The sequence below is a fragment of the Pseudorca crassidens genome, chromosome 17, assembly GCF_039906515.1.
Source record: "Pseudorca crassidens isolate mPseCra1 chromosome 17, mPseCra1.hap1, whole genome shotgun sequence".
NCBI classification, from domain to species: Eukaryota; Metazoa; Chordata; class Mammalia; order Artiodactyla; family Delphinidae; genus Pseudorca; species Pseudorca crassidens.
The window spans coordinates 55,185,684-55,474,041 of record NC_090312.1 but is presented as its reverse complement, the minus strand read 5'-3'; the positions used below and the strand labels follow the sequence as shown (position 1 = coordinate 55,474,041).

Here is a 288,358-nt window from a genome sequence, read left to right as displayed (position 1 = left end):
TGAAATGAATTCATTAGATTTAGAGTCCCATTATTAAGAAGTTGAAATTCTGTATCATCTTTCTGGCATAAACTACAAGCAAAGCAGCTTCTACATCCCGGGGTTTTTTGTTTTATCAAGTAGAGCAAAAAGTGGAAGAAAGTTTCAATAGGATCTAAAAACAGAATGCCTCTATACTTTTTAATCAATTTTTTAATCTAAGTTTTTCTATCATTTGATTCATTATTAATACTGTGGCAATACTTTAGGGGATCATTTTTCCCTTTTTAAAAATTTGAAAGGTACTCAACAAAACTTCCATATGAACAATATCATTTTCATATAACATTAATACATTTACTGAGTGATTACATTACATAATTGAAACATGTACAATATGCATAAAAATGTTTCTAAGATTTTGGAATAATCAAATGAATGTAAGGGGAGCCTTCTAGCCACATACATTTTGGTTTGCTTTGTATATTAATCAGTATATTTTTATGTAAGAAATAGAGAGCCTTGGTTAATTTGGTGAATTTATTAAACAGTTATTACTTAAGAAAGCTTTTACAGTAATAACAATTTTTAACATAAGTGAGAACTTGTTATGAGTCTTTAAATGGCTAAACTCAATTCTCTCAAAAACCATATAAAATAGGTTCTATTATTATTCCCTACTGTACAGATAAGGGAATGAATACACATGGAGGTTAGTATTCTAGTAAATGTTAATAAATATTCTTTTGTGTTTGTTTGTCAATTTGTTTTTGATGAGAATCATAAGGAAAAATCCAAATCATAATAAACTAACTATAGATATTTTGTCAAGGCTTTAATATGCCTCTAAATGAAAATAAAGCAGTTTCTGGCTGTGTCAAGTGATCTCATTCATTATTGCAGAAAAGAAATGTCTTTAGTGGCTCCTAGAAGAGGTCCATAGTCCTCTGTCACCATCCTCAAATTGTGGACTTGTGTTTGATCTGAAAATACTATAAGCTATAGAGGTTTTTACTAGCATTCTACTGCTTTTCTGTTTTAATTTCTTTTATGGTGTGCTGTTTCATACCTTCCCTTTATGAATAATGTGGCCTTATGTACAGTTCTTTTAAATCTTTCATGCTTAAAAAACCATGAAAATATATCAGATCATGTACAAATTGCTGTCTGAAGGTGTTTTCAAGTTCTTGTCTTATAAATGAAATAAAATACAGGAGTTGATGCCTGTTCACGTAAATGGAGAATATTGACAGTATAAAGTGGTTTGAATTACCATGAAAGTATAGAATTATAAGATAATAGAACTATAAGGGCCATGAGAAGTCTTCTGTTTAATCTGCTTGTCTTTAGGCAGGTAAATTTCTAAAATACTTTGTGAAATATTTTTCCAGTCCTTTTCTTAATAGCTCCAAGCAGAAAAACTCCAAAACCCACCTGAGAACCTGATTTAAATGATTTTTGGTTACCAAAGGGGAAAAAAACCCCAAACTTTTACTTATGTACAACAAAAATTGCCCCTGATTTCTATTAAATGAAATTTAATTTTTTTCCTTTGACTAAAGAAACACAAATCTTTTCATGCTTTTTTCTTAAGACCTTACTATTATTTTTTTGATCGTTTTGTTACTTGTCACTGTCTCTTTCTAGGTTCTTAGATAATTTTTTCAAATAGAATAGCCAAAATTGAAATTTTTACTAGTCAGTTCTTGTAGAGTGATGTCACACAGTAATGTTGTTGCTCAATCACTGTGTATTATGGTAAATTTGAATAAAAGTTAATTGAATTTTGCTATTTTTTATATATTCCTTCCAATTTTTGTCTAACCTTAGTGTTCCCACTATATTAACCATAATTAGAGCTGAAATACCCTCAGGATAACCAGACCCCAGTTGTGATAAAAAGTTATTTTGATCAAAACAGAAGGTTATTTGTGAATTATCTTTACATATGTGTATTTTTAACTGTCCTTAAGATGCTTATCTATGGGTTTTTTGGAGTGTAACATTGAAATGGTTAGAATCTGCACTTGGAAAATAATGTAAAAAAATTGTGTTACTACTAGTGATATTACTCAATTATTATTCTAATTCTTGCCACATAAATTCAATAACATTCTTACTTCTGTTTTATACTTTTTTCTGGTGTTGTTTGTTCCCTTCTCTCATGAATTGACTTTAAAAAGTTCCTGTTGAATATTTCCACAAAGTTATTACAGAGATACCTCAGACTCAATATATTCAAAACTAAGTTCACAATTTTCTTCTGAAAATTATCTCTTCATCCTGTGTTTTGCTGTTCAGCTGATGGCATCATCATCCATTGAAATGTATTACCTTAGAAGTTACTCTTATTTTCCTTTTTGGTTCCCAAGTTAAAAATCCTGGAAAAAATACCATGTCAAATTTCATAAGGTATACCTAGGGTCAATTAGATGTGGCCAAGACATGGGCTATAAAAATATGACAGCTGTCATAAATTTGAAATAGGTAGAGGAATAGTAAATGGTATTCCCAGAAGTTGGGAGTGGTAACAGGATGATAAGTTAATTAATGTCATCTGCTACTGGAGTCTTGATTGATTAATTTCACCAAGGCAGGAAAAGGAGCAGGTTTAAAGGAAAGGTGCTGAATTTAATCTGGGATAAGTTGAATTTTCAGTTTCTATGGAAATACAGATGGACATGTCTAGGAAGACACTAGATATTTAGAATTCAGTCATTAAAAATGGGGATTTGGGGCCTCCCTGGTGGCGCAGTGGTTGAGAGTCCGCCTGCCAATGCGGGGGACACGGGTTCGTGCCTCGGTCCGGGAAGATCCCACATGCCGTGGAGCGGCTGGGCCCGTGAGCCATGGCCGCTGAGCCTGCGCTCCTGAGTCTGTGCTCCACAACGGGAGAGGCCACAGTAGTGAGAGGCCCGTGTACCGCAAAAAAAAATTTAAAAAGGGGGTTGAATTAGTGAAAACTTAAGTCACATAAATTAGATTGGGCAAGAAGTTTATGAAAACCCAGTGAGAGAATGGCAGGGATACAGCTAGGCCTCGGGAACAACTAGAATCCAAAACACAAATGCCTCTCTTTGTACCCATATTCCATCTTATTTGTATGAAAATCATTCTGTGAAAGTTTTCTTTGGCAGATTGAATTTTTCAAAGACTGCCATAACAATGTAGTTCCCAACTTACATGGTGTTTTTTCATGTAAAACTGAGGCCTTCTCATCAAAAAGTAAAGTCTGTATTCCTCACCTTGAACATAGCTGACCCTTTGCAACTGTTTTGACCACTAGAAAGAAACAAAAATGATACTGTATTATTATAGAGGGTAGGTCATAAGTGATAATAAGAGTTCCATGTGGCACATTCCTGCTCTCTTTCAAAACACATACCTTGAGAATTCAGAGCCAAAACATGAGTATGGCTACCCTCATGCTGTCATGCTTGAGACGTCTGCCATTTGGAGAGAGATCCAAGGAAACTCGGCTGTTCAAATATTCTCAGACCAGGTTCCAGACATGTGCATGAAAAATCTTTATGATGAGCCCAGCAGTGGCCACCATCTTACTCCAATTTGTGAGAGACTCTGAGGCATTCTTGCTTATTTACTCTGTTGGAGGTGGAAAGGGTTTCTGTCATTACCAAACTTTCTGCTTCCTGTGAAGTATCCCATTGCCCTCTGGTTACATATCTATTGAGGCACTGGGTTGTCTTCATTTTTTTCTGATTAGGGCAGGTATAGCGGTTGGTGAGAGAGCCTTTGAAGCTGAACAATACCAAGTTCCCCTCTGACGGGCATGGGGACTTTCTGGAAATGCAGTTCTACTGAAAACTTGCTTGGCCATTTAATTAATTTCATTTGGGAGAATTCCACTGGATAATATGTGAAGTCAGAAATCTTGTACTAGTATGTAAATTTGGATTTTGTTTCTCTCTGGCTTTAAGCAATAGGCTGTAAGTTCTGTCTATTCTTTAATATTCTAGTTTAAAAGTTGCTCATTTTATCTTTGAGCATTAGAAAATAAGCTATGTAGATGTGAAATAAAGCTCATTTTTTGTAGAAGACTACTCCTGACTAACAGGAATAAGGTGCAAACTGGAGATGCTAGGTTGGAATATGGAAAACAGAAGATATCCTCAATTCTTCTGACTCTTCCAAGGTGGACACATTTAAAGTTCTAATACAGCATTTTTTACTGGGTGAACTCACCTTTTCCAGCACAAAAACATATGATTTTTTTAACCTCCAACAGTCATGGATCCTCAGTCATAGACATAAAATGGCTTCTCAAAACAGTATATGCTCACACAGCCTGGTCTTTCCATTTGTTTCAGATGAGTTAGCCATATCTTTTGATACTATTTTATAGCATTCCATTAAAAGCCACATAAAGTAATCACCCTCATTCAGCTTCAACTTCAGTGGGTATGGCAAATATCAAAAGATGTCCGTTTTACCAACTACTTACATATCATTAAATACTATATTTCCAGTACATGGACATAATAATAAATATTTACAACAATAACTCAGCTAACTGACTGCCAGATTTAGTGCTGTATAATATAAATATATAAAATGACCAAATTTAGGTATTCATCATAGGACATGGGAACTATTACTATGCTGATTTACAAAGAAAGGAATTTAGGCTTATCCAAGACTAGGATGACCAACCATCCTGGTTTACCCAGGATTGAGTAGTTTCTCAGGACAGGAGACTTTCAGTGATAAAATGAGACTTTCAAGGGCAACCTGATATAGTTTGTTACTATATCAGTAGTTAATGCAGAGTAAAAATCAGCTTTACTGAGTCCAACAACCAAGAATATAATTACTATGCAATTTTATTTCTTAAGAGATATAAAGATATTTACTATTCCCCATTCATTTTGAATTAATCATTTACAAAATTTTGATCCTCTCACTTGAAATTTTCTAATTCCAGAAACCAGTTTCTCTCTCAGGTAGGATTTTTTGTTGTCAGTAATTAAAACCCAACAAAAGCTAGGTTAATTCAAGGAGGCTTTAGCATTTCATCAACATTGTTAAATGCTAAAAGGAAAATAAGTAATATGATAGATAAGATTCACTGAAATTTTTAATTAAGTATTTAAAAAAGCAATTTTTAAAATTTAAGGTCAACAGTTTAACAGTCAAATAAAAACCAGTTTGAACTTCCAAATTAATAATGAGTAAACTTGTAATGCTTTTTGCTCAACAAATATTTGTAAAAGTTCCCAGTCAATGCTTACAATCTCCCGGTTACTTATTTTTAACCTCAGCTCAGAGCCCTGCTCTGAGATTTTCTACTCTGCCTGGAAACTCTGAAGCTTCCTCCATGCTGGTAGTATAGAGAAAATACAATAGTGGGAAGACAACCCTCCCCAACCCAATCCAAACACTGACAGAGCTTTAGTGTTACTGAAGCTTGGGAAGGGGATCATAACACCTGACAATTAGATCTCAGACATCATGTCTCAAAAAATCTGTTGGATATGTCCAGTCCAATAGTTTTCCCTACTATCCCTCAAACTTTTCTCTCATCTGGACATGCTACTGAGTCCTGTTCCCTCTCAGTTCAGAACCTCTTTCTCACATTCCCTGTCCCCTGAGGCCCAAACACCAGAGAAACCTACAAATCAGTTATCACCTTAACAGTGACACACCCAAGGGAGACACCTCTTTATCATTATATGATTACTTGATGCCTCACCAACTATCTGTCAGACTAGATTATGGTCTTTATCCTTATATATACAAAAGGTTCAATAATGGTATTTTCAAAATTGAGGTTAGCCATCACTCAAATTCTGTTTTTCACCATTTGGAAAAGTAGCTACAAGAAACATTTTAAGATACATTTTAAACATTCTTATAACAGGAGGAAGATGAATTGCTATGATTTTGGTGAAAGCAGCTGGGGAAAGTAAAAAGATATTGGACTACATTTTCAGGAAACTTGGCTTAGATGAAAAGTATGTAGATTTGGCATCAGCTAACAGGGCACAGGTTTTTATTCAAGGTTTATTTTTTTTCCTTTTCTTTTCCTGTTTCTTTGCTTCACTTTGAAATATATGGGAGACTTGAACATGTTTAAGTTAAAAATGTGAAAGTAAAGAATGTTAAAAAAGGATATATAAAGGTAAAGGAAGGAAAGAAGGGCTTTTTGAGAGGCAGTGACTCACCACTTTGTTTAGTAGTTAGTTTTCTCTTTAGCTTAACAGTTCCAGGATAGGAATAGAGAAATGGCAGTTTGATTGATTCAGGCTGCAGAATTTATAGAGCATATTTAGCAAAAGTATGAGGGAATTAAGGGGATTTTCAAAAGAGGAACAAAATCAGGGCTCACCTAAGGTACAAGTAGAATAAAGAAGAAAGTAAGGCCAAGTAAAGGACAAATAAATGGAAATAAAATGAAGAATAGTGAGACTCTAAATCCCAATGCAATTGGAATACACATAGTGAGAATAAGAAAAATCAAAAGAGCTGGAAGGAGAGGAAACAGCAAATAGATGGTAAGGATGCCCAAGTTTAAGATTCAGAAGTTAGGACTCCTACAGGTCAAAGACTAAATATTATTTTTATATTTCAGCTATGTCTAGCTCCTAGAAAGTGGCATGATCAAGAAATGTTTATTGAATGTAATTTATTAAGTTTATCAAATTTTAAAAGAGTAATAGGACATTGTGATTATAAAGGAATATTTTGGAAAGCTGCTTTTGGACTTTTAAAAAATCAATAAATTTCAAAATTATATTAAGACTGCATGAATCAAATATTTTCTACAAATGGTACAGTTTTACAAATTGAAAAATCAATAAACAATAACAATAATGTAACATTTCCTTAACACAGAGAAGAATGACCCTGGGTTTGATATGATCACTGAGTAAGAACCCCCATCTAAATCCATATATACCACCTCACTATAGAACCTGCAAGCCATACAATTTATAAAGTTTGTTTCCATGAATGAACTCTAGTTTTCAATCAAATTTTTGGCTCACCTTTTAAAAATCACTGTAATGAGGGAAAATATCCTCCATTGAAATTATGACTTACTAATGTAATGTAATAATTTGGAAAGGGAAAAACAATCAAATATGTTATTATTTAAGGTACTTTGAGCTTCAAGTAACCAAATCTCCTACTAAATTGTTTAGCATAATGATATTATTTTCTCACAACAATGTATCCTGAGGTATAAAGGCTATCAATAGCCCAGAACCATTTGATCTCTCCTTTTGGCCTTTCTTGGCATGTCAGTTCAGTCATCGAAGACCAAGTTCTTTTAGCAGATTTATTATCCTATCAGGTTTCACCATCTGGATTTGGAGATGTGACCAGCCTCCTGTGAAATGTAAGTCTATGTGGAAAAGGTGTCTATCTGTGGAAACCTGCTGTTCTGGTTGGAAAGGTAAAGAAGAGAGGGAATGTATTTTGGATGGGAAAGCATCTATTCTGCCAGCCTCCAATTTGCAGAATTTGAGTAGCAGCTGATTCTAGAAATAAGACAACTGGACAAGAAGAACCCAGAAAGACTGGGAATAAAATATTTTGTATAGGACCAGAAGCAAGAAGCACCCAGGAATTCCCCAGAAGTCTTTAGTTAATGGAATGTTTTATAGAAATTAAAGATGGAGTGTATGAAAAAAATGCAGAAAAAGCAACAAAAACTTCAGAAAAAGAGAGTTGACTAACCATAATCTGAGATAAAGTATGTTGGAATGTTGGTTGATTGATTCATATATGAATAGTGAGAACAACAGAGGAGCAAATAGTTACATAATTTCAGAAGTTGGAAGGCAGATGGAAGAATTTTGTGACATAGAAGTTCTAGAAATAAAAAACCCCTCTAAACTAAGAATGAGGAAGGCCAATATTTAACTATTCTTCAAAAATGAAACCCCAACAGGTTTGGGAGCTGATGTCTCTAGATGATTCCTGAGAGGGTGCAGGGAGAGTCCTAAAATGAGAATGGTTGTTTGATAGTTACTTAAGAACTTAAAGTCTTAGATCCTCTTCTGCACTTTGCTGTTTGATTTTCCCTCCAACACCACAGTAGAAGTCTAAATATTTTTTCCTAGTAGAGGGTAATACAGAAGGCCACTGGACTGGGGACACCAAACACATCAAGGGACTTTATATCATACAAAAAAATTCAAGAAAAAATACCCAGAATTAAAGGACATACATTTCCAGGAATTAGAAGGTCCAACACAGGAAAGGAAAGAAAAGGGGAATCTCTAGGATGATTATTGAAGGATATTCTAGCATAATAACTTTGTAACAAGAAAAGAGGGCAGCCTGTTCTTTTTAGATACATTTGACATAAAACAGATATGCTGAGGGCTGTCTTTATCTTGCCTTGATCATTGTATGTCATATTTGTAACATAATGAAGCTATTAGAGTTTCACAAAACAAGGGAGTAAACAAAGACAAAGGTGAGTATAAGATCCAGAAAAAAAAAAAAGACTGGTTTAGGGGAGAGATACAGGAAATTGTTCTATAATGATAGAGAAGGAAATATTGTGACAACATATTTATAGCAGGCCTAGAGAGTAACAAAAGTGGGTAGAAGTGGAATGGAGTTTTCCAGGAAGATGTCTCAAAGAAAAGAAATGGAACCTGTAAATTGCCTGATGGTATTTCCATTGAGGAAAAAATTACTGAGAAACAACTGGAAATAGGGTAAGAAGTTACAAAGAAAAATAACAAAGGAAAACAAAGAAATTACAGACTTTAGGAAAATCACACACCTACTAGGATGGCTATTATGAACAAAAGAAAGAATAAGACGTTTTAGTGAGATTATGGAGAAATTGCAACCTTCATATGTTACTGGTAGTGATGCAAAAGGATGCAGTGGCTGTGAAAAACAGTTTAGCAGTTCCTCACAGGTTAAACATAGAATTATCATATGATGCAGCAATTCCATTCCTAGGTGCATAACATAAAGAATTATAAATAGGCACTCAAACAAATACTTGTACATGAATGTTCATAGCAGCACTATTCACAATAGCCAATTTGTAGAAAAAACCCAAATGTCCATAAATAGCTGAATGAATAAACAAAATGTGGTACATAAGCACAATGGAACATTACTGATTAATAAAAAACATCAATGTACTGATATATGGCACACTATGAATAAACTGCAAAAATATTATGTTAAATGAAATAATCCAGACACAAAAGATCACATATTGTATGATTGTATTTACATGAAATATTCAGAATAGGTAAATCTATACAGACAAAAAGTAGACTTGTAATTTCCAGGGGCTTCAAGAAGGGGGGTGAGGGTGGAGATTAATTGCTTAATGGGTACAGCATTTACTTTTGAGGTGATAAAAATATTTTGGATCTAGATAGTGGAGGTGGTTTCACAATCTTGTGAATATACTAAAACCACTCTTTAAAATAATTAATTTTGTGTTACATGAATTTCAACTCAATTTTTAAAAATAGAAAAAAAAGAAAAACAGAAAACAAGAAATAAATGTAATCATGATGTGCTACAATCTAAGTATGAATCATAATTTTTGTATAGGCATAAGTAATAGGAGGCCAATAGAAAATTTCTAAAAAATAATGATTAAAAGGGGAACAGAATAATCATGTTAAGCAGAAATATAGAGATGCATAAATACACCAAAAATTGAAATCAGTCTGCCTCTTGGGAGAATAACCAGGGGGAGTGGGGAGGAATGGGGCAGAAACTGCTAGATCTTTCTATAAGCTTTTGGTAATATTTGATTTCCTATATAATGCACATTTATTACCTTGATATATATAACAATTAATATTGTATTAATTATTAACGGATTAACTGTTGATGTAGGAGTCATAACTTTGACTACATAATGTTTTTAAGTTAAAGCAAAAGAAAAACACCATAAAATTATAACTATTTTGAACAAGACTAATAGCCTTTGGGAAAAATTCAAAACATTGAACATGCAATTCATGGAAACAAATTTCAAGTCATTAAGCTGTGAAAGTCTTCTCAACTTCACTGACAATTAAGTAAGTTTATTTTTTCAATGATGTGAAGCTATGATTGCTTGGAATACTATAAAATAGTAAAAAATATTTTGAGGGAAACTGGGTAATATTTATTAAAACCTTTAACATATTCAAACTTCAAATCACTTTCTAAATGGAATCTCAGTTATACATGCAGTCTCTTATAACAAAATCCTACAACTTCCTTCAAAGTAAAAGTCTCTGCTAATACACTCTCACAAGTAGATAAACCTTTAAATACAAAGATTTTTTTCAATAATATTTGTAACAGTGTACTGATGAAATTATAGTCAATCATCAGATAGACTACCATGAAGCCATTTCAAAGATGCTCTTAAAATAAAATTCATGTACTGACAACAGAAAGACAGTGTGAAAAGCAAGTTACTAAATAATATCTATTGCATGAGTCTATTTATTCATATAATGTAATTTAAATATTTGTAGGCAGATACTGTACAGAACTATATGGACAATTGTTAACAGAGGCTACTTGAAAGGGACAGGCTATGAAGAGATAAGCAATTTGAAATTTCCATACAAACTGGCAAGGTTTTCCCAATGATAATGTGTTAGTTTTCTTAGTGAAAATAAAATAGCATCAGAAGAGAAATTATTTGTGTGCTTCTTGTCTGATTAAAAGTCAGTCTTGGAGAACTCACAAGACTAGATCATATAGATGTGAGTAAGTGGGAGCAACAGGCATTAATGTACAATTCGTTCATATTGATCACTTAATAAACTTAATCATAGAGTAGCAAAGGTAGAAGGAATTTAATTGACTACTTGTTCTAATTCCTTTAGCTTACAGATGAGAAAGCAGAAAACCATAGTCATTAAGTGAGTTTCCAATCACCAGGTTAAACAAAAGCACTTATGGTTCATATCCTCACATCTCTCATGTCACAATTTGGATCTATCTATCTATAGATCCCTTTTTTACTTGGATTCTTCTGGTGTAATTGAATCATTAATTTAATTTGACCTATTTTTCCATAAGTCTTCCATCAAAAAAGCAGCTATTTCATCCTTAACTGGAAACAAACTTTGTGTGCAATATCCCATTTTCAGATTTTAAAAAATTTCTTAAAAAAATTGAAAGCTCTGAGGATGTTCATATTTAATATGACCTGATGCAGCCATTCCCTGTTAGCGAATATCAGAGAACCAATATTTCTTGAAACACATCTTGGCTGGTTTATCTCATTACTAATATTTGTTCACTCAATCTTTATTTACTTGTTTTCAATTTCTCACATCATGTCTTTCTAGCATTGTAGAGAAGTTGATCAAATAATCTCAATTTTACACCTGAGGTTTTGGGTACTGGTAGTCCATAATCTCAAAAATATGAAGAGCATTTTAGGTAAACTAAAATATTTTATTGGAAAATTATAACTTTTTAAGCTTACATAACTATTTATAATAGTTACCAGACAAAGAAATAATAATTTGGAGCAATCTATCTTATTAAACATAAAACATATGCTCATACAGCCACGATTTGCTTTCTAGTGCTCTCTCAAAACAAATCTGCTTTCCCTTGGATATATAAGCCAACAGAATGAAATGCTTTTCTTGGTCAGAAGCCTTATGTAATATTTCAAACTTATTCTCTGTTGTACACCCAGCGCTGTTACAACACAACTGTCTTCTTTTATTCAAAGTTAAGATCTCTTAGTTCTTATTCAGGAAACCAGCCTTGAAACAACCTATGACAGCTCTAAGGGCTTTGACTGTAGGTGGATTTAGGCTGTTTTGACTTTTAAAAGCTGGAGTTGATGTTGTTTTGGAGAAATGCCTTGAATATCAGCTTATTCTCTCTAAGCCTCCTGTCTTTAATTATGCACAGAATGAAGCAACTAAACAAACTCTTTTATCTGTTCTGCTCCTAAAATGACCCAGGTTTGTGTGTGTGCATGTGTGTGTATACAAACATCTAGCATTCATTCTAGTTCCCATCCTTCAGTATTTCTTTATAATTAGAACACAAAAGATAGGTAAACTGATATGAGATGAGCCTGATTCAACAACACTGTCGGTCTACTCATTGACATTTATATTCTTCAGTTCATTTCCATTCTCCCAGCAGCCAACAGTATTCCATAAGGTTGTGCCTACTACTTCCCAGTTTTTACAAAGCAATACACATTTTACAATTTCTCTGCTTCAGACCTTTCATGTTCAGTATCCTTTCAGATTGGCCTCGTTACTAACTGACATAATTCTTTCTTATTGATTTTAAAGGATCTAAAACTCTTCTAAAAAATTAGATATGATGTTTGTACAAAATATAGATTTTTTTTTAGAAAACAGTTAATTAGTGTACTCTTCTGCACAATGTAGCTTTCTAGATTTCTCAATTTAATTTCAAATCCATTAGCATATATATTTGAATATATTGAATTCAATTATTGAATTGAAGTCAAAATTTTTTTTTTCTAGAGGAAAAGCCATTAAAAATTAACATAGTTATAGAGCCATTTGGAAAGATATAGACCATACAAATTTAAAGGAATCCATGAAATCATTAAGAACATTTGAGTCATTTCCATAAACAATCTTGATACCTCAGAGATTTCAAAATGTGTTAGGATTTTAAAAATTTGAGAGTGGATGGATACAAAATCTAAATGTACCATACATTTGCCACTACTCTATTTTATATGGGCTTAGTACGATTTAAATATGTTTTTTGTTCTAAATCCTTGAAAAATCTGCCAAGTTCTTTCATTTCAAAACAAATTGTTTTGTTGAAAAACACTTTGGCATTTCCTCTCCCTTAATGTCATATATTTTTATTGATGATCTGTATAACATTATCTCCAACAGCCATCTTAATAATGTGTGATAATAATCACACATATGAGTGATTTGTTTTACATCATCTTTTAAAAATAAAGGCTTTAAGAAATTTGTTTGATCCTAGATATCTAATAGTCATTTTCTACAGTTTCATCTACTTGTAGACTACAAGGAAAATGAATGCGAAAGCCATGTATTTCTGCTGGCCAAATGTGTGGGTGTGGTGGAGATAAGCTTCCTGGTATAGTAAGGATTTCCATTATTTTTTCTTCCCATATTTCACACATCCATTTTACTGATAGTAAGTCCTTAGATACTTATAAAGACAACATTTCAATTGAACCATTTGTGAAACAGGTAGCTTTAGGCAATCAAAAAGTTTGACATTGGTTATAAGGTAGATATCATTGATTCTACTTTTAGACATTACTATAAAGAGTTTCCAATTAAAAAAAAATTCAGTTTTGACCTTTGGCTTATCTAAGTATTGGAAGTGCTAAACAAAACAAAACAAAACCCCCTATTCTTGATTTTTCTTATGGGTGAAATCTGCTTGTCTAAGACAGTGTTTCTCAAAATATGGCACTATTATCAGAAACATCTTCATCATCTGAAATGTACTAAAATGCAAATTCTGGGTCCCCACCACAGACTGACTGAATCAGAATTTCTAGGAGTGGGGCCCAGAAATATGTATTTTAAAATCTGTTCATGTGATTCTGAAGCACACTCCAGATTGAGAAACACTATTGTGATAGAATTCTTAAAATAAATTTTAGTTTTCCTAGATATTTCCTAGATATTTATTATTCCTGGAAAAGAGACTTCCCTGTTGGCCCAGTGGTTAAGAATCTGCCTGACAATTCAGGGGACATGGGTTCGATCCCTGGTCCAGGAAGATCCCACATGCTGCAGAGCAACTAAGCCCATGCACCACAACTGCTGAACCTGTGCTCTACAGCCCACGTGCCACAACTACTGAAGCCCACAAGCCTAGAGCCCATGCTCTGCAACAAGAGAAGCCACCGGAATGAGAAGTCTGTGCACTGCAATGAAGAGTAACCCCTGCTCGCCACAACTAGAGAAAGCCTGTGCGCAGCAATGAAGGCCCAACACAGCCAAAAGTAAATAAATAAATTAATTGAAAAAAAGAAAGAAAACTTCCTGGAAAAGATGTGCTAAGGGGAGATGGCATCACAAAACTAAATTCATAGGTGGCATTGTTACAGAAAGTATTGTATCACCACATTTGTAGCTCCTAAGAAGACAGAAGGAGTATACATTATTCCAGATACTCTACAATTCTTGAACTGATCACTAAAACAGAAGTTTTGGAACCATTATATTTTAAGTACAACAACTATGGTAATGAATGATTAACTTGTAGTTTGTAGGTATTTCAAAATGCAGATGCATTTTACATACATGCTGTTCATTAAACTGTAGAGGCTAAAAATGCATAACCATTTTCAGGCATCTTGATAAATTATCATACTGGAATTTATTAACTACAAAATGCTTTGATCCAAAAATATATTTCATGTCATAAATAAACATGGGAGCTAAATTTCTTACTCATCATTTTCAAAAGCTTAGTCCTTTCCTTCTATACATACATTACATTACATCATAATCTATATAACCAATTACTCTATTGCTCTTAAATACTTTGTGTCCATTTTGGCAAAATAAGCTATGGAAAAGAAAATAGCTTTTCCATATATTAAGATAATTCTGTATAAATCTTTAATCTTATCAGTAAGTGAACTGCCAATTTAATTGATTCTAGCTACCTCAATTAATTTTTCAAGAATAGATTTAAGAAATCATTTGTGTAAATCTGAATGCTAAAAATTTACATCCCAGCATAGTACTGTTTTTACTAACATGTATTAGAAATATTAGTCTTTTGTTCAATAGCAAAGTTTTACTTTCGAATACATAATCCATTTTTGAAATGTATTTTCTTTTAAATTGGCTTTACACTATTGAACATTTTGAAGTTTTAGATAAATATATAAATATTTATTTGTTTATTTTTATTAGAGTATAGTTGATTTACATAGAACTATTAGTTTTTAATGGTTCAGTGATTAATGTAAATTAGCTAAATGCATATTCTTTGCACCAAACAGTAAAACATTGTTCAAATAAGTGTTTCATGGTTTTATTAGGTAAAAAGAGCTACAATTTCAATGTATATTTTATTAACTTCTCTAAATCTTGACTTTAAAGTGCACATAGCACCTACTGCCAGGATTATTGTAAAACTCTATTGAGAGACTTGATATGAGTCAAATATCTCATATTAATACACTTATATAACTCAACAAACATGAGTTATATAAGTGTAATATAATGAACATATAACTAAATGAATATACATGTATTAAAAATAGTTGAGCAGATCACATAATTCTGTAAAATAATGATGAGTTGGAGCATGCAAATGTGTATAATAATAGGACAGATAACCTATTAAATAATGCAAAAATATATCTATCAAGAAAGAAACAATGTATCTCTGAAAGACAAAAGTATATATAATAGAGCTAAACATACAGAATTAAAGAAGGAAGCCAGGGAGTTTGGAGAGGAAAAAACAAATAAATATGGGAAATAGAAATGAAAAATGGTAAAAGAATGCAGGTGTGAATAACTAGTAGATGATTAATCAATACTAATTTATATTAGCAGTTGATTTAAAAATATTTGCTAAGTGACTGCATGGTTACCAAGATGTGGGATTTGTTGATATTATGTCTCATTGGAAAGGAAACAGTCAAAAGAGAACTCAAGTGTTTATTATTTGATGATGAAAAGTTTCCCAGCTCTCAGCAATTTGTGAGGTCTCTATTTTTAGCCTTTCTCCTCTGTTTTTAAAATTTTTGCGTTGATATTATTCCTCCATTTGAGCTTCTTAAAATAAACAAACAGCCATAAAGAACAAATCTTAAAAATAAGAGACTTATTAGGGTGATGAGAATAAAATATTGTTTCATCAAGTATACAATGTACTAGTTGTAATCAAGGTGTTATAGTTATCTCTAAATACGTATTTTTCTGCTACTGTTGAATAAATACAAAGGTCTGTATTTGTCTCATATTTCATGTGATGGGCAGTCAATTGAGGATGGGAGGTTGTGTCCTTACTGGCTGAAGAACTGGATCTTGATTCTCTTCATGGTTGATTCAGAAAGTACTTCTATGAAGTCTATGCTTCAGCAGCATTTGTTCGAGTAGAATGGGGCTTGCCATTAATGCATGAAGTGATTTGAGCATGTGATCTGGTTGCTCAGCTAATCAGTAACAAACAAGGAGGGGGAAGTGAAGTCATCTTTTGGCTGGATAGCAGACAGCAGAGAATACCTAAAATTCTTGCCTGTCTGGTTTTAAACTGCTACACAGTAGCCCTGGGAATATCTAGTGAGTAGAGGAATGTATGAAAATTATTGCTTGTATTGGATCTGTGCCTTTACTTTTGATAGATAACATAAGAGCAACCTTTGATCTGAGACAGCAAAAGATTTCCCACTAAAATGGCCTACATATTAAGTAAGGGTATGAGCCTGGTGCAGTGAAAAGATCTCTAGGAGAAAGTCCAGGGGACAAGCAGGGTGGTAGATGGAGGCTGAAGTGAGGATGAAGGTAAAACAAATAGAAATAAGCTTTGAAATAATCCTTTCTTACCATTGGACAGGGCCTTAGATTAATTAACACCAAGTTATTATTTAATTTTTCCATTTTAATTCCATGAAGAAAAAGAATGCAAAAAGCAAATTTCTCATAGCTATTAAGAATGGTAGGAAGGCAGTGCTGAACTAAGAAAAAACTCTTACGTACAATAAACAATTTAGTAAATTTCTCTAATCCTCAATTTCTTTCATTGTATGGTAGAAGTCATAATGTATCTGGCTTCATAAACTTGTGGAAGCAAATGGATTAATAGTGTGAAGAACTTAGAACAGTGCCTGGCATTTACTTAGGTAAGATTTCTTCTACTAGTAGTTGTACTTTCAGCTGTGGAAGCCTTGGAGAGTGGGGATCCATGAAGTTGGTCCCACGAATAACCCCTATCCATTCCACTATAGCTACTCCATTACTCTGACCATTTGCCACACTGGGGTTGGCTCATGTCAAATAGCAAAGTCATTCTGTCTGCTTGGTTGTTCAGTGACTCACCACGGAATATACTCTTTTTTTTTTTTTTTTTTTTGCGGTATGCGGGCCTCTCACTGTTGTGGCCTCTCCCATTGCGGAGCACAGGCTCCGGACGCGCAGGCTCAGTGGCCATGGCTCACGGGCCCAGCCGCTCCGCGGCATGTGAGATCTTCCCGGACCGGGGCACGAACTCGTGTTCCCTGCATCGGCAGGCGGACTCAACCACTGCGCCACCAGGGAAGCCCTGGAATATACTCTTTGGTGAGCGCTAAACATGTGAAACATAGATCTTCTCACTTCATGACCAAACCTATATGTTCACCTACATATTTATTCTCTGGAACTCTTTATCCCTAGTCTTCCAATATTTTTCCTTCTAGGCCTCTGAACAACCACCCAAGGCATTAGTCACTGCTTGTGAAACTGTATATATTCTTACTTAAAGCCAATTCTCTTTCCACACAGGTAGAATTTTCATTTTCTGCTGACTGATCATAAGAAACCCTCCATAGGGGCTTCCCTGGTGGTGCAGTGGTTGAGAGTCCGCCTGCCGATGCAGGGAACATGGGTTCGTGCCCCGGTCCGCGAAGATCCCACATGCCGCGGAGCGGCTGGGCTCGTGAGTCATGGCCACTGAGCCTGCGCGTCCGGAGCCTGTGCTCCGCAACGAGAGAGGCCACAACAGTGAGAGGGCCGCGTACCACAAAAAAAAAAAAAAAAAAGAAAAGAAACCTTCCATAGAGGAATAGGTAGGAGCTGAGGGAGATTTATCAGTGCTATAGTAGTAGATGACATGAGAATTCAGGCCAACTCAACTTATTTGTGCCCTCTGTCCCTGCTCATGCCTAGTCTATATACCAATTCCATCTTCACTGTGTTGCTGCTCGGCCTGCCTGACGTTATGACTTGGTGGTTCTGACAGAGATTAGTGCGTGATTGATACTTGATGTCCTGTGGTCAACTGCTCCATTTCTATGAGACAAGTGGCATGCTACTTCACGTTGCCTTCCTAATACAAACTAAAATTGGTTTATTTGCCATATCTAACTTCAGAATCACATTATGTGCATACATAGTCTTCACAATTTGATCCCAATAGATTTTGTATTTTTCATCACTTCCCCACCCCACCCACACATGTACACATTTTGCACAATAAAGAATGATTTAAATTTTCTTGACTACCCTATGCTCTTTCACACCTACATACATTTAAGAATACTCTATTTTACCTTGAATTCTTGTTCTTTCTGTGATGTAAAGTCCCATAAAACTCGTCTCAAAGGTTATCTTCTTGTTTAAATCCTCTCTGATTATTCCACTTAAAAATGAATCCTGTCTCTCCCTTTGTTCCCATTAAAACTTGCTCATGTTTATTATATTCCATGAACACTTGCTTTGGTCATTTTTGATTTTTTTTCTTTGCATATGAGCTTTCAAGGACCAAGACAAGGTCTATTTCATCCCTGCATATCTGTGACTATTCATGGTAAACCCTAAAACAATACATTAGGTAACTATTGTATCTTTCGAGCTAGTTTTCAGGAACCAGTTTAGCAATATACCTTTCAGGATTTCAAATAGTAGGGGGAGGTGGTTGTCTTTGTTTTCTGTTTTCTTTTCATTCAATTGAAATAAAATAGAAAATAGAAGTTTCCTCTATCCAAAACTTACAGAAGAACACAGACTTCTGATATTGTTTACTGTTTTGCTACAAGTTGACAAATAATACATACTCTAATATTTCTACTAGACTAAGATATGGCTCTTATTTTGAATAAACTCATTTATCCTGGTAAATACTGTGAAGTCAATAATTCTAACAACGTGCTTAGTTTGATTTTTCTTACTGTTGAAATCACGTCTCTCATTCAACTTAAATATTTTGGATAATGTGAATAGCATTTAAAATATATTGTTCACAGCATTGTGAAACATATATTCTTACAACAATCCCAATTTCTTAACTCTGTATTCCCATTCCATTGTGTTTCTCCCACTTGGTATTACTGTGAAAATGACACTTTAAATGATTGCCTAAATTTCTGCAGAGAAAATGTTTCATGAATATTATGACTTCAAACTTCTTTCACTTGCATCTCTTCATCTTTCATAGAATGTTTACTACTAAACTTTGTCATAATACCTTTTAACTATGTTAGAATCAGCACAAACTTTCCTGTGGAATTAGACTGACCAAATGGCTTTGGGTGGAAGATATTCCTCATACAATCTTCCCTCAAAGTGGACACATTTCCTCCTTGCCATTTTTCTTTGGTATGAAAACTGCATCCTCAGTCCAAGTGCTTGATGGTGTATGACATTTTTATGGCATTTGAATAAACCACGTAAATTCAGATCATGAATCTAACCAGTCTAATCATAATTTCCAGTTATTATAATACTAATTTATAGTTTGAAAAGAACACATGGCTTCAGTAGAGGAAGATTTAGAATATTCCTAGTGTTTTTAGACTTTTGAAACTTTCTAGAAAATCTTCTAGACTTCTAGGCTGAAATTGCAGTTAGTTATGTAACAGCCGCTTTACCCTCATTGGTGCACTTAACACTTAAAATATTTACGGTGTTGTGTTATTTATATGTATTAGGAACTTAATATATGGGGGTAAACATCTATGATGCATTACATGAAGTAAGCGGGGTTGTGGACATTCCATGAGAAAATAAATGATTATAAATGTTAATTGAGAATCAAAAGTCCAATGGGGACAAGTTTACTAGAGATGCTTTCCATATATTAAATTAATTTTATATAAATGGTAAATTCAGAAAAAAATTCTATCATGTGAGGGTTTTGTTTTAAAATTAGATCAGATCAAAAATATAGATAATTGCTCCATATATCCTATTTAATATCAAACTATTATGTAAAATAAAATAAAGTCCATTTACTTAAAAAATTTGGGAAAGTTTCCTGATGCTTCCATGTTTTTTTTAATAAAATTTCTTCAAATTTTTTTTACCTCCCTCAGTGCTCTGGACCTGGGTTGTAGGGGAATGGCCTTAAAACCATTCCTTCAAAAGAGCTGCTGAAAATGATCTACTCTACATATCAGGTTCATTCAATTTATGCACATTACTGAGTGGTTACTATATGTGTTAGCCACTATGCTAAGCAGTGGAAGTTATTCCTTGTATTACTTAAGCTCTTCCTGGAGTTTTATAACTGCATAGACCTCACAACACTTTAAGAGGTATTTATGAGTACCTGTAGGAAATTCCTTAAGGATTCTCAGAATTAAATAATGAATAGTACAAGAAGTGCTGTATGACCTGTGACACTAGATAGATAGCCCAATAAAAGATTATATATATATATGTATATATATATATATATACTTATGGGATGCTGGTCTGGAATTAGTATTTATAGAAATAAAAACAAGGATAGGGCTTCCCTGGTGGCACAGTGGTTGAGAGTCCGCCTGCCGATGCAGGGGACACGGGTTCGTGCGCCGGTCCGGGAAGATCCCACATGCGGCGGAGCAACTGGATCTGTGAGCCATGGCCGCTGAGCCTGCCAGGCGTCCGGAGCCTGTGCTCCGCAACGGGAGGCCACAACAGTGAGAGTCCCGCGTAACGCAAAAACAAAACAAAACAAAACAAAAAAAACAAGGATAGAATGAAAAAAGACACTCTGATAGGAAAAAATATTAGGAATCATTAAGCCTGATGACGGGAAGAGGAGAAAAAAAATAAAGAAAATATATTATGCTGTTGTAAACTCAAGAAATGAGAAATGCAATGGCCCCACATTTCTACCACATTTTATCCATATATTTTTATACAATCAGCTTGAAGACAGAGTTTGGATTTACTTTGCTTTGTGTGAATTTGTGAGTTCTAATTGTAGATATATTAAAAAGAAAGGGGCAATTCCTTTGTATATATCTGAGTATGTAAGAATGATCCTTCAGAAATGATGCATTTCCAGGGATGGCTCAGGGCCAAGAAGAGAAAAGAGCTAGTGGTTTGTGGCAGCTGGTTATATTTATCAAGCCTGGGGTTCCTCTTGTGTGGTGGCTTTGCCTGAGTTTTTAGTTGTATGGTTAGCTAATAATATGAAAACAGAATATGATGGGAGAGCCAAAAAATGTTCAATTCTGTAGTCAACAAATGCTATATTTGGGCCAAAAGATATGGCATTTTTACATCATACATTATAAAAGTATGATCTCATTTCAAATAAATAGTGTAGGAAAAAAAGAGAATGCCTAGCAATATATCTTGCTGACACATTCAAGGAATATTTTTTTACTAATGTCAGCTCATACACTGAAAAAAAGAGTAAGCCATACATTATTTTTAATCACTGAAAATCAGTCACAGCAAGAAACAAATTGGTTTTCTGTCTACGTATGCATTTTTCATTATAATCATGGAATACATTTTTTCACTAACAGTTTGATTTCATTCAGTGCCTGCAAAGTGCCTTAGAATCATTTTTATGAGTTTTTTCCTACAAAGTTTGAATGTATTTGAGGGCAGATGCATGTGATAAATAGTCATATTGGGAGGTATAGTCAGGAGAGGAAAGACGAGGCAGATTCTGAAACCCTGGTCTTTATTTCAATGAATAAATTTGATTTCATAAAAGTTACACTGTAGTAATTCAACCTTATCATGCAGAGTTTATGAATCATACCCACTTTTTATCTTCCAACACTTCACTTTTGAGTAGGGGGTCCTGGACATTCTCTGTTGGTTCTTAGAACTTTACAACCCATTTACGATTTCCTCAGTATTAGGGGCTGTCTGTAATAGTTTCGAGAATCTTTGCCTCCAGGGTTTCATGTACAGTTTACATTGCACCAACAAGATGGATTCACAGGAGATGTGGTAGGATGAAAAGAAGCAGACACCACTTTCTTCTTTCTAAGGCTGTGGGGCTGACAGTGGGAAGCTGTGATATATCAAATCTCTGACCGCTCTGAAATAAATCTGAAGTTGGTGGTAGATCTGAATTTTACAACTTTGAATTCTCCAGTCTGCAACTATTTTCTAAATGTCTAATTGCTTGCATAATATACCTTCCTTTGTTAAAATCAAAGATAATTTCTGTATTACAAATTGAACCAAGAGTGATAGATGTGGCTATAATTTTACATAAAATTTTAAAAAGTCATTGTAACATAGAAGGTAGCCAGTCTTTGACCTGGGGTATGAAATTCATTTCTGAATTAAGGCCCAGTTGAGAGTTGAAAAACCACAAATAATTTCTAACATATTAAAAATATGTTAATAATCATGTCAAAAATATATTATCAGCTTTTATTATCAGTTCCTGATTTTATGCCGTACAAAAAAGTCTCCATTACTAAAATATGCATTGAGTTGTCATTTCAGGAGGCAACTGGTAAGTTACTTCCCACAAGTTAGTTTTTAATTTTTAAAATAAAGTAAAATATATTTCATCATTAAAACATTTTATGTTTTCTTAATATTATCTGTGTTTTGTTTTTTAAAAAGTGAAAGCAAACAATTATATTGAAGTATAGTGAATACAAAGTTTGGCTCTAACATCTTTGCCCTCTCTCTGGCATTTAACTAATATAAAAACTGACTATGTTATGCCAGAATAAGTTATTTTCATCATTAATATAAATACAATAACTCTGAAAAACATAGAATAGCTCTACCTGGAATGGATGAGAAACATGTAAAAAGAATCAATTATATTAAATCAAGAACAGAATACCAAAAACAAGTGTTCCTGCACAAGAAGGCAACAATCTAGGGAATATAACTGCACTTACTAACTTATCTCATGTCAGAAAAATAATTGCAAATAAGAACTTCTAAATATACTGTTGTATTTACAAAAGAAAATGTATAAGCTTCATCTCTCCAAAAAGAGAGAATTTATGGTTCATAATCAGTAGGAAGGCTGATCTTCTAGAGACTAAAGAACGAATTTTAAATTTGGGAGAAATTTTTAAATGACAACTGTCTTAGCTCAGGCTTCAATTACAAAATACCAAACTGGGTGGCTTAAACAACACACATTATTTTCTGACAGTTCTGGAGGCTGATAAGTCCAAAATCAAGGTGCCAGCAGATTGGATTTTTGATGAGGGCTCTCCTGGCAGGCAGACTCTCACCTTCTCAGTGTATCCTCAAAAGGTGGAGAGAGGGCAAACTCCAGTCTCTTCTTCTTCTTATGAAGACAGAACCTATCATGGGGACCCACCTCCTCTAAACCTAATGAATTCTCAAAGGCCCCACCTCTAAATACCATCATATTGGGAGTTAAAGCTTCAATAAATAAACTTTGGGGAGGCAAAAACATTAGTTCACAGCAACATTTCTATTTATAAAATGGTTACTAAGTGCAGCAATACTTTAGTACCATAATGCGAACATCAGAATGCATATTGACAAATAAATGATGCTATATTAAATTGTTCTCAATGATTATGAAAGATGAAGAGGCTGTTAAAGAATACAAACATTGTTTAATAGATACACAAACAGCTGAAAAATCTTATAAAGAATAAAAAGACAGTGCATTTGAAAAGGAACCATTGATAATAAAGTTATTTCAAAAGGAATATAGGAGACAGTGCCAGTTATAATGTCACCACTTAGCATTACTCCAATCATATTGCATCTCTTCTCCATAAGATTATAGCAAACTCTTACACCATAAGGTCAGTAAGTTGCACAATAAGAGAACAAAAGCAAGTTTTGGTAGTCTTCTAGATAAGGTTTTATTTCTGGTGTTTTTACAAGGGAAATACAGTAGTCATTATTTTCCATAACTTCTTTCATTTCTCTTCATTTCATTGTTCTTTCACTTTTGAATATATGTAGAAAAGATTAAATACATATGCTTAAATGCTTATTTGTTTTCAGAATATCTGTTTCAGTCCCCTCTAGTATTTGTCTTTTTTTCCCCCTTTGGGTGCTATTCCTTTAGTAGGATATTTTACATATTTGAATACATCTCTTTTTGGTAAAATGTGTTACCAATATATTCTTCCACTGTATGATTTGTGTTTTTACTCTTTATGAAAACTTATGAAGAAATTTTAATGTATCAGTATTTTTCTTTTTGGTTAGTACTCCTTACACCATGTTTATGAAATCTTCCCTACTCTGAAATCATACAATTGTTTCTTTATAATACATTCTACAGTTTTATTGCTCTGCTCTTTATATATAGGCCAATCTGTAAATTATTTTGAAATATATATATATATACATATATATATATAAAACACCTATTTCTTGATATTTTAATTTTCTAATCTTTATACCTTTTGAATTGCTGAGATAGAACAAATTTTGTCATAATGCCCCTTATTAGGTGGCATTATGGTAGGCCACTAACCCAATGGTGCCCTTGGATAAGGAGAAATTTGGAGACAGACACATATGAACAGGGAAAACGCCATGTGCAGAAGGCAGAGACTCAGGTGATGCATCCACAAGCCAAGGGCCAGCAAAGATTGCCAGCAAACCACCAGAAACTAGGAGGGAGGCATGGAATAAATTCTTCCTCTCAGCTCTCAGAAGAAACCCTCCCCTCCCCACAGGTAGAAAATCAGCTGTCACTCTTAACTGCAACTCACTTGAAGGGAATTTATCTTTTTTGTCAGAGTGCTTCAGAGATTTTCTTTTCTTTCTTTTTTTCTTTTCTTTCCTTTTCCTGTACAAAGTTTCACTATGAAATGTTTAGGTTTGGACTTCTCCTTATATATTTGAGCTAGATTTTGCTGGACTTCTTACATTTCTGAAATAAGGTTTTTCATCAAGTGTGGAAAATGCTCAGCCTCTATTGCTTCAAATATTTCTTCTGAGCCATTAATCTCCTCCTTCTTCTGGAACTTCAGTTAAGGATACATTAGTCCTTTTTACTCCATCTACTTTGTCTAATATATATCCTGCCTTGTCCATTTTTTCCTCATATTGAATTGTGGATTATTAATTTCAATTTATATTCTAATTCAACAATTTATTAATTTAGCTGTTTATTATCTGCCTTTAAACCTGCCCACTGAGTTTTTTAAACATCTTTATTGGAGTATAATTATTTTACAATGGTGTGTTAGTTTCTGATTTATAACAAAGCAAATCAGCTATACATATACATATATCTCCATAACTCTTCTCTCTTGCGTCTCCCTCCCACCCTCCTTATCCCACCCCTCTAGGTGGTCACAAAGCACCGAGCTTATCTCCATGTGCTATGCAGCTGCTTCTCACTAGCTATCTATTTTACATTTGGTAGTGTATATTAGTCCATGCCATTCTCTCACTTCACCTCAGCTTACCCTTTCCCCTCCCTGTGTCCTCAAATCCATTCTCTACATCTGTGTTTTATTCCTGTCCTGCCCCTAGATTCTTCATAACCATTTTTTTTTCTTTTTTAGATTCAATATATATGTGTTAGCATATGGTATAATTTTTTCACTTTCTGACTTACTTCACTCTGTATGACAGACTCTAGGTCCACCCACCTCACTACAAATAACTCAATTTTGATTTGTTTATGGCTGAGTAATATTCCACTGTATATACGTGCCACATCTTCTTTATCCATTCATTGGTGGATGGACATTTAGGTTGCTTCCATGTCCTGGCTATTGTAAATAGAGCTGCAATGAACATTTTGGTACATGACTCTTTTTGAATTATGGTTTTCCCAGGGTATATGCCCAGTAGTGGGATTGCTGGGTCATATGATAGTTCTATTTTTAGTTTTTTAAGGAACCTCCATACTGTTCTCCATAGTGGCTGAACCAATTCACATTCCCACCAGCAGTGCAAGAGAGTTCCCTTTTCTCCACACCCTCTCCAGCATTTATTGTTTGTAGATATTTTGATGATGGCCATTCTGACTGGTGTGAGTTGATACCTCATTGTAGTTTTGATTTGCATTTCTCTAATGATTAGTGATGTTGAGCATCCTTTCATGTGTTTGTTAGCAATCTGCATATCTTCTTTGGAGAAATGTTTCTTTAGGTCTTCTGCCGATTTTTGGATTGGGTTGTTTGTTTTATTGATATTGAGCTTCATGTGCTGCCTGTAAGTTTTCGAGATTAATCCTTTGTCAGTTCCTTTGTTTGCAAATATCTTCTCCCATTCTGAGGGTGGCTCTTCACCTTGTTCATGGTTTCCTTTGTTGTGCAAAAGCTTTTAAGTTTCATTATTTCCTATTTCTTCTTGTTTTTATTTACATTTCTCTAGGAGGTGGGTCAAAAAGGATCTTGCTGTGATTTATGTCATAGACTGTTCTGCGTATGTTTTCCTCTAAGAGTTTTATAGTGTCTGACCTTACATTTAGGTCTTTAATACATTTTGACTTTATTTTTGTGTATGGTGTTAGGGAGTGTTCTAATTTCATTCTTTTACTGTAGCTGTCCAGTTTTCCCAGCACCACTTATTGAAGAGGCTGTCTTTTCTCCATTGTATATTCTTGCCTCCTTTATCAAAGATAAGGTGACCATATGTGCACGGGTTTATCTCTGGGCTTTCTATCCTGTTCCATTGATCTACATTTCTGTTTTTGTGCCAGTACCATACTGTCTTGATTACTGTAGCTTTGTAGTATAATCTGAAGTCAGGGAGCCTGATTCCTCCAGCTCCATTTTTCTTTCTCAAAATTGCTTTGGCTATTCGGGGTCTTTTGTGTTTCCATACAAATTATGAAATGTTTCATTCTACTTCTGTGAAAAATGCCATTGGTAGTTTGATAGGGATTGCATTGAATCTGTAGATTGCTTTGGGTAGTAGAGTCATTTTCACAATGTTGATTCTTCCAATCCAAGAACATGGTATATCTCTCCATCTGTTTGTATCATCTTTAATTTCTTTCATCAGTGTCTAATAGTTTTCTGCATACAGGTCTTTTGTCTCCTTAGGTTTATTCCTAGGTATTTTATTCTTTTTGTTGCAATGTTAAATGGGAGTGCTTTAATTTTTCTTTCAGATTTTTCATCATTAGCATATAGGAATGCAAGAGATTTCTGTGCATTAATTTTGTATCCTGCTCCTTTACCACATTCAATGATTAGCTCTAGTAGTTTTCTGGTAGTGCCTTTAGGACTCTCTCTATATAGTATCATGTCACCTGCAATCAGTGACAGCTTTAGTTCTTCCTTTCTGATTTGGATTCCTTTTATTTCTTTTTCTTCTCTGATTGCTGTGGCTAAAACTTCCAAAACTGTGTTGTATGATAGTGGTGAGAGTGGGTAAGCTTGTCTTGTTCCTGACCTTCGTGGAAATGGTTTCAGTTTTTCACCATTGAGAACGATGTTGCCTGTCGGTTTGTCATATATGGCCTCTATTATGTTGAGATAAGTTCCGTCTATGCCTACTTTCTGGAGGGTTTTTTATCATAAGTGGGTGTTGAATTTTGTCGAAAGGTTTTTTCTGCATCTATTGAGATGATCATATGTTTTTTGTGTTTTTATTTATTTATTTATTTTATTTATTTATTTTTGGCTGCATTGAGTCTTCATTGCTGTGCACAGGCTTTCTCCAGGTACAGCACGTGGGGGCCACTCTTCACTGCAGTGAGGTGGCCTCTCACTGCAGTGACCTCTCCTTGAAGAGCACGGGCTCTAGGCACTTGGGCCTCAGCAATTGCGGCACACGAGCTCAGCAATTGTGGCTCGTGGGCTCTAGAGCACAGGCTCAGCAGTTGTGGCACATGGGCCTAGTTGCTCCATGGCATGTGGTATCTTCCTGGACCAGGGATCGAGCCCATGTCCCCTGCACTGTCAGGTTGATCCCTAACCACTGTGCCACCAGGAAAGCCTGAACATATGGTTTTTATCCTTCAATTTGTTAATATGGTGTATCACATTGATTGATTTGCGTAGATTGACGAATCCTTGCATTTCTGGAATAAACCCCACTTGATCATGGTGTATGATCCTCTTAATGTGCTTTTGGATTCTGTTTGCTAGTATTTTGTTGAGGATTTTTGCATCTATGTTCATCAGTGATATTGGCCTGTAGTTTTCTTTCTTTGTGACATCCTTGTCTGGTTTTGGTATCAAGGTGATGGTGACCTCGTAGAATGAATTTGGGAGTGTTCCTCCTTCTGCTATATTTTGGAAGAGTTTGAGAAGGATGGGTGTTAGCTCTTCTCTAAATGTTTGATAGAATTCACCTGCAAAGACATCTGGTCCTGAACTTTTGCTTGTTGGAAGAGTTTTAATGCCCACTGAGTTTTTACTGTTGTTTATTATTTTTTTTTAATTTTAGAAGTTATATCTCGTTCTTTATCACTTTTCCTGTGCCACTCTTTGTAGTTCCTATTTGCTATTGGTATTTTAATATGTATTCTCTATCTCTTTAAACGTATAAAATGAAGTTATTTTATAGTCTATGCCTGATTCCAATATATGATGTCCTTGCAAGTCTGTTTATGTTGTTTCTGGTTTCTACTAGTTATAATTTATTACATTTTTTGTGTGTTTTTGAATATTTTTACTAGATATTGACATGTATGAATAATTTTAGAACTAATTGATAACTAGGTGATGATACCTTCCTCAGCAAAGTATGTGTGTTACATTCTTCTAGAAGAGCTTTAAGACATGTACCATGAAAGACACAAGGGTTTCAAATCATGTGAACACTCATCCATTTCTTATCTACCATCAACCTCAGGGTTCTGGATTTTGGAGACACAGCTTAAATCAAAGTTAAAGAATGTAGTAATAACCAGTGAAACTGATAAAAAATTTTTTGAATTACTTATGCAAGTCATTGATGATATTCCTTTTGGATTGTACTAAAAGAGCTCATTGAAATGTACTGCAGTCTTCTTATGTGTATTAGGACAAGATTCACAAGATGCCAGGAAATCCTTTATATTTAGGATTACACAAAATGTTTTGATTTCTTGTAGCTAAAGTTCACATCTGATAAGTAGAATTACTTTTAGATAACATCATCCAAAACTTTTAAATGGTCATTTTATTATTTCCTTACCCTAGTACAGATATGTCTCAGGGAAAACAAAGAGAAGGCCTTTCTCAGCACAATTCACTCCTAGTCATTTGTCCTATACTAAGCACAAGCTGCTCTCTTATCTAGTCATACTTTTTTTTTTTGGCCAAATATGAAAGTTTAAATAAAAATATATAAAGGAAAATAACTATCACTTCTGAACAAGCACCCAGCCAGAGGGAAATCTTATCATTTTGGCAGAAAAGTGAAGTAAAAGGAGACAAAAAGAGATATTTTGACCATTTCCTATTTCCATTCTCTTTTATAAAATATTCCAAACTGATAACATGTCATAACTCTGCTCCAATATAATTTTGATTTCGGCTTTTATCTCACTTAACATTAAATCCCCAAGAAGAGAATACATAAAATGCATTTCTAAATCATTTAATATTTTAACATGGAACACATTTGCTCCAATAGAATCTTGCTTAAATGTATATTAATAAATTCAGAGGTAGAAGTTCACTATTATTTGTTTGAAATAAATATTCACTTTTGTGGTGGGGTAATTTTCTCATTCTTATTTTTTTTTAAATTTTTCTAAAGGTTTTGTCATATATTCAATATTATGATCATTGTAAGCTTGCTTCATTTGACCAGCTGCTGTGATATGTTTTGTTACTAGATTGATTATTTCAAATCTTCATTGAGTTGATTTGGTGACAAATTATGTTTGGCCATGGTAGGTTATTATCTTAATATTCAGTTAAGTTTAATTTAATATATTTTTATTTGCAGTATTAGTTTATATCTTCTAATTGAGGGCTGTTTTACATATTCTGGTATCATGAGGCTGCCAATACTAGAAAATGCGTATGAATATTTAAACATTTTATCTGTCTTTTAGATCTTATCTACGATTTTTGGAAATTTCTTACAAAAGTAATTTTCATGCTATCAGGTCTGTTATGTATGAGTGAAACAGCTTTTTTTACCAGTAGCAGTTGAGAAAATCTGAAAGCAGCTACTTAGTAACCACTGAGGAAATTTTAACTAATTACAGTTCCTGTGTCTTCTTTATATTAGTATTTTAAGCATAATAGGTGTTGTCAAGAACTGTCAAAAATCTTGAGATTTTACCATTCTTGTAGGCTAACAAGTTAGTCTTCTAGAGTTTCATGGATGCCGAAAGAAGACGGAAGACTCCAGGATCAAAGGCACAGGACTTTATTATACAAGGCATAGCAGGCAGAATGAACTTCATGTTTGGATCAGTCCCATAGGAACAATGTGGAGCTGCCCAGCTAGGTGTATACACTCAGTAGGTCATGTCACAGCTGAGGGACACTGAGTTTAGAAAATACTAATCTGTGAAAGACTTGCTAGCAAACTTGCTCCACTTTGCCTCAGAGGGAGACAATATCTTTATTATTATGGAAAGCAAACATATCTGCCTTTGCTGCACTGGGAGACACTATCTCTATCTCCCATAGCCAGTCACTATAAAACCTATTCTTAAAAAACTGCCTGTTCTGTGACTCAGAAGCAACTCAAAAGTTCGGGAGATGGGAATAAATACCTATGGAGAACTATCTTCCAGCAGTTGTTTTATCACTATGTTTCCAAACATATCTTAAGTTTTGTCTCCAGTGTATAATCTACCCTTTGCTTGTACCTTTTATATCTCATTTTTACGTTTAATTTTTTTTGCTATACCCCTTTCTACTTCATGATTAAATTCAATCTAATTTTGCTTGTTTGCTCAAAAACATAATCTTGGATGAAAGTGTCCATCATGTTACTGAGTGTCATCTTTGTGCATATCCCGTCTGTGCATGAGCTATTTCTTTCTATTTTAGAGAGTACATTTTTACCTCTAAAACGTTGCTTTGTTTTTATCTTATGACATTTTAAATTAGACAGCTGATTGATTATTAACCAATAGAAATCTTAAAACCAGTTTTCTGGCCCACCTAAAGAAAGATGAGTGCCTTTGTGTAAGCTTTTAAATATTTACATACAACTTCACTTTGACCTTAACCTTTGGTTTTCTTTACCTTTTTCCCCAATATGGTTGAATATAAATAACTTAATAAGTATTGGTATCATTTTAGTGCACTGTAACCAAATAGTGCAGCATGCAAAATATCCTCCAATCCCTGAGCTAGGTGGTAGGGATAGGATGATGAACTAGGAAAACAAGGTCATTGCTCTTGCAAAGCTTGCAGAAAGGTATATATCCACCATAGCATTTTTTACAATTACAATTTTGCATATTTTGTGAGATTATTATTTTTTATTGAAGTGTAGTTGATTTTCAATGCTGTGCTAGGTTCAGGTGTACAATAAAGTGATTCATATATATATATACACACACACATGTATATTCAGATTATTTTTCATTCTAGGTTATTATAAGAAATTGAATATAGTTCCCTGTGCTATACAGTAAATCCTTGTTGCTTATCTATTTTATGTATAGTTATTCATATCTGTTTATCCCATGTTCCTAATTTATCCCTGCCCACTCTCTTTCCCTTTTGGTAACCATAAGTTTGTTTTCTATGTCTCTGAGTCTGTTTCTGTTTCCAATATAGATTCATTTGTATTATTTTTTTTAGATTCCACATATGTGAGATTATTTTTTATTATGTATTTTTAATATATTCTTCCTCACTGGACTGTAAGATCCATAAGAACATTGACTAAACTTCTACTCACACATTGCCAAAATGCAATTCTCCAACCTTATAACTCATAAAAATAGAACTTCTCCATATTTTAAAATATTTAATTTTTAGTTCCTCAAACAAAGTGGACTTGTTGCCTCAGTTTCTTACAGTATACTTTATTTATTTGGCAAGCTTTTCCCAGTTTTTCTAAAAGGGATTCAGAATTTCTCTGAGGCTAAAACATACACCAGAACAAATTATTCCACATATAAAAATATTACCCCTCAACAATCATTTAGTTTTTGCAAGATTAATTTGAGTCTCTTTCTTTTCCCTTAATTCATTGTGACTTCTCAACTCACTTGGAGTATTTCTAAGAGATAGTTATTTATCAATTATTTCCTGGTAGCCAGAATTATGTGTGTTTTTTTTAATATAAAATATCATTTGACCATTTTAAAGACTAGCTTTCTTTTTCCTTTAATATATTTAATTCCAAGTACAAAGTTCAAGATTGTTTACATTAAACCCCATACAACTTTCTGGAATCAAGATACATCTTCTACAACTATTCTACATGTGCCTTGTACTCTAGCTGCTAAAGGTCATTTTTACTTTTTAAACTTTATATATATTTTATGCTTTCATATCTTTGTCCAACCCTTTCCACTGGCTGTAGTAAAATAATTAAAGATTAGAAGAGATGACAGGGAAAGGAAATTAACCAAAATAGCATAATTAAGAACTGTTACAGAGCCCAAGCTCTTACTGCTCATCACAGAACAGTAAATCAAGAACGAGGTGTTGGGGCAAGGAGTAGCAACTTTATTTGGAAAGCCAGTAACCCAAGAAGACGGTGGACTAGTGTCCCAAAGAACCATCTTACCCAGGTTACAATGCAGGTTTCTTTATTACTAAAAGGGGAAAGGGTGTAGCTGGTTATCACAAACTTCTTTGTGCCAGAACTTTTTGTGCTTATAGCTGTCCACGTAGGTCTGATCATAATGTTCCTGTAAACTTCCAACAAGACAAATGTTATTCTCTGTTCTGAATGGAAAAAGGTTATACATTTAATGGTAAAATCTGAGAGGCAGAGCATTGAGAAAGGGCTATTACATATATTTCAGGCTATAGGTCACATTATTTTACAATGGTGCAGAGCAAGCATGACTAAGCACAAGAAACAGAGCACAAAGATTAGAGCTAAAGGACTAGATCCAATATGGAGTCAGGTTTGTTCTCCTCTGTTGAAGAATGTAGCAAACAGATAAATTGAGTGACATAAAGAAGGATTAATGGAATAAACACAGATAGCCTTTGTAAACAGGTTAAGGGAAAATAAATAAACATTTAAATTCACAGAAATAGGAGGATTCAAAGAATATTGAATTCCCTGAAATGTCTGGAAACAAAAGAACTAAAGTAATAATGAGAAACAAGGGTTGAAACAATCTAAGTAACAATTATTAAAGTTTTAAAAGAAGTTATCCCCGAGAGCTATTATGAAAACAGTAATTTGAAATTGGGCACATAGCCATGAGTCTGGAAGCAAGATTTCCTAGGTCATTACAGGAATTCACTATCAGCTTCACAGGATTGCTACTGTATAAATCACAAGTTGGAGAAAAATGCAAAAGAAGTTTTTGTCTTAAAAAGGGAAAGAAGTGCCTGACTGTGGCTGCCTTCATATAGATTTCAGGCACACGAACTTGTGTTCAGTAACAGTAGAACATTCTAAACGTGAACCAATGGGCTAACTAATTGACTAAAGTGTTAATTTTGATCATAATTTTCATGGGATATCTAGAAAAGAAAATAATAATTGATTGAAAGATGCATGTGACACAAGTTTAGAGCACGTTTCAAGAAGGAGCCAAAGTAAGGATTCAAATAGGATCTCATTTTATTAAATTTTGTGTACCTAGACTCTAGAGCCTTAACACAACACCTGTTGATTAATAAGTGATCAATAATACTTGCATAAATGTTGGATGAATATAAGACTCAGATTCATACTCTTGAGATTTATAAGCTATTTATTTGGAGTTTAAACATTGAGTGTGATATTTTTGTGGAATAAATGATTTCATGGCTGGTAATAAGTGCTGTTAAGTGTATCTTTCTTTTCTCTCTGTCTCCTTTTCTTTTTTTTTTTTTTTTTGCAATTTTACTAGAAAGAGGAATTACAGCAATTTTCAAAGGAGAAAAGAAGGAGTTTTGTAGAAGTGGGTATTCACAGAGATTTCCAGTGTAAACCTTCACTGCTCTATTCCTTAATATGATATCCACCTCATCCTATGATGTTATAATATATACAATTACATAAGACTGTATGTAACTAGCAAACCAGGAGAAAAATTAACATCCAGAGTTCTAGCAGCCTTTGTTTCACTCAATTCACTGATGTATATATCTTAAAAAATAATCTTATTACTAAGTTTGTAAAACATGACCTAATTTTGATTTTAAAAATGGAGCACTGCTATGTCTTTAAAGTAAATCCTTCATCACAGGAACATTGAATTAAGGATTTTAAACAAATTGGGATATGACAGAGCATACATCTAAAAAAGAATTTACATTTTACTGGAGTCTTATTCTTTGCATCCTCTTCTATAGTTCTGTTTAAACAGATGTCTCATAGATGTGGAAACATCTGGCAGGTCAACACATTTCTGCCATGCCCATACTCAGCTTAGGATTGTACATTTTTTGAATCTAATTGTTAAGTAAGGACCCTTCCCTGGAAAAAGTTTGGTACTTTGCATCAAATATTTTTCCACTTGCTTCTCCTTTCTTTCCAATAAGTGTTTTCACATGTGCTCACTAGAAATATTTTGGTAGCCATGGTTACTTTTTATTTGTTTTAGAAATGTATCTATAATCTCATTGACCTTTAAGTAATCACCTACTTAAGTGTTAGGACCAGGTTGAATTATAATCAATAGATCTTAATTTCATTTGTGGGCCTATTCAAATTACAAGAAAATTGTTTCAGTTTTGCATGGTTAAATATATACCAATCCATCGAGTTCTTGAGTCTTCTTTCTTCAGTTGTGTTGCATATGTCAAGGAGATGAATGAGACTTCTTTTAACCTTACACCTAACCACAGAAAAGACTTCATTTGGCTTCTCTCTTTTATTAGCATAATATAGAGGACTGAGTATACATATAATGTATACTGAGTGTGTGTATGTTTGTAATTTTAGGATTTTTTTTGGTAGAAGAGGGGATAAGAAATTAGAAGATTATAGAATTTTAAATTTTATTTTTGTAGTACACATTTATAAACCTAGCAGTAAAAAGTTGCAATGTTTACTTTAAATTATCTCTCTGCTTTTATGAGCCAAAAAATAGTTATGAGACTGAAGAAAATACAAAATTCAGGGTCTGAATATCTATAACTTTACCCAAATCAGAGCAAATTAATAAGATTTACAGCACTTTGCAGAGAGTGTTAGTAAATCCTGAGGGGAAAAGCAGATTGTAGCATTTCATTCAGTGCTGGGAATTTGGTTGATATGTGGTGACAATAAGAGACTTTTCACTCTTGAAGAGACTGAGGCTGTGTGACCCCAGGGATCAGCATGCACTGAGGCATGCTGTAAACCACATCTAATATTTATCAAGATGTGCAATGTAATCAAAACATTCTGAAATAATACACCACACAAACAACTTTAGTCCAGGAATAGGAGAGCAAAACAAGGACATTTAAGGATAAACTAGGTTCTTAAGGTATGTTTCTCAGCACCATTTGTTTAGATTCATCAGCTAGTTGTTTATTTTTCTAGCTACTTTAGAATTTCTTATTGAACTAGATTTATTTTCAAATGCATCATGAAATACCAAAATTGCAAGGTTCTTGTTTGTTTGCTTACTTGTTCTCCTTCAAAACATGCATTTTCCTGAAAAGTTTACTTTTGTTTGTGTTTAAAATCAACCACCCATCCACAGTTTAATCAGGTTATGGAAATCCTAAATATTAACTCTGGCTCAGAAATTCATGACCACCCCACACCTACTTGGAAGATCAACAAACATAAACCATGAGTTTACACAGTATCACCACAGGACAAAAGCACCGTGAGGGAACATTCGAAGTTGTGAATATTCTAATCTAAAATTTTCCATTACAGATACTCACTGAAAACAGATTTTTTCAAAAAACCAGATGATTGTTATAGAGTTGCACTAAAGAGGTCCAGAAATTCTAACAAAACAGTCTTCATGGCAATCATTCCACAATGGGCTTCTAATTCCTTCACTATAGAGGCCAAGTCTACTTCCAAGTTTCCAACCAGGATGTTTGCAATGTGTCTCCCCCATTGACAGCTGTTAAATGCCATAAGGGTTACAAAAGCATGCCCTGGGAGTACTCCAGATGTCTTCACACAGTGGTAGGTCCATTTCTAATAAAGACAATGAGAGAGAAATGCTGACATAATATTTATAGGAACTTCTTAATCTCTAGTGTATTGTAAATGTTTACAGTTCAAGGTGGGGGAATCTGGCTGCTTACCAAGTGTACTTTTTCACCTCTGAGTTTAAGCATCAGATTATATTTAAATATTTCTATTCCCTCTCACTATCCATATTTATGTCTCTGTCTCAAGTCTGAATCAATCTCTTTCTCTTTCTCTTTTCCCACAAATATTTACTGTGCAATTTTTCCCAAGGTGTATTTAACTTATCCATGCCAATCTCTGGCAAATAATAGAGTTTCCATCCTTTGGACCTGTCTATATACCAAAAATGCTCTGGACTGATTCAATGTAACATTGGCATGTTTTTTAAATTATTAACCCATATAGAAAGATGCCTTATTGAAATCCTGAAGCAATTTAATTTCTAAAGAGTAGTTTTCCATTGGACCTATTTGATTTTGACCACAACCCCTGTGTGCAGAAATGTTTCTTTGGTCTTGCCCTCCTCATAAATTATAAGAGATGAATGAAGAGAGAATTATTTTAGGCCAATTGTTGAATTTTTAAAAAAGCCAATGAAAGATAGGAAATTAGTAAAAGATGCTGAAGAAAACATCACAAAATGTGATATTGGGCTGGTTGCAAGCTTATTTTTGAGGGAGTAAGGAGTGGAGTTCTCTCTCTTTTGTAAAAGGAGAGAATTCAGTTATATTTTTATGGTTTCTTCCAGTCCTAAAATTTATTAATCTCTAGTCCAACATTTTTTCGAGCCTTCTGGCTTTCTACAGCTCTCATGAGCATGCCCACCTTAATATCTGATATCACCTTTCATATTTCTTTAAAAGTAACCTTGTTCTCACCAACTCCCTTCCCTTCAACCACACCAGAAAATGAAAGTAGAGAGAAAAAAACTGATAATAAAAATAGAATAAATTTTTTGTCTATCATGCTATTTTTTAGATTGAAGATACTAAACAAGGAATATCCTTTGATCACTTTCTTTTGGAGCTACAACATTATCTTAATGACTCAGGGCAGAAAAAAGTTACTACATGAAAATAAGCAAATTGTGCTTTGATTGTGGAAGCAAAATCTGATTAAAATAGCTATAGAAAACAAAAGTCTTCAATAGACTAAAATTAAGATCTATTGCATATCCTACTAATTTGTATTTATTTTGATTAGTATTAACACAAAAATTAGTGAATGGTTAGTATCATTTAGTTAATGAAAGCTGTTTTGTTTTAAATTTGGAGGTATAGGAGGAAGTACACATTCGTCCTTTGATTTGCTCATATATAAGATTTTTCAACTCAGAACTGCTCTGTAATAATGACCACCCAGTCACCAGTTAATCATTAAGAATGTTTTGCTATTTGTATTCTAAGCAAATCATCAACAAGGTACTTTAAATTCTAAAAGTTCTTTTTCTACCACTTATTTTGATAATTGCTTTTGTCTTATGAACAGTACATCTGCCCACTGGTAATTTATAGCCATGTTATGACATTTAAGACAAATATACAATTAAAAGAAAATCTAACCGTATTAATTTTTTTGAAGGGAGAACAACTAAGATCTAGTCTCTTAGCAACTTTGTTGTTTGTAATACTGTTGTCCCCCATTATCGGAGGGAGATTGCTTCCCAGACGCCCTTGGAGAGCAAAATCCGAGGATGCTCAAGACTTTTATATAGAATGGTGTAGCACTTGCTTATAACCTACTCACATTCTCCCATATACTTTAAATCACCTTTAGTTTAGTTTACTTACAATACCTAAAGCAATGTAAACACCATGAAAATAGTTTTAAATACAAATACAAATAAATGCTATGTAAATAGTTGCCACCATCCGGAAAATTCAAGTTTTGCTTTTTGAAACTTTCTGGATGATTATTTCTTAATTAATGTTTACAATCTGCAGTTAGTCAAATCCTTGGATGTGGAGGCTGCTGATAACAAAGGGTCAAGGGTACCATATTGTTGACTATAATCACTATGTTCTGCACTAACCCTCCAGGACTTATTTATCAATTAGTTTTAAGTTTGTATCCTTAAACAATATATCCCCAATAGCATTATTATTTGAAGAGGTTTAAGACATGAGTTAGATTAGTTTATCAAACATTGGACAAGTATTAGAATCACCAGGAGTACTGTTTAAAAGAAAAAAATGTACCTGAGTTGACCTTAGGCTTCCTATTCAGAACATAATGAACTGAATTTTAACCAGCTTCCCAACTGGTTCTTAGGCACATGACTCCTGAAAAACACTACACTACAGCCAGCAGCGAGGAATCTAACTGGTCTTCCCTTTTTGGATCCAGGATAGGAATAACTGAATTGCCAGAAGGTATCCAGTGGGTCTCAAGATAGAGGCTCTGGCTTCCCCACCATTGTGAACAAGCTTTGCCTTTCTCCCTCTTCCAATGAGAAGGAAATAGTCCTTCAGAGGTAGCAAACTACCTGTCCTGCTGGTCCCTCAGCTTCAGGTGTAATCTGAGATACTAACCTTCAAATATTCAGCAACAGCTCTACCACATGGCCAGTGCTCTAGGATACTTCAGTGCTGCTAACTAACATGGGTATTTATTTATAAATGAAAATGCATGCTCTTTTCCTGTAAAAAGAAACTCCCAGCCTCCCATAGCAAGCATAAAATAATATAGCTTGTTTTATCCCACCATAAATTATTTTTATAAAGTTTAGTTAAATATAAGGGACACATTCTAACAATGAGGGGTCTTAATAATTAAGATTTGTCAACTGAATAACATTAAGATTTAGACTTATTTAAATGCAAGGTCCGAGGTCCTGATTTTTAAATAAAAATGACTTACAGCTTCTTTCCCTTATATTATTTATTTCCTAGTAAATATTCTATTAATTTAATATACTCTTATTAGTTCTTGAGAGAACAAGCACTAAAGTCATAAAGGTTAACAACTGTTATTAATTTAAAGTTAAACTGAGCTTACAGTAACTGAGTTAACATTTAATTAGTCAATCATATTACTGGATTAAAATTCTAGGCTCTTCAGTCCTGACGGTTGCAAATTTTTAAGTAAAGTTTATATTTTCTTATTATTCTTGCTTGGGGTATATCTCAAGATTGAATTTAATTGTTTAAATATTTTATTTTGGAAGGATTGAATTGTATGAAATCTAACTTTCTCTCTCTATCTCTCTTCTCTCTCTGTCTTTAATAATGCTTTGCATTGAACTATTCATATTTTTTATTTTAATGAAGATTGTGCAGCATCTTCAATATTTTTCCAAATTTTGGAGTTTTTTTGATACAACTTGGTAATATGCTGATAATTATGTTCAAGCCCTTTATCAAAATAAAAACATACCAAAAACTCATTGTTTTCCAATGTATGCTCTTGTTCCATTTCTTCACTAAATAAAAATAATAATAGCATTCTGAATTTAGTTTAATACATATTCTTTAGTAGCCAGTTTCTTTATAATAATCGAAACTTTTCTTTTCTTCTTTCTTTCTTTATTTTGCGGTATGCAGGCCTCTCACTGTTTTGGCCTCTCCCGTTGCGGAGCACAGGCTCCGGACGCGCAGGCTCAGCGGCCATGGCTCACGGGCATAGCCGCTCCGCGGCATGTGGGATCTTCCCAGACTGGGACACGAAGCCGTGTCCCCTGCATCGGCAGGCAGACTCTCAACCACTGCGCCACCAGGGAAGCCCAAACACTTTCTTTATTTTTAAAGTACATTGACTGTTTAAAAAATTTTAAAAATGTTCTTTGTGTAGAAACAGATGAGTTATGTTGCTTTCTAGCCTCATCTTAAAATTGTTCTTGTTGTACACTACCTAAAATATCTAACCTATCATCGTACTTTAGATAATTTCAATTTTGTCAATTTTGGGACAGCTTTCATACTATATTAATGAATTATTGACATAAAAAATGTTTGGATGTCTGTTGTAATTTAAGATCGATTTTCTTGTAACATAGTTTACTCTATTTAGCTACAATAAAAGAATGAAAAACCCTGGCCAAAGCAAGTCTTCAAATCAATGTTTTCGGTAAATACATAGTGTTTATGTATATGAAGTGTTTTTTATTCTACTAAATTATTCTGCAATAACAAAATAGATTAAAATTAAGGTACAGTCTAGATTAAAATCAAACTTTAAAGAGTTTTGAGGTCAAAGCAGATTTTGCAAGGATTGGCTAAGGGATTCATTAACTAAATCTTGGAGATTAGAGAGTATTCTCAATAGACCACTTTGGTACAAGTCACCATTTCAAAACCAACCCTGTGTGACGGAAGAGGCAAAAGGACCATAAGGATACAGTAAGGGAAAGCACAATTTCCTGAAGAGGGGTTGTGTTGTTTTAGAAGATGAGGTGGACGGAAAACAAAAGTAAATAGGAGTCTACTCTAGTCCATTGCTTGACTTCCCAGCAAACACACACTGACACACAAACTGGTACAAACTCTTCTATAATATTTCCAAAAATATTCTCACCCAACTTGAAGCAGTGTGCATCACTCTTCCAAAAAGAGACACCCCAAACTCATTCCAAGCTTAAATACTTGCGGATCAGTGATCTAATAGCCCAGATTTTCTGACATTAATTTTGTTCTGTTTTATTTTATTTTATACTATTCAATCTTGGGCAATTCCAGATCCTGCTTCTTATACATACTGCAACTAGTGAGCTATAATACAAATATAGAAATCCTGAAAACACTTGACATATAAAATAAAGAAAATGAAAAATATGCATTAAAACTATTTATTTGCCACTTCATCCCCTCCCAGGTGTGGTGTAGTCATAGCTGAAAGCACTTTGGAGTAGAAATTGATTCCCCTGATTTACGTAGGAGTTTCTGTAGTCTCCTTTCCTATTCCAAGATCCTACTATTTCCTATCTTATTCGTTAATGTTAGGATCTGGTAAAGAATCTATCTTCTGCAACTAAGTAAGGTGCACAGCCCTTAATAGTTGCACATTACTTGCCCTATGCAGACATGTCCCTTAAAAACTTATATGGTTATTTTCCTCTTGTCTCTCTGCTTTTAAACATGCCAGCTTGGAGTGAAGCTTGTTTTCCTGTAGTATCTCAAGAAGGTTACTAGAAATTGGTTTAGCACTCCTCTCTCCAGTTTTCATGATGTGCAGTGTTCCTTGTACACTCCTGCTCCATCTCCCCAAAAATAAATGGAATAAACAACCATCATTGATCCATTTTTCTCATTTGGATGAAATAAATCTACCTAATGACTTAAGCCTTAGGAGACTGAACCCTCATTCCCTGTCCACATCAACCAGTAGAAAATAAAGACTAGATAATATTCCTACAAACTGAAACTCCTTTTCAGGTAGGTAATTCCAAGGTCAACAGTGGGGCACAAAGTGTTAGTAAACCTGGTCTAGCTGTCACACTTAGCTGTGCCCTGTTACTCAGTCTTAATAAGAAGCAAGGGAAATATTTGTCTTTTTTATCTAATGACTATCTTGTATTGTCTCATATTTGATTCAGAACTCAAGCAGGAAATAGAAGTGGTATTTATGGGACTCCCTCAAGTACTAAAATTGGAAGGAAAATTAGGGAAATATTTAAGCAAATTTACTGAGTGTTTGGGATATCAATTTCACTAGCTCAACTAATAGGTACTGATCATTTTCTCCACACAGCAAATATCTGTCAATATATAGAGAAAATTTATTCAAATTATGGATAATATTGAAAGTAAGGGAACAATATTTTCTTTATTCTCAAAGAGAACTCACATTTTCTGCTTGGGGGTAGAAAGGCAAGAGAAAAAGTTTTGTAATGCCAGGGGTATTTTTTAATCCATTTCATTCTAAATGATTGTAAATATTTTGTTTCTATTTCCACCCACAGGTCTTTTCATTTATCCAATGCCTTGGAAGGTGGAAGTGTGGATGGAAATAAGTAGAAAGTAGAAGAATAAAAATGGAAGAACCATAGCATTATAACAGTGCCCCTTTTTATGCCAAGGTTACAGTTTAACTCCTTTTCTCCCTTTAAGTCCTAATTTGGTGATGTGTGACTATTTTATGCATGAGTATAATAATTTTCCTTTCATTAAAATGGATAGAGCACTTGATCCATGCATCAATTTCATCTATAATCATAACTTCAAAGAAAATTGAAGAACAAAGTAAATTATTCAAATAATCTAGAATCACGTTTTTATATATCAGTGTCAAGATAATTGACAAAACATCGCAGACTTCGATTACCTCCAAAATGTATTTTGATTCTCTTGGTCATTTGGAACGTTTTGATGTGGGTTTCCATTTAATCTACTTTATTTTTATTCTTTTATTGTTATTTTTAAAATATATTTTATTATTGTTTTTATTCTTTTGTGACTATGTCAACATCTTTTGTAAATATTTTGCCTTCTGTGCTTCTAAAAATCCAATCCAAGTATAGAAACAATAAGCCCATTTATTGTAAGAAACTTCAGGTATTCAAATGCACTTATTTTCTTTTCTTTCTTAAGATTTTCTGCAATTACAATGAGTCAATATTCTGATACTTTTCCCCAAGTTTCTATTTTTCTGGTATCTCATATCTACCAACATGAGACAGGGAAGTAAAAAGGCAAAGGAAAATCATCCATAGAGGAGCTTTCAGGAAAGGAGAAATAATGCAAAACTCAAACAGAAAACAGGGCTTCCATCAAGAGTCAATCTCTATGAATCAGTCAGCACGGGTGAGAAATCTGAAAGGAAAAAAAAAATTGTTTTATTGCCATATTTTAAAATCTCATTTCAAGTACTCATTATTAACAAATGAATAAAAAAGAAATGGCTTTGAAATATAAGCCTTCCAACAGAAAGATGGGTGGGGTAGATATATTCCTTTGAGGGCAAAAGTACACAATTTTTCAGGGAAGTAATTACTTTCATTTCAACTTCTGGGTCTTACACCAGCTCTCCTCCAATGACACTAAATAGCAACAGTGATTGCAGTAGCCAATACTGAAAACAGCTCTGCTCCAAAATGCTCTTTCTTTTGAATGTATGACATAGAGAAGCACCAGAAAACCTGGTGAGTGTTTGGGTCACCTCCATATCTCACACATCATTACTTTGCTAGTACCAGTGGCAGAACTACTGCTAATGCAGCAAAGGTCCTCAGGGAATCTGTCTCTGTATGGGCTGAACATAAAGGATTCTGAGCCCAGTTAGTGAGACAAAGCCACAAGATTACATATAAAGAATCATTTTTCCTCTAGCTCTTCACTAGTATAAACAGTCTAGGCAATTGTTTGAGCAATAATGATCAAAATCTCTTCTTTGCAACATTTTAGATTTTTTCTAATATATAAATATCAAATAGAATCCTACTTTTAATAATTATTTGTGTGTTTTTCTTCTTCTGTTTTCCTTTTAGCCTGCCTATACTGGAAAAGGTTGTTTCATTACTATAATTCATAAGAAACTGCTTTACTTTTCTCCTGCATTAACATTTCAAGATATGATAACAATATAAATGTGTATAGAATTTCAAATGTTGTTAACTGAGTGAACTGGGCATTGCCTTAAGGAAATATTTCTATTTGCCATAATAGAAATCCCAGAACCCAAACTAAGTAATAATATACTACTATTATCAAAAATAGTGTATAATAAGTTATATTTTTATACTTTTATTTACCCCTTGTTTTTGATTTGTTTGATTGTGTTCTGAGGTATTTTGAGGGAGCAGAACTCTATCAACAAGGGACTATCTTTGCTTTAGCTACGTGGTTCTCTAAATGGCTCAGTTATCTATTTATTGCCTTTTGTGGAAAACAACAAAAGGTGGATAAATTACAATGATGCAAACTTAAAATATATAAGTATCACATGAAATTACAAACATAAACACACTTGATCATGGAAAAAGTAAGCTATCAAAAGTAAGCTAAGTACAAGCTATTATCTCAGAGGTTTTTCAATTATTTTGCATTATAACAGACACTGTCTTTGAAAAATAAAAACATTATTAAAATTAATAACTTCCTACCCATTTTCCTGACATTTTAAAAACCAATCGTGTGTTTACTTGTAATAATGAAACATCTTTGTTCAGTTAATAATATATCAGTCTTCTGGAGGAATATAGATTGAAGTCACTATATAAATGGTTTTAGGTAACATTAAGTGAGTAATAAAAGTAACTAAAGGAAGATGGAATTTCAAGATTTAGATAGGACCAAAGCAAATTCTTAAGACAAACACAAAATTTTAACCAAATGCTTGAAAGATGACAAAACATTACAATATCTGTAACTGTAGTACTTTAAAATAGAGATTACAATTATTTATAAATAAATTTTTCAAAACTTATGTCTCACAGGATGTAGATGTAAGAATGACATCAAAATAAATCTAAGTAAATGAGTGAGTTGAAGAAACTCTTTATTAAAAAGAGTTGAAAGTATCTACATCTTTTTATCAACATCATATTTTGCCTATGGATCATTTCTCATTTCTGCTTCCTATTACCATCCTCTCATCATGGAGTCATGGTTTCATGGGGATTGGCAGCTCCCAAATCCACAGGAGAGATCTTAATCCATCTAGGCCACTCATGCCAGTTCCATTTCCTTTTACCTATGACTTGTTTAGAATTAGGTGTGGACTCCAGTTGTGGCCAGTGAGACAGGAGGAGAATTTTTCTTGGGGTCTTTGAACGTACACTTCTTTATCTTCAAAAAAAACTAAAAGAAAAACTGTTTTCTTCTGGAGATTGCTGTCCTGGGAAGTGATATCTAGAACTGCTGTAGCTATTTTATAACTCTTAGAAGAAGGAATATTGAAGGGCAAGTATTTAACACATTAAGGGTGACAGAGTAGAGAGAGGAGGAAAAACATCTGGATTCTCAATGATATTAATAAATTTCAGATTAGACCAGGGCAACAGCCTGCCTTAATTCTGGCTTTCTTCTTCAGTGAGATGAATAATGATGATGATGATATTGTTCAAGAAAATTTGAACTGAGTATTTTATCTCTTCTTGCCAAAATATTCCTAAAATATACAATTTCTTATGCATACCAACAAACCCTGTCTGATGACTTATATGAAATCAAATTAAAGGGCTAAGAGTACAACAAGTAAAAGGAAAAGAAACAGTACTGAGACATTTATTAATGATTGTTTGGTTACACCACAAATAACCCAATGCTCATATACACACAACTTGAAAGAAAAAAGGTTTAATTTCAGAATCTTTCCCCAAAGCATCTAGTGATGCCAAAATAATTAGTTACTTTGATGGCATTTATATAGCAGCATTTATATCAGTTTGGTATTATGCAGACCGGGCAATCAGTAGATTGATTTCATTCCAAGTGTTTTGGCATAATGAAGAATAAATAATCTAGGATAATTTTGGAAGTTTGTTTTGGGACAAGGATTTCAGTTCTAGTTATCCAGTAAAATATATTAATTGAGTATATATACCATATTCCATAAAATTAGAGAAGTGAATAAAATATAGACCCAACTCTGGGCTTCCCTGGTGGTGCAGTGGTTGAGAGTCCGCCTGCCGATGCAGGGGACACGGGTTCGTGCCCCGATCCGTGAAGATCCCACATGCCACGGAGCAGCTGGGCCCGTGATCCATTGCCGCTGAGCCTGTGCAGGCGGAGCCTCTGCTCCACAATGGGAGAGGCCACAGCAGTGAGAGGCGCACGTATCGAAAGAAAAAAAAATTTATATATATATATATACCCAATTCTAACATCCCAATGCATAATTCGAGGTGTTAGCAGTTATAATATCTCAGGTCTTTCTCCAAGGTATGAATAAAAGAAAATGGAGTAAATCTCATACATATACTTCAAATATAATCTGTATTTCCAGAGTAACAATCAAAATGGAAGAAGATTTTTTGACTAAATATGTTTACAATGCAGATTTTTGGGGAGCATAGTTTGTGGATGATCTAGTTCATAGCATAATTGTTTAATTTTGCTTTGTAGGTCTTTTTTAATATCTAATAGAATAGACATGAAAATCTAATTCAATCATTTGCTTTTATTAAAAACTCACTGCCCAAAAAGCTTCTTTCTTGATGTTATCCCATAACATCTGAGGATCCATTTTGGCTCACATAATTTCAGCATGAAGAGCATGAAATACATTCAAATAATGTGTCCATGGTATGTTGGCATTAAAAATGTTAGGCTATTTATTGTTGTGAGGCGCTCAAATTTGAAAGGGACAGCTGATAAAGATGTAATTAAAATCTTGCCTGTTAAGAAATCTTATGAATTATTAAAATCCAGATCCTATTATTCCTCCTTAAATTATTCTTTTCAACTTCTTGTTGCCACGTGCACCATCCTCCCTCAAGTGTTAAGCAATTACCCTTTCTAAGGTCAAAGAAGCACCCATAGGGCCCGTCTGGAAAGCTGAGATAAGGGCCTATGGTTCAGCCAAAATAGCTCTTTGACTGAAACATTAAGATCAGGTTGGGGAGGAAGCCATTACCTTGGGGTTCTCTGAACAGCTAAAAAAGATTTATTCTAGTACACTTTACATCAATTCTTGGATGCCTGTCTTTATTTTTATACAGTGTCATTTTCATCTAACTTCAAAATGTTGGCTTTGTATTGACTTATGTGAAATGCTAGATTGAAAACTGGAGACAATTTTTTAGACTTAAGAATATACTTTATGAAAGATGGATTAACTGTCTATTAATTTCATTAAAAATATTAAATAGAAATGATCCTTATTCAAACTGTTCAAACTTGAGGTTTATTTTAAAGCAAAACTTCTTTTATATATTTATTTTTTCGGAAGAAAATTTCTCTGTATTTCCAGAGGAGAGAAAGTTTTATTTAATCAATGCTTGAGTTTAAAAATACTCATAAACATTCCATCAAAGGAATTTGCTAGGTTAACACTATGATTGGGCCTTTATAGAATCACTGACACAAACATTTGTATCATAAATTCGGCCTATTCTTTTACTTATAATATTGAATGTTTCAAAGATAAGTTAAACTTTGGCTTGTGACCTGTTTAGACAGAGTTATGTTGGCACCTCCACTGAGGTTGAAGTCTTAGATGCTGATGATATAATAGATCCTTAGCCAGGGTGGAGTAGAGATGAACAATGCCACTGCATGACTATAGCAGGAGTTTATGAAAGTAAACATTTTGCTCTGAACTCAGCCCTCCATCAAAGTAATTATACATCACTAATGAGAAGTTTTGATTTTCTTCATACATGGGTAACAGCAGAAAAATTTCTAAGTATTCCAGAGTTAAAGCAGATAGGGGTTAAAATACTTCATTATGCCTCCAGCTGGATCAAAGCAATAAAAGAGGTGGTGTATAAAATCATTGGTGAAAACATGAAATATATTTACATAATCATCTGAGCATAGATTCTACAGATAAATATTGATGTGACAGTGTGGATTATTATTATTTTAGCCTAAACCCTAAATCTGCATGGCTATTTTAACCATTATGCAAGAATTCTTCAAATGTGTACTGCTAAATTTTCATCTATGTGTATATCATTTATTTTGTTATGGCAATATATGTCATGGAACACTTCTTTAGTGAGTCATGCAATGTAATAGAGAGCAAGATTAAAATTTTATATATATATATAATATTATATATTATAATTTTATATAATATATATAATATGTGGGCCATATATATATATATTTATATTTATTAATAATTTACTGTATGGTGCCAGGCACTGAACTAAGCATTTTTATGTATTATCTCATTTAATATTTTTTAAAAGTCTAGAATGTGTAAGTAATACTATCATTTCTGTTTTTCAGATGAGAAAATTGGAGTCTGGGTAGTTTTAATTAGGGTTACATTACATGGCTAGTAAGTGGAGAGATTATGATTCCAACTCTTGCAACAGAGAAAGCTGTATAGTTGCTAGAATAAGTGAGAGTTTTGTCTTCTGATTATATGTGAGGTCAGGGATAAAGAGCAACCATGTGATCATGTGATATTTATTAATAAATTTGTATAAATTCTAAAGCAAAATAATCATGATTATATCATAATTATTGCTTCCTTCCTTTTTTCTGTTTTTAATTTTTTTAAGTGTGTTGTCATAATTTCAAACTCTATTGTGGTCTCTCCTAGTTCCTCTAGCTCAACTCAGGCCCTAAAAGATCTGCATTTACTTATTTTAAATTGTTCTATGTATGAGCATAGAAAGTTGAGGAATGGATATCCTCTTTAACATGGGGGATAAAGAAGACATGTTGAAAGTTCTTGCAGGATATGAATTCAGACCAATTCATTTATCAATTCTTTCTCCTCATTTGTCATTCAAAGAGAAGTTAAGCAATCTTGATCAGGGAAAGCAAAAACTGGCTGAGTCAGTTCAACTGTCTTTACAGAGTTGAAATCATACTGTAATCAAAATTTGATATTGAGCATTCCCAGTATCTTACTGATCATAAAAATGTTGCCTGTTTTTCACCCTCACAATCCATGTTCTTTGAGAGGAAAGTAGAAAAGTTGAGTCTTATGGCCTATGATGGAAGTTAGCCAGTAAGGGCTATAAAATTAGGTCATAAAGATCTATACAGGAAGGAAGGGAGGAAGGGGGAAAAAGAAAGGAAGAAAACATTATTTTGGATGAGTTTTTTAATAGTAAATAACAATAATGTTTACTGAATAATTACTTCATGAAAGGACAGACCTAGATTTTTGGGGGCCTGAAAGTTATAAAATCAGGGGCCCTTTTAAAGAAAACAAAGTTCCAAAAAAAATATAACCATGGTCAATCCAACACAACTTGACATGAGAAATCATATATAGAAGACCCTTATCTGGGAATTGGGCACTTCTGAGTTAAAAGCCCAGAGGCTTAAGCTCCAAAATCTTCAGCTGAGTCTGTCTCTGACTGAAGATTAGACTGCATTGAGCTTATTTAACACCCTCATCAAAAGAAATGAGGGTGGAAACTGAGGTCTGGAAAGGTTGAATAATCTCCCCAAGAACCAAGATGCCCACTAGTCATTCATTCAGATGCCAAAGCACATGTGCTGAACTCCTCTAGGTCTTTTCTGCGGATCTTATTAGTATCTGTAAATGTATGTTATAAATGCAGCATGGAAAGAAAGGAACATCTGGTTAACACTGGTAATTTCACGAAGGTTTTAAAAATTGTGTATTTTTATGTTATTTCTTTTTTCTACTAAGGTTAACTTACATTGTTTCCTAAAGGGTACAGTTAGCCTGCATCATATCCTGTATTATGATGGAAATGTGTTAATAACAGCAACAACAACAAAACTGAATGGAACCAAGAAATGGTCCAGAGAATAATATGTTAATTATCTGAGGAATAGAGACATTTACATATTGAGAAGACACTAAATTCTTAACATTTATTATTATATTCATTATTAACTATGAAAAGATGGAAGCTCATAAATAACATGAAACTTTTTAAATGGAGGATTTGATAAATATTTATCCAACTGTATAGATAAATAGAACAAAGGGGAAAGTATTAATGCTATGAAGAGATGGGGCCAGAAAAAGGAAAATAAAGTGCATCTTTACTCTGTGAAGTAGTGGGAGGTAAAATAATACAATATGTTATCCTTAGAAAGGGATTTTAAAAATGTTTTCATTGGAACTCTAGGAATTTCAAGACATTCCTGGACACTGCCTCTCTACCTCAGACACATCTCCACCTATATCATATATTCTAGACACATTTTTGAAAGAAAGTAAAGAAATAAAAGCAGACTCTGTTTATGGAGGATCCCCAGGAATCATGTCCTAAAGGTACAAGTAAGGAAAAATAATAATATGCTGGTTTTAGGGGTTTATTGATACATGTGGAACTAACTAAAATCAAATCAACAAAAGTCTTGCCTATACAAATAAGCCCAAACTGGGTATGTATGTAATGGACTGGTGGTGCTCTTAGGAAATCTAACTTCAGATCAACCAGAATAAATAATAGTTCATGAGTAAGAAATCCTATGATGATGATACATGTTTTGAGTTTAGAATTTAAATAATTGGAAAATTTTCAGACAGTAAAAGTCATTTTCTAATACCTCATCAAGTTTGAAAGAGCATGTTCTAACACTCAGTGCTTTGCATCAACTCTAACAATACAAACAACTCAACAGTAATGTCATTATTTCATTTTTTCAAAAAAAGTCTGGAAGTTATAAGTTTTGTGAGTAAAAAATAAGAAAATTTTGTTTGTTCTTAAGTCTTGGTTTAGATGTAAAGAAGGGACACTAAATCTTTGCCAGACATAATAAAAGTAGAAATGCTAGGACAAAGCATGGGGAGTAATACAAGCACAATAACGTTAACTGAATGAATAAAGTAATGAATTAATTAAATAAACTTACCAGTAGGGAAAGAGCATTATTCTTGTCTTGAAATTCACTGAGAACTCTTAGCAACTGTGCCAAGCATAGCTTCATAAACACTGATTCTTGAACTATAAACTTTCCAAGATATCACAGAAGTGATTTTTAAATTGCTTTGAAGAAGCCTGGGGGTCCAAGAGGTGTTTTTGTGTTTGTTTTGTTTTTTTGATTAAAGATTTAAACTTTTCAAGGAATCCATTTTTTTTATGTTTTGTGAATTTGTAATTCTAAATAAAATTTCAACACAAAAATACTTATGTCTTAAAGGAGGACAATCACCACCATAAAATCTTTGAGCACATATGAGACAACTCTGGAGAATCTCATTAACGCAGCACAGAGGGAGTTTGCAAGGGGAATGGGGGTACTATAATCACAAGCAAGGGCTTAACCAGCTAAACCAGCACAAATGCTAAGACCTCATTTATACAGAAGACTGGTAAGGCCTGAGGATTTTACGTCGGCGAAAAGATTCACTTAACTTTATCTTCCAGATTTATGGATGTTGAATACCACATACTGATACTTGAAGCCTGTGGCAGTAATTAGGCATTATTGGGTTGGGCTTGAGTATAATGTATCCAATGAAACTAGAAGAATTATTTCTGAAATAAACTGCAACCAATACATTCTATTATTATTAAACTCTTAACTATGTACCTGTAAATTCATGAAGCCATGGTCCCAATCAACCCAATGAGTGAATGAGAAAGAGAGGTATCAGGATACTGAACATTGCATATTATGACTTTATTAGAATAACCATGTGTTAACTTGAATTGCCTTTTGAACTGTGGTGAGCTTGCTGAGAATTAAGTTGGAGAGTGAGAGGCATTTTGCCCCATACATACCAAGGTTCTCATAATATTTAGTTTTTAATAAAGCAAGAAAAATTAAACCACAGTATAAATAAAACCTCTGTAGAATTTTTATATAAAATGTGGTCATATTTTCATTTTTATGAAAAACAAAGTTATTTAATGCCTTATGGATCCCACACAATAATAGGCAGAATCCTGTAGACAACAACATAACAACTTGTAATTTGAGATTTGTTGAGACAGAAAACATGTTGGACACTGCCAACTGGAAGAATTAGATGAATCTTTTGCTTAGAGTGGTGACAAAATAAGAGTAATACACATTTTAAGAGTAAGGACTTAAATGTACAGGGTTTAGTACATCAACTGTCCAAGTGGAAAATGGCCCTCATTTTTCCTATTGAATTATGTGTTTTGTATACAGGAAATCAAATTCTATTTTGAATATTATATTAACCTTAATGGCACATTAGATAATTATGAAATAAGACTTATCTTAGTCAAGTATCAGCAAGGTTCCCCGGATGACTAGTATTAAGCATTCAGTAAATACTGGTTGCATGCATGTTTAAATTAATGAATAAAAGATGTTTATTCCTTCTTTTAGTTTAGCATTAGCCTCAGAAAGATCTTACAAGAATTTCAAAATTTAAAATGTGCCAATACACATAACTGTGTAAGTATAATTAGTCTTATATAGTTCCTTCTTGTGGATGAAAGATAAAATTTAATTATTTATTAAGAGATTCATAACTCAACCATTTAACTGAATTGATTATAAAACACATTATGCTGAAATATGTAAAAGTGTTCTAACCATACTACAAGAAAACTACTAGAGCTAATCAATGAATTTGGTAAAGTAGCAGGATACAAAATTAATGCACAGAAATCTCTGGCATTCCTATACACTAATGATGAAAAAATCTGAAAATGAAATTAACAAAACACTCGCATTTACCATTGCAAAAAAAGAATAAAATATCTGGGAATAAACCTACCTAAGGAGACAAAAGACCTGTATGCAGAAAATTATAAGACACTGATGAAAATAATTAAATATACTACAAACAGATGGAGAGATATACCATGTTCTTGGATTGGAAGAATCAACATTGTGAAAATGACTCTACTACCCAAAGCAATCTACAGATTCAATGTAATACCTATCAAACTACCACTGGCATTGTTCACAGAACTAAAACAAAAATTTCACAATTTATGTGAAAACACAAAAGACCCCAAATAGCCAAAGCAATCATGAGAAAAAAAAACGGAGCTGGAGGAATCAGGCTCCCTGACTTCAGACTATACTACAAAGGTACAGTAATCAAGACAGTATGATACTGACACAAAAACAGAAATATAGATCAATGGAACAGGATAGAAAGCACAGAGATAAACCCACGCACATATGGTCACCTTATCTTTGATAAAGGAGGCAGGAATGTAGAGTGGAGAAAGGACAGCTTCTTCAATAAGTGGTTCTGGGAAAATTGGACAGGTTCATGTAAAAGTATGAGATTAGATCACTCCCTAACACCATACAAAAAAATAAGCTCAAAATGGATTAAAGACCTAAATGTAAGGCCAGAAACTATCAAACTCTTAGAGGAAAACATAGGCAGAACACTCTATGACATAAATCACAGCAAGATCCTTTTTGACCCACCTCCTAGAGAAATGGAAACAAAACCAAAAATAAACAAATGGGACCTAATGAAACTTAAAAACTTTTACACCGTAAAGGAAACCATAAACAAGATGAAAAGACAAATCTAAGAATGGGAGAAAATATTTGCAAATGAAGCAACTGACAAAGGATTAATCTCCAAAACATATAAGCAACCCATGAAGCTCAACATCCAAAAAACAAACAACCCAATCCAAAAAAGGGCAGAAGACCTAAATAGACATTTCTCCAAAGAAAATATACAGACTGCCAACAAACACATGAAAGAATGCTCAACATCATTAATCATTAGAGAAATGCAAATCAAAACTACAATGAGATATCATCTCACACCGGTCAGAATGGGCATCATCAAAAAATCTAGAAACAATAAATGCTGGAGAGGGTGTGGAGAAAAGGCAACCCTCTTGCACTGTTGGTGGGAATGTTAATTGTTACAGCCACTATGGAGGTTCCTTAAAAAACTAAAAATAGAACTACCAAACGACCCAGCAATCCCACTACTGGGCATATACCCTCTGAAAACCATAATTCAAAAAGAATCATGTACCAAAATGTTCATTGCAGCTCTATTTACAATAGCCAGGACATGGAAGCAGCCTAAGTGTCCATTAACAGATGAATGGATAAAGAAGATGTGACACATATATACAATGGAATATTACTCAGCTGTAAAAAGGAATGAAACTGAGTTATTTGTAGTGAGGTAGGTGGACCTAGAGTCTGTCATACAGAGTGAAGTAAGTCAGAAAGAGAAAAACGAATACCGTATGCTAACACATATATATGGAATCTAAAAAAAAAAAAAAGAAAAAGAAAGAAAAAAAAATGGTCAGAAAAGCCTAGCGGCAAGATGGGAATAAAGATGCAGACCTACTAGAGAATGGACTTGAGGATATGGGGTGGGGGAAGGGTAAGCTGGGACAAAGTGAGCGAATGGCATGTACATATATACACTACCAACCGTAAAATAGATAGCTAGTGGGAAGCAGCCGCATAGCACATGGAGATAAGCTCGGTGCTTTGTGACCACCTAGAGGGGTGGGATAGGGAGGATGGGAGGGAGGGAGATGCAAGAGGCAAGATATATGGGTACATATGTATATGTATAACTCATTCACTTTGTTATAAAGCGGAAACTAACACACCATTGTAAATCAATTATACTCTAATAAAGATTTTTTTTTAATAATTAATTATTTTAAAAGTGTTTTAACCAATGTTTCCATATTCAGCATATACTGTGTACTATAGGAATGTGTATAGAATGTGAAGTTTGGCAAGATATGGGCAGTTAATAAAAGTGAATGATTCTGTTTTAATTCAATTTCAAATATAAAACTTATTAAAGAAATACTATATGATGAACATTGTATAATACACTAAGAAACAAAGCTATGGTGAAGTGATGAAATCAACAAAGTGATGGCTGTCAAGCAATGAACTGCTAGTCATTCTGCCAAGAAAATACTAAGGATCTCTAGAAATTGTAATCTTGAGGTTAGAAACTGTGAAAAAGAGGTAGAGTCACTTTGTCCTTCAATATTGGTATAAAGTTTAAAGTCAAAAAAATACTGTTGAGCTTCCCTGGTGGTGCAGTCATTGAGAGTCCACCTGCCGATGCAGGGGACGCAGGTTCGTGCCCCGGTCTGGGAAAATCCCACATGCTGCGGAGCGGCTAGGCCCGTGAGCCATGGCCGCTGAGCCTGTGCGTCCGGAGCCTGTGCTCTGCAACAGGAGAGGCCACAAGAGTGAGAGGCCCGCTACCGCAAAAAAAAAAAAAAAAAATACTGTTTGCTTAAAAACTGTATTCAATCAAAGAAAAAGCAAAATTGAAAGAATCTTATAAAGACCTTACACTCACCAATTTGATTTTATTATACTCACTGTGTTTTGTATCTATCAAACTATTCTTTTTATATCCATTTATTAATCAGTTTTTTAATCCATTTAAATTACAAACAATAGAACATTCTTCCCTAAATGCTTAAACATTTATGTCATTAAATAGATACTATATTTGTTTATGGTATTTTTTGATGTAAAATCAAAATAGAGTAAAATGTATGTGTATATCCTCTTAGTCAAAACTTTTGAAGGTACAGAACATTAACATCATCTCCAACAATTCTCTCTCCCCCTTCCCAATAAATTTCTGCCCTCACACCCAGAAATGGATGTTCTGATTATTTCCCAGGTTAATTTTGCCTGTTCCAGGATATCATAAAAATGGAATTACAGAGTATAACTTATTTTGTGTGAGGCATGATTTACTCAGCATAGTATCTTCTAGATTCATTCATGTTGTTGCATATATCAGTATGTCATACTTTTTATCTTTTTGCTAAGAAATATTATGTTATATGGATATACCAAAGCTAGTTTTTACATTGTTTTTCTGATGAATACCTAGGTGTATTTTCACTACCGCTATTAGAGATTAAACTGCCATGAACATTCTTATACAAGTCTTCTTATCAATATATGCATTTATTCTCATGGCCCAATATGTAGGGATTGATAGGGCATTTCACCTTTCCATTTGCCAGATAAGTAAATGAGCTTGAAGACTTTTATGTTTATTTCAGATATCTGTAAATCTTCTGTAAAGTTTCTGTCCAAATCTTTTTCCATCTTTTTTTGCTTCATTTATACATATTTTATTATTAATGAGAAGTAGAAATTAGGTATAGACATAGGTATAGATATAGATCCTGGATATTAGTACTTTGATATGTTTTTTCAATATTTTTCCAAATATTTTTGTGGCCTGCCCACTGATTTTTTAACAGCATATTTTAATCAACAGAAGGTATTAATTTTGAAGTTTAATTTATCTTTTTTCTGATAAGATTATTGCTTTTTGTAAACTATATGAAGAAAAAAAATCTTGCCTGCCACCAAGACAAAAATATCCTCTTATGATTTTATTTAAAAGCCACTGTCATTTTTTAAATTGAATAATTTTTAAGATAATTTTTAGATAATTATAGATTCACATGCTATTGTAAGAAATAATACAGAGAGATCTCCTCTACCCTCTACCCAGTTTTCCCCAATGGTAACATCTTGCAAGACTACAGTACAGTACCACAACTAGGAGACTGATATTGATACAGCCAAGACACAAAACATCATCATCACAACAATACCTTATGTTACTCTATTATAGTCACATTCACTTTTCTCCCACCTCTACCCTCTCTTTAATCCCTGGCAAGCATTTATTTGTTTTCCATTTTTATTATTTTTCCATTTCAAGAACATTGTATAAATGAAATCATACAGTATGTAACCTTTGAGAATTGGCTTTTTTCACTCAACGTAATTATCTGGAGATTATTATGTGTATCAGTAGTTTTGCTTATTTGTTTTAATTATTTTTATTGCTGAGTAATATTCTGTGGTATGGCTGCACCACATTTGTTTAATTCATTATTCATTGAGGGATACCTGGGCCAATTATAGTTTGGGGCTATTACAGATAAAGCTACTATAAACATTTATGTCTAAATTATTGTGTGCACATTAAGTTTTTATTTCTCTGGAACAAATACCCTAGAGTGAAATTATTGAGTCATGTAGTAATTGCACGTTTAGTTTTAAAAAAAGACAATCTTCTTCCAGTGAGACTATATCATTTTTCATTTGTACAAGCCATGTATGAGTGATCCACTTTCTCTGCATCCTCACCAACATTTGGTGTTGTCACTACATTTTAAAAATTTTAGCCATTCTGGCTGCCTATGGTTATTGTTTCTAAATGGTAGTCTGACTTTTGATACTGTTTAATTCTGTTGACATATGCTTTATGTTTTGAGTCATGAGTTGAAGAGTATGTTCCCCATTCTGTTATTTTAACCTGGTATGTGGGAGAGTCCAAAAGATATGAATTTATAAGAAAAATAAAATCTATCATCATACTTAAATTTCCAAAGTGCACTCCATTTTTCTTTTATATCACTTTTCCAGTTTGTAATTGCATATTCATTATGTGACTGTATGACATTAGATTATTTGCTTACTATTATATCTGCCTCCACCACTAGAGGACAGGAATCCTGTCTATCTTCCCCACTGTATTGCTTCTGCCTAGTGTATAACACCTAATAGAAATACGTAATTATTTAATGTTAATATGCTTTCCAAATGTGTTCATATCTTGAATATGCAATTAATAAATAGATGATTTAAATTGGTAGTTACAGAAATAATTGTTTAAAAATTGTGTTAATGAGCATTCTATAATACTTTGGTGCATTGGCTTAATTCATTTTTATCACATACATAAGAGTTAGAAAGACCTGAGTTAACTCCCACTGGTTTTTAAGTATCAGAGAATATTATATTCTTATTCAAAAGGGAATGTTTCTCTTTTAAAACATTTCTAGTGAAAAATAGTTTTAAAGCTTAAAAACCAAATCTTTAGTACAAATAAAAATGACTCCTTTTTATAAATTTCTGGTAGAAAACTACAGGAGTTATTCAATATCCTTTGCTTCAGACACCGTACAGAGAAAGTTCCCCAAGACAGAACTTAAATCATTCTTAAAATTTTCCAGTAAAAAATATTGAACTATCTGTATATTTTCCCCCATCTTAATATGTGATCCATTGCACATTCTTGATTTTGTCAGTGCCCTGTTCGTATGTTCTTGCCTACCTTACCACAGTGCTGACTCTTGCCAGCACATGTATTTTTGTTGAGTACCTGCCCTTGCTGGTAGTATCTCTTGGCCATCTACATGACAGACTGGCACTGCTAGAGATGTAGCTCTCTAGCAGGGACTGATAGCAGTTGATGTAAGAACACTGGCTCCCAGAGTTCTCCCAGCAGGATTAAGCTCTAGTAACCAACAGTGTAAAACTTGCTTGAAAATGAACACGTTTTTGGCTGCCTTACTTTCTCTCTCTTACTTTCTAACCCCAACTGATGCTTTTCGGAATCATCTCCAAAATACATAACTTGGATTTCATTCCTTGCTCCAGGGTCTTCTTCTGGGGGATCCAAAATAAAAATTCCTATTTGAATTAGAAAATGGATAGCAGTTATTCCTATCTATCCAAATATTCCTAATTTTCATGAATGTAATGCAGTGAATTTAATGAATGAGCTGAATTCTGCCAGGTGCAAATAGAAAGGAGTGTTGTTTTTTCCTCCCTCACTACAATCCTATTAAACTTATTATGCCAATTCTCCCATCTCTAGGTAAAAGCTTGTGGAATTCTGATAACTTTTCTGTTCACTTTCAAGTATAATAAACAGTGTCATACTTAAGTATTAAAGTCTGTGATTTTTGCAACCCCAGATAGAAACTGATCAGGCTCAGAAATCAGCACTAGAGAAAGAGGCAAGGTTTCTTTCCTTTTCTTTTTTTTTTTTTTTCTTTACTATTTATCTGCTGTAGGAGAGCAAAATTTGCCACTCCAAAGTATGTCTCTTTGGCATATTAATTATTTTAAGCTGGTTATTTCCTAAGAAACAGTAGACATGGAAAAAACTCCGAAAACCAAGTAGGAGTTACGCTTTAGTGAGAAATATTTATATTTATAAGGTAAATCTTAATTTTGCAAGGGTCTCCCTCCACTGTACCAGGAAGAAAAGGATGACCAAATCTCTAGAAACATATCAATGGAAAAGCTTTGACTTAAATCTGCATAACAACCTTACCCTTGTTTACTGTGCTTTTCCTGGTAACCTCCCCTACCCTCAACATCCTCTTTTGTCTTTAGCTGAGGGTGGTATTTAAGGTGAGGGCTTTGGCCATTTTGATGAGTTACTCAGTTTTCCTGGGTCTCTCCCATGTATACATGTTATTAAACATTTGTTTGATATTTCTTTTGTTAATCTGTCTCATGTCAATTTAATTCTTAGACTAGCCAGAGTAACCTAGAAGGGCAGAGGAAAGCTTCTCCTTCCCAGATACTGTATTACTCTTCTCCTGCTCCACTCACTCTGCTGCCTCTGGCTCCTCAGGGTTGGAACAGAGAAAGAAGAGAGAAGGCATGGCCAGAATGTTATAATCTGGAATGGTGTGGCTGATGGCACAGTGCTGGCTCTTTCTCTTCTTGGAATTATGGAGGGCCAGAAATCTCCCCATCTTTATTGTAGATCTTGCTTAGCACTATTGCCTAAAGTAATAACGTAGTCCCCAGGTGGAATTTTGCAAGTCTTGCCCTTTCCACCTTTGCCCAGTCCCTCTGCATTGGACAGTATACCCCTGCCTCTTTCAGCCAGGATCATCTTTCCTCAGGTAGGAAGTCCTTTGGGTGGGACTATTTTCAAAATAATTCAAGGCTAGTTAACTTTGGGAGTTCCATGAGGTCTCATGCACCGCTGCCTATGGTCAGTGAAAATAAAATTTGCTCCCACCAAAGCCCTCTCTGTGAGTCAACCAGTCAGGCAGCTATAGGCAGCCCAGCCTCTTGACATCAGACTTCACCAAGAATGGGTCAACACCAAGCTTGTTCCCCCAACTCCAGGAAACAAGGTCAAGTACTGAGGGCCTCTCCATTTCCTTGCCCCAGATTAGTCTCCCTCCTGGTGGTAAGCATGATCATGCTGTGTGAGGCAATTTCTTACTTTCCTCACTTGGCTTCAGATATGGAGAAGAAAGGAGAAATGTACAACTCTTCCTACAGAAACCTATTTCTTATGATCTTTCTCTTATTGATCTTCCTACTTCCCTTCCTATTGGCTTGAGGCAGCTCACAGACAAGTGTTTATCCATCTGTCTTATGAGTTACCTCTTAGCAAGTTCTACACAGCTGGTCTGGTACCTCACTTTCAAATTAGTGGGTATTTAACACCCATTCTTCAAATCTTTGTGACCTCAGCTGAAATACTGAGACAGCAGAAGTTTCATTTTAACATCCTGATACAACTATAATTCTAAGTAAAGGAACTGAAATTTTTAGGGTTTACATTTTTCCAAAATTTGTGCTATATTTTGATCATACATTATCCCATTAGAATTGACTTATTTTATATATCATTTGATAATTTTCATTAGTGACACCCAAGTTAAGAATTCAATTTACAAGCAGTTTCCATCAAATGATTTTTTAGGCATTGAGACCAACTTATAAGGATATATTGGGAGAGCATATTTAAGAAAACACCCGGGCGTTTGCAGATATTTTCAAGAATTGTTAAAAATGTCTTATATATAAAATATATTGTGAATCCTAAAATGACAAAAGAAATATTGCACATCGTATTCTGTAAACTCTCATTACCCAAATTAGTTGCAGATTCAACATCAAATATCATTTTAATATCACTTTAAAAGTCTCCCTTCTAATACCTTTCTGACACTGAATCCAGAGGCATAGTGTTTATGTGCAGATATTAAGAATAATGACTTTTATAGAAACTCATAAACCCGGGATACATGCATTATGTTTTTTTCTTTTCTCAAGTTGGGAAGCAGAGCCTTTTTAACCAGAATACTATTTAGAACATTCATCTCACTGAAACTCAAAATGATTATTTGACCAAGGGAAATTCTACTTTATAATAAATAAACATGAGCTTCAGAGAGTTACAGAGTTTGAGATGGCACTTAGTAGTGTAGGTTTCTCCCACTTTCTTTTAAATAAGGAATTCCTTAAGATATGTAAAAATCAACTAATTTTAACCTGTAATTTGCAGCAATATCAGAATTTATGGCATTTTTCTGTAACAGAAACTAAAATTGTCCTCTTGGTTGTAGAAATTTAATGGGCCTTAAAAAAACATTCTGTTTAAAAGATGTTATTGTCTTATTACATAAAAATGATTAGTATTTACTTGTTGGAAAGTAAAATCATACGCATTCAACCTGTCAATGACCTTTCTCTATTTACAAATAAAAAGTTTCCTTTTCTCATGCCAGGCAGTGAACTGAACCCGAATTCTCAGAATCATGCTGTGTTCTTTCTCATCCACATCACAGGAGTAGTAAGGTTCTGCAATTAGAACTGAGCTGACAATTTTGGTGATGAATGAGGCACAAAAAGACTTCTGATTGCTCTTAAACAACGGCATCACTGGCTTTTTATAGTATCAGCAGCATTCAGCTTTTCTTCAGGAAATAACATAAAAATAGAGGAAGTGGCTTAGATAATGTTTGTCTCACATTTAAGATGTGTGCTAATATTCTCAGGGTGATACACAATGAGCCAGAAGGGAAAAACAAAAAATCAGTTAAGAGTGGGAGGCAAGTGTTCCTCAGAGGCTGTATGGGGAGCGGTGGGTTACCGGATAGTATCCTGGATCTGAGCAGCTTAGCAAGGATAGGAAGAAGGGAACGGAGAGCAGCATTGGGATAAATAAATACTGCACTGTCTCTTCAAAAATATTAAGTAAATAAAAATCTGAAGTGAGGTTTTTAGTATTTTTTTTAAGATCTCTGTCATTTAAATTTAGGTTTTATTTGAGTGTATCAGGCACGGGTGACAGGCTTCAAGGCAGGCAAGCAATGTGCTGCTTGCCTATATAATATCAGAAACAGCCAAGATCATTTGGTTTCACAATTAATTAACATCTTACTGACATTTTAAAAGGTGATAAAGAATTTTGCTTGACTACTCATCTTGTTCCTACCTGGAGTATATGTTTGCAGAGTTAATTCTCATCACTCTTTCAGATAAAAGAAAAGACAATGAATGTTGTGCTATTTTGTGTGAGACTGTGTATTCATTTTCTGTTTGGTGTCATAGCAGACTACCACAAACTAATTAAAAACACACACACAGGGAATTCCCTGGCAATCCAGTGGTTATGATTCCACACTTTCACTGGTGAGGGCCCCGGTTCAATCCCTAGTCAGGGAACAAAGATCCTGCAATTGGCATGGCTGAGCCCAATACACACACACACACACACACGCCACACACACTCACACAAGTATAATCTTACAGTTCTGGAACTCAGAAATCTGACACAGTTCTCACCAGGCTAAGATCAAGGTATGTTGCAGGTCTGGGTCCTCTTCTGGAAACTCAAAGGGAGAATTGTTTTCTTTGCTTTTTCCAGCATCTAGAGGCTGCCCTCATTTCTTGGCCCATGGCCTCTTCCTCCATTGCAAAGCTAACAGTTGTGGGCTGAGTCCTCACGTTGCTTCTCTCTGAACAACTCTTCTACCCTTTTCTTCCTCTTTTAAGGATTCATGAGATGAGATTGGGTCCATCTGGATAATCCTGGGTAATCTACCCATTTCAAATTTGGCTGATTGGAAACATTAATTGCACTTGTAACTTTAATTTCCTTTTGTCACATAAGGTATCATATTCATAGGTTCCGGGGATTAGGGTGTGATCTCCTTTGGTAGGGGTCATCATTCTGTGAACAAATTTTTGCACCACCTACCAGTTATGTTAAGTCATACGAGAGATTCAAAACAACAGTGATTTAGATAAAATAAAATTTATTTTTCTCTTACATAAATGTCCTAATGGAATGACTAGCATCTTTATATTATAGATGTTAGAACTAATTACTTCAATGAATTACATGGACAACAGATATTATTAAAAGATGAGTTTGTTTCCATTTTAACACCATCACAAATTTCTAAAATAGGCTAATTCTATGTATATATTAAGTCATTACAACCAGTCATGTTTATTGACTTAGTACAAAGCAAAATTATTTTCTAAAAAGAAACAAGAAAAATGAAAGCTAAGATCACTTTTCATCCATTTGTATTAGGATCACATAACAACAAGTGGCATTGGGAATAGTAACTTGCAGTGAAATTGATCACAGAAATGTGTTTTTTGGGAGGATATTAAAAGGCAATGGGACTTCTTGGCTATATGGACATAGCAATGTATTTTTAAAAGGTTTGTGAGAAACTGAATCTCCCAAAACACCTTAATGGACAGAAATACTAAAATAATTCTTAAAATGTAAAATTTAATAAGGATAACGTGATTTAAAAAATAAAAAGAGAGAATAAGAATATAGTATTTTAGGAGACACATCTGTTCAATTTTTTTAGCTGGTAGTAGAGACAGAATGTCTTAATAGTATAATATCCACATGCTCATTACATTCTAAATGAGTAAAAGACGTTGTATAGAGAATATTTTTTTAAAGGTGGTGGGGATTATGATATCCTGGGCTATTCAGAACACACCTGAATATTAAGTACAATTCTGGACACAGTAGCAAAAAAGGCATGTTTAAGCTGGAGCACTTCCAGAAGACAATAAATCAGCAAGTGAAAACCTGAGACTGCCAATTCAGAAGCCAGAACTGTGGTCTCATGGAGATAAACATGTAAGAAATGTGACTGTCTTAAAATATCTAAAGTGTGTCAGGTTACAGGACATTAAACCTGGTTCATGTGGCCTCAAGAGACAGTACTCAGACCAGGGGAGGTTTGGGTTCAATACATTGTCAATATCTTTTTAATAACTAGAGCTTTTTGGAAGTAGAATGGACTACATCATTAGGAAGAGAATGATCCACCACAAAATTGTACCTGCACAAACCAGGAATGTATCTTCTAGGAACATTTCTAGAGAAGACTTAGGTCCAGTCCTTAGATGTTCTCTAAGCCTCCTTGACCAATTGCTCCTATATTACTTTTAAGTAAAGCATGAATGATACTTTCATATATGGCATCCTTATTCTTTGATTCTTGCTATTCTACTTCTTAGACTTTGGGGATGCTATATTCTTTCAGCCAGTATATAAGGAGGAGAATTCTGCAAATTGCATTTTAGGAAAAAAAAAAGCCAAAATATATTTTGAATATTACTGGTTGTAATTCTATAGTAAAGAATATATCTTATTGGTACCCTGATATCAGAGATAGCATTGAACTCAGGACCTCAAATGAAATTGTGTTAACATGATAGTAAAAACAATCATTCTCACAACTCCCCGCAGGATTTCCTTCTTTCTTTGAAATGACAGTAACTAAGATTGCCAATTTGGATACACCATAAAAATCCCTAAAAGTATTATAGGAGGGAGGATATGTGAAAATGAGGAATGTATTTTGTAATAGGTAGATGGCAGCTTGGATCTATTTTGTTTGAATAGCTCTGGCTAAAAATGTTAACTTCTGTAAGATCAATGTTCCCACCAAGAGAAACAGAGAAGCTAGATAACACACACACACGTACACACAAACAACATGAAATAAGGTAAAAGCTGTTTGAAGGTATTAGAAAGAACAAAGCAGCTAGACCTAAAGGGCTAAGATCCCAGGAAGAAAGGAAATACCTTTTGGTGAATCTCAAATTATCTGTTTTCCCATCCAGGAATTTTTGACCAAGCAGAAAACTGCAGTTCAGTGTCTCCCACAGTCTCATAAGGCTGGGTAGATAAAAACTGAAGTTTAGGGTTACCTAGGCAGGCACCACACTAAAAGATAAGATTTTAAAAATATTTTGGGCTATTTTTTCCCTTGAGGCATTCTGCCAGTTCCTAAACTGTGTACAAGATACTGAAAACTTAAGCAGAAATTGACATATGAGAGGCTAAAATTAATCAGGGATTTCAGAAATCCCACTAGGATGAGGAAATTAAAAAAAAAAAAAAGAGTTCATGGTCTTACAAAGAAAATGGGCTCTAGTAATCAAACCTAGACCTTCCGTCGAGACTGAAGGACCACACCCTACTAGTAAGAGAAAACCAAAATAAAGAAGCTTTTAAAAAACCCTGAAAATACTCTTTAATCATCTCAATTGCTGACTGGATTAAGGTTATTTTCCACTAATTAAACTGCTTTCCAAAAGAAACATAATTCCTCCTTTAGTAAAACTGGCATCATTCAAAGGCTAGATATATTTTTATGCACAATGTCTGGGGTTTAATTTTAAAATCCACAAGATATGCCAAGAGATAAGATCAAGTAGCTGAAAATCAAGGTGGAAAGAAACAGAAAATATAAATAGATCCACAGGTTATTCAGATACTGGGGATATCAGACATTGTGCTAATCTGGTATTGATGTATTCCTGGCTACAAAGATAAATGTACAGTGAACACTATGATTAATATATTTTTAAAAAGTTGAAAAATTATACTTGAAAAATGGAATCCATAAAGGAGAACTAAATGAAAGTACTAGAATTAAAAAAAAAACAGTTTAAATGAAATTAAGGAATCAATAGAATAGTTAACAGCATTCTAGTTAGTAGGTCAGTAGAAAATATCTGCACTGAATTAGGGAGAGTAAAAAGAACACAAATATAGAAATAAACATCAGAACTAAATAAGATAAGATAAAAATTTCTACCATATGTGTAATTGGTGTTCAGAAAATATAAATATTTGAAAATATATTGAACAAGACTTTTCCAAACTGATGGAAAACATTAAGCCAAAGATTAAAGAAGCTCTGTGATCTACCTAGAAGAATAAATAAAATTTAAATCACATGTAAGCATACCATAAAAATTATATAAAAATAAAAAGGAAGAAAGAAAGGAAGAAATAAAGAGAATGATTATTATAGGAAAGAAAAAAATGCATTACCTTCAAAGAAGTAAAAACACTCATAGTTGTGTTTTAAGCCAAAACGTTTACAACGAGAAGATGAAATAACAACCTTAAATAGCTAAAACAAAACAAAATAAAAACAAACAAAAAACTAACCCAGCAAAAATATTCTTCATAATGAAGGCTAAATAAAAATATTCTCAATCAAATAAAAACTGAGCTAATTGATCATCTATTGTATAACATATATTGTATACATTATATGTATATGTATGTATACATACCAGTGAGTAATAAAGGCTGTTATTATTCAAGGATAGATAAATAGACCAATGGAGGTGACTAGAACAGTAGTTGGCAAACTGTGACCTGTAAATCAGCTGTCTCTTTTTACAAAGTTTTATTAGAGCACAGTCATAGCCATTCACTTACATATTGTTTATGGTTGCCATATGATCCACAGTGTCTGACATACGATTGACTTAATATCTGTCCTTTAAAAAATTTTACCTACCATGTACTAGAGAGTTTAAAAACAGATTCAGATATATATTGCCACTTGACTTATGACAAATGTAAAACAGTTATGCAACAAGTATGATCATTTCAATAAATTGTGCCAAGTCTTACAGAAATGCTTAGAGGAAACATAACTCTTGAACTATTCTTTACATAATATTCAAAACAAATCCCCCAAAAAAGTGCAAATCTAAATCTGAAAGGTCAAGTTTATACAGTAAGATTTTGGCATTAACAATAGGAGACCTTGGGGGTAAGCAAAGAGTTATTAAACAGGAAAAAAAGGCACTAACTCTAAAGGAAACCTGGAATAAATTTGACTTCGTTTAAATTAAGAATCTTCTATCAATAGATATCAGCCTCCACACTGAGGGAAGATATATATCTTGACAAATCATATGTGTGAAAGACATTATATGAATATATAAAGACCTACTACAAATCAATGTGGAAAATTCAAACATGAAAATGTCACAGATTATAACAGGGATTTCACAAAAAAAGTGATATAAAATTTCCAATGAACACATGGAAAATGTGCTCAAATTAATAGACATATGGCAATATTCATGAAGAAAATGAAAATTAAAATCACAATAACATACTTCTACTTTCTCATCAGAAATAGTCGTTTTTAAAAAACTGACAATAACAAGTATTATTAAGGACTTGTAGCAGCTGTAATTCTCTTACACTGGTTGAAGTATAAATTTTTATAACCACTTGGGATAATTGATTGACAACATCTACCAAAGGAGAATATATGCACTATATGTACTCAGTAATTCTTTTTCAATAGAAATATATCCATATGTGCACCAAAGGACATAAACAAGCATATCTATAGCAACACTGTTGTAACTACCCCCAAATGGAAACCACCTAAATGTTTATCAACATTCAAAGGAATAAATAAATTAGGTTAAATTATACAATAGAATACTTTTAAACAATGAAAAAGTCTGAAATATACATATGTGCAAAAATATAGATGAATTTCACAAACAATGTTAAGTGAAGGGAACCAAACTAAAACGCCTACTATATGATTTCAGGTACATACATTTCATAAGGAAGCAAAGTCAATCTACAAAGGTAGGCTCCAGGAGAGTAGTTCTCTGGGTCAGGGTGTAGTTTATGTGAAGGGGCATGAAGGGGCTTTTAGAGTGATGGAGATAGTCTTTCTTGACCAGGATGGTAGTTATACAAGTGTGTTCACTTTGTGAAAATTGATTTATGTATTTATAGTTTAAACACTTTGGGGTATGAATATAATCTGTCAACAAAACATTACCTAAAAAATGTGACCTCATCTTATTCCTCAGCTTTTGAAGCAGGTCATAATGTTTACTATATCACTACTACTCTGTTGAAAAAGAATGGAGAATATTTTAAACAATGATTGTTTTTGTATAGTAAGTTTAATACATATACATATATAAAATTTTCTCATCTTAATATAATGAATAGGAATTACTTCTATAATAAGAATGAAATAAAATAAATTAAACTTTATTCACAATAACACAGTTGGACTTTTGGTCTCAGCTATGCAAGCTATATATATATTTAGTCTCTCACGTTTCCCTGAATTATGCGTACAACTGACTTTCAATTACAATACATTCTTCCAAATTACTCTTACAGAAGGCATCCTGAGAAATGCCTATTATAATTGTGGTATCAGAGATCTTACTGTTTAATCTGTCCTTAGGTAATATAATATTTTAATATCTAAATACTGATTTATACACATTCTAACACTATGAGAAGCCTCATCCTTTATGTACTTGTTCCCTTTTTATCAAAATTTCACCTTCTCTTTCCCATACTATCTCACTGACATCATGCCTGAATTGGGGGAGTAAAGTTAAAAGTCTCCTGATATTCTGCATTCCTGAATTCCTGTTTCACTGATTTATACTCACATTCATGTGGATATAATTTTCCCCCATAGGTATAAAATACATTTTTATATATTTTGTGGGCCATCAGGTTTCCTTGTACTTTCTTGTTAAATTATACTTGTCTCTTTCTTCCATCCCATCAATTTTCTAAATCTTTCTTATATTTTTCAGTCTATAATAATTTGTTTTGAAAGGAGTTTTCCTTTTATGTACCAGAAGAAGATCCTTTGGCACCTGAGCTTTTCTTTGTTTCTATTTGAAGTCCACCATTTTTTGCACCTGAGTACTAAATTCATCCAGTATGATCAGAGAAGCAAGCACATACCATATGGACCAAGGCAATTCAATTATTCCTAAGATTATCCTACACTTGGGGGCCATTGTAGGATGGGCCAAGCAGTGAAAGCAGGATCAGAACTTCCTGAGCTACAAATTGTGATCATTTTATTTTCAAATATCCTCTTAAATAAGTTATTATATTTAAAGCACAGGTGGCATAGCTCACAACCACAGACTGAACAACTTCTTTTTATATTCAGAGATGACTAAACAAGGAGGGCCAAGTTGTACGCAAACAGCATCTCAGTTTATACCACAGTGTAATGTGCAAATAGGTCAGATGTATAAAAGACTTCAAACTTATCAAAATGAGAAAAGTGTAATCAAAGCAACACAAAACAAGTAGCTTAAAATAGCTTACAAAATTGTATGGACCATCGTAATGAGGAGTCTTGGGATTCTTTTAGTTGTTATACAAAGCAACAGTAGGCATCTTTCTCAGACAGATAAGATAGATACTAGATCATTCTTTAAACAGCTCTGAGTCTGGTCTGTCTGAAAAATTGATAGCGTTTAGAAAAACACTTAAATATAGATGGAGGAGAGGTATGGACTTCTCACTCCTCCTCCCTGATTCCACCCAAAGGGGTGTAAGTTCAGGAAGCATTAGAAGGCTTCCTAATCACCTTATTGGTGATAAAGTGTTCTTCAGTAGTATGCCCAGCTTATACTATCTTGGGTATTCTTCACTCCAGACCATATATTCTGAGTAAAGAAAAGAAAGTAGATTATTTTGGCAAATCTCTTGAAGGCATACATATTTCATTGCCACACTACAGAGCTCCTTTTGGTATTTACTGGAACTGTTTACAGTCTACCTGAAAATCTTAAATTTGATTTTCAGCATTCTTCACTCAGTTCTATCATACCAATTGCAATGTCTAGTAATTTTTAGCTCTCTGGAAGATTTTGTAATATCCCAGTATGTCCCTGCCTGCTGCTTTATTCAACTATCTGAAATCTGAGTAGCAAGGGCCAATATTATTTTCCATCACTCGGAGCCAGTCTTTTCTGAAGGAAAGTGGGAAATCATTTAACTGGTATGAATACAGGGATTTTTGGAAGTCTAGCTGAAGCAAACCGGTCTCTCAGCTTCTATCAGGTGTCAGGAAACTCTTTTCTGTAAACAGTTAGCAGACATTTTAGGCTCTGCAGCAACTACTCAACTATGCTATAGTAGTGTGAAAACAGTCATAACAGCCATAAATAAACAAATGGGCATGGCTGTGTTCCAATAAAACTTCATTAACAAAAGCAGCTGTCTGGCTAAATTTGGATAGTTGTCCATAATTAGCTGACCCCTCTTACAGGTCATTCCCCAAATTGCCCCATTCCTTTATTTCAAGCCAGTGACTCTTTTCATAATATAAGGGAAACTTCTATGTACTATCAGCTCTCATATACAACGTTGTAGGAATAATCTTTCAGCTCCAAAAAGCAGTTTTCAAAAAAAGGCAAAAAAGAAAAAAACAAAACAAAACAAAAAAAACACAAAACACTGAGAGACCTGGGCATAAGTAAAGCTGACACATGGCATCAATTTTCAGAAGAACTGATAAGAAAAAATTGACTGGAAAGCAGAAGGCAAACCACAGTGAATTAAGAATTTTTCCAGGGTCCATATCAACTTATTCATTCATTCATTTACTCATCTATTCAGTCAAGCATTATTGATAACTTAGTTACTATGTCAAGGGGTACTATAATAGGTATAAGGATAGGGCAATGAATACATATGAGCCAAAGTCCAGGCCTTAACAGAGTTTTCAATCTAATAGGAAATACATATGCCAAGGAGGTAATTAAAAGTATAATGAATACTGCAGAAGAGAAGTAGAATACACTGTGAAAGCAGATATGGGAAGTCTTATGTAGAAGATTGGGCTGGAGGGGGGCTGGGGATGCTGAAAAAACATCTCTGAGCAAGTGGTGTGTAAGCCAAAATATTAGGAATAAGTCAGTCTGTCAGTTGAGGAGGACTGAAAGAAAAGATGGGTAAAGCTATTAAGGTTTTTTAATTCAGATTGCTGTCCATTTTCCAAAGTCAATTCCTTAGAATTGCACTTAATTAAGATACTGAGGATAACCTTGTTTCACTTGGTACATTAGAGTAAGTATTTTCTTATTGTGATTACTGGATTGTATTTCAGATGCTTTGGAACAAAGTGAAAATTTGTGTGATCCCCTTGAATGAGCTCTGAACTCTAGGCCAAAATTTTGCTTAGTTTCATATTTGATTTTTATCTAAATAGCGAATATAATTAGTTCACTAAGAGTAAATCAAAACATAAGGGAAACATTTTAGCCAGGGTAAAATTTATATTGAGTGATGAATGTGAAAGAAATAGAAAGAAAGAAAGAGAGAGAGAGAGAGAGAAAGAAAGAAAGAAAGGGGGGAGGGAGGAAGGAAGGAAAGAAGGAAAGAAAGAAGAAAGGAAGAGAGGGAGGGAGGGAGGGAGAGAGACAAAAAACAACCTTGATGTGAAGAGATCCTGACTAATAACTAATAGTGGAAAAATGCCTTCAGTTTATTTCTTTGAACTTAAAATGCCGCCCAAAAGGCATTTGGGGAATTGTTTTGCAAGTAAATGTCATACCTGTAAGAAAAAAGACTAATAGACTCTCTGAACTATAATGGTCTGGCCTCAGTAAAATATACAGTCAATTTTTATAAGACTTATTCATTGTGTAATGAGTAAAGCTTTTGTCTCAAAATTATAGTGTCCCTGATAAATACTGCATTTGTCTCCTTTGTTACAGTATCTAATACTCTGTGTATTGTGAGATATACACCAGGTTTACAAGACTTAGATACTGAGAATTGGTATAGCCCCTAGGCTTGCTTTATGATTCTGACATTTTCATTCAGCTGTGATGCCTGCAACTTCAGCAGTGTAACATTAAAGGGCAAATACATTCATACAACTGTCATCTCTTTTATCACACATCTATATGGCCATGAAGATCATTGAGGCTCAGTTGCCCTGAGATCCCAAATTCAATATTTATCCTCAAGTTTTCTGGAGAGATTTCAACCTTTCAGATTCAGTAGACTGGCCCCTACAATATCCAGACAGTTATTTCCTAAATGGAATATCAGTGACTCAACTTTAAGGGGAAATTATTGATGAGTTCTCCCAGATAATTAGTGTATACACTGAGATAACTATTTCAAACTGTTTTTCTTTAAGAGCTTATACCATACAAACAGCAATAGGTAGATGGTAGATGGTTAACTCCTATTTATTTTTCAGATATCATTGCAATGGTCACTTGTACAGAGATGCATTTTTCTATCTTACAAGCAATTGTGAATCCCCCACTTAAAAATTCTGATAACTTGAGTTCCTTCTCATTTTCTGTAGTACTTATCACATCGGAATTTTACCCTTATTTCAGTAGGTATTGGATGAATATCAGTCTTCCACAAATACCATAAATGATGTGAGTATGTGAAACATATCTAGTTTTACCCACTTTTGTGTTCCAGAGAAGTGCCTGCAATATCACATAATAGATGTTGAAAACTATTTACTGAATGAATAAATTAATGAATGGAAGATTGAATAAAATAATAGCCAATAAATTATAGAGGGCTTAATAGATTTATAGAAGGTAAGTGTTTGCTTTGATCTGGGGAGTATAGTCAAAATAATCCTCTTAACAAAAATATGCACAATCAGATTGCTCAAGGCATTTAATTAAAAAATATTAGAAACTTAATCTTTTATTAGGAATTTCTGGTAAAATGCAATTATTCATAGGTGAAGATACTGCATTAGATAATGCATTAGATGATTAATCCTATAGCTGGGTTTACTAAGATCTGTATTTCTGGATCTGTCAATGAACGGGAACATTTTCACAGATGCTCTTTTTCAAATTAATCTTTATGGCCTGGTAAATAAAGAGAATGAATGAGTGAGTATGTGAGTGAGTGAAGTAGGGAGGGAGGGAAAGAAGGAAGGAGCAGAACTTAGAGCAACCATAGCGTAGTGGTTTAGAGCCTGGCATCAGATTGTTGAGCTTTATAAACCCCTCTCTAAGGTGCATTCACTGTGTGTCTTATGCAATTTTTTAAACCCCACTGGGTCCTCAGTTTTTCCATCTATATAACAGTTTTATTAATGTGCCTACACCATTAGGCAATTGATAGAATTAATTATAGCAATGTATGCAGAGTGTTTAAAACAGTGGTAATCACACTGTAAGTGCTATGCAAGTGTTCACAATTAATTTTACACCCTTCTCTAAACTTTATATGTTTCAGTCCCAGAGGCATATCGCTGCTCTTTTCAGAACCATAACTCTTTAGAATTTGACCGTCTTAGAATATAAAGTTGTGGTTCAACATTTAGGAAATACTGCATAAGGCAGTTTGCACACAAATATTCTTGTTGGGTTTGCAGCTTTTGTATTTCATGTAGTAAACACTAAAAAGTGTTAAGATAGATAACAAAACCGAGAAAGTGATATAATTAAAATATTTTTACCATACTTCTTTCCCTATGTTCCAAGTGTTCTATATCTATATTTCATAGATGGTAATTAAACAATAAGCAAGAATACGGATACCATCATTTTTTAAATATACATAGACACACACACACAAAAGTGAAGATTAGAGTCTTTTAGTACAAACTGTATCTGTCTCATCACTCTTTATAGGATCAGAATGGCCACCAGGTAGCACATGGATTTCAAGTGATAATACAAATTAGATAAGGCATCTAATTTCCCGAAAAGCTTATTGTCTCCTAAACCTGGCTACACCACAGAATCACTCTTTCTCCCCTCTTATCTGTCTACAAATTTGGAGCTTCCATAAGTTGAATCTTCACTATACAATCAAAGTAATGCTCACCATTTGAGATACAGTTTTAATAATATATGCATATTAGTTCTATAACAATACAAATAGTATTTTATTTTCATTCTGTAGCCCCAAATGCTTTTAGGAAAGAAACTGCCTTCAAGATATTCCAGGGGCTTCCCTGGTGGTGCAGTGGTTGAGAATCTGCCTGCTAATGCAGGGGACACGGGTTCGAGCCCTGGTCTGGGAGGATCCCACATGCCGTGGAGCAACTAGGCCCGTGAGCCACAACTACTGAGCCTGCGCGTCTGGAGCCTGTGCTCCGCAACAAGAGAGGCCGCGACAGTGAGAGGCCCGCCCACCGCGATGAAGAGTGGCCCCCGCTCGCCACAACTAGAGAAAGCCCTCGCACAGAAACGAAGACCCAACACAGCCAAAAATAAATAAATTAATTAATAAACTCCTACCCCCAACATCTTCTTTAAAAATATATATATTAAAAAATAAAAAGATATTCCAAAAATATCAGTTTTAATATCAGTCCTACTATACTAAAACTGGAGGAAAACATCAATTACAATGATTAGAATTTTAAAAATCAGGATTAAAACTTTCTTCACACATGTCCTGCTTTCCATAGTCATTTGTTTGTAACATTAATGGATGTGTTATTAGCATCCAGAAATGCTTACTAGGATTTTTCTTAAACATCCATAACCTCTCTAAAACTGTCATATTCAAAAAATAAGCCTGGTGTGAGAGGAATATGATTCAGTAAATAAGAAAGGAATCATAGAGTCATAAAGCAAATACATTAGGCTTTCTGTTTCAGGACTGAATGAATTTGAGGAAATTTAAAAGGAATTTTCAAATGTCAGGAAAGGCCAGTGTACTAAAATTGTTAAACAAGTACTCAAGAAATACTTTATACCAAACCAAAATGCATACATGATTCAAGGCTTAAATTTATTGAAATTTGGCTCCATTTGAAACTAGACAACTGTATTTATAGTTTATTAATTTCATCTTCAAAATTATATTAAGGACCTACTATGTGTCAATCACAGTTCTACATGCTTGAGATGTAAAGTTAAAATAAGGTCTTGGTTCATAAGTGACTTACATATATTAGGTTCCGTAGACACTGTCAAGTAAGCAAGTAAAATAATTTCTGAAAATAATAAGTCATAAGGCAAAAAAAAAACAAAACTGCTCAGAGGAGAAACTTTTGAAGGGCTTATATTAGGCTTATATTAGGCTAAGAGTTTTCCTCCTGACCAGGAGGAAAAAGCTACATAAAGTTTTACAGGAATAGTTACAGAGAGAGAAGTTACCCAGTGCCAAGCCCTTGGCAGAGTACCTAGCTGAGGCTGGCATGGGTGTACAGCAATAAGAAAGCCTTTGTGGCTAGAACTCAGTATGTATTTATGAGAGAGAGAGAGAGTGGTAGGCAAGGACTAAATAGTAGAAATCCTAGAATGCATTGGAGCACAACTTGGACTGTCTTTATTGTCTTCAATGTATAATATACAGTTAGAAGCAGTACAGTGCCATGATCTTCATTATAAGATCACTCTGGTTGCTACTGAAGCAGTTTAGATAGAACATAATGTTAGGGTAGAGTGATAGCAGTAAAGATGGAAAAGATTGAAAGGTAAGAAAAGGGAAATATTCTGGAATAATGGCAAGGTTTTGGTTTGACTAATTGAGTGTACAGGGTAAAATTTACTAAGGAAACATTGGAAGAAGAATAAAATTTGGAGAAAATTAAGAATTTTATTTTGGCCATGTTACATTTCAAATTCCTGTTAGACATCCAAATGGAGTTGTTAATTAAATAATTAGATACATAGCTCTGGGAGAAAATCTAGAAAGGATATATACATTTGAAGAAGTCGAGAGAGGAGATGCATAGAGATGGAACTCACTAGCTGAAAGAGAAGAGGGAAAGTTTCAGCAGCAATATTGAGGTCATGCTGACATTGTTACTTGAGCAGTTGATTAGAACCTTGTAAAAGGGAAACGTGAAGATACGCTGTTTTACAAAGTACCAAGAATTTGGTTTTATCAGTCATGATAAGACATGCAGACACAGAAATGACTGTCATGAAGGCTTTTTATATTTACAGATCACTAGAACATGAGGCATAGCCACACGGGGAAACATCAGGGTTGGTCAGGAGGGAGAAGAAATGGAGAAATAGGTAAGCAAAGGAATGTGGTTTTTACAGGAAGGAAAGCTAAACTATGTCTAGTTGGAATAATTTTGGCAAGCTCTGGGGTGTGACGTTGTCCTTAGTTGTCTGGTACCTGGACTTGGGGTAATTAGAGTAGGGGAATATTTGCTTTCAGTTTAAGAGCCTTATGAGAGCCCAGTAAAGGAGATGGTTGGGGGTACGGGCTTTGGATTGATTGGTTCATGAAAGGCACACTCACAGAGAAGTCATTTGCTATCTTAGGAATTACTCAGCCCTGTGAGGGGCAGGCTCTCCTAGATCAGCAAAGTCCTAAGTTGTCAAAGCATCAAATGCTACAAACAAAAAACATGATTAATACATAAAGTTTTCTAAATATAAAAGAAACTAAGGATATGATATGAAAGTAAAAAAGGAAATTGCAAGAAATAAGGAATTTTCAGTTATGTCAAAAATGGTTGAGAGTAGATAAAGTTGAGAGAAGGAAAGATACCATTGACATTGACAACATAGAGCTCCCAGTGACCTTAAAAATAACAATTTCAAAAGAGTTGTGAAATTGAAGCCTGTCAGAATGAGTTGAAGATACAGTTAGGGGAGATGAGAATTTTGAGAAAGAATCTTGGTAAGAAGGGAACAAAGAGATGGTATATAAGATAGCTTAATTTTGTCTCAAATTTTCTTGGTGACTTCCATTAAAGAGGCACTTGATTTTGCCAAATGAATGCTGAATGCCAAACTTACCCCCAACTGTCTTGCTCTCTCAGCTCCCAGAACACTGACACAATCAGAGACTTACAGTTGAGGCAGGGTATTGGAATTTTCTATCCAAAGGCAAAAGACCTAAATATAATGGTATTTGGATTCTCTAAAAGATGGCCCCCTCAGATGATCTTACAGTGGAACTCAAATTGACGAATCCTACCTACATACCCAGAGCTTCCAAAACAGAATTTGCATTACTCCTTCCTTATACAATATACACCATGTATGATCTTTCAATGGAAATAAGAGTTTGTGATGTTTAAGATTCTAGATTTCAGATGTACACTGTCTGGATTAAAATTGCAACTTTATTACTAACACTGTGGGTACCTTGGGCAATACATTTAATTATCTTTATCTCTAAAATGAATGAATATTAACTTCCCAGCTCATAGAGTGGTATGAAGCTAAGGAGCAAATTTGAAATACATCCCTAGTAAGCATTATATCAATACCAAAAATTAATACTGTAATTGTTTTATGACTACAGTTGGTAACAAAATACAAAGATAAAGAATGAATTTAGGTAAATAATAATATTGAGGAAAACCGAAAATAAAACTACTACAATTCTCAAAAAGATAACAAGATACTGAATCTATAAAATAATTTTAAAATGTCATAAATAACACCAGAGAACAACAAAAATTATGTTGAATATTTTTAATTGAGTAGAAATAAAAAATTCAATAGAAATATTGGAAGACAAAGTTGAGAAAATCTTTGAAAAACAGGAGCAAAGAGAAAATGAGATAGTATATGGAGAAAAAATTAGAGAATTAGAAGATCAATCCAGTAGGTTCAATATAATGTTCTCCTTTGGCATCTTAAATAAAGAGGAGGCTGAGGGAGGACATTTAAAAAAGCATGGAAGAAAGGAAATCATCAATGAACACATACCAGGTAATTGCACAGATATGAAGTGTTTGAATTTCTAGAATTAAAAAAAAAAAATTCCACTGAGCTTCAGGCACAATAGATGAATTAGATCTACACATTATACTATTCTAGCAGAATGTTATTTTCATACACATGTGAAAAAATAATTTTAATGTGTAGAGTTTAATTTATTTTTTTTACATATCTTCATTGCAGTATAATTGTTTTACAGTGGTGTGTTCGTTTCTGCTTAATAACAAAGTGAATCGTCTATGCATATACATATATCCCCATATCACCTCCCTCTTGCGTCTGCCTCCCACCCTCCCCATCCCACCCTTCTAGGTGGTCACAAAGCACTGAGCTGATCACCCTGTGCTATGCGGCTGCTTCCCACTAGCTATCTATTTTACATTTGGTAGTGCATATATGTCTATGCCAGTCTCTCACTTCATCCCAGCTTACCCTTTGCCCTCCCTGTTTCTCAAGTCCATTCTCTACATCTGTGTCTTTTTACCTGTTCTGCCCCTAGGTTCTTCAAAATCATTTTTTTCTTTTTGTTTTTTTTTAGATTCCATACATATTTGTTAGCATACAGTATTAGATTTTCTCTTTCTGACTTACTTCACTCTGTAAAACAGACTCTAGGTCCATCCACCTCACTACAAATAACTCAATTTCGTTTCTTTTTATGGCTAAGTAATATTCCATTGTATATATGGGCCACATCTTCTGTACCATTCATCTGTCGCTGGATACTTAGGTTGCTTCCATGTCCTGGCTATTGTAAATAGAGCTGCAATGAATATTGTGGAACATGACTCTTTTTGAATGATGGTTTTCTCAGGGTATATGCCCACTAGTGGGATTGCTGGGTCATATAGTAGTTTTATTTTTAGTTTTTTAAGGAACCTCTATACTGTTCTCCATAGTGGCTGTATCAATTTACATTCCCACCAACAGTGCAAGAGGGTTCCCTTTTCTCCACACCATCTCCAGCATTTATTATTTGTATATTTTTGATGATAGCCATTCTGGCTGGTGTGAGGTAATATCTCTTTGTAGGTTTGATTTGAATTTCTCTAATAATTAGTGATGTACATCTTTTCATGTGTTTGTTGGCCAGCTGTATGTCTTCTTTGGAGAAATGTCTATTTAGGTCTTCCACCCATTTATTTATTTATTTTGCTGTACGCGGGCCTCTCACTGTTGTGGCCCCTTCCATTGTAGAGCACAGGCTCTGGACACACAGGCTGAGCGGCCATGGCTCACAGGCCCAGCCGCTCTGCGGCATGTGGGATCTTCCCGGACCGGGGCACGAACCTGTGTCCCCTGCATTGGCAGGTGGACTCTCAACCACTGTGCCACCAGGGAAGCCCTTCACCCACTTTTTGATTGCGTTGTTTGTTTTATTGTTATTGAGCTGAATGTGCTGTTTGTATATTTTGGAGATTAATCCTTTTTCAGTTGCTTCATTTGCAAATATTTTCTCCCATTCTGAGGTTTGTCTTCTCATCTTGTTTATGATTTCCTTTGCTGTGTGAAAGCTGTTAAGTTTAATTAGGTCCCATTTGTTTATTTTTGTTTTTAATCTCATTGCTCTAGGAGGTGGTTCAAAAAAGATATTGCTGCGATTTGTGTCAACGAGTGTTTTGCCTATGTTTTCTCCTAAGAGGTATCAAGTTCCCTGACTTCAGACTATACTCTAGGGCTACAGTAATCAAGACAGTATGGCAGTGGCACAAAAACAGAAATATAGATCAACGGAATAGGATAGAAAGTTCAGAGATAAACCCACACACCTGTGATCACTTAATCTATGACAAAGGAGGTCAGTGGAGCAAAGACAGCCTCTTCAATAAGTGGTGCTGGGAAAACTGGGCAGCTACATGTAAAATAATAAAATTAGAGCACTCCTTGACACCATACACAAAAATAAACTCAAAATGGATTAAAGACCTAAATGTAATAAAAAAAAGCCTTTTGTGTCTCACTTCCTGTCACCAGATAGGCTTAAGGTCAGATATACTCTACCACCCATAAAGGACACATTTGAGAGAAAAAATAGTAATTACCCTGGGACAACAGGTAAACTGGAAATGCTTGTTGAAGTTTTACTGGTCTATTACATCCAGAAATCTGAGGTGGTGGTGGGAAAGAGGTCTTTTATTACTTATTTAATTTTCAGCTAACTCTATATACATTAGTCAACAAATATTTGTGAATGCTTACTCTATGCAAATCATTCTGCCAGAGCTGTAACTACAAAATGAGCAAATTTCAATGCCTGCCTTTGAGAGGTAAGGACAAGCACTTGCAAAATCACTGCATTTGATGGCAAAGGCTCACTCACTTTCTTGACACAGTGCTCTCAGAAAGTACCTTACACTTCGTGTAGTTGTCTTCCTCCTTCTACTGGCCTATGACTTCAAATTTCCTTCATGAATACATTCACAAAATGGATATTAATTATAAATATTTCATTTTAGTCACTGATTAAAATCAAGAAAACACATTTAATTATATTTTTCGATGCTTTAGGTAAAATGTCATGACACATGAATGAATATTTTTTGAGGGACAGGAAATTTGGTGACCGCAATATGTACTTTTACTGTTTTTAATTTGTTGTAATAAATGGGCATCTTATTAAGGCTCATCCTATGTGGAATATGCTTGTAATTCATTTTCAATAAGTTCTTAAGGAATTTGTACAAAAATAATCCAATAATATAAAGAAGTTATAAGAATAAAAAAAAATATGTACTAGTTACACAAACATCATTAGAATCTTTTGCCTTACTTCAAACTTGTTTTTACATATTTATTTTACCCAATTATAAATATAATTTCTCAAAATTTTGTAGCCTGCAATTAAAAATATTTTACTTATAATAAATATTTATGTTTCTACATAGTGCTTTATTACCATAGTGCTTTCATTATATTCCACAGAGTGAATATGCTATATTTTATACTTTACACAATTATTTCTCCATTTTAGGTCATCTGGATGATTTCTATTTTGTTTCTTACGTTATAATCATGAATATGGTGCATTTCTCTGTAACTGTTTTATTTACATTTTGGATTAGTTCCTTAAGATAGACTAAATTATGAATATTTCAAGTTCTAAACGTTCTCCAAAATTATGGCACTAAATCACATAGCCACAAGCAATGCACAGAACACCAGTTTCAATAGACTTACAGTAATCATGGACATATCATGTTAGAATTTTTTCTAATAGCAGAGGGAAAGTGGTACCATATTATTTCAATTTATGTTCCCTTAATGTTTATAGTCATGAAATATTTCTCCACATTTTGCTCCTTTGAATTTTCCCACTTGCTATTTATGAATAAATGCTAATATTTTAAAATAAGCCAATACTATGTCCCTACTGTCTTTTTCTATTAATTGTTACTGAGATATAATTAAGTTTGATCAGGGAGTATAAAACCCAGTTCAAATGATTATTATGATTATGTTGTGAAATTTTATGTATATACTCCACTACAGTGTGAAAGCATTTAATATTTAACTGAAAATTGTAAAAGCAAACTGATTTTTAAATAATAAATTTTGAAATTAGCTGTTTTGGGGGCCTTTTAAAGAATTTTGTTAGAAGGATTTTGTTTCATATGCATGAGTTTTGCTAAAAAAGTTCAATGACCAAGAAATGCCTTCCAATAGAAAACTTGGAAAGTTCTCATTTGGTTAGCAACTGTAATAAAAAGATTATAAGACACATTGTTAACTGTTCTATGGTAGGAAAATCAGTACCTTTAATGAATTTAAAAGGCCTGTCTGATTTCTGCATAACAGATTGCACTACAATTGTTTTCCACTTCTTTATATTATAATGTCATTGCATGTCATTCTGACATGTTTTTACCTATTTTGTCTGAAATCATCTAAATTCAGCTCACTAACAGCAGCTACTTAAATAAAATAGTTCTGTCTATTTTCTCAACCATTAAATCAGCAGTTTGACACTCAACTTAGTACTAGCTTTGTAATGATAAATGTCTTCATTAGGAACTATACTAGTGTCATGGGTGATTTGGTTTTGCCATATAATGCTCAATGAAACTGAAGGAAGTGACCTGACATAGCTCTAATGGAGGAGCTTCCCTGTCTCTATCACTAAGAAATATATTATTAGTTTTGCTTGTTTTTTTAAAACTTTCAACAGGAAATATTTGATACAGGCAAAACTTCTTTCTTTACTTATATGCACTCCATACATGTATATCATGAAGCACAGTAGCAGAAAAACACCTGTAAACCTACTATCTAACCCAAGAACTAGAATTTCTCAAAACCTTTGCCTTTCTACCTGTGTGTTCTTTATTCCGTCCTAATTTTTTTAGGATGGAATAAAGAACTAGCTGGGGGCTTCCCTGTTGACGAAGTGGTTGAGAGTCCACCTGCTGATGCAGTGGACATGGGTTCGTGTCCCGGTCCAGGAAGATCCCCCATGCCGTGGAGCGGCTAGGCCCATGAGCCATGGCTGCTGAGCCTGCGTGTCCAGAGACTGTGCTCTGCAACAGGAGAGGCCACAACAGTGAGAGGCCCACGTACCGCAAAAAAAAAAAAAAAAAAAAAGAACTAACTGGAATTTTGAACACATTGTTTAGATTTTTTAATCATTTTTCAGTTTTATATATGTATATATGTATGTGTATAAGTGTGTGTGTACATTATATTGTCTAGTTTTGCTTAACATGTGTTTTATAAAATAATATTTTACTATTTGTAATCTTATGTATTTGCTTTTTCCACTCTATGTTATGATTCTAAGATTTATTCATGTTGTTGTTTATAACAGAAGTTCATTAATTTTCACTCCATTTTAATATTTCATTGGGTGATTGTATAATATATATAGGAGTTGTCAATATGGCAGAGTAGGATGACGTGGAGTTCACCTCTTCCCACAGGGCCATCAAGAAATCTACAAATGGAACAGTTCTCACAAAGCACCTGCTGGACACCAGCAGAGAATCTTAGACACCTAAAAGAACAAGAAAATATCCCCATGTAACCAGGTAAAATGAAAGGGAGAAAACAAAAAAAAAAAGAAAAGAGGAAGCAGAACAGGACCTCATCCCTGGGGGAGAACTGAAGGAGAGGAGAGGTTCCTGCACCCAGGGAGGCCCCCTCACCAGTGGGGAGATTAGATGAGACAGAAGGGGAACTTTGGACCCAGAGGAGAGTGCAGCAACCGGTCTGTGGTAGGCAGAACAGAGTGAGACCTACAGAGATGGTCTGTGCCCCAGCCCTGTGCAACCCAGCCTGAGGTGCGTGTTCGCTGGTGTGGATGGGGTATGGGTGCTGGAATGTGGGACTTGGAGAGCAGACCTAGGGAGGGGACTGCTGTTGCCTTCGAGGAGACAGGCTGAGAGGATGGGAGTGGGGAGCTCCACAACCGGGAATGCTCTTGGGGAAGCCCGGAAAGCCTTAGAAGCGAAATGTCATTGTTGAGTGATGCGTAAAGGGTGGGGCTGTCATTGCACCTTCTCTCCCCATGTGCTGGCCCCGGTCTCTGCAGGCACTAAGAGGGGCTCCCGCCAGATCGGGTTTGTGCGCATCAGTCAGTCGCCTCAGTCAGTTGCCACCTCCTCCCCATCCTGCCTGAGTGAGGACAAGTGCCCCAGTTGGTCACTGCTGCTGTCCCCCTCTCTCCTAGGTGGGGGAAAGACACCTGTGTGTGTCCTACATGCAGAGGTGGAGCTGAAACCAAAGCTGAGTCCCAGGGGGGCTGTGTGACTAAGGAAGAAGAGCTGAAATTCCTCCTTGCGGCTGTGTGAACCACAGATTAAACCATCATGAACAGCTTGGTAAACTGAGCACCTGCAGAACATCTGAACAGACAACAAGTGCACCCACAACAGAGACAGGTCTAGCTTTAGCAGCTGTGGACTTTATGTGCACGTACATGTGGGGATTGGGCAAGGTCAGAGTCTGAGCTGCCCCTGTAGCACCTGCAACAGGTCCAGATCCATGATTACTGCAATCCTGGGACCTGAGTTCACTGTATCTACGCTGGGGGCCTGGTGAAAACAATGTCTGAGAGATACCAGGGCCAATTACTGGCATACCCACCATTAAGGTGGAGCCAAGAGCAGTGCCAACAGCAGAGTAACTTGTGAGCTCACACAATGGGTGAAAGGTGGCACAACAGAGCATGTTCACAGGTGAACAACTCCAGAGGAAGAATAGTCAGTGGCTTCTCTCCCAGTGGGAGTGCTCTAGTCCCACCTACCTCACACCACAGATCAGAAACTCAGCAAGAAATAAATCTGGGGGCCTCTACTCCAACAACTAGGGAGCAGACCCCACCCCTGACAGTCAGTGACAAACACATAGCAAAGGGGAGGCCCTGCTCAATGTCCAGGACAGGCTGTGATCACCACAACACCAGTCAAACTCCCTAACAAGGAGATAATGACCAGCATACACTGAGGAAAGAGGTGGCCACACTAAAAGGAGCCCTTGCACCAAAAAAAAAAATTAATAATAATAATATTAAACACATGCAGACTACACAAAGATGTTCCCACATAAAAGTAGCCCTCCAAAACAGTCTGACAGTCTGGCATTGGGAGGAAGAATTCTAGAGCACCTAGCCTTGAAGGCCAGTGGGGCTTGAGGATAAGAACTCCACAGGGCTGGGGGAAACAGAGACTCTACTCTTGGAGGATGCACACAAGGTCTTACATGGCCTGGAACATAGCACAAAGCAGTACATCCATAGGAACTTGGGCTAGATCTACCGAAGGGGTCTTAGAGGGTCTCCTACAGAGATGGGAGTTGGCTGTACCTCACCATGGGGGAAAGGACACTGATAGCAGAGGCTGCAGTGAATATTAATTTTTGTGAGCTCTCCCAGAGGTCCCCATTTTGGCACCAAGACTTGGCCCTACGCAACAGCCTGCAAGGTGAAGTGCTGGAACACCTCAGGTCAAACAACCAGCAAGACAGAAACACGGCCCCACCCATCCACAGACAGGCTGCCTAAAGTCATACTGATCTCACAGCCATCACAAAACATACCCCCTGACATGGCCCTGTGCACCAGGGGGAAAAGAAACAACTCCACCCACCAAAGGGCAGGCACCAGTCCCTCCAAAAAGGAAGTCTGAAAAAAACCCAGGACCAACTTCACAGACCAGGGGGCAGACATCAGAAGCAAGAGGAGCTATGATTCTGCAGCCTGTGGAAAGGAGACCATAAACACTGTAAGTTAGAGATGATAGAGAAGTATGTTGCAAATGAAGGAGCAAGATAAAAACCTACAAGAACAACTAAATGAAGAGGAGACAGGCAAATTATTTGAAAAAGAATTCAGAGTAATGATAATAAAAATGATCCAAAATCTGAGAAAAAGAATGGAGGCACAGACCAAGAAGATAAAAGAAATGTTTAAAAAAGAGATAGATGATCAAAAAAACAAGCAGAGGTGAACAGCACAATAACTGAAATGAAAAATACACTAAAACAAATCAATAGCAGAATAACTGAGGCAGAAGAATGAATAAGTGAGATGAAAGACAGACTGGTGGAAATCACTGCTGCAGAACAGAATAAAAAAGAAAAGAAAAGAAATGAGAACAGGCTAAGAGACCTCTGGGACAATATTAAATGCACCAACATTCCCATTGCAGGGATCCCAGAAGAAGAAGAAAAGAGACAGAAAAGGCCTGAGAAAATATTTGAAAAGATGTAGTCAAAAAGTTCTCTAACATGGGAAAGGAAATAGTCACCCAAGTACGGGAAGGACAGAGAGTCCCAGACAGGCTAAACCTAAGGAGGAACACATATTAATAAAACTAACAAAAATTAAATACAAAAAAAAATCATTAAAAGCAAGGGAAAAGCAAAAAATAATATACAAAGGATTCCCAATAAGTCAATGAGCTGATTTTTTTCTGCAGACACTGCAGGCCAGAAGGGAGTGGCATGATATACTTAAAGTGATGAAGGGAAAATACCTACAACCAAGAATACTATACCCAGCAAGGTTCTCATTCAGATTTTATGGCGAAATCAAAACCTTTACAGACAAGCAAAAGCTAAGATAATTCAGCACCACCAGACCACCTTTACAACAAATGCTAAAGAAACTTCTCTAGGCAAGGGTGGGGGGGGGGGGGAAGAGGTCACAAGTAGAAATGAGAAAACCACAAATGGGAAAGCTCACTGGTAAAGGCAAACATACAGTAAAAGCAGGAAATCATCCACACACAAATATGATATCAAAATCATCAACCATGTGAAAAGAAGAGTACAAATGAAGGAAACAGGAATTGCATTTGAAATTAAGAGACTAGCAACTTCAAACAAGCTTGGATACATATAGATTGCTATATCAAAACCTCATGAGAAATGCAAACAAAAAAACTACAATAGATACACACATACAAAAGAAAAAGCAATCCAAATGAAACACTAAAGATTGTCATAAAACCACAAGAGAAGAGAAAAAAAGAGGAAGGAAAGAAAAAAGACCTACAAAAACAAACCAAAAACAATTAAGAAAATGGCAATAAGGACACACATATCGATAATTACCTTAAATGTAAAAGGATTAAATGCTCCACCCAAAAGACACAGCCTGGCTGAATGGATATGAAAACAAGATCCATATAAATGTTGCCTACAAGAGACCCATTTCAGACCTATGGACACATACAGATGGAAAGTGAGGAGATGGAAAAAAATATTCAGTGCAAATGGAAATTAAAAGAAAATTGGAGTAGCAAAACTCATAACAGACAAAATAAACTTTAGAATGAAGACTGTTACAAGAGATAAGGAAGGACAGTACATAATGATCAAGGGATCAATCCATGAAGAAGATATAGCAATTGTAAATATATATGCACCCAACATAGGAGCACCTCAATATATATGGCAAATGCTAACAGCCATAAAAGGGGAAATCAAAAGTAACACAATAGGGCTTCCTTGGTGGCGCAGTGGTTGAGAGTCCGCCTGCCGATGCAGGGGACACGGGCTCATGCCCCGGTATGGGAAGATCCCACATGCTGTGGAGCAGCTGGGCCCATGAGCCATGGCCACTGAGCCTGCGCATCCGGAGCCTGTGCTCCGCAACGGCAGAGGCCACAACAGTGAGAGACCTACATACCACAAAAAAAAAAAAAAAGTAACACAATAATAGTGTGAGAGTTACCACAATGGACAAATCATCAAGATAGAAAATTAATAAGGAAACATAAGCCTTAAATGACACATTAGACCAGATAGACTTAATTGATATTTATAGGACATTCCATCTGAAAGAAGCAGAATACACTTTCTTCTCAAGTGCACACGGAACATTCTCCAGCATAGATCACATCTTGGGTCAGAAATCAAGCCTCGGTAATTTAAGAAAATTGAGATTGTATTAAGCATCTTTTCTGAACATAATGCTATGAGATTAGAAATCAATTACCGGAAAAAAAAAACCCTGTAAAATACACAAACTAATGGAGACTAAACAATATGTTATTAAACAACCAGCAGATCACTGAAGAAATAAAAATATACCTAGAGACAAATGAAAATGAAAACATGATGATCCAAAACCTATGGGATGCAGCAAAATCAGTGCTAAGAGGGAAGTTTAGAGCAATACAATCCTACCTCAAGAAACAAGAAAAATCTTAAATAAACAATGTACCTTTACACCAAGAGCAATTAGAGAAAGAAGAACAAACAAAACCCAACATTAGCAGAAGGAAAGAAATCATAAATGTCGGAGCAGAATTAAATGAAATAGAGATGAAGAAAATAATAGAAAAGATCAATGAAACTAAATGCTGGTCCTTTGAGAAGGTAAAGAAAATTGACAAACCTTTAGCTAGACTCAACAAGAAAAAAAGGGAGAGGACTCAAATAAATAAAATCAGAAATGAAAAAGAAGTTACAACTGATACCACAGAAATACAAAGGATCATCAGAGACTACCACAAACAACTATATGCCAATAAAATGGGCAACCTAGAAGAAATGGATAAATTTTTAGAAAGGTACAACATTACAAGACTGAAGCAGGAAGAAATAGAAAATATAAACAGACCAATCACAACTACTGAAATTGAAATTGTGATTAAAAAGCTACCAACAAACAAAAGTCCAGGAGCAGATGACTTCAGTGGTGAATTCTGTCAAACGTCTAGAGAAAAGTTAACACCTATCCATCTGAAACTCTTCAAAAAAATTGCAGAGAAAGGAATACTCCCAAGTTCATTCTATGAGGCCACCATCACCCTGATAGCAAAACCAGACAAAAATATCACAAAAAAGGAAAATTACAGGCCAATATAACTGATGAACATAGACGCAAAAATCCTCAACAAAATAGTAGCAAACAGAATCCAACAACACATAAAAATGATCATACACCATGATCAAGTGGGATTTATCCCAGGGTGCAAGAGTTCTTCAATACACGCAAATCAGTCAACATGATACACCACATTAACAATCTGAAAGACAAAAATATATAATCCTCTGAATAGATGCAGAAAAAGCTTTTAACAAAATTCAACACCCATTTATGATAAAAACTCTCCAGGTAGTGGGCATAGAGGTAAAACACTGTAAAATAATTAAGGCCATATATGACAATCCCACAGCAAACATCATTCCCAATGGCAAAAAAACCGAAAGAATTTCCTCTAAGATCAGGAACAAGACAAGGAGGTCCACTCTTGCCACTTTTATTCAACATAGTTGTGGAAGCCCTAGCTGCAGCAATCAGAGAAGAAAAATAAATAAAAGTAATCCAAATTGGAAAAGAACAAGTAAAATTTTCACTGTTTGCAGATGATGTTACTATACATAGAAAATCCTAAAGATGATTGGGAAAGCTACTAGAACTCATCAGTAAATTTGGTAAGTTTGCAGTATACAAAATTAATACACAGAAATCTCTTGCGTACCTATACACTAACAATGAAGGGCCAGAAAGAGAAATTAAGGAAACAATCCCATTCTATTTCATCAAAAAGAATAAAATACCTAGGAATAAACCTACCTAAGTAGACAAAAGAAGTGTACTCAGAAAACTATAAGATACTGATGAAAGAAATCAAATATGACACAAACAGATGGAGAGATATACCATGTTTTTGGATTGAAGTATCAATATTGTCAAAATGTCTATACTACCCAAAGCAATCTACAGATTCAATGCAATCCCTATCAAATTACTACTGACATTTTTTACAGAATTAAAACAAAAAAAATTAGTATTTGTGTGGAAACACAAATGACCAAGAATAGCCAAAGCAATCTTGAAAAAGAAAAATGGAGCTGGAGGATTCAGGTTCCCTGACTTCAGACTATGCTTTGTCTGCTTCAGACTATGCTTTGTAAAGCTACAGTCATCAAAACAGTACAGTATTGGCACAAAAACAGAAATATTGGTCGGTGGAACAGGATAGAAAGAGATAAACCCAAACACCTATGGTCACCTAATCTATGACAAAGGAGGCAAGATTATACAATTAATTAAAGACAGTCTCTTCAATAAATGCTGCTGGGAAAACTGGACAGCTGCCTGCAAAGGAATGAAATTAACACCATACACAAAAATAGACTCAAAATGGATTAAAGAACCAAATGTGCAGTTGAATACTATAAAATGCATAGAGTAAAACATAAGCAACATTCTCTGACATAAATCACAGCAAGATATTTTTTGGTCCTCGTCCTAGAGTAATGAAAATAAAAGCAAAAATTTAAAAGTGGGACCTAATTACACTTAAAAGTTTTGCACAGCAAAGGAAACCATAAATAAAACAAAAGACAACCCAGAGAATGGGAGACATATTTACAAATGAAGAGACTGACAAGGGGTTAATCTCCAAAATATACATATAGCTCATGCAGCTCAATATCAAAAAACAAATAACCCAACCAAAATAGAACAGAAGATCTAAATAGACATTTTTCCAAAGAAGATATACAGATGGCTAAAAAGTACATGTAAAGATGCTCAACATCACTAATTATTAGAGAAATGCAAATCAAAAATAAAATGAGGTATCACTCACACTGGTCAGAATGTCCTTCATTAAAAAATCTACAAAAAGTAAGTGCTGGAGAGGGTGTGGAGAAAAGGGAACCCCCTTACACTGTTGGTGGGAATGTAAATTTGTACAGCCACTATGGAGAATAGTATGGAGCTTCCTCAAAAAGTAAAAATAGAGCTACCATATGACCCTGCAATTCTACTCCTGGGCATATATACAGAAAAAACGATACTTCAAAAATATACATATGCCCCAATATTCATTGTAGCACTATTTACAATACCCAGAACATGGAAGCAACCTAAATGTCCATCAACAGCAGAATGGATAAAAAAGATGTGGTACATGTATACAATGGAATATTACTCAGCCATATAAAAAGAACAAAATAATGTCGTTTGCAGCAATATGGATGCACCTAGAGTTTGTCATACTGAGCAAAGTAATTCAGACAGAGAAAGACAAAATATCATTTGATATCGCTTGTATGTGGAATATAAAAAAATGGTACAAAACAGAAATGGAGTCACAGATGTAGAAAACAAACTTATAGTTACCAGGGTTGGGTGGGGGGAGCAGGAGCAGGGGAGGGATAAATTGGGAGATTGGAATTTACATATACACATTACTATATATAAGGTAGATAACTAATAAGGACCTACTGTATAGTGCAGGGAACTCTTCTCAATACTCTGTAATGATCTATATGGGAAAATAATCTAAAAAAAGAGTTGATATTTGTATATTTACTTGCTGTACAGCAGAAACTAAACAGCATTGTAAATCAACTGTACTCCAATAAAACTTAAAGAATATTATAATATAATGATATATAAAATAGCTTATAATATAGCATATTCAATGTGTAATATTATGTATTATTTTGTAATATACAGCAACTGCCCCAGGAATATGACACAAAGAATGTTTCAAACAACAGTCACAATTTCTGGTTAGAAATATAGTCTACTTCCCTCTGAACTCCTCCCTAGCTGAGAGAGACTGGGTAACATGGAAAACTTTGTTCTCCTTTTTGTAGACTAGCATAGGGTTAAACAACCTTTATAGGTGCACTCTCTGTGGACCCCACTAAATTCCCATTTAACTTTCTTTTTAATCTCCTGTTTCCAAATGTGTAAAAATGTATGCAACTTAAAAATTACTTATAGTAAACAAGCATGTAATCATTACTCAGATCAGTAAATAGAATGTTGTCCCCCTCATGCCCCAAATTTGTTACTATCTTAGATTTTATAATAATCACTATTTTGCTTTTCTCTAAAATACAACCACTTAAGTGTACATACCAAACAGTCTGGTGTTGCCATAGTGTGAACTTTAAATAAAGTGTTTATACTTTATATCTGGATTTTTCACTCAAAATTATTTTAGTCAGTTTCATTCTAAATGCACAAGACTTTTCTTTATCTTGCATTTTTACTGATCTTAGGGGAAATTTATTAACTTTACTATTAACTATGATGGTAGCTATAGTTATTTTTAGATGCCCTGTATCTAATTAAGAAAATTCCCTTTCATTTGTGTCTTGCTGACAATTTTTAATGTCAACAGATGTTGAATTTTGTCAAAATTTTCTGCATCTATATAGATAATCATGTGGCTAGATATGGTAAATTACATTGATTAGTCTTCTGAGGTTTAACCAAGCTTACACTCCTGCTCATTCAAGATGTATTATGCTTTTTATTGTTGAAGTCAATTTTCTAATATTTTGTTAAAGATTTTTACTTTCATGATACTGAAAAATATTAGTTGGCAATACTTTTTTCTTTTATATACTTTATGGGGTTATAGCACCAGGATAATGATGGTCTCACTAGTTTAGTTAAGGAGGGTTTTCTTCTCCACTACTTCTGGGAAAATTGTACATATGGTTGTATTTATTTCTTCTTTGGTAAACATTTGATAAAATTACCAATAAACCCATATGGACTTCAAACTTTCTTTTTTGGTAAGGATTTTGCCTTCATATTTATTTCTTTGGTAGAGTAAGCTCTATTCACATGTTTTTCTTCCTGTGTAAGTTTTGGTAATTTGTTACATTTTGGGGGATTATCCACTTCCTTTGATTTATCAATTTTTCTGACACATAGTTTATCATATTTCCTTTTTTAACCTTTTAATATCTTTAGGATTTGTAAGGCTGCCTCTCTTTTGTTTATGCTATTGGTAATATGCCTCATTTCCTCTTTCATATTTATCAATCTAACTAGAAATTTATAGATTTTTTTGATCTTTAAAAACAAACAACTTTGGATTTCATAGTTTTTCTGTATTTTTAAATTTTCTATTTCCGTTTTGCTATTTATTTATTAGTTCTCTTCATTTACTTTAGGTTTAACATATTTTTGTTTCATAGCCTCTAAAGGTACAGAAGTAGACAATTTTATGAGATTTTTCTTCAATTTTAAATATTTCAGTCTATAAATCTTTCTTTAAGCACATTCTTAGATCTCCCTCAAATATTAAAAGATTATTTTTCATTATCATTATTTATATAACTTATTTATAAATTTATCCTTTTATTGTTTTGAACCACCCTTCTTTATCACTTATTAATATTTCTTGTTCTGAAGTCTATCCTGTTACTGAGTCATTTGAACTCTTGTTATATTTTGCATAGTACATTTTCCAATGCTTTAATTTTTTAATAGACTTTATTTTTTAGAGTTTTAGGTCTATAGCAATATTGAGCAGAAGGTATAGAGAATTTACATGTGTCCCCTGACGCCATACATGTGTATCCCTCCATTATTAATATCACCCACAAGTGTGGTATTTTTTTATAGTTGATGAACCTACCTTGATACATCGAATCCCTCAAAATTCATTGTTTATGTTAGGGTTCACTCCATGTTATACATTCTGTGGGTTTGGATAAATGTATAATAATATGTATCCACCATTATACTATTATGAAGAGTAGTTTCACTGACCTAAAAATCCTCTTTGCTCCACCTAATCTTTCCACACCTCCACACCTCCCAACCCCAACAACCACTGATTTTTTACTTCTTCATAATTTTGCCTTTTCTAGAGTGACATATAGTTGGAAACATTCAATATGTAACTTTTCAGTATGACTTCTTTCACTTAGTAATATGTTTTTTTTTCACTTAGTAATATGTATTTAAGTTTTCTCTATGCTTTATCATGGCTTGATAGCGTATTTCTTTTTAGCCCTTAATAATATTCTATTATTTGAATGTACCTCAGTTTATCCACAGTTTATCACCTACTGAAGGACATCTTGTTTTCTTCCCAGTTTTGACAACTATGAATAACGCTGCTATGAACATCCCTGCACAGGTTTTTGTGTTGACATAAGTTTTCAACTCTAGGTAAATACCAAGTGGTATGATTGCTGGATCGTACAGTAGGAGTATGTTTGTTTTTGTCAGAAACCACCAAACTGCCTTCTTAAGTGGCTATGTGCTCTGTGCCCTTTTATGAGGTTGTCACTTAAGTGTGGCCACAAGAGGAGACGGGGAAGGGCTCAGGAATAAACAAGGTTTGCGATTCTCACAGGTCTTAGAGACTGGAGGTATGGAAGAAAACTAGGGTGGTCAAGAGACATAAGAGAGGAGCAAGGGGAAAGCATTAGTCCAGAGCCTTAACAGGAGTTCTATAAGAAAGGCAAAGCAAGGCAGGGTGAATAAGTTTAGATTGGATAATTTGAATAATTTGGTGGTCTCTAAGGTATAAGGGTGGTCACTAATTTCTGGGTACCTGGTTCAAGGATGATTAAGGCAGAGGAATACTGCCTCCTGGGATGTATAGGCCAACTAGAGGAGGAATGGCTCTGGAATGTAGTGTGCATATATCAAAGGCATGCTTGCAGCTGGGTCTTTTCCTATCTCTAAGAATTGGCTAGTCCCAGCTAGAAAGATTTTTTAAGATATCAAAACATCCTAATAATATGAAAAAAATATATATATATATAACTATTTTGATTTCCATCAGCAGTGAATGAAAGTTCCTGTTGTTTCACATCCTCACCAGCATTTGTTGTTAGTATTCTGGATGGTAACCATGCTAACAGGTTTGTAGTGGTATCACATTGTTATTTTAATTTGCATTTCCTTGATGACTTATGTGGAGCCTCTTTTCATATGCTTATTTTCATCTGTATCGCTTCTTTGATGAGATATCTGTTAAGATAGTCACCCATTTTTAAATTGGGTTGTTTCTTTTTTGTTTTGAGATTTAAGAGATTTTTGTATAGTTTGCACAAAAAATCCTTTATCAAATATATCTTTTGAAAATATTTTCTTCCATTCTGTGGCTTGCCTTTTCATTCTCTTGATACTGTCTTTTCTTAGAGGAGTTTTTAATTTTAACGTACAGCTTATAATTTTTTTGTTTGTGGATTGTGCCTTTACTGCTATATCTAAAAATTCACCACCAAACCCAAGGACATCTAGATTTCCTACTACATTATCTTCGAAGAATTTTACAGTTTTGTGTTTTACATTTTATCCTATGGTTCATTTTGAGTTACTTTTTTAAATGGTTTAAAGTCTGTGCCTAGATTCATATTTTTGTCTATGGATGTCCAGTTTTTCCCACAGCATTTGTAGAGAAGACTATTTTTTCTTCATTATATTGCCTTTGCTTCATTGTCAAAGATCAATTGAGTATATTTACATGGATGAAATACCTGGGCTGTCTACTGTGTTCCACTGATTTATTTGTCTATTCTTTCACCAATGCCACATTGTCTTGATTGCTGTAGCTTTATAGTTAAGTCTTCAAGTCAGGTAGTTTCAGTCTCCAACTTTGCTCTTTTGCAATATTGTGTTGGCTATTCTGGGTGTTTTGCTTCTCCATAAAAATTTTAGAATCAGTTTGTTGATACTCAAAAAATAACTTACTGTGTTACTGATTAAGATTGCATTGAAGATCTATATAGATCAAGTTGGGAAGAATTGACATTTTGACAATATTGGGTCTCATGTTGCATGACCATGAAACATCCCTCCCTCTATTTAGTTTGTTTTGATTCCTTTCATCAGAGTTTGGTAGTTTTCTTCACATACATAGTGTACATATTTTGTTAGTTTTATTTCCAAGTATTTTAGTTTGGAAGGGTGCTAATGTAAACAGTATTTTGTTTTTAATTTTAAATTCCCCTTGTTCATTGCTGGTATATAGGAAAGTGATTGACTTTTGTATATTAATCTTGTATCCTGCAACCTTTCTATAATCACTTATCAGTTCTTGGAGGTCTTTTTTTCTTCTTGATTCTTTCAGATCTTCTAAATAGGTGATTATGTCATCTGTAAACAATGACAGTTTTATTTCTTCCTTCCCAAACTATATAATTCTTATTTCATTTTCTTTTCTTATTTCATTAGCTAGGACTTCTAGTACAATGCTGAAAAACTGTGATGAGTGGGGAAATTCTTGTCTTGTTTCTGATCTTAGTGGGAAAGTTTCAAATTTCTCATCAAGTATGATGATTGTGGTCAGTTTTTTGTACATATTTGTTTATCAAGTTGAGGAAGTTTCCCTCTATTCCCGGCTTGCTGAGAGTTTTTATTTTATGGGTGTTGAATTTTGTCAAATGCTTTTTCCATATCTGTTGATGTGATCAAGTGATTTTTCTTCTTCAACACACTGATGTGGGTTAAAGAATTACATTAATTAATGAATTACATTAATTGATCTTTGAAAGATGGATCAGCTTTGAACAACTGGGATAAATCCCACTTGGTAATGGTGTTAATTGTTTTTATACATTGTTGGATTTGATTTACTCATATTTTGTTTAGAGTTCACACATCTATTTTCATAGAGTTATTGATCTGTAGTTACCTTATCTTATAATGTCTTTGCCTGGGTTTGGTATTATAGTAATGCTGACCTCATAGAATAAGTTAGGAAGTATTTCCACTGCCTCTATCTTCTAAAAGAGCTTGTAAAGAATTGCTATAATTTCTTCTTTAAATGTTTTGTAGAATTCACCATTGAACACATCTGGATCTAGTGCTTTTTTAAATTAATTATTGATTTGATTTAGTTGACAAATATATTTCTATTCAGATTATCTATTTCTACTATATGAGTTTTGGCAGATCATGTCTTTCAAGAAATTGGCCCATTTCATCCAGGCTATTAAATTTGTGGGCACAGAGTTGTTCATAGATTCTTTTTTTTTTTTTTTTTTGCGGTACGTGGGCCTCTCACTGTTGTGGCATCTCCCGTTGTGGAGCACAGGCTCTGGATGCTCAGGCTCAGCGGACATGGCTCACGGGCCCAGCTGCTCCACGGCATGTGGGATCTTCCTGGACTGGGGCATGAACCTGTGTCCCCTGCATTGGCAGGCGGACTCTCAACCACTGCACTACCAGGGAAGCCCTATAGTTTCTTTTATTATCCTTTTAATTCCCCTCTTTCTGCAGTAATGTCCCCACTTTCATTTTTGGTACTAGTATTGGTTTGGCCAAAAGTTCATTCAGTTTTTCTGTAGTATCTGACAGAAACACCCGAACGAACTTTTTGGCCAAACCAATAATTAGTGTCTTCTGCTTTTTTCCCCTTAGATCAGACAAAATACATTGAGTGCCAAAATGCTGCAGCAATATGGGTTCATCACTCAGCTGGTTTGGCATCTGTATGCATTGTCCCCACTCCGAACCTCAGACCAGTTTTTGATTATGTTATTTTTCCTTTTATTGAAATCAGCAAATCTGAATTTGCTACTGTGGGGAAAGCAGGAAGAAGAGAAAAAAAAATGAAGGTTTTTAACCTTCAGAGAGTTCAGAGGTTCAGTCTGAATAAGCACAAAAACTTTTCAGTGTGCTTTTGAATTCCTTGAATTTGCAGAACTGTTCAGAACTGCTAACCTAGGGATTTTGATTCAATTAATCTTGGGTGGGGCCTGAACATCTGCATGTTTCAAAATCTTCATAGATGTGTTATGAATCATTGCTCTAAATATTTAATGAATATAAGCAAGTACTTGTATAAAATATGTGTGTGATCACCTATCTAGAAGATATTTGAAATGTAGACTATTTAAGATTAATATACTTAGAGTAAGTACAGGGGGATGATATTTACATAATCAATTTTGTGGTTGCTCCAAAATTTACTATTTATGTCTTTAATTAATCACACCAAAACACTATCTTTAACATTTCTTGTAATAAAGTTCTTTGGGAGATTAATTTTGTCTACTTTTTTCATTTGAATTGTCTATATGTCTTACTATTTTTGAATTATACTTTTGCTGGATAAACAATTCTTGGTTCACTGGGTTTGTTTTTTATTCTTTTTTTCTTTTTTCTTCCAGTACTTCATAGATACTCTTCTACTTTTTCTGATTTACATTATTTTTGACCATATGCCCACAATTACTCTTATTTTATTCCCCTCTATATTATTTCCCTTTCTTTCTTTTTTAAAGATTTCCTTTATCTCGTTTTCAGTAGTCTGATGATGATGTGGCTTGTTGTGGTTTTCTTTGTGTTTATCCTACTGAAATTTGTTCAGCTTTTTGATTCGTAGTTTTGTCAAATTTGAAAAATTTCTGCCATATTTTTCCCATTATTTTTCTGTCTTCCTCTTTTGTGGAAAACCATACTGCATGTGCATTGGAGAATTAATATTTTTTTGTGAACACTTTTTTCCTGCTTTAATTTGGATATTTTCTATTATGGTATCTCCAATCTTGCTGATCTTTTTTCCTACCATATTTCCCTGCTACTAAGATCATCTGTTTATTTGTTTTAAGTTTTCCAGAGTGTCTTCATTTTCAGACACTATAGAACTTTAAATACTGTGTCAAAAAGATTTATAAAATATAAAATATTCTCAGCTCAGCCACATTTGAATGTAAGATAGTCAATATCTATGTCTGAATAAGTCCATGATATGGATATATGATATAATACACCTACATATATATTTTTTCACATGTATATATGCACATTATTCTACCTCTATTTATAGTAGATACTTCTTTTATAATTGTGATTTGATATCCATCCTCCACTATTTACTCTTTCACTCGTTATCTAAATCTTCAATTTCTTTCCATTATAAACAGTCCATTAAACCCCTAGTCAGTACTGTCAGCGTGTTCTTGCTCAGAGAACTGTTAATAACAAAGTGAAGTACTACTTTCAACCTCTCACTTCTGAACACAAAGTCAGAGTTTATCTGATGATGCAGCTGTATACTTCCAACAAGGAGTGTATTTTTCTTTGGTAGTTGGCATGACAACCACTTTATATGAAAGCTCTTCAGAAATATCACCACTTTCTAAACTAATTAGGATTGTGCCTTTAAGCTCAATTACATCTGCATTTATTGCTCAAGGTTGTTGAGTGAGTAAAGGTGTGTGAGAAGTCATCATTAATTCCTTCAGCTGAGGGGTACAAGAAGTCTCCTCAGTTCATTGCAACTCTACTACCTCAAAAAGCAGACCAAGTTCTATCACAGTGATAGCTTTGTACTCTGTTGCATTTTTGCCAGAGATGCTTCCAATAAATGAATCTCTCATTGCACATGCACTCTTTACTGCTTCCACCTATCTTGCTTCTTCCAGTTCCTTGTTGTACTATTCTACTCAGTACGAAAAACACTCTTGAGTTCTTTAACATGAGGTATGTGCTAGAATATGTCTTCAGCCATGAGAAAGAGTGAAAGCACAAACAATATTACATCCAAAATTTTAGTTGATGCAGTCTGACAAGTTGATTTGATTTGACTTCATTTGAGTTGATTTGAGATCATTTTCATTTTCACAATAAAGCCTAACTTTGATTACACTGAAACAAAAGAGTTCATAAAATGCTTGTAATAGGCAAATGACTTTTCCAAGATCATATTGTTTATATGACTCAATAATCTTGTTTGCAAAATCCTACACTTAAGTGTAGCATACTGGTCTATGACACACATATCCTTAGCAGGACTGAAACCAGTTCTGTACTGAAACCAGCCACCTCCTCCCCCGCAAAAAAAGCACATGGTATTCCTAAACTTGCTAACATCCCTGGCAGCATTAATAACAGATGAACCAACTGTCACTCTAATGATGACACAAGACTCAGCTACCACCAAAGGAGGATATCAGTACCGTAGGGAGGCTCCCTGCTTTTATCTTGTGTTCCACCGATGACAACATTATGATTAATGATATTCTCAAAGTTTTAAACATCTATTATCCCTTTCTCCAAGGTTAATTCCTGACAACCACTGTCTTACTAAGTGCTTTTCTCCTTGCTGTCACACATGTTAATCAAAAAAGACTGAAACCAACCACCAAGCTGGACTTTTCCTCTCAAGTACAAATTGGCTCTTTAGTCAGTACCTGGAAGAACATGAAGCCATGAAAATCTGTTAAATCAGATGTAGAAAATATCCTGGCCTAGCACATATTCTAAGGTATCAGGACCACCAATCTGAGATTTGACTTCTTTTGGAAGCAGTTGCTCAGGGGAGGGAGTCTGTTAGATATCACTGCTGTGTTGTTCCACTTGTTCAATAATATGCTCAATGGTTTGGATGTTGATCAATAATTCATCTTGTGTATTATGACAAAACATAGGAATTTGAACACCTCAATCTCTTTGCCTTGATATATACTACTATAGTTGTGTGTCCATGATTTTGACCATGGCATTCACTCTTGATCTAGGAGGAAGTTCCCCCTTTTTAAAAGATGGGACTTGGCTGTGGTCGTAAAATTCATGTGGTCTTAATATATTACAAACCACTGCTTGCAGACATGAGTAACCATTGGTTTCTGAGTCCTCCAGTCATAAGGATAGCTAAATATCAAATTATCCTCTTTCAACAAATGCTTTGCTGCCTGAAGCACATTTATTACCACAGCAGTTCCTTCTTTAAGTACAGTCTTTGAAGTTTAGGATCTGAAACATCTGTGAAAATGTCATCCTCATCTAGTGAAAATATCATTAACAGGTTGTGTTGAAAATCTACACTGTAATCTTCCTTATCATGAATTGGGACTGTGTGAACCAATCCTGTTCATTTTGTCATGGTCATATAATTTGAAGATAAAAGAGGAGAGCTTTATCAGGAAATATAGGATGGGTACAAATACCATTTTTCAAAGTTATACTTGAAAATATTGAAATAACTTCAAATATTGTTTCCAAAGTAGAAGCAACAGGTGTTACTTTATCTGCAGGAAATATATAGATATTTCCAGATCTGGAACATTTCTCAATAGTGTACTTGGATTTGGGCACATAGAAAACAATGCAACTGGTTGGAAAAGTCCAAGACTGTGTGGTTCAGACTAAAAAAGCTAACAGAAGATAAACTATCTATAAGGGATGTCAACTTAGAAAGTTTCAAGTGAGAGAATTTTAAATGTATAGAACAACTGACACACTCAGGATTTTATTCAAGTTCTGCTGAAGCAGAACCTAAGCAGTCCTTGACCAGGGAAACCAAAACACAGGTTTTGTAAAATCAATAAACCAAGCTGTTATCAAACACTTATTAGAAAATTCTCAATTGTTTGGCTTCATATTTTCTATCAAATGTAGAGTAGCAATTATTGCAATCTGCCATTACTATTCAAAGACTAAATGTCGATTTCTGTTTCTCATTGGCTGCTTTACCAAATGAACTTTCTAATTTCACGGATGAAAGATTCTGAACTTTTTCACCAAGTTCTGGTAATACTTTTACTTCAATGAGTAACCCATTACAATATCATCATGACACAAAACGTACTTTGGAAACTGTCATCATAAGGTATAAGCCGGTCATGTCTTTCAAAATCTTATTTAAAGCATGTCCTACATGAAGGTCACCATTTGCATAAGGAGATCCGTCATGAAGACAAAATTCTGTCGTTTCTTTCTCTTTGCCGTGAAGTTATGAAAATCTACATTTCTAGAAGTTTCTTCACTTACATTTTCAGCCAATAAAATCTGCTAGATCTCCATGTCTGTGTTGGGCTGCTGGTGGCCCAGCAACTTCAAGGCAAAAGGGGATCTACAACAGCAGCTCCATGTTGTCCTATTTGCCTCTATTCAGGTTAGGCAGCTGGCCACTGCCTCCGGTGACTAACCATGACAGACACCTTATCTTGGTTCCTCACCTTCCCAGGTGACAGGAAAGGCAGGGTGGCCCCACAGATTCCCTGCGTGCCTGGCTCCCAAGGGCCCATCTCAAAAGGCACAAAGGGACACTCAGGCCTCCACTCCAGCACCTGATGCTCAGCTCCTGCCATCTGGGCCCCAGAGAAACTCTGTGGCACCCACCGGGAATGCGTGTGCACAGAGCACAGAAAGAGCCTGTGGTGACGTTTTCGTTTCAGATATTTTATTTTTTCTCACTAAGTCTTTTATACTTTCTTTTTATGATTTTATTTTAAATATTTTGTTTATATTTCATTCAGAGTTTTGAATATATTTCTAATAGCTCTTTGAAATTCGTGTCTGTTAATTCCATTGTCTCCTCTTTTAAGGTGTTTCTAACAAAGGGCTGGTGGCTTGGTTATGGATGGAAGTGGAAATGAATGTCTGTGCTTTTAATTTTTAGTTATTAAACTTTTCATGCCATTCTCTATTTCTGTCATTTAAAAATGTTTGTCTTGCCATTGTTTTTCCTTGTATTTCTAATCCATCTATGTATTTTAAACATTTTATACAGTGTAGATAATTATTTACTAGTTTTGATCTTTTTGTTTTTGCTATCTTTGCTCACATTGACTTGTTTCTCACATTTTTTTTTTCATTATGAACTCACTACCAAAAACTATAGGTCAAGTTGAGCTAAATTCATCCAATATGTATCAACCTGATATCAGTACAGTACAACCTGATATTAATACAGTATCAACCTGATAGCTCCAAAATGAGTCTTCGTAATTTATTAATTCAAACTCACATTTACAGTTTAAAAATCAAATAATTCATTAGCTTGTTTAATATTAGCGTAAGCAATATTGTTTCTCAGAGTTAGAAGGAAGTTTTAAGAAATCTTATTGTGAGGAAGAATCGGTCAAATGCAAACCACAGCACAATTAAGGAGTAGACAGAGTTTGTCTTTATATATTATCTTCTCTTTTCTCTCCCCTTGTCCACCTCTGTTTCCCACCATTACCTAGTAATCTCATTTCTACAACATGCTTTTAGTGGACTGTCATTCCAAAGAGTGATATAATATGACTTTTATCCATAATAAATGTGTAGTGGTTTGCAATTTAAAATGTGCCTACTTATACATTTTGTCTTTTTAGAATTCTCATCACAACTGAAATAAATATTATTAGCTCCATTTTTAAAGTGATAAAATTCAGTTTAAGAGAAGTAAAATGACTTATCCAAGTTCAGACACTGAAGACTTAGGACTTAAATCAATGTCCTCTAATTCCAAATTCCATGTTATGATAATTTGAATTTTGGTGTTATAAAATTTACCAGTGAACTACCCAAATTGCATAGGGTGTCATCCAGTTTCAATTCTAAGACTAAGTATGAATGTTTTAATCCTTGATAGTGTTAATGAGAAATTGAAATAAAATAGATCATATAGATGATAATACTAAATGATCCTTCATTTAATAAATATTGTGTCCTGTACATGTGCAGGACACTACTGGACAATATAAATTATATGTAATAAAAACATAAATACTATCAAATCAGTAAGACATAATCCCTCATCTCTAGTCCAGATAACCAATGGATAATTCCTTCTCTTTTGGACAATGTCTGATGGAATACTATACTATAACCAAACTCAGAGAAAATAAAATGTGGATTACAATGGCAGTCAGTTGATGTAAAGTATTGATCTAGTTAGTGAACTAAAACAATCCTTTCTGCAGAAACCATACTTACCAGGGTAAATATCTATTTTGAAACCCAGATCAATGTTATAGAGTGTGTAATTTGAACACACAGTAACGAAGGATTGAACAGATTTATGAAGCTTTTCAGGGACCTGAGAGTTAATAATTTACCGTCTCACTAAATAATTGTTTTTCAAATTGTATTTTACTCATCTCTACAAAATATAGCTTTCTGATACTAGACCCTTGAGGATAAACAATGAGACTTCACAATTAAGAATGTCTGTGACAGGCCCAAGCATATGGTTAACATTCAATATTTGCTGAGTTAATTGATGACTAAATGAGTAAAGGAAGGAAGTAATAAATTTTTCTGAAATAGCATGCAATACAAAATTGAAACAAACTAAATTTGGGGCAACATACACAGCCTCTAGTTCTCTATATCTTTTATTTTTAATTTCTTCAAAGGTTCTCCATAACCCTCTCCACACACACATGTGAAAACACACACACACAAACACACACACAGAGCAAAAGCAAAAGTAGAGATGGGGTGATTGATTTTTTTAAGGTATCTCTAAAATACTTTAAAAACCACAAAAGAAAATATTTGAAAATAACATTTATTGAAAACTTTATAATTAGAAATGCAGTACACATCTGTTGTAGGAAATCTGTTATATATCTCACAGAGATAAGAGTTGTAAACATTTAAATATATTTTCTTTTTTTTTTCTATTAGTAGGCAGTTTAAAGACAAAATGTGAAGAGAGGCTAAAAATGAGTTCATTTATATGAGTGAACATGTTTTTGAATGAGTTTGGATTGGATACTCTTAAGCTAATACTATTTAATGGGAATTTTTTAGTTTCATGGTACATGAAAACCAGTAGAGAGACACTGTTTATAAGATTATGATAAATTAATACCAGTTCCACCTGTGTCCTGAAAATAAGTTATGAATAATGATACTAACCATAGCCTTGTGTGTAGCTTGTAAAATAATAGTAAAACTGGCAAAAGCAGGCTTTTATACTGAGTGCTTCTACACCTACCTTTCTGTAAAGTGGGGCCCTGACAGAGATGTAGCAGTGTCTTTTGTTAAAACCCCATTATATATTGATGAGAACAGATGGTTATAGAGAAATGTCTCAAAACTATTAAGTGACTGTACCTGGTATATAGAAGCCAATCAAAAAATAAAGTTGATCTCTGTTTTTTTTTTTTTTTAACATCTTTATTGGAGTATAATTGCTTTACAATGGTACGATAGCTTCTGCTTTATAACAAAGTGAATTAGCTATACATATACATATATCCCCATCACCTCCCTCTTGCATCTCCCTCCAAAACTCTATATGTCACCCCTCTACGTGGTCACAAAGCACACAGCTGATCTCCCTGGATTATACAGCTGCTTCCCACTAGCTATCTATTTTACAGTTTGTAGTATATATTGGTCCATGCCACTCTCTTACTTCATCCCAGATTATGATTCCCCCTCCCCATGTCCTCAAGTCCATTCTCTTATATCTGAGTTTTTATTCCTGTCCTGCCACTGGTTCTTCATAAACATTTTTTTTTTTTTAGATTCCATATAAACGTGTTAGCATATGGTATAAGTTTTTTGCTTTCTGACTTACTTCACTCTGTATAACAGACTCTAGGTCCAGCCACCTCACTACAAAAAACTCAATTTTGTTTCTTTTTCTGGCTGAGTAATATTCCATTGTATATATGTGCCACATCTTCTTTATCCATTCATCTGTGGATGGACATTTAGGTTGCTTCCATGTCCTGGCTATTGTAAATAGAGCTGCAATGAACATTGTGGTACATGAATCTTTTTTTTTTTTTTTTTTTTTTTTTTGCAGTATGCGGACCTCTCACTGTTGTGGCCTCTCCCGTTGCAGAACACAGGCTCCAAACATGCAGGCACAGCGGCCCTGGCTCATGGGCCTAGCCGCTCCACAGCATGTGAGATCTTCCTGGACCAGTGCATGAACCCGTGTCCCCTGCATCGGCAGGTGGACTCTCAACCACTGCACCACCGGGGAAGCCCCATGACTCTTTTTGAACTATGGTTTACTCAGGGTATATGCCCAGCAGTGGGATTTTTGGGTCGTATGGTAGTTCTATTTCTGTTTTTTTAAGGAACCTCCATACTGTTCTCCATAGTGGCTGTATCAATTTACATTCCCACCAACAGTGCAAGAGGGTTGCCTTTTCTCCACACCCTCTCCAGCATTTACTGTTTGTAGATTTTTTGATGATGGCCATTCTGACTGGTGTGAAGTGATATGTCATTGAAGTTTTGATTCACATTTTTCTAATAATAAGTGATGTTGAGCATTCTTTCATGTGTGTGTTGGCAATCTGTATATCTTCTTTGGAGAAATGTCACTTTAGGTCTTCTGCCCATTTCTGGATTGGGTTATTTGTTTTTTTTTTTTTTTTTTTATTGAGCTGCATGAGCTGCTTGTAAATTTTGGAGATAAACCCTTTGTCACGTGCTTCTTTTGCAAATATTTTCTCCAATTCTGAGGGTTGCCTTTTCATCTTGTTTATGGTTTCCTTTGTTGTGCAAAAGCTTTTAAGTTTCATTAGGTCCCATTTGTTTATTTTTTTTTTTATTTCCATTTCTCTAGGAGGTGGGTCAAAAAGGATCTTGCTGTGATTCATTTCATAGAGTGTTCTGCCTATGTTTTCCTCTAAGAGTTTTATAATGTCTGACCTTACATTTAGGTCTTTAATACATTTTGACTTTATTTTTGTGTATGGTGTTAGGGAGTGTTCTAATTTCATTCTTTTACATGTAGCTGTCCAGCTTTCCCAGCAGCACTTATCAAAGAGGCATTCTTTTCTCCATTGTATATACTTGCCTCCTTTATCAAAGATAAGGTGACCATATGTGCATGGGTTTATCTCTGGGTTTTCTCTCCTCTTCCATTGATCTATATTTCTGTTTTTGTGCCACTACCATACTGTTCTGATTAATGTAGCTTTGTAATATAGTCTGAAGTCAGGAGTCTGATTCCTCCAGCTCCATTTTGTTTCTCAGGATTGCTTTGGCTATTCGGGGTCTTTTGTGTTTCCATACAAATTGTGAAATTGTTTGTTCAAGTTCTGTGAAAAATGCCATTGGTAGTTTCATAGGGATTGCACTGAATCTGTAGACTGCTTTGGGTAGTATAGTCATTTTCACAATGTTGATCCTTCCAATCTGAGAGCATGGTATATCTCTCCATCTGTTTGTATCATCTTTAATTTCTTTCATCACTGTCTTATAGTTTTCTGCATATAGGTGTTTTGTCTCTTTAGGCAGGTTTACTCCTAGGTATTTTATTCTTTTTGTTGATATGGTAAATGGGAGTGTTTTCTTAAGATTTTTTTCAAATTTTTCTTCATTAGTGTAGAGGAATACTAGGGTTTTCTGTGCATTAATTTTGTATCCTGTTACTTTAGCAAATTCATTGATTAGCTCTAGTAGTTTTCTGGTAGCATCTTTAGGATTCTTTGTGTATAGTATCATGCCATCTGCAAACAGTGACAGCTTTACTTCTTCTTTTCCGATTTGGATTCCTTTTATTTCTTTTTCTTCTCTGATTGCTGTGGCTAAGACTTCCAAATCTATGCTGAATAATAGTGGTGAAAGTGGGTAACCTTGTCTTCCTCCTGATCTTAGTGGAAATGGTTTCAGTTTTCCCCCATTGGGAATGATGTTGACTGTGGATTTGTCATATATGGCCTTTATTATGATGAGATAAGTTCCCTCTATGCCTAGTTTCTGTAAGGTTTTGATCATAAATGGTGTTGAATTTTGTCAAAAGCTTTTTCAGCATCTATTGAGATGATCATATTGTTTTTATCCTTCAGTTTGTTAATATGGGGTATCACATTGATTGATTTGCATATATTGAAGAATCCTTGCATTCCTGGGATAAATCCCACTTGATCAAGTGTATGATCCTTTTAATGTGCTGTTGGATTCTGTTTGCTAGTATTTTGTTGAGGATTTTTGCATCTATGTTCATCAGTGATATTGGTCTGTTTTCTTTCTTTGTGACCTCTTCGTTTCATTTTGATATCAAGGTGTTGGTGGCCTTGTAGAATGAGTTTGGGAGTGCTCCTCCCTCTGCTATATTTTGGAAGGGTTTGAGAAGGATAAGTGTTAGTTTATTCTCTAAATGTTTGATAGAATTCCCCTGTGAAGCCATCTGGTCCTGGGCTTTTGTTTGTTGGAAGAGTTTTAACCACAGTCTCAATTTCAGTGCTTGTGATTGGTCTGTTTATATTTTCTATCTCTTCCTGGTTCAGTCTCGGAAGACTGTGCTTCTCTAAGAATGTGTCCATTTCCTCCATGCTGTCCATTTTATTGGTATATAGTTGCTTGCAGTAATCTCTCATGATCCTTTATATTTCTGTAGTGTCTGTTCTCCTTTATCATTTCGAATTCTATTGATTTGAGTTTTCACCCTTTTTTTCTTGATGAGTGTGGCTAATGGTGTATCAATTTTTTTTTTAAACATCTTTATTGGGGTATAATTGCTTTACAATGGTGTGTTAGTTTCTGCTTTATAACAAAGTGAATCAGTCATACATAAACATATGTTCCCATATGTCCTCCCTCTTGCGTCTCCCTCCTTCCCACCCTCCCCATCCCACCCCTCCAGGCCGTCACAAAGCACCGAGCCAATATCCCCGTGTCATGCGGCTGCTTCCCACTAGCTATCTACCTTACTACGTTTGTTAGTGTGTATATGCCCATGACTCTCTCTCGCCCTGTCACAGCTCACCCTTCCCCCTCCCCATAACCTCAAGTCCGTTCTCTAGGAGGTCTGCATCTTTATTCCTGCTTTGCCCCTAGGTACTTCAGGACATTTTTTTCCTTAAATTCCATATATATGTGTTAGCATACGGTATTTGTCTTTTTCTTTCTGACTTACTTCACTCTGTATGACAGACTCTAGGTCTATCCACCTCATTACAAATAGCTCAATTTCGTTTCTTTTTATGGCTGAGTAATATTCCATTGTATATATGTGCCATATCTTCTTTATCCATTCATCCGATGATGGGCACTTAGGTTGTTTCCATCTCTGGGCTATTGTAAATAGAGCTGCAATGAACATTTTGGTACATGACTCTTTTTGAATTTTGGTTTTCTCAGGGTATATGCCCAGTAGTGGGATTGCTGGGTCCTATGGTAGTTCTATTTGTAGTTTTTTAAGGAACCTCCATACTGTTCTCCATAGTGGCTGAACCAATTCACATTCCCACCAGCAGTGCAAGAGTGTTCCTTTTCTCCACACCCTCTCCAGCATTTATTGTTTCTAGATTTTTTGATGATGGCCATTCTGACCAGTGTGAGATGATATCTCATTGTAGTTTTGATTTGCATTTCTCTAATGATTAGTGATGTTGAGCATTCTTTCATGTGTTTGTTGGCACTCTGTATATCTTCTTTGGAGAAATGTCTATTTAGGTCTTCTGCCCATTTTTGGATTGGGTTGTTTGTTTTCTTGTTATTGAGCTGCATGAGCTGCTTGTAAATTTTGGAGATTAATCCTTTGTCGGTTGCTTCACTTGCAAATATTTTCTCCCATTCTGAGGGTTGTCTTTTGGTCTTGTTTATGGTTTCCTTTGCTGTGCAAAAGCTTTGAAGTTTCATTAGGTCCCATTTGTTTATATTTGTTTTTATTTCCATTACTCTAGGAGGTGGGTCAGAAAGGATCTTGCTGTGATTTATGTCATAGAGTGTTCTGCCTATGTTTTCCTCTAAGAGTTTGATAGTTTCTGGCCTTATATTTAGGTCTTTAATCCATTTTGAGCTTATTTTTGTGTATGGTGTTAGGGAGTGATCTAATCTCATACTTTTACATGTACCTGTCCAGTTTTCCCAGCACCACTTATTGAAGAGGCTGTTCTTTCTCCACTGTACATTACTGCCACCTTTATCAAAGATAAGGTGTCCATATGTGCATGGGTTTATCTCTGGGCTTTCTATCCTGTTCCATGATCTATCTTTCTGTTTTTGTGCCAGTACCATACCATCTTGATAACTGTAGCTTTGTAGTATAGTCTGAAGTCAGGGAGCCTGATTCCTCCAGTTCCTTCTTTCGTTCTCAAGATTGCTTTGGCTATTCGGGGTCTTTTGTGTTTCCATACAAATTGTGAAATTTTTTGTTCTAGTTCTGTGAAAAATGCCAGTGGTAGTTTGACAGGGATTGCATTGAATCTATAGATTGCTTTGGGTAGTAGAGTCATTTTCACAATGTTGATTCTTCCAATCCAAGAACATGGTATATCTCTCCATCTATTTGTATCATCTTTAATTTCTTTCATCAGTGTCTTATAATTTTCTGCATACAGGTCTTTTGTCTCCTTAGGTAGGTTTATTCCTAGATATTTTATTCTTTTTGTTGCAATGGTAAACGGGAGTGTTTTCCTTTCAGATTTTTCATCATTAGTATATAGGAATGCCAGAGATTTCTGTAATTAATTTTGTATCCTGCCACTTTACCAAATTCATCTTTAGGATTCTCTATGTATAGGATCATGTCATCTGCAAACAGTGACAGTTTTACTTCTTCTTTTCCGATTTGGATTCCTTTTATTTCCTTTTCTTCTCTGATTGCTGTGGCTAAAACTTCCAAAACTATGTTGAATAAGAGTGGTGAGAGTGGGCAACCTTGTCTTGTTCCTGATCTTAGTGGAAATGCTTTCAGTTTTTCACCATTGAGGATGATGTTTGCTATGGGCTTGTCATATATGGCCTTTATTATGTTGAGGAAAGTTCCCTCTATGCCTACTTTCTGCAGGGTTTTTATCATAAATGGGTGTTGAATTTTGTCAAAAGCTTTCTCTGCATCTATTGAGATGATCATATGGTTTTTCTCCTTCAATTTGTTAATATGGTTTATCACATTGATAGATTTGCGTATATTGAAGAATCCTTGCATTCCTGGAATAAACCCCACTTGATCATGGTGTATGATCCTTTTAATGTGTTGTTGGATTCTGTTTGCTAGTATTTTGTTGAGGATTTTTGCATCTATGTTCATCAGTGATATTGGCCTGTAGTTTTCTTTCTTTGTGACATCCTTGTCTGGTTTTGGTATCAAGGTGATGGTGCCCTCGTAGAAGGAGTTTGGGAGTGTTCCTCCCTCTGCTATATTTTGGAAGAGTTTGAGAAGGATAGGTGTTAGCTCTTCTCTAAATGTTTGATAGAATTCGCCTGTGAAGCCATCTGGTCCTGGGCTTTTCTTTGTTGGAAGATTTTTAATCACAGTTTCAATTTCAGTGCTTGTGATTGGTCTGTTCATATTTTCTATTTCTTCCTGATTCAGTCTTGGCAGGTTGTACATTTCTAAGAATTTGTCCATTTCTTCCAGATTGTCCATTTTATTGGCATAGAGTTGCTTGTAGTAATCTCTCATGATCTCTTTTATTTCTGCAGGGTCAGTTGTTACCTCTCCTTTTTCATTTCTAATTCTGTTGATTTGAGTCTTCTCCCTTTTTTTCTTGATGAGTCTGGCTAGTGGTTTACCTATTTTGTTTATCTTCTCAAAGAACCAGCTTTTAGTTTTATTGATCTTTGCTTTTGTTTCCTTCATTTCTTTTTCATTTATTTCTGATCTGATTTTTATGATTTCTTTCCTTCTGCTAGCTTTGGGGTTTTTTTTGTTCTTCTTTCTCTAATTGCTTGAGGTGCAAGGTTAGGTTGTTTATTCGAGATGTTTCCTGCTTCTTAAGGTGGGCTTGTATTGCTATAAACTTCCCCCTTAGAACTGCTTTTGCTGCATCTCACAGGTTTTGGGTCGTTGTGTCTCCATTGTCATTTGTTTCTAGGTATTTTTTGATTTCCTCTTTGATTTCTTCAGTGATCACTTCATTATTAAGTAGTGTATTGTTTAGCCTCCATGTGTTTGTATTTTTTACAGATCTTTTCCTGTAATTGATGTCTAGTCTCATGGCGTTGTGGTCAGAAAAGATACTTGATACAATTTCAATTTTCTTAAATTTACCAAGGCTTGATTTGTGACCCAAGATATGATCTATCCTGGAGAATGTTCCATGAGCACTTGAGAAAAATGTGTATTCTGTTGTTTTTGGATGGAGTGTCCTATAAATATCAATTAAGTCCATCTTGTTTAATGTATCATTTAAAGCTTGTGTTTCCTTATTTATTTTCATTTTGGATGATCTGTCCATGGGTGAAAGTAGGGTGTTTAAGTCCCCTACTATGAATGTGTTACTGTTGATTTCCCCTTTTATGGCTGTTAGTATTTGCCTTATGTATTGAGGTGCTCCTATGTTGGGTGCATAAATATTTACAATTGTTATATCTTCTTCTTGGATCGATCCCTTGATCATTATGTAGTGTCCTTCTTTGTCTCTTTTAATAGTCCTTATTTTAAAGTCTATTTTGTCTGATATGAGAATTGTTACGCCAGCTTTCTTTTGGTTTCCATTTGCATGGAATATCTTTTTCCATCCCCTTACTTTCAGTCTGTATGTGTCTCTAGGTCTGAAGTGGGTCTCTTGTAGACAGCATATATAAGGGTCTTGATTTTGTATCCATTCAGCTAATCTTGTGTCTTTTGGTGGGAGCATTTAGTCCATTTACATTTAAGGTAATTATCGATATGTATGTTCCTATTCCCATTTTCTAAATTGTTTTGGGTTCGTTATTATAGGTCTTTTCCTTCTCTTCTGTTTCTTGCCTAGAGAAGATCCTTTAGCATTTGTTGTAAAGCTGGTTTGGTGGTGCTGAACTCTCTCAGCTTTTGCTTGTCTGTAAAGGTTTTAATTTCTCCATCAAATCTGAATGAGATCCTTACTGGGTAGAGTAGTCTTGGCTGCAGGTTTTTCTCCTTCATCACTTTCAGTATGTCCTGCCACTCCCTTCTGGCTTGTAGGGTTTCTGCTGAGAGATCAGCTGTTAACCTTATGGGGGTTCCCTTATGTGTTATTTGTTGTTTTTCCCTTGCTGCTTTTAATATGCTTTCTTTGTATTTAATTTTTGACAGTTTGATTAATATGTGTCTTGGCATATTTCTCCTTGTATTTATCCTGTATGGGACTCTCCGTGCTTCCTGGACTTGATTAACTATTTCCTTTCCCATATTAGGGAAGTTTTCAACAATAATCTCTTCAAATATTTTCTCAGTCCCTTTCTTTTTCTCTTCTTCTTCTGGAACCCCTATAATTCGAATGTTGGTGCGTTTAATGTTGTCCCAGAGGTCTCTCAGACTGTCCTCAGTTCTTTTCATTCTTTTTTCTTTATTCTGCTCTGCAGTAGTTATTTCCACTATTTTTTCTTCCAGGTCACTTATCCGTTCTTCTGCCTCAGTTATTCTGCTATTGATCCCATCTAGAGTACTTTTAATTTCATTTATTGTGTTGTTCATCGTTGCTTGTTTCATCTTTAGTTCTTCTAGGTCCTTGTTAACTGATTCTTGCATTTTGTCCATTCTATTGTCCATTCTATCTCCAAGATTTCGGATCAACCTTACTGTCATTATTCTGAATTCTTTTTCAGGTAGACTGCCTATTTCCTCTTCATTTGTTAGGTCTGGTGCATTTTTATCTTGCTCCTTTATCTGCTGTGTGTTTTTCTGTCTTCTCATTTTGCTTATCTTACTGTGTTTGGGGTCTCCTTTTTGCAGGCTGTGGGTTCGTAGTTCCTGCTGTTTTTGATGTCTGTCTCCAGTGGCTAAGGTTGGTTCAGTGGGTTGTGTAGGCTTCCTGGTGGAGGGGACTAGTGCCTGTGTTGTGGTGGATGAGGCTGGATCTTGTCTCTCTGGTGGGCAGGTTCACGTCTGGTGGTGTGTTTTGGGGTGTCTGTGGCCATATTATGATTTTAGGCAGCCTCTCTGCTAATGGGTGGGGTTGTGTTCCTGTTGTGCTAGTTGTTTGGAATAGGTTTTCCAGCACTGTGGCTTGCTGGTCGTTGAGTGAAGCTGGGTGCTGGTGTTAAGATGGAGGTCTCTGGGGGATTTTCGCCGTTTGATATTATGTGGAGCTGGGAGGTCTCTTGTTGACCAGTGTCCTGAAGTTGGCTCTCCTACCTCAGAGGCAGAGCCCTGCCTCCTGGCTGGAGCACCAAGAGCTTTTCATCCACACGGCTCAGGATAAAAGGGAGAAAATGTAGGGGGAATTAGTAGAAGTATGAGGAAAGAAAGAAGGAAAGGAGGGTAGGAAGGAAGGAAGAAAGAAAGAAAGAAGCAAAGAAGGAAAGAAGGCAAGAAGGAAAGAAAGGAGGGAGGGAGGGAGGGAGGAAGGAAGGAAGGAGGGAAAGAAGGAAAAAAGACAGAAAGAAAGAAGATACAGTAAAAATAAAATAAAGTATAATAAAGTTATTGAATTAAAAAATTCTTATTTAGAAAAAAAAAAAAGGGACGGATAGAACCTTAGGACAAATGTTGGAAGCAAAGCTATACAGACAAAATCTTACACAGAAGCATACACATACACCCTCTGTAAAAGAGGTAAATGGGGAAAAATCATAAATCTTGCTGTCAGAGACCACCTCCTCAATTTGGGATGATTCGTTGTCTAAAGGAGGGAAAGAAAGAAAGAAAGAAAGAAAGAAAGAAAGAAAGAAAGAAAGAAAGAAAGAAAGAAAGAAAGAAAGAAAGAAAGAAGGTAAAGTATAATAACATTATTAAAATTAATTATTAAGAAAAAAAATTTAAAAAAAATGGACGGATAGAACCCTAGGACAAATGGTGGAAGCAAGACTATACAGACAAGATCTCACACAGAAGCATACACATACACATTCACAAAAAGAGGAAAAGGGAAAAAAATCGTAGATCTTGCTCCTAAAGTCCACTTCCTTAATTTGGGATGATTGGTTGTCTATTCAGGTATTCCACAGATGCAGGGTATATCAAGTTGATTGTGGAGCTTTGATCCGCTGCTTCTGAGGCTGCTGGGAGAGATTTCCCTTTCTCTTCTTTGTTCTCACAGCTCCCAGGTCTCAGCTCTGGATTTGGCCCTGCCACTGCGTGTAGGTCGCTGGAGGGCGTCTGTTTTTTGCTCAGACAGGATGGGGTTAAAAGAGCCGCTGATTCGGGGGTTCTGGCGCACTCAGGCCGGTGGGGAGGGAGGGGCACGGAGTGCGGGGCGGGCCTGCGGTGGCAAAGGCCAGCGTGACTTTGCACCAGCATGAAGCGCGCTGTGCGTTCTCCCGGGGAAGTTGTCCCTGGATCCCGGGAACCTGGCAGTGGCGGGCTGCACAGGCTCCGCGAAAGAGGGGTGTGGAGAGTGACCTGTGCTCGCACACAGGCCCCTTGGTGGCGGCAGCAGCAGCCTTATCGTCTCCCGCCCGCCTCTGGGGTCCGCGCTTTTAGCCGCGGTTTGCGCCCGTCTCTGGATTCCGCGCTTTCAGCCGCGGCTCGCGCCCGTCTCTGGGGTTCGCGCTTTTAGCCGCGGCTCGCGCCCGTCTCTGGAGTTCCTTTAAGCAGCATTCTTAAACCCCTCTCCTCACGCCCCAGGAAACAAAGAGGGAAGGAAAAGTCTCCTGCCTCTTCGGCAGGTGCAGACTTTTCCCAGGACTCCCTCCCGGCTAGCTGTGGTGCACTAACCCCTTCAGGCTATGTTCAAGCCGCCAACCCCAGTCCTCTCCCTGCCCTCCGTCCGAAACAGAAACCCGAGCCTCAGAGCCTCAGCTCGCAGCCCCGCCCGCCCCGGCGGGTGAGCAAACAAGCCTCTCGGGCTGGTGAGTGCCGGTCGGCACCGATCCTCTGTGCGGGAATCTCCCCGCTTTGCCCTCTGCACCAGTTGCTGTGCACTCCTCCGCGGCTTCGAAGCTCCCCCCTCCGCCTCCCGCAGTCTCCGCCCGCGAAGGGGCTTCCTAGTGTGTGGAAACTTTTCCTCCTTCACAGCTCCCTCCCACTGGTGCAGGTGCCGTCCCTATTCTTTTGTCTCTGTTTTTTCTGTTTTTCTTTTGCCCTACCCAGGTACGTGGGGGAGTTTCTTGCCTTTTGGGAGGTCTGAGGTCTTCTGCCAGCGTTCAGTAGGTGTTCTGTAGGAGTTGTTCCACGTGTAGATGTATTTCTGGTGTATCTGTGGGGAGGAAGGTGATCTCCGCGTCTTACTATTCCGCCATCTTCCGCCTCTCCCCCATCTTCCGCCTCTCCCTATCAATTTTGTTTATCTTCTCAAAGAACCAGCTTTTAGTTTTATTGAGCTTTGCTATTGTTTTCGTCATTTGTTTTTCATTTATTTCTTATCTTATCTTTATGGTTTCTTTCCTTCTGTTAACTTTGTTTTTTGTTTTTGTTATTCTGTAATTGTTTTAGGTGTAAGGTTAGGTTGTTTACTTGAGATGTTTCTTGTTTCTTGAGGTAGGATGGTATTGCTATAATCTTCCCTCTTAGAACTGCTGTTGCTTCATCCCATAGGTTTTGGGTTGTCATGTTTTCATTGTCATTTGTTTCTGGGTATTTTTTGATTTGCTCTTTGATTTCTTCAATGATCTCTTGGTGATTAAGTAGTATACTGTTTAACCTCCATGTATTTGTATTTTTTACAGATTATTTTTCTATAATTGATATATAGTCAGTTTCATAGCATTGTGGTCAGAAAAGATACTTGATATCAATTTTCTTAAATTTACCAAGGCTTGATTTGCGACCCAACCTATGATCCATCCTGGAGAACAATCCATGAGCAGTTGAGAAGAATATATATTCTGTTGATTTTGGATGGAATGTCCTATAAATATCAATTAAGTCTCTCTTGTTTAATGTGTCATTTAAAGCTTCTTTTTCCTTATTTATTTTCATTTTGGATTATCTGTCTATTTGTGAAAGTGGGGTGTTAAAGTCCCCTACTATGTTACTCATGTTACCGTTGATTTCCTCTTTTATGGCTGTTAGCATTTGCCTTATGTATTGAGGTGCTCCTAATTTGGGTGCATAACTATTTACAATTGTTATATCTTCTTCTTGGATTGATGCATTGATCATTATGTAGTGTTCTTCTTTGCCTCTTGTAGTAGTCTTTATTTTAAAGTCTATTTTGTTTGATATCAGAATTGCTACTCCAGCTTTCTTTTGATTTCCATTTGCATGGAATATCTTTTTCCATCCCCTCATTTTCAGTCTGTATGTGTTCCTAAGTCTGAAGTGGGTCTGTTGTCGATAGCATATATATGGGTCTTAACATTTGTTCTAAAGCTGGTTTGGTGCAGCTGAATTCTCTTAGCCTTTGCTTATCTGTAAATGTTTTAATTTCTCCATCGAATTTGAATGAGATCCTGTGGGGTAGAGTAATCTTGGTTGTAGTTTTTCCCTTTCATCACTTTAAACATGTCCTGCCACTCCCTTCTGGCTTGCAGAGTTTCTGCTGAAAAAGCAGCTGTTAACCTTATGGGGATTCCCTTGTATGTTATTTGTTGGTTTTCCCTTACTGCTTTTAATGTTTTTTCTTTGTATTTAATTTTTGATAATTTGATTAATATGTGTCTTGTTGAGTTTCTCCTTGGATTTATCCTGTATGGGACTCTCTGCACTTCCTGGACTTGATTAACTACATCTTTTCCCATATTAGGGAAGTTTTCAACTATACTCTCTTCAAATATTGTCTCAGTCCCTTTCTTTTTCTCTTCTTCTGGGACCCCTATAATTCGAATGTTGGTGGGTTTAATGTTGTCCCAGAGGTCTATGAGACTGGCCTCAATTATTTTCATTCTTTTTTTTCTTTTTTCTACTGTTTGGTAATTATTTCCACTATTTTATCTTCCAGGTCATTTATCCGTTCCTCTGCCTCAGTTATTCTGCTATTGATTCCTTCTAGAGAATTTTTAACTTCATTTATTGTGTTGTTCATCATTGTTTGTTTCCTATTTAGCTCTTCTACGTCCTTGTTAAACGTTTCTTGTATTTTCTCCATTCTGCTTCCAGGATTTTGAATCATCTTTACAATCATTACCCTGAATCCTTTTTCAGGTATACTACTTATTTTCTCTTCATTTGTTAGGTCTGGTGGGTTTTTATCTTTCTCCTTCATCTGCTGTGTGTTTTTCTGTCTTCTCATTTTGCTTAACTTCCTGTGTTTGGGGTCTCCATTTTGCAGGCTGCAGGTTCATAGCTCCCGTTGTTTTTCATGTCTGTCCCCAGTGGCTGAGGTTGGTTTAGTGAACTGTGTAGGCTTTCTGGTGGAGGGGACTTTTGCCTGAGTTCTGGAGAATGAGGCTGGATCTTGTCTTTCTGGCTGGCAAGATTGCATCTGGTGGTGTGTTTTGGGGTGTCTGTGACCTTATTATGATTTTAGGCAGTCTCTCTGCTAATGGGTGGTGTTGTGTTCCTGTCTTGCTAGTTATTTGGCATAGGTTATCCAGCACTGTAGCTTGCTGGTAATTGAGTAGAGCTGGGTCTTAGTGTTGAGATGGAGATCTGTGGGAGAGCTTTCATCATTTAATATTACATGGAGGCAGGAGGTCTCTGGTGGCCCAATGTCCTGAACTTGGCTCTCCCACCTCAGAGGCACAGGCCTGACACCAGGCCAGAGCACCAAGACCCTGTCAGCCACACAGCTCAGAAGACAATGGAGAATAAAAGACTTAAAGAAAGAGAAGAATAGAATAAAATAAAGTTATTAAAATAAAAAATATTAAAAATTAAAAAATAATAAAATGTAATTAAAAAACGAATTAAAAAAAGGAAAGAAGTGAGCAACCAAACCAAAAATGAGTCCACCAATGATAACAAGCGCTAAAAACTATAAAATAAAATAAAATAAAAAACAGAGAGACAGAACCCTAGGACAAATGGTAAAAGGATAGCTATACAGGCAAAATCACATGAAGAAACATAAACGTACACGCTCACAAAAAGAGAAAAAGGAAAAATATATAAATGTAATTGCACCCAAAGTCCACCGCCTCAATTTTCAGGTGATTCGTTGTCATTCAGGTATTCCACAGATGCACTGTACATCAAATTGATTGTGGAGATTTAATCCACTGCTCCTGTGGCTGCTGGGAGAGATTTCCTTTTCTCTTCTTTGTTTGCACAGCCCCTGGGGTTCAGCTTTGGATTTGGACCAACCTCTGCGTGTAGGTCACCCTCTGGCATGTGTTCTTCGCTCAGATAGGCTGGGGTTAAATTAATAGCTGATTAGGCAACTCTGGCTCACTCAGGATGGGGGCAGGGAGGGGTATGGAATGCAGGGCAAGGCTGTAGCTGCAGAGGCTGGCATAATTTTGCACCAGGCTGAGATGCACAGTCTGTTCTCCTGGGAAAATTGTCCCTGGATCACGGGACCCTGGCAGTGGTGGGCTGTACAGGCTCCCAGGAGGGGAGGTGTGGATAGTGACCTGTGCTTGCACACAGGCTTCTTGGTGGCTGCAGCAGCAGCCTTAGCATTTCATGCCTGTCTTTGGTGTCCGTGTTGATGGCTGCAGCTCATGCCCATCTCTGGAGATTGTTTAGGTAGTTCTCTGAATCCCTTCTCCTCGTGCACCCTGAAACAATGGTCTCATGACTCTTAGGCAGGTCCAGACATTTTCCTAGACTCCCTCCTGGCTAGCTGTGGTGCACTAGCCCTGTTCAGGCTGTGTTCGTGCAGCCAGCCCCAGTTCTCTCCCTGGGATCTGACCTCCATAGCCTGAGCTTCAGATCCCAGCCCACACCCGTCCTGGCTGGCAGGTGGGCAAACAAGCCTCTCGGGCTGGTGAGTGCTGGCCAGCACAGATCCTATGTGAGGGTATCTCTCTGCTTTGCCCTCTGCACAACTGTTGCTGTGCTCTCCTCCGTGGCTCTTAAGCTTTCCCCCGACCACACCCCGTCTCTGCCAGTGAAGGGGCTTCCTAGTGTGTGGAAACATTTCCTCCTCCACAGCTCCTTCCCAGTGGTGCAGGTCCTGTCCCTATTATTTTTTCTCTGTTTTTTCTTTTTTATTTTGCACAACCCAGGTACATGGGGAGTTTTTGCCTTTTGTGAAGTCTGAGGTCTTCTGCCAGCATTCAGTAAGTGTCCTGTAGGCGTTGTTCCACATGTAGATGTATTTCTGGTGTATTTGTGGGGAGGAAGGCAATTTCCACATCTCACTCCTCCACCATCTTGAAGGTCTAGAGATCCCTGTTTTTATAAATAGCATTTATGATGAGATAACGATGGCACAGTGAAAGATGACATGACCCTTTACAGCTATAGTTAGTTAAGAGTTTGTGTGACATCGGGAAAAATGGCAGCATGAGTGAACTTTTATGAAGTACCTTTGCACCCTGCACAAAAATTAATTGTGACATGGTACTGTAACTTTAGAAGTATTAGTCAAATATGTACAGTTTTGATAGGGTAAAGAAGACTATAAGTTAACAAATAGTTGCCCACAACATGAGCAAAAATTTACTCTTGAAAGTAATAAGTATACAATGTTTTGATTCAGTTGACATCTCCTGCCTTGGTGGGGTGAGACCTGAGAGCAGAAGCAGATTCCTGCAAAGGCAGAATGCACATCCTTAGTGGGCATATATTCTTAAAACAATAGCAACACCACCAGTAACAGCAACTCTCAATAGTGCTATTTTGTAAAGCAAGTAAACAAAAGAAAAAGAACAATACTACAAAAATTTGGCAGGGGGTAGATATGTAAATAAACATAATTGAAAGGCTTAGTTCAAATATATATATACATTTTTTTGTTGTGGATAAACAATTTTTGTGGATAAACAAAACAGCATAACCATTATGAAAATTATGACTGTAGTATTTGGACTCAGACTTATTTGTCTTTTACTATAAAATTTTCCACCCAAAAGCAGTGAAAATGATACTCTGTTATGTCTGGGGCAGAGAAAAACAACATGAAATGGGGACACAGAGAATGGTCTTCTTTTCTTCCTCTCTGTAGCTATGGAATAATGTGATTATTTTAAAACTACACCATAGATTTTATCCTCACTTTAAATTCTTGTTGATTTCAAAAAACTTTACAAAAGTTTTAAACTAATTAACTAGACCAAAGATCTAACAGTATATGTAACAATATAAAAATGGAGTGTTTTTATAACTCTTGAGTTTGATGGCTCCCTGGAGACAACTTTGAGGGAAAATCCAGCAATATACTAATTCTGATGTTCCTGGTTTTAATAGTTGCAAACTCCACAGTTTCCACTGATATTTTCCAGTGTTTCACAAATGTTTTTATAAGAAAACTAGTTCCCTGGGATATTCATAAATATTTGTTTGCTATTGTTGTTCTTGCTTTTTAATCCTATGGGTAATAAATTTGGAAACATTGGAATTAACAAAATTAAGGATGTTTCTTTACTACAAGACTTTTTAAAATCTTTAAATAATTTTTCAACCCTCCAAGAGAATGACAGAGGATGCATTATTTCCCAAATTAACTAACCAAAGAATCCATTTTTGTTTGGACTGGGGATTGGTGTCAGATGGGGGAAAGTGTCTTAGGGGACAATAGTATTATGGAAATTTACTTTGAAAAACACTTATCTGACTACCAAAGAATATGCTACAAAGACTTACTTAGTTATGATTTACTTGGATACTGGCAAAAACTATATTATAATGTCTCATTCACAAAGAAATAAATATATATATATATAGTCATGAGCATGATTGGTAGATGATTCCCTTGATTATTTTGTGATAATTTAGAAACTTTTTAAAATTGATGTAAGGTTGATTTAAAATGTTGTGTTAGTTTCAGGTGTATAGAAAATTGATTCAGTTATATAAATATATATATATATTCTTAGATTTTTCCATTATAGGTTATTATTGTATATTGAATATAGTTCCCTGTGCTATACAGTAGGTCATTTTTGTTTACCTATTTTATATATAGTAGTGTGTATCTGTTAATCCCATCTCCTAATTTATCCCTCCCCCACCTTTTCCCTTTAGTAACCATGATTGTTTTCTATGTCTGTGAGTCTGTTTCTGTTTTGTAAATAATTTCATTTGTATCATTTTTTTAGATTCCATAAATAAGTGATATCATATGATATTTGTCTTTCTCTGTCTTACTTCACTTAGTATGGTAATCTCTAGGTTCATACTTATTGCTGCAAATGGCATTATTTCATTTTTATGGCTGTGTAATACTCCTTTGTGTGTGTGTGTGTGTGTGTGTGTGTGTGTGTGTGTGTGAGTGTGTGTATGTGTGTATGTATATGTCTCACATCTTCTTTATCCATTCCTCTGTTGATGGACACATCGACTTAGGTTGCTTCGATGTCTTGGCTATTGTAAACAGTAATGCTATGAACATGGGAGTGCATGTATCTTTTTAATTAGTTTTCTCTGGATATATGGCCAGGAGTATGTCACCTGGATCATATGGTAACTCTATTTTTAGTTTTTTAAGGAATCTCTATATTGTTCTCCATAGTGGCTGCACTAATTTATATTCTTGTTTTCTTTTTTTGATTTTTGTTTCTTTTTGTTGTTTTGATTGAATGGTTTCCATTATTCTAACTTCCATATTGCATATGCATTCTTCTGTATCACCTAGTCTGCTTTTAATTCCTTCTAGTGTGTTTTTTATTTCACTTATGTATTCTTCAACTTTGATTGATTCTTTTTTAAATTGTCTAGTTTCTTGTTAGAATTCTCACTGTGTTCATCTATTCTTTTCCCTCATTTGGTTAGTATTCTTATTACTAATGCTTTGAATTCTTATTTGGTAAATTATTTCTGTTTTATTAGTTGTTTTTCAGGGGCTTTATCTTGCTCTTTCAATTGAGATTAATTTCTCTGTCTTCTCATTTTGCTTACTTTTCTCTGTCTCCATGAAATTAGGTAAAACAGTTACCTATTGTGGTCTTGAAAGGGTGTCCTTATGTGGTAGCATCCTTATACAGTCTATGTGTGCTCAGTGTCTTTAAAGTGAGAGCTAGATTTGATGTGAACAAAAGCCATGTCTTTCCTCAGGGTGTGCTGGCAACTATCACCTTGGTAGGTGGTAAGGTTGGAGATGGGGGGTCTAGGGCTGGAGTCAGTTGTGATGTGGACTTTCCCTCTGTCTAGTGGTCATAATCATCCAATCAGGGGCAAGGTTGGGTCCCAAGTTGCCAGAGCAGAAGCCCTAAGGTTTGGGTCTGAACTGGCTCCATTCCCTCTAAGTCTATGCTATGCCCCCTCCCGGTACCTACACCCACTTCCCAGAGGGGAGCAGTGATGTAGCCATAGGGTCTGGTGTGGGTATTCAGGGGCTGGGTCTGCATGCCCTTGTTACCCAGTAGGGCCTGGTTAGGGCTTGGACTGTGGCAGACTAGCTGGCAACAGAGACCCACACTTCTGATGTACTCCCTGTGTAAAGTGCCAGTAATGGCTGTCTTCTCCCTACTCACATCACTGTGGGTCTGAGACTCCTTTGTCCTTCACAGCCAAGCTCTCTTCTCAGCTGTGGCAGCCCTCACCCTGGCGTGGAGCTGCCTCATGAATCAAGTGGGGTGGGAGCAGTTGTTAGACTCAGGTCGGGGCAATTCTCTGGTGGTTTCAGGAACCAGCCAGCCACTCCTGCAGTCTCAATCCACCCTCTCCACCCTGCTTCTGAAGCAAGTAAGTTGTGTAAGAGCTCCTCATAAGTGGAGTCCAGGCTTCCCCCAGCCCTCCTCTTAGGCCCCTGGACTTCCAAGCAACCAAGGGGGCTCATCTTCCCTCTGTGGGACACTGGGCCTGGGTTGCCAAATATGTGGCTCAAACCACTCAACTGCCTCCCAGGGAACATCTCATGTGTAATTTCCCTCCCAGGGAACATCACATGTGTAATTTCCCTCCTCTTCTGAGTTCCCTCCTAGGGACACAGGTCCCAACCTGACTGCTTTTATTTCCTTCGTACCCAATTCAGTGTGGATTTTTGTTACAGCCTTGGTTGTGCAGGAGTCTTTCTGCCAGTCTTTCAAGTTTTCAGTGTCAATTATTCCACATGTAGATGTATTTTTTATGTGTTTGTGGGGAAAGGTGAGTTCTAAATCTTCCTACGCCACTATCTTGATCTCCTCTCCAATAATTTAGAAACTTTTAAACTGTTCTCATATTTCTTAATCTTAGAAATGGCTTACAGTATTTCTAATTTCAGCAAGTCATGTGGTCTCTTTTTCTTTTCATTAGAAATTATGAAAGTATGACCTAATTAAACTTCAAAGCTTTTGCACAGCAATGGAAACCATAAACAAGACAAAAAGACAACCCTCAGAATGGGAGAAAATATTTGCAAATGAAGCAACTGGCAAAGGATTAATCTCCAAAATTTATAAGCAGCTCACGCAGCTCAATAACAAAAAAACAAACAACCCAATCCAAAAATGGGCAGAAGACCTAAATAGACATTTATCCAAAGAAGATATACAGACTGCCAACAAACACATGAAAGAATGCTCAACATCATTAATCATTAGAGAAATGCAAATCAAAACTACAATGAGATATCATCTCACACCAGTCAGAATGGCCAGCATCAAAAAATCTAGAAACAATAAATGCTGGAGAGGGTGTGGAGCAAAGGGAACCCTCTTGCACTGCTGGTGGGAATGTAAATTGATACAGCCACTATGGAGAATAGTATGGAGTTTCCTTAAAAAGCTAAAAATAGAGCTACCATACGACCCACTACTGGGATTGCTGGGACCCACTACTGGGATTGCCCAGCAATCCCACTACTGGGCATATACCCTGAGAAAACCATAATTCAGTAAGAGTCATGTACCAAAATGTTCATTGCATCTCTATTTACAATAGCCAGGAGATGGAAACAACCTAAGTGTCCATCATCGGATGAATGGATAAAGAAGATGTGGCACATATATACAATGGAATATTACTCAGCCATAAAAAGAAACAAAATTGAGCTATTTTTAATGAGGTGGATGGACCTAGAGTCTATCATACAGAGTGAAGTAAGTCAGGAAGAGAAAGACAAATACTGTATGCTAACACATATATATGGAATTTAAGAAAAAAAATGTCATGAAGAACCTAGGGATAAGATAGGAATAAAGACACAGACCTACTAGAGCATGGACTTGAGGATATGGGGAGGGGGAAGGGTAAGCTGTGACAAAGTGAGAGAGTGGCATGGACATATATACACTACCAAATGTAAAATAGAGAGCTAGTGGGAAGCAGCCGCATAGCACAGGGAGATCAGCTCGGTGCTTTGTGACCACCTAGAGGGGTGGGATAGGGAGGGTGGGAGGGAGGGAGACGCAAGAGGGAAGAGATATGGGAACATATGTATATATATAACTGATTCACTTTGTTATAAAGCAGAAACTAACACACCATTGTAAAGCAATTATACTCCAAAAGATGTAAAACAACAAAAAAAATGTTAAATATTTGAGTCTACAACCATAATGAAAGTGATGTCCCAAAGATGTGCATGAGTAAGTGCCAAATATTCAACAATAAAAAAAAATTATGAAAGTATTCATCTGCCAGTAAATTCAGTGAAGTGTATAAAATCATTTTTGACACTTGTGAGTTCCATTTAAATGTTACATTTTTAATTTCTTTGTGGGTTAAAGAATATACCTCCATGCAGTGTTGAAATTTAGTATTCCTAGTAAATAGACATTTGTGACTGAAATTGCAGGTATACATGTGTAAGGCAATCATTCTGTAATTTAATCAAAGTAAGCGGACCAGAATTGCATCAGCTATGAAAGCTCCAAGAACAGGAAGTAGCTGTATTTAATAATTACACTAATTTTACTTAGATAATTTACCTTTCCAACTAGTCAACTCTGTGTCATTGTAAATGTCCCTGAATAGGCTATTTAGCATGCTTGCATTTTTATTTTATTTTGGTGGCATAAGATAGTGCTATGACTCAATTTAAGAATATAAATGGGAAGAAAATACATAAACAGTTAAGTTTGATAAAATAATAAATACAGTATGACTATTATAAACAGTCACTCTTCTGTATATTCAAAACATATAACTGTGTGATTTCTAAAAAATTACTATGCCACTTTATATCCTTTCTACCACATCTAATTTATGCTTCTTTGCAGAGCCATGGTATTGTGGGGAATCAGTGTTCTTCCTTGGATTGGTCTAAAGATAATGACAGTTTTACTACCCACATCTCAAACTGGCAATTTCTAAACTGTCATTTCCTCATATGAAATCCCTTTTTAGAAATGGTTTCTTTTCATTTTCTCTTTTAAAACCATCCATGTACCATATTTATTGTGAACACAGATTTCTTCTTTTTGATATGTTTACAGGTAATTGAGAATCCTAATTAAATACTCAGGATAAAAATTCAAGGAATAAGTCTTTCTGGGAAATAATAATAATTAAAAACAGAAGCTATAGGGAAATTTCTCTATCACTTAAAAGGGAGAGAGCGGAAAATGTAGTGTTGAATCCAGTTAGAAAATCCTTCTGACAAAATGAACTTTAAATAAACTACCATTGTACAATTGATCTCTTCTGCTGACCAAGCCCCAAGAGCTTTCCTTGATAGGATTCTACTTCAAAGCATGCAGCCTCAAAAAGGGAATTTACACTGTAGTTTACTGTGCAAGCTGGTTTTAACATATCCTCATCTGGATTGAATTTTGATAAATTTCTGCCCGGGTTACATTTAGCAGTAGAGTCAACACATAAAGATTCATAAAAGAAAATATCTTGTAAAAACTTAATATTAAAAAACATTTCACGTTGTTTACGTTGCACAGTAATCAATACACTTTTGCCAATTAAACAGGTATAACTAGTGCATCAAAGTTGGATACAACTGAAATTTGGGTTGCATTGGGGAAATAACTTAGGTGTCTGTTTATTGACTCTTTTACACATGTTTGTAAGTTTTCTAGTAATTAATTTTTTTAGCAAAGAAAGTAGTATTAGGGAAGAAAACATAAAGTCAAATCTTTGGTAAACTTATATATAACATCATTTAAGAATCAACAGATGAATGGATAAAGAAGATGTGTCACATATATACAATGGAATAATACTCAGACATAAAAAGAAACAAAACTGAGTTATTTGTAGTGAGGTGGAAGGACCTAGAGTCTGTCATACAGAGTGAAGTTAAGTCGGAAAGAGAAAAATAAATACCATATACTAACACATATATATGGAATCTAAAAAAACAAGGTTCTGAAGAACCTAGGGGCAGGACAGGAATATAGACGCAGACATGGAGAATGGGCTCGAAGACATGGGAGTGGGAAGGGGAAGCTGGGATGAAGTGAGAGAGTAGCATTGATATGTATACACTACCAAATGTAAAATAGGTAGCTAGTGGGAAGCAGCCTAATAGCACAGGGAGATCAGCTCCATGCTTTGTGACCACCTAGAGGGGTGGGATAGGGAGGGTGGGAGGGAGATGCAAGAGGGAGGAGATATGGAGATATATGTATACATATAGCTGATTCACTTTGTTATACAGCAGCAGCTAACACAACAATGTAAAGCAATTATACCTCAATAAAGATGTTAAAAAAAAAAAGAAAAGAATCACCAAAAATCCTTACCTACTCAAATCTTGAATGAGGGTGCTTAATGTTTCACAGCTCTTGACTTTTGCTGAATGATATGGATTGCTCTCAAAAATGCACCTAGGATGCTGTACTTTGGAGGAAGAAATTGTATTCCTCCTTTGGGAGAGAAACATATCTTCTTCATTTATCCTCAGAAACAATGGTATTTCAATTTTAGCAAGATGTCCCGATTTCAGCTGTACTTGCCAACTCTAAAGTCAGCTATGCTATAACTGAAATCTGTTACAAATAATTGGAAGCTAGAGCACATAGTATATTTATTTTAGAGATAAAGAAGATACAATAATTTCTTTTAAATAAGCAAATTGAATTAACTAGCAGTTATCCTGAGAGTAACAAAGTGTTTACACACCTAGCTTAGGCAAACAGTGTATATATCCTTAAAAGAGTTTCTGCACAATTTGTAAGATTTGTAGTCCATCTTACTGAGTTACTAAATTGATATGTACTTCAGTAATTTTTTTTTTTTTGGTCAAGATGTTAGTTACATTACTAACTCCCAAAATTCTGAAAAGAAATAAAAGCTATCATATGAACAAATGTTAAGATGTATTTTCAACATGTGAGCAATAAAGTGAGTGTGAAAACACCAGCAGGTACTGCATTCTGTGCCATTTCAATATAGTACTTTACCCTTGATTCGATAGTTAATGAGGAAATTATGTATTTTTTCACAAGAGAGATAATTTATTGCTATTAGACTTTAAATTTAGATCCAAAATTTCTGAAATAAAATCTAATACTCAAGCTATTCCTACTTTTCAATATTATTTTCTATAAAGATGTCATACAAAATAAACATGAAGGTATTATGGCTCTTAATAATAGAGTCAACATATAAATATATTTCATTAAAAATTCTTAAAACTTGTGAAGATAATATTCTTAGAGATATCTTTTTCAGTCACTTTTAAAAATCTAAAATTTCTGGAATCGTTTTGGCTTTGGGGATGGTGAGTGTAGGTAATTGTAAATACTGTTGGATTTAATGATCAGCAATTATTATAACACTGCATACCATCCATTTCACTCTCCGGTACCTTGATTTTCTTAGGGGTTAGACATGTAACCCCAGTCTGGCAATCAACATTAATCATCAAATTACTTAAGAAAGCATAATTCCTACACTTTTTTCTCAGACTATTTGGAAAGATAATTTCTATTTGGGGATTATGAAAGAGTCTAGTTAGTATAATAATATGTTTTATTAAATAATACATGATAATGTAATAGATAGTAATGGACTGGAAGTGGATTTACTTTAGACTGAGTTTTCAGCACTGTTTTCTCTGAGGAGGTGACATTGTAGCAAAGCTCTGAAAACAAAACCTAGAGAAGGAAGCTTCAAGGCAAAAAGAATTAAAAAATATTAAGTGAAATATTTAAAGAAAAAATACAATGAGAAAACTTACTATTTGGCATGAGAAAGAAAGATCATCCCTTGAGAAATTATCTTTTACATGTCAATCAGCAAATGACTTCTGAATTTCAATCAATTTTAAATTCTGATTTTGTTGGTGATAAATGCAAAACAAATTGGGGATCACATAGATTGCTTTGCCTATTCATTTCTTGGAATGTTAGGATACTTCAAGATCATGTTGAATTGAGTGGTTTTATTACCATTTTCCTCAAGCCAATAATATACAACCTTTGGCAAGATGTGTGTTACTGATGCATTAAGAAAACAATTAATCAGAGACTTCCCTGGTGGTGCAGTGGTTAAGAATCCGTCCGCCAATGCAGGGGACAGGGGTTCGATCCCTGGTCTGGGAAGATCCCACATGTCGTGGAGCAACTACACCCATGCGCCACAACTACTGAGCCTGCATTCTAGAGCCCGCACACCACAACTACTGAAGCCTGTGGGCCTAGAGCCCATGCACTGCAACAAGAGAAGCTGCCACAATGAGAAGCCCATGCATCACAACGAAGAGCAGGCCCCGCTCGCTGCAAGTAGAGAAAGGCCACATGCAGCAACGAAGACCCAACACAGCCAAAAATAAATGAATAAATAAAATTTGTTTGAAAAAATTAATCAATTAAAATTTTCCTGACCAATAACACTTAAAAGTATTCTAGGGTGATCTTCAGTGTTGTCTACAGGAAAATTGACCAGATTATTATTCTCACTCCTTTGTGAAGTAGTGTCTTCAGTCCTGAAAAATCCTACTGTGTCTCACCTTTATTCTTTAAGATTGCACCATGACCAAAATTGTAAGTCACAGATTTAGAATTTATCCTAATAGGGAGTGTAAATATTTGCATGCTGATATACCTTATTTCAACTGAAAATGGTGCAGTAAACCAAACCATGAGAAACAACCTCCCTACTACTATTTTTCTCTTAATTACTAGTAACAACAAAAAAGCAGGATAGGGATGGGAATTAACAGAGCTGGTGTGGGTGGGTATTTACTATTAATTAAAAATACTTCAAGAATTATTGTAAAGGATGTCAGTGAATTTCTGAGTGAAAAAAGGAGGGTATCAAGTTCTGTTTTCTTTTCTTTACATACACATGGGGTAAAAATGGTGATTCAAAGCCCCCCAAATCATGAAGATTTATCAACAATAAGCAAAGTCTTTGACATAAATGCATACATATAGAAAAATCAGTGAGTCACAATGGCATGCAAAAATGACCATCTTTACCAAATGCACTACCAAGCATCGCAAATGCTGCATTATAATTTTGTTTGACCAAAAAACATTTCTACCATTTTAGTGATTTCAGAAACCTTTGGAATTTTATAGCTTAGGAACTAAATCTTGATGACATTGGCATGTATATAAATGGATAAGAATGAATAACTTTTTGCATTAAAAGTCTCATTAATTCCATCCAACTACATGCTGAAAGTTATTGAATTAGCTGCCAATTTTCATGGCTTTTTTCAAAATTCTAGAAAAATATCAAAATAATTTTATAGTACAAGTAGGTATACAGTAGTATTACATTCTCCCCTATATATTTGGAAATACAATAATATCTAATAATAAACTTTTCATAAAATTAATATTTTTCACAAACAAAATTTCAGACTAATAGAAATTAAATATTTTCACCACAATGTATTTGTATACCTTTGTGAGGTTAGATTTTATTTCATTATATTTTTCTTATATTCTATAGCATGCATACATTGCCTTTACATTAACTATATAAATAACAATGTATAACAAATTCTCATGGAGTGCCTATCAAGCGGTTGGAAATGTTGTAGTACTAGGGTTATAGCAGAGGACAAAAGAGACAAAAATACCTGAGCTTATGGGGCTTCCATTTTAGTTAGGGATGAAGGGGAGCATGAAAGTGCAGAAGACAGGCATTGAGTAAATGGAACAAACATGAAGACATTAGAAATGACAGAAGTTGTAATTTTTAAAATTACTTAATTTAATTTTTTTTATTAATTGACTTACACTAATACATTAGTTTCAGGTGTACAACATAATTTGCTATTTTTATAGAATATACTCCATACAAAGTTATTATAAAATATTGAATATATTGCCTGTGCTGTACATCCTGCTAACATTTATTTTGTATCTAGCAGTCTGTACCTCTTAATCCACTTCAATTTTGACCCTTTCCCCACCCCTCTCCCCTCTGGTAACCACTTTTTTCCAGTTTTTTTTTCCAGAAAAAAACAGTTTTTTCTCTGTATCTGTGATTTTTAAAACTTATGGGTTCACTTTGTAAGGTAGGAAAATTTGGCTCAAATTCTGCAATTAGTAGCACATTTTGATTTTATTTCTGAATTTCTTTTGGGTCTCATCACTTAAAAGGAAAACAAAATTTAGAAAAATTAGAGATTATTCAGAGAAGAGTTCTTGAATCTTTTCTTGCTGTATGAGGACTTTTGAGGGACACTGAAATTAATACAATCTTTTTTGTAGAGATCATCTTTCATTTCATTGAAAATGAATATATTTCCAGCAATGCAGAGAAGAAAACTCAGCCTTGATATTTATAATCCTTGCCTCTATTACTATTCAGTGTAGGGGTGAAAAGAGCAGTTATATTGCAATGGGGAGAAAATTACCATATTTTGTTGCATATTTAAATAGACTTGCTATATTTGATACAAAGGCTCAAATTTACTCTGAAATGAAATTTAGGGTCCCTGCTAATTTTTCAAGATGTGTTTTTCAAAAATCCACTTTATTGTACACAAAAGTTTAATATCATTTTCAACTATAACTTTCTCTAAGGGAGAAATGAAACTGACCCCTAAAGAATAAATGCCCTCAACTTAACTGGTCATTAGATGTCACTCTTCTCCCAAACAGATGTTGCTGAAAGAGGGTTTCTGTTTTCCTTAGCAACTAAACCAAATTGCATCTAACAAGGAATAAAAAAGCATTTGAATGGGCACTACAGATGTGTAAAACATTTGGAAAAATTACTTATACTGAGTTAAATGAAATTTATGGAAGTATTTTGAACTAGCTTGGAACCATTTTAAAAGTTTATATCATATTCGAAATACCTTACCACACTGTTACGTATTGCCCTTAGTGGTTGCCTTTTGTTTTCCACTAGTAAATTTAGTCTTTGTGAAAGTGCCAGAAAGTCATTCCTGGAGATGAAAGCTTACTCGAAGTACAAAAAATAACATGAAGAAAAAAATATTTTACTCTTTTCTGGTTTTATCTATCTATCTATCTATCCATATATAATATATATATATATATATGTATATATAATTCTCAATATAGAGAGAATTACCAAAGAATTCTGAGTAATAGTGAACTTATTTTCCTGGTATAGGCAGAAAAATCCACTGGTCTAATAAAAAAAAGCACAGATACCTTTGTTAATTATGCCAACGTTCTGAATTCTTCCTAATGATTCTATTCCTCTTTGTTTTGTAAGTCACAGTGTGAGTCCCAATTTGGCCATTGGACAAAATTGAACTACCATTCAATAGAGACAGTTGAATTATGTTCATATAATCTAAAACCTGACTGGTCTGGGCTTCCCTGGTGGCGCAGTGGTTGAGAATCCGCCTACCCATGCAGGGGATACAGGTTCGTGCCCCGGTCTGGGAAGATCCCACATGCCGCGGAGCGGCTGGGCCCGTGAGCCATGGCCGCTGAACCTGCGCATCCGGAGCCTGTGCTCCACAGCGGGCGGGGCCACAACAGTGAGAGACCCGCGTACCGCAAAAAAACACAAAAAACACAAAAAACAAAAAACCTGACTGGTCTAAGAAGCAAGGTCTAGAAAGTTTATGGGGTCACATGTTTTTACCATTTGTATTTTGTGGTAATTATATTATGCTGCGAAAATTAGTTGAATAGGCATGTGTTAACACTAAGACAGCAATACTTTTTAGTTTTGTTAAGACTAATCAAAGACATCAGGAAGGAAAGAAAAATCAGGTTCATTTTTTTGTTTGTTTTAGATGTGGCTTAAAACACTAACCAAGAAGTAAATAAAACTTATAGTCTGCTTTGTTCTGGCTGCTTATAATCTTTTTAGGGTTTCTGGGATTATGCTTCATTCTAATGGACGTTTCTTTGTCTAGATCAGCTATATTTCAGTTTATATAAGATTAGGTAATCTGAAAAGAAAAAAATCGTCATGTTATAAATTCAAAAAGATGATAGATTACCCTCAAGTGAAAAATATTTAGCACTCTATAATCTAAACATTGTGGTACAGAAAAAGAAAAGATACATGTATATGTATAACTGAGTCACTTTGCTGTACACCTGAAATTAACACACGTTAATCAACTATACTCCAATATAAAATAAAATTTTTTTAAAAAACAAAAATTAGAATAAATAATGAGGAGAGTGGCATTGTTTTTTTAAAAAAATAAACATTATGGTACACGCCTATGGATGAGCAAATAGCAGTGGCAAATTTCTAGCTTAAATACATTATCTATTTTTTTATTGATTTATATACAGATTTAGTCATAAGAAACAAGATAAGGATATTTTAATAAACAAGAGTAATGTTTGCAAGCAAGTCAAAAAATATGCTTGTATGTGATTTCACCTTTAATCCAGGAAGATTTTTCTATATTTACATTTATATTATTTAACAGTAGTAAACTTAAAAAAAAATCATGAGTTTAGTAGGCGAAGAGTGATATATACCCTAGCTTTAATGAAGATTTTCAGTTACTTTAGGTTTGGATATGTTTTTGAAGCTCACATACTTTTTTAAAACCTAGTATTTCTGGCCTAAAATTTGGGGTTTAACATAATTTAAAATACTATGTTAACTTTAATGTCACAATGATAATTTTGAAAAAAGATTATTAATAAACTCTTGGCAGGGAAAATATAATGGGTCATATGACTCTTGGTTCTAATGAGGATTAAGTATTAAAAGGAGTGGACAGGATTTTATCTACCAGAGTTTTTACTCACTTACTACCTATTTCTCATGGCAGCAAAGATGCTTAGTTCTCTTTTTTACAAAGTAAGAAAACATTTTTAACTTTCCTTGGGGAACTGAAAAGAGTATTTGAAGATTTATAGTAACTATTACTTAAAGGCTTTCAGGGTTAGTACACTTTGCTGTACTCTGCATGATTTTCTAAGTTTTGTTTCACCTACTGCTTTGCTTCCTCATTTCTCAGGCAAGCGGAAGAACAACTCTTTTTCCCCTTATTTCATGGTGATCATTTTTTGTTTCTTTTCTTTGAGTATTTCTTGAATATTTATCAAGTTGTTTTGTGTTTATTTTAAATTTTAAGCAACTGGAGGATCAATGATTAAATAGACATATGAAAAGGAGAATGTAAAAACTCTAAAAGATTTTTGGTAGTCAAAAAGATAGAAGCAATGTTAATAATTAATATAATAATAGTAACTAACACTTAGTGAAACATTACTATATACAAGACACTTAATAAGTGCTCTATTGACATGTTTAATTCTCCCAATAAAATTATGATAAAAATTTCCTTCATTTAATAGACAAGAAAACTGAGCATTGAAAGGCTAAATAGCTACCTGAAGGCACTCTTAAATACTTTTTATACACAAAAATGGTCAATCATATACTCTCTTTGCCTATCAAGCTCTTGGAATATGGAAATTTTCATTTAATACTTGTTAAATAAATATGCTAGTTAACAAATTAATAAATTTTAATCAAGTTTAGAAATCAAGAGATAGAAGCTATTTAGACTTTAAAAAGAGAATGTTGACTTTAGTACTAATGATGAAATTAAAAGAGGATAAATGAAATATAGGAAAAGTGACCTCAGAATTAGGCCTTTGATGGTAGAGTGGGTAGCACAGAGCAAGGTGGAAAGAAGAGATTATCAAGTACAATAATGCTGGGAAATTTAGATTAATAAATGTAGAAAGACTTACTCCTACTTTACAGCCACATAAACGTGAACTCATAACAGATTAAATACTTAAGCGCAAAAGCTAAAACTATAAAAGGAATGGAAGAAAATATGAGATATACATTCACGAAAGAAAATATGGGAGAATATCTTAATGATCTAAAAACACTACATATTAAAATATTTGAAAGCAAACCATGAGGTGAAAATTTGATGGATTAAGTTATGTCAAATTTAGGATTTTTAATTCTTTTTTATTTTTTGCGATAGTGATCACTATGTACCCATCAGAAATTTCCTAGCTTCTCATGTAGCTAGATTAGGAAACTGTCTTATTTTGGCCAATGGGCTCTATGCAAAAGTAACATGTGTTACTCCTGTTAAAAGATATTTAGGAAAGACTATATTTAAAATGGCAGAGCCGGGCTTCCCTGAGGGCGCAGTGGTTGGGTGCCCGCCTGCCGATGCAGGGGATGGGGGTTCGTGCCCCTGTCCAGGAGGATCCCACATGCCGCGGAGCGGCTGGGCCCGTGAGCCATGGCCGCTGAGCCTGCACGTCCGGAGCCTGTGCTCCGCAACGGGAGAGGCCACAACAGTGAGAGGCCCGTGTACCGCAAAAAAGATAAAATAATAAAAATAGATAAATAAATAAATTAATTAATTAAAATGGCAGAGGCAACAGATGGAAACCCTTTAGATCCCTAAGTCTCCACTCTGAAGGGACTCAATTTAGACTGGCCATAACTACCACAAACTTTGGATGATATTCTATATGTTAAGCCACTTAGATTTTGAAGTCATTTGTTACTGTAGTATAGCCTATTCTCTCTTGACTATTATATACACTTCAGCAAAGGACACCCACCACAACAAAAGGCTAGAAGAAGATGATCTCTGGTGTGAAACCAAAAGAATAAATAAATGGAATATAAAATGAACTCCTAGAAGTCAACAAGAAAGATATAAGAAATCTAATAAAAACCAGTGAGCAAAGGACAGGAATATATAATACAAAACAGAGAATGTTGAAATGCCTAATAAGTATTTGATTCTCTAATTCACTAGGAAGCTTGTTGTGGTGAATTTTAAAAATGAGAATGCTGAAGGTAGAAAAAATGGATAATAACAAGTGTTAGGATGAAGAAATATTGAAAGTTTCATGTACTTCTGTTGAGAGTTTAAATGTTGCAGTCATTGTAGAAAGTGCTTTTTCAGAACTCAGTAAAATACTATGTGCATAATTTGGGACCTAGAAATTTCACTCCTTGGTATATATTCCCACACAGTTCCGTAACTGATTCGCATTTGTTTGTAATAGAAGATTCCCATTCTCTGTGGAACAGATGATTAAAATGTAATAGATTAAATTACAGAATATTATGTAGTAAGTAGAAGCAAAGACTATATATATATATATATATATATATATATCTCAAACAGTAATGGAAACATAATATTGTTTGAAAGAGATAATATATTTAGATACAAATATCAATATCATTTATGTTGATTTTAAAATATGTGCAAAAGTACATTTTGTACTAAGTTACATGTATATTTAAAGACATCTATCAAACACAGTGGAGAGATGCCTATGTGGGGAGGAAGCAATGAGAGTATGGCATAAGAATTAAAAAGACAAAAAAGAAAAAAGAGGGAGTTCTTGACATACATAAAAATGATAATGGAGTATGAGCTGGAAAACATGACTAACTCAACATTCTGCAAGTGAAGCCAAAGAGAAAGAGATAACATAATAAAATATTGGGGAAATGAGAGTAATAGGGAGAATCAAGAAATTCTGAACTGTGACCTCCATTAAAAGTTTTGATTTTTAGGCTCATGGAAATAATATGAAAAAGAATGCTAATGAGAATAAAACCAATCAAGAAAAGAGACCCTATTTGACCCAAATTTTTATTCTGTTGTCTGAAGCACAAAAAGAAAGTCACTTATTACTCCTTGTAATTCTATGCTCCCACATTATGAAAAGCCATGAAGAAATATTTCTGTACTTTGAAATGTTTCTCTTTTTTCTTGTAAAATCACAGCACCAAGAGAGAGGAAAATATATTTTTTTTAATGCCATGCAAGATAGACTGGTATTAAATATAGCTTTCTTTGGCAAGGCTTATTTGTAGTAGATTTTCTTATGTTTATTAAAACAGAAGTACGATAATAAGCAAATCCTAGTGAGTCACCCACACAAAATAAACCAGTTTGCATGATGACATAAGGAAATACAGTATGAGACAGTATGTGGGTATAATTTTGTTCAGATATTTGGGCAATAATCACCACAGGAAGCACAGCTGGGTTTGTAGTCCAAGTTCATAAATCCTCAGGTTTTCTAATTGTATCGAATCATTCAAATTCTTAGTTTGCATGCTAAGTAAAAATAAAGGGATCAGCCCATATTTTATAAACTCTTGTGTATCTAATATTGCTTATGTGTTGCAGTAAATTTATGATAATTTTATGGACAATACACAGTGGCATTTGTGACAATGGTCGCTAACAAAGCTTTTCTTCTAAACAGTTTGCTAATTTTCAAAAGAGCCTTTTGAGCATGAAACTATAAACGAACATTTCTTTTCAGCTTTGGGTCAAGAAAAGGTCACTTTATGGGAGCTATGGTTGATTATATGTTAACATTCACAGGAAACAGACTACGGTTATTTTAGGATCAAGATGACAGCTATATGAAATGATAATGTAGCTATATTGGGAAATGTAATTAAACTGCCTTTGTGCTTTGAATGATAATTGCAATGAGAATGCTCAGTGAAGATTTGATGATGAAACATGAAAGAATTTGAAACGCTACTGACTCTGGTCTTAATTTGAAACACAAAATTTAATCCAGTCTAGTGGAAAGGATTTGATTCTAAGTGTTAAGTGAGCAACGAGTTAAAAATTGTTCTTCCCTCTTAGGTCAGCAAACTGTACTATGACAACCACATTTCTCCAGACTAGGGAAGAGTTTCTTTTTGTACAACTGAGCTAACAACAGACCAACTTTTTGCCCCATATACCACTCCATTGTAGGCACAAGGCAGGAAACCAGAGCCCTGCTGCCAAGCACAGCCCAAAGAGTGCCTGAGCGGGACCCCAGGAGACACTCAGGCTGTTTATAGAGAAAGTCCAGGTGGCCCTGGAATCAGAAGAGCTTCACAGGGTGCTGCCCTTGCTATGTGACTTGTTTACATTGAGTTAGGATACGACAGGTTGCTTCAGTGTGTTTCCTAAATTTAAACTGCCCTACATTTCTGGAAGATGCCAACTTGTAAAGTGCATATTGCCCAATCAATAATATATATATTTTAATAATTTATTACTTTTAATTTAATGAACCTTGCATGTGATAAAACTTTTATTTTTAAATTGAATTATTGAAGAATATTTTTCTTTATTCTTAAAACTCAATGATTCTTTATTCTTGAAAATCCAGAAAATGATACAGTATACATGTATATGTGTGTGTATATATAATATGTATAAAGGATACATTATAATTAAAGGATAATACAAGGATTACAAGAATTGTACTATAACTCCTTGTATAGATATTGTTTGTTTTATATATATTTTATATGTATACATACTATATATATATAGTTTTATAGGTTTTTTGGTGCAGGGATATATATATAGGTAAATGTATGTATACATATATAGATATATAGAGATATAGATATAGTTTTTTTCACTGCCATTGCATCAAGGTGGATGATTTTGCTCTAAAGATTTATGTATTACTCAGTTTATCCTGCATGTTTGTTATTTCTCTAGCAGTCATGTTCTGCTTCCTTCTCAAGATTCTGATAATCTATATAAACCGGATCATATCCCTTCCTTCCACAGCTATCATCTTTTTTTTTTAAATCATTTTCTTCTCTTTGTTTTACTCTTAAAGAGCTTCTCTAATTATTTCTCAACATCACTTACATAATTTTCTATTATATAATGAAATACTTTCTCTTTGGCACCCTCTAATGAGTATTAGTTTGCTACTGTATTTTTAGTTACCCTTTTTTCATTATCTCTATTAACTCCTATTAATTTCATTCTGTATCTCAAAAAGGAAGTTCCATTTTCATCTCTGTTTTTTTCTCTATTTAACTTTTTTAATTATTTTATTTTATTGAAGACACAACATATACATTGAAAACATTGTTATGTTTTTTTGAAAAATCCTTTACATATGTATAACTTCTTCTGCAACTTAAGGTCAATATTTTACTTTTTGTTGTGGTTGTCACCTAAGTAAAATTTTCTCCCTCTTTATTCATCCTTGAAAGGAAGATGACCTATACATGTTCAATATTTGTCATTAACAGATATGTCTAATCACTTTGAACCACATCACAATCACATGAAACACCTTTATACTTTTTTTTTTTCTAGAAGATATCTTTCAGTATAGCTCTCCTGGTCTAGACAGATATTTCCTTCTGCTACCATTTCCTAGTCCTCAGAGTTTAAAGAAATGAATTTCTGCATAGGTTATTTGGAATAAGTTATAGTTCTTTAAATATGCTACTTTAAATAATATATTAATTCCCAGAGTATACAGCTACTGCAACTCATTTTGTAAACCTCTGCCTTACTTTACATCCAGGATGTTCTCTTTTTACCTATATATATATATATATCCCTGAATTTTCAGGAAAGGATAAAAGATCTCAGAGTTTTTACTTTTAATTCTAAATTTTATCATTGGAAAATTTTAATATTATGGAATATTTATTTTTTTTAAATTGGTACTGAAGTCATTCTTTGACTTTAAACTATGAAAGTTTTCTTTGTCTAAGAAAAACAGCATTATTAAATTATCTTCAGTAATTGAAAAGGAAGACTTTCTGAGTTGCAGAAAGTCCAGAGTAAAATAAAATCATATGAAGTAAACTAAACTTATCTTATAAATACCATATGTGTAGACTCTTTTGACAATGGCTTTTGTTGGCTTAGTATGAAAGTAATAGCATAGGAGCTTGAACCATTGTCGTGAACAGAAAAAGTCTGTAACAGTTTGAAGAATTAGCTATTTTATTTTTTAATCCTACACTTCAGCAAAAAACACTCCCATGTTATTTTTAAATGATAACATGGTTTGAATAATAAGAGACCTGACCAAGCTTTTGTTGCTGTGTTGGATTATTGTTTGGAAGCACTTGGAAAATCCCTTTACCTCTCTACCAGACTTAGACTTCTGCCCTTGGTATATTCCTGCAACAACCAACAACAGTAGTGAATGTGAGACATGGAAAAGAACCATCTTTCATCTGTGTGTAAGTTAATGAAACATTACCTCCAGAGTAGGGAAACTCAGCACTGAGACTCTGGAGGTAAATTTATTTTACATTTTGAGTTTTGAACACTCTCAATGTCTACATTGATTACCTGGCCAACCCATAAGACAGATGGTAAAGTTCACAAAATTCATCTCTGAAGTCCTTCCTTGACTCTTTCTGAGCTTTCCTTTTACTATAGTCATATTTCAGGGACTTGGTACTTCAAAATTTCCAATTCTCCAATCTCTCTGCCAGAAGAGAATATGTAAAAATTAAGTAAATATTAGCATCATAGCGTGAACTGCTTCAGTGATAATTTCCCACTTTCCCTACAACCATTCTCTGGGGTTCTTGATGAGAGTTATATATGTTACATAGGGGAGAAGGTGGAATAAAGCAGATCTGGATTAAGAATTAACATTTTATTTTTATAGGAGAAATTTTAAAATTACTTAAGTTTATTCATCCTCAATTTTTTTATTTAATAATTTCCATATTTATTATTTTTAAAATTAAGTGATGAAACAACATAAGGGAAATAATTTGTTACTTAATAGGCACTCAAAAATATTTATTTATTTTTAAATGACTTGTAAATTTAGAGCTAGAAGGTTGAAAAGAGAATATTTGAGCAAGTAGGTAATTATATAATCTGCTTATGTGTAAGGTCACCCTCAGTTTTAAAGATTGGGAATTATAAGCGATTAACTCAGGAAAAAGGATCTTTCCACTATTTTGCTAGTTATAAAATAAAAACTTGTACTACCGTGGAAGTATTTGTAAGGTGTATTCTTCTCTCTCTTTAATTAATTTACTCTTCCCATTGAAAATAATTTATCTGTTCAGGAATTATGATGTTGTTTTTCTTAATTAACTGGATATTATATAATAAAAGAGTTACACCATCATATTATAAGTCCTTTATGAGTAGATGCTGGATTGGACTAGATCGGGTAGTTTTAAAATATTTTAGCAGAAATTTCTTTTTTAAAATATTATGTGCAATCACCTATATAGAACAGATAAGAAAATGTCTGGGTAGTTTGGGGTGTTACACTATTACATCAACTTATGGCCTATGAGTTCCTTCCATGGAAAATATTTCTAGCCTTTTATATAGAATAGTGGAAAACAACAGTGAGACAGGCTGGGGCCTGGGACTTGGGGCATTTTGCTGCAGTACTTGCACCTGGAAAAAAGTCTCCTCAGCAACAAAATACAAAGAAACTATAAGGAACTAAAAGTAACTGCTTAGCACTTGTGACAAATGATGAGCAAGAAGATACAAAAAGACTAAAAACCCACCTGCCACTACTGAGGTGTCCAGAGCAAAAGCATGGTACTGTGCATGATCCCTGCAAACAGCACCACCAAGAGGGAGGACAAACCTTCTAAGCCACCCCTCCAGCCCAACCCATGGACCAGCCCCCACCCTAACCCTATTTAAGGGACCAGCTCACCACTCCTCACGGAGGAAATAAAGGAACCTGTTATTTGTCTTCTCGCTCCCCATGCTGTGTGTCGCAATAAAGCCTTACCTGAATGTCTCATCTGGCCTCTTATGAATTTCTATTGATTAGAGTCTAAGAACCCTGGTTGGTAACAACAGGAGTGAATAAGAGAGAGAAAAAATGTACAAATAACTGTATATTCTACTTATTTTGGATCTTATTTTCTCAGGTCACCATTTTCTTCTTCATCTCCATGACAATTATAAATAATTAAAAACAATAACAACAAACCAAGCACTAGGCCTTATATACTTTACTTCTGGTTATCACAGAACTCTCAAAAGTAAGCAGTGTTGTTGTTGTTGTTGTTATATAAACCTTGTCTGTCTGGCAGTTATATAATTTTTATTACTATTATTAATGAGGAAATGAGATCACTACAAATTATATCCAAACCACAATTCAAAAATTATTACAATAGGTAAAAGCAAACACTTTGTGATCTGAATTGCTTTGTATGTAGTGGAATAATTTTATGAAAATTGATAAGTATTTAACGAAGAAACTGAAGGATTTAATTCTTCAGCATTTCCTCCAACAATACAACTCTTCAAAGATGCTTATGTTGCTACTTTTGACTTTTCAATTCTAGACATTTTATAACCCAACAGTCCTCAAATATTTTCACCTCAGGACACTTTTACACTCTTAAAAATTATGAGGGACCCCAAAGAACTTTTCTTTATGTGGGTTATATCTACTACGAATATTTGCCATACTATAAATTAAAAACTGGAAACTGTAAGAAAACTTACTCAATTTTAAAATAACGCTAACAATATATTTTAAATTAGCCTACATATTTCTAAAAAAAATAACTTTTCCTCAAAACAAAACTCTGTAGTGAGAAGAATGGCATTGTTTTACATTTTTGCAAATCACTTCAATATCTGTTTAATATCAGATAACTGGATTCTCATATCTATTTCTACAGTCAGTCTATTGCAATGCATTGTTTTGGTTGAAATATATATAAAAAAATAAAAACAATCCAGCCTCAGACAGTATGTACTTGGAAAAGAGAGGAATTTTATCAAATAGCTGTGAATATCTTTATTTGATGCTAAATCAAAACTAGAAAATGGCAGTTTCTTAACAGCTGCAATGTACAATCTGAAACCATATCAGTGAACTCTTACTTTAAAATCAGTTGGTCTATCTTGCACCTCAAATGGATCTTTTACATGCGCATGGGTGATTTTGTAACACGCATGCATTGCTCATTCAGAAAAGTTGACACATTTCCTTATTCAATATCAAAAATTAACATTCACAAATGTTACCAGTTATAACAACAGAAAAAGTCTTTAAGTTTTAAAAAGCTATCAAGTTAACTAAAGTATTCCAAAATTCTAACCTTCTTTTGAAAGTTAAAATTTTATCATTGGCAATAAATAACATCAGTTGTTTTCTTTTTTCTTTCTTTTTTTTTTTTTTTTTTTTTTGCGTACGCGGGCCTCTCACTGCTGTGGCCTCTCCCATTGTGGAGCACAGGCTCCAGATGTACAGGCTCAGTGGCCACGGCTCACGGGCCCAGCCGCTCCGCAGCATGTGGGATCCCTCCTGACCGGGGCACGACCTGCATCCCCTGAATTGGCGGGTGGACTCTCAACCACTGCGCCACCAGGGAAGCCCTTCAGTTGTTTTCTTGAAGAGACAGGCTTACTGCATTTATGTTTAAGAAAATGTCTATCAAATACCCAAATGTGAATAATCTTGTCTGGCAGTTTTTCTTTTCAGTAAAAATGGTATAGTATTCTGTGTAAAATGTTTAGGTCATAACTCAAGTGTATAAGTACTGAGATGGTCTAAGAATGTACATGTTGGATACGGTATGGTGAAGTTGGTGCAACCACCAGGAGGAAATGAGAATGAGGCTTGGAAGGAAGAAGTTTATTATACTCACAAGGCTTGAAACCTTGTACTAGCCCCTGTGTCCTTGTCTTGGGAAATGTGAAGATGTAGAAACAAAGAATAGCTGTTGAGCTGGGGAAGTGGTAACAATTTAGACTATAAATCTGCCACATAGCAGAATCACCGAACTCACAGTTCCCTGAAAGATATAGATAAAGGCCTGACACACATTCCTAAGTTGTTTTTACAGGAAGCAGTCCCCCCACCAGATGAAAACTGCTGAATGCAAGAACATAGACCCGAAACAGGTTGAAACCAGAAGGTTGATGATGCTTGAACCTTCCCCTGATGCCAACCAATCTGAGAATTGTCCACGAGATGGTCACGCCCTGCTCCTTGAACACTGTGGATCTTCACTACCCATACTTCCTTGAAACTGGTCAGAATCACGCCGAGGGTGCATCACACCTGAGTAAAAAGGCCTCCTGAGAACCAGTCAATCAGAGCTGCCACCAGCTGGGAAACCAACCCCGAGAAGTGGACATCACACCCAGTAAAAGTCTTTAAATACCTGTTTTGACAGGAAAAATGAATATTTGTCTTTGCCTATCCTTATATTTCTGATCTTTCCTCAGGATACTTTTGAAAATACCTTTTTACAATGGGCTTACTCTTATGCTTACTCCTGTACCTATTTTAATTGCTGGATATGTGGTCAACTTGCCATTTCTGGGTCCTCAGGACTGCCTTGGAGGGTGCCCCTCTACAGGGAATGGACTGGAAACACTTAGCTGAATTCACTCTTGAGGTTCAAAACAAGTCTAGACCACTTAGCATTGAAATTACTAACTTTGAACCAGCCGAGTGGCCAATCGAGGATACACTTCATCAACCAGGCCATAAGTTCTTCTTTTCTCTTAATGCCACAATATAATCAGACCCGATAACTGTCCAAAGGTTAAACAGCAAGAGATATGGGTCCATACAAAATCCACACCAAATGATGGAAGGGTTTAATCAAATTTGGGATGGGCTATTTTGGCTAACCCTAGAATTTGGCTGATTGAGTGATAAAGTACCCCTATGTTGGAACATTCCTTCCATCACTGGGTGATTTCTACTTGATATATGGGATGGACACCCATAAAACAGTGCAATAGCCTTACAATATTAAAAAAACAGTGATTGGTTCACCACTGACTGGATTAGGAGACCAGAAATTTATTGGAGTCCCCCAAATGAGACCTGTTGGGTTTGCAGAACCAATCTGTGGCCATGGCTCCCACCAGTGTGGATTAGCAGGTGCATTCTGGGATTCCCTTAGGTTCAAGTACACCAACAAAAATTTTTACAGAAGGCTAAAATTTCTAATCTGTCTTATCTCCTCACCAGATGGACTAGGTTGGTCTTCAAATGGTATTACTACTTACTTAAACTTAACTTCTTTATCCAAATATAGGCCTGGAAAGTATGTCTCTCCATAGAGAAGCATTAGCTAAATTTACCAGGCAAGCCCTGAACAATAGTCAACAGAGTCTAACATTATTAAACACTGAGGTTTCAATAATGAGAAAGGCCGTACTGCAGAACTGAATGACCTTAGACATCTTAACTGCATCACAAGGAGGAGGAACTTGTGTCGTTATCCATACTGTTTTATCTTTATACCAGATGAATCAGGGAATATATCTACACTCCTCAATGACATGCGGTCCTGGATCTAGACTGTTGATAATTCAGATGCTTATGCCTCTGCAACTGTTCCTGGAGTGTCCAACTTGTTTTCCAGCATATCGAGCTGATCCCCCAAGGTGTTCAATCCTTTTTCTGTGGAAATTTTTGATTTTTACTGTTTTACTTCTAGTCACAAATATATATATCTTTGTCAGATTCTCCATGTGCTGTTTACCTTATCTATGTAGAAAACCAACCAAGACCTCACTAAACCTCCTGATACTTGGCATGAAAATATTCATCCCTTCCATAAGAAGAGCCCCTTCTCACTTCCCTTGTTCAGCAGGAAGCAGCCAGATGAGAATGACTCCTGATCCCCTTTTTCCATTGAAATAGAAGGAACAAATTAACAGTGGGGAATTTGTTATAGCAGAAACTGGTTAAGGTAGCTTCCATTATGTTAGGCCTTATTCTTTTAGCCCACTCAGAGATTCTCTCACAAATGTTTCTCTTTCTTGCTTAATCACATTCTGAAAATGATTAGTTTCTAGTTAGAGTTGTACTATACACCTGGTGTTTGCTTCTCCAAGGAACAATCCCTCATACTCCTTTCCTCTGTTAGCATTCTTCATTCCAGAAAAAACATAGTGTGATAACCTCAAGGACCACTGGAAACCTCGCAGGACCACCTGATGCCAACTTTGACAACGTTGACATTTACCAGGAGGAAAGAAGACTGCAAGCTTGTATCTGCCTTAATCCTTATCTGAGACATGCCTTCCATTACTGAACTACAAGACCTCTTCCTATTTTCTACCAAAAGCAGGCACAGTCTTGAGGGCACTAGCCCACTCTGGCCTCCTCTTCCTGGCAAATCAATAAAGGCTATTCTTTTCTACTTCACCCAAAACTCTGTCTCTGCATTTCTATTCAGCACTTGTGAACAGAAGCCCAGTTTTGGCAACACCCTTGGCAACCACTCTAGCAACATCCACAATGGCTACTACACAGCTCTGTGCTGGTATCAGATTTGTTGCTATGTCTACAATGACTAATATTTCCTGTCAGTGAAAACCAGCTGGTATTCAATGAGGACTATGTGCTATTCTCCCAGCTGATGCAGGAGCCAACCCAACACCTGTGACACCCCCTTTAAGCCCTGGCACCTGTGAAACACTTTCAACAACATTAGGCTATAAATTCCCCTTTTACCTCAAAGACATCAATATTTGTGTCTTTTTAATTGGTGAGGTGGATGGGTGGTTGTAGTTCCTATTATCATTATTTTTTTATTAAAAAGTACCTTTCCACCTGAAGGTTCCATTGTCTCCCAGCCCCATGTACTATCCCTAGGCCCTCTACAATCTCACTTTTTGTGAATAAATTTATAAAGAAAAAAATATTGCCTTCTAGGGTGTACAAGCCAGATAGAGGAGGTCTTGCTCTGGATTGGTTAGTTTGCATATCAAAGTCATGCTGCTGGCTGAGTCCTTTGCTATCTCTAAGAATTGGATAGTCCCTAGAGAGGTAGTCTCCTCAGCCAGAAAGGTTTTCAAAGATGTCAAAACAACACAATAAAAAAAAAAGTTACAAAACACCGAGCTGATCTCCCTGTGCTATGCGGCTGCTTCCCACTAGCTATCTACCTTATGTTTGGTAGTGTATATATGTCCATGCCTCTTTATCGCTTTGTCACCGTTTACCCTTCCCCCTCCCCATAGCCTCAAGTCCATTCTCTAGTAAGTCTGTGTCTTTATTCCTGGGAGGGAGGGAGACGCAAGCGGGAAGAGATATGGGAACATATGTATATATATAACTGATTCATTTTGCTGTGAAGCTGAAACTAACATACCATTGTAAAGCAATTATACTCCAATAAAGATGTTTAAAAAAAAAAAAGTTAAAATATATGAATACATCTCAAAACAACCACTATTATCAGTAAGTAGAGAAGTTCTTTAAGCATACTTACCATTTCATCATAATAAAATTATGATGAATATTAAAAATGTGCACCCAAGTGTCACAATTTAATAAAACAAATATTTTTAACCCATCAAAAACGTTCTTTTTTTTTTTTTTTTTTTTTGTGGTACACGGACCTCTCACTGTTGTGGCATCTCCCGTTGCGGAGCACAGGCTCTGGATGCACAGGCTCAGCGCCAATGGCTCACCAGCCTAGCCACTCTGTGGCATGTGGGGTCTTCCCGGACTGGGGCACGAGCCCGTGTCCGCTGCATCAGCAGGCGGACTCTCAACCACTGTGCCACCAGGGACGCCCCAAGAAAATTCTTAAGTAATACTTTTTAAGAAATGCTCTGAGTTCCCGGTCATGAAGTAGACAATGATTAGCACACTTTGGTGCCACTGCCTTGACCTGTGCTTATGCACCAGTAGTTTTAGCCACCATGGTTTTGTACCATTGGTGTTAATGTCAACACACAGTGGAAAAGGCAAATAACACTAAGTAGTATTATAAAAATGGTTTGAATCCACAGAACCCTCTGATATCCCCAGAGGTCTATGGACCACTCTCAGAGATGTTGACTTTTCCTTTGATTATGAAGGAGAAACTTGTAGGTCTCTTTTATGCCCCACATACATACACCTGTATCAGTAACTCTCACTTTTCATTTTCTTTATCTTCTCAAAATAAACAAAACAAATACAACAATAATAAATTTTTGTTCTTCTAAGAGTTAAAACTTACCTAGTTTTTTCTTTGTTTTTCTAGAATGAACTCTTGCCTTTTCTGCATATTCTTTCTCAGCTGTGTAAACCTATTCTTGCTATGTTCAAACAATAAAAATTCTACCTGGTTCATCCCCCAAATAAATCTCTTTAGAAACCTCTGACCTGCTCTGAATATAATTTGTTAACTTCTAGGCTTCACATAGAAATTGTCAGCCTTTAACTGTCATTTACCATTATCTTGGGGATAACCTTTCCCATTCTCTTCTTGATCTCCCTATTTTCTATATCCTACATATTTTTGTTAGTTTCCTCCCTTATTTTAATGGAGTACATACTACATTGCTTCCCCCAAGATAGCAGCAAGTGATTAAAATGTCTTATACCTTGTAAGTCTACAAACTGTGAGGTATACCTCACAATGAAATGAGTATGAACTCCTAGATTGAAAGTATCTCTCTCAGGTTTGGAGATCATTGCTCTGCTGCCACCCAGTTCTCAGAGCTCTACTGACAGATTCTGGTGCCATTTGATTTTTGATACTTTCCTCTCTGCAACCTTTTTGAATTTTATTTTTGTTCCTAATAAAGGTAAGTATTATGATAATGTGTCTTGGTGAGAATCTTCTATTTTCCATTTGGCTGAGAACTCAGTAGGCATTTCAGTCCTGGGAAATATTCTTGAATATTTGTTGGTGATGTGCTTTTATAAAATTCCTCTGTTCTATTGTTCTGAAACTACTATAATTTTGATGTTGGACCACCAGAACTGTAATTTCACTGTATTTTCCTTTCTGGTATATCCATCCTTTTTTCTTTTTGTACTATTTTTTTTTTAATGCTCAATTTCAACTTCAAAAATTTTATTGATATTTTGCACAGATTATCGATCATGTTTGTAATATGCAACAGCTCTACTAAATTCTCTTTTTTAAATTAACTTTTATTAGAGTATAGTTGATATACAGTGTTTTGTTAGTTTCTTCCATACAGCAAAGTATATCAGTTATACTTATACATACATCCACTCTTTTTTGATTCTATTCCCATATAGATCATTAAAGAGTATTGAGTAGAGTTCCCTGTGCTATATAGTAGGTTCTTACTAGTTATCTGTTTTATATAGTAGTGTGTATATGTAAATCCCAATCTTCCAACTTATCCCCCCAACTTTTCCCCTTTGGTTACCATAAGCTTGTTTTCTACATATGTGACTCTATTTCTGTTTTATAGATAGGTTCACTTGTACCATATTCTTCAGATTCCATATATAAGCAATATCATATGATATTTGTCTTTTTCTGTCTAACTTATTTCACTCAGTATGACAATCTCGAGGTCTACCCATGTTGCTGCAAATGACATTGTTTCATTCTTTTTTATGGCCGAGTAATATTCCATTGTATATATATGCCACGTCTTCTTTATCCGTTCCTCTGTTGATGGACATTTAGGTTCCTTCCATGTCCTGGCTATGGTAAATAATGCTGCAATGAACATTGGAGTGCATGTATCTTTTCAAATTATGGTTTTCTCTGAATATCTGCCAGGAGTGGGATTGCTGGATCATATGGTAGCTTAATTTTTGTTTTTTAAGGAACCTCCATACTGATCTCCATAGTGGCTGTACCAATATACATTCCCACCAAAGTGTAGGAGGGTTCTCTTTTCTCCACACCCTCTTGAGCATTTATAGTTTGTAGATTTTTTTTTTTTTATGGTATGTGGGCCTCTCACTCTTGTGGCCTCTTCCGTTGCGGAGCACAGGCTCCAGATGTGTAGGCTCAGTGGCCATGGCTCACGGGCCCAGCCGCTCCACAACATGTGGTATCCTCCCGGACCGGAGCATGAACCTGCGTCCCCTGCATTGGCAGGTGGACTCTCAACCACTGCACCATCAGGGAAGCCCCTGTTTGTAGATTTTTTGATGATAGCCATTCTAACAAGTGTGAGGTGATACCTCATTGTAGTATTTTTTTTGTTTTGTTTTTGCGGTACGCGGGCCTCTCACTGTTGTGGCCTCTCCTGTTGCGGAGCACAGGCTCTGGACACACAGGCTCAGCGGCCATGGCTCACGGGCCCAGCCGCTCCATGGCATGTGGGATCTTCCCGGACCAGGGCACGAACCCATGTCCCCTGCATCGGCAGGCAGACTGCTAACCACTGCACCACCAGGGAAGCCCCCTCATTGTAGTTTTGATTTGCATTTTTATAATAATTAGTGATGTTGAGCATCTTTTCATGTACCTCTTGGTCATCTGTATGTCTTCTTTGAACAAATGTCTCTTTAGATCTTCCACCTATTTTTTGATTAGGTTGTTTGTTTTTTGGTATTGAGTTTCATGAGCTGTTTGTATATTTTGGAGATTAATCTCTTGTCCATCACTTCATTTGCAAATATTTTCTCCAGTTCTGTGGGTTGTCTTTTCATTTCTTATGGTTTCCTTTGCTGTGCAAAGCTTTCAAGTTTAATTCGGGCCCATTTGTTTATTTTTGTTTTTATTCTACTAAATTTTTTGAATGATTTATTTTAACGTATCTCTTCTTGTCTTATGATACGAAGATGCTGCCTTATCACTCAGAATATTGTTTAATCTTTTAAAATTCTCCTTTCATAGTCTCTATATTCTCCAAGCAACTTTTGTTTTAGTTTTTAGCCTCTGTCTGTTTATTATATACTATTCTTTAGAAGTTTAGTCACCCTTAGTAGCTCGGTATGTTTGAGGGTGTTTTGTTGACTGTTGGCTTCAGAGTAGGATAGCCTAGTTGCATTTTTTAAGGAACTGCTGCTGCCAGTATCTTTAGTTGTTATATTTGGGCTTGTCAGATACCTCAGAGAAGTCTTCCCCAACTTCCTGTCTGATGCTAGTAATTTCTTTGGCTGCTAATAATTTTTGAGCCAGATGTAGTAGAAAAGATAAAGATCTCAATGTTCAGTGTGTAAACATCCACCTGATCTTCCTGCTTTCACTATAGTAACAATACATACAGCCTCCATTTTGTAACTGGTATCCTTCAATACACAGATTCTCTCATGGACAATCTCCTAAGAATAGCCTGCATACTTCGACCAGGATAGGTTGAGAGAGGCCACCCATCTAGATGAGCAGAGATAAGAGCATCTGAGACTATAATTGCTGTTAGCTTGGTGGGTCTCTGTTGTCAATTAGCTTCCTAGTTTACTAAACTGTTTTTAGTTTATAGCTTTTTAAAATTTAAGTTACTTATCCTTCATTGCTCTGCTATCCATCTTCTAAAAAGAGGTTGCTTCTGTCTGACCTGTTCCTTTGTCTTTGTGGTTTTATGTCTTTTGTAAAAAATTCTTTATAAGGGTTTCTGGAAGGAGTTGAGGGCAATGTTTTCATTAAATCCACCATTTTATCCATTTTACCACCTCATATTGCTGTGTGTGTGTGCGTGCTTAGGTGATTTTTAGATACAATTTAATTATAACATACTGATAACATATAAAAAAGTGTGTAAAACATAATGTATATGAACATAACCAAAAGCAAAGATAGTACTCACATACTAGCAGTCTCTTTTATGTTTTGAGCTGAAAAATAACTTTTATTCTAATAGCTATCACAATAAATTCTTATTGCTTATTTTTGAACTTTATATAAATGGATTGATACAGTGTATATTCTATTTCATGCAGCTCTTTTTACTGAAAGTTATTTTTGTGAAAATATTTTATATCATTGGCTAATAACAAAAGTTTGCACATTTTTAATTGCTTTATAGTGTTCTTATTGGTGGACTTTTCAGTTGTAGTCCTAATGATGGATCTTTGTGTTGTTTCCAGTTGTGGAATAATAATACAAATAACGTTTCTATGAAAATTCTTGTTCATGACTTTTGGTGCACATGAAATTACATTTATTTAGATGGATATCTGTAAATGAAATATCTACATCATCTGTGCTGTGTATTTTTGTCCTGTGTTTTTAAAATAATTTCTCATAGTTTACAAGCATATCTAGTAATTAAAATTAGGTGATTATAACCCCCAATTAATTACAACTGATTGTTAATTGTGTTCTTTTTTCTTCCCTTTTTTTCATTTATTTTACCAGTTGACCTCTACATAGAAAAGAAATAGTCTAGAGAACAATGGTTTAACAAAAGAATGGAGAAAGCCAATTAGTCTGAGTAAAGTAGAAGATTCTTTCAAAAAAAGTACATGGAAATGATATTAGAAAACTAGTTTGTGGTTATATTTTACAGTCTTTGAATGCTTACTAAAGTGCTTGCACATATCCCAGAGGTAGTTAAGGTTTACTGATGGCCTGCTCCTTAACATAACAGAATAAAAAGTCTATTTTAGAAAAACATTTCTCTATCTATATCTAAGAGTTATTAGGAAGGACAGTATCTCAATACTCTCCTTGGAAAACTCAGGTATAAAAATCCTTGAAAATATGTTAAAAATATTTTTTCTAAAAAATAATTATTTTATATGGATCAAGTTCATAGAATTCTCTATCCCTTCCCATCATTTGGAAAAACTTCAATAAAAAGGTGCTACTACAGTAACCAAACTTGGTCTTAGTGATGGATATTCCACAAACATTGATATGTTAATATAAATTGCTTTACCAACAAATTTTTTTGTGTGTTTTTTTCTTAGGATTATTTTCTTACATTTATTTATTTATTTCCCTTTCAGTTTTATTATGATATAATTGACATACAGCACTGTATAAGCTTAAAGCATAGAGCATAATGATTTGACTCACACACATCATGAAATTATTATCACGGTAAGTTTAGTGAACATCCATTGTCTCATATAGATTCAAAATTAAAGAAATAGAAAACATATTTTTTCTTTGTGATGAAAATTCTTAGGATTTATTTTCTCAACAACTTTCATATATAACATATAGCAGTATTAATTATATTAATCATGGTGTGAATTTACACCCCTTGTACTTATAACTGAAGGTTGTATGTTTTGGCCACCCTCATCCAATTACTTCTCCCCCTACCCTGTCTCTGATAATCACATTTGATCTTTTTTAAACGAGTTTATGTGTTTGTTTTTTGAAGTATAATTGACCTACAACCCTATGTTAGCTCCTGGTGCACAACACAGTGATTTGATGTTTCTACACATTGCAAAATGATCAGCAGAAGTCTAGTTGCCATCTGTCACCATACAAAAACATTATATTATTATTGACTATATTACCCATGCTGTGCATTTCATCCTTATGATGTTTATTTTGTAACTGGAAATTTGAGTCTTAATTTCTTCCACATATTTCCATCATCATCCCACTTTCCTCTCCACTGGCAACTGCCTGTTTGTTCTCTGTATCTATGCCTGCTTTTGTTTTGTTCTATTTGTTCATTTGCTTTGTTTTTTAGATTCCACACATAAGTGAAATCATAGGTATTTGTCTTATGTCTGAGTTATTTCACATAACATAATACCTTCTGGATCCATGCTGTCACAGATGGCAAGATTTCATTTCTTTTTTGTGGCTAAGTAATAGTCCCTTGTGTGTCTGCATGCATATCTGTATGCATATCACATCTTCTTCACCCACTCCTCTATCAGTAGGCACTGAGGTTGCTTCCATATCTTGGTTATTGGGAATAATGCTGCAGTGAACATAAAGATGCATATATATTTTCAAATTAGTGTTTTCATTGTCTTTGGAAAAATACCCAAAAGTGGAATTTCTGGATTGTATGGTAGTTCTATTTTTAATTTTTTGAGGAATCTTCATACTGTTTTGTGTAGTGGCTGCACAAGTTGGTGCAGCCAACAAAGCACGAATGTTCCCTTTTCTCCACATTCTCCACAACACAGCATTGTTCCATGTGTCTGTTGGGCATCTGCATGTTTAATTTGGAAAAAAAATTCTATTCCACGTCCTGCTTTGTGTATTTTGATTAAAGAGTTGTGATTTATTACTTGAGCTATATAATGATTTTTCATTTCAGTTAAACCTAAAGAAGAAGCAATAAATAAACAACCACAACGTTTCTCATTTTTTAAAATTCATTTATAAGATACTGGATGATATATATATGTGTGTGTGTGTGTGTGTGTATGTGTGTGTGTGTGTGTGTGTGTGTGTGTGTGGTAAGTGTATGTCTGTGTGTGTGTGTGTGTGTCATGGGCTGAACTATATCTCCTCCAAAATTCATATGTTGAAACTCTCACCATTAGCATCGCAGAATGTGACTAATTTTGAGATGAGGCCTTTAAAGGGGTCTTTTAGTTAAAATGAGGCTGTAAAGATAGGGTTAATCCAATTTCACTTCCTTATAAGAAGAGGAAATTTGGAAACATGTAGAGACACATCGGATTCTCATGAATAGAGAAAGGACCATGTGAGGTTATAGGGATAAGGCAGGCATTTGCAAGCCAAGGAGAGAGGACTTAGGAGAAACTAAACCTGCCCAACACCCTGATCTTGGACTTCTAGTCTATAGTCCCTCTCAAATAGATTTATAACAAATGAATGAAAACTTCATCATGGAGTGCAAAAGGGTGATAGCTACATGAAAATATGGGTTAAAATTTAATTTTCTCCTGTCTCTGTGTTTTATTTTTTGTCATTTTATGAATTTTATGGAAATTTAATTTGTAAATGTGTTTTGTGATTCTAGTGCTAAAACTAAATAAAAGATTTGTTAAAGCACATATCATGAGAGTAGGTAGAAGGAATGTCTACTAAAAGTAGAAAGAAGCATCTTAAAAAGTCCACATATTCAACATTACATATTTGCAAAACCTGAGACTTAACACTCCAATTACAGTGGTCTACACAGTGGTGAAATTCCTGTGTTCATTTTGGATATTTCTTGGTGCCAAAAAAAAAAAAATTCAAGTCTTTGAAGAAAAAAATAGATACAACTATAAGTACTTTGGAAACATTTTTGGAGGACTCCGTTAAAGAAAACCCTAAAATCTCAAGTGATCTGAAATTTCTAAAATTTCTTTGAACTATTAAATAAAGAACGCCAGAAATCCTTGCATAGTAATTCTTTACTGTCTCTCTTAGATGGAAAATACAATAGTTTTATTTCATTTTATGGAGAGAAATGTTTAACATGAAAGGTTCGCACATAAAGTTATAACAGTGTGGTTAGGAGTTAAGCACACAAAATGGAAATCACTTGTGTCACCATTATAAAAAACAAATTAATTAGTATAGGATACCTCCTCTGAAAGACGGACACATACTAAATTGTATTTTTATATTCCAGAATATTGATTGGAATGTATTAGTAAACATAAGTGTAAATATAAGCAGTTCAAGTGCTTAGTTGACTCATGACTTGTTTCCTAGAAGCAGAGCTCAAAATTATAGGTAGAAGTCTCTTTTTAATCTTCCTCATATGCAGCCCACTGATGAGCTTTGAAACCTAGGGCCACAGCCGACCACAGTAATTTTGCCATCTTCTGCTGTTGTTTCTTCTGCTTATATATAGCTGCCCCACCATACAATAATGACTATCTCAGTACCATCAAAACCCTTACTACCATTTATGCAATTTTTATTACTCAATATCAAGAAGGAGGAAATTATATTCCATTATACCAAATCTAAACTGATAATAAAACCAAAGTACATAAATTACTACACTCTGTGAATTTTTATGACCTTGATTTGGGTTAAAATACATATCTTCCTCTAATGTACCATGTGTCTCATTAGCTAAAACCTACTTTTTCACTCCTCTTGCTTTCCTATTAAAAGCAAGCCATTCCTTTCCCATTATTTCCATCATCATAAAGAAAGTTTGGAATGGTTTAAAGTTCCTCTGGTTCCACACTCCCTGCCAGCTACCATTCTTCTCACAAAACCTCAAGTACTTCTCCCTCTTCTTATTCTTATACAATGATCTATTAACCATAGAGTCACAACTTGATATTTTAAAAATATTATTATACCTGACTCACTTTTTCATCAACCTCATTAGCTACCATCATCAGAATATCAATATGCACTGCTATCACCATCATATCCAGCCATATGGTTAGATCCTGTCATTTAATGTGTTTTTAAAATCATTTGTCTACTTTAGTAGACTTTTCATATGGTTACAAACTGGATGAAAACTTTAACACTATTTTCCACATATTGAAATTTGAAATTTCTCTAATCTGAACATCCTTTTTTTTTTTTTTTTTTTTGCGTTATGCGGGTCTCTCACTGCTGTGGCCTCTCCCATTGTGTAGCACAGGCTCCGGACGCGCAGGCTCAGAGGCCATGGCTCACGGGTCCAGCCGCTCCGCGGCATGTGGGATCCTCCCGGACTGGGACACGAGCCCGCGTCCCCCGCCTCGGCAGGTGGACTCTCAACCACTGCACCACCAGGGAAGCCCTGAACATCCTTCTTTTACCCCTTTTCAATCTTGCTTTGAATTCAAATTTCGAACCCATTCATTACTTCTTAAATATCACCATCTTCCAGTTGCTTTATGCTTTCAATTCTTTTTTTTTTTTCTCAGATATTTCAGCTCGCTCTCACTAGAATCTCATATCTCTATGATCTTCCACTATACTTGCTTTTGCCAACTCCTAACTCTGGTTCAAACCAATGGTCTATTTCCATTATCTGCATAAAATTACATAATCTGGAAAAACTGATAGTTTCTAACCTGAAATAGACCCTCAACTGTTGCTTAGTGGTCTTTTCACTAATTTCTGGTTTGCTAAATTTTCTGTTTTCCTATGTGGCTAGTCTCAGCCACTTCCTTTCACTCAGCTAAGCAAAACCAAACCAAACAAACTGTTCCATTAAAAAATGCATATATGAGACTTGCTCAAACATTACAATAGGTTCATTATTCCTAGCATCTTTCTCCACAGTCTCAAGGAAAACTGTGCTCCAACTCAAGCCAAGGTAACCCTGTCCATTTGTATCATTGCCCAGAAACCCTCTCATTTTCTCTGAAAGTCGCAAACTTGTTATTCTTTCTTTTAATCACCCTCACCACTTGCCCCTCTCAATAATCTTAGAAGTATTTTAAAATATTCTCTATTCAAAAAGATATTAATTTTTTTTTTTTTGTGGTATGTGGGCCTCTCACTGTTGTGGCCTCTCCCGTTGCAGAGCACAGGGTCCGGATGCACAGGCTCAGCGGCCATGGCTCATGGGTCTAGCTGCTCCATGGCATGTGGGATCTTCCCGGACCGGGGCACGAACCTGTGTCCCCTGCATCAGCAGGCGGACTCTCAACCACTGTGCCACCAGGGAAACCCAAGATATTAATTTTTAGTATTCTCCCTTAAATGGGGGGAAAGTGGAGAGACATGGCAAATCCTACTTCAGCCATGTGACAAAGCATCAACAGTCATAAATCATGTTGATAGTATGTTACCTTGATATAATGTAATGAAAATGACACTTTACCTATGTAATCTACATTCCCTTAATCCATAGTCCCAGTCTAACCTTGAAAAACTCTACTCCTCTTACTGCAAGTTCATCTAAAACAAAGAAAGTCAGAGAAATTGTCACAGTCAAGAGAAGGCTAAAGAGACATAACAACTAAATATAATGTGGTGTCCTAGGTGAACTCCTGGAACAGAGAAACAACATTAGGTAAAAACTAAGCAAACCTGAATAAACTACAAATTCTATTTAATAAAATGTATCAATATTGGTTTATCAACTGTAGGTTATTACCATATTAATATATTAATAATAGATTAAACTGTGTGTAGGGGTATGTGGGAGTTCCTTGTACTTTCTGCTCATTTTTTGTTGTAAACATAAAACTCTTCTATAAAAATCAAAGTCTGTTAAGTTAAAACAAAAAAAGTAGATCAGGAGTTACATAGATGGAAATGATACAATCACCTCTATTAATAATAAAGCTCGTAGTCACATTAGCAATTGCAGCTTAATGAGTGGCCATAATATATCTCTAAACTCCAGAATTTGTCAGAATAATGAACAAAGTGATGATCACAAGGAAAAAACCTAGGCTTCCCCATGTTGAGGTACTTCTGTAAAACTTACAACATGAAAAGACAGAATTGGGCAGACCAGAACTGCTTGCTCTGTCTGGGCAGCTGACGCTCAAGAGTTAGGAAAGAGGTCTCATTTGTACATGCTAGCTTCTATTCTCGAAGATAACACTGGAGGGACTTCCCTGGTGGTGCAGTGGTTAAAAGTCCGCCTGCCAATGCAGGGAATACAGGTTCAAGCCTTGGTCCAGGAATATTCCATATGCCGTGGAGCAACTAAGCCCGTGTGCCACAACTACTGAACCTGCACTTTACATACTGTGAGCCACAGCTACTGAGCCTACATGCCACAACTACTGAAGCCCATGCACCTAGAGCCTGTACTCCATAACAAGAAAAGCCACTGCAATGAGAAGCCCGTGCACCAAAACAAAGAGTAGCCCCCACTTTCTGCAACTAGAGAAAAGCCAGCATGCAGCAACGAAGACCCAATGCAGCCAAAAATAAATAAATAAATTTATATATTAAAAAAAGATGAAAAAATAAAATAAAAGATGACACTGGAATCCAACAGGAGAGGATGGAGTGAGAAAGTTTATTGACAAGACTAGGATTATAGCTAGTCAAGGCCTCTTGTTACAGAAACAAGAGACAGAGTGGATATCCATCTAAGACAGAGGACTAATTCCAGAGAAGAGCCTCATAAAATGTCCCAGTTTTATAAAAAGCTTTTCTCTGGAATATCCCTAGAGGCTTTCTGTTGTGAGTTCAATTGATAGAACCTGAACAGTGAAGACAGCTTCCTCCTAGAGGTGTGAACTTCATTCTTAGACAAGCAGTCCACATCAATCCTGTGGGCACCAAACTTCTTACAAGACAGGTCTCTTGCACATTATTAATTTCATTAGGTATAGTCTGAAATTGTCCCAAAAATAACCCACCAGGTTACCATTATCATAAAGGAAACTTGTTTTACTTATTTTTTAAACAATCAATTTTCTTCAATCTATAATAATGCATGTTTAGTGATGACAACTTAAATTTAGAGAAACATTAAAAATACAAAAGTAGGGCTTCCCTGGTGGCACAGTGGTTGAGAGTCTGCCTGCTGATGCAGGGCATGCGGGTTCGTGCCCTGGTCCAGGAGGATCCTACATGCCACAGAGCGTCTGGGCCTGTGAGCCATGGCCGCTGGGCCTGCACGTCCAGAGCCTGTGCTCCACAATGCGAGAGGCCACAGCAGTGAGAGGCCTGTGTACCACAAAAAAAAAAAAAAAAAAAAAAAGTACAAAAGTAAAAAAAAAATCTTCACCTGTATTCTGATTCCCAAAGGATGATCAAAACTAAAACATGGATCTTTTGCCATCTTATTCCCTCCTCCCACGCCCGAAGTTTATATGCCCTCCAATCATCTTTTCCACACATAGATACATTTGTGAAGTGGATTTATAGACAAGATCTCCAACTCTATGTCTTCCACTAACTTTTGGGTCCAATTCATCCATCTTTTTGGAGAAAATATTTGAAAAGAAAATAGCTGAAAACTTCCCTAATATGGGAAAGGAAACTGTCAACCAAGTCCAGGAAGTGCAGACACACAGTAATCACACTGACAAAATTTAAAAACAGAAACTCTGGAGGCCAGAAGGGAAGGGCATAATATATTATAAATGATGAAATGGAAAAACCTTGACAAAGAATATTTTACACAGCAAGGCTCTCATTTACATTTGACAGAGAAATCAACAACTTTAGAGACAAGCAAAGGATAAGAGAATTCAGCACCACCACACCAGATTTGCAACAAATGTTAAAGGAATTTTCTAAGCAAAAAAACCAAAAAACAAAAAATACCCACAACTAGACACAAGAAAATTACCAATGGAAAAGCTCACCAGTGAAGGCAAATACACAGTAAAGGTAGGAAATCATCCACACAAAAATATGATATCAAAACCAGCAATTGGGAGAAGAAGAGAGCATAAATACAGGATATTGGAAATACATTTGAAATTAAAAAAATAGAAACTAAAACCAGTCTTGTTTATATATAGACTGTTAAAACCTCATGGGAAATGCAAACCTAAAATCTACAATAGATACACACATGAAAAATAAAAAGGAATACAAAAACAATATGAAGTTAGTCATCAATTCACAAGAGAAGAGAATAAAAGAGGAAGGAAAGAAAAAAGACCTACAAAAATAAATCCTAAACAACTAACAAAATGGCAATAAGAATATGCATACTGATATTAACTTAAATGTAAATGGATTAAATGCTCCAATGAAAAGATACAGTCTGGCTGAATGGATACAAAAACAAGATCCGTATATATGCTGTCTACAAAAGATCCACTTCAGAGCTAGGGACACATACAGAATGAAAGTCAGGGGATGGAAAAGATATTCCATATAAATGAAAATCAAAAGAAAGCTAGAGTAGCAATACTTATATCAGACAAAGTAGACTTTAAAATAAAGACTGTTATAAGAGACAAGGAAGGATACTACATAATAATCAAAGGGTCAACCCAAGAAGAGGATATAAGTATCGTAAATATATGTGCATCCAAAGTAGGAACACCTCAATATATAAGAGAATAACTAACAGCCATAAAGGGAGAAATCGACTGTAACACAATAATAATGGGGAAATTTAACACTCCACTGTCATTAATGGACAGATCAACTAGACAAAAAATCAGTAAGAAAAAAAGGCCTTAAATAACACATTAAACCAGATGGATTAATTGATATTTATAGGACATTCCATCAGAAAACAGAAGAATACAATTTCTTCTCAAGTTCACATGGAACATTCTGCAGGATAGGTCATATCTTTGGTCACAAAGCAAGCTTTGGTAAATTTAAGAAAAATGAAATCATATCAAGAACCTTTTCTGACCACAACACTATGAGACTAGACATCAATTACAGGAAAAAAATCTGTAAAAAATACAAACACGAGGAGGCAAAACAATACGCTACTAGGTAACCAAGAGATCACTGAAGTAATCAAAGAGGTAATCAAAAAATACCTAGAAACAAATGACAATGAAAACACGATGACCCAAAACCTGTGGTATGCAGCAAAACAGTTCTAAGAGGGAAGTTTATAGTAATACAATCCTACCTCACGATAAAAGAAACATCTCAAACAACCAAACATTACACCGAAAGCAATTAGAGAAAGAACAACCAAAAAAACCCCAAAGTTAGCAGAAGGAAAGAAATCATAAAGATCAGATCAGAAATAAGTGAAAAAGGAATGAAGGAAGCAATAACAAAGATCAATAAAGCTAAAAGCTGGTTCTTTGAGAAGATAAAAAAAATTGATAAAACATTATCCAGACTCAACAAGGAAAAAAGGTAGAAGACTCATCAATAGAATAAGAAATGAAAAAGGAGAAGTAAAAATTGACACCGAAGAAATACAAAGGATGATGAGAGATTACTACAAGCAACTATATGCCAATAAACCAGACCACCTGGAAGAAATGGACACATTCTTAGAAAAGCACAACCTTCTGAGACTGAACAGGAAGAAATAGAAAATATAAACAGACAAATCGCAAGTAATGAACTTCAGACTGAGATTAAAAATTTTCCAACAAACAAAAGCCCAGGAGCACATGACTTCACAGGCGAATTCTATCAAACATTTAGAGAAGAATTAACACCTATGCTTCTCAAACTCTTCCAAAGTATAGCAGAAGGGAGGGACACTCCCAAACTCATTCTATGAGGTGACTATCACCCTTATATCAACACCAGACACATATGTCATAAAGAAAGAAAACTACAGGCCAATATCACTGGTGAACATAGATGAAAAATCCTGAGCAAAATACTAGCAAATAGAATCCAACAGCACATTAAAAGAATCATACACCATGATCAAGTGGGGTTTACACAAGGAATGCAAGGATTCTTCAATATACACAAATCAAACAATGTGATAAACCATATTAACAAATTGAAGGAAAAAATCATATGATCATCTCAACAGATGCAGAAAAAGCTTTCAATAAAACGCAACACCCATTTATATGAAAACCATCCAGAAAGTAGGCATACAGGGAAGTTACCTCAACATAATAAAGACCATATATGACAAACCCACAGCCAACATCATTCTCAAAGGTGAAAAACTGAAAGCATTTCCTCTAAGATCAGGAATAAGACAAGGATGCCCACTCTCAGCACTGTTATTCAACACAGCTTTGAAAATTTGAGCCACAGCAATCAAAGAAAAAGAAATAAAAGGAAGCCAAATTGGAAAAGAAGAAGCAAAGCTGTCACTGTTTCCAGATGACATGATACTATACATAGAGAATCCTAAAGATGCTACCAGAAAACTAATAGAGCTAATCAATGAATTTGGCAAAGTAGCAGGATACAAAATAAAGGCACAGAAATCTCTTGCATTCCTATACACTAATGATGAAAAATCTGAAAGAGAAATCAAGGAAACACTCCCATTTACCACTGCAACAAAAATAATAAAATACCTAGGAATAAACTTACCTAAGGAGACAAAAGACCTGTATGCAGAAAACTATAAGAGACTGATGAAAGAAATTAAAGATGATACAAACAGATGGAAAGATATACAATTTTCTTGAATTGGAAGAATCAACATTGTGAAAATGACTATACTACCCAAAGCAATCTACAGATTCAGTGCAATCCCTTTCAAACTATCAATGGCATTTTTCACAGAACTACAACAAAAAATTTCACAGCTTGTATGAAAAAACAAAACATCCTGAATTGCCACAGCAATCTTGAGATACAAAGATGGAGCTGGAGGAATCAGGCTCCCTGACTTCAGACTATACTACAAAGGTACAGTAATCAAGACAGTATGGTACTAGCACAAAAACCAAAAGATAGAGCAATGGAACAGGATAGAAAGCCCAGAGATAAACCTGTGCACATATGGTCACCTTATCTTTGATAAAGGAGGCAAGAGTATACAGTGGAGAAAAGAAAACCTCTTCAATAAGTGGTGATGGGAACACTGGACAGCTACATGTAAAAGAATGAAATTAGACCACTCCCTAACACCATACACAAAAATAAACTCAAAATAGAATAAAGACCTAAATGTAAGCCAGACATTATAAAACTCTTAGAAGAAAACATAGGCAGAACACTCTATGACATAAATCACAGCAAGATCCTTTTTGACCCACCTCCTAGAGAAATGGAAATAAAAAAAAAAATAAACAAATGGGACTTAATGAAACTTAAAAGCTTTTGCACAGCAAAGGAAACCATAAACAAGATGAAAAGGCAACCCTCAGAATTGGAGAAAATATTTGCAAATGAAGGAACTGACAAAGGATTAATCTCCAAAATATACAAGCAGCTCATGCATCTCTATATTAAAAACTCAAGCAACCTAATACAAAAATGGGCTAAAGAACTAAATAGACATTTCTCCATAGAAGATGTACAGATTGCCCACAACACATGAAAGCATGCCCAACATCACTAATCATTAGAGAAATGCAAATCAAAAATACAATGACGTATCACTTCACACCAGTCATAATGGCCATCATCAAATCTACAAACAATAAATGCTGGAGAGAGTGTGGAGAAAAGGGATCCCTCTTGCACTGTTGATAGGTATGTAAATTGGTACAGCCACTATGGAGAACAGTATGGGGGTTCCTCAAAAACTAAAAAAGAACTACCTTATGACCCAGAATTCCCACTACTGGGAATATACCCTGAGAAAACCATCATTCAAAAAGTATCATGTACCACAATGTTCATTGCAGCTCTATTTACAATAGCCAGGACATGGAAGCAGCCTGTGTTCATTCATAGATCAGTGAATAAAGAAGATGTGGCACATATATACAATGGAATATTACTCAGCCATAAAAAGAAATGAAATTGAGTTATTTGTAGTGAGGTGGATGGACCTAGAGTCTGTCACACAGAGTGAAGTAAGTCAGAAAGAGAAAAACAAATACTGTATGCTAACACATATATATGGAATCTGAAAAAAAAAATGCTTCTGAAGAACGTAGGGGCAGGATAGGAATAAAGACACAGATATAGAGAACGGACTTGAGGACACGGGGAGGGGGAAGGGAAAGCTGGGACGGAGTGAGAGAGTGGCATTGACATATATACACTACCAAATGTAAAATACATAGCTAGTGGGAGGCAGCTGCATAGCATAGGGAGATCAGCCTTGTGCTTTGTCATGACCTAGAGGGGTGGGATAGGGAGGGTGGGAGGGAGACACAAGAGGGAGGAGATATGGGGATATATGTATATGTATAGCTGATTCACTTTGTTATAAAGCAGAAACTAACACACCATTGTATAGCAATTATACTACGATATAGATGTTAAAAAAAAAAAAAAAACTACAATGAGATACCACCTCACATCAGTCAGAATGAACATCATCAAAAAATCTGCCAAGCATAAATTCTGGAGAGGGTGTCGAGAAAAGGTATCCCTCCTACACTGTTGTTGGGAATGTAAATTGGTACAACCACTATGGAGAACAGTATGAACTTTCCCTTAAAAAACCGAAAATAGAGCTACCATACGACCTAGCAATCCCATTATTGGACATATATCATGAGAAAAGCATGTTTTGAAAGGATAAGTGCACTCCAGTGGTTATTGCAACACTGTTTCCAATAGCCAAGACATGGAAGCAACCTAAATGTTGATCGACAGATGAAGGGATAAAGAAAATGTGGTACATATATAGAGACAATGGAATACTACTCAGCCATTATAAATATTGAAATAATTCCATCTGCAGCAGCATATATGGACCTGGAGATTATCATACTTAGTGAAGTAAGTCAGACAGAGAAAGAAAGACAAATATGATCTCACTTGTATGCAAAACAGACTCACAGACAGAGAACAAACTTATGGTTACCAGCAGGGACAGGTGGGGAGGAGGGATAGATTGGGAATTTGGGATTGACATATATATACTGCTATGTTTAACATAGATAACCTAAAAGCACCTACTGTATAACGGCAGGGAACTCTGCTCTATATTCTGTAATAACATAAATGGGAAAAGAATATTAAAAAGAATAGATACATGTGTGTATATAACTGAATCACTTTGCTGTACACCTGAAACTAACATAACACTGTAAATCAACTCTTCTCCAATATAAAATAAAGTTTTTTAAAAAGCAGATCAGTTGGGGACAGTACTTTCAATATTCTTGTAGACCAGGTGCTCTGTAATGAGGCAGTTAGATATGGACAGTGACTGCCCCAGAGAAGGATTTTTTTCCTGTCCTTTGAACATCACTTGGTTGCACTAGAGGAAAGTCTGGCTTTTTTACCTCAAGTAATCAGGTCTTGCCTGGACAACAGGGCAATACTTTCTGTTAGGAAAAATTGAAAAGGTCTTGGAAATGGGCAAAGATATTACTAGATGCCCTTTCAATGGAATACTGGGCATTATCTCTATACTAGTATCTTCTGTTGTCATATAGTTCTATGGAGATATGGGCCTTTGTCTTTGAATAGGCTACTATAATCCTATAGAGACAGAAGTTAATGTGTAAAAAGCTGATGGTAATACATGTGTACTGTTCAAATAATGGAAATAAGTTCTGTTCATGACTATGCAAATACATTTTTGTCCGGTAGAGGAGTCTAAGTCAAATCCCCATTTGAGCTGGTTTTAACATCTTACTAGCTCCCTCATGAATTAATAACTTTGTATACGCATCATGATTTTAGCTTTTTGAAAATTATCATTTAACCTTTCTATCCTTGCCAACTAGCCCTGTAGACATGTGTGCAGTCCTAAATAAGAGGAATAACCTAGACTCTGGCACCTTACCTACAGTAGAACAGCAACAACTAGCCCACTGTGTTGCTGCTTACCTAATCCATCTTCCTGGATACTGTCAGCCAAATAACAAAATTAAAACACTGTTTTCCCAGTTAGGGACAGAGTCAGCTCATGGACTTTCAGCTTTAACAGACTTCACTCCCTTTCTCCACTTTTCCTCCGGACTACAAATCTTTGATTTTTTAGTCTTTTGCTGAATTGAATTTAATAAATGTTTCCATTAAAAATATCAGCTTGTTATATAAAATTGAAATTCAATTTCATTGAAATTAAATTTTATTAAATTAGGGGGAAATTAACATTTTAACAATACTGAAACTCTTGATCAGATGCATAATATATGCTTTTATTTATTAAGGTTTTTGACTGCTCTCAAAAGAGTTTTATAGGTTTCAATGTTTAATTTACCCCTAGTATTACATAATTTTGAATGTTATTGTAAATATTATTGCTTTATTAATATCAATATCCAGCTTGATTTTGGTATATAAAAATGTAAGTAAATTTTTATTGGCTTCGTAACAAATGAATCTGGTGATTTACTTATTAGTTTTAATTGCTCTATTTTTAGTTTGCTTATTTTTTATGTACACAATCATGTCACCCATGAATAAAATTTTTCTTTTTCCTTTCAAATATGTTTAGATTTTTCTTTAGGCTTATTTCAGTGGCTAGGTCCTCCTATATGATATTAAATAAAAATGGTAAGAGTAAGTATCATTGTCTTGCTTGCAATCCTAGGTAACGAAGTCTCAGTCTTTCAGCATTAAGTATGACTTTACCTGTAAGCTTATCATGATGATTGAAAGGATGAGAAAAGTGTCTTCTATTTCTACTTCACTGAATGATATTACCATGATTGGTATTGAAATTTCCAAGTTACTTTTATTTTTAATTGAACATAGCTTTTCTGTTTGTTTTTGTTTTCTCTTCTACTTTGACCAAATGGCAAATAATAATGATTTACTTCCAAATGTAAATCTAATCTTTCATTCCTGGGAGGTGGGAGAACTAATCTGTTCATGTTCTGTTGTATGTTGCTGCATTTGATTTGTGTATATTTTAAGCTTTTTGCAGCTCTGTTCATGAGGAATAATAACGTATAATTTTATTTTATTATACTGTTCTCGTCTGATTTTAAGATAAAGATTATACTCATCTCATAAAGTGGAAAGGGAAGTATTTTATTCTCTTCTATTTTCTAAAAGATTTTGTGTAATTTTGATATTTTTTTGGTTAAATATTTTATAGTATTCACCAGTGAGATCATTTTGGCCTGGGGTTTTCTTTAGTGATAAGCCTTCAGTATGAACTAATTCCTTAAACTGCTCTAGGACTATAAGATTGTTTTTCTTCTGGATTCAGTTTCAGTAAATTCTATCAACAAATTTCTCTCTTTCATCTAGGTATTACAATGTATTGATATAAAATTATTCATATGATTCCCTTATTGTCTTTTTAATATCTATAGATTTTATAGCATCATCCTCCTTTCATTCCTGATACTGGTAATCTGTTTCCTCTCCTCTTTTTTTTGATCAGTCAGACTGATGGATTCTCAAATAGCCAGTTTTTGGCTTCAAAGGTTTTTTAAGAATTATGTGTCTGTTTTCTCTTGCACTGATTTCTGCCCTTATCATTATCGTTCCTTCTTTCTGCTTACTTTGGGTTTAATTTGGTCTTCTTTAACAAAGTTCTTATTGTGTTTCTTTATTTATGTTAGGCCTTTATTGATTTTTAAAATAAACATTACAACTATAAATTTCCTACTAAGAACTGCTTGAGTTGCATTCCACAATTTTCATGTATGGTTATTGAGTTGCATTTTTTCACTATTTTCAAAATATTTTGTAATTTCCCTTATTATTGTTTTTATTTTTACCAAAGGTTTATTTTAAATTGTTCTGTTTAATTTCTAAAAAAAAAAAAACTGTGGATTTTTTCAGCTATTTTTTGTTATTGGTTTCTATGTGATCAAAGAATACACTCTATATTATTTAATTCTATTAAATTATTGACAATATGTACCAGTTTACATCAGCTGGCATTCCAGTGCACTTGAAAAATGACATTTATTTTGCTGCTGTTAAGCAGATATCCTGATACTCTGCTCACATGTTTATTAGTAACTGAGAGATGAGTGTCTAAACCACCAACCATAATTGTGGATTAATTTATTTCTTCGCTCAGTTCTGTCAGTTTTACTTAATGTATTTTAAGCTCTATTTTTGGTGGCATTCTCATTTAAGATTTTTATAACTTCTTAATAAATTCAGCTCTTTATAATTACAAAGTATCCTGGTAATTTGTCTTCTTCTGATGTCTTTTTAATCTGACTTCTCCAGCTTTATTATTATTATTTTTAAGAAGATGTTGGGGGTAAGAGTTTATTAATTAATTTATTTTTGCTGTGTTGCATCTTCGTTTCTGTGCGAAGGATTTCTCTAGTTGTGGCAAGCAGAGGTCGCTCTTCATTGTGGTGCGTGGGTCTCTCACTATGGCGGCCTCTCTTGATGCAGAGCACAGGCTCCAGACGCGCAGGCTCAGTAGTTGTGGGTCATGGGCCTAGTTGCTCCGTGGCATGTGGGATCCTCCCAGACCAGGGTTCGAACCCATGTCCCCTGCATTAGCAGGTAGATTCTCAACCACTGCACCACCAGGGAAGCCCTCCAGCTTTATTATTATTAGTGGTTGTATAGTATACATTTTTCTGATCCTTTTATTTTCAATCTATCTGTACATTTATATACTGTAGACCCTTGAACAATGAGGAGGTTAGGGACTTCAATCCCTCACACAGCTGAAAATTCACATATAACTTTTGACTACCCCCAAACTTACCTACTTATAGCTTACTGCTGAATGGAAATCTTAACAATAGCAAGAGTTGATTAACACGTATTTTGTATGTTATATATACATACATATTATATACTGTATTCTTACAATAAAATAAGTTACAGAAAAGAAAATGTTATTAAGAAAATCATAAGGAAGAAAAATACATTTAAAATACCATACTATATTTATCAATACCCTAAGTTTATGGCATCTGTTTACAAGATGAATCATTTGTCTGTCAGTACCCTACATCAATATTGTCTTTTATGACAAAAAACAGTGTAGATGTTATACATATTACTAACACTAGACATACAAAATGAAAAGGTAATGTGAAAAAGAAATTTATGTTATGTACAGGTATAACAATTTATGCACTGATGATGAAGAAACAACAATATGGTTACTTTATAGCAACCAGGTGTAATCAGTATGATTGTTTCACAGTAGCCCAGTCTATATACCAATGAATAAATTATTATAAAATTTTTTATGGCATACTGCATTATAGTCATATTCATAATACACTATTTGAAACACTGTTACATTAAAAATACTAGATTTCTATCTGTGGCTGATACTGCATTTTTTGATGTTGGAGTATCTTTGGTCAGCATAATGGATGTAGTGGTTCTGCTTCGATGTATCAGTGAATGCATAGCCTTTGTCTCATCATACTGTATCACGTGGGAATATTTATTTCTTAGTGCTGGTACAACATATCACCAGTCCACTAGAGATTGTTGCTACATGGAAATGGATAAGATATTTATTGAGGACTAAATATGTATAAACATACACAAGCCTGATTTTACCATTCCTCTGCTTCAGATGCTCATCATCTTGAGAATGACAAAAAAGCTTTAAAGTTCTGCATAATTTGACCCTTATCTCTCTTTCCAACTTCAACTTTTATCACAATACACTTGTTCTCTGTGTTCCAGGACCTTCTGTCAGTTGTATGACCATATCATTCTCTCTGCTCCCATGGGGCTTTTGCACATGCTATTCTCTCTTCTTCAAATCTGCCTTTGATGAACACATGCAACAGGTGAACATTTTTCATCTTTCTAACATCAAGGTATTTCTTCAAGGAAACCTTAGATGAGTCTTTAATTATGTCAAATTTCTTTGCTCTACATTCTTTTTAGATATCATGTGTTGCTCTTTCTAGGATTAATCACAGTTGTAATATTTGTGTGATTATATGATTAATGTCTTTCTCTGCTACTAGCCTTTAAGCTCTATGACAGCATGGACCATGTCTACTTTTACTCACCATTTCATTTCCAACATTTCGGATTATTATTCAATCAATATCTGTCAGTGAATGAATGAATCAGTCCAAGAATAAACAATAAGTCTGCAAGACAGAATAATTCTTATTTTACAAATGAAAAAACTAATAGTTTAGAGAAGTGCATTATTATCCCTAAAATCATATAATTAGTAATGACACAATTGACTCCAAATGTGATTATCTGACTCTAAATCTGCACCTTTACACACAAAAAGAGATAAGCAGTAATGATAGCCATAGAAATGTATGCAGGACAGAACAAACATGAACTCAGTCTTCTAGAATCCTTAGAAAAGACATATGAGCTCTTCTTTACATATAGATACCATTTCTTAGAGGACTGACACAACTAATCTACAAGTCAACAAAATGAAAATTGCCATCAAGACATTGTCAACTTTGGAGTACAAGTAATAGGACAAATACAATAATACATTTTTCAAAATAGACCTTTAAACAATAAGTTCAATTCTTCTGCATTATACCTAATTAAACGTTTAGGAATTATGAATTGACTGATCAATGGAAACCAGTTGTTCACACTTATCAATGTAAATTCTTTGACACATCATTTAATTTAATTCTTTACCAGAATAGTTTTGTTTCATGTCTGGCAGTATTGATAAGCCAGGCATTTTTTCTCCTGGGCATTCCTTTGGCTCTCCATTGTCATTATAATCTAATTTAAAATAGTTCTCATGTGCTTCAATGTCTTCTACATTTCTGACTTTATTTTAATGTTCTAATGTTTAAAATTCTCAGAGTTTATGTTCATCGAACATGAAAAATTATAGTCATATATGTTACTTGTCACCATTCAAGGAGAAAACAATGGAAACATAGAATACATTTTTTTCCTACTGAATTTAGTATATTTGTGGTTGCATAACCTAAGGCTCATCCTCTTCTTCATTCATGGATTGCCTACTTTGTGTAAAGCTCTTTCCTCAGCTGAACTTACTCTTCATGGTATCTATTCCTCTAAGCCTAAACACAATGTTCCTCATATCTAACAAATCCCTTTTCTCACTGACACTGTGACTTACATTGTTCACAACCTGTTACTAAAAATACCACTTCCTTTACCTTATTTCTGTTAATTATTAGTTGAAATAGTTTCCACTACAACTATACCACCAAAGATAGGATAACATAAGAATATTGTAGTACTTCAAAATATATCAATGCACCTAATATACTGTAACTGTTGATTATTCCCAGGGAGTTATTTTCTCAGTAAAACTTGATAAATTAAGTGAAGACTTACACTCTGTGTCTCTGCTCTGAGACTACAAATACCTTTGAAGTATGAACTAAGCAGAATATAATTAGAAAGTCAGACTTCTCTTCAAATGCCCAAAAGATATTTCAGCTTCAATTATATGCATCTCTGACTGGTTTATATTTTTACATTTTTTGTTGAAATATAGTTGATTTACAATGTTTCAGGTGTACAGCAAAGTGATTCAATACCAAATATATATATATATATATATATATATATATACTTTTTCTGATTATTTTCCATTTTTTTCCATTATAGGTTATTACAAGATATTGAACATAGTTCTCTGAGCTGCAGATTAGGTCCTTGTTGTTTATCTATTTTATATATAGTAGTGTGTATCTGCTAATCCTAAACTCCTAATTTATCCCTCCCCATTTTCCTCTTTGGTAACCATAAGATTTTTTTCTATGTTGTGAGCCTATTTATATTTTGTAAATAAGTTCATTTGTATCATGTTTTTTAGATTCCACATATAAGTGATAGCATATGACACTTGTCTTCGTCTGACTTACCTCACTTAGTATAATAATCTCCAGGTCCATCCATGTTGCTGCAAATGGCATTATTTCACTATTTTTTATGGCCAGTTTCTTAATGTCTACATCTGTCATTCTTCATATTCCAAATAGAGTGATCTTTTTGAAACACAAATCTGAATGCTCCTGACCCCTGCATTCTTCCCATATTCAGAACATTTGAATAATTTATCATTACTCTGAGGTGAAGCCCCAAATACTTAATATCTCACACCATGCAGTCCACTCTGGGGTCTGTCACATGATCCTTCTTCAGTTACTGAATATCTGTTACTTCCTGCCACAGGGCCTTTTCATATGATGTGTCCTCTTCTTGAAAAGTTTTGTCTTCATTGCCACCACTTGTGCATGATCTCCTTCTCTTTCTTCAGATCTAGATTAAACTTTACAATTATATATGAAGATGTATAAAAATAGCTTTATTATCCCATTACATGCTCTTACTTACTCTCAGAACACCATGCAGTGCCACAATTAATATCTAGTCCCTCCACAGGAACCATTGTCCACCACTAATTCTCCAACACCAAGAATAATGTGTGACTAATGAATAAGTTAATTGAAAATGAATGACTAAACTTGATTGTGATGTCATTTCTATCTAGAGAGGAAACAATCTGTAGCACTCACAAATCACAAATAGATAATTGATAACTGGTATAATAAAAAGAAAAAACTAGGACAACAGAACCTCTATAATCTAATTTTATGCAACTCTAACACTTGGCTAGCACTTCTTGGTAACTAAGCTATGTTCTCAACAGCCAGAGCATGGCAAATGGAATTCAATCCATCCCAGTTTTTATGATTATGATTGAGAGTATTAATTACATGCTTTTAAATTTGCTTTTGAGGACTTCCTAGGTGTTCCAGTTGTTAAGACTCCACACTCCCAATGCAGGTAGCACAGGTTCGATCCCTTGTCAGGGAACCAAGATCTCACGTGCTGCAAGGTGTGGCAAAAAAAAAAAAAAAATTGCTTTTGTTCTTGTAATGTACAGTGAGAATTTAGCTTTTAGCAAGTATCTGATAAGACACAGGAAGAAAAATTACTTTATATGTAGGCTTCACAGTGTAGTATAAAGAATGAAGAAAGTGTAATCCAAATTTATCTTTGACTTCTGGGTTGAAAATATATGAAGTTTCAGCTGGGGGACTAGAAACGAACCATGTTACCTGAGTTCATTTCTATAAAATGAATATATTATCTATCTGACAAAGTTATTATAACAAAATATAAAAATATTGAGGTGACAGTAAACTTTCCATTCATGGCATTTGCTGCTGTTTCTGTTGTTGGCTATTGATGTTATAATGATGATGATATGCTCCGGCTGCTGTTGATATTAGAGCTGGGTGAAACCAGAGTATCTTATCTATAGAATAAGAATATTTCAAATGTACCTGTTACCCAAAATAAACTATCTAAGAGACTATCATTTTTGTATACAATTGATTGTTTTTTAATATATTTTCTACTTGGATTTATTTCTTTATGGCTGACACAATTAATCATTCTTTTAAATGAAGATTTCCTTTCCTTTTTTTCCACCAAAGACGTTTTCTCTGGATTATGCAACTATTGCAACCTCACCAGTTTTCTGACTATTCAGGAAAAACAAGTGATCAACACTGAGTAGCTTAAAGAAAACCAATGATGGTCATTTTTAATGTTTTTAATTTGCAATCATTTACACTGCATGTTTGCAGAAACACAAAGCTTAGTTCACTGAAGGTTCATTTGGAGTCAGCAAAAATTATGTACAGGAATTCTATAGTTGTATATCATTTTTTTTTTCTTTTTGTGGTACATGGGCCTCTCACTGTTGTGGCCTCTCCCGTGGTGGAGCACAGGCTCCAGATGCACAGGCTCAGTGGCCATGGCTCATGGGCCCAGCCACTCCACAGCATGTGGGATCTTCCCGGACCGGGGCACGAACCTGTGTCCCCTGAATCGGCAGGTGGACTCTCAACCACTTCGCCACCAGGGAAGCCCTGTATTTCATTTAAAATGTGGAAATGGAAACAAATTTTTAATATTTTCAATGAATAATTTGTTCTACCCTAAATTGTAAATGTGTTAAAATACTTCTCTTAACTTGTGAATATTAGAATAGATGTTTCCTTGAAGGTAATATACCAATTGTGTATTCTTCATTTTTATTTCATAATTTTGAAGTAGGTAAATATCATCATACATATAAGTCTTAAGTGTTTTTTTTTTTTAAAGATCTGAGAAAACCCTGTTTGATGGGAAAAATGTGGTAGTTACACTGTCAAAACCAAAGTAATAATATAAAGTATAATGGGTAAAAACAATATTTATGAAATTTGATTCAAGAATGTATCCTGAAGTCAAGGGAAGATTAGGTAAGTTTTTGAAAAATTTACCCAATAAGCTATGAGGCAAAAATAAAGTCTGCTATCCCTTTTATTAGTAATAATACTCCCTTACATTTAAAAAATACTTCAGATACTCCAGATGCTTTTACATACATTGTCAAGCATGATCTCTATATCAACCCTATGAGGTAAGCAAAAGAAGCCAATATTACCTCAAAGAGGTTAAGTAGGATTTTGTAATTGGATGATAAGTGGCAGAAAACCCTCTATTTTCACTGCCAATCTAGACCTCATTCCATGCTACTCCAAATCCTCTAATATTTATTACTAATATTATACAAATTATATATATTATAAAAATATATTTTAATTATATATTTTATAAGTATATAATATATAATGTTTATATATAAATTTAATTAATTTTTAATAAATATGTAAAAAAATATATATTTAAGCTGGTGGAGAAAAAAGATAAGCACAGTATTTTTGATATTTTAGTTTGAGGTAGGGAATGTTAAAAGTGATTTCAAATTTATCATTAAGCAAATATAGTAAAATTCACTGAAAAATGCAAATGTAATTTAAGGACCTGGATCCAAAACAGCTTTAAACTTATAATTTAATATATTTAACTTGAACTGCTCTCCACTAGCATGGAGGCTGCTATTGCCAAGGAGAGTTCACACAGTTAAAGGGAGTGGAACCAGCTGAGACCCAAACCTCAGGGTTTCTGCTCCAGCCCCTTGGGCCCAACCCTACACATGATAAGTCAATAACTGTCATTGAGCACAGGAGAAACCCCAGCTCATACATGACACTAGCTCTAGCACTTCCATCTCTAGCCTTACCTCCCATCAGCATGGTACCTTCCAGCACACCCCAGAGAAATATGTGACCTGTGCTCACTTCAGAGCCAGCTCTCCCACAAGAGCCACTGGATATGTGCAGACTGAATAGGGATACATCTACACATGGACACCACTTCAAGACTGTGATAGGTAACTCTTTCACCTAATTACTAAACTGATCTTTCAAGAAGTATTAAAGAGTCTTCTTTAAGTGAAAGAGAAAAGAAATGAGAATTTATAGGAAAGGAAAAAGCCTATTATTAAAGGCAAATGTGTAGTAAAGGCTGTGGATTAACTACTTAAGCTAGTACAAAGATTAAAAAATAAAAACTGTAGGGACTTCCCTGGTGGTCCAGTGGTTAAGACTTCACCTTCCAATGCAGGGGGTGCAGGTTTGATTCCTGGTCAAGAAGCTAAGATCCCACATGTCTTGTGGCCAAAACAACAAAGCATAAAACAGAAGCAATATTGTAACAAATTCAATAAAGACTTAAAAAAAAAGGAATGCAAAAAAGGTGCAAAATCAACCATAACTACAATAAACTGTTAAGGGATAGACAGAAGATGTAAAATATGATATCAGACACACAAAGTATGGGGAAAGAGAATTTAAAAATGTAGATCTATTAGAATGTGTTTGAATTTAAGTGCCTATCAGTTTAAAACATGTGGATACAGATATAGGTCAACAATGCAAACTCCATGGTAATCACAAATAAAAGCCTACAATAAATACACAAAAAATAGAGAGAAAGGAACATAAGCATAGCACTCAGAAAATCATCAAACCACAAGGGAAGAGACTAAAAGAAGAAATGAAAACAGAAAAACTGCAAAAAACAACCAGAAAACAAATAAAATGGCAGCAAGTAATACCTGTCAATAATCACTTTAAATGTCAGTGGACTAAATAGTATAATCAAAAGACATTGGGTGACTGATTGAATTAAAAATAAGCTGATCTATATGCTGAGTACAAGAAACACACACAGACTTAAAGTTACAGAATGGAAAAAGATATTCCAAGCAAAAGGAAACCAAAGGAGAGCTGGGGTAGCAATACTCATATCAGTTAAAGTACAATTTAAAACTAAGTCTATAACAAAAGACAAAGAAAGGTGTTATAAAATGATAAAAGGATCCATATAAGAGGATATAACATTTCTTAACATATATGTAACTAACATAAGAGCACCTAAATATCAAAGCAAATATTAACAGAAAAAAATGAAGAAATAGTTAATAATACAATAATGGTAGGGGACTTTAGCACCCCACTTACACCAATGGACAGATCATCCACAAAAAGAATCAATAAGGAAACAGTGGCCTTAAAATACACATTAGAGCAGTTGGACTTAATAGATATCTACAGTACATTTCATTCCAAAAGAGCAGAATAAACATTCTTTTCAAGTGCATTTGGAATGTTCTCCAGGATAGATCACATGGTAGGCCAAAAAACAAGTCTCAACAAATTTAAGAGGATAGAAATTATATTAAATATTTTTTCCAACCACAACAGTATAGAACTAGAAATCAAGTACAGGAAGAAAAATGGGAAAAGCACAAACACATGGAGACTACACAACATACTATCTAGAAACAAGTGGGTCAACAAAGTAATGAAAGAGGATATCAGAAAATACCTCTAGACAAATAAAAATATAACTCCCAAAAATCTATGAGCTACAACAAAAGTAGTTCTAAGAGGAAACTGTATTCAGGCCTACCTCAAGCAAAGGAAATTCCCTAAACAATCTAACCTACTACCTAAATGAATTAAAAAAAAGAAAAAAGAACAAACAAAACCCAAAGTCAGCAAAGGAAAGGAATAATAAAAATCAGAGCAGAAATAAATTAGAGACAAAAATGCAATAGAAAAGTTCAATGAAATCAAGAGCTGGTTCTTTAAAAAAATAACAAAATCGGTAAGGCTTTAGCCATCCTCATTAAGAAAGAAAGAGGACCCAAATAAACAAAATAGGAAATGAAAGAGGAGAAATTACAACCAATATCACAGAGATACAAAAAAATCATAATAGAATACCCCAGGCAGTTATGTGGAAACAAATTGGACAACATAGGAGAAATGGATACATTCCTAGAAACATACAGTCTTCCAAAACTGAATCAGGAAGAAACAGATAATCTGAACAGAATAGGAGTGAAATTGAATCAGTAATCAAAAAACTCCCAACAAACAAAAGTCCAGGAGCAGACGGCTTCACAGGGGAATTCTAACAAAAATATAAAGAACAGATTATATCTATCCTTCTCAAACTATTTCAGAAATTGAAGAGGATGGAACACTCCCAAATTCAGGCTACAATGTCATAATTACCCTAATACCAAAACCAAAGAAACCAAAAAAATAATACAGACCAATATTTCTAAAAAAATATGGATAGAAAAATCCTCAACAAAATATTAGCACACCAAATTCAACAATATATAAAAATGATGATATACTATGATCAAGTGGGATTCATTGCAGGGATAGAAAGATGGTTCAGTATCCTCAAATTAATCAGTGTGATACAACACATTAACAGAGCAAAGAAATCATATGATCATCTCAACAGATGCAGAAAAAGCATTTGACATAATTCAACATCCATTCATGATGAAAACACTCATCAAAGTTGGTAAAGTTGTAGCATATCTCAACATAATAAAGGCCATTTATGACAAACCACAGCTAACATTATGCTTAATGGTAAAAAGCTGAAAGATTTTCCTAAAATTAGGAATAAGATAAGGATGCCCACTCCTGTCACCTTCATTTAACATATATTGGAAGTCCTAGCCACAGCAGTCAGACAAGAAAAATAAATAAAGGCATCCAAATTAGAAGGGAAGAAGTAAACTGTCACTGTTTGCAGATGACATGATACTATATAGAGAAAACCCTAAAGTCTCCACCCAGAAACTATTAGAAATAATAAAGAATTCAGTAATGTTGTGGAATACAAGATTAATATGCAGAAACACATTGTTTCTCTATACATTAATAATGAATTATCAGAAAGAGAAAACAATCCTTTTAAAAATTGCATCAAAGGAATAAAATACCTAGGAATAAACAACTCAGAAGGAGAAATACTTATAATTTGAAATTGAAGATGATATATAGAAATGGAAAGATATCCCATGTTCATGGATTGGAAGAATTAATATTGTTAAAATGTCCAGAATGCCTAAAGCAATCTACAGATTTAAGACAATCCCTATCAAAATACCCATGACATTTTTCACAGAACTAGAACAATTAATCCTAAAATTTATATGCAACTACAAAAGACCATGAATAGCCAAAGCAATCTTGAGAAAGAAGAACAAAGCTGAAGGAATCACATGTACTGACTGGTTTCAAACTGTATTACAAAGTGATCAGAACAGTATGTTATTGGCGTAAAAACAGACACATAGATAAATGGAACAGAATATAGGGCCCAGAAATAAATCCACACACATATGGTCAATTAATCTATGACAAAAGAGGCAAAAATATACAATGGGGAAAAGACAATCTCTTCAGTAAGTGGTGCTGGGAAAACTGGATAGCTATATGTAGAAGAGTAAAATTATAAAAATTTTATGCATTATAAACAAAAATAGACTCAAAAATATTAAAGATCTAAATGTAAGATGAGAAATTTAAAATTCCTAGAGGATAACATAAGAAGAACACCCTTAGACATGAGTTGTAGCAATATTTCTTTGATCTTCCTCTTCAGGAAACAAAAGCAAAAATAAACAAATGAGACCTAATCAAACAAAATGTTTTGTGCAGCAAAGAAAACCATTGACAAAGTGAAAAAACAACCTATCTAGTGGGAGAAAATATTTGTAAATGATATGACTGATAAGGGATTAATACTAAAAATATATAAACAACATATACAACTCAATATCAAAAAAACAAACAACCTGATTAATAAATGGGCAGAAAACCTAAATAAACATTTTTCCAAAGAAGACACACAGATGGCCAACAGGCACATGAAAAGATGCTCCGCATCACTAACCATCAGAGAAATGCAAATCAAAACCAAAATGAGATATCACCTCACTCCTGTCATCAATAAGACCAAAAATAACAAATGTTGGTGAGAAGGTGGAGAAAATAGAACCCTAGTACATTGTTGGTGGTAATGTAATTTGGAACAGCCACTATGGAAAACAGTATGGAGGTCCCTCAAAAACTAAAAACAGAAGTACCATATGATACAGCAATTCCATTTCTGGGTATATCTGAAGAAAATGAAAACACTAATTTGATAAGATATATGCACCCCAATGTTCATAGCAGCATTATTTACAATAGCCAAGATAGGAAGCAACCTGAGTCCATCAACAGATGAATGGATAAAGAAGATGTGATATATATATGCATATATATATATATATATATATATATATATATATATATATATACTGAGTGAAATAAGTCAGACTGAGAAAGACAAAAATTTTGTAATCACTTATATGTGCAATCTACGAAATAAAACTAATGAATATAAAAAAACAGAAACAGACTCACAGATATAGAGAACAAACTAGTGGTTACCAATGGGGGGAGGGGCAAAATGGGGGTATAGGATTAAGAGGTACCAAGTATTATGTGTAAAATAAATAAGGGAGTAAATAATGGAGTATAATCTATAAAAATATTGAATCACTATGTTGTACTTCTGAAACTAATATAATATTGCAAATCAACTATACTTTAATATATATGTTATATGTATGTGTGTATATATATGCATGTATAGAGAAAGAGAGAGAGAACTTGAATATCACAGTTAACAATGGGTCCCTTAAGTAGCCCATTTCTAATTCTCCCTATCAAACAGGAAAAAGAAAGTACAGTAGACACAGCCTGTCTCAGAGCCATTGTACTTGATTTTCCTGCTACTCAGAATATGCTTCCTCTTCACATTGTCACCTCACCCCAAATGCCACCTCCTTAAAGAGGTCTTTCCTGACCAGGCTAACCACAGCATAGAAGACTCAGTATTGGTGAAGGTATAGCATTCACTTAGTTTTTATATTCCACATATTTGGGTTGGTTGACATCAAGCAGTCATTTGAGTTGATCAATGAGTCAGTGTGAGACACTGTTTTACTTATCTGGTAGTGCCTACTCCTGCCATGAGATACCTATGTATAGCAATAACTGGAGAGGTGCTTTCATTCTTGACTTTATGAAGATAACAAACCATTTGGCTGAAAATGACTGGTTCTATGGAATTATTGCTGTCAAAATTTGAGATTAGGACTTCTCTTTTCCTGAGTTGCTGTAGACCAGCTCTTAATCTTCATTGTGCCCCACCAATCTCTTATTCCCTGACATTCTGTAATGATATATCATTTCTTTGTTTTAGTGCCCTTATTTTTGTTTTTAGATAATAACCTTCAAATGCTCAAAATTTTTCTGAAAAATGACTTCATTAAAAGTTTACTTCCCTGAAATTCACTCCTCAAAATGCTGGCAATTTGCTTAACCAATTAACTTGGTGATGATTTGTGTTGGTCTACTTAGGCATACATATCCATTTTTCTATCCCTTAGTACTTTGCCCTGCTATTTGCTCTCTCTCCTAACTGCACCTTTTTTCTTACTTGGTACTCATAATGGGAAGCTGGTAGAGTATATCCCCTTTGTCGGCAAGATTCATTTTCTGATTGGAGTCCAAGTAAAAATGGGTACTAAGTATCCAGCTACCCAATAACTTACCTCTCTAGCAGTTGTATATCAGAGGAATTACTGTTTCCCTCTTAACACCCATTTGCACATGGGCTAAAGAGGACCAGTGTTTTAGTGTTACCTGTACTGCTATCCTAAGTGAAGAACTGTATAGTCAAGAACAATAAAATGTTTATTATTTCACTCTATTTTAAGGCAAATAAGTTATCCTGCCACCAGGTTATTGGTGCTTACAGAATACACAAGAGTCTTGGGCCAGAGACAAAGAACTTTAAGTACACATAACATTAGAAATAGCAAGATAATCAGTATCTTCTTATGCCAGGTCCTCAAGCTCCAATTCCCACAGGGTCACATGAAGAGGGCAATGTGACACATATTACAGGAGAGGAACCCTGAACTCAGGGAAACTAAGTATTTTATAACAGGCAGTAAGCAAGTTGTTCTTTGGTGCAGAACTAGACTATCTATGTCTTTTAAGGCTGTCAGCAAACCAGCTCTTTGCTCCAGAGGGAATCTTTATCTCTATCTTCTAAAGTTGTTCACTATACAAACATCTTTGAAAAAACAGTCAGGAATAATATCTGTCAGTATCTCTGCTCACAACATGAGTGGAAATGTAAAAGACCTGTGTGAAAGACCCACATCTCCTAACAATATGCACCCTTCATTTTTATACCTTTTTTTATACTACCTTGGCTTCTGTTGAATTTTCCTACTCCAACAGCCACTTTGACAAATATAAGTGTTAAAATAATATGATTAATATAAAACCAAATTATGTAACTTTTATTACATAATTATAAATTCTATCAATAGGACACCAAGCAACAGAGTGAGAGCAACCTACATCAAGCATGATCCTAGGATCCTGACATCAAGCATGATCCTAGGATCCTGAACACTTCCAGCTGAACAAATCCCATAAACCATCACACGCTATCTTCAATATCCAGGTGGCTTTCTCCTTACATTCCTATATCAACATTTTCATTTTCCCTGAGGGAAATAATCCAACAACAGAAGTATATATTAGTAATTACACTGTTTCTGCCTTGGCATGCAAGAATGCCTAGGGCAATTTTATCATCTATAAAAAATCCTAAGGCAGTAAGTTGTTACTGATGTAAATGTCTTTCAAGGACAAGGTCTTGTCACTTCAGCTAAACTCAAACAAAAATTTCATACCATCATTTCAAATTGTATGACTCCAAACATAGGGATGATTATCTGTATATAGATATCAAGTCAGTTATACCTCTGGAAGCTCCCTTGAGTCATCAAGCGTAGTCTCACTTCAAGAGACCTCTCAGATGTAACTCTCATCTGAGAGTTACATAATCTACTGGTATTTCTTTAATAGTTGAAAGTTTCTTATAATCTCTACTAAGCTATAAATTACCACGATTTGGGGGAAAAGACAAGTTAATGACAAGAAGTATAGTATTGGGGGTGTACATGGTGTGGGGTCATTGGGACAAGAGGGGCTTTTCCAGTTATTGAGACTCCAGGTGGGACCTACATCAACAGGAGGCCAGGTTGACAGAGCTTTCATTGTGGCCTCCCAGTAACCTGGTAGATTTTAGAGTTCCTATTTCAGTTTGAATAATTATGACTAAACCTTATTTTAAAGAAAACTTCCTGAAGGGGGCCTATTCTTTTCTGTTTGTTCATGCCACCAGGCAGGAGACATTTTTCTACTCAGAAAATGAATGAACAACAGCTATGGAAATGGAGGTTGGGAAGATATTTCAAGGTACTGACAGCTGTTTTCACCTGGAAGGTACTAGAGTTAAGGCCATGCTCTGCAGTTTTGATAGACTTCTTGTAGGATTAAACAGAGTAGTAATCAAATCATGGTCAGAGTTTCCTGACAAAAGATAGCAGTCAACTAATTTTAGGTGCTTGATGCTGCAGTTTGTGGGAACCACATCAGAATGTTTTTCTTAATGAGTGATGTTCAGGGGAGGTCCTTAAAGAAAAAGATCATTAATGTCAGCCACATCCTCATGTTTTCTAGAGTCTGAGGTTTTCCCTCCCATGTACCACCATGATTGCTTTCTCCCTATATTTCCCACCCCCCAAATTTCATATGTCCCATTCTAGCAGCTACAAGCTCAATTCTTCTTCAGTTATATCTTGCTTGAATGCAGACCTTTTGTCCAAAATGGTCAGGTGCAAGAAGGACAGGGTTTATATACAACTTAAAGAGACACAGTTTGTCCACCACTTCATGGCCACCCATGAAGGCCACTATTGGGAGACTTATGATCCAATGTAGTCAAATGAGTTTTGTTGTAGTTATGATCTAGAACTATGTCAATTCAAAAAGAGAATCCATGTGCTTGTACCAGAATTATGTTGAATTCCCTAGGCCTTCTTTGGCTGTACTCGGTGTACCAACCCACCAGATTGGCCTGGAGTTGTTAAGGACAAGAAAGAACTATTATGCTCAGGAATGGATTAAATCTCAAATTTTAAAAATAGGTCTATATAACTCTCCACCCATTTTGTCATGAGAATTAGCCAGGAATTAGACTAGAGGAGATGACTCATTTCTGGGGACAGCTGTATTCAACGAACAAAAATTGCCTTACTGAAGTGTGCAGACCAGGAAGATGTGAGAAAAGTAGTTTTAGAAGTCTTTTGTTATTTTATTTTTAAGTAAGCTTTTTTTAACACAAGACAAAATCAGATACCCGGATGTATGAAGGGTTGATCAAATATCCTGAGTCAAATATCAGTTCCCTGTGAGTGGCTTTTGCAAAAACAGAAGGAGGAGGGTGAGTGGAGAAGAAGAAGAGGAAGAAGAAGGAGAAGGAGAAGGAGGGGAAGAAGAAGGAGGAGGGGGAAGAGGAGGAGTAAAAGGTGGGAGGAGGGGAGAAGGGGAAGAAGAAGAGAAAGAAAAAGAAGAAGAAGAAGGGTGCTCGTCTTTAATCTGCCAGTGTTTTGTTTTCCAAGTGGCAGACCAAAGAGCTACATCACTGGCAAGACTTAAAAGCTCATTAAAAATGTAATAAGGTTCATCAAAGAAAGTATTGCCCAGAGCTATAAGAATAGTAGAGTTCTACCCATGAGTGGAGTAACCAGGTCCAACATTATTTCTGTATAGCTGACAGTAAGTTGAAATTGTATGTCAACCTAGTTTACACCTTCTAGTTTTAGCTTAGTCAAACCATCAGCAAACCAAGCTTAAGCATTAGGTAAATCTCTATGAATCAAGGACTCCATTGAGCCAGAGGCTATGCATCAGGTGACAGAGTGGAACACAAATTTTCTCTGAAGGGATAGCTGTTATTTTTTTCAGATAAAGTCAAGATACCACTAAGACCAGGCCTGCTGTATTGCCAAATATTGAATTTCCACTTCACCAGTGCAACTTGTAGAGCCCTTTTAACTTTTTAGTCATTGAGTTGAAATTGACTCACCTCAAAATGAGAATATTATACCAGAGAGTCACAAAGCCTCCATGGAGCAGGTATTTTGTCTTGATAGCAGCCCAGTAGCAAGGTTCATAACAACACTCCTTTTCAGATGGTATGTATCTAACAGCTGTGTCAGGGAGATAATGAGTAAAACATCCTAAAAGGTTTCTCTAGGTGGAGGCTACCTTCCTTTACCAAAGGCTCTGATCTGCAAAACCATTAGTCAAAGAGTTATAGATCAAAAGGTTGATTATGGCTAAAGAGCTCCAAAGTTAAAGATCATGTCAGGGCTTGCTGAACCTCCTCCAATGCAACCTACTTATGTGGACCTCAGACAACAGATGTCAAATTATGAGATAGCCAGTATAAAGAACAAGTAGAATCCCCAAGTCAAGCACATTCTATCTTCAATATGCAACATGGTCAATAAGGTGCTGGCTTTCCTTTTTTGTGGTGATGGTGATGCGGGAAGGAAGAGATATCAGTCTTTCCTTGACTGCCAGAGATATTGGGTGTTGTGAATCTGCACCTGGTCTCAGTAAGTGTGCCTGCCTCCTGCTCTAGAAAGAGGTAAAGTCTTTATATACTCAGGCTGTGAGCAAATCTGCCATTTGCTCTAGAAAGTGATACCATGTCTATCTTCCAAGATTGTTTGTTATACAAACAAGAGGTCTATGGAGAAATATCTCCGAACAGAAGAGTATTAGAGAAGTCAAATAACTGGCACAGTTTTAATAAAATTGACTGAAGTAGCAGTCAACCATCACTGCCACCAATTATTGTAATGTATTATGGTTCAGGAGATTTCTTTATTGTTCCATTATTAAATTGTTGATTTATAGTAAAAATTTATATATTGGTTTGTTCACTCAAATGTATATATTGTTCATTAACTACCAGTAAATTGAAAACATAGATTTAAAAGTACTAATATAAAATTATGGTATCGCTTATGTGTGGAATCTAAAAAAGGGGTACAAATGAACTTACATACAAAACAGAAATAGAGTTATAGATGTAGAATATAAACTTATGGTTACCAGGGGATGGCGGGGAGGAATAAATTGTAAGATTGGAATTGATATATAGACACTGTTATATGTAGAATAGATAACTAATAAGAACCTACTGTATAGCCCAAGTATTGCATTCTACTCAATACTCCATAATGGCCTATATGGGTAAAGAATCTAAAAGAGAGTGGATATATGTATATGTATAACTGATTCACTTTGCTTTATACCTGAAACTAACACAACATTGTAAATCAAATGTACTTCAATAAAAATTTTTAAAAATTAAGTAAAAAAAATAAGAAATAAAAGTACTAATATAAAAAATGCTTTCTCTTCAGATTTTTATTTTGACAACTTTAAAATCCTACCAAGCTTTTGCTTTTTTTAACTCTGAAAATAAATCTAGATAAACATACAATTAAAAAAATCTGGTTTTAAACATAAAATGTTATTGATGGAAGTCACATTATTGATGGAGGCAGCTTAATGAAGTAGAAAGGACACCAATTTTACAAGTTCATGTCAAATCTCTACAAATTAGAAAATAGGAAGTCTTGGGAATATTATACACCTAATTCCCTAACCTTAAATTTTGGTCTACTGCTCATTTAGTTTGTTGCAATTGATAAGGATACTGAAATAATATATGTAACAGATCTAACAGAGGCCTAGAAGACTGTGAGAACACATTAATTTCTTCTCCATTCTCTGTTGATGTCATGATAACCAAAATATCTTATCCATCTTTATAAATAGAGTAACATTCTTCTTCTTCCAAGTAATTTCCCTAGAAGCCTGTGTGTGTTCCCAGAGGCTCAATATCTCCTCAGCAGCTGTGGGCCTCAAAATATTTCTTAGAACAACAGTGAAATCACTCAGTAAAGGTACTTATAAAGTCTACTATCAAAGGAACAAAAGAGTCTTTCTTAGAGCTGAACCTGAGTTTGACTCCAAGAACAAATAATTACAATGCATTGTGACATCTTGCATTTTTATAAATCTTCGTAAATCACTTCTCATACTCTATATCCACAGAAATCCTTTGAGAGTATAATATAGGAGAGCCTGTAGATTTGAAGTAGAAAATTTGTTTAGTTTTCTGAGAGGGGCCATTATTAAGTTTCATTAGGTTTAATTTTCATTGAAAATATGTTCAACTTTCAAATTTGTGAATAGACAAATAACTAAACTCTGTAAGTCTCTGATAGTTTCTGAGTTGATTCATGTCTATTAGCTGTGAAGAAATAAACTTTACTCAAAAAATATGAATGAAACTACTAATTCTTAAATCTAGTTTTTGAAGTGAAGTAAATTGATTTATTTTCTGGATCTATGAAAGTATATTCAGTATCTAGATATCTAACCAAAGAAGAAATAAGGCATCTCCTTCTCTCAAGACACAAGCCTGATTGAAAAAGCAGTCAGTATTCTTAAATATTTCAAATGACATATGTCTCTTTGAGAGAGACTTCTGCATAGGGGTCAAGGAGAGACTCACTTTTTTGGCCAATAGGGTGCACTGAAAAAACTGTTCTACAGGTACATGGTGTACTTGAGAACCAAATTAAGGAGTTGATTCAACATGTAATAGCTGAAGTAGCATTTTATATCTGTTTTAGATATGACTTTGTGTATATTTATTTCCATAATAGTTTCATAGATTTTAGAACTGCTTTCTTGGTTAGATGGTCCAATGAATTGATTCAATTTATCCCAACAGTGGGTTTAAACGTATTTTATTTTCCCATGAATGACTAGTTTATTTGTTTTCATAGAAATCTCAGTCCAAAAATATTTCTGCTGAATCAGTATCACCACTTCCCTCAGCTAGTCATGCAGCTAATTTCAGCAGAGGTCTGAGATTAGGCAAGATAGTGAAGTGTACTGACAATGTGGTCCAGACCTTAATTTATAGTCTTGGTTAAAATTAAGGTTGGCTTTGCCTTTGGCCCCGAGACCAGAGAAACACCTCATGCTAGAACTATCATTAGGTCAACCAGAAGAATGTAGCTAAATTGCAACTATATTTGTCTTTGGAATCATTCTTTTTCTTCTCCTTACTGTTCCTGCCTTGATACATATGTAGTTTAGAGCTTCCTTGTTCATGTGTCAAATCCACAATGGAGGGTACCTCTCCAGGCTTCTCTGCTCTAACAAGCACTGCCTCTATGCTAGAACTTTCCTTCTTCTACTTTTCACTAAAATATATTTGCCCAAAGAAAATTATCTCAAATAATTTTAAAAAATATGTTGCTTTTCAACCTATAGACATTTTCAAGAAGCAAGTGCTGAGATAGAATTTGGAGTGCAAGATATGGGATTAACACTTAAAAGAAGAAGGGGAGGAGGTAGGATTAGGCAGGAAAAGAAGTTGAATTGAAATGAAGGCTGAATAACTTCTGCCAACCCAGCAGGGAGTTCTGAAACAAACATTGCCCATCAGAGCAGTGTTACATTGGGCATAAATGACCAAAACTGTGTACCCCTACTTTGTTCAGTCAACACATGCTGACTCCGCTAGGAGCTGTGAACTTGTGCATAGCACTGTCTAGAGCTGTCAACTAGAGGCAGTGTACTGACTGCATTCTCCACAACTGTGTAGAAGTTTTTCTTTCAAAGGGGATCCAGAGAGAGCATTTCTGCGTCATTCTGACTCACATGATTAAGTAATTCATATTAACGTCTTGAGTACTAATGGCATACTTAACACTTTCTCAAATGTATTACTTGGAATAGAGGTTAAAAAGTGTTCTAGAGTAAAAATATTTTCCATTTATGTAGTTCCATGAAACTTTTCATCACACAAAATTAAAGAGGTTCTTTTGTTGCAGAATTTATTGTCCTTATTAATATCAATGTATTATCTAGTATACAATGAGACATCAAGAGGAAATGAATATTTCTCAAATATATGTATATATAGAGACTTTAATTTTCTTCCAATAATGTATTTAATATCTTTCAGAACACTAATAATTTGGAATATCATATTAAATAACTGGTTAGTAAATATTTGGTGAACACTTAGTGAAATTTTTCCTCAAATTAATCAAGACAAAATAACCTAATTTTATTTTTTAAATTGTCATTTAATTGGGAAATTCATTTAATAAAGTAAATATTGCTAAATGTTTGCCAAATATAAGCTACATTAGGTAATTTTCTGGTGGGCTATATGATAAAATATTGGCCAATATTAATATTATTCTGTAGGTTCCTCTGAGTGAATAGTTTCCTAAAATAATTTGATTAATTTGTTGATGCTTCACTGGAGAAAGTATTATATTGACATGCCACTGAACTCTGTATTTGATGGTACTTTTATAAAATTTATCCTAACCCACTTGGTATTTCTATCAGCAACTTTAATGAAAACATTGACAGCATGCCTATCAAATTCTCAAGCAATGCAAAAGTAGAGGATTGATCTTATGTACTGAAATTCAAAATTCAAATTAGAAATAAGCACTATAACTAAATGTATAGCCTCAAACTGAGATTGATTTAACAAGAAAATACAATAATCGATATATTGGTTCCCAAATCTTGCTCAAGTGTATTCTGGATATGACCAGAATTTGAGAAAGTTCATAGGAAAAAGATTTATAAAACTTAGCAGATTATGCACTTAATATGTTTCAACACTGTAATGACTGTTTAAAAGTCTCACATTATTATTACATGGAAATAATAGAACTGTTCTCTTCAGAGATTAAATTCAGACATATTTTACTTTCCCTTGGATATCCCACATCTGGAATATGTTTAGTCGTGGTTATGATATTTTAAAAAGAAGTTGACAAACTGTGAGTCTTTGAGGTACAGAAACCAACATATAATTAAAATACATAAAAAATGTTGAAAGGAACTTGTTGATTTTAGCATAGAGAAGGCAAAACTAAAAGTTGAAGGTAGTCATTGGATGCACTGTCATATTAAGAGGGAATAAGCTCATCATGTGATATTCCACAGAAAAAAGTAAAAGAAAGAGGTTTCTGTATGTCTGAATATTAGTTTTCTTGGACTACTGTAAGGCATTTTCACAAACTCTGTACCCTGAAAAAAATAGAGACCAGAGGGCAGACAGCAGAAGCAAGAAGAACTACAATCCTGCAGCCTGTGGAACAAGAACCACATTCACAGAAAGATAGACAAGATTAAAAGGCAGAAGGCTATGTACCAGATGAAGGAACAAGATAAAACCCCAGAAAAACAACTTAATCAAGTGGAGATAGGAAATCTTCCATAAAAAGTATTCAGAATAATGATAGTGAAGATGATCCAGTACCTTGGAAAAAGAATGGAGGCAAAGATTGAGAAGATGCAAGAAATGTTTAACAAAGACCTAGAAGAATTAAAGAACAAACAAACAGAGATGAACAATACAATAACTGAAATGAAAACTACACTAGAAGGAATCAATAGCAGAATAACTAAGGCAAAGAATGGATAAGTGACCTGGAAGACAGAATGGTGGAATTCACTGCTGTGGAACAGAATAGAGAAAAAAGAATGAAAAGAAATTAAGACAGCCTAAGAGACCTCTGGGACAACATTAAACACAACAACATTTGCATTATAGAGGTCCCAGAAGGAGGAGAGAGAGAGAAATGATGAGAGAAAATATTTGAAGAGATTTTAGTCAAAAACTTCCTTAACATGGGAAAGGAAATAGCCACCCAAGTCCAGGAAGAGCAGAGAGTCCCATACAGGATAAACCCAAGGAGAAACATGCAGAGGCACATAGTATTCAAATCTGCAAAAATTAAAGACAAAGAAAAATTATTGAAAGCAAAAAGGGAAAAATGACAAATAACATGCAAGGGAACTCCCATAAGGTTAACAGCTGATTTCTCAGCAGAAATTATACAAGCCAGAAGGGAGTCACATGATATACTTCAAGTGATGAAAGGGAAGAACCTACAACCAAGTTTACTCGACCTGTCAATGATCTCATTCAGATTTGATGGAGAAATCAAAAGCTTTACAGACAAGCAACAGCTAAGAGAATTCAGCACCACCAAACTAACTCTACAACAAATGCTAAAGGGACTTCTCTAAGTGGGAAACACAAGAGAAGAAAAGGACCTACAAAAACAAAAACAAACCGAAAACAATTAAGAAAAAGGTAATAGGAACATACATATTGAAAATTACCTTAAATTTGAATGGATTAAATGCTCCAACCAAAAGACACAGGCTTGCTGAATGGATACAAAAACAAGACCCATATATATGCTGTCTACAAGACACCCACTTCAGACCTAGGGATACATACAGACTGAAAGTGAAGGGATGGAAAAAGATATTCCATGCAAATGGAAATCAAAAGAAAGCTGGAGTAGCAATACTCATTTCAGATAAAATAGACTTTAAAATAAAGAATGTTGCAAGAGTCAAGGAAGGACACTACAAAACTACATAATGGTCAAGGGATCAATCCAAGAAGAAGATACAAGAATTAAAAATATATATGCACCCAACATAGGAGCACCTCAGTACATAAGGCAACTGCTAACAGCTCTAAAAGAGGAAATCAATAGTAGCACAATAATAGTGGGGAGCTTTAACACCGCACTTCAACCAATGGATAGATGATCCAAAATGAAAAAAAAAAAAAAGGAAACAGAAGCTTTAAATAACAAAATAGAGCATATAGATTTAAATGATATTTATAGGACATTCCATCCAAAAACAGCAGGTTACACTTTCTACTCAAGTGATCAGGGAACATTTTACAGGATAGATCACATCTTGGGTCACAAATCAAGCCTCAGTAAATGTCAGAAAATTGAAATCATATGAAGTATCTTTCCTGAACACAACACTATGAGATTAGAAATGAATTACAGGGAAAAAAATGTAAAAAAAACTCTAACATATGGAGACTAAACAATACGTTACTAAATAACCAAGAGATCACTGAAGAAATCAAAGAGGAAATTAAAAAAAAATACCTACAGAGAGAAATGACAATGAAAACACGATGATCCAAAACCTATGGGATGCAGCAAAAGCAGTTCTAAGAGGGAAGTTTACAGCTATACAAGCCTACCTCAAGAAACAAGAAAAATCTCAAATAAACAATCTAACATTACACCTAAAGGAAATAGAGAAAGAAGAACAAAAAATAAAATACAAAGTTAGCAGAAGGAAAGAAATCATAAAGATCAGAGCAGAAATAAATGAAATAGAAACAAAGAAAACAATAGCAGGGATCAATAAAACCTAAAGCTGGTTCTTTGAGAAGATAAACAAAATTGATAAACCATTAGCCAGACTCATCAAGAAAAGAGGGAGAGGACTCAAATCAATAAAATTAGAAATGAAAAAAGAGAAGTTACAACAGACACCACAGAAATACAAAGCATCCTAAGAGACTACTACAAGCACCTCTATGCCAATAAAATGGACAACCTGGAAGAAATGGACAAATTCTTAGCAAGGTATAATGTTCCAAGACTGAATCAGGAAGAAATAGAAAATATGAAGAGAAAAATCACAAGTAATGAAATTGAAATTGTGATTAAAAATCTTCCAGCAAACAAAAGTCCAGGAGCAGATGGCTTCAGAGGTGAATTCCATCAAACATTTAGAGATGAACTAACACCCATCCTTCTCAAACTCTTTTTTTTTTTTTTTTTTTTTTTTGGCGGTACGCGGGCCTCTCACTGCTGTGGCCTCTCCTGCTGCGGAGCACAGGCTAGAGACGCGCAGGCTCAGTGGCCATGGCTCACGGGCCCAGCCGCTCCGCGGCATGTGGGATCTTCCCGGACCGGGGCACGAACCCGTGTCCCCTGCATCGGCAGGCGGACTCTCAACCACTGCGCCACCATGGAAGCCCCCCTTCTCAAACTCTTACAAAAAATTGTGGAGAAAGGAACACTGCCAAACTCATTCTATGAGGCCACCATCACCCTGATACCAAAACCAGACAAAGATACTACAAAAAAGAAAATTACAGACCAATATCACTGATGAATATAGATGCAAAAATCCTCAACAAAATACTAGCAAACAATGTCCAACAACACATTAAAGGATCATACAAGATGATTAAGTGGGATTTATCCCAGGGATGCAAGGATTTTTCAATATAAGCAAATCAATGTGATACACCATATTAACAAATTGACAAATAAAAACCATATGATTATCTCAATAGATGCAGACAAAGCTTTTGACAAAATTCAACAACGATTTATGATAAAAAAAAAAAAAACTCTACAGAAAGTGGGCATAGATAGAACCTACCTCAACATAATAAAGGCTATATAAGACAAACCCAAAGCAAACATCATTCTCAATGGTGAAAAACTGAAAGCATTTCCTCTAAGATCAGGATCAAGACTTTTCAACATCGTTATGGAAGTCCTAGCCACAGCAATCAGAGAAGAAATATAAATAAAAGGAATACAAATTGGAAATGAAGAAGTAAAACTGTCACTGTTTGCAGATGACATGATAGTGCACATACAGAATCCTAAAGATGCCACCAGAAAACAGCTAGACCTAATCAATGACTCTGGTAAAGTTGCAGGATACAACATTAATGCACAGACATCTGTTGCATTCCTATACACTACTGATGAAAAATCTGAAAGAGAAATTAAGGAAACACTCCCATTTACCTTTGCAACAAAATGAATAAAATACCTAGGAATAAGCCTACCTAGGGAGACAGGAGACCTGTATGCAGAAAACTATAAGACACTGATGGAAGAAATTAAAGATGATGCCAACAGCGTTCTTGGATTGGAAGAATCAATATCGTGAAAATGACTCTACTATCAAAAGCAATCTACAGATTCACTGAAATCCCTATCAAATTACCAATGGCATTCTTTATGGAACTAGAAAAAAAATCTTAAAATTTGTATGGAGACAAAAAAGACCCCTATTAGCCAAAGCAGTCTTGAGGGAAAAAAAATGGAGCTGGAGGAATCAGACTCCCTGACTTCAGATGATACCATAAAGCTACAGTAATCAAGACAATATGGTGCTGGCACAAAATCATTAACATACATCAATAGAACAAGATAGAAAGGCCATAGATAAACATATGCACCTATGGTCAACTAATCTATGACAAAGGAGGCAAGGATATACAATGGAGAGAAGATAACCTCTTCAATAAGTGGTGCTGGGAAAACTGGACAGCTACATGTAAAAGAATGAAATTAGAACACTCCCTAACACCATACTCAAGAATAAACTCAAAATGGATTAGAGACCTAAATGTAAGACCAGACACTATGAAACTCTTCCAGGAAAACATAGGAAGAACACTCTTTGACATAAATCACAGCAAGACCTTTTTTGATTCACCTCCTAGAGTAATGGAAATAAAAACAAATGGGACCTAATGAAACTTAAAAGCTTTTTCACAGCAAAGGAAACCATAAACAAGATGAAAAGACAACCTTCAGAGTGGGAGAAAATATTTGCTAATGAATCAACGGACAAAGGATCAATCTCCAAAACATATAAACAACTCATGCAGCTCAATATTAAAAAAAGCAAACATCCCAATCCAAAAATGGGCAGAAGACCTAAATAGACAATTCTCCAAAGAAGATATACAGATGGCCAAGAAGCACATGAAAAGCTGCTCAACATCACTAATTATTAGAGAAATGCAAATCTAAACTACAATGAAGTATTGCCTCACAACAGTTAGAATGGGCATCATCAGAATATCTACGAACAATAAATTCTGGAGATGGTGTGGAGAAAAGGGGACCCTCTTGCACTGTTTGTGGGAATGTAAATTGATGCAGGCACTATGGAGAACAGTATAGAGGTTCCTTAAAAAACTAAAAATAGAATTACCATATGATCCAGCAATCCCACTACTGGGCATATACTCAGAGAAAACCATAATTCAAAAAGACACATGCACCCCAATGTTCATTGCACCACTATTTACAGTAGCCAGGTCATGGAAGCAACCTAAATGCCCATTGACAGATGAATGGATAAAGAAGATGTGGTACATATATACAATGGAATATTACTCAGCCATAGAAAAGAACAAAATTGGGCCATTTGTTGAGACATGGATGGATCTAGAGACTGTCATACAGAGTGAAGTAAGTCAGAAAGAGAAAAATAAATATTATATATTAACACATATATGTGGACCCTAGAAAAATGGTACACATGAACCGGTTTGCAGGGCAGAAATAGAGACACAGATGTAGAGAAGAAACGTATGGACACCAAGCGGCAAAAGAGGTGCAATGATGTGGGTGTTTGTGTGATGAATTGGGTGATTGGGATTGACATGTATACACTGATGTGTATAAAATTGATGACTAATAAGAACCTGCTGTGTAAAAAAAAAAATTAAATTAAAGTATAAAAAAAAAAGAAATACATTTTCTCACCATACTGGAGGCTAGAAATCCAAAATCAAGGTGTCAACAATGCCATGCTTATTCTGAAGACTCTAGGGAAAAATATTTCCTTACCTCTTCTTAGCTTTTCATTGTTAACAGCAATACCTTGGATTCCTTGGCTTGTGGCTGCATAATTCCTATCTCTGTCTTCATCACATGGCATCATCCTCTCCTGTGTCTTCGCATAGGCTTTCTAAAAGGGCACCAATCAATATCTTAACTAATTACATCTGCAAACACCAGATTTCCAAATAATGTCACATTCTGAGTTTTCAGGTAGACATACGTTTGAGAGTACACTATTCAACCCAATATAGTCTGACCCCCCAATTCACATCTGTCCCTTGTGCCCAATATGTTCACTCTATTCTAATATCCCTGAAAGTCTTCACCCATTTCATCAACTCAAAAGTTCCATATCTCACCACCAAAATCACCTAAATCAGATGTAGGTGAGACTCTGGAAATGATCCATCCTGGAGCAAAACTCCTCTTCATCTGCGGACCTGTGAAACTAGAAAGCAAGTTATGTGCTCCAAAATATAGTGGTTAGACAGGGAAGAATAGATATTCCCCGTGCGATAGCAAAAGAATGGAGCTATATCATTCTAGTCTCTGCCTTAGGTAGCCACATGGCCATCTTCACTATGTGTTTTCACATGTCCTTCACATAAAGATACAAGTCATTGGATTCAGAATTCTCCTTGGTAGCAGAATCGGCAGTTTCAAAACTAAAGAGATGAAAAAAATCGATACATATAAATGTATTTATATATATTTAATGCATATGTCCCTTTATACATATATTTTTAAATGTGTTGATCTCAGATCTTTTAGAAAAATCTTTGGTCAACATGTTTCTGTATTTTCTGGCCTCAAACACACCTGTAGTTCTCATTCCAAGGTGACTTTCACTTTGTGTGTGAGGAGAACATGCATTTCTGACACTTGAATCATGCCCTTCTGAAGGGCATGGGTTAAGCTAAAGATGAGTGATGATTTCCAAAGAAATTGATGTCACTGATAGAAAAGTGTCCTGACACAATGGATGTTAAGGTTTTATTCCTCAAAGGTCCTGTCTCTCTTTCATCAAGTATCAAGACTATTCATTGTGGAAAAATGATAGAACAAACCTGGACAGAGTATATAGTTCTTGTTCATTCATTGTTCCCTTGTAGTTGTGTTTGTGCATGCAAATCTATTGCAAGAAATCAACTGATACTTAGAAAAGATTTTTTTAACCTAAAATAGATAATTCTGGGGGAAAAGCTCATGGGTAGAAGGATAAGATGAATAGGAACTAATTATGAATAACCTCCACTCAGGATTTATTTTTATAAAAACCTCAAGTTTTATAAAAATAAGAGAGACATGTGCTAGCTAAGAAATGTTACCTAATCCAATAACTCACCAAATTCATCAGGCCTTAAATCTAGTACATTTGTATAAGAAAACATCCAAAACTCAAACAGCTCATTTTGTTTATGGATTATCTGGATTAAACATATCAATATTCTATTTTACTTTGACATTACGATATACTCCTTTTGTGCCACTCTGAGGAATACTTAGCTTCCAGATGAGTGTAAATGGTAAGGCTTTAAACTGTGCTCCACATATATCCCTTTAACAGAGAGTATTTTATTTAGGGAAAAGAAGATTAAAGATGTACATAAGACCTATCATTTAACACCTGAAAGATGAACATGACAAAAATAATGTAAATATCCTTATTATGGCCTAACTGAGAAGAAAGTAGAAGCTCTGCAAATTCTGGGATCGTTGTTTTGTTTTGTTTTGTTTTTTCCCCTGATGTATCCTTAGGACCTAAACTGTGATTGGCATATGATAATCACTCAATATTTGTTTGACAAATGAATGAAGCCATAAGGTCACATTTCACTTTAATATGAATATTTGTTTTAATAGCCATGCTCAAAGTTAGAAGTAAGCTACCTATTACTGGAAGATTTAACTATCAAAATGGTTGAGCATTTGGCTAACAAATATTTAAATATTAGATAAGTAGTTCCACAAAATACGCCTGAAGTTAATTTCAAGCATATGTGAAAGTCTGTAATTTTCAAATATTATTCCCCATAGTTGACTTAGATTATATGACAGGTATTATTGTACAGTATAGGACAGATTGTGAGTAGTTGCTAACTTCTCTGGGTGGAGAACAGGTAAGAGGAAAGAAACAGATAGTCAATGTCCTCTGAGTAAGATGGCATTGAGTCTAAAATTTCAGATAGAAAGAGTCACAGAAGCAGAAAGAGAGAGAGAAAAAAGGAGAGATGGAAGAAGGGAAGAAGAGAGAAAATGAAAAGAAAGGAAGAAAGGGAGAAGAAGGAAAGAGGGAGGGAGGAAACATGATATAAGAGAAAGTCTGCAGTGTTGATCCATGTAGGTCTGAGTTGATTCAGATAGTTCCCATGTTTTCTGGAACCTACAGAAAGTTTTATTTCTCCCAGTTTCCTTAACCATATAACAAGGATAATAATACTAAATACTCCAGAAGGTGGTTTCATGCATTAAATGAGATAATATATGAAAAGAATTTAGCAGAGTTTCAGGTACAGAATAAATGTTCCATAAATATTAGTGCTCAGCATCAGAATTATAATGTACCTATTTTTAGGAAAGTAATTGAATATGTACATTGTTTTCTGCTTTCATACCATAACAACAGAAGGCTGAGAGGTTTTTGTGATCATCTTTGAGGACTTCCTGTACTACTGGTTTTGGGAAAGCCTTGTCTTCATGGATTGATGGAACAAATATTTCTTAAATTTTACATGTTATTGATTGTAGTACATCGATCATAATTCCAGTTCAATGTTTCAATAACTTGTTTTGTTGAGTTGAAATAATAATAATGGCATTGTAAAAACTACAAACTATAAACATTGGAGCTTTGGTCAGTCAAACTTTAAATGAATAATTTGACTTTTTTCTTTCTCATAATACCCTTCCAGTGGCTTAATTTTCTTTTGTGCTACAGTGTACATTGAGAGATAAGCAAGACTTTCTGTGTTTTGCACCATCCAGGCAAATTAAAAAAAAAAAATTCCCCCAAACATTTGAGGTTGCACAAAATACACACTAGCACTTTACAAGTACCTTTCTTTTCATTAAAAACCCAAGTGTATGCTATGGGAAATGTATTTCACATCTAATGACTGGTTTTTACTCAAATTGTCATTTGGTAAAGCTATTCGATTTTTTTTTTGGTATAATTTTATGGTGACTTAAAAAAATAAATTGCATTTTGCTAGTCAGAAATTAATCTGAACCCTCAAGGCTCAATTTCAGATTTGAATTTCAAGTCTCCAGTTTTGATGTCAGGCTTGCAAATTTCTTCCCTCAATGTCTCTTTACATAAAACATTTATACTACACTATATCAGAGCAAGTCCCATATAAAGCAAGATTATGTTTCTTAAGTGGTCAAAAAAGTGTACTCTCAACAGAGGTTGCTTAAGATTCTAGACTATTATCCCATAATAGAAGTCATGGAATTTCTTTTTTACTATGATCCTCAGGCATAAACACATTTAATATTGTCATCCTCTCTCTCTCCCTCCCTCTCTCTCTCTCTCTCTCTCTCTCTCTCACACACACACACACACACACACACACACACACACACACACACTTACAAGTAACCAAAACAAAACTATAATGAAACAATACCTAAACTTACATAGGTAAATGTGCCTTGATTTTTTTTCTATTTTTATTTTGTTCTATATATTCTATTGTATTCCATTCTATTCTATTTTATTTAAAATAAAATACTTATTAATGCTCACCAAATTGGATTTATGACCTACTTATGGTTAAAATAGGAAATGAAATGTGAGACCAACACCAAACAATTGTTCAGAAACTACTGCTAAGCAACAGCCGACAGTCAGTCCATCCCATGCAGATAGACAGATGGCATCCAGAAAGAGGAAAGTCTCAATATGAATAATACTGAGTGACAAATGTCAGAATGTCTGTTGTTAAAGCCACTGGTGGCAGATTTCTCTCTTGGAGACCAGACTCCTTTAGAGGTCTGCACTCTTCCAGGTATAAGGAGGAGACAGTTCCGGCTTATTCCTGTTGACACAGAGTCCCAACCAGTTTGTTCCATATTCTTCACTTTAAGGAAGTATTATAATTAATTCATGTAGTTGCAATAAAATCATCTGAAATGGTATGATAACAAAGGATTACACTTTCCAAGAAGACTGACACAAATCTAAGATTTTATTTAGCATAAAGATTTACTAATAATTTTAAGGACATAAGAAATTGCAAGGCACTGGCACAACAGGAATGGTCTAGGTTCTCTAATGCAGTTCCCCAGGTTCTTTCTTGTTGCAGCAGAATGCACTCTGGTGCCAAATATACAGAATCTTACACAGAAGGAGCCATTTTGGCTGGGAAACATCTCCATTCATCTTCATGTGATTACATACATTCTATGACATTTCTCAGGGAGCCATACCCTATAAAACTGTAGATTTCAGGTTTGTTTACCATAAGCAATCCTAGATAAATGAGACACATCCAGTTAAAAGCATTCCAAAAATAAAGACTCTCCAACAAACCATTATTTTGTTTGCCAGTAGGACTACATTGCATGTTTACAAGGAGATTTGACAGGGTCATCCTCTCTTGAGGATGCTCCCCCCAACTTCAAAGAAAATATGGATCGCAGACCAGCATACTAATAATTTACTTCTCAAATGTTTTTGATGAGCCTCCATTTTGTGTATCCAGATTCTGCCATGGATGTGAGATATATGTGCAGTAACAGTCCTCAGTTTCACACAGGGAAAACCTGCAGGAGGAAACTGGACTCACTTTCTTGATCTGATTTAGATTTAGCATCATAACTAACAAACACCCCCTTTTCAAGAATAGCTGATAAAGTGCTCTTCAACCTAAAAAGCTAGGAAAAGCTAGTACCTTCTGGTCTTTGGTGAGAGTTGAAGTTGTTTGATGCTGCTACTCCTTCCGGCTACTTGTTGTGCCAACCAGTTATACCGTGGATCATGCCAACCCTGTCAGATGAAAAGACTGCCATCCCCCTTGTCTGTGGGGTCAATAGAAAATGTGGCAGGTATATGGGAAATAAATGCTGGGTCTCCCTGTCTTAGATTGTATCTACATACCTTGCTATGGATATTTTGTCAGACATTCCATGGTTAAAATCTAAAATGTCTACTATTTTCATTAACATTTTTACTTTATAAACTTTTTATACAAGAATGAGCCGTAAAAAGGTCATTTTAATTTTATAAATAAAGAATTTTCATTTCTAAAGAAAATTGGTAATGAATATGTGATTTGCCTAAACTGTTATCATTAAGACATTTAACATACACTAAAATGGGAGGAGGACTATTATGTATCACCTGAAGGACAAAATTTACAGAAGAAGCGTCTAATTGGAAAGATAGTAAATATTTTAAGAAGATTATTACACGAGAGAAAGTACAGCCATAGAATTCATGTTTAATAATACTCTGTGAAGTAAGAATTTTATTTAGCTCAAATGATAGTTTTTAAATTAACTTTGTTCATTTATTTATGCATGTACAAAATTACAAAGCAATTGATACTAATGTGATTCTTCATTAACAGAAAAAAACAAATATTTAGATGATATAAATTTTATGTTCATGTCATTATCTAATGTTTCAAAAAGAAAAGCAATTTATTTAATTCTAAAAATTGTTCATTTTTCATCAAATTTAAAATCAAATAAATCTTCTGGAATTTCATTCTATTTAAGTTAAATGTTTAATATTACTGCAAATATGCTTCTATAGTAGAAAGTTCAACATAGAAGATAAGATTGTTTTGTAATGATAAATAAATTTTTTGTTGAATTCAGCCTCATAGGATAAAGAATGTTATTAATAAATTAAATGTATATAAACTACTAATTATATGTCAAAAATCTGCAAATGTTTACTAATTGAAAGAAGAGCTACTATGTCAAAAATTACGTATGCTTTATATATATTCACTACAGTAAATATACACTATAAGAAGAAGCTGATGCTGAAAACAAACAAACAAAAATTCGGGAAGAGCATACTGCTATGATTTTTCTCTCTTTGCTACTATTCATCAGTTAAAACATAGACATGTTTGAGCCTTTGAGAAGTTACTTTGTAAGTCAAAATGTCTTATGTGTCTTCCAAATTTTTATGTCTTGTTTACATGTCTTCTAAATTGTATATATCTTCTAAATTTTAGTCACATTTTTTTCAGATGAATTGGAAATTTACAATTAAAGTAATCCAGAAAAATAGTGGAAAAGAATAAACCAACCTGCAGTTTTTTAAGCTTTCAGCAAATTCGATATCAAAAAAAAATTTGAAAATTGCAAAACGTTCAAATTTATCAAGGAAAAAGCAGGAAACTGAACAAATTATGAATTCTGAAATGGAATACACATTTAATTTTGAAATTCTATAGTTGTACTCCAGAATATCTTGATTTTTAGGAAAAAATGTGATGGAGCACTTATTTTTAAGTGTATAAATTTATCATTGATACTGGAAATGAATAAAATTGAGAAAGTCTATGATTTTTCAGCATCTACAACATTCAAAAGAGTTACAAATAAAGAAAACATTTAATAAGATTGATTTTTTAAAAAATTGTCAAGAATAGTTACTCAAAATGGTGACAAAAGGGTATCTGGGAAAACATTTGACCTAAGGTATTTACACATTATCTACAAAATAAAATTACAAAAATAAATTACTTTTGGAAGAATTTGCTCTGAGTTTACAAGGCACCTAAAAAATATAATTTTCTCAGTTAGAAATATAGTTTTCAGAAAAGAATCAAAGATTTCAACAATTTCAAATATATTACTCATAAAATGTAATTATGAAAAATTTTGCAATTTCATAAAAGATTTAAAAATAATGAGACAATATTAAAATACATTCATGAAAAAATGACAATAGAAAAAATATAGCTAATAAACTAATCAAAATAATATGAATATGTATGAAGAATAATTATTCTATTGCATTATTTTTCTAAGTTCAAATAATGAATAAAATAAGAATTTTTTTTACTGTAATGTCTGTGAATATGCATTCTTTTTATTTTATTAATAATTTTATTTTAAAAATCATTATTGAATAGAATAATTTTAAAGGTCCACAAATAAAAACAAATTTGTTGCCTAACCAATTAATATTTCAAAATAATATTTTTAAATTATTTTAATGCCCTCATTCATTCTTAAGATATTCTATTTGGAGCATATATACAAGGAAGTTTCATATAGTGTGTTCCTGTAGGATATTCTGTGGAAAATGTACTTCAAATTCAAAAAGGGAAAACAACACCTTCCCTTGAAGATTCACAATCAGAATAATACAGTAATTATTCTGAGAAACTCCTCAGTAATTTGTTAAATTTGATTTAGCCAAGACATCCCCAAATACATCCCCGAATACTATCTAATATCTATGTAAAATTTCTAGAATCCATGTTTTACAGAATACATTTTGGAAGCTAGAAGGGCATGATCTTTACCCACTCTGGCTAGTTAACCCACTGATATAATTCATTTGCATCTTTGAACTTTGGCTGAGAAATTTACCCAATAATTGCATTCGTGAACTAAAAACTGTTCTCAATATTGAAAAGTTCCCAGAGAACAAAGAGCCATGAAAGATGAATTATGTGGAATATGTGGAAGGATATATCTGTTCACAAATAGCACCATACAGTCAAAAGTGTTGAATAAGATTCTGGAGTCTAAAGAAAACCTAACAGTCTTTAAAATAAGACAAGTAGATATGAATTCCTCAAATTGTCAGCAAGAGATGTCATATCTGGCTATTTTGTTGTAGTTTAAGTATTTTTTTTAAATGAACACTAACATTTCCACCCTAGGATTTCCAGAAGAAAAAGAACCTGTTGCACTACAATTAAAAATTATTTATTGTACATATTTTTCTCTACTCTTACTTCTTTCTTCTGTTTTAGCTATGGTCTCTCAGGGTAATAACTGAATCATTACAAAAAAAGGCTAAATATCTGAGAAAGAACTAAATTGTCTAGCAAATTCATAAATGGTAGTTACATATTCAGTCAATTAGTATTATAGTGAAAATTCCTATGAAGGCACTATGAGAAATAATGTGTGCTCTTATGCACTATTCAAACAGAGTACTTTTAAAAAATTTTTTTAACCCACTTAATTGAGTTTTGACTGACATACAAAAATCTGTACATGTTTAATATATAAAATGATGAATTTGGAGTTTAGTATATGCTGGTGAAATCATCACCATTCTCTATGCCATAAACATATCCATCACTTCCAAAATTTCCCTCCCACCTCTTTAGTAATTTTTTTTTCATTTAATGCTAACAAACTGTAAGCTTTCTCCTAAGAACAGAGAAAAGTATAAATTCAATTTATGAATTTTTTTAATGTGTAACTATCATGTAATATTTCCTACAAATATCTCTAATACTCTACAGCCAGTTCAACTTTACAAAATATAAGTTCACTCTTAAGTTCCATTACGCTCTATGCAGAAAGGATTATCCTCATTTTGGTTTTTCTTTTAAAATGTAAATGCTCCAAAATCATATAATATTAATTTATACTTGTTATTGATTAATTTAGCAGATAAAGCAAAGTAGATACCAAGGGAACAATGAAGTCCTGGATTACTATTTGGTGAGGCAGATAGACACTTTCACACACAAATTCAATATTATCTGTTGCATTTGAGATAGGTAACAAGTGCCTTGGGACCACAGTAGAAGGTACATTTTCTTTCTTTATAACTGAGAACTAATTAAATTTGTCAGATTTAATGAAGGATCACAGTCCAAAGAAGAAAACAAAATCATGAAAATGGTTGGCTGTTGTACCTGAAAAAAACTTTACCTACACCAATTCTACCAGTGAATCATTTAGGACAAATGGTAAACAGAGATTCTCAAACTTTTTTTTTTTTTAATCTTTGGGCCTCTTTACACTTTTAAATTGACTCCGGAGCATTTTTGCTTATCTGGGTTATATCCAGTGATGCAATGGAGCCACCTCACACTGACTCACAAGAACTGACTGTGTGTAATTATTCCTTACTCTGTTTTCAATGACATCACCTTGCTAGCTTGAAGTCAACCATCATGGGAGTATCTACATCACAGAAAATCAGTAAACACTATAAATCAGGTTTTGGTGTTTTGGGGTCCAAATATTCTTCTTTTAAACAGTTAACAGAATAGCACTATTTTTATCTATCAATATGTAATGTGTTGGAAAACAAAATTGAGACATTTAAACACAAGAATACAAAGCCATTCATCTGTTAATGGACATTTTGAACCTGCTGTAGAGCACAGGGAGCTCAGCTTGGTGCTCTGTGGTGACCTAGATGGGTGAGATAGGGGGTGTAAGAGGGAGGTCTAAGAGGGAGGGGATATATTTATACATAAAGGTCATTCACTGTGTTGTATAGTGGAAACTAACACAACATGGTAAAGCAATTATACCCCAATAAAAAACAAACAAAAAAAACATCAGTATGAAAAAAATAAAAGAATACAAAGCCATCAGAGAAATGGTATCATTATATTTTATGTAGCTTCTGAAAAACTTCACTATACACTCAGAGAGAGAGGTAGTGTAAAAGGTCAATAACATCTTAGCATTTTAATGAAATTAGTTTTGACATTGCAGACCCCTGAAATGGTCTTAGAAACCCCCAAGCATCATCAGACTATGCCTTGAGAACCACTGCTCTACAATAATGAAGGAACAAATCTTAACTTTATTGAGACATTTTATCATATCCCATTTTTGTCCTTCACTCTACTTTTATCATTTAGTACTCCATGGAAAGCAAGAATCATGAATGATGAATACTACGGTGTATTACTTTGGAAATGATATATTTCAATTTTACTCACATGATTGCAAACTCTCATTATAAATAGTCGTTATTGATTCTTTCTGGGATATTTGTGAAGTGATAGTTGAGGCAAGGTGTCATTTTCTAATCCTACAACCACAGAATTATTAATGTTGGACAAATACAAGTAAGACCATGAAAGATAAAATCTAGCTAGAAAGAACGATCTGAAATAAAACTTGAAATGAGTAATGATGTTAAGTGTGTGTGTGTGTGTGTGTGTGTGTGTGTGTGTGTGTGTATGTGCATGGTGGGGGGATTCTCAACAGAATTTTAGCAGTATGCATTGGATATGATCAAAAGATAGCACATGAAAGCACCGAATCTTCAAAGATAAAGTAATTTAAAATAAACACTTAGCATATTCTGTGAATTAGTCATCTTACTCTGCAAAACTAAAATTTTGTCTTGTAAACTGTTAAACTAGTAAGTTATCTATAACTCAAGGTTTTTTTTTCATAGAGAAAAATTTTAATGGTAATCGTGGTAAGAAGACCCTAAGGTGACCCCCAATGATCCCCACCTCCCAGTATTCATGTCCTTGTGTATTCCTTCCCATTGAATGTGAGTGACTATAAATATATACTTTAACGGAAGTATAGGCCATTGCACAGCTCTTTAATATTTCAAAGCCAGACCTACTTCATTCTTCTTCCAAATTGCCTTCCAAAAAGTAACCTGGGTTGTAATTTTATTAAACACTACCTACCAAGTGTTACTTAATTTTCCTAGGACCCATCGCTCTAGGGGTATTTAATAAAATAATATACCTGAGCAGATATAAATAAAGTCCAACCACATTACTGCTGAACATTACCCTAGTATTTAGAAAGAATCCTTAAGGGAGTCTCACATGTAGTCACAAGTGATCTTCTCTTCCTTCCTCCTATCCCTTTGTTAGTGTCCACTTTTTGTGAATCCATGTTTCCTAGTGGTGCTGATGCGTTTTGAGAACTCTGGGTTTGATCAGGAAATTCTATATGTTCTCACTTTCAAAAACTTTTTTACTATGTTAGAGTCATGCTGTGTATTTCACAGAACAGGGAGAATGTCATTCTTTTAGAAGTCTAGGTCTTTGTTACTAAGATCCCCAAATTTCACTTTATGTGACCCGAGTTTCTGTATAGTCTCTTGTGTCAACAGCTCCTTCTGTTTCTATGACAGTGTTCCCTGCAGTGCCCAGGGTTTGTTCCAATTTTATAGGTCTCAACTGGGTGTCATTTATTCTCACCCTCATCAATGGTCCTGGGTGTCTACTGTGAAGACATCTTCTCCATGCATGTCAATTAACAAAAATAAAATTTGTAAGTACTGTTCTGCCATGTCATCATGTGGACATGGACATTTCTGAATTCATTTCATGATAATCTAGGATCCATGCAAAATTACTTATAGCTCCTTCACAATCAATTAATTATAAACATTAAATGAAATAACATATGTGAAAAAGTCTCCCACCAATACTTTAAACAGAATAGGAACCCAGAAAATTAATTTTTTCAATCATCAAACAATTTTTGACCAAATACAATTCCCCAAGCTCAAATTGGGGTGACATAAATATGACTTGGGGTGACATAAAGTAGATAGAGTTCTTGCTTTCAAGAAAATAGAAAGTAGAGACAGATATCTAACTAAATAATATAGTGACTTGTTGCAGGTTCTTTCTGTTGAGTTTTTCTGATTACTTGCATTCCAAAGCATCAAATTCAATCTTCTTTAACAATAACATAATATTGGTTCACATAACTAAATCTCTAGAGGCACAGTGACATTTGAAAACAGTTTAATTGAACTTCTGTCCTGTTTCTTTGTTTTCCTTTTAGTTCTGTCCTCTCTCTTGTGTGGCTTTGTCCTCAGCTTGTTACCAGCAGCATACTTCCTCTTTCACATTCAGTAAAATAGGAAACCCAGATTTCCATGTCTCTATCTTAAAAGTAAGAAAATTTACTTCCCAGAAGTCCCCAGGGAAACATCTTCTCAATTTCAAAATCCCAAAATATCTTAGGCCAGTCTTTCTCTGGCAAAAACAAAAAACTTTTCATTGGAAGCCTAGACCAATCAAGAGCCTCCCATCAATCTGGTCAATCCCCCTAATCACCTTGCTGCTACACAAAGAGAAGTCAACGGTCCACTCGTTGGTACCTAGATGGAAGACTCATCTACGTACAGGAGGAACACAAAAAGGCAATGCTAATGACAAAGTGTTCCTTGTCAATGAAAAGAATTAATAATGACATTCTTCAAGGAAGACAAGTCCAAGATAGATTTGGAGGGAGTAGGGGTGATTAGTAAGTGTTTGTCAAGCAGGCACAGCAAGAAAAAAGACTTAAAGAATTATGACAAGGAATGGAAGCATAAAGCAGTGTTTGTGGACTTGCAAGCTGTCTGGCATATAGTATATGGTGGCACATTAACAGCCACCATAGCAAATGAGGAGCCAGGAGAAATTGACATAAATCATAAAGAGCCAGAGTTTAACTTTACACTCAGTAGAACCACTGCAAATTTTCAGAAGAATGATTAGCACATTCATATTTTTAACTCATCTGTGGCAGCTGTATGGAGAATGCTTTTGAGGTTGTCTTTATAAGATCAGGGATACAGATAGGTATCAAGTGCAATAGCACAGGTAAGAGATGATAAAGTCCTGAATCAAAGCAACAACAGTGGGGATAAAAATGTTTATGTTATGGAACTTCAAGCCTTTGTGGCCTATATGATGTACCAAATAAGAGAAGAAAATATCAAGTGAAACCTCCAAATGATCATTCAACAGTGTATTGGAACGTAGAGACAAAAGAAGTTTTAGAGAATCTTAATTCATATTAAAACAGGTTGTGTTTGGAGTTGCTGCTGTACATCTGGTGGACCTAACCAGAAAGCAGCTAGATCTAAGCATCCAAAAGTGAGAGGAAGGGTCTGAATTTATAGTACATATCTAAGCCACTGATCTGTAGATGTTAGTTGAAAGTATTAAGAACACGTGTTTGAAAATGCTAATACATAAGGTTAGAGAAGGGAAGAGGAAACCACAATGAAATCTGGGAAGAATTTCCAGAGATATAAATACATAAATCAACTAATAAAAATAACAATGGCCGACTGTCATTAGGTATCTAATTTAGCTGGGTACTCTACTAAACAATGACATTTATTATCTTACTTAATCCATAGGAAACACTTGAAATTTGCAACACTATTTTCTTCATTGTACAGACTAAAGAATGAAGGTTCAGAGGAAAATTAGAAAAGTTCTCCCACATTGTGAAGTAGTTAAGAGAGTTTACAGCAAACTTGTTTTAAAAATAATTTAAATGTGTTAAATCTGCCTTAGCAAACTGTGTGAATCAAACTGACTAGGTATTTTTATTGTATCCTATACAACAATGAAGGGTACAAAACTAGTTTTGAAATGAGTTTCTCTATGTCCACTTGCCTCCTATAAATATAGTCCAGAATGAAGAACAGTAACAAGGGAAATAGGAAGTAATTTTAAAAACCTAAGAAAACAGTTATAAGGGCATATTTTCAGAAAATTACCTCTGAGGGAAGGAGGGTTAGGTTTGTAGTTTACTTTCCATCATCCTTCTTCTTTGTCTAGCTTTCAAGAAATACTGTTTAGGGCAATTCCCTGGCAGACTTACATAGATTATGTGTGAGGCAATTTGCTGCAGGTAGGTTTCCTTCCCTCCCACATCATATGAGATGGGTCAAATTTATTTGCTTTCTTGAATGGTACTAAAGAGTGAAAAGATATAGTTGACTAGTATGAAGGTATTACTATGTCAAATAATGACACCTAGGTTATACCCAGATTTACAAATGAACAGTATTCTGGACAAGCACTCATATGTTATGGTGAGAACTCATTGTCCTAAGGGAGATTTAGTATGTGTTCCATATAGCTCTCCAATAGGCATAAGTGTAGCAAGTGGTCACCACAATCCTTTTCTATCACAGCCACCAGTCTACTTGCCATTTAGGCCCCCACTCTTTTTTTATTTGCCGGAGACATTATCCATTGGGAGTAAGAAAAACAGGGGCTAAGGAAAGTCTCAGGTTATTCAAGAGGCCAAGTGTTCATTTGTGACCAGATAAAATAATGACTGTGTACAACTCTATCTCTCTAAGGCCCCACATATCTCCATGTTTTTCTTATCACCTTTTCTCTCCATCTCTCCTCCCCATTCTGACTTGGGGACTTTTTCAAGTCTTTTTGGGGTATGGATGGGGTAGGAAGGTCTCTCATTTCTGCTCTTTCATATTATTCATCTTTATCAAGGAATACAAAATGGCTAGTTGCTTGAATAAGGAGTGACTATGGGAAAATGTAGAGGAAAGGCAGAGGAGAGTGAAGAAAAAGTGCAGTACAAGGTTAAAAACCACACATGATTTGATGCATTTAAGATATTATCTTGGGCTTAAGAAAAGGAAGCAAGTATATTCCAGATAGACAAAAACATGTGTAAAAGTCACTTTGGAATGGAATACATGTTTTGTTCAGAGTTCCACAAATTTCAGATTATTTTGACTATTTTACATCATGGCAAGGCACTTAGATTTTATTCTTAAAATATTAGGATATTAGTGAAGTGTTTCAAGCAGAAAAATCATTTTTGTTCTAGAAAGATCACTCTGGCTGCTGAGTTGAGAATGGACCGCAGGAGGGTAAGAATTGAGATAGGATCTAAATTATAGTCTATTGCAGTAGCCTATGTGACAGATAATGCTACTTAGTACTGTAACTGTGAATATGAATACATGTGGTCAGTTTTGGGCTGTATATTGATGGCTAAAAGGACTTGCCTTGTGAACTGGATGTGAGATGAGAGAAAGAGGTAGGAATGAATAATAATTTCTACTTTGATACCTTTCCTGAAGAACTAGATAGAAATGGAAATAGAGATACTTTGGAGACAGCAGATTTGGATGTTGAAAATTAAGTATTTCATTTAGAAATGTAGCATTTGTCATGCAATTGAACATCAAAATGAAGATATTGAGAAAAATGTTTGATATTCATTCAAAAGATACAAATGTAAGGGACATCATCATATAGATACTATTTGAAGTAACACAACAGAGTAGCTCACCTAAGCAGAGAACATAAAAACAAAATAGATGAAACAAGGACAAAGCTCTAATAGCTAGTGAAAAAGCCAGCAAAATAGAAAGAAAACCAGGGGAGTCTAGAAAGGAAATTATATATTTCAAGAAGTAGGGAATAGTTAAACTATCAAAGTTGCAATGATAAGTAAGAAAAGAGCAAGAAATTGGTCATTCATTTTGGCAAGATGTAGGTCATTGGTGAGAATTTTCAGAGGGGAGGGAGGGAAGAATAGCCAGATTTAAATAGGTTGAGGAGTAAATAGGGTATGAAGAAGTGTGTAAAAGAAATACCACTAAGGAGTTTCTTTGAAGGGGAACTGAGAAATTCAGAGTAACTGCAAAGAAATGTAAGAAAAACATAAGGTGGATAATATTAATGCAGAATATTATGGCAATAAGAATGTTTTGGTATGTGGAAAAATCACTGAGGCAAATAGCAAAGAGGTTTGCTGCTTTGTGAAAATGAAGTTAATTCAGATATTAGCAAAAAAAAAAAAAAAAAAAAAGCACTGGTGAATGAAGCTTTTTGATGTCCCTTAATGAACTTTTGTGGTGTTTAATAATGGTCTTCATTACATCCTAAATCTTAATTCATGGGATATTTTGTAACATTTTACAACTGAAGAGATAAAGATGGAAAAATATGAGAAGACTTAACAGACACTTGTCACTTTAAATATTGCTCGAATTTTTTAAAATCAAATCTTTTAAAAAGCCTCAAAGCTAAAAATAAATTACAACCACTTCTGAAACATGAGGTGAATTTAATTCCTCTTGCCTTAAAAGAAAAGTGGCCAATGAAATTATTTGAAAATCCCAGAAGATGATTATCATAAAATTGGATGGCAAAGTATAAAAATCTTGCTATAAACTAACAAAAGATCAAGCCTTGGGAAGTTAGAAAAACTTTCTTTAGTAGTGGATTATTAGTGTGTGGAATTGGCTACTGAAGAAAGCAATAAAATCTTTAACTATGCACACGCTGAAAATGATTTAAGCATTTGAGTGTACAGTTTACAGCCCTTAAACATTAATTGTGTAAGTGGAGAGATCATTAAGCACCATATGGGCTCTTTCTTTGAAAAAGCATTATTTCAGAAGAGTGAAGGATGGAAAGGAAACAGATTTCTATTTTAAATCACAAATTATTTTCTTTGTTTTAAGACAAGGAAAATATTAAATGAGTAGAATCTATTTTTATAATAATCAAGATAATAGTAGAAACAAGTCAGCCAAGTCATAATATTCTGGATTAGTGAAATGTAACTTGCCTGAGGTAATCCAAGGCCAAGGAAGAAAAGAATAGTCAGAATTATTCAGGGCACTGAAGCATTATGGAGCAGTAGCATTTTACAATGAAGATGATAATATAGATTAGCTGAGTTTAACTAAGTATTCAACAATTTTATCATCATGCAATTCTGGTTCCTTTGGACACATAAGCATGACAACACAGAATGCTGACAATACCTTCTCATACACTTGCAGATTGAAGAAGACCATGATGGAAAACATTTTAATACTTAAGGCCACCCAAAGTCTATTATCTCCCAAAATATCCAGGTCTTTGAGTTAAACTGTGCTTTATTTAACTCTCGTGATCTTTGGGCTAATATTTACTATGTTGCTTAATACTCCTCAATATTAACCATCCATGAACTACTACCAGCTTCCAGTTCCAGTTACCGTTTTTTTGTTTTTTTAAATAAAATGTTAGGCACAGGGTGATCAGTACACCAGAACAAAAACATATTTTGTTCAACTAGTGGCAAATATCTATTCCAATATCAGGAGGTTTTCTAACAAATTAAATGCTAAAGGCAGAATGTATAATTTTGATGCCTCTGAGAACTTGTTAATACTCTGATTTTTATGCTATAGAAATATTTTAAAATCTGTTTTCAGAGGAGAAAAGGAAAGAAACCTCCCCTTGCTTTCCTTCAAATTAAATAGAATTATCAAAATAAAGAAAGGACTTACAACCATGATTCTAAAGAATTCATCTGATTTATACACATACAACCTCACTTAAAAAAGCTGAACCAACCAGAAGGGCATTGTCAAGAATGAGGTGGGATCAGATTGCTAGAAAGTACTCAAGATCTAATCAAACCTGTAAAAAAGCAGAGTGAAAAATTCAGTGTAACTTAAGTGTCCAGGCAAGAGGAATAGCGCAAAACTAGACCTTCTGGTACAATAGGTTTTGATTTAAAAATCAATTCATACACTGTAATAAATTTAGGTGTGATGTCAAAGTAAAGTGGAAATTGCCTAGTTTCACATGCATTTGTTTTTATAGTTAGGATTTTGTTCCATTAAATAACTGCAGTTGAACAGGAAGAATTCACACTGAGCTAAACCTAATAGGCCATGAAGGAGAAATATGTCCACAGATGCCCATTCACCTCCAGTTTTCTTGGCTTGATTCAGGCATGTGCTCTCTCCAGAAATGCTTTATTCTGTGCTGCTCTCCAATCTTTGGGCATTTTTCCTTTGTTACCATAACTCAACAGCCTCAACCCTTCCTTATACTCCTTTCCAATGAGCTACTATCATCTTTTTATAAAAAAAAAGATAAATTCCTAAACTTGTTATATTTATTTATTAGAAATTTGTCTTTTTAATTGTGCTAGTATTTTCATCAAAGTATTATGTCAGGTGGGACTCTGGTTAGAACATCACACAGGTTCTGAATGGTCTGTCCTTAACTTTATTTTTCCCATAAGTCTATTAATTTCAGTGTATGATTTTACAGAATACATGTTTATTTAAAAAATATATATGTATTACAATATAAAAAAGTGTCTATAATAATATTCAGGTTCATAAGCTGGAACACTAGAGAGAGAGAAAAAAAATCACTTGCTACCCTTAGAAAACTTCCTTCTTTCTGAGTCTTATTTACAAGACATGGGCAGGAATGTCAGGGTTTCCACATTCCTCTGATAAGTCTTTGATATTTTTAATGTGTGTGAGCGAGTGTGTGTGGGTGTGTGTGTATGAAACAGAGATAAAGACAGAGATAGAGACAGATGGAAAGACAGATAGAGACAGAGATAGAAATAGAGGTAGAGAGAAAGAGAGACAGTGAGTAAAAGCTGTTCCAGAGATCCAGGGTCTAAAATACATGGTGGGGCTAAAATAGATCTTGCTATGTTAACTAAATAGGTCACACTCAGTTTAATCGATATTCAAAGGTTATAAACATTCACAAAGCAGCCAAGGTTTTGAAGATTGGGAAGTAAGGCCACAATTAGGCATTAAAGTATGGTCTAAAATTCAATCAAATTTTTAAAGAAATATAGGTGAGAAATGCCAATTTACTTTTTTTTTTTTTAACATTTTTAACATTTTATTGGAGTATAATTGTTTTACAATGGTGCGTTAGTTTCGGCTTTATAGTAAAGTGAATCAGCTATACATATACATATATCCACATATCTCCTCCCTCTTGGTGTCTCCCTCCCATCCTCATATCCCACCCCTCTAGGTGCTCAGAAAGCACTGAGCTGAACTCCCTCTGCTCTGTGGCTTCTTCCCACTAGCTATCTATTTATCATTTCGTAGTATATATAAGATCATGTCACTCTCTCACTTTGTCCCAGCTTACTCTTCCTCCTTCGACTGTCCTCAGGTCCATTCTCTACTTCTGCATCTTTATTCCTGTCCTACCCCTAGGTTCTTCAGAATCATTATTATTATTATTATTTTGATTCCATATATATGTGTGAGCATACAGTATTCGCTTTTCTTTTTCTGATTTACTTCACTCTGTATGACAGATTCTAGGCCCATCCACATCACTACAAATAACTCAATTTCATTTCTTTTTATGGCTGAGTAATATTTCATTGTATATATGTGCCACATCTTCCTTATCCATTCATCTGTTGTTGGACACTTAGGTTGCTTCCATGTCCTGGCTATTGTAAATAGAGCTGCAATGAACATTTTGGTACATGACTCTTTTTGAATTATGGTTTTCTCAGGGTATATACCCAGTAGTGGGATTGCTGGGTCATACAGTAGTTCTATTTTTAGTGTTTTAAGGAACCTCCATATTGTTCCCCATAGTGGCTGTATCAATTTACATTCCCACCAACAGTGCAAGAGTGTTCCCTTTTCTCCACACCCTCTCCAGCATTTATTGTTTCTAGATTTTTTGATGATGGCCATTCTGACCAGTGTGAGATGATATCTCATTGTAGTTTTGATTTGCATTTCTCTAATGATTAGTGATGTTGAGCATTCTTTCATGTGTTTGTTAGCAATCTGTATATCTTCTTTGGAGAAATGTCTATTTAGTTCTTCTGTCCATTTTTGGATTGGGTTGTTTGTTTTATTCGATATTGAGCTGCATGAGTTGCTTATATGTTTTGGAGATTAATCCTTTGTCACTTGCTTCATGTACAAATATTTTCTACCATTCTGAGGTTTGTCTTTTCATCTTGTTTATGGTTTCCTTTGCTGTGCAAAAGCTTTTAAGTTTCATTAGGTCCCATTTGTTTATTTTTGTTTTTATTTTCATTTCTCTAGGAGGTGAGTCAAAAAGGATCTTGCTGTGCTTTATGTCATAGAGTGTTCTGCCTATCTTTTCCCCTAAGGATTTTATAGTGTCTGACCTTACATTTAGATCTTTAGTCCATTTTGAGATTATTTTTGTTTATGGTGTTAAGGAGTGTTCTAATTTCATTCTTTTACATGTAGCTGTTGAGTGTTCCCACCACCACTTATTGAAGAGCCTGTCATTTCTCCATTGTATATGCCTGCCTCCTTAATCAAAACTAAGTTGGCCATATGTGTGTAGGTTTATCTCTGGGCTTTCTATTCTGTTACATTGATCTATATTTCTGATTTTGTGCCAGTACCATACTGTCTTGATTACTGTACCTTTGTAGTAGAATCTGAGGTCAGGGAGCCTGATTCCTCCAGTTCTGTTTTTCTTTCTCAAGATTGCTTTGGCTATTTGGGGTCTTTTGTGTTTCCATACAATGTGAAATTTTTTGTTCTAATTCTGTGAAAAATGCCATTGGTAGTTTGATAGGGATTGCATTGACTCTATAGATTGCTTTGGGTAGTACAGCCACTTTCACAATGTTGTGTCTTCCAATCCAAGAACATGGTATATCTCTCCATCTGTTTGTATTATCTTTAATTTCTTTCATCAGTGTCTTATAGTTTTCTGCATACAGGTCTTTTGTCTCCTTAGGTAGGTTTATTCCCAGATAGTTTATTCTTCATCTTGCAATGGTAAATGGGAGTGTTTCCTTAATTATTCTTTCAGATTTTTCATTATTAGTGTATAAGAATGCAAAAGTTTTCTGTGCATTAACTTTGTATCCTGCTACTTTACCAAATTCATTGATTAGCTCTAGTAGTTTTCTGGTATCACCTTTAGGATTCTCTATGTAGAGCATCACGTCATCTGCAAACAGTGACAGCTTTACTTCTTCATTTCCGATTTGGATTCCTTTTATTTCTTTTCCTTCTCTGATTGCTGTGGCTAAAACTTTCAAAACTATGTTGAATAATATTGCTAACAGTGGACAGCCTTGTCTTGTTCCTGACCTTAGAGGAAATGGTTTCACTTTTCCACCACTGATAACAATGTTGGCTGTGGTTTTGTCATATATGACCTTTATTGTGTTGAGATAAGTTCCCTCTATGCCTATTTTCTGAAGGGTTTTTATCATAAATGGGTGTTGACTTTTGTGGAAAACTTTTTCTGCATCTATGGAGTTGATTATATGGTTTTATTCTTCAATTTATTAATACGGTGTATCACATTGACTGATTTGAGTATATTGAAGAATCCTTGTATTCCTGGGATAAACTCCTCTTGATCATGGTGTATGATCCTTTTAATGTGCTGTTGGATTCTGTTTGTTACTATTTTGTTGAGGATTTTGCATCTCTGTTCATCAGTGATATTGGCCTGTAGTTTTCTTTCTTTGTGACCTCTCTGTCTGCTTTTGCTATCAGGATGATTGTGGCTTCCTAGAATGAGTTTGGGAATGTTCCTCTCTCTGCAATATTTTAGAAGAGTTTGAGAAGGATAGGTATTAATTCTTCTCTAAATATTTGATAGAGTTTGCCTTTGAAGCCATCTGGTCCTGGGCTTTTGTTTGTTGGAAGAATTTTGATCAGTGTTTCAATTTCAGTGCTTGTGATTGGTCTGTTTACATATTCTATTTCTTCCTGGTTCAGTCTCAGAAGGTTGTGCTTTACTAAGAATTTGTCCATTTCTTCCAGGTTGTCCATTTTATTGGCATATAGTTGCTTGTAGTAATCTCTTATGATTCTTTGTATTTCTGCAGGGTCAGTTGTTACTTCTCCTTTTTCATTTCTAATTCTATTGATTTGAATCTTCTCCCTTTTTTCTTGATGGTTCTGGCTAATGGTTTATCAATTTTGTTTATCTTCTCAAATAATCAGCTTTTAGTTTTAGTGATATTTGCTATTGTTTTCTTCATTTCTTTTTCATTTATTTCTCATCTGATCTTTATGATTTCTTTCTTTCTACTACCTTTGGGGTTTTTTGTTCTTTTTCTCTAATTGCTTTAGGTGTAAGTTTAGATTGTTTATTTGAGATGTTTCTTTTTTCTTGAGGTAGGATTGTACTTCTATAAACTTCTCTCTTAGAACTGCTTTTGCTGTATCCCATAAGTTTTGGGTTGTGGTGTTTTCATTGTCACTTGTTTCTAGGTATTTTTTGATTTCCTCCTTGATTTCTTCATTAACCTCTTGGTTAATTAGTAGTGTATAGATTAGTCTCTATGTGTTTGTATTTTTTACAGATTTTTTCCTGTAATTGACAACTAGTCTCATAGCATGGTGGTCAGAAAAGATACTTGATATGATTTCAATTTTCTTAAATTTACCAAGGCTTGATTTGTGACCCATGATATGATCTATCCTGGGGAATGTTCCATAAGCACTTGAGAAGAAAGTGTGTTCTGTTGTTTTGGGATGGAATGTCCTATAAATATCAATAAAGTCCATCTTGTTTAATGTATTGTTTAAAGTTTGTGTTTCCTTATTTATTTTCATTTTGGATGATCTGTCTATTGGTGAAAGTAAGGTGTTAAAGTCCCCTAATATGATTGTGTTACTGTCGAATTCCCCTCTAATGGCTGTTAGCATTTACCTTATTTATTGAGGTGCTCTTATGTTGGGTGCATAAATATTTACAATTGCTATATCTTCTTTTTGGATTGATCCCTTGGTCTTATGTAGTGTCCTTCTTTGTCTCTTGTAATAGTTTTTATTTTAAAGTCTATTTTGTCTGATATGAGAATTGCTACTCCAGCTTTCTTTTAATTTCTATTTGCATGGAATATCTTTTTCTCTCCACTCACTTTCAGTCTGTATGTGTCCTTAGGTCTGAAGTGGTCTCTTGTAGACAATATATATATGTTTCCTGTTTTTGTATGCATTTATCCAGTCTATGTCTTTTGGTTGGAGCATTTAATTTAAGGTAATTATTGATAGGCATGTTCCTATTACCATTTCCTTTATTGTTTTGGGTTTCTTTTTGTATGTCTTTTCCTTCTCTGGTGTTTGCTGCTTAGAGAAGTTCCTTTAGTGTTCGTTTTAAAGCTGTTTTGGTGGTGCTGAATTCTCTTAGCTTTTGCTTGTCTATAAAGGTTTTAATTTCTCCATCAAATCTGAATGAGATCCTTGCTGGGTAGAGTAATCTTGGTTGTAGGTTTTTCTCCTTCATCACTTTAAATATGTCCTGCTACTCCCTTCTGGCTTGCAGATTTTCTGCTGAAAGATCAGCTGTTAACCTTAAGGCGATTCCCTTGTATGTTATTTGTTGTTTTTCCCTTGCTGCTTTTAAGATTTTTTCTTCGTAGTTAACTTTTGATAGTTTGATTAATATGTGTCATGTCGTGTTTCTTCCTGGATTTATCCTGTATGGGACTCTCTGCACTTCCTGAACTTGATTGACTGTTTCTTTCCCCATATTAGTGAAGTTTTCAGCTATAATCTATTCAAATATTTTCTCAGCCCCTCTCTTTTTCTCTTCTTCTTCTGGGACCCCTGTAATTTGAATGTTGTTGCATTTCATGTTGTCCCAGAGGTCTCTAATACTGTCCTCTATTCTTTTCATTTTTTTTTCTTTATTCTGCTCTGCAGTAGTTATTTCCACTATTTTACCTTCCAGGTTATTTATCCGTTCTTCTGCCTCAGTTATTCTCCTATTGATTCCTTCCAGAAAATTTTTAATTTCATTTATTGTGTTGTTCATCATTGTTTGTTTGCTCTTTAGTTCTTCTAAGTCCTTGTAAATGTTTCTTGTATTTTCTCCATTCTATTTCCAACATTTGGGGTCTTCTTTACTATCATTACTCTGAATTCATTTTTAGGTAGACTGCCTATTTCTTCTTCATTTGCTTGTTCAGGTGGGTTGTTACCTTGCTCCTTTATCTGCTTTGTGTTTCTCTGTCTTCTCATTTTGCTTCATTTACTGTGTTTTGAGTCTCCTTTTCACAGGCTGCAAGTTCGTAGTTCCCGTTGTTTTTGGTGTCTGCCCCCAGTGGCTAAGGTTGGTTCAGTGGGTTGTGTAGGCTTCCTGGTGAAGGGGACTCATGCCTGTGTTTTGGTGGATAAGGCTGGATCTTTTCTTTCTGGTACAGAGGACTGCATCTGTGGTGTGTTTTGATGTGTCTGTGACCTTATTATGATTTTAGGCAGTCTCTCTGCTAATGGGTGGAGTGGTGTTCCTGTCTTGCTAGTTATTTGGCATAGGGTGTCCAGCACTGTAGCTTGCTGCCATTGAGTGGAGCTGGGTCTTAGCACTGAGATGGTGATCTCTGGGAGATTTTTCATCATTTGATACTATGTGGACCTGAGAGGTCTCTGGTGGACCAATGTCCTGAACTTGGCTCTCCCACCTCAGAGGTACAGGCCTGACACCCAGCCGGAGCACCAATACCTTTTCAGCCACTTGGCTCAGATGAAAAATGAGAAAAAAAGAATGAAGAAAGAAAAATAAAATAAACTTATTAAAAAATATATATATTAAAAATTTAAAAAAGTAAAAAGTAATGAAAAGAAAGAAAGAAGAGAGCAACCAAACCAAAACATAAATCCACCAACTTTAACAAGCATTAAAAACTATACTACAAAAAAAAAAAAAGGAAATAAAAATTCACAGATAGAACCTTAGGACAAATGGTAAAAGAAAGCTATACAGACAAAATCACAGAAATAAACATATACATAGTCACTCAGGAAAAGAGAAAAAGGAAAAAAAATCTATATGTTAAAAAAAAAAGGAAGCGAGCAACCAAATTAATAAAGAAATCTACCAATGATAATAAACTTTAAATACTAAACTAAATTAAACATAAAACCAGAAAAAAATTAGATTCAGAATGAAAACCCCAAGTCTACAGTTGCTCCCAAAGTCCACCCCCTCAAAATTGGCATGATTCATTGTCTATTCAGGTATTCCACAGATTAAGGTTACAACAAATTGATTATAGAAGTTTAATCTCCTGCTCCTGAGGCTGCTGGAAGAAGTTTCCCTTTGTCTTCCTTGTTTACACAGCTCCTGGGGTTCAGCTTTGAATTGGCCCCGCCTCTTTGTGTAAGTCACCTGAGGGTGTCTGTTCTTTGTTCAGACAGGACGGGGGGTTAAAGGAGAAGCTGATTAGGGGGCTCTGGCTCACTAAGGCTGAGGGGAGGGAGGGGTACGGAATCCGGAGTGAGCCTGTGGCAGCAGAGGCTGGCGTGAAGTTGCAACAGCATGAGTTGCACAGTGGGGCAGTTGTCCCTGGATCACGGGACCCTGGCAGTGGCGGGCTGCACAGGCTCCCAGGAGGAGAGGTGTGGATAGTGACCTGTGCTTGCACACAGGTTTCTTGGTGGTGCAGCAGCAGCCTTAGTGTCTCATGCCCATCTCTGGTGTCTCCACTGATTGCCACAGTTCGCGCCTGTCTCTGGAGCTCTTAGGTGGTGCTCTGAATCTCCTCTCCTCACGCACCCCAAAACAATTTTCTCTTCCCTCTTAGGCAGTTCCAGTCTTTTTCCCGGACTCCCTCCTGGCTAGTTCTGGTGCACTAGCCCCCTTCAGGCTGTGTTCACGCAGCCAACCCCAGTCCTCTCCCTGTGATCTGACCTCTGAAGCCTAAGCCTCAGCTCCCAGCCCCCACCCATCCCTGCAAGTGAGCAGACAAGCCTCTCAGGCTGGTGAGTGCCGATCGGCACTGATCCTCTGTGCGGGAATCTCTCCTCTTTGCCCTCCGCACCCCTGTTGCTGTGCTCTCCTCCGTGGCTCTGAAGCTTTCCCCCTGCCCACCCCCCATCTCTGCCAGTGAAGGGGCTTCCTAGTGTGTGGAAACTTCTCCTACATCACAGCTCTCTCCCAGAGGAGCAGGTCTCATCCCTATTCTTTTGCCTCTGTTTTTTTCTTTTGCCCTACCCAGGTATGTGGGGAGTTTCTTGCCTTTTGGGAAGTCTGTGATCTTCTTCCAGCATTCAGTAGGTGTTCTGTAGGAGTTTTTCCACATGTATATGTATTTCTGATGTGTTTGTGGGGAGGAAGGTGATCTCCACATCTTACTCCTCCACCATCTTGAAGGTCTTGCAATTTACTTTTATAAATATGTTTATATATAGTTTATAAAAATGTAAACATGCAATTCAGTTAATAAAGAACCAAGAAGTTTGCTTTGTCTCATAAAGTTGCAACAATTAAATATTCTCTTTATTCTTTATGTCTAACTCTGTTGCTGCCATTAACACATCATGTAAGAGATATCTTCTTAGTGTCTGCCTCTCCCAGAAGGACTTTGAGCCATTTCAGATTAGGTAACATGTCCTACACATATTTGTATCCCTAACACATTGCTTAGAACTCAAATGTTTTTTGAGTGAACAAATAAACAAGAACATATTTTCGATGCAATATTGATCTCTGTCTCACAATTTGTCAATGGTAATTTGAGGTATCAGAATCTAATATACCGCCCTCAAAGGACATCCCCACTCCATAGTGTTTATTACTACTTCTAATAATAGTACTTATTATGGTTGGCATTGTATTGCACGTCCTTCTACATATGCCCACTATTATCACTAGATGGGGAACTTTGGAAGGTACTTTCACATTCTAGAGAGTATAATTTTTGACACCTAATAGATGGTCAATAAATATTTCCTGAATAGAACATATCAACTTTTTGAGGATTAAAAAGTAAATAGAGAAATTTTCTTAAGAGAGCTTGCAATCTAAAATACCAAGAAGTAAGATTTCAAAATGCTACTTTTTAGAGTGCCTAAATTCTCGGAAGTTGGAATTATTAAACCTTGCTTAAGGATGAAGAATATCTAGTTGAAATATAGAGGTGAGGAGCCATTTCTTTATAGAAAAACAAGTTTTTTCTGTGTGCTATGAGATGCTGTGTGATTCAGCATGATGCAACGTTGTTGTTGGTTTTTCCTATGTGTTCCCTTCTGCTCCTTTTCTGTTTGTTCTTATAATTACATACTTCAGTTATTTATGATGGTGGTATCAAATCATAGGTTCTGAAGCAATAAATATCCTGCATTAGAAAGTTCTACTCATCTGCAACATCTTCTGGTGACAGAGAAGTGACATTGTTAAAACAAATAAACAAACCAAAACCTTTTCAATACCACTCTCAAAGCAAATGCCTAAGCAATCAGTGTGTTCTATACTCTGGAATCAAACAAACCCTAATATTAAAATGACTTTTTGCTGCATACTGACAAGTTTGAAACCAGTCATCTTGTTTCCTGAAAGATTCTCCTGCTGAAAATGCTTCTACTTTCTCTTAAAGCTAACCAATCAGAGTACTCCACAAACAAGTATGTGATGCTCCTGGTCATCCATGGTATGCAAAGAAATGCCCTCATCAACTTCCTTACCACTGAAGCTCCAGTTTCATTTAAGATTTTTGGTGGTGGCATTGATCAACTTATTCATTTTTCCCAGCTTTATTGAGATATACTGAGATGTTATGTAAGTTTAAGGTGTACAGTGTGATGATTTGGTACATGTATGTATTGCAAAATAATTATCACAGTAAGTTTAGTTAACACTTCCATCACCTCGTTTTTTTGTGTGGTGAGAACATTTAATATTCTGCTTTTTTCCAACCTTCAAGTATATAATACAGTATTTTTAACTATAGTTACCATGCTGTATTTTAGATACTTAGAACTTATACCTTGAAGTTGTACCCTTTGACCAACATGTCTCCTTGGCAGCTGCCATTCTATTTTCTGTTTCTATGATTTGGGTGTTTTTTTTGTTTTGTTTTGTTTTGTTTTGTTTTGTTTTTGATTTGACATATGTATAAGTGAGATCATACAGTATTTGTCTTTCTCTGCTGACTTGTTTCACTTAGCATAATGTCCTCAAGGTCCATACATATTGTAACTAAAGGTGAGATTTCCTTCTTTTTATGACTGTATAATATTCCATTGTAAATATACACTACATTTTCATTATGCATTCATTTAGTGGATAGTCAATCTACCTAAAGATTCAAATGTATCAAATGGAATCACCATTCAGATGAGACATTGGTCTTATATTGAATGGACAATGTGGTGTGAAAAGTTTATAATATACAGGTCTCAATCACCACTGTGCATTAAAATCAATTGGGAGATTTTTTGAAAACATATATCCCAAGCCACAGTCCTATGATTCCATTTCTCTTGGTTGAGACTGGGTACAGGCATAACTTCTTTCTAAAAGTTGCTCCAGCAACTTTAAAGTGCAGTCTGAACTGAGAATCAGTTCAATAGTGTTACCAAAGGAAATGTGAACAGAGACCTGATTCAGCAGACCTGAGGTCACTAGCCATTACTCGTATTAGCTGTGACTTTGAAAAAGAATCCTACAGTTAATATCTCTTTAAAAAATGGTTTTACTTGGGACTTCTAAGGTCTCTAACAACTATAAAGACCCTATTGCTCTACTGTAGCGTTAAACAAGCTACCTCAACCCTACAAAAATGCTTATGAGTCAATAAAATTTGCTGTTGTTACTAACACACCTGTTGTTAATAACATCAGTTTGTTGTTGATAATAACAAATAAATTTGCAACTTCAAAATGAAATACTATTCGTAATCCTAACAATGGCAACTGCCCTTAAAAGTATTTAAGAAAACACCAGAAAGACCTATGACAGTCTCTATATATCAACTCAGAAGGAGAAAGATGTTAAGACAATAGTTGCTGGCTGGCCTCAACAAGATTTTTAAGGATTGCCTAGTATTACCTAGATGTGTATTCTGCAAAACTCTATGACACTTTTCTGCAAAAACTAATTAGTGATAAATTATTCTTTAATACTGCACGTAACTGAGTGTTTATAAAAAACTAAATAAATTTCTGTACCCAATTACTGCATTAATCATTTAAAATGAAAATGTGACTTTTGCTTAAAATATAATAATATTAAAGAACAGCTTGAGAATGTAATAAAATACTTCTTCTTGAATGCATTACAGATATTCAATTAGTTATAATAATTTTACTCCTTCATAAACTTGGAATCTGGTAATTCAGGGACTGTGGAAAAAATAAGAGAGGACCCATCTAAGAGCAGTGATTATCCACAACCAAAATCAGCCAAGAACTGAGAGAGGACAGTCATGTTAAAGCTTATTTTTGCTAAGGATGCCAATATATGACCAAAATTGATGTTCTTTGATCAATCAGTCGCTTATGGGGGGCACCCAGAATTCAACCCTGTTAGTTCATAATGTCTTTTACAACTGGAATTTTCCATTGGATTGATATACTATATTAAGATTCTATTTTCAAATTAAAATGAGTACTCAAAAAGTCTTCAGGAAAACTCTCTATAGTTTCCATATATCAAGAATATGAACTTTTTAAAGGAAATGGAATAAATAAAACTTTTAGCTTTGGGGTTTTGCATTAATTATATGGGGGTCAATTCTATAGGCATGTTAAGGAATACACCAACTCTATAAACTGAAGCTGAGCATCCAGATCCCCTAAGGCTGCCCAATTTGTACCAGTTTCTTTTTCAACAGAAAAAAAGGCCATCATTGCAAAGTGATTTTTTCACCTACTAGATAAAAGTTTTCCATAAATTTGGATTTACCAGTGTGAAGCTGTAGTGGGGAAAGCCACACAGTTATTTATGTACTTCCAACTTTGTACAATGCATTACAATGAACATAAGCCACTCTTTCTTACTTCAAATACTTTAAGTTATGGAGCTGTTTAAAACCAGAATGCTGAAAGACATTGAAAAAACAGGTTTTTTTCCCAACTACAGAAAGAAAAAAGCTATCCACAAATGGGCTAAAAACAGAATAGAATGGAACAAAATAAAGTGTTTTTAAAGAAGAATCCCAAAAGTTCTGGAAATGCCACACATTGCCAGTACTTTCATGGATTATACTCATTTCTGGTCTTTTATCTCTTAAGGCCACAGTTTCCAGCTTTGATTACACATTAGAATCGCCTGGTTTTGTTTGTTTGTTTGTTTGTTTTAAGTAGCAATTTACAAGCCTCACCCTCAGTAGAGATTCAGACTTAATTGGTCTAGGGTGGGCATCAGTACATTTTTAAAGCACCCCAGGCAATTCTAATATATAGTTAAGGCAAAGACCATTGCCTCATAGTATATCACTGACAACATTTTCTACAAATCTGAAAGAGCAGTGTTAACCCAATAATCTACAGGCAAAATATGTTCTTTTAAACAAATATATTGTCAAAAAATAGACAATGTATTAAAAGAGACAAAATATTAAAAGAGACAAAATGACAACTATTAATCACAATGTGTAGGTCAAGATGGTGAAGTAAGAGGATGCAGAGTTCAAGTCTCCTCACAACTAGGGTACCTAGTAGACACTGGTGGGGGTCCTCAGACACCTAAAGGGATAGGAGGAATCCCCACATGACCAGGTAGGATGTGGGAGAAAAGGAGGGAGGGAAGAAAAGTGGAGGCAGGACAGGACAGGCAAGGCTGAGGGGGAGATGGTGCAGTGGAGAGGTTCCCATGCTCAGAGGGACCCACTCATGGTGAGGGGATCAGCAGGGATGGAGAGGAACCTTTGGAGGATTGGGGGATTGGAGGGGAATGTGGCCATCATCTCCCCTGCCTGTTTGGGCCCTGGCAAACCTGCTGTGCTCCCAGGCCTGAACTCCCAACCCTAAGGCCCCCTCCTGCCTCACAAGTCCCAGGCCTGAGCCCCACACATGCCAAGGCTTCTTCCGGCCACATGAGTGCTGGGCCAGAGCACCCTTCCTCTCGGCCAAGGTCTATTCTGGCCATGTGGGTCCCAGGCCTGCGTCCCGCCCCCCACAAGGCCTCTTCCAGCCACGTGGGTCCCAGGTCTGAGCCCTGCTTCTAGCAAATCCTCCTCTGGCTGCCACACAGATCGTGGAAGCCAAAGTGCCACCCCGACAGGGCCTCCTCTGGTCACGCAGCTCCAGGCAGGTTGAGTGCCCCCTGCTCTAAGACCTCCTCCAGCTGTGCCAGTCCCTGCAGGACCACCTGTGAAGACCTATGCCCCAGCAGGCCTGTGGGGGCATGTGTGTTCTGGGCCAGCTCCAGGAAAAGACACTGCTGAGATGAACACATGCAGAATTTGGGCTGAAACAGTGGGTCCAGAGACCTACCTAGAGATCTAGGAGGCCTACTGGGGAGGCAGAGGTAGGCTGTAGCTCACTGGGAGGGCAAGGACACTGATAGAGGAGGCACCTTTTTATTTTTTAATTTATTTTCTTTTTTCTTATTTATTTATTTGCTGCCATGGTTCTTTTTTGTTTTGTTGTTGTTTCATTTTTATTTTGTCTAATACAGTTTTTATTCTTCTAACTTTATTTTATTTTTTTATTCTTTGCTATTGTTCTGCTCTTTTCTGTTTGTTGTTTTTTTTTTCTTTTTTTTTGGCCATGCACTGTGGCTTGCAGGGTGCTGGTTCCAAGGCCAGGGGTCAGATCTGAGCTCCTGTGGTGGGAACACTGAGTTCACACTGCTGGACTAACAGAGAACATCAAGTCCCAGGGAATATTAATTGGTGTGAGGTCTCCTGGAGGTTCTCATCTCTGCACCGAGATCTGGCTCCACCCAACTGCCTGCAAACTCCGGTGCTGAATGCCTCAGGCCAAACAACCAACAAGACAGGAGCACAGCCCCACCCATCAAAAAAATGAGATGACAAAAAATGTGTTACAGACAATGGAGCAAGATAAAAACCTACAACAACAAATAAAGGAAGAGGAAATAGGCAACCTACTTGAAAAAGAATTCAGAGTTATGATAGTAAAGATGATCCATAATCTTGGAAATAGAATGGAGGCACAGATGGAGAAACTACAAGAAATGTTTAATAAGGACCTAGAAGAAAAAATGAACAAACAAACAGTGATGAACAACACAATAAATGAAATAAAAAATACACTAGAAAGAAACACTAACAGAAGAATGGAGAGACAAGAATGAATAAGTGAGCTGGAAGATAGAATGATGGAAATAACTGCAAAGGAGCAGAATAAAGAACAAAGGATGAAAAGAAATGAGGACAGTAACAAAGACCTCTGGGACAACATTAAACACACCAACATTTAAATTATAGGGGTTTCATAAGAAGAAGAGGAAGAGAAAGGGTATGAGAAAATGCTTGAAGAGATTATAGTAAAATAATTCCCTAACATGGGAAAGGAAATAATCACTCAAGTCTAGAAAGCTCAGAGAGTGTCAGACAAGGTAAAACTAAGGAGGAACACATATTAATAAAACTAACAAAAATTAAATACAAAGAAAAAATATTAAAGGTAACAAGAGAAAAGCAATAAATAACATACAAGGAATTCCCAATAAGTTAATGAGCTGACTTTTTCGGCAGAAACTCTGCAGGACAGAAGGGAGTGTCATGATATATGTAAAGTGATAAAGGGAAAAAAAAAAAAAACCCTACAACCAAGAATATTATACCCAGCAAGACTGTTATTTAGATTCAATGGAGAAATCAAAACCTTAACACACAAGCAAAAACTAAGAGAATGCAGCATCACCAGACCAGAGTTGCAAGAAATGCTAAAGAAAATTCTCTAAGCAGGGGGAAAAAAAAGAAAAAAAGGCCACAACTAGAAACAAGAAAATCACTAATGGGAAAGCTAACTAGTAAAGGCAAACATATAGTAAAAGCAGGAAATCATTCACATGCAAATATGATAACAAAATGATCAACCATGTGAAGAGGTGAGTACAAATGTGGGAAACGGGAATTACATTTGAAATTAAGAGACCAGCAACTTTAAACAAACTTGGATACATATACACTGCTATATCAAAACCTCATGAGAAATGCAAACCAAAAAACTACGATAGATACACACATACAAAAGAAAAAGCAACCCAAAAACAACACCAAAGATGGTCATCAAACCACAAGAGAATAGAATAAAAGAGGAAGGAAATATAAAAAGACCTACAAAACAAATGCAAAACAATTAAGAATATGGCAATAGGAACACACATATCAATAATTACCTTAAATGTAAAAGGATTAAATGCTCCAACCAAAAGACACAGACTGGCTGAATGGTTATGAAAACAAGACTGATATAAATGTTGTCTACAAGAGATCCACTTCAGACCTATGGACACATACAGATGGAAAGTGAGGGAATGGAAAAAGATATTCAATGCAAATGGAAATCAAAAGAAAACTGGAGTGGCAATACTCATATCAGAAAATAGACTTTAAAATGAAGACTGTTACAAGAGATAAGAAAGGACATTACATAATGATCAAGAGTTCAGTCCACAAAGAAGATATAACAATTGTAAATATATATTTACTCAACATTGGAGCACCTCAGTATATAAGGAAAATGCTAACAGCCATAAAACGGGAAATTGAAAGTAACACAATAATGGCGGGGGAATTACCACAATGGACAGATCATCCAGACAGAAAAATAATAAGGAAACACAAGCTTTGAATGACACATTAGATCAGATAGACTAAATTGATATTTATAGGACATTCCATTTGAAAGCAGCAGAATGCACTTTCATCTCAAGTGCACATGGAACATTCTCCAGGATACATCCCATTCTGGGTTACAAATCAAGCCTTGGTAAATTTAAGAAAATTGAAATCATATCAATTACCTTTTCCAACCACAACGCTATGAGATTAGAAATCAATTACAGGAAAAAAGCTATAAAATACACAAACACATGGATGTTAAGCACTATGCTACCAAATAACGAAGACACCACAGAAGAAATCAAAGAGGAAATCAAAACATACATACAAACAAGTGACAATGAAAACACAATGACCCATAACCTATGGGATGCAGAAAAAGCAGTCCTAAGGGGGATGTTTGTAGCAATTCAATTCTACTTCCAGAAACAAGAAAAGTCTCAAATGAATAACATAACCTTATACCTAAGGCAACCAGAGAAAGAACAAACAATACACAAAGTCAGTAGAAGGAAAGAAAACATAAAACTCACAGCAGAATTAAATGAAATAGAAAACAATAGCAAAAATCAATGAAACTAAAAGCTGTTTTTTTGAGAAGATAAAGAAAATGGAAAAATCTTTAGTCAGACTCACCAAGAAAAACTGGGAGAGGATTCAAATAAATAAAAATAGGAATGAAAAAGGAGAAGTCACAACTGATACCATAGAAATACAAAGGATCATAAGAGACTACCACAAGCTACTATATGCCAATAAAAAGGGCAACCTGGAAGAAATGGACAAATTCTTACAAAGGTACAACCTCCAAAGATTGTACCAGGAAGAAATAGAAAATATGAACAGATAAATCACAACTAATAAAATTGAAACAGCAATTTAAAATCTTCCAACAAACAAAAGTCCAGGACCAGATGCCTTCACAGGTGAATTCTATCAAACATTTAGAGATGAACTAACACCCATCCTTCTCAAATTCTTCCAAAAAATTGCAGAGGAAGGAAAACTCCCAAGCTCATTCTATGAGGCCACCATCACCCTGAAACAAAAACCAGACAAAGATATCAAAAAAAAAAAGAAAGAAAGAAAGAAAGAAAATTGCAGGCAAATATCATTGATTATCATAGACATAGAAATCCTCAAGACAATATTAGCAAACAGAATCCAACAACACATTAAAAGGATCATACACCATGACCAAACGAGATTTATCCCAGTGATGCAAGGATTGAAAATCAAACAACATGATAAATGATATTAACAAATTAAATAATAAAACCACATTATCATCTTAATAGATGCAGAAAAAGCTTGTGACAAAATTCAACACCCGTGTATGATAAAAACTCTCCAGAAAGTAGGCCTAGAGGGAACCTACCTCAACATAATAAAGGCCATATATGACAAACCCACAGCCAACATCATTCTCAATGGTGAAAAACTGAAAGCATTTCCTCTAAGATCAGGAACAAGACAACGATGTCCACTCTCACTAATATTATTCAAAATAGTTTGTGAAGTCCAGCAAAGATAAACAGAGAAGAAAAATAAATAAAAGGAATCCTTTTTTGACCCACCTCTTAGAGTAATGAAAATTTAAAAAAAATAAACAAATGGGGTCTAATTAAACTTAAAACTTTTGCAGAGAAAAGGAAACCATAAATAAGATAAAAATACAACCCTCAGAATGGGAGAAAATATTTGCCAACGAAGCAACTGACCAGGTATTAATTTCCAAAATATACAATCAGCTGATGTAGCTCAATATCAAAAAGCAAAAGACCCAATCAAAAAATGGGAGGAAGACCTAAATAGACATTTCTCCAAAGAACATATACATATGGCCAAGAAGCACATGAAAAGCTGCTCAACATCACTAATTATTAGAGAAATGCAGATCAGACCTACAATTATGTATCCCCTCACACCAGTCAGAATGGTCATTATCAAAAATTTACAAACAATAAATGCTGGAGAGGGTGTGGAGAAAAGGGAACCCTCTTGCACTGTTAGTGGAAATGTAAATTGAAACAGCCACTATGGAGAACAGTATGGAGGTTCCTTAAAAAACTGAAAACACAACTAACATATGACCCAGCAATCCCACAACTGAGCAAATACCCTTAGAAAATCATAATTCAGAAAGACACATGTACCCCAATATTCATTGCAGCACTATTTACAATAGCCAAGACATGGAACAACTTAAATGTCCATCAACAGCTGAATGGATAAAGAAGATGAGGTACATATATACAATGGAATATTACTCAGCCCTAAAAGAATAAAAAATTGGGTCATTTGTACAGATGTGGATGGACCTAGAGTCCATCATACAGAGTGAAGTAAGTCAGAAAGAGAAAAACAAATATTGTATATTAACACATATTTGTGGAGTCTAGAAAAATGGTACAGATAAACCTATTTGTAGGGCAAGAATAGAGACGCAGACAGAGAGAACAGTCATGTGTATATGGTGGGGAGAGGGTGGTGGTCTACAGTGGGAAATTGGGAATGACATATGTTCAATGCCATGTGTAAAACAGATAGCTAGTTGGAACATACTGTATAGCACACAGAGCTCAGTTTGTTGCTCTGTGGTTACCTAGATGGGTAGGAAGGGGGAAGTGGGAGGGAGGTCCATGAGGGAGGGGATATATGTATACATATAGCTGATTAACTTTGTTATACAGCAGAAGGTAACACAACATGGTAAAGCAATTATACCCCCAATAAAATAAAACAAAATAAAATAAAATCACAATGTGTAGACTGCATTTAGATAGTGATTCATGGCAAAAATATTAAATAAAAATAAATAAAATTGTACTACATTTAGAAATTTCAATACTAACTTGATAACTGAGAATATTAAGAAAATATTAATTTTTGAAGATGCAATTATATCACTGTGATTCATCTGATCTGGAATAATCCAATTAATACATGATATTAAATATAATTAATGCATTGTATAATACAATGCTGATTTTAAATCAAACTTGACAGACTGTTTTAAAATTGTTTCTCAGTGAATTGTAGGAGGAATTATTAGAGGATAATGGTAAGTATTATGAAAGAAATTTGGATATATTTGTCTCTAGGTTTGTCAAATTCCATTTTATACTTGATTGTTAATGTTTCACTTGACAATAGTTCCTAAAATCAAAACGAATGATATTGAAAAGTAGGTTGTTTTTTCTAGGTACAAGGCAGTATTTACAGTACAGAGAGTTTTTTTTAAAATTTAATTTATTTATTTAAACAGCAGGTTCTTGTTAGTTATCCATTTTATAGATATTAGTGTATATATGTCAATCCCAATCTCCCAATTAATTACACCACCACCCCACCACTTTCCCCCCTTAGTGTTCATACGTTTGTTCTCTACATCTGTGTCTCAATTTCTGCCCTGCAAACCGGTTTCATATTTGGAAGGTAGAAAAACTGGTACCATTTTTCTAAGTTCCACAAATATGCATTAATATATGATACTTGTTTTTCTCTTTCTACTTACTTCACTCTGCATGACAGTCTCTAGATCCATCCACGTCTCTACAAATGACCCAGTTTCATTCTTTTTATGGCTGAGGTATATTCCATTGTATATATGTACCACATCTTCTTTATCCATTCACCTGTTGATGGACACTTAAGTTGCTTCCATGACCATGTTATTGAAAACAGTGCTGAAATGAATACTAGGGTGCATGTTTCTTTCTGAATTATGGTTTTCTCTGAGTATATGCCCAGTAGTGGGATTGCTGGGTCATAAGATAATTCTATTTTTAGTTTTTTAAGGAACCTCCATACTGTTCTCCATAGTGGCTGTATCAATTTACATTCCCACAAACAGTGCAACAGGGTTCTCTTTTCTACACACAATATCCAGCATTTGTTGTTTGTAGATTTTCTGATGATGTCCATTCTGACTGGTGTGAGATGATATCTCATTGTACTTTTGATTTGCATTTATCTAATGATTAATGATATTGAGCATTCTTTCATGTGTTTGTTGGCAATCTGTACATCTTCTTTGGAGAAATGTCTATTTAGGTCTTCGGCCCATTTTTGGATTGGGTTGTTGAGCTGCTTGTAAATTTTGGAGATTAATCCTTTGTCAGTTGCTTCATTTGCAAATATTTTCTCCCATTCTGAGGGTTGTCTTTTGGTCGTCTTTATGCTTTCCTTTGCTGTGCAAAAGCTTTTAAGTTTTACTAGGTCCCATTTGTTTATTTTTGTTTTTATTTCCATTTCTTTAGGAGGTGGGTCAAAAAGGATCTTGCTGTGATTTATGTCATAGAGTGTTCTGCCTATGTTTTCCTCTAAGAGTTTGATAGTGTCTGACCTCATATTTAGGTCTTTAATCCATTTTGAGTTTATTTTTGTATATGGTGTTAGGGAGTGTTCTAATTTCATACTTTTACATGTACCTGTCCAGTTTTCCCAGCACCACTTATTGAAGAGGCTGTCTTTTCTCTCGTGTATATTCTTGCCTCTTTTATCAAAGATAAGGTGACCATATGTGTATGTGTTTATCTCTGGGCTTTCTATCCTGTTCCATTGATCTTTATTTCTGTTTTTCTGCCAGTACCATACTGTCTTGATTACTGTAGCTTTGTAGTATAGTCTGAAGTCAGGGAGCCTGATTCCTTCAGCTCCATTTTTCGTTCTCTAGATTGCTTTGGCTATTGGGAGTCTTTTGTGTTTCCATACAAACTGTGAAATTTTTTATTCTAGTTCTGTGAAAAATGTCAGTGGTAGTTTGATAGGGATTGCATTGAATCTATAGATTGCTTTGGGTAGTAGAGTCATTTTCACAATGTTGATTCTTCCAATCTAAGAACATGATATATCTCTCCAACTGTTTGTATCATCTTTAATTTCTTTCATCAGTGTCTTATAATTTGCAGCATACAGGTCTTCTGTCTCCTTAGGTAGGTTTATTCCTAGATATTTTATTCTTTTTGTTGCAATGGTAAATGGGAGTGTTTCATAATTTCACTTTCAGATTTTTCATCATTAGTGTATAAGAATGCCAGAGATTTCTGAGCATTAATTTTGTATCCTGCTACTTTACCAAATTCATTGATTAGCCCTAGTAGTTTTCTCGTAGTGTCTTTAGGATTCTCTATGTATAGGATCATGTCATCTGCAAACAGTGACAGCTCTACTTCTTCTTCTCCGATTTGGATTCATTTTATTTATTTTTCTTCCCTGATTGCTGTCACCAAAACTTCCAAAACTATGTTGAATAAGAGTGGTGAGAGTGGGCAACCTTGTCTTGTTCCTAATCTTAGTGGAAATGGTTTCAATTTTTCACCATTGAGGATGATGTTTGCTGGGGGTTTTTCATATATGGCCTTTATTATATTGAGGAAAGGTCCCTCTATGCTTACTTTCTGCTGGGTTTTTATCATAAATGGGTGTTGAATTTTGTCAAAAGCTTTCTCTGCATCTATTGAGATGTTCATATGGCTTTTCTCCTTCAATTTGTTAATATGTTGTATCACGTTGATTGATTTTTTATATTGAAGAATCCTTGCATTCCTGGAATAAACCCCACTTGATCATGGTGTATGATCCTTTTATTATGCTGTTGGATTCTGTGTGCTAGTATTTTGTTGAGGATTTTTGCATCTATGTTCATCAGTGATATTGGCCTGTAGTTTTCTTTGTTTGCAACATCTTTTTCTGGTTTTGGTATCAGGGTGATTGTGGCCTTGTAGAATGTGTTTGGGATTGTTCCTCCCTCTGCTATAGTTTGGAGGAGTTTGAGAAGGATAGGTGTTTTCTCTTCTCTAAATTTTGAACAGAATTCACCTGTGAAGCCATCTGGTCCTGGGATTTTTTTTGTTGGAAGATTTTTTAATCACAGTTTCAACTTCAGTGCTTGTGATTGGTCTGTTCATATTTTCTATTTCTTCCTGGTTCAGTCTCGGCAGCTTGTGCATTTCTAAGAATTTGTCCATTTCTTCCAGGTTGTCCATTTTATTGGCATAGAGTTTCTTGTTGTAATCTCTCGTGACCCTTTATATTTCTGCAGAGTCAGTTGTTACTTCTCCTTTTTCATTTCTAATTGTATTGATTTGAGTCTTCTCCCTTTTTTTCTTGATGAGTCTGGCTAATGGATTATCAATTTTGTTTATCTTCTCAAAGAACCACCTTTTAGTTTTAGTGATCTTTTCTATCATTTCCTTCATTTCTTTTTCATTTATTTCTGATCTGACCTTTATGATTTCTTTCCTTCTGCTAACTTGGTGGGTTTTTTTTCTTCTTCTTTTTTTCTTCTTCTTCTTTCTCTCATTGCTTTAGGTGCAAGGTTAGGTTGTTTATTTGAGTTGTTTCCTGTTTCTTAAGGTAGGATTGTATTCCTATAAAATTCCCTCTTAGAACTTCTTTTGCTTTATCCCATAGGTTTTGGGTCACCATGTCTCCATTGTCATTTGTTTCTAGGTATTTTTTGATTTCTTCTTTGATTTCTTCAGTGACCCATTCTTTATTAAGTACTGTATTTTTTAGCCTCAATGTGTTTGTATTTTTTACAGATCTTTTCCTGTAATTGATATGTAGTCTTATAGCATTGTGGTTGGAAAGGATACTTGATATAATTTCAACTTTTTTAAATTTAGCAAGGCTTGATTTGTGACCCACGATATAATTTATCCTGGAGAATGTTCCATGAGCACTTGAGAAAAATATTTATTCTGTTGTTTTTGTATGGAATGTCCTGTAAATATCAATTAAGTCCATCTTGTTTAATGTATCATTTAAAGCTTGTGTTTCCTTATTTATTTTCATTTTGGAAGGTCTGTCCATTGGTGAAAGTGGGGTATTGAATTCAGCTACTAAGATTGTGTTACGGTCAATTTCCCCTTTTATGGCTGTTAGTATTTGTCTTATGTATTGTGGTGGCCTTATGTTGGGTGCATAAATATTTACAATTGTAATATCATCTTCCTGGATTGATCCCTTCATCATTATGTAGTGTCTTTCTTTGTCTCTTGTAATAGTCTTTATTATAAAGTCTATTTTGCCTGGTATGAAAATTGCTACACCAGCTTTCTTCTGATTTCCCCTTGCCTGGAATACCTTTTTCCATCCCCTCACTTTCCGTCTGTGTGTTTCCCTAGGTCTGATGTGTGTCTCTTGTAGACAGCATATATACGGGTCTTGTTTTTGTATCCATTCAGCCAGTCTCTGTCTTTTGGTGGGAACATTTAATCCATTTATATTTAAGGTAATTATTGATATGTATGTTCCTTTTCCCATTTTCTTATTTGTTTTGGGTTTGTTATTGTAGGTCTTTTCCCTCTCTTTTGTTTCTTTCCTAGAGAATTTCCTTTAGCTTTTGATGTAAAGTTGGTTTGGTGGTGCTGAACTCTCTCAGCTTTTGCTTGTCTCTAAAGATTTTAATTTCTCTATCAAATCTGAATGAGATCCTTGCTGGGTAGAGTAATCTTGGTTGCAGGTTTTTCTCCTTCATCACTTTAAATATGTCCTGCCACTCCTTTCTGGCTTGCAGAGTTTCTGCTGAATGATCTGCTGTTACCCTTATGGGGATTCCCTTGTGTGTTAATTGTTGCTTTTCCCTTGCTGCTTTTAATATGTTTTCTTTGTATTTAATTTTTGATACTTTGATTAATATGTGTCTTGACGTGTTTCTCCTTGGATTTATATTGTATGGGACTCGCTGTGTTCCTGGACTTGATTAACTATTTCCTTTCCCATATTAGGGAAGTTTTCAACTATAATCTCTTCAAATATTTTCTCAGTCTCTTTCTTTTTATCTTCTTCTTCTGAGACCCCTATAATTCGAATGTTGGTTTGTTTAATGTTGTCCCAGAAGTCTCTGAGACTGTCCTCAGTTCTTTTCATTCTTTTTCCTTTATTCTGCTCTGTAGCACTTATTTCCACTATTTTATCTTCTAGGTCACTTATCCGTTCTTCTGCCTCAGTTATTCTGCTATTGATCCCTTCTAGAGTATTTTTAATTGCATTTATTGTGCTGTTCATCATTACTTGTTTCTTCTTTAGTTCTTCTAGGTCCTTGTTAAATGTTGCTTGCATTTTCTCTATTCTATTTCCAAGATTTTGGATCATCTTTACTATCATTATTCTGAATTCTTTTTCTGGTAGACTGCCTATTTCCTCTTCATTTGTTAGGTCTGGTGGGTTTTTATCTTACTCCTTCATCTGCTGTGTGTTTTTCCATCTTTTCTTTTTGCTTATCTTACTGTGTTTGGGGTCTCCTATTTGCAGGCTGCAGGTTCATAGTTCCTGTTGTTTTTGGTGTCTGTCTCCAGTGGCTAAGGTTGGTTCAGTGGGTTCTGTACGTTTCCTGGTGGAGGGAACTAGTGCCTGTGTTCTGGTGGATGAGGCTGGATCTTGTCTTTCTGGTGGGCAGGTCCACTTCTGGTGGTGTGTTTTGGCATGTCTGTGGATTTACTATGATTTTAGGCAACCTCTCTGCTAATGGGTGGGGTTGTGTTCCTGTCTTTCTAGTTGTTTGGCATAGGGTGTCTAGCACTGTAGCTTGCTGGTAGTTGAGTGAAGCTGTGTCTTGTTGTTGGGATGGAGGTCTCTGGGAGATTTTCACCGTTTGATATTACATGGAGCTGGGAGGTCTCTTGTGTACCCATGTCCTGAAGTTGGCTCTCCCACCTCCATGGCACAGCCCTGACACCTGGCTGGAGCACCAAGAGCCTGTCTTCCACATGGCTCAGAGTAAAAGGGAAAAAATAAAGAAAGAAAGTAAAAAAGAAACAGGATAAAATAAAATAAAGTTATTAAAATAAAAATAAGTATTAAGAAAAAAAATTAAAAGATTAAAAAAAAAACGGATGGACAGAACACTATGACAAATGGTGAAAGCAAAGCTATACAGACAAAATCTCACACAAATTCGTACACATACACACTCACAAAAAGAGGAAAAGGGAGAAAATAATCTATCTTGCTCCCAAAGTCCACCTCCTCAATTTGGGATTTTTCATTGCCTATTCAGTTATTCCATAGATGCAGGGTACATCGAGTTGATTGTGGAGATTTAATCCACTGCTTCTGAGGCTGCTGGGAGAAATTTCCCTTTCTCTTCTTTGTTTGCACAGCTCCTGGTGTTCAGCTCTTGATTTGGCTCTGTCTCTGCGTGTAGGTGCCTGAGGACGTCTGTTCTCGCTCAGACAGGATGGGGTTAAAGGAACCACTGATTTTGGGGCTCTGGATCACTCAGGCTGGTGGGGAGGCAGGGATACGGATGTGGGGAAAGCCTGCAGTGACAGAGGCCATTGTGACGTTGCACCAGCCTGAGGCACACCGTGCATTCTCCTGGGGAAGTTGTCTCTGGATCACGGGACCCTGGCAGTGACGGTCTGCACAGGCTCCCAGGAGGAGCGGTGGATAGTGAATAGTGACCTGTGCTTGCACACAGGCTTCTTGGTGGTGGCAGCAGCAGCCTTAGCATCTTATGCCCGTCTCTGGAGCCCCTTTTAAGCAGCGCTCTTAATCCCTCTTCCTTGCGCACCAGAAAACAAAGAGGCAAGAAAATGTCTCTTGCCTCTTTGGCAGCTCCAGACTTTTCTTGGACTCCCTCCCGGCTAGCTGTGGGGCATGAACCCCTTCAGGCTGTGTTCACGCAGCCAAACCCAGTCCTCTCCCTGCATCAACTGAAGCCCAAGCCTCAGCTCCCAGCCCCTGCCCATCCTGGCGGGTGAACAGACAAGTCTCTCGGGTTGGTGAATGCTGGTCGGCACCAATCCTCTGTGCAGTAATCTCTCCACTCTGCCCTCCACACCCCTGTTGCTGCACTCTCCTCTGTGGCTTTGAAGCTTCCCCCCTCTGGCACCCACAATCTTCACTTGTGAAGGGGCTTCTAGTGTGTGGAAACCTTTCCTCCTTCACAGCTCCCTCCCACTGGAGCAGGTCCCGTCCCTATTCTTTTGTCTCTGTTTTGTCTTTTTTCTTTTGCCCTACCCAGGTACGTGGGAAGTTTCTTGCCTTTTGGGAGGTATAAGGTCTTCTGCCAGCATTCAGTAGGTGTTCTATAGGAGCAGTTCCATGTGTAGATGTATTTCTGATGTATCTGTGGGGAGGAAGGTGATCTTCGCATCTTACTCTTCCACCATCTCAACTAATTATCTTATGGGGATTCCCTTACATCCTATTTTTTGCTTTTCCCTTATTGCTTTTAATATTTTTCTTTGTCTTTAATTTTTGTCACTTTGATTATTATGAGTCTCAGTGTGTTACTTCTTGGGTTCCTCCTGTATAGGACTCTCTGTGCTTCCTGGACTTGAGTGAGTGTTTCTTTTCTCATGTTAAGGAAGTTTTCAGCTATAATTTCTTGAAATATTTTCTCAGGCCCTTTCTTTTTCTCTCCTCCCTTTGGGACCCCTATAATGTGAATGTTGGCACATTCAATTTTTCCCAGAGTTCTCTGAGACTGTCATATCTTTTCATTCAAAAGACTCATATCTTTTCATTCTTTTTTCCTTATTCTGTTCTGTGGAAGTTATTTCGACCACTTTGTCTTCCAGCTCACTTATTTGTTCTTCTGCCTCATTTATTCTGCTATTGATCCAGGTGGGCAGAAGGCAGAGATGGTGGCAGGAGGGGTGCAAGAGCCAGCTTGGGCCAGTGAGAGCAGAGGAGGCAAGAGTGGGCAGGGTGCATGATCCTGCTCAGGCAGCAGCCTCTTCTAGTGACTGAGGAGGCAGGGGTCAGAGCATGGGGAAGGGGGCTCAACTATGGTGCCCTATTTCTATGGAGGCCCAGGCTTCTTCCACGAACATTCCTCATTGTGGAGCTCCTTACTCCCATCTGTTCAGGCTCTCTCTTCCAAACCAATAGCAGTCCCCTCCCTGGGTCGGCTCTCCAAACCCCACGTTCCAGAACCCAGCCCCTGTCCACACCAAGAGACACACGTCTCAGGCTGGGGCATAAAAGGATGTGGCACAAACCATCCATGTAGGTCTTGCTCTCCTGTCTGCAACTGACCAGTTGCTGTACTCTCTACAAATAACCAGCAAATCACCTCTTTATGCCATTTGACATCCATTCTTGCCCCTGTGTGTATGTGTGTGTGTGTGTGTGTGTGTGTGTGTGTGAGAGAGAGAGAGAGAGAGAGAGGGAGAGAGATAACGCCTGTCCCAATTTAGGGAAAACACAGGTGCCGTGATGTAATAAATTGTTGCATGGCGATTTCTGTCCCCTACTTAGGGAAAGCATAAAGTGTCATCAAATAATATATTGTGGCAACATGATTTCAATTCAGCCATACTCCTGCCTGGAATAGAAATGTAATGTCAGCTATCACCAGTACATTCCAATTATATAACACAGTTAAATAAAATAAACCATAGCTGTTACAGATCCCAATCTGTAGATGAGCATGAGGCCTAAACTGATATCACAATACCTTTCTTCCACCGTATACTCATGTTCTCCTTACCCTCTTCCAGCACCTCAGCTGGTTGGTTTTGATTCATTTTTTTCATTTGGTGAAGTGAGTAAAATCTTCATTCTCATTATTCTTTTTACTTAAAATCAGGTTTATATACTTTTGTAAAAACGTATAAAATAAATAATGATTAACGTTTACTGAGCTCTTCACATGTACAATCACAGTGACAGAGTTTAATGTCTTTTTAGATCTTTTAAGCAATCCCAATATTTCCCATTTTTCATATGAGAAGAAAAGGTTCTGAATGCTTTAATAATATGTAAAATTTTCTTGTCTAATTAAGTGGCAGATATATCTAACTACAAAACTTGTATTTCTCATGACCCACGTGGGTTTGGACTCTCACATACAAAAAAAAAATTCTTCCATTTTTTAACAATAAAAAGAAAGCACAAATAATACATAAACTATAAGATGATACAAATATTAGATAAATGATTAAACTTTGAAAGTAAAAATTGAATATTCTTTTCCATCTATATATTCTCTTTGGGGTTGTGTGAGCATTTGCTCACTAAAAAAATCATTTGCTCACCCACCTATCTGTCTACAAATATTCTATTTAAAACCAAATCCTGACTATTGATATTTGTTTATAATTAATAGCATAGATAGACAGGAACTCATGAATGAATATTGGTTTAAAATACTTCACTTTAAAAAGATCCTCTTATGAATCATCATTGAATTTGTAAAAGCAATTGGCTTTAAAATAAGATGATAATGCTGTAAGAATGATGGAAAAACTACTTGTGACTCATACTATATTCCAACACTTTAGATAAAAACACAACAAATCCTTCTTAGATGCAGTCTCCTTATACTTGGAAAATCATATATTTGGATAAGCATATAAAATTGAGTGCATGAATGTTGCAGGTTCGGTTTCCCAGGAATCAGACTCTGAGCTGAAAATTAGCATACAAAAAGTATACTAGTTCTCTCAGTATCAAAACCTGTGGTAGAAAGGGAAATATGAAATCTGGCCTCAGTCGAACTCATGGGGAGTTCTGAAGCTAAGATGGCTCTTCAGAGTTGTCTTATTTTGGTGTGAGGGGTCTGGAATTTTATACCAGTGGGATAACCAGTAGATAAGACTAGTCCAGAAGGTAGTATGCCCTTAAACAAAGCAGCTCTCTTGAGTTCTAAAGAGGACTCTCCAGTCCCAAAAAGGACTGGACACTAAGAGCTGATAACATAAATCTTTCAGTCCTGAAGTACGGACACGAACATATTGGTATAGCAGTCACAGGAGTCCATCTGATTTGCCATTTAGGTCTACCTACTTCACGTTATATCTGGGAGCAGCACCAAATAATTGTCATAGACTTGGGGTGTATACTGCATTCTAAAGGATAATGCCCCATACTTCAACATATCATTTCTAAACCTCCATTGGTCCTTTAGCAGACCATCCCACTTTTCTATTCTATCAGGCTATTCTATTGGGTTATCACTATTCTATCAGGCTGTCAGATTCTATTAAGTACAGTATGGGATAGTGGTCCCACTGTACTTCTTTACTGTAAAGTATGTCTTTTGGATCAAGGTCATTTTATATAGGATGTTAGTGAGTCAAAAACTCCACAAGATCTTGGATAGTTATTTGATACCCTGTAACCAAAGAAGGCAAACCTGTGCTGAGAAATATCAATTCCCAACAATATGAATCACTGTCCCTCTAGGATGAAAGGGATCCAAGTCAGTCAACTTACCACCAAGTGGCCTGTTAGTCTCCTTGAGGGATAATATTATACTGGAGATTCTGTATTGGTCTCTGATGTTGACCAGTGAGATATTAAGCAGCAGTAGAAGCTAGATCAGTCTTGATAAATGAGAGTCAGTGTTGCAAGTCTCACGCATAGTGTCCATCCCTACCACCATTGCTACTCAGTTAATGAGTACATTGTGTCAATATTGGGGTGACTTGTAAGAAAGGCTGATTTCAATTGTTTGATTCACTCCAAACTTGATACTCAATAAAAATAATTATGATTGCCTGGCTTATAATGTTTGAGACTCACCACTTGGCCTCCTTTTTGGGGCTCCCTATTGCTATTAGTAAGCATCACCTAGAACAAGTATTGGCCAAAAGGTAGCCAACACTGAGCTTCTCAGTAATGTTGGTGCTCCTCTCATCATGAAAAGGTGGAGGATTAGCGTAGTTGCTATAGAGAATTTCAGAAAAAAACTATGCCAGCCATCTATAGATACATTTTTTAAAAAAACACTAAATGACAAGTTAAGCCTCCAATATATGATTATGCAGTTTACTTGTGGTCTCTCAAGAGAAGTAACCTTCTAGGAGGCAGAATTTTCATGTAGTAGAAGAAGCAGAAGTTTTGAAATGAAACAATCGTGGATTTAGATTTCTGACTCATTTGCAGTTTTGTGGTAAAAGAGAATTATTTACCTTATTACAGGCTTAATTTTGTCATCTGTAAAATTAAATGCATAAAATCTACTTCTAAAGTAATAGTGCAGTTTAGAAAAAAATCCTTACTATAGTGCACAAATGAATTTTCAATAAATACATTGATAAAGAGGAAATTTGGTAATTTAATGGCATTTTGGACTGCCAAGGCTTAGGAGTGTTCTTACCAATTAGGGTGCAAATCTTAAGGAGCAAAGGAATGGTAGGTGTGAAAAAACAGAACAGCTAAAGTTACGCACTGTGGGCTTCTGTGGCTAGAGAAAGGAATGAAGCCACACAGGGCTGAAGGAGTAGAAGAAAGCAAACAATGGGCTAAACTCTAATTGAGATTGAGAAGTAATGTGGTATGGATATAAGAACGAGAGAGTCAGAGACATAGGAAGCTATAGTTGGGGATTAGGGTCTTGGAATCTGGGGTTATATAGGTGTTTCAGTTCTGAAATATTAAGACCCAGTGTATTATATTTGGTGAAGGTTGCAAAAGTCCAATGATGGTTACTTTGAAGTGTTACTGAAAGGGAATTTTGGAGCCAGTGTACTAGAAAGCTAGCATCTATGTAGATAGTGAAATCTTCCATCATGGTGACTAGAGTTAGGAGTAGAGTAGATGTAAAACATGTATACAAAAAGGGGAAGACTTATGGTCCCAATGAATCCTCTTTATGATTTAACTTAATTGAGGTCCTTTTTATAATTATCAGAGATTGTATAATTTTGTGACCACAAAAATAACTGGGGAACATCTTAATCAGATTATCTGCCCCATTCAAGATATTTTAGATTTTTAATGTAGATCACAATACCCGCACAATTCTGACCAGGTTCTATATGTGCCAGACTTTGAGGAATACTTTCAGTGGATGTGACCCAAGTAAAGATATAGCTACTGATTCTCATCTCTGTAATGAAGTAAAATGCAATTCATATACCTTAGATGGTTCTGGATATGATTAATCTCTGGGGCTCAACTAATGTGTGGCTGAAATGAATGTTGAACTTCTGGAGATAACAGATCTAGTAGTATTTATAAATTTGGATTGTATAATCTACTCTTTCTGCAACTACAGGGACTGAATATGAATACTTTCCTTTTTTATCCCCAAGACATTCTAGTTTTAATTCTACAATAAATTTTACATGATATGACCTATGGAGAAAAATGAGATATTACCACACTTAAAGAACAAATATTTCTCAATTAGGAAAGAAAAGTGGGTATGTAACATTTTATACAATGTATGCTTTATTATAATCCTCTTATTTCCTTTTATAAATGAGGATATTTAAATGATTAAGTGACTTCCTTTTGACTATTGAGGATATGTATATATAGAGAGCCCTGGATCCACATGCTGATATATCTGACTCTTAATAAGATCTTGCCTTTTTAACAACCTGCTCCATCTAAACACATACTTCCCTGAATTATTTAGATTTGGAAACCAAACTTCTTTTCTTGGGCTTTGGGTTATATGACCAGAATTAGCATAACTATAATAACTTCAATTCTCTACTTTAACACTTATGTACATTTTGCAGAGCTCATATATAAAAGCTGTCTACATTAGAGAAGGATTCAATATCATTGGACTGTGTGTTGTTTGTTGTTGTTGTTTATGTGTTAATATAAATCCCATAGTTTTCAGTTAAATACTTTGCCTTTAATAGCTTGAATTACTTTAATGTGAACCTGAAATATTACTGGAACGTTTTTAACACACATTCAATTCTTTAGTCAGCATAATTGAGTATTATAGGAACCCTCAGTAATATACCATCTGCTAATGAATTGCCTTTGCTGCACAGACAGAAATCTATACGCTATATCAAAGGTTCAGGAGCAAATTATTGGATCAGCATAAGTCTATATTAGTAACCAGAGACTTGTTTTCAGGTAAATTGCTTGTTATTTATTAGCATGGCATATTCTGAAAAGAAAAATAGCCAGAGGTATTTCAGAAGATTAAGTAATACTAATTCTCTGACTTGGAAATCCAATAAAAAGTTTCTGATGGGTTTCCAGATAAGATGCAACAGCTTTAAGTTCAGAAACAAAATAATCAATTCTTTAGAATGTTCTATAAAAAAAGTGATCAGTATTCTTGTCCATTTGGAAAGGATAAAGTAAATTTTCAGAGAGCTGAACAGTGTGTTTTGTGAACTTAATTTTGTGAAGAAGAAATATTTATGTGATAGAAGAATAAAGAGAAGGGGAAATTAATTTCTATCCCATTCCAATTAGTGGTTTTGAAATGCTTTCTGTAGTTTCTCTCTGAAAGCTGCCTACATTTTGTGTTCATTTCCTGATTCTACTAAAATAATATCAAATATGAATCAAACATCCAGCTAAAAAGTGAAAAGTTCTGACAAAGATGTATATTTAGCTTTATGTACACAATATATCTAGTGTTCAACTAAAATTATATTTTTTTGTGTAACTCACCTTGGGAATATATACTTTGCCAATACCGTCACAGATAACTGTATTTGGAGAGGTATGTGAGCACAAAGGAATTTTTTGGTTTTGTTTTGTTTTAAGATAGGAGATATTAATATGATGGCAAAATAGGAAGATCCTGTGCTGACCTGCTACCCCCAAACACACCAAAACTATAACTACATATAGAAAAACTCTGAGAATAACCTAAAGACTAGCAGAATAGCTCTTCTACAATTAAGGATTAAAAAAAAAAAGACACATAGAAACAGATAGAAGGGACAAAGATGCAATTTAGTCAGGACCTAACTTCCCAGCAGGTAACCTAAAATTGAAAGGGGATATCACAAACTGAGTGGTCCTCTCTAGAAAGCAAAGGGTTTGAGCCTCATACTGGGCACCCCAGGCCTGGGATCTGGCACCAGGAAGATGAGCCACATAACTCATTTTGAAAACCAGAAGGGCTTACATTCGTCAGAGCCTGAAGGCTGTAGGAAACTGGAACTGTACTCTTCAAGGGGTCATGCACAAACTTACCCACTCTGAGACCCAGTTCAGAGGCAGAAGGTTGAAAAGCACCTGGTACTCTAGCTGGAATTCCAAGATCACACTAGCTGCTGCCTGGCCCATGCCCTGATTCAGCTCCAGCTCTCCCACCAAGATGGTGACCCACCCATGTTCCGTGGGGAGAGACCCTGTCCACAACAACAGTAGCTCCAGCCCTCCCAAAAAAACTGCTAGGAATATACTGGCTGCAGTTGTACATTCCTACACAAAGCAATGCCTTCAAGACTGGGAGAGGTAGTTTTGACTAATTAGTTTTGACTAATTCATAGAAGCAAACACAGAAAGTCAAACAAAATGGAAAGACAAAGGAATTTGTTCCAAATGAAATAATAATATAAAATCCACAAAAAAGAAATCCTTAAAAAATGGAAATAAATGATTTACCTGATGGTGAGTTCAAAACAATAGTCATAAAAATTTTCATCAAACTCAGCAGAAGAATGGAGGAACACAGTGAGAAATTCAATAGAGTTAGAAAATATATTTTAAAAGATCTAAATCAATTTCAAGAATACAATAACTTTAAAAAATACACTAGAGAGGACAACAGCAGGTTAGATGATACAGGAGAATATGTAAGTGACCTGGAACATGGAATAGTGGAAATCACCCAATCAAAACAGCAAAAAAAAAAAACAAATAGTTTTAAAAATGAGGATAGTTTAAGGGACCTGTGAGACAACATGAAGCATACTAACATTCACAGTATATGGGTCCCAGAAGGATAAAGAGAAAGAAAGGGGCAAAAAAATTATTTGAAGAAATAATTGCTGAACAACTCCCTAGCCTTGGGAAAGAAAGATACCCAGGACCAGGAAGCATGGAGAGTTCCAAACAAGATGAACCCAAAGAGATCCACACCAAAACATATTATACTTAAAATGGCAAAATTTAAAGATTAAGAGAGAATTTAAAAGGCGACAAGAGAAAAACAATAAGCCATACACAAGGGAATTCCCATAAGGCTATCAGCTGATTTTTCAGCAGAAACTTTGCAGTCCAGAAGGGAGTGGTATGATACATTTAGAATGCTGAAAAAAAAAAAAGGTACTCTATCTGACAGTATTATCATTTAGAATTGAAGGAGATATAAAGAGTTTCTCAGACAAGCAAAAGCTAAGAGATCATCACCACTAAACTGGCATTATGAAATGTTAAAGGGTCTTCTTTAGGTGAAGATATAAAAGCCATAACCAGAAATAAGAAAATATATGAAAGAAAAAATAAAGATACTACTTTATCTCACTAGTAAAGACAAATGGATAGTAGAGGCAGTGGTTGAAATATGTAAAAAGCTAGTATGAAGATTAAAAGAAGGATGTAAAATCAAAAATAACTACAATAAATAGTTAAAGGAGGTAAAGTATAACAACATGAAAACATAAAACATGGAGAGAGGTTAAGCTATAAAATGTGTTTGAACTTAAAGACCATTGGCTCATAAAGAAAAAAAAATATATATATATATGTGTATATATATATATATATTTGTGTGTGTATATATATATATATAATGAATATATACACATTTGAATCTATAATGAGTATATATAATGAATATATATACATATGTGTGTGTGTGTATGTGTGTGTGTGTTTAATGGCAACTACAGACAAAAAATCTATAGTGGATAGACAAAAATAAAGAGAAAGGAACCTAAACATAACTTTAAAGAAAATCATTAAACCACAAGGGAAGAGACTAAAAGAGGAAGAAAGAAACAGAGAAGAAATACAATATCAACCAGAAAAAAATTTTTAAATGACGATAAGTACATGCCTATCAGTAATCACTTTAAATGTAAATGGATGAAACAGTCCATTCCAAAGACAAAGGGTGACTGAATGGATTTTTATAAAAAATACCCAACTGTACTATGCTGCCTACCAGAAACTCACTTCAGAGATAAAGGCACTTACAGACTAAAACTTGAACTATGTTGAGACAGTCCATACAAATGGATCCCAGAGGAAAGCTGAAATAGCAATACTCAAATAAGACAATGAGTTGAAGACAAACATAGGAGCACCTAAATACATAAAGCAAATATTAACAGACATAAAGGGAAAAAATGACAATAATACAATAATAAAAGGATACTTTAATACCCTATTTACATCAATGGATAGATCATCCAATCAATCACTAAGGAAATTTTGGCATTGGGCACACATTAGACCAGATGAATCTAATAAATATTTACAGAAAATTCTATCCCAGAACAGCAGAATACACGTTATTTTCAAGTGCCTATTTAACAATCTCCAGAATAGATCACATTCTAGGTCAGAAAACAAGTGTCACTAAATTTAAGAAGATTGAAATCATATCAAGCATCTTTTCTGATCACAGTGGTATGAAACTGGAAATCAATTATGGAAAGAAAATTGGAAAAGACTTATACACATGGAGACTGAACAACATGCTAGTAAAAAGTCAACTGGTCAATTAAGAAATCAAGAGGAAATAAAACAATACCTTGAACAAATGAAAATAAAAACACAACCTTCCAAAATCTACTCGGCATAGCAGCAGCAGTTCTAAGAAGGAAGTTCATAGCACTAAAGCCCCACCTCAAGAAACAAGAAAAACATCAAATAAACAAACTTACTTTACACCCAGAGGAATTATAAAAAGAAGAAATAAAAATGCACAAAAAATAGTAGAAGGAAGGATAAAGATCAGAGTGAAATAGGCAAAATAAAAACTAAAAATAAAAAAAATAAATAAAGCTAAGAGCTGTTTGTTTTTGAAAACATAAACTAAATTGACAAACATTCAGCCTGATTCATTAAAAAGGGGGGGCAAATAAATAAAATTTGAAAGAAAAGCAAAGTAATCACAACAATATCACAGAAATACAAAATATCATGAGATAGCTACAAAAATTATATGCCAACAATTGGACACCATAGAAGAAATGGATAAATTCCTAGACATATGCAATCTTCCAAAACTGAATGAGAAAGAAATAGAAAATCTGAAAAACATAACTGTAATTAAATTGACTCAATATTCCAAAAACACACAACAAACAAAATTCTAACACTGGACAGCTTCACAGGGGGATTTTACCAAACATTTTAAAAAGAGTTAATACCTCTCTTTCTCAAACTATTCCAAAAATTTTAAGAGGAGAGAACACTACCAAATTCATCCTATGAGGCCAGCATTACCCTGATACCAAAACTAGGTGAAGACATTACAAAAAAAAAAAATAAGAAAAAAAAAAAAAAAAGAAAGAGAAGAAAATTACAGGCCAACATCCTTAATGAATTTAGATGCAAAATCCTCAACAAAATATTAGCAAAACAAGATTAGCAATACACAAAAATCATCATACACTATTATCAAATGGGATTCATTCCAGAGATGCAAGGATGGTTTAATATCTGCAAAGCAGTCAACATGATACACCACACTAACAAAACAAATGATAAAAAATCACATGATCATCTCAACAGATGAAGAAAGAATATTTTAAAACATCAACATACATTCATGATAAAAATTCTCAACAAAGTTGGTATAGAGGGAACATGCCACAACATGTGAACATCATGTATGACAAACCCACAGCTTATACCATATTCAATGGTAAAAAGAAGAAAGCTTTTCTTCAAAGATCTGGAACAAGATGAGAATATCCACTTGTGCCAGTTTTATTCAACAAAGTATTAGAAGTCCTAGCCACAGCAATCAAACAAAAATAAAATAAAATAATCCAAATTGAAAGGGAAGAAGTTGAACTATCAATGTTTGCAGATGACATGATACTATATATAGAAAACCCTAAGAACTCTACTAAAAATCTATGAAAACTAATAAAAGAATTTAGTAAAATTTCCAGGTACAAAATAAATATACATAAATCTGTTGCATTTCTATACACTCATAATTATCTATCAGAAATGAAAATCAAGAAAAACTATCATATTTAAAGCAGCATCAAAAATAATAAAATACATAGGAATAATATTAACCAAGAAGGTGAAAGAAATGTTCTCTGAAAGACTTTGATGAAATTGAAGACCATACAAATAAATGGAAAGTTATCCCCTGTTCATGGAGGGGAATAATTAATATTATTAAAATGTCCATACCCCCTCAAAGCAATCTACAGATTCAGTGTAATCCTTATCAAAGTAATCATGACATTTTTCACAGAAGTAGAAAAAATAATGCTAAAATTTGTATGGAATCACAAAAGGCCCCTAATGGCCAAAGCAATATTGAGAAGGAAAAACCATGATGGAGGTGTCATGCTCCCTGATTTCAAAGTACACCATAAAGCTATAGTAATAAAAACAGTATGATACTGTCACAAAAACGGATACATGGATCAGACAGAATAGAGAACCCCGATATAAACCTATATTCATATAATCAATTATCTACAACAAAAAAGGCAGAATATTCAATGAGCAAAAGACAGTCTCTTCAACAAATAGAGTTTGGAAAACTGCACAGTTACATATAAAAGAATAAAGCAGATTATTTTCTTACACCTTATACAAAAATAAACTTAAAATTGATTAAGCATTTAAATATAAGACCTGAAATCATAAAACTCCTGGAAAGAAAAAATAGGTGGTATGCTCTTTGACATCAGCCTTAGCAATATATTTTTGAACCTCTCTCTTCAGGCAAGGACAACAACATAAAAAATAAACCAATGGGGACACATCAAGCTAAAAGTTTTCTGAACAGTGAAGGAAACCAGCAGCAAATGGAAAAGGAAACCTACTAAATGTGAAAAGATATATGCAAATAATATGTACAATAAAGAGTTATATTCAAAGCATATAAATAGTTTATAAAACTCAATTTCAAACAGACAATCTAATATAAAAAAGGGCAGAAGATCTGAATAGACATGTTCCCAAATAAGACATAGAGGTGGCCAAAGGACACATAAAAAGATGCTCAACATCACTAATCATCAGGGATTTGCAAGTCAAAACCACATACCAGTCAGATTGGTTATTATCAAAAAGACAATAAATAAGTGCTGGTGAGCATGTGGAAGCCTCATGCACAGTTGATGGGAATATAAATTGGTACAGCCACTGTGGAAAACAGTATGGAAATTTCTCAAAAAAAACTAAAAAAATAGAACTACCATACAATCCAGCAATTTCACTTTGGGATATTTATCTGAAGAAAACAAAAATACTTATTCGAAAGGATATATGCACAACATTATTTACAATTGCCAAGATATGGAAGCAAATTAAGTGCCCATCCATAGATGAATGGATAAAAATGATATATTGAGATATATATATATATATATATATATATATATATATATATATCAGTCATGACAATGAATGAAATCTTTCCATTTGCAACAACATGGGAGGACCTAGATGGTATTATGCTGAGTAAAATAATTGAGACTGAGAAAGACAAATACTGTATGTTTTTACTTACATGTGGAATAAAATAACAAAAATGAGCAATATAGATACAGAGAATAAACCAGAGGTTGCCAGAGGGTGGAGTGGTGGGGGAGTTGGGTGAAATAGGTGAAGAGTATTAAGAGATACAATCTTCCAGTTATAAAATAAATAACAGGGATCTAATGTACAGCAAAGGGAAAATAGTGTTGCAATAAATTTGGATGATCTGTAATGTATAAAACTATCGAATCACTATGTCGTATACCTGAAAGTAATATAATGTTGTAAATCAACTATACTTCAATAAAAAATAGGAGAAATTACAACATGGGATGATGAAAAGGATTCTGTAGAGAAGCTCACTGAAATTTCAACTTCCAATTTTAAAATAACAATAAAAAATGAGTTCTTTTAAAACAACAATGAGATACAACTACACACCTATTAGAATGGCCAAACTACACACTTATTAGAATGGCCAAAATCTGGAACACTGACAACATCAAATGCTGACAAGAATGTGAATCAACAGGAATCCTCATACATTGCTGGTGGAAATGCAAAATGGTACAGCCACATTGGAAGACAGTTGCGCAGTTTCTTATAAAAGTAAACATACTCTTACCATGTGTTCCAGCAATAACACTCCTTGGTATTTACTAAAAGGAGTTGAAAAGTAATGTTCACACAAAAACCTGTACAAGGATGTTTATAGCAGCTTTATTTATAATTGCCCAAACTTGGAAACAACAAGGATGTCCTTCAGTAGGTAAAGGGATAAATATACTGTGGTATATCTAGACAATGGGTAATTATTTAGTGTTAAAAAGAAATGTGCTAGTAAGCTATCAAAAGACATAGGGGAGGGCTTCCCTGGTGGCGCAGTGGTTGAGAGTCCGCCTGCCGATGCAGGGGATACGGGTTCGTGCCCCAGTCCGGGAGGATCCCACATGCCGCAGAACGGCTGGGCCTGTGAGCCATGGCTGCTGAGCCTGCACGTCCGGAGCCTGTGCTCCGCAATGGGAGAGGTCACAACAGTGAGAGGCCCGCGTACAACAACAACAACAACAACAACAACAACAAAAAGACATAGGGGAACATTAAATGAATATTATTAAGTGAAAGAAGCGATTATGAAAAGTCTACATGCTGTATAATTCCAAATATCTGACATTCTAGTGATGACAAAATTATGGAAACAAAGAAAAGATGAGTGGTTGCTAGGAATGGGGGTGGAGGATATAAACATGTAGAGCACAGAAGATTTTTAAGTCAGTGAAAATACTTTGCATGATATTATAATGATGGATATATGTAATTATACATTTGTCTAAACCCATAAAATGTACCACACCAAGAGTGAACCTTAAGAAAAACTATAAACTTAGGGTGATTATGATGTGTTAATATTGGTTCATCTTCAGTAAAAGATATACCACTCTGCTGAGTGATATTGATAATAGGGGAGACTATGCACGTGTAGGGCAGGTGATGCCTGGAAAATATCTTTATTCACTCTCAATTTTGTTGTTAAGCTAAAACTGCTCTAAAAATCTAAAGTTTAAATAAATCAATACATACATAAACATAACTAAATACATAATAAATTATTTTAATACTTATGGAAGAGTGTATCATTGGAACTTATCAGAATATATTATTGAATCTACAGAAAGATGAAATAAATTTCAACACTATCAATCTATGACTTAGAAAATTATGGTGATAATTATTATTTCAATCTTCCCTCATTTTTCCAATACTTTATTAAAATGGATGCTTTTAGTTATACAGTTTTTGCAAGTCATTAATTTTTCCATATTCATGTCATATTAATAATATAGATGCTATGTATATGTGCTAAGAATGTAAGGTCCAGTGAGGCATTTGGGGCACATATTCAGTCAAGCATAAACAGAGTCAATATACTGAGAATTTCTCCAAGTATATCTTTAGACATATGGTAAAAATGTATTAAGCCTATTGCATCAGGTAGTTCATAAAGCCAATTTCTATTGAGAATGACTAAGATGTCTCATGAAATAGTTGCCAGGGAAATAAAGATTTTTAGTACATCTTTATTTTAAAACACCTGCAAGGCATTTCATTAATGAAAACTAGAGACTATGAGGTATTACTCAAATAAGTCACAACATTCCCAGCTGGCCTTTGGTTGATCCCATTAATTTGGGAAAAATTGTTTAGATCATCCCTAAATTACATGATATTTTACAGTCAGGAAATTTATCTGTTGATTATTCAAATGAAGAAATCATGCTTATTATTCTCATGTATATTACACTGTACAACATTTGTCCCTTGCAAGATAATATATTTTGTGTGAATATCACAAAATTAATTTAAATAATTGACTTATTAGAAAAACATCTTGAAGAGGGGGATGGGTAAATTTTTAATCTCTTTTTAAAATACAAAGAAATTTTATTCTCTAATTTCCTTTATGTTACATCTAAGTAAATAAATTCAGAACAAGAATCTCTGAAATACTGATGAAGCTAGACAGAATGTGTAAGATGTGCATTGGTCAATTTAATAACCCAAAATAAGTCAAATCATTGAATTTTCACTCTTATTCTGGGTTCAATAATCAAATAAGTACCACTGCATAAAGTTTATGCTATTCCATAACAAATATTATATATGTCTTTTCTTAGGGAAACACTATATTTATTTACAAAAAAAAAGGTAACACAAAAAATCTTGGATTAAAGAAAATAAATACACATTATATGTATATCAATGAAAGGTCAAATAATTTTATTAAAGTAACAAGAAAAAGAAAAAATAGTTTATATTTCTCAATGACAATAGGAATAAAATGACCAGTTATATAAGCCTAATTTCTCATGGAAAGTTGTGTATTATACCACATAATGACGTTTAAGATGTGAACCATTCACATAAGAATGTTAATTAGGAGAAATTCAATTATTTTTTCATTCAATTTTGAATTTGTGAATTAAACCCATTTGTCCCTATCTGTAAATTTTTATGTTCACAACTGAATCAGAGAATGTTTCAGCTGAACTGTGGCCAAACTAAGGCTTTTAAGCAATACATTTTACACTGGGAAAGTCTTTGATTATTATAAGATATATGCACTATTTTAGTGTTCATATTTATAACTGTTATTTCTCCTTTTTATTCACAAACATTCTTGATCCAGCCTACTCCTAGGTCAAGTCGGCATATTTGATGGAATGTATAGATGAAGGATCTCTGAGTACATAGTGAGAAGGAACTTTGCAGGCTTATGTGTCTTCCCCATCCTCCCAAGCTGGCTGATGTTTTTTGCTTCCTGTAAGAGAAGAGTCTAGGATGTGGGCAAGTTTTCATGCATGTACACCACCAAGGGGCACTATCACTAGTGTACTCCTCTTTCCTCAATCATTCTGGTGAATACTCCATAGAAACAGAAAACCATGCCTGTAGATCCCAGGGATTCTGAACTGTTACACTAGTCCGTACTTCACCTTTAAGAATTTATTAAAATTTCATTTGTTCTTATCTACTTTTACAGATGCTCTTCAGAGGTGATTGTTACTCTGGAATTCAGTTCATGTGAGATCTAATCTTTCTATTAGACTACAAAAAATTAAGATTTTGTAGATTACATGGACATTTTTTACTGTTAGGGTGTATTGCTGTTCTCTTGAAGCTTTCGATAACCTGAGTGGAAACCAAACAGGCACATATCCAGTAATTTTTGTTTGTAAACTGTACATTGTAATTATAAACAGTAGGGATTCTAGTTTCTGTGTTGATTTTTGTTCTGGTAGACAATTATATTACTACATAATCATCTTGAGCTTATGGGACATTGTTTTATGCATTCTTAAATATTTAGTGAAGCCTAAGGTATTTCCAAGCCCTCCTAACTTGGCAGGACTCCTAATCCAAATACTGATTATCCAGTGAGGGCAACACACTGAAAACTTCTTTCAGTTCTTTTGTCCTTCAAGCTATTGGTTTCTGCTGAGGTTCTTGGAATCTGTTTATGTGTTTTTCAGGAGTCAGGCAAGAATGTAAAACGAGTTTACAAGCGGATTATGGGACTCTTCTCCATGGCTCCCTTTTTATAGTATTTCTCCTCTCCATTTTCATCTTCTCTGGTAGTCCTAAACTCTATCCTCTGACTCTTGAAGCCAATAAGAATGCAACTCAGTACTGGAGTTCACGACACATCACACTGTATGCACTACACAGTGCCCTCAGGGCAAAATCTTGATAAACATGAATCTCACCAAGTGAGATTAAAATATCTTCTTTTAATAATAAATTAGTTCTAGTTCTTGCCTGGTTAGAAATTAGTTAGGAACTATTCAGTAGTTGTTTTTATATGTTGTCCAGAGTTTATAATTGAACAATTATAAAAAGTAATGAAATTGCTTATTTCATTACTACACTCTACAGGTGGAGCAATGAAATAAGTAATTCTCTTGTTCCTTTATTGAAACCTCATCTTAGTTCCTTTATTTTTAAAACAGAGACATTAGAAATAATGCCTAATTTCTAAAGATATTATATAGATTTAATCAGACCATACATGCAAATAATAGTTACTTAGAACATTGTCTAGCACATTGTAAAATCTCAATACATATTAGTTGTTTTCATTATAACAATTTTTCATGTAAGCACCTTTACTAACACATCTTTGCAAATGTTTCAACTTTGAGTGGCTGCTTTGATTCTTGATTAAATTTAGCTCCTCCCATGACATGGAAATGTGGTCTTAAACAAATATTTAGGTTATTTAAAACAGGAAAATATTTTTAACTTTAGTTATCTGAACAGTGATTGATTTAGCAAAAATTAATTGAAATCCTACTGTGGTATATGTGTTATAACTATATTTGATTCTGAAAATAATGGTAAACAAGGTACAGATAATCCAGAAAATCTATATGTTTTTCAATCCATTTTTCCCCCCAGAGAAACAGAAACTTAATAACAAATTGTTCATAAGTAAATTATCAAAAAATGTATCTGGACTATCCATTGAATAATATTATTACTGGAATTGATACACAGAGTTATCAGACACTATAAAATAAAAGCTTTAACTATGCACATCACATCTAAGGAAACCACCTTATTTTGTATAACTTAACAAGGAACTGTAGTCATCTTCTATAATGTAAGTCAGGGGACCTAAATAATAAAATCTCATATAGTAAGATTTACTTTTCTGCACATATATATTTACTTTTAAAAATATTTATAATGTAGTATAAGAAATGAAGATCATAAAGCAATAAAAATATACCTCCAAATTGCTCACACATAGATGAAATCATTCACACAAAATATTACTATTTGCCTTTTGAACTTTGAAAGTTATTTTTTGCATGTACAGCAATATGACGATAGAAAGATGTTCATTCTCCATATTAAGATTATCTAATACCTATCCTGGGACTTCCTGAGTGAAATTGGCCTTTCATGAGAGAAATGATTTAGAGTTGGCTAGTACACTATCAAATACACAATACCAATATCTACTCATTGTTCACATCTTGTTCAGGGAGAAGATGAGCTGTAAACTTATTATGATTGAAAAGTAGCCCCAAATATATATTCACAGCTGATTTGGAAATATAGGAATCGATCCTCCTCTACTAACCTACACAGTCTCAAAAAAATTTAATTTGGTGAGTAATAAAAAGATCAGTGAGGGTTATGAATATACTGAGAATGTTAATAAGAAGTCTTTATCCTAGTGGACAACATGGGGAAAAACAGCTATTGTCAATTTCTTTCAAATACCAAGAAAACAATACCACATTCATGACTTAGAACCTAGAACACTACTATTTTTTAATTCCTTCCATCTCCATTGTCATAACATTTATTAATTCATAGATTCAGCCTTGATTTCAGTTTCTAATGGACAGTTCAATAAACTTTGATTACATGATCTGTTTGTTTTTAAAGATGTATGACATGTAAGATCTTTTTTATTGTTGTTGGATTTGGTTTGCTAATATTTTGTTGAGAATATTTGCATCTATATTCATCAGAGATATTGGCATGTAATTTTCTTTTTTGGTGGTGTCTTTGGTTTTGATATCAGGGTGATGGTAAATGATGGACTATCAGGTGATGAAAAGATGCTCAACATCATTAATTATTAGAGAAATGCAACCAAAACTACAATGAGGTACCATCTCACACCAGTCAGAATGGTCATCATTAAAATATCTATAAATAACAAATGCTGGAGAAGGTGTGGAGAAAAGAGAACAGTCCTACCCTGTTTATCGAATGTAAGTTGGTGCAACTATTATGGGAAACAGTGTGGAGGTTCCCCAGAAAGCTAAATATAGAATTATCATATGATCCAGTAACCCCACTCCTGGACATATACCCAGACAAAACTATAATTCAAAAAGATACATTCACCCTGATGTTCATAGCAGCACTATTCACAATAGCCAAACTTGGAAACATTCTAAATGTCCATCAACAGAGGGATGGATAAAGAGATATGGCACACATATACAATGGAATATTACTCAGCCATAAAGAGAAATGAAATGAGTTATTTGTAGTGAGGTGGATGGACCTAGAGTCTATCATACAGAGCAAAGTAAGTCAAAAAGAGAAAGACAAATACCATATGCTATCACTTATATGTGGAATCTAAAATATGGCACCAGGCTTCCCTGGTGGCAGAGTGGTTGGGAGTCTGCCTGCCAATGCAGAGGACACGGGTTCGTGTCCTGGTCTGGGAAGATCCCACATGCCGCAGAGCAGCTGGGCCCATGAGCCACAATTACTAAGCCTGCGTGTCTGAAGCCTATGCTCTGCAACTAGAGAGGCCGCGATAGTGAGAAGTCCGCACACCGCGATGAAGAGTGGCCCCCACTTGCCACAACTAGAGAAAGCCCTTGCACAGAAAAGAAGACCCAACACAGCCATAAATAAATAAATAAATTAATTAAAAAAATAAAAATAAAATATGGCATCTACGAACCTATCTACAAAATAGACTCACGGACACAGAGAACAGGCTTGTGGTTGCCAAGGGGGAGTGGTGTTGGGGATAGAAGACTGGGATTTTGGGATTAGCAGATGTAAACTACTATATATAGGATGGATAAACAACAAGGTCCTACTGTATAGCTCAGGGAACTATATTCAATATCCTGTGATAAACCATAATGGAAAATAATATAATGAAAGAATGTCAATATGTGTATAACTGAGTCACTTTGCTGTACATCAGAGATTGGCACAACATTGTAAGTCAACTATACTTCAATAAAGAAAAAATATAATTTAAAAAAGATGTATGACATGGTTGTAAATTGTAACCTTATCATTGTATTAAGAGGTATAATACAATAATATTCTAGCGTAATCACAACTGTAAGCAACATGGCACATAGAACAAGAATAAACTGATAGTTTTTGTTTTCATTGGAGGGGAAGATATGACATGAAAACTAGATGCAACATTTCATATGATGATCACTTCTAATTATAAAACCTGAGATTTGAAGTTTAGATATGCTTTCTTCCTCTGAAAACACACTTATCTCAATTTTTCCACAGAAGATCAAAGTAATTATTAAGGGAAGTTAACAATACTTTCTGATTTAACTAAAAGAAACACTATACTTTAGAATCAAGCTGTGGACACTCTTCTCAGAATATAAATAAAATATAATATGTTGTGACCCAGGCAAGATAGATATTCTAGACTTAGACTTTGGAACAAGCAAATTTTCCACCATTTTTTGCAACATTGAAGAATCTGAAATTAAAATCATAAGTCATACATTGTAGCTTAGAGTTAACACATGATTTGATGTCTCAATGTTTTCTTGAAATCAGAGCCAAGCAATACTAATTCAGTGTAGTTGCACAAAAGTTCAGAGAGCATTTTGTCTAAACAATAAAAATCTGGAGGGAGACTGGCAATGATGGTGGATTAGAAAGACCCTGAGCTCACCTCCTCCAACAGGCACACCAAAATTAAAACTATTTAAAGAGGAACTATTGGTGAGAATGTCCTGAAGACTAGTAGAAAAGATATTCTACAACTAAAGATATACATAAGAAACCAAAACAAGACGGTAGGAGGGGCAGAGACATAGGAGAGTCAAGATTACCACTACCAGGTGGACATAAACAAAAGAATAATTACAACTGCAGAGATTCTCCCCAAAAAGTTAGGGGTCCAATCTTTACATTGGGCTCCCCAGCCAATGTCCTGCACCAGGAAGATTAGCTCCCAGAACGTTTGTTTTGAAAGCCAGCAGGGTTTACTTTCAGGAGAGCTGGAGGGTTATAGGAAATAGAGACTCTACTCATAAAGGGTGCATGCAAAATCTCACACACTCTGATGCTCAGGGAAGCAGCAGTAATTTGAAAGGAGCTTGGGTCAAATTCACTTGCTGATTTTGGAGAGCCTCCCAGAGAGGCAGTAGGAAACCAGGACTCACCCTGGGACTTAGATGAGGGTGACAGCCATTTTGAGGAACTGGTTCTATCATGAGGACCTGGAGCTGGCAGTTGCCATTTTGGAATCCTCCCTCTTGCTATTAGTGCTGAGACGCAGCCCCACCCACCAGTCAGTCAACACTAGACCCCAGGACCTGGAATCACCTACCAGTTGTTTGGCACTAGCCCCAGGACCTGCCCCAACCACCAGCAGGCTGGTACCAGAATCAGGACCCCATGAGCCTTAGTCCCAAACACCACAGATAGATATTAGCTCTGGGACATCTTGGGCCCCACAGCCAGCCACCCTGGGACCAAGCCCCACCCTAGTGGGCCAGAGCCAGGACCAGTACTCCCCAATCTGTGCAGCTAGCCTTGCCAGGAAATGCCCCCACCCACCAGCTGCCAACAGTCTCCACAATAGGCAGAACTTTGCAGCCATCTGGACTGGAGGTCAGCTATGCCTACCAACAGGCTCAAAGTAGTCATCAGCCATTACAGAAGCACCTACAAAACCCATATTTAGCTCTGATAACCAGCAGAGAGTGTGTTGCTGGGCCCCAAAAGACATTTCCTACATAAGGCCACATCTCCAAGATTATGAAATGTAATCAACCTACCAAATATGTAGAAATAAAAAAAAAGAGCTAGGCAAAGTCAGATGACAGACAAACATGTGTCAAAAGAAGGAACAAGATAAAAATCCCAGAAGACAAACTAAGTGAAGTAGAGATAAGCAATCTACCCAACAGATGGTTCAAGGTAAGGATCATGAAGACACTCAAAGAACTCAGGAAGATAATGGGTGAACAGAATGATAACTCAGAAGTTTCTAACAAAGAGTTAGAAAATATACAGAAGAACCAGAAGGAGCTGCAGAATGCAATAACTGAAATTTTAAAAATATTCTAAAATGAATCAACAGTTTATTAGATGCTACAGAGGAACAGATCAGCTAACTGCAAGAGAGAGTGGTGGAAATCACTCATGCTAAACAAAAAGAAAGGAAAGAAAAAGAAAAATGAATGTAAAAATGAGAACAGTTTAAGAATCTCTGGGAAAACATCAAGCATACTAACATTTACATTATAGGAGTCCTAGAAGGAAAATAGAGAGAGAAAGGTGATGAGAGCATATTTGAAGACATATTAGCTGAAAACTTCCTTAACCTGGAAATGGAAACAGATATTCATGTCCAGGAAGCACAAAGCATTGCAAACAAGATCAACAAAGTGGACCACACAGACATTGTAATTAAAATGGCAAAAATTAAAGATAAAGAGAGAATACTAAAAGCAACAGGGGAAAAGCAACTAGTTCTGTACAAGGGAACTCCCATAAGGTTATCAGCTGAATTTTCAGGAGAAATTCTGCAGGCCAGAAAGGAGTGGCACAGTACATATAAAGTGATGAAAGCAAAAACCTACAAATAAGAACTCTCTACCCACCAATCCTATCATTTTGATTTTAAGAAGAGATCAAGAGTTTTAAAGACAAGCAAAAGAGTTCAACACCACGAAACCAGCTTTATAAGAAATATTAAAGGGGCTTTTCTAAGCAAAAAATAAAATGATATAACTAGAAATATTAAAATTATTAAAGGTAAAATATAATTGGTAAAGGTAAATATACAGTAAAGACCAACCATATATAAACCTAGTAGCAAGGTTAAAAAACAAAAGCAGCTTTTATTTTTTTTTGAATTTTATTTATTTATTTTTATACAGCAGGTTCTTATTAGTTATCCATTTTATACATATTAATGTATATATGTCAATCTTAATCCCCCAATTCATCACACCACCACCACCCCGCCACTTTCTCCCCTTGGTGTCCATACATTTGTTTTCTACATCTATGTCTCTGTTTCTGCCCTACAAACCAGTTTATCTAACTTTCTGTTGTATTGATCAAATGCTGTAATGACAGGTTTTGGATGCATAGGATTAAATAAAATATATTACTCAAGAAAAATAAAAACAGTAAAATTGTCTATATCCACAATAAATAGTTAAGGGATACACAAAACAAAATGATGTAAAATATGATGTCAGAAACATTAAACTTGGGGATGGAGTTAAAAACTGAAGGTTGCCAAAATGCATTGCAACTTAAGAGATCAGCAACTAAAATCATCACGTAAATATAAACTGCTATATGTAAATTGCATGGTAACCACTACCAAAAGTTTATAGTAGATGCACATGTAAAATAAGAGAAAATAATACAAACATAATACTAAAGATGGTCATCAAATCACAAACTGCTAAAAAGCAATTAAAAAACAATTAACAAAATGGCAATAACTACACACCTATCAATAAATACTTTAAATATAAATGGGCTAAATGCTCTAATCAAAATGCATAGAGTGGCTGAATGGATACAAAAACAAGTCCCATATATATGCTTCCTAAAAGAGACTCACTTCAGATCCAAAGACAGAGACTGAAAGTGAGGGTATGGAAAAAATTATGCTATGAAAATGGAAACAAAAGAATGCCAGAGTAGCAATATTTATATCAGACAAAATAGATTTTAAAACAAACACTGTAACAAGAGAAAAGAAAGATATTACGTAAGGATTCAGGGATCAATTCAAGAAGAAGAAACAATTATAAACATACATACACCCAACACTGAGCACCTAATACATAAAGCAAATATTAGCAAGACGTAAAGGGAGAAATTGACATTAACACAATAATAGTATGAGACCTTAACAACTCACTTATATTAATGAACAAATAATCTAAACAGAACATAAATAAGGAAACACTGGCCTTAAACAACACATTAGTCCAAATGAGCTTTGTAGATATATATGGAACATTTTATTCAAAAGCAATAAAATACACATTATTTTCAATGTTTATAGAATAATCTCTAGAACAGAGACTACAAGGCCACAAAACAAGTCTCAGTAAATTAGACTGAAATCATATCAAGCATTTTTTCTGATCACAATGCTATGAGACTAGAAATCAACTACAAGGTAAAAAACTGAAAAAACACAAGCATGTGCAGACTAAACAATACGCTACTAAACAACCAATTAGTCACTGAAGAAATTAAAGAAGAAATCAACAAGTCCCTGCAGAAAAATAAAAATGCAGAATGCAATGATCCAAAATCTACAAAACATGGCAAAAAATGTTCTAAGAGGGAAGTTTACAGCAATACAAGTTTACATAAAGAAATAAGAAAAATCTCAAATAAATAGCCAGATCTTACATCTAAAGGAACTAGAAAAAGAACAAACCAAACCCAGAGTTAGTAGAAGGAAAGAAGTAATAAAAATCAGAGCAGAAATATATGAAATACAGCCTAAAAAAAAAAAAAAAAAAAAAAAGGAAAAGGTCAATGAAACTAAAAGCTGGTTCTTTGCAAAGATAAAAAAAAAAAATTGAGAAACCTTTAGTCAGACACAGCAAGAAAAAAGGGAGTGGGCCTAAATAAATGAAATCAGGATTGAAAAAGAAAAATTTATAACAAATAACACAAAAATGCAAAAAATCATAAGAGATTACTATGAAATATTATATGTCAATGAAACTGATAATCTAGAAGAAATAAACAAATTCCTAGAAATGTAAAATCTCCCAAGACTGAATCAGGAAGAAATGGAAAATGTGAACAGATGTATTACTAGTAATGAAATTGTTTAGTAATAAAAATATTACCAATAAACAAAATTCCAGGACCATACAGCTTCACAGGTTAATTCTACCAAACATTTAGAGAAGGGTTATCTTTCTCAAACTATTCCAAAAAATTAAAGAGGAAGAAACATTTCTCAAATCATTCTACAAGGCCAGTATGACCCTGATCTCAAAACTAGAAAGATCACAAAAAATAAAATTACAGGCCAATATCCCTGATGAACACAAGTGTAGAAATCCTCAACAAGATATTAGCAAACTAAATCCACCAATATTTTAAAAGGTTCATACACTGGAATCAAGAACTCATACAACTCAACATCAAAAAAAAAAAAAATAATACAACCTAGTTTTTAATAAAATGGGCAAAAACCTGAATAGACATTTTTCCAAAGAAATACAGATGATGAAAAGGTACATAAAAAGATGCTCAATATCACTAATCATTAGGGAAATCCAAATAAAACTACAATGAGGTATCACCTCACACCTTTTAGAATGGATATTACTAAAAGACAACAAATAATGTTTTTATTTTGGGGAGATACATAACCAGGAGTGAAATTGCTGGGTCATATGGTAGTTCTATTTTTTTGTTTTTTGAGAAATCGCCATACTGTTTTCCATAGTGGCTGCACCAACTTACATTCCCACCAACTGTGTACAAGGATTCTCTTTTCTCCACATCCTTGCCAACATCTGTTATTTGTGTTCTTTTGATGGTAGCCTTTCTGACAGGTGTGAGTTGATATCTCATTGTGGTTTTGATTTGTATTTCCCTGATGACTAGAAATGTTGAGCAGCTTTTCATGTGCCTGTTGGCCATCAGCATTTCCTCTTTGGATAAATGTCTATTTAGTTCTTCTCCCTATTTATCATCAAGTTGCTTCGTTTTTTGGGGTTTTTTTTGATGCTGAGTTATATGAGCTGTTTATATATATTGGATATTAATTCCTTATTGGCCATATCATTTGCAAATATTTTCTCCTATTTAGTAGGTTGTATTTTCATTTTGTCCATGGTTTTCTTTGCCTCTTAAACATTTCAATTTTTTCTCTTTTTTCATTTGCCATTCTTTCTTTCTCTCTCTATCTCTTTTATTAACATTTTCCTCCAATCTGGACAAATCTTAATTTATTCTGGTTTGGATTCATGGTAAAATGATTCTCAAAATCTATACCTTCTCCATATCTTCCCAAACCAGTACCTACTTGCATTTTGGATTGTGTGTTTGTGTGTGTGTTTTTCCTCCAAGTACTTTCTGCTTTTGTCTAACATAGAATTCTTAATCATGTATTGTGATTTATTTCTGTGATCCTTAAAATTGCATATATTATATGATGCATCTCCAGAGCTCCTACTTTATACTCTTTACAATTGCAATTATTTGCTTATTCATAATCATTTACCTAAAGTCTGCCTTTCACATTGTGCTTGGACTGTATGATAGCAGGGACCACCAATCAATTATTATTGATTACTGATTGGCTAGTGTTTTAAATATCTACTTTCCTGTTGAATTATCAAAGATGAAAAGAGTGAGTCTGTGTCTCCATGCCTGGCAAACAGTAAATATTTAGTAAATTTTGTTGAATGTTTACCAATCATCCCTCTTTCCAAGAGTGTCTAATTGGGAAATCATATCACAGAATAATTTATAAAATATAAAGTCCACTTCTGGCTTTGCACATGACCCATCATCTGCACTGCTGTTATGGGACCCCAGGCACCATAGGAGATAATATTAAAATTGAATGACTTAATTGTAAAATAAATGCTAAGTTATCTTTTATTTAAAAAAAGAGAAGGGATAATAATTTTTTGAATAGTTATTATATGCCAGGGCCAGTCATTCTTCTACTCAATGCAATTTGGTTTCCACTTTGAATAGTCCTCTAAGGTTTCTAATAGCTTCTATTTTAGATCCAACGGAAAGGTTTCAACCTTACTTAAATCTCAGCATTTAACATAGATAACCAGTTTTTCCTTTTTAAAGTACTCTCCTCCTTTGAATTCCTTGCCCCATGATCTCCTGGTTTCCCTTCTATCTCTTTGATAATTGTCTGTAAAACTATATTTTCAGCAGGCTCATCTTCTTCTACCAAGAAACTAATTGTTTCTGTTTCACTTACCTCAGTAATTAGCTTTTATTTTTTCACTTTATACATTTTTGCTTCTCTATCCATGGTGAAGCATTAGTTACTTTCTACATGTACACAATACAGAACATAATGTTTCAAGTGTAGACACTTCCCTGAGCTCCAAACACATATGTAAAATTGCCACTTTGATACCCCTACCTTTCTCTTTTGAACTCAACATATCCATATCTAAAAACTATGAATAACTTTATACCTACTACCACACAAAGTAGTCAGTCTCTTTTCATTTCTAGAAATAGATCAATCATCCATCCCATATCTTATCAACCATCTCAATAGATGCAGAAAAAGCATTTGACAAAATTCATCATCCATTATTGATAAAAACCCTTAACAAACTGTGCATAGAGGGAGCATGCTTCCACACAATAAAGGTCATCTATGACAAGCCCACAGCTAACATCATATGCAACAGTGAAAAGCTAAAAGATTTTTCTTGAAGATCTGGAACGAGACAAGAATGCCCACTCTTACCACTTCTATTCAACATAGTACTGGAAGTTCTAGCCAGAGCAGTAAGGCAAGAGCAAATAAATAAAAAGAATCCAAATTGGAAAATAATAAGTAAAACTATTATATTTTGCAGATGACATGGTACTGTATATGGAAAATTCTAAAGACACCATTAAAAAACCATTAGAACTGAGCTTCCCTGGTGGCGCAGTGGTTGAGAGTCTGCCTGCTGATGCAGGAGACGCGGGTTCGTGCCCCGGTCTGGGAAGATCCCACATGCTGTGGAGTGGCTGGGCCCATGAGTCATGGCTGCTGATCCTGCGGATCCGGAGCCTGTGCTCCACAACGGGAGAGGCCACAACAGTGAGAGGCCCGCGTACCACACAAAAAAAAAAAAAACATTAGAACTAATAAGTAAATTCAGTAAAGTTGCAGAATACAAAGTCAATATGCAAAAATCAACTGTGTTTCTATACACCAATGAAGAACAATTAGAAAAAAAACTTTTTAATCAATCCCATTTACAATAGCATCAGAAAGAGTATATACTAAGCAGTAAGTTTAGACAAGGAGTAAAATATTTATACACTTAAAATTATAAGATATTGGTGAAAGAAACTGAAGACACAAATAAATGTAAAGCTATTCCATGTTCATGGATTAGAAGAATTAAAATACTTAAAATGTCCATTCCATCCAAAGTCATCTATGAATTCAATGCAATTCCTATCAAACTTCCAATGTCATTTTCACAGAAATAGAAAAAAAATCCTAAAATTTGTATGGAGCCAAAAAAGACCTGGAATAGCCAAAGCAAACCTGAGAAAGAACAAAGCTGGAGACATCTCATAACCTGGTTTCAAACTATATTAAAAAGTAATCAGAACAGCTATAATATTGGCATAAAAACAATCACACAGATATATGGAACAGCATAGAGAGCCCAGAAGTAAACCTCTTCATATATGTCAATCTATTCTTGACAAAAGGAGCCAAGAACATACAATGGGGAAAGGATAGTCTCTTTAATAATGGTGTTGAGAAAACTGGTCAGGCACATGCAAAGGAATGAAACTGAGTCCCCCTCATACACAGTACACAAAATCAACTCAAAATGGATTAAAGACTTGAGTATAAGACCTGGAAGTGTAAAAATACCAGAAGAAAACATAAGGAGTAAGTTTTTTGACATCATTCTTGTCAATGATTTTTTAGATTTAACACAAAGCAAAGGCAACAAAAGCAAAAATAAATAATTGGAACTACATCAAACTAAAATTTTCCTATACTTAAAGGAAACTATCTATAGAATGAAAAGGAACCCTATAGAATGGGAGAAAATATTTGCAAACCAGGTATCCAAGAAAGTGTTAACATGCAAAATATATAAAGAATACTCACAACTCAATAAAAAAAAAGTCATACAACCCAGTTAAAAATTGGGCAAAAGACCTGAATAGATATTTTTCCAAAGAAGGCATACAACTAACCAAGAGGTACATGAAAATGTGTTCAGCATCATTAATCATCATCAGGGAAGTGATGATGAAAACCACAATGAGCTATCACCTCACACCTGTTAGGATGTCTTTTATTAAAAAGACAAAAAAGAAATAACACGTGTTCCTGAGAATGTAGAGATAAAGAAAACTTGTACCCTGTTGGTGGGAATGTAAACTGGTATAACCACTATGGAAAACAGTATGGAGTTTCCTCAAGAAATTAAAAGTAGTACTGTCATATAATCTGGAAATCCCACTTCTGAGCATAGAGCCAAAGTAAAGGAAATCATTATCTCAAAGAGATATCTGTTTCCATGTTAATTGCAGCATTATTCACAATATTCAAGATAAGGAAACAACCTAAATGTCCAGGGATAGATCAATGAACAAAGAAAATGTGGTGTGTAGATACAATGGAATATTATTGAGCCTTAAAAAGAGGAAAATCCTGTCATTTGGGAAATGAACCTGGAAGGCATAATGCTAAGTAAGCCAGACAGAGACAAACACTGCATGGTGCATGTTATCACTTATGTGTGGAGTCTAAATTTAAAAAAAAAAGTCAAACTCATAGAAACAGAGAATAGAAAAGTGGTTGCCTTGGGCCGTGGAGTAGGGAAAATATGGAGAGGTTAATAAAAGTATACAAACTTTAAGGTATAAAATGAATAAGGCCTGAGGATCTAATGTTTAACATGGTGATTATAGTTGACTTCACTGTTGTATAATTGAAATTTGTGAAGAGAGTAGAAAAATGTTTTCACCAAGAAAAGGAAGAAATAATATTTTAGAAATATAACTCTCTCTCTTTCACACACACACACACACACACACACACACACACACACTCAGTTTTGCCATTTTATAGGAAAAGAAGTGAGGTAATCAGATCATGAACATGGAGTTCATGCATCTTACCATATTCTATAACACAGAAGCAGCTGTTTTTTTCTGCTAATTAAATAGGGGAATGGCTTTTCGAATGTTCAACTAAGGTGTCAGGCCAGGAACAAAACCCTGGGAATCTGGAGCACTATCTATTTGTCTGCGGTACCTGTTTGAACCCAAAACTGTTAAATGATCACGTGTCTCCAGTGGCTAAATATGTGGGCCCTGGAATCAAGGCTTGAAGTAGAATGGAAGTCTCTCACCATCTCTCCTAGTGACTTACTCATAGAATTTGTGCTTCGAATCCATTCATCCTTAGGATCTTCTGGAATAGAGTTCCTGATACTTAGCGGGGGAAGTGTTTCCTCTAGGGGATACAATAAGGGTCCCACTGAACTGGACCATTGACTACCATCTGGCCATGTTGGATCTTCATTCCAATATACCCACAAAAAGTAATAGAATGACTAGGCTAGATGACAAGGATGACTAGAATAATTAATTGACCATATTAGCATGACAAGCTGGTACACAGTGGGGACCAGAAGAAATATGTCTGAGTAAAAGGGGCTCTGTTGGCATCTCTTGCTGCTTCCATGCTTAGTAAAATCTGTGAATGAATAATGGGAGCAACCATAACATAATAAGGGCAAGTTAAATAAGGGCCCAGACTCCTTATGTATAAAGATTTGGACCATCTTATCTGACATCTTAAAGTAAAGATCATGTATTAGTAAAAGGTTTTCCAAGACCAGCTGCAGCATGGAGGATTCCATTTCAATTCATTTGATTTGTTTGCTAACCAACCCTCTTTAAAGTCTTTTTTCAGGTGATTTCAAATGGCCACTTTTTTTTAAGAATTGTATTTACATTTCCCTTCTCAGAGAAGAAAGAACATTCTGTTTTCACTTGTGAGTTTCATAAGTTGGTGTGAGCTCACTGGAATGGTTCAAGGTGTGTACTACAGCAGGTCAAGTTTCTGTGGGTCTCCAGATCCACTTAGACCTTCCTGCTCCCAAGATCTTGGCTTCCTCTCCAGAGCTTCCCAACAAAGGAATGATGTAACATCAAGTTATAAACTGTGGCAAATAGAACTACCATACCATCCAGCAATTCCATTCCTGGGTATTTAACTGAAGAAAATGAAAACATTAATTAGAAAAGACATATACACCCTAATGTTCATAGCATAGCAGTATTATTTACAATAGGCAAGATATAGAAGCACCCTAAGTGCCCATTGACAGATTAATGGATAAAGAAGATGTGAGGTAGATAGATAGATAGATAGATAGATAGATAGATAGATAGATAGATACTTAAGGATGAAATCATGGAGTCTCTAAACTCCTTTTTAAAGGGTCTAATAGAATTTATTTTTCAGCGAAGGAAAAAATATATTTCCAAATATTATAAAATTATGTGCAGACATATACGTGTTTGGCACATATGTTTGTTAAGGATTAAAGCATTAGTAGGTGAAAAGAGGAAGAAAAGTAAATTGGTATTAACATAGTGCCAGAGTAAACATTATTTCATTAAGCCTCATGGATATGAGAACAACAGGACTTTCATTATGAAATATTTAAACAACATATGAGGAAAATGAAACTGCAAGAAAAGCAGCAAAGTACATACTTCTGAAAAATTTTGACAGAACAGTGTCAGATACAGAAAGTGAGAAAGATAAAGAAGGAAAGATATTGCCTAATGATGCATATCAAAAAACAGATTTTTATAAATAATATATAAAACTTGTTTAACAATACATTAGCTGTTTTTTTATTCCTCACACCTAGTTTTCTAGATCCTCAGTTTTCTCCCATAGTGTTGATAAGTTTGGATATTTGAATATAGAATCTGTCCTGCCAAGCAAAGACTTGCTTTATAGTCACTATTGTTAACACTAAAAATCCTTGCATTTATTCTTATTAATATTTAAAAATAAAATATTTATTCTTATTAAAAGTAAAAACTATTTTTAAAATATTAATGCCAATCACTTTAATATGCTTGTATAAAGCCTGCAGTACTTTGACAAATATGCTATTATATAAACGATCATTTAGTGCTAAGGAAAAACATGAAGCCAAGAGAGCTTGACTTACTGGCTCAAAAACACACAACCACACAGTAGATCTACTCATAAGTCCTGTTTGACAGGCTACAGTTTAGCCATCATTTTACATTTCATATGCTTCTGAGGTTGGTTACTCAATCCTCAGGTTGTTACTTATTCTCAGTTCTGCATATAAAGACACTAAATTCTTCTTCACAAAATCAACATCTTGTATCACAATAGAAACTCCAACACCAATCTTGGTACCAGCTTCTCCTTGCCCTGCAGAGGCAATTAATTTTGTTAATTGCAGGTGATTGCATTAGGAGAAACAATGTTCTATAGCCCAAGGATTAAAACATTAAGAAGTAACATCTTCAGTGTAAACATTTTTTTGTAGGAATAATCCAAACTAATATTTTTAAAAGAAAATGTGATTGTACTTTTAAAAACTATAACATTACTAGCAAAATAATTGGCAATATATTTTTTGGCTCTAAATCATCATCGACTATAGATGTTAAGATTGTAAATGTGACTTTTCTAATTGTTTATTCACTAATTCCTCAAATATTTAAGGACCTACTATGTGCTAGGAATTATGCTTTGTGCTAAGGATATAATAGCAAAGGAAGCAGCTTTGTTACTTCCACTCACAGATGCCTGGAGGATTATATCAGGAGTAAGCTGTTACAAAAGAACAAGAAGTAACAGCAGTTTTCATAACTGTTATGAACTTGGGACTGTGATATGACACATTCTGAGAAAAAGATAATCATTTTCTGATAGTGTTTCTAAGCAGAGTTTGTACAACTTTATTTAGCAGTCACAAGTCAGTCAACTAGCAGAAGTTTTAAGGGGTAGACACTCCCAAATGCACTGTTAAAGCAATATAGGGTATAGGGTCTCAGTGGCCAAAACAAGGGGCTCATGTATAAATTGTTTAACATTTGGCCCGTGGCCCACTGACTGGTGTCAATTGCTTTTAAGACTTGTGTGTGCTCAGGAAATATTGTTAAGTGAGAAATATTAGGGAAGGTAATTCACTATCTCTCAAAGAATTGGAGATTATGAAGGAAAATATTATGGTCTATTAGGCTAAATATTTTTGTTCCTTAACACACTAAACACTTTTGTATGGTAGTGACTTAATAGAAAGAAAAGTAGAAGATCTGACTCTGATAGGATTTTCATCTATTAAAATTTATTTATTTACTTTGTCTTTTATTGAAGAGGATTGAGCTTGAAGTACTTGATAGTTTACTCTGACATAATTTGCTGGCCTTATCTAAGAATATCTGAAGAGCTCTTGTTCATGCTGTCATGCCAGGATTTCAACCCTCTTACCTGCCCAGCTTCTGGAAGACCCCATTAACTGCAAATTCAAGGACTTTGAACATTGACTCTAGAAATTCTCAAACTATTTTAACTCCCATATATCTGAGCCTTTCTTATTCTTAATTTTGGAGACCATTTGATTCTGTTCTTTAATCAAATTCACTTTCATTCTTACTTTTATATTGCTCTCATGTTTATAACTTTCAGTAGTTTATAATTTTATTGATTTATCAGATTTATTTTTCTTCTTTGGGATTAATATTTTATAATTCTACTTGTTTAAAGAATTATACTGACTTTTGCTTTTATTTCTTTGTGGTATTAGAATCATACTGAATCATTATCAAGTAGACCTCAGTTGTTTTATCTCATTTTTAGCATTTATGTTTGGCATCTTTATTATTCTAATTACTTTTAATGAATTTTGATTTTTTAAATTTGGTTATGTTTTTGTTCTGAGTGTTTCCTATATTAAATAATAACTACTTCTGATATTTAAAAGGAATAAAGCAGTAAACAAAAGGACAGGAAAAAAAGATCAAACAAGCAAATAGGCAAAACATAATCATAAACAATTTTAAATTCCATAACTTTTTACTTTTTAATTATTAGTGAAAAAGGAAACACTACTAGAATGTATATACACACACACAAATATATGGTTGCCTAAATATTGACAATCAGAACTCTCAAGGAAGGACAGCCTAAGCTATGGCCAACCTACTTTCCATTTTCACTGATACCTCAATGGTTAAGTCTGCCAAAATCTCGAAATTGTCTTCCATCTGTCTCTCTGAATCTCTCTCTTACCACTGGAATAATACGTCCAATGATATATTTGCCCAAATCATTTAATTATGTGGATTTTCAAAATTAAAAGGTATTGCACTGTCTTTACTTTTTTTTTGCTCTGGACGTGCAGGCTCAGCGGCCATGGCTCACGTGCCCAGCCGCTCCACAGCATGTGGGATCCTCCCGGACTAGGGCACGAACGCGCATCTCCTGCATCGGCAGGCAGACTCTCAACCACTGCGCCACCAGGGGAGCCCTTGTACTCTCTTTATACAAAAAGAGGAAGGTAAGATAATAGAGGGAAAAACGCAAAGGATAGAAAAATAAAAATTCTCAAATTTCTCCCACAGTAGCCTGGCTATTAATCCTCAAGCAAAATCTGGACTTCTTAAATTGAGCCCTTTTATTGAAGGCATAATCAGACCTAAGGAAAATTGAGGTTCCCATCTGTCAAAAGTACACTGTCTAGTTGTAGAACTGCAACTGGTCTTAAAAATAGTATTGGCAATTTTGTTCCAACTCAACTCCATCCATTCAGAATCAGACACCATTTCTCAAGTTTGTTACTTTGGTTATATTTTTGATTCCATAATTTTTCTGGCAAGCTGGATATTTTGATGTGGTTTTATGTAGCTTAAGATAAATAAAATAAAACAAGTTAAACAGTAAGTTATTCTACCTGTCACCGGGTTGACATACGTTGTAACAAAATGACTTCAACTGAGGAGGTCAATGGAAGATCCGGACCAGCAATCTCGGTTCCAGGATACTAAGCAAAGAAATGCAAACTACCACATTCAGCTTAAGCACAAATCAAAGTTTATTTAAGCATAGGTACACTCTCAGAGAGGGAGAGAGCGAAAGAGAGAGAGCATGCTGTTTCAGCAAAATGAAGCAAGCCCAAAGCAAAGTTTATCGAAGCAAAGGTACACTCTCACAGAGAGAGAGAGCGGGCTGTTTCTTCGAATTGAAAGCAGCATTCCTGTACAGGCTTTTTTTCCTTAAAAGAGCGCTTTTAAGGAGCATTTTGCAGGGGGGGGGGGGTGAGTGACAGTGGTTCATTATTTGATTGACAGTCCCCAGCTATGTAACAAACTTGTTACTGCTGTGCATGCTCTCACCCTAGAATCACTAAGAAACTCCCAGTCAGGGGGCAAAACCACATGTAGATTTTATTATAATTATGGTATAATGAATTTGGGTTTACTATAAGTTATACACCTCTCTGGTCTGGGCATGCACAGCCGGCGGAAGTCCCCTCGTGTTATTGTGTGCCTCTTTATCAGGATAAGCTGCCCACTACACAACCATAGTTTCACCCGTTCTGGGTGGCATCAAGGGAAAGTCCTCAGATGGTTGGGTGTGACTCGATTTCTTCTTCTTGTCTTTCTCGTCACTGTCACCTCCTTACTGCTAACGTCTAACTACCTAACATAACTACTCTGACATATTCTAAATTCAGCCAAGATTTTTTCCGAGAAATTTATGTCTAAAGTGTATCCATGCAAAAGAGTTACAATTAACTGCCTTAATTAAATGGTGCCAGTTGATTCATGAGTTAAAATAACTTCTACAGTGTATGTAAAACTATTATTGAAAGTTCTTGGGTGCAACTAGACTCATAGAACAAGAGAAGAAAAGGGATTAGTATGCATTGAACTAAGGGAATACATTACTTTCATTCATCCAATATTATTTAAATGGGTGGGAAAATATTTTTGTCAATGTCAATGAAGATGTCCAATAAAGAGTGATTAATTCTGAAGGTAGAATAATTCAAAATCCAGTATTTCATTTTTTTAAAAAAATATTTTCTTGAATATATTTCTCAAATATATGTCTTAAATTTTTTATAAGCAAATTATTAAATGTTTCTCTCCTTAAGTAGATTCTTAAAGAAAGTAAATTTTCCTGCTTTACTCCAATTGTTTTAGCTTTTGATACAAGTTAATGATTAACATGGGACACACTCTGACTAGAGAGTAAAGAAGTGAGCAAAGATTATACTGCAAGACAATCAGCCAAAGTTTGCTTCTGAGTCCAGTTAACTCAATTGTTTGTTATTGTTGACATAGAACAAATAGACTGCCAGATATTTCTCCAGCAAAGACAGGTTTATTCAGGATCAGCAGCAGATTGGAACTCAGTATCTGCAACCATGGCAAGCCATGAGCAAGTCCCCCATGACAATAGAAGGAGGACAGCTTCTACAGAGGTGAAATGGAAGTTGGGAGGGCTATAGTTAAAAAAGAAGAATCCATGGCTCTTCACTGGCTGTGTCCTTGCCAGGAAAAAAGAGGAGTTCTTCTTTTTCCTGTTAGGCTCTGCTATCATTGCAGGGCATGACAGGTTCCCCCATCTGGTCTTTTGGCTCTATTTAAACGAAATTTCTGTTTATTAATTTTTCACATTTATAAAACAACAAGAGCAAACAACAACAGTAACAATACTCTTTAGACGTATATAAGAGAGTCACCATAATACATAATTACTTGATATATGAAGAACCAGAAATACATGTCTTATTCTCAAAAGAAAAGACAATAAGTGAGGTTCAACCTCATGATAACTACATCTTGGAATGAGCACCCAAGAATTTAGAGCAGCTAGTATAAATACACTCAAAGAAATAAAGAAAATTATTCATGAGCAAATGAAAATATAGGAAATTAAAGCAGAGAAATAGATATTTGAAAAACCTAATGGGAATCCCAAAAGGAACATATATAATATTTAAATCAAAAAATATCACTGGGAGGAATCAGTGAACTCAAAGATAGATCCATATAAATTATCCAATCTGAAGAAAAGGGAGAAGAAAACATAAAACAAACAAACAAACAAACAAAAAAAACCATGCAGCATATTGAAATGTCTTCAATATTTGTAATTGGTCTCCCAGAAGGAAAGAAGATGAGAATGGGATAGAAAAATACTTTTTTAATGTGTGAAAAATTTGGTGAAAGACATAAGCTTATAAATTCAACAAGCGAAGTGAACCCCTAGTTCAGTAAACTACAAGAAGGGTTGAATGGAGAAACCCATGCCCCACACATTACAGTCAAACTGCTATAAATAAAAGATAAAAATAACTTATTGAAAGCATCCAGAGAAAATAATACATTATATAAAGGGAGTAACAATTTTAAATCCCTAACATTGCATCAGAAAATCTGGAGCCTAGAATGCAGTAGAACAACGTCTGTAAACTAGTGAAGAGGAAAAAAATCCTGTCAACCAAGAATTCTGATTTATCTTGTGGTCTATGAGCTCAAATAGTATGAGGCTTTCCTGAGATATTTACATTTATATTTATGCATGTTTCTGTGTATGTATGTAATAATTATATATTCATGACATTAAATAATGGTTTATAAGGAAAACTCCCTACCCTTAAAAACCTTAAAGTTTAGGTAAAGGGGGGTTGGATCATACAGGAACTGAAATAATTGAATGCTCAGGACAGAGATATCTTCACCGGGACCAATCCATTCTGAGGAAGGAAGAACCAGAAGAAAAGGTGTCCAGTGCAAAGGGAAGCCACATATATCCATGGAGAGCACTTCTAATAAGCCGAAGCAGGCACAGAACATACTGCATTTCTCAGAGACATAACACAAGTTGTGAGGTATCTGGAGAGAAGAGGACTCAGCTCCAACTCTGGGAGAGAGAGATAGAAAGCATTAAGCAGGCTATACCTGAAGTGAGTGGTTGGGGAAAGAGAGGGAGCTAGGTAGACAGAAGGAGTTGCCTTTCTATTATAGTTTATTATATTTTTAGTTAAAAAAAAGTTCATTTGATCTGCTAGAGTGAACATGTTTTGACAAGTTTTCTTAGCCATTCTCTTTAACTGACTTGCTAGCCCAGCACGTTAGCTCTAGTCTCTCCTTTCCTGCCTTTTGGACTCTGCCACAACCCCTTTCTAAACCATCCAAGCCCACAGTCTGAGCCTGGACCTGGGTACCAGCCTATACTTCTCCACTTGATGAGAAAAAATTTTCTCATCCCATAACCTTACCCTCCTATCACACAGCCTCAAGGAGTGCAATATTCAACTTATTAGACAAGACCTAATGAATGTCAAGTGAGTTATTAAATAAAATTCAAAGCAAGACTATTGATACCTAGTATTTTAGTTGTATTAGGACTCTTGTAAGTTCTATTTAATTATCTCTGAATTTTGAACCATCTAAAAGTGAAATTTTTTGAACAGTGCCATAACCAGATGTTACAAAAAGATTAATCCAAGCTCTGGTGGCTGGCTCAGGTGGTCCTGTGAGTGACAGGAACAGTCAGGTTTTTACTTTGCTAACGGGTGTACTTAAAGTTTTATATATATTACCAGTAGAAGCAAATTACTTCCACTGAACATTTGATTAAATTGTACCTGTCACTTTGGATAGAATTGGCAGGGTCTGTAATAATGAAAATGTATGTATACTTATATGTGTGCATATACACACACAACTCTAAATAAAATATTTTTCTTTAATATGCTTATATTAAACCCAGACTTTATATCAAAATTAGCATTTTGGATAAAACCTAATGCTCTTGTCAAAGCTTTTACTACCATCTCATGTACCTTGCTCTGTCAACTTCTTTCTTTTCATCCACTGTCTCTATCTCCATCTGCTTTTTCCTATCAGCATTCAAAAATTTTCAAACCTCTGAAAAAAATAAACAAAATATCCCACAAATTCATCTCTCCATTCCAAAAACAAGGAAACAACAATTTGTATCTACTGTATATCAAATACTGAACTAAATTCAGAACAAAACAGCAATAAACATGAATAATGTGATCCCTTATGACTTTATTGGCTAATAGGGAAAACTGAAATCAAACAAATATTTGCAAAAATAAGACAAGATGCTATGGAGATATATACCATGGTTACCCATGTTTCTTCCAGATGCAACTTTTATTTCCCCACCCTTTGGTTACCAAATTTCTTGAAAGAAACACCTTTACCCACTGTCCCCGATTCTTTTCCTTCAAACCACCCCTCATCTGACTGCAGTCTGACTCCTGAGCAAACCATTCAGTTGGGACTGTTTCACCAAAGTCTTAAAAGACTTTTGTTGCTAAATCTCATAGACCCAAATAAAGTAAATGATTGAGTCTGGGGTGGGATGATCAGGGAAGGTGTCCCAGACAAAGTGAAAGTCCTTCTAAATGTAGAAATTAAATCACCCACCAAGTGTTAAACAAGATAGATTTGAAAAAAAGGCATTAACTTAATCAAAGCAATGTAAACGTTCAAAGCAAGAAAGGTAAATCTAAGATCTCTCAAGCTTTCAGAGAGAAAATAAAACCCACAATATATTCACAGAAGCATGTGAAACAAACCATCACTGAACATCTTATCAGTGGGTCAATGCATTCATTTTTCTGAGGGACAATGATTTAATCTAGAATTTTATATTAAATATTAATTAGATGTGAAGGTACAATAAAAATATTATCAGGATTCAGAAATCTTCCCCACTAAATAACTTTTCTTCAGAAGTTACTTGGTGATATAAGCCAATAAAATGAGAGAATAAAAACAAAACAAAACAAAAAACACACATGATTTAGGAAACAGTTAATAGAAACCAAAAAAGCATTGAGGGAAGTCCCAAGGCGTCTATGTTCTTCTACAAAGCAGGAAAAAAGCAAGATTTTTAAAATGGGGATGGGGAGGTTTGGGAGTATGGCTTCCAAGGCAAAACAAAACAAAACAAAACAAAACGTATTTTATAAAATAAAGATTCAGGGAAATATTTAAGCTATGGTAATGACAGAAGATAGGGTGGAAAGAAAGAAAAGAGGCAACTGAAAACAACCAGAGATAAAAGACACATTGTTAAAAACGGCAGAATCATAGATGGAAGAAGCCCGAGTCACTGAATCATCTGGTCAGATGTACCTGTTTGTTTCTAATATCACTACGCAGCCAATTCCTATTATATAAGTTTCTAAGATTTGGATAGTATCTGTTACAGTAGCTACTGTTTCTTTAACACTTTGCTCTGTGTAATGCTTTTTGGGCCTAAATTTCACCTTGTCTGATATTGTAACCCCTGTTTCATTTTTTTTCCATTGTTGCTTTTTCTTCTCACTCTCTCTTTTTCTCTATTCTTCTATTCTCTCCTCTGCTTCTTCCTCTTTTTCCTTTTCTTTCTCCTCCTCCTTCTTTCCTCAGTATTCAATTTGCCTGCTATGACTTTTAAGTCCTACTTTTAAAACTCACTTTGTTTTGGATTTATGTGTGGTACACAACAAAGAATTGGGTTTTGTATAGTAGAAATCTAAAACTATTTTATAGATGAATATAGACCATTTACTTTTTATTAATGTGGTAACTATTTTGTTCTTATTTATTTATTTCTAATTAGAACTCTTTATTATATGGTGTGTTTTCTGCTTTTACCACTCGGATATTTTGGATGGTTTTCCTTTTCATTTTAGGACTACCTTTTAATGAAAACTTAATCATCCATATATTTCTCTTAATCCTTCATATTTTTAAGTAGTATCTATTATTCCCCTAGTAAGAGCAATATTGAAATTAACACATCTCCTCTTCTTCCCCATCCTCTGCTTATTTTTTCCTACCATTGAGTTTTGGACAATAATATTGTTTTCTTTTTTCTTTATCCTTGTATCACCAATAGTTTTATTAAAAATATGAAGCCAACATGACATTTCTCAACCTTATGAGTGACTTGATCTTTTTGCCTAGCTGCCTAAAGTATTATTTCTGCCTAAAGTATTATTTCTATATATTTGAATACTTGTAATGTTAACAAGAATATATCTGTGTTGATTATTTTAAGTCAGATCCCTCCCTGACATTTAAGGTGCCATTTAAACATTTACTTAAAAGGTGTTCTTTATTTCCATATTTTAAAAAGTATATTCAATATTAGTCTGTACATTTACTTTCTTCTTTTTCAGAAACTACAATTATGCATCTGATGGACCTCCTTGCCTTTCTTTTTACCTGTTATTTTCTTCCTAAAAGTTTTAACGTTTCCTATGTGCCATTTTATTTTGTTCAATTGTCTTTTTCCCTTTTCTGTATTTCTGAGGTCTCTGAAACCTCTTCTCTCACAAATGCTTTTTCTACTTTCTTCATTTCTTTGATTTTTTTTCTAAGCTTTGCCAGTTCACTTAGCACTTGCTACTATTGTAATATCATTTCTTTTCTACTTTTTGTATTTCTGTTTCATGGATTTGTTTTAAGGTGTGACTGTTTTATTAAAATTTTCTATTTCTTCATCATGGCAGTATACATGGTCATCATTTTCATTTTCTCAAGGGCAACATATCCAATATCCTATAACTAATCATGCTCTTATTTATTTCTTACATTATTTTTGTATCTATGTTGTTCTAGATCATTTTTACTTCCTTACCCATGAATGATTAGGGTTTTCCTGAAGTATGCCTTTGCAAGAGTTTTGGAGGAAGGTCCTAAGGGATCAGATCAAGGGGACATTTCAGACTAACTGCTTTCTTAATACAAAGGTTCTCTTTCTCTTAAGAGACTGAAGGTATGTTGAAGAAAAATTTTGTCATGGTGATTTTATATAGTCTTACATCCTCAGCATCTCAAAATCATATTGTATCCTGGGGAGCATCTTGTACCGTCTCACTCTAGTTTTCACCTTGATGTTAGAAAGCACAAGGAATAGATATTTTTTACCTCATGGTGAGTCCTTCATCTTCAACATACTTTTTTGTGCTAGTACTACTTTTCAAGATACACTTCTTCTGGCCTCTCTCAATGCTGTGATTTCTTTCCATGGCTTCTCAGGTTCATTTCCTCCTGCATACTCTGCTTAATTTCAGCTCTTTTGGCAGCCTTTAATTTTAAAATGAAACCTGGGGATTATATTGTCTCCTTATTTTGCTGAATATGAAACCGTGATAGTTTTGTTTTTAAATAGCTTCCAGGAATAGAATGAACAGTGGTTGATTTATATAGTCATATTCCTACCAGAAATCTATCTCCATATATTAAGACAATTCATTTGATTCCTATTTACTTACTTTTCATTTGTAGAGATTGTTTTGTAATTTTCTAAAATGGAAGAAAAGTTCAAACAATCTAAGTCCAAACAATGGCAGAGTTCCTTCTTCCCATCCTCCCAATTGAGGTAAATTATAATTTTGAGTTAAATCAATAGTCAGTGTCCACATAGGTATTAAGTAAAAATAAAACAAGTAATCCTTATCATCATATCGTTCCTTGTACTTTTAAAATTTTGCCTGGAATTAATTGTCTCACTAACTTTTTTTTGCTTGCTTAGTTTATTATGTATCTATCACTAATTCACTCCCAAATACTTAGTGTGTCTCTCATCTCTGTACATAGATATATAGATTTCACTTTTTTCATGAAGGCATTCCTCCTAGATCCCTCTATTTTTCTGCTCTCTTGCCATTTGCATGAAATCTAGGCCTATTCTCTCTTTCTTATTAGGATTTCCCTTCATTCTCACTCTTTGAATTCTCTGAGTTTTCTTCTTGTTGGATTTCCATGTATCCCTTATCAGTTACATACACATCCCCCGTAGCTTTCAAAATTATTTAATTCTACTTTAAGTAATACATTGATCAAGGTAGCAGGCAGAATTCTAAGATGGCCCCCATGATTCCTACCCCTGATATATACCCCCTTTAAAATTCTCTCCCCTTGAATGTGAGAGAGGCCTGTGAACATTATGGAATATCACACCATGTATAGGTTATGTTATACAGAAGAAAGAGTTTTGCAGATGTTTTATGGTTCCTAGTTAGTTGGTTTTTAACTAACTTAAAAGGATATTATCTTCTATGGAACTATTTATGTGACTCTGTTAAAAGAGGTCTGAGAGATTTGAAATGAGAGATTCACCTGATGGCCTTGAAGGAGCAAACTGCCGTGGTATAGCGAGACCTCAAGGCAGATAACAGTGGGTGGTCCCTAGGAGCAGAGAATAATCTTTTGCTAAAAATCAGAAAGTGAGGACCTCAGTCCTACAGTCATAAGAACTGAACTGGCTAACAAACAGGGACCTTGAAAGAGGACCCTGAGCCTCAGATGAGATCACAGCCCTGGCTGACACTCTTACCTAAGTCCGGTGAAACCCTGAACTGAGAAGGACTGACAGAATTCAGTCCTGCCTTTCAATCTGTGAAAGGCAATGTTATTAAAGCCACTAAGTTGTGGTAATTGGTTATGAAACAATAGAAAACTACTGCTTAGAATCCTCGACTGAAAATTATTTGCCCTCAGATTTTATAAACTGTTGCTTCCATTTTGTTAAGATTATGTACTGCCATCAATAAGTATGATGCAATTCTGACTCCTGGTGTTTTTCTACGTGACTAGTTCCCCCCATCCCCTGGCCACTGGAAGATTTTAGAGCATTTTATTTAAATGCAGTGGTCTAAAATATCAAGCTTATATATCTTAAAGAGAGACTTTACTCAATCACAATGCTGGTCACTTGATAGATTCTTTTATTCTTCAAACTCTTAACCTCAGTCCTCGGCCCTCAGAAATCTTCCTCTTCTTCTCCTTCTCCTACATTTCTCCTCCTCCTTCTTTCTTCTTCTTCTTCTTCTCTCTCTCCTTCTTTTCCTTCTCGATCTCCTATTCCCATTATAATTTAGATGTTGAAACTCTATAGCTGTTTTTTCTAATTTTCTTATCTTTTACATTTTTTCATCTCTTTGTGTTCTGGTTCTACTTTCTCTGAGATATCTTCATTTTGTTTTCTAATATTTTGACTGATTTTTCAAAAACTCATATTTTCATTTTAATGAACTTTTCTTTATTCTTCTCCTACTCTTTTTTATAGCATCTAGTTTTTTTTTGGTTTTTTGTTTTTTTGTTTGTTTTGCGGTACGCGGGCCTCTCACTGTTGTGGCCTCTCCTATTGTGGAGCACAGGCTCCGGATGCACAGGCTCAGCGGCCATGGCTTACGGGCCTAGCCGCTCCGCAGCATGTGGCATCTTCCCAGACCAGGGCATGAACCCGTGTCCCCTGCATCAGCAGGCGGGCTGTCAACCACTGCACCACCAGGGAAGCCCACATCTAGTTTTTAAAACAAATATGTAGTATTTCCTTTTATCTGAGGATATAAATTATAATTTTTTGCAAGTGTTCTCCTGCTCTCTGCATTGTCTTTGTTTTTTCCAAATTCCTTTTTGTTCATCTGTTGGGATCTGTTTATTATTATTTTTTAATATTAGAGACTTTCCCCAATGAGGGATGATCCTTGATCCTCCATTTATTTTCATGGTAAAACACTGAAATATTTCTTAGAAGTTTCTGCATTTGGGCAGAACGATTCAGTGTGTGGGGGGGCTTTATTATAGAATGAGGAACCAAGATAGGCTTTTTACAGGAGGCTCACTAACTGTCATTACTTATAGGTCCTTCCTCTTGTGCCAGTCAGTTTTCCCAGAAAGGAATCCTCTAATCTCCAAATAATACTGGTTGCTATGTTCTATTAAAGAAATAGAGAAGGGAGCTAGATGGTCCTACCTTTTATGTGAAGTTTTGAGTATGGCACCTTCACAATTAACCATGCCTGTTGTCTACAGGTGCAGAATTCCTTTGATTCAAATTCTATGAAGAGAAAACCTATTATAGGCTTTTGCTTGGGAGGAGGAGGAGTTGCCTGAATTGTTGGTGAAAGGGGAGGGAATCTAGAGGTGCAAACTATTCCTAAACAGACTTTTAATCAATCATCCTATTTTAAAACCTCCATGAGTCTGATTTTCAGAGTTTCTTAATGCCTTCAATTTGTGAAATTTGTAGTAAATTTATAGAGGTGGATTTATGTGCTTCTTAGCATTCTGCACTGAGCTTTCCTCTCTCTCCATGTCCTAATTCAGATGCTACTTGCCTAGCTGTTGGCTTATAGAATTTGTGGACAAACAGCAGCTGTCACCTTTTGGCCTAGTCTCAGTTTTTGTTGTTGTTGAGATTATGATCTAATATAATACCTGCTCTATAATCTTTGTAGCTTCAGATTCTTTATTGATCCATTTTATTTTATTCATGGTGTTTTTATCCATCATACAGTCTTTTACTTAGTGTAAAAAAAAAAAACAAACAACTCTCCATTTTCTAAGAGAAATATTTTATCTAAAATATAGTCAAAAAATACATTTCAATCAAAATAATTTCAAATGCTATTGACACTACCTTCTTGTTGAAATCAAATAAATTAAAATGTAAAAAATCATGAATTATCCTGAAAAAAATAGTGATTTAAGCTAATATTAACATGAAAATTTAATTAAATTAGAATAACTCATTCTTTCTGTAATTTTGCTTTGTCTTATAATACAGAAGTATGTATTCCTTTGTTATTATAAGTCCAATTATTCAGAGAGATCAAGTATTTAAAATGTTAAAATTTCACTGATAAAAACACATTTGAAAATTCAGACTCAAAAAAAAAAACCAAACACATTCGTTTTCTGACACAGAGAAGACTGAAATTCTACATTTATTCATGCGCTTTTATTATAAAAAGTTGTGTGAGTCTGTCTCTTGGAATTCTGCTTAGCCAAGTGAGTTTGGTTTATCTGTATTTGGGGAAAGATATTTTTGGCAAGGATTCCTCATTCTTCAATTTCACTTTAAATGTGATATACCTATGTGATGTGAACTGTAAATACTCTTTTGAGTATATAAGACACAGAAAATTTTCTGTTTGTTGAATAAATGGTTAAATGAACAAATGTGGATCAAAGATACAGAATTTCATCACCGAATTCTATGTTAAGCCAAAATTCCTCATATTGCCAAGATACCTTCAATTCTTTGAGGGTAATTTTTATACTCATGACTTCATTTTCTTATATTTTATGCTTACTAAACAGCTTTATTTAACTAATGTATCCCGAATACATGAACAAATATTTTAACACCATCAAAGATGATGGGGGTGGGGGACACAGAGAGGGATTTCTAACAAATAGATGGGACTATTGATACCAAAATGCTCTAGTATTGAAGGACTAATATATTTCAAGTAGGACAGTACATATTTTACACATATTGTTAGGACTTGGAAATTGACAAAGTAAGCAATAGTCACTTGCTGTCATCAGAAATAAATTTAATGATAAAAGTGGAAATGGTGGTTAGGGGAGATAAATGTTGAAAACTTTAAATGCAATATGATGTAAGCATGGGTTTTATCTTCCTATCTCTATTTTTTTAAATTCCCATTTGGTTTCTGGGCTTAGTCTGAGAAATAAAACCTTTTTACAAAATTACCAATAAAATTCTCTTGATAATTTTAGCTGAATTGAAAACAGGAAATACCCTTTTGTGGGAAAGTTTCCGGCCCAGAGAGTATGGATTTTTGACCAATTTCGTAAATGTAGAGACTTTGGAGGGTCTGGCTATCCCATTTTTATGTATATACAAACTTGAAGAAGTGAAGAAGTTCTTCACTTGAAGAGTGAAGAAGTTCAACGATAATTATGATGTTTATATCTACCAACCACTAAAAATTATGTTATTGAAATTCATCTTCGATTTTGAAAATTTTAAATAACAAGGTGGATCATAAATTTTAATTTCCAAAATATCTGCCATCCCAACAAAGTTTTCTAAAATTAATCTATTGACTTTATTGTTTATAATGTAAAAAGGGTGGGTCATAGCAAAGCTAATTTCTTCTAGAATTTTTTCAGAAAAAATTGTTAACTTTGCCAAACAAAAACAGATAAAATTTACTTAAGGTTAGGAATTCAACATTAGAAAACAAATTATTACTTTGATACATCATTTGAATAATTTTAGGACTAAGATTCTGAATGTTATTGGTGACATTAATCTGGCTATGTACCGTATTGAAAAAAACTGGAATTTTGCAAATCTGAGTATAAAAAAAAAATCTATTTGTTATCACAGTAACCCAGTCTGCAAACAAATGAACAAAAAAATCCAAAACAAACAAAAAAAGTACAACATACTTCCATTTTGTTAGTTGTGTCTTTATACTTAGTTTAAAACTGAATCTAAACCCAAACTGATGAGAATTAACAAAATTTAAATTAAAGTTATGAAACTAGCAATATATTTTTAAAATTAGTCACACAGTAATTATATCTTTTTTCAGTAGATGGTATGGGATCAAGCAACGAAGACCCAATGCAGCCAAAAATAAATAAATTTTTTTTTTTAAAACTTGCTGCATTAAAAAAAAAAAAAAGATGTAACAGCACTGTACTTAAGAACAGGGAACAGATAATGTAGTAATCCAAGATATTTAGATGGAAGTAACCTCTAGGTTTTTATTTTGATAGCATGAGTGCCTAACTGCCAGAGATTAAAACTTTATCTTATTAATGCATTATCTTGCTTTCACTTAGATGGTGATAAGTGCTTCTACTCCTGGGATGTACCACATTGCTATAGAACTGCTATGTACCTTTTGTATATGAAAGTCTTCACTTGTTTATGTAGCTAGACTTTTTGATGATTAAAAAAATAAGGAAAAAATTAAGATGTTTTTATCTTCTTTTACTCATCTTGACATATTCAGAAATCTTTTATATTAATAACTTATCCTTTCCTGCACCACTGTTGTATTAATTTCCCCAGACCTAAAGTAATTTAAAGTTTGACCTGATTTACACCTTAGTTTCAAAGAGTAGACATATGCAATATCTGAGGGGAAACTCAGAGTTATCATTAATGTTCATAGTTATAATGTGTAAATAACAAATACATTTCAGTCTTTCCTCTTTAAACTCTCACTCTCATCAAATTCTTCTCTGCAGGTCTTGCTGGTACCTCTCTGTTAAAGATTTCTTTACTCTTTGTCAGTTTCTATTCCTCAGACTCTCTTAATTTTTGGTGTTCTCTAATGTTCCTTCACACTCTTCTATTCTCATTCTATAAATTCTCAGTGATTTCATTTTTACCCAACTCTTCAACTAAATCTATGTAAGGCTCCCAAACATGTGTTCTCAATTCAATCCAAACCTCTAAGGATTAATTTTGTCTAGAAAATTTTAGCCAGATATTCCACGGATACCTCAAACTTAGCACAATGTTTATATCCAGGCCAGAGAAGCTTTTCTCCTGGGAACTCCGTGTCCACATATCCTGCCCTATATCTTCAAAGTAAAAGGCAAGGACATTGGAATGTGGTTCAGCTATCATGGGAGACAGACACTACTTCAGACAAGAAGGATTTGAATTGCAGAAGCAGTTAGGTAAAATAAAGGACAATTTAATCACCTTGTAAACTCCTACTTCATAATATCTAAAGGAGTAGCATTTTTCAAAATTGGCAAGTTATCTTTTTTTTTCCATTTTTTTTCCCTAAGGTTTCTGAGGAATTAGCATGGTATTTGCAACAGTACCATATGGGACTGGGAAACTGTCTATATGTAGATCTAGGCAATTTGCATGAAATATGATACCAATTTTTATTGACAACTGAATGAATAAAGCATGTCATAAATGAAATAATATGTGTTTTTATAAAAATATTTAAAACTGGGGGCTACCCTGGTGGCACAGTGGTTGAGAGTCTGCCTGCTGATGCAGGGGACATGGGTTCGTGCCCCGGTCCAGGAAGATCCCACATGCCGCGGAACGGCTGGGCCCGTGAGCCATGGCCGCTGAGCCTGCGCGTCTGGAGCCTATGCTCCGCAACGGGAGAGGCCACAACAGTGAGAGGCCCAAGTACCACAAATAAATAAATAAATAAATAAACTCATTAAATTCCTAAACATTTTTCAGTTTATTTTAATAATTTTACTTTAAAATTTGATATACATTTAGTATACTTTGACTTTTAGTTTCAATAACCTTAGAAAAATTTTTGAAAACATTTTTTGCATTTATTTTAATTTACATTTTTGATGAAGATCTATTCAAATTGTAGACACTTTGAATAGAATTATATTTTATTTTCAATTATTTAAATCATTCAGTGAATACAATTCAATGTCAGGGTAGTAACTGAAAGTATAAAAGTATAGCCCAGAAAAGGAAAAAGATTAAAAAAGACAAGAAATACAGATATTTTCTGGATGAGGAATATGTTTCAAAGTAGGATAATAGGATGTATCTTTTTTAACAGTTTGTTAGTTTGACTTATAATTTTTTTTCCTTTTTTTTTTTTTTTGTGGTATGCGGGCCTCTCACTGTTGTGGCCTCTCCCATTGCGGAGCACAGGCTCCGGATGCACAGGCTCAGTGGCCATGGCTTACAGGCCCAGCTGCTCCGCAGCATGTGGGATCTTCCCGGACCAGGGCACGAACCCATGTCCCCTGCATCGCAGCGGACTCTCAACCACTGCACCACAAAGGAAGCCCTGACTTATAACTTTTAAATATTTAGAAATATGGAATGTGAGCCTACATTTGTACTCTTTCCATAGGCCCTAAAAATGTTAGCGGTAGGACCTCCTAAATTCTTTGTGTCCACAACCCAACTTAATATCTTCTTCTAAATCTACTTTGCTTCATCAATTTTCTAACTTGATGCATGACACAACCCACTATCCAATTACTTAAGCCAGAAGCCTAATTGTCACTCGAATTTTTCTTCACATCTGACATCTACTCACAAAGGTTGTATTTATTTTTTAGTACATTTAGAAAAATCTTTAGAATTGTCCCTTCCTCAGCTAACCTTCCTAACCAGGCTCTACAAAGCAGTTTCTCCCACCCTTCCATACAGTAACACCTTATCTCTATCTAATTTCTTCATTGTACTTATTAGTTTGGAAATTATTATATTTATGTGCTTATTTATCCATGATTAATCTCTACCCCTTCACTAGAAGATAAGCTCCTAGCAGGTTTATTTGGCTCATCACTGTATATAGGGGCTTAAAATAATATCTGGCACATGATAGCCACTCAATAAATAATTAGTTAATGAATAAATTTTCTGTGTCCACATAGAATGTTGTCATTGGCTTTACAGGTGCATTTAGAATATTTTTTCACTGACTGTTCAGAGAAGTATTCTCTTAAATAACAGGATTTTCTTAGCTGCAGTGCTGATAAATGTTTCACCAAGCAAACTTAGGGTGATGAATGATGCTTGAATCCTTGAAGAATTCTCCCCTCTTTGACAATCTTCTGGACTTACTTCATTCTTGAAAAAGCACCCACTCTTTTTTTTTATATTTTATTTTTTTTACAACAGCACCCACTCTTTTAATAACATATGATCATTACTTTTCTTAACAGCTTTTCTTTTCTTCAAGTCTATTTCATTCTAAAAGACAATTTTTTATTAATGATCAGAAAACAGTTAAACTATAAACCTGCAAATAAAGATATTCTTTAACTTCTCACATGGTTTTCAAACTTACCTGACCCATATGATCAAAGTTTTGTTTTGTTTTTTTTTAATTTGTGTATTCTAAACACTGAGTTTCTTGACATTGATAAAACAAACATATTAGGTCAAAGAAAGTGCAAGTTACTCATATTAAACACAACCTTGAAATGATGTCTTGATTAATGTATGTAGTTGTAGACATATGTGTCGTGTTTCTCCAATTATATTCTTTGTCAGAAGTAAGAGTTCTCAACATTTCCAGTGGAATTCCATTACATTTTTTCATTCTCTTTCCCATGGGCAGAATACATGTTTCTTCTTATTTTTTTTCTCAATTCCTTGCTTTGGCTGTATTATTTTAGTCTATGGAACAGATGGCTTTCAAATTATTGAGCTTGCTCTTGAGAAATGTCTTTAGAAATGCAAAGTTAGTTAAGAAAACCTTTAAGCAATTTTTCATGTGGTTTTCATAGAATTAGTCCATGAGATCTAGTTTTGAAAATGGATAACATGATTCATACCTAAGATAGTATAACTTTAACTTCATCTATAATTTCCTTAATGAGCAAAATACCTTAAAGGCAGCTAAAAGACTATATTAATGGTAAATCAGTGAATATAAGCAAAACTTTAAAGTGAATTTAAATTAATTCTGGAAAGCAGAAGAAAGCAACTGATTTTAATTCTCATCAAGAAAACTTTCTCTTTCTTAGTTTACAATTCTTTATGTTTTTGGAAATGATTTTTCCATACCCACATTTGAATTCTGAAGCACTGTCCCTGTGTCTGCCCTTAACCCTCTTCTGGCTATTCCTCACAATGTGCACCAGTTATCTTTCTAAAACTTATTATTTTTTGAGTCAATGTCTTGTTCAAAAATCTCAGAGGCCCCAGACTCCAAAGATGGCATCCACAACCTTCACTGTTTGAGCCTGATCTGAGTTTATCTCCTGGTTAAACCTCTGTGTGATATTTCAGTCCTGGCCATAGGCAATTTAAAGGTTTTCCTGACAGTCCTCATGGGAAAAGCTGCTCTCTCCATGCCCAACTTTATGCATAGCCAATGCATTGTGGTCTTTGAAGGGTGAAGGGTATTGCAGATTGTAGGGGAGCAAAATTTGCCACCCCGAAATGTGTGTCTTTGGCATGAGAATTAATTTAGTCTGATTATTTTAAGAAACAGAAGACTCAGGAAGTATTTGTTTTTACCTCCCCCTTAGTTGCCTAAAAAATTTAGATAAAGGGCCTGTCCTTAGAATAGAGCTATCTCCAGAGATATCTGCAAAGAATATGGGCCAGGCATTGTGGGAGAAACTCTTAGGGATCAGAATCCACTCTGTGTCCCCTTGTTTCTGCATGGCCCAGCAAACATTTATCTCCCAAACATTTGCTTTTCCATCTCTATGTCAATTGCTTCCTCCCCATTGAAGTCCCAAACCACTACCCCCAACATCATCTTTTGTCTTTAGCAGCAAAAGATATTTAAGGTGACGATTTCAGGCATTTCGGCAAGTAACTCAGTTCTCCTGGGTCTCACCCATATATATATGTTATTAAACTTTTGTTTGAATTTCTCCTGTTAATCTATCTCATGTTAATTTAATTCTTAGACCAGCCAGAAGAATTTAGAAAGACAGAGGGAAATTTCTTCCTCCCAGACACAGTGAAGGACACAGACCCTACTGTTCAGTCATACCCTTTGCATATTTTCATTCCTAGATGTCTTTCTCTGAGGCCTTTAGCAGAGGTCTTCCTGAGGTTTCTTTGCCAAAGAAGGGGGAAACTTGAAGGTATTTTTCTCCACTCTGACTCAGTACCCAGGGTCCATAAAACTTCCAGAAACTTTTGTGTAAGCCTCCCTCAACAGTTAGACAATCCCCGTGTCCCCACTGATCCACCTGCCCCTCCACCAGTGTTGGTTCAAAACCTTAGGAGCTTCCCAGGGTGAAATCTGAAACTGGCCCCCATACACTGAGAGCAAGGAGGGACCGAAGAGTCAGACCACTCCAGATTGGTAAGTGGAAGGCTTAATAAGCAAGGGAACTTACTAAGAGGATTATCTTGGGCACCATAAGATAAGTAGAAGATCACAGCATCTGCCCATCAGAGTCTTAAGAGTGTCTATAGAGGATTCAACAGGCTTCAATCATCTGTACCTTCCAGATGGTCTAACAACACCTTACTCTGTCACATCTATGTCCTTGAAAGAGCTCTTAGTGTGGGATGGTGGGCAGAACATATATTCCACAAACAGGGGATGGAGGAGAAGCATTGTTTGCCCAGATCCAGCTCGGGGGTCTATGGGTGGTCACATCCTCACATTGACCTTCTCCTGTGGAAAGATGGAACAGGGGGAGTCAGCACTTTCTTCAGATTAGACTCTTACTTATATCATCACAGTAAGGCCTTAAAAGCTTCACTGTCAGTCTCCTTTTGGCTTGTTGCTTTTATCTTGTACCCTGTCACCTGGCACCTCTCTCTCAGCTCAGTTGACCTCCTAGCAAAACCTACCTCTGATTGGCTGCTCATGGCTCTGATCTCCTGTGCCACATCAGACTTTGGCTTGTCCCAGGACACGTGCATGTGAAGGCCCAGATGGCTTTCCCCTTGCCACTTTCTTTTCTTCTAATATTCTTTCCACTGTTGAATAACTGCCTCAAGTTGTCATTTTAAATCTGATCTTTTCTGGCAGAATTAATTACCTCTTCAGTTTTCTCCTTACTTGGGTAGGAGACTGAGAAAATTAACACTAAACTATTTTAAATTATAAAGTTATAGAAGCAACATGGCTATGTTACAGCAACATGACAATATTACAGAGAATATTAATTGTCTGCAATTATTCTATCACCCTAAAGCAATCTTCATTATCATTTGGACATACATCTTCAAGTCAATTTTCATATACCTACTAAAGGGTAAAATAGTAGTTACAATGTAACTTCAAACTTTTGTTCTTTTTCCCTCTCTCTAACATCATGTAGAAAACATGTCTTAGTGTTCGTATATGGTCTTCAAAACCATTGTTGTAATAACATCACAAAATGTATGGTGAACTAATATAATCTGCTAAGCTATCTTACTAAACATTTGTTGTTTAAAATTTCACTATTTTACTTATATCAGTGTGCTAGTATGAGAGAGAGGTAGCAGTGATGAGCATATATACAATGTATAGAACAGTACCAGAGCTCAGGATACTGATATGAACAAAAAGAAACACCACATATTACCACATAGTATGGATGGGAAAAAAAGAAATGTCAAGGCATACAGTATTATGAAAGACTATAGGGCTAATATGATTTATCCTTCATATTCGT

At 35.0% G+C, this 288,358-nt stretch overlaps 1 pseudogene; it reads right to left on the bottom strand.

Annotated features, from left to right (window-relative positions):
• Positions 1–97,009: 97,009 nt before the first annotated feature.
• Positions 97,010–242,044, bottom strand: LOC137210081 (isoleucine--tRNA ligase, mitochondrial-like; annotated as a pseudogene).
• Positions 242,045–288,358: the final 46,314 nt, after the last annotated feature.